The sequence below is a fragment of the Atractosteus spatula genome, chromosome 20 (assembly GCF_055471065.1).
Source record: "Atractosteus spatula isolate fAtrSpa1 chromosome 20, fAtrSpa1.hap1, whole genome shotgun sequence".
Taxonomy (NCBI): domain Eukaryota; kingdom Metazoa; phylum Chordata; class Actinopteri; order Semionotiformes; family Lepisosteidae; genus Atractosteus; species Atractosteus spatula.
Genome location: NC_142725.1, coordinates 16,678,943 through 16,962,346, shown reverse-complemented (window position 1 = coordinate 16,962,346; position 283,404 = coordinate 16,678,943). Strand labels below are relative to the sequence as shown.

Here is a 283,404-nt window from a genome sequence, read left to right as displayed (position 1 = left end):
TGGCTGTCCAAGACCAGGGTCACCTGATCTTGGTATATATCAGGAATGTCGGAATCCTGGAGCGCCTGGTGTCTAATATAATTGCTTTAGTGGTCTAAACTCAGGTCAAAAACAGAAAACATCAGTCCCTGCAGGAGCTGCGCTTGAGAACGTTAACGCTTCCTTCTACAATCTCTTCCAACAGTCTGATCCTCCTGCTCCCTGTAAATCCTCTCTGTCCCGATCCCGTGACTTCACAGGGAAGACGCGCCATTCCAAAGATCCTGCTCACAATCTGGGTACTTTTTATTCCCACAACAGCGTGGAAGCGGTACCGCTCAGTCCCACAACGGGACAGGTGAAATCAGCCAGTTTTATTACTTCAATCAAGTCCAGGATCTGAGTTCAGGGGTGTTTGTTCACAGAACCCTTCCGGGAAGCTCGCTCGACTTGTGACGTTTCTCACGAGACACTTTCCCTTGGCCTATATAAGTGTGTTTCTACGTTTATAGCAATGTACAATAATAGAGTTGCACTTAAAAAAAATATCATGTCAGCCTTCAGCGAAAAAAGTCTTAATATCCGCAGTATAATACAGAGAAAAAGTGTATTATAATCATGTACAGTAGTGTCTGTTTGGACACAGGCTGGTGCATGACTTTTATAATGCTTATTAACAACAATGATAAAACACTATAACTATTAATCAGAAAGCCGTGATCTAACCATCAAAGGGACGTACTACCAGTGACTTTTTTTTTTAAATGAGACAAGAGAAAAAGTCATATACCCTTTGATCTTACAGGTGCGTTTTTACGGGATATAAAGACAAAAAAAAATAGCGTTCCTGCACGTTTGCGGAACTTCAGAACCAATTAGCTGCGTTGAGGAACAACCCGGGGTGATATTTCGCATTACTGCACCGTTAAAGGAGCCGCACGCCGTCTCCTCCATTCACATTCCAAGAAATTACCACGTTTGAAAAGAAATAACGCACGTTTCCTCCCCCGCATACAGTAAACGTAACCACTGATCATAAAGATAAGGAGACAGGTCTTAACTGTCATGACACGAACGGTCTGACAATGAAATGCAACAGGGATGATCAGAAACATGACTATACCAGAGGGAATGGACAGTAGATTACTCTCCTGCAGGTCTTGGTTAATTGCTACACGAGAGCCGAGTTTTCTTTTCGCGAGGAAACTCAATGACCAGGCTCTTGGACAGCGAGCCGTCCTTTTGTGTTTGAATTAATTATGCAGCGGCTGACCAAGGCTCCAGCCAGTGGCGTTATAACGCGACCAGTAATGAACCGTCTTTGAGCTTTTCCCAGTGCAAAAGCCCCCAGTCTAATTCCCCTCCCTCAGGCCGCAGCAGTGCTCCCTCTTCACTGGAAAAAAAGCAGATGACTTACCTTCCTGTGTCTGGACATTGAGGCTCTCAGCAACCCCCCCGCAACACAGCGCCACCCGAAAGTCGTCTAAACTTTAAAGAAACAGCCGTCCGGTTTGAACCCCGTCTGAATGCTGCAAATGACGTGGTGTGTAAAAGACACGAGTGTTAAAAACGGCGAGTTTTTCCAGACACTCGTCCGTCCGCGGACATTCTTGAATTGAAATAAATCTGGTGTGTGTGTGTGGGGAGGGTTGGCAGTGTTTCTTAATTCAAAGGTTGCAGAAGGTTACCAGATAGCGCCGCAGAACATGTTGGAACTTGTTCAAGAACTCCGACACTTGCATGTTCAGGCAGAGACCCGACCGTCCGAGAGCCCTCTTCGCGTTCCGGGTCTGCATCTTTTACATCGCTTAACATCGGACGTCGCTGGCGGATGCAGTTTTCTTAGTTATTATTATTTTTTTAAATCAAGAAAATCAGCTGTATTCTTCACGAAGGAGTTGAGCTCAGAAAAAAAAGCGATGATACTTAGTTTCTGTAGTGGTATAGTTCATTAAAAAAACAACAACATTATGGCTCCAGTGTTACCCAAAGTAAGCCCACCAATAAGAACACGAAAAAAATCGATTGAATAAGGAATCAGTTGATCCGTCACGATTAGATGCTTATGGACAGTATTTTAACGGCAGAATTACTCTCGGCGTTCGCAGATGAACGTGTTTTGATATTAAAAAAACTGGAAGGACACGATCTCTTGAACCACAACCCCCACAGTACAGCCTGGCAAACCCGTCACAGCGGTCAGCCTAAAACCCGGCTCCACTGCGTGATCACGAACTCGGACGGAATGAAACGCTGCTGATAAATAACTGTTAAATAGAAATACTCAGGTGTGAGTTTAATATTTTTAAAATGTTCTTAAATATTTTAAATAGTTAAAACTTTCCCCTTTAACCCTGATAACGAGTAATAAATTGATTGAAAATGAGGATCGCCTTCAGGTTTTACAGGTGCCTGTCAATTAGCACCTGATTAAGACATCTGATTTCACTTTCAATTAACTGGTTCAATGAAATCTTTAAGGCCTGAGGTGGAGAAGGGTGTCCCTCCAGGACCCAGGCTGTCCACCTGTGGGCTTCTACAACACCTCGAACTGACAGTTCAAGAATAGGTCCCCTCCAGCTGCTGTGATCAGATAACAATCAATGAGATTGGTTACGTCTCACTCAAACACAGATGTATTAATAAAATCCAATGTTGATATAATAGTAGAAAATAAAAGTGGACGGACTTGTGCAGTGGTGTAGTTACTGAACTACACAACTCTTTATGCTGTTCTAAGAGTGATATGTTGTCATTTTAAATGATAAATACATTCGGATTTTGAGAAATAACTCAAAAGATTGAAACTAGGAACTGCAGTCAGCTGTGCCATGCTCTGTGTGTAGTAAACTCGGAAGTAAAAGCAGCCTGCAGTGTCACCGAAAAAGCTTCAGATTTCATTTGGCACTTTGACTTCAGTCTCCAATTAGAAAAAAAAAATAGGATACCTCAGTATCAAATGCACAGCCTAGACTGGGTGAAAAGTGGAAAAAAGCGCAGTCTTCAGATGTAAGGTTTTTAAGGAGAGTTTAGTGAGAAGGGATCGCTTCACCATGACTATTTTGCAGTGTTTAGAAGAGCTCTGCTGCTGAAAGACGCCCTATCCAGGGAACACCCCCCAGACAGTGGAGAGAAAGACTTCAACAACAGCTTGATCTCATCACGTGTTCACAATAATCCACAATGTATATTCATGAACTAAAGATGACTCTCACCACACGCAGACTTCAAAACCTTTTGATCAGACTTCAAAACCTTTTGCAGATACACGATAACATTTCCCTGTTTTCCAGGAGTTCTGGTAACATTTTAAACCCTAGCCCACAGGAGCAGCTGGTTAGACACGAACTCAGTTAAAGTTTTGCTTTAACTGATGCTCCTCGTTCTCACAATCAGTAATCCAATGCAAGGAATGTGCACAATCTTGGTGCCAGTGTTTAAATATTTTGCTGCCTTGGAAATGGCAGCATCCCATTTGTAATTGAATGGTGCTTTGTATGGATTTTCCAAATGAACGTGTCTGTTTGTGGATTTCCATTTTCTCTTGTCTAGTCTTTGTATTTGGAAATGATTTTAAAAGGTCAGTGGTTACAGTGATAAATAAACTGTTTGTAGAGTTAGAGTTACTATGTAAATACATGACCTCTTAAAAGGAATTTTCCCCAAACCTCTTATTTATTTAAAAGGTAATCCCCCACACAATAAGTAAGATTATTTCTTAAAAGTAATGTAAAGTAAAATGGAAATAGTTCCTTGCTATCTACACACATTAGGATATTCTACATTTGGATTTTCTCTTGCTCTCCTTTATTCTAGACTGATGAGATTAGGCTAACATTTTAAATAAACACCTCTACAGAAATGCAGTGACAAAATGTAAAAAAGAGACCTACTGTATTTGTGTCTTTATTTACCTTATTATAAGTTAATACAGGAGTGACCCTACACTGAAGATCTCAAGCCTGAAGGTTTCCCATGCTGAGCTGGTGGTGAAGCACACTGCCTTCAGAGGAAGTGACCTCACTCTCAGCCACGTGAGGAGCTGTATCCAGCACCTCCCCAGTGCCTGTATCCTGGACGACAGTGGGAATCCAGTCTCCTGGTGTTTCTCTGATGAGCTGTGTGAAATGAGGAGGGCTTTCACCTTACCTGAGTATCGAAGGGCTGGGTACATGAAGACAGTCTTCACTGCTCTTATAAAACAGATACATGCGATGGGCTTCCCAGTCTATGCCCATGTTTCAGAAGAGAATACTGCTGCAATTAACATGTTTACATCTTTTGGCTTCTGTAATTATTCTGGTGTGACAGAACCCTTTTTGATTATAGCCAAACCTGCGGGGATCTGTACACATTAATCTCTGTTTAATCTCGGTTAAGGTGCTGACTGGGCCATTGTGTTGCATTTAACCTTTTCACCTTGCATCTGGTCCATCACTTGTATGCCTTACTTGTCAGACCTTGAAATAGTAACAGTGCAAACTTCCTCAACTGGGTGATTTCTGTCTGGCTGGATTCGCTCTTCTTTGTCTTTAGAGTGCCCTCTGGTGACTTAACTACACTTTACACTTCAGATCTAACTAAGAGAAGATCACTTTCTTGGCCATATACAGTTTCTCGTATTAGGAATGTGGCTCAGAGCACAGGGTCAGCCATTTATACGGCACCCCTAGAGCAGTTAGGGTTAAGGGCCTTGTTCAGGGGCCCAACAGAGTAGGATTCCTCTGCCGGCCGCGGGATACAAACCTGCAACCTTCCAGCCACAGGCGCAGATCCTGAGCCACAGAGCCACCGACTAGCAGCATGTCTGAGGTAGGACACACGCAGACATTGACACTTTCACAAGGGCCGATTTTTTAACTTACCTGTACGTATTTGAACTATTCCTTTACCCCTCAATGGTCCTGAGTTTGATTCCAGGGTTCCTGTCTGTGTGGAGTTTATATGTTCTCCTTGCATTTGTGTAGGATTTCTCTGCTGTCCTCCTAAACACATGCAGGTGGGGTTTAGAGACCAGTGGTTTTATGGCTCTGACCCCAATTGCTGAATTGAACTAATCAGTTGGATAAGAAATCAAATCACCTGTTGTTTTCTATTTGCTAATTGGGAGTTTTATTGTATACCAGAAATTCATGGATAACTGTGTTGTGATGTGCAACAGTAATTGCTCTGTGGGAAACCACGAAGGTGTGCGATCAGAAACAGTTCATGGAGGTACTGTAGCAGTGCTGGTTCCAACCATGAGATTAGATCCCCTCAGACTAAGGGACTTTTTTGGATGGAGTAACGATCACATCTGGTCTCTTTTACTATAGCTTGTGTGTATATTTCTCCATCTGTAAATCATTAAACACCAATGTTATCAAAACCACTGATATGGTGAAGAGGGACACTGTGCTGTAGAATGTACTGTTCTTGTGATGGACCATTAAACCAAGTTCCTCACTATTTTATTATTAAATATCCAAATGCAACAGCGTGTAACACCGGTTTGCTAATCCAGTCAACCTAACCTTTCCCCCAAAATTCACTGGGTGATGAAATTCCTCACTTCCCCCTGATCTGTACCTGTCAGGCAGGTGCGTGATGAACTTAATGGGGGATGAAGTGGGTCCCTCCTGGATGTCAAGAGCTTTGGGATCCTTTGGGATGTTAAGCGTCTTATGAAGACAAGGAATGAACTGTAGGAATGAATCGTTAAGGACAGTGAAACATAAATAATCTGTATAAGATATACAGTATACGTTGATTTTTTTTTACCTTAAATGTTAACTTCTAGGCTTCATAGATAGACCTCATAGTAAGTACATTAGCACTGCTGTCCCACAGTTCAGGGATCATGAGCTCAAGACCTGGACAGGTGTATCTGTCTATGAGGAGACTGCATGACCTGGCTGTGATTAGCTTTAAATGTCTTTTTAGAATCTGGGGGGCATAATTAAATGTATTTATTACTCATGCATACAGCATATTGCTTGATTGCAGAGAAAAATGGTAAATTTGAGAAATTTCTATTCAGATTATTTTTGAGGATAAGATTTTTGAAAATGTAATATTTATTTCCTATGATAAAATACATTTTAAATGTCTGTTGTTTAATGGTGACATCTTTGTCAATAATATTTGTAATTATTTTGTGATTAAAATGTTTCTTTTAAGACTACATTTAAAAGCTGTAATACATTATTTTAAGTTAACTGACTGTAATAGTTAAGACTTCATCCATCAGTCTACTTTATCCAACACAGGATCATGGAGGGTCATGTCAAGCAACAGGTGCAGGGCAGGATACACCCTGGATGGGACACCAGTCCATCGCAGGGCACACACAGACACAAATACACACACACTCACACCAGGGCCAATTTTCCAAAAAGGTATTTAACTTACCAACATGTCTTTGGATTGTGGAAGGGAAGATGAGCACCGAGGGGAAACTCACAAACACAGGGTGAACATGCAAACTCCACACAGACAGCACCCCAGAAATTAAGCCCAGGGCCCCAGGGCTTTGAGGCAGCAATGCTAACCACTGTACTACCATACTTTTTTAATCCATATCTTAACATTTTATTTACCAGTTTTTGTTTCCATACATTGTCCAGAAGGGGTATATGTGTCAACACAAACACCAACGCCTATTTTATAAGTAGCCTCTTAGAAATGTCTAGGAGGCTACTTATTCAACATTAAATATTAAACCGTACCAGAATCCAGATCCAGGCAGGGAACTCTTCAGGTGGAGACAAAGTCTTCTGGCTCCGACTCGTTAGTGGGGCTGGACTTCAGAGGTTCCAGGTGTGCCAGGTGCACAGAGATTGGCAGTGAGAGCAGACGGTCAGAGTGACGTTGCAGGGAACCCTTACAAAACCAGGTCTGACCAGAAGGCAGAGCAGTGAGAGGACCTCAGAGATTCAGGACAAACTGTAGAGTCCCAGTCCAGTTAGCAATAGAGATGTTTATTCTAAAATCATTTAAAGACCTTTCTACCTTGAAAAACATCCTTAATCAGATTCCTCAGTCTCTTGTGGTAATGTACTTTATTAGCACTTGTGAATTTTTTTTCTTATCTGAATTGTTTTTATTATGAAAAGTGGCATTTTAGTGCTTGAGAGGTTATTGTATTAACATGCTATAGCAATAATATTGAAAGTTTTATCAAATGAATATGCCATGGATGTACACCTGTTACAAAAGTTACAAAGTTAGACAACGTTTTGTAGTCTTATTGTGTCTTAGTTACAATTTGATTTTATCTTATTTTATTCATAATTGTTGGAAGGTGTTTGTTTAGATTAAACAGGTGTTCTCCACAGGGAAATGATGTCAACATCTGGGAATGCAGTTAAGACACCTTTTTTCATATACTTACTGTAAATAGAAATGATTACTATGTTCATGTTGTGTTCCTGTAGCTCTAGAATGAGCAGTGTGAGAACACCTTGTACCTGCTGCATGATGATGTGCTCTGTATTATTCAGGTGTATGGGGGTCTCCTCCACATCATGAACAGTAACAGGTGCAGCCTTGAGATCTGTGTGGACTCTTGGCCAAACTTCAACACTGTCATCTGTAGACATCAAAACAAGGTACAGGATGAAGAGGAAGATCCGAAAATCTGCAAAGTGCAAAGACTAAAAATAACCTAAATAAATAATTCAGCTCCAACTAGAACTGTTTTCATTATTCCTGCTAGGAGGTTTTGTAACAGTACAGTAAGTGTACTGTGAAATACAGTCAAGTATGGAGCTTTTAAAAGTCGTGTGCTGATCCATAAACCAGTTTGGGAAATGTTTGAGTAATATTAGATGCAAATTTAGTCAAAGCAAAAAGCACTTTAATAGCTATTTTGATGTAGGAATGTAAAACAATGGACTTGGTGCATAGAAACAAGCAATGTAAATGAAGACAGGAAGATGAAGCAGGTATTAACACTACATAGAAACACCTGAAAGTAATTTGTGCTGTATACTGTAGATACAATATAGATATATATTAAAACACTTCAGTGACTACTGAGGTAGCTTGATAATTTGAATTATTCCTCTACACCTCCGTGGTCCTGTGTTTGAGTCCAGGGTTTCTGTCTGTGTGGAGTTTGCATGTTCCCCATATGTTTGTGTAGGTTTTTCTCAGAGACTCTGCATTCATCCCAAACTTTCAGGGTTAGGTTAGGTTTAGAAACCAATGGTTTTCATTCCCCTGACCTGATTTTGCAGTACTGAACTAATTAGTTGGATAAGAATTCGAATCACTTGTTTTCTGGTACATGTGAAGTACAGTGTTGGGAGCTCGAGCTGGACAAGAAGGACCAGTCACACGTGACTGGAAAGATAAACTTACTTTTTCAGAAAACTGTTTATGTGCATTTATGCTTACTTGATGCACCGTAGCAGAAAAAACAAAACCAAAAAAAAAAAAACCATCAGTGTGTAATAATATTGTTAGGTTAAACTCAATTTGCCTCTTCCAGTTTTTTTTTTTTCCAGGAAAATGTTCCATATTGTACAGATCCACACCAGAACCTGAGCTCAGAGCCGAAAGGCATCAGAGCCAATCGTGATCGAGACAGTGAGACAGATGCAAACTCCACACACAACTGGATATGTGGTCTGAATGGGAAACCAGTTGATCCATTTTAAGTAACATTTTGGTAACAAATTGCTGCTGTAAGTGGTGTGTTGACCGCTAGGTGGTGCTCTTCTCTTTAGCACCAGAATTGCCAAACCCGTTTTATAGTAGTCTGACTCTGTGCTGTAGGAGGAACCATCCTTCTGATGACACATTAAATCAGGTTTCTGACTATTTGGTCATTAACAATCCCATAGAACACTTTGTATTTTTAGGGCTTGAATAAACTGGCCAACCTTTATTTTCCCATAAGATTACTTTGGTTTCATAATTCCACAACTGAATGTGATTTTGACAGCTTTCAATCTGATGTCTCTTTTCCCAGGCCCTGACAAGCCATCCAGTTCAGTTCCCTAATCTGTGCACGATGTTCACGAAGGATCTTGTGAATCTGCGGGCGATGCTGATGGATGACAGGGTGATAGACTGGACCCAAGACACCATTGTGAGAGGTTCTGTATCTCATTAAGTGATCAGAATGATCCACAATGTATATTAATGAACTGAAACCAACCACATGCACACATTCACACAAGACTAATGAACAGACTGCAACTGTACTGTCCAGTCCTTCTTCAGAAACAAAACATTGATCAGACTTTAAAACCTAGATTCATTTTGTGTTGTCCATTTTTTTCACTTTTATATTTTTTAACCATGAGTATTAGCTTCTAGGCTTCATGTCTCTGAGGTTTGATTCCCCCTCCTCATTAATCCATCCTGTCTGGAGTGGTACAGTGTTGACCAGTAAACAGCTGCTTTAAAGTTTTTGAGAAAAGGATTCACATAATTGTTTTTTGTGTTTCTTTTACTTAGCTGTCAGAATATGGAGGGTTAGTCAGATTCAGCACAATTGTATATGTATTTAAACATGTGTATGTCAATAAAACATAAATATAGAAATTGATATTAAATGTGTCTAAGAAGTTTAATGATAGCAGCTTTGTAATTTTCCAAAACTCCATAGATATTTCCTATGATGACATGAATTTTAAATGTTTGTTGTTTAATGATGGCATCTCTTTGCCATTAAAATGTTTGCTCTGATAACACTGTACAGTCTTTCTTTTAAAAAGGTATTCCACACACTTACTGTGACTTAATAAAAGAGGTTGCTACCAGCAGTGGAATGGATGTGAAGGAATTCAAAGACTACAGCCTGATGGTTAATCACAACCCGGAGAGTCTTCAACACAATAAGTGAGTGCAAGACTAGTTACACAGAGAATGAACTCTTGTTTAACTATTAAAGTAATATTTGTAGATGTTAAGATAATATTTAAAGGCCTTTTAAACCATTAGCTTTACTTGCAGTATATTATAAAGACTTTACTACAAAACATGTTTGTTACAAAAAGTCACATGTAAATTTGCAACTATTTGTTTTAGATGCTACATGTATTTGGATATGTTAACACATTTAATACATCTTCAAATAAATTAATTATTATTTTCTGTAGAAACGTAATGACAAAATGGCATTAGCAGAAAGCTAATGAATTTTCTTTCTTATTTACTTGCTTATAACTTACAGGAGTGACCCTACACTGAAGATCTCAAGCCTGCAGGTTTCCCATGCTGAGCTGCTGGTGAAGCACACTGCCTTCAGAGGAAGTGATCTCACTCTCAGCCACGTGAGGAGCTGTATCCAGCACCTCCCCAGTGCATGTATCCTGGACGACAGTGGGAATCCAGTCTCCTGGTGTTTCTCTGATGAGCTGTGTGAAATGAGGAGGGCTTTCACCTTACCTGAGTATCGAAGGACTGGGTACATGAAGACAGTCTTCACTGCTCTTATAAAACAAATGCATGCGATGGGCTTACCTATCTATGGCCATGTTGCAGAAGGGAATACTGCTGCAATTAACATGTTTAAATCTTTGAACAGCACTTTCATCCCTGGGAAGTATGCTTTACAAATCCTTGTATTCAAAAAGGCCAGTTAAGGAAGCCCTATATTATCATCTTATGGATATATGAATATATATATCCTATATATCTTATGGTGATGTTTTTTGTTAGATAATTGTGCTGTAGAAAATGTCACATTTGCTGTATACATTATAGGGCTTACAATATGCTTACCCTGTTTTAAAGCTTAACTTACAGCTATTAACGATGTGTGTACTCTATAGTAAATATTTAAAGAAGTTTGACAAAGCTACATAATGGTTATTGATTTTTATTGTTGTACAGTAGTTGATGGGGTCATAAAATTCATATTGGTCACATTTGGAAAGTTTGCATCACAAAAAAACTAAAAAGATGTTTTATTTAAATTATTTGCCCGGCATGTGGTGGGCTGAGAAACAGGTAAACACTGAAGATCATAAGGAATTATCTGGTTTACACCAGATATTTAATTTCTTGATGAATCATTTGAGGTTTCAAATGCAGGAACATCGGATAAAAAGGCAAAGAAAAAACACAGGGGAGAGGAGTCAGAAGGATGATGAAGGAAGAGAGTTATAGAGACGGACAGAAGAAGAAACACCATCATCCTCCTCTTCCTCTGAGCTTTTGCCTGGCGAGAGGGCCTTGTTCTGCTCAGTCTGGGAGACCAGATTCTGGCTCAGTACTCTGAACCTTGTTATAGACAGCTCACTGTCCAATATATTTTTAGGAAATTCTGATTTCTTTTATTGTGGAATCCACAGGCTAAAGACTTTTCTCTCCTTATTTGGTGATGCATGTTTAGAATGGGACAGCAGAGTCAAATTGGCAGCAATGTTGTAAGAAGGGAGTAGTAGTCTTGGGTTGTTTTCTTTCATATAAGATGCAGGCTGTTTCTCTTGTTTATCTGTCAAGGTGTTGCACAATGTTTCAGATTACAGAATTAGAATTTCGTGTTCCTGGGTCTGTCAAGGAGTTACTTATTGCTTTAGATTAGAGGGTTAGAATTTTGTGTTTCTGGGTCTGCAGGACTTTGGCTTCTGAAATAATCTTGTATGAAGGGTAACATTTTGTGTTCTTTAGTTATTTGATTGTTAATAAATATTCATTTTGTTTGTGCACATTTTGACTCTGATTTTATGACTATTCCACCAGAGCTGTGTCAGAGAATAAAAAGAATTCATGTTCCTCAAATTACAGTACACTAACTCCTCAGGCTTATTTATTTACATTTTTATTTCTCTAATCCCCCAATATATAGTAGCAATATATTTCTTTAATTTTAGGCTTTTATTTATATTTTTATATTTACCTTTTTCATTCAGTCTCCTGAGTATTGTCTGTTTTTTGTTACGCAATGAATCTACTGTCCCTTAAAAAATTCCTCATTAAAAGAATAGGCTGGTTGTACAATACATCTGATGTAACCATATCCATAAAACTTTAACACTGAATAAGAAGCACAACAAAAATGTCTTAAATACAAATAAACTAGATTGACAAGTTCAATTACTATGTCATAAGAAGGAGAGGTACAGAATTTCATGAAGGTCTCAACAAAATGTTTAACTTTTTATTAAAGATTTAAGTCATGATACCACACAACAGGGCAGCATAGTGGTGCTGAGGTTACCATTGATGCTAAAGAATTTCATGGTAGTTTAACTGGCCTTTTTGAATACAAGGATTTTTACAGCATACTTCCCAGGGACAAAATTGTTGTTCAAAGATTTAAACATGTTAATTGCAGCAGTATTCCCTTCTACAACATGGCCATAGACTGGGAGGCCCATCGCATGCATTTGTTTACTAAGAGCAATCAAGACTGTCTTCATGTATCCAGTCCTTCGATACTCAGGTAAGGTGGAAGACATTCTTATTTCACACAGCTCATCAGAGAAAGACCAGGAGACTGGATTCCCACTGTCGTCCAGGATACAGGCACTGGGGAGGTGCTGGATACAGCTCCTCACATGGCTGAGAGTGAGGTCACTTCCTCTGAAGGCAGTGTGCTTCACCACCAGCTCAGCATGGGAAACCTTCAGGCTTGAGATCTTCAGTGTAGGGTCACTCCTGTAAGTAATAAGCAAGTAAATAAGAAAGAAAATTCATTAGCTTTCTGCTAATGCCATTTTGTCATTTAATTTCTGCAGAAAATAATAATTAATTTAGAGGTATTCAATGCGTTAACATATCCAAATACATGTGGCATCTAAAACAAATAGTTACAAATTTACATGTGACTTTTTGTAACAAACAGGTTCTGTAGTAAAGTCATTATAATATACTGCAAGTAAAGGTTTAAAAGGCTTTTACATATTACTTAACATCTACAAATATTACTTTAATAGTTAAACAAGAGTTCATTCTCTGTGTAACTAGTCTTGCACTCACTTATTGTGTTGAAGACTCTCCGGATTGTGATTAACCATCAGGATGTAGTCTTTGAATTCCTTCACATCCATTCCACTGCTGGTAGCAACCTCTTTTATTAAGTCACAGGAAGTGTGTGGAATACCTTTTTTAAAGAAAGATTGTACAGTGTTATCACTGCAAACATTTTAATGGCAAAGAGATGCCATCTTTAAACAACAAACATTTAAAATTCATGTCATCATAGGAAATATCTATGGAGTTTTGGAAAATTACAAAGCTGCTATCATTAAAATTCTTAGACACATTTAATATCAATTTCCATATTTATGTTTTATTGCCATACACATGTTTAAATACATATACAATTGTGCTGAATCTGACTAACCCTCCATATTCTGACAGCTAAGTAAAAGAAACACAAAAAACAATTATGTGAATCCTTTTCTCAAAAACTTTAAAGCAGCTATTTACTGGTCAACACTGTACCACTCCAGACAGGATGGATTAATGAGGAGGGGGAATCAAACCTCAGAGACATGAAGCCTAGAAGCTAATACTCATGGTTAAAAAATATAAAAGTAAAAAAAATGGACAACACAAAATGAATCTGGATGTTGTTTTTTGCCTTTGTTAATGAAATGAAACCAAAAGTATTTAATAGTTCCTAGGCCAAAAGAATGTGCACGTTCCTTGCAGTGGAATCCTATTACTGAGAAAAACGTTTTAGTACATATAACAGAACAGGAAAACCTGAAACAATGTCACCTTTTGTATTCAAAGTAAAAGCCACTGTAGATTATAGAAGTCATTGTTTTTTAAGTTTTTCAATGTTTTTTAAAGTTCAAGGTCAAAACTTTAAAACAATTCAAGTCTAACCAGCTGATCATGTGCGTTAGTGTTTAAAACATCACCAAAACTCCTGAAAAAATGGAAATGTCATCATGTATATATAAAAGATTTTAAACTCTGATAAATGTTCTGTTTCTGAAGAAAGACTGGACAGTACAGTTGCAGTCTGTTCATGAGTCTTGTGTGAATGTGTGCGTGTGGTTGGTTTCAGTTCATTAATATACATTGTGGATCATTCTGATCACTTAATGAGATACAGAACCTCTCACAATGGTGTCTTGTGTCCAGTCTATCACCCTGTCATCCATCAGCATCGCCCGCAGATTCTCAAGATCCTTCGTGAACATCGTGCACAGATTAGGGAACTGAACTGGATGGCTTCTCAGGTCCTGGGAAAAGAGACATCAGTTTCAAAACTCAAATTCACATTCAATTTCTTACGTAATTAAACTTGCTGTCTGTTTATACCACAGTGATCCAGGTACTCCCCAACTCCAAACTCCACCAGTCTCACCCTTCGTCAGTCCCGAACTGTCAGAGTTTCTCTGTGATCAGTAGGACATGAGTGAGGACACTTCTAGTTTGTGATCATCACAATGTCCAGTCAAATACATGTACAATCATTTACAGGGAGAAGGAGACAGCTGGTGGTCTTGGCCTCTTGTTTAGTCTTGAGTCTTCCAGAGATTCCCAGCTTTATAGGAGTCTTGATTCACTACAGTCAATTTAAACCCTTGCATGTTCACAGTGCTTTTCATCTGAAAGAATCCAGAAGCTCTTTATCCCCTATAAAGGTCATCATCTACATTGGTAACATGCAGATCAAGAAAATGAGAAAATATATCACCAAAGTAATTTTATGGGAAAAAGTAGGCCAAATTATGCAAACCTTACAAAGTGTTCCATGGGACCTTTAAAGACCAAGTTGTCAGAAACCTGATTTAATGTTTCATCAGAAGGACAATGTCTCTTACAACAGACTACTGTGGCACTGGTTTGGAAATTCTAGTGGTAAAGAGAAGAGCACCCCCTAATGGTCAGCAACACCACTTACAGCAGCAACCTGGTCTTTATTAGAGGTCTCCCAACCCAGTACTGACTAGTCACAGCCTTAGATAGCAGCTGAGATCTGGTGAGATTAGGATAGAAGGCAGTACTGCATGTCAAAAGCAAAGTATTTGAAAATATTCTGTATACTAATACAATGAGATTTTGCTAACATTGATATTTAATGAATTAAAGCTGTAGAACATATTCAATACACAGCCTGTATACAGGCTGTAGCTGTAATGACGCGGCGAGATGGAAAATAGCCGCGTGTGACTGAGAGCTGACAAGCACGTCTCGGGCAGCGGCGAGGTGGGAGCGCCGCAACAAAGAGGTGGCAAAAAATGAAATAAAGGCGCACAAAACAAACCCCACACTCAGGTCTGAAAGCGGTCGAGGCTACGAACAAGGGAAGCGCTTAAAGAACAAAGCAGGCGCAAAACACAGGGAGAAAGATAACGGGTGAAAAAACGACGAGGTAACAGGCGCACAGCAACTCAGCGAGGGAAGAGTTTAAAGGAAATGAAACTAATAATGAAATAATTAACTAATTAGAAGACCGCTGTGAAAGTCTGCCTGAGCTGTTCTAACGGCGCCGGGAGGTGTGCTGTCCAGCGCGGGCATGACAGTAGTCAGAGAGAAAGAGATCATCCGTGATGATTACCCCAGATCTCACCTCACCTTTTGAATCAGCACTGCTACAACCATGAACTGGTGCTTATTGTACACTTCATGGTTTTCCACACGTTGGACAGCACATCAAAGCACAGGTATCCGTGAAAAAATGAAGAATTTCTGAAGAATTAGTTCAATTCAGCAATTAGGTTCAGAAGGATTAAACCCAGTGGTCTCTAAACCTAACCTGCATGCACTTAGAGGGAAAACAGGAGACCCTGATTTAACCCCACACATACATAAGAAGAGCATGCAAACTCCACACAGACAGGAATCAAACCCAGAATAATTCAAATCATCATGCCACCTCAGCAGACTGTCGCGATTGTAGTCCCTTAGGGGCGCTCCGGCTCTTCCTTGTTTGTCTTATTCCCCGCACCTGGCCCTTGTTCCAGTCTCCTTCCTGTCCCCCTTTAAAAGCCAGACGCAGTCGCCAATCGTGGCTCTGCATCTGATTTCCATATCGTGCGAGCCCGGGTTCTGATGAGTCTGGCTCCGCCATGGTTTCAAGTCTCGGTTCCTGTTCCCCCTGCCGGTTTTGACCCGGTTCCTGGTTTAATCTCCTGGATGGATCGCCTGGCTATGGATTTATGCTTGTGTTTTTGGATTGTTTGCCTCGGCCACACCTCCCCCGTGCACCAGCGCACTTTGGACACGCCCCCCTGTTTTCATCCCCGTCTTCCTGCGTGACCTTTTTTTTCCCCCGTGTTTCCTCACTTTTTCGGATTGTGTCGGCCGCATAGGGTCCAGAAAGAACTGTTCTTTACACAGACACTCAAGGGCTTTACTGCATATCTACTTTGACTAATTTAGCATCTGGCATTTCTCTTTCCCAAACTGGTTTATGGATCAGACTTTTAAAAACTTTTTTTACAGTAAGAAGACAGGTTTTTGCAAAAAGAACTGAATTATCTGTTATTTAGGTTATTTTTAGTCTTCGCTCTTTGCAGATTTTCGGATCTCCCTTGTCATCCTGTACCTTGTTTTGACGTCTACAGATGACAGTGTTGAAGTTTGGCCAAGAGTCCACACAGATCTCAAGGTTGCACCTGTTACTGTTCATGATGTGGAGGAGACCCCCATACACCTGAATAATACAGAACACATGCAGCATCATGCAGCAGGTACAAGGTGTTCTCACACTGCTCATTCTAGAGCTTCAGTGACACAACACAGACACAGTAATCCCTTCTATGTACAGTTAGTATGTTTGTCTTGTGAGAAACTATTCATTGATTTTCTTAACAAATTGTTTTCACATTTCCCTCTGGAATAAATCACCTTCTAACACTACTTCTTATTAACACTTCCCAAGAAAATAAGATAAAGTCAAATTCATACAATATGAAAAGATACAATAAGAGTATATGAAGCTTTGTAACTGAACAATTTTGTGAATTTCCATGGCACATTCACATGTGACACACCTGAAGAAGGCTCCACAGCCAAAACGTTGTGTTTTCTTTCTTCTCTTGTCAGCAGGAATAAACCTTTACTTGTTCCTTTGCAGCCTACGCATGCTGATGCAGCTCCCCACCTGAACTGTGTTAGGACAATAACCACTCAAGCACTAAAATGCCACTTTTCATAATAAAACAACTTGGAGAAGAAGCAAAACTCATCAGAAGTGTCTATAAAGTACATTACCGTGATCGATTGAGGAATCTGCTTGAGAAGGATGTTTTTCAAGGTAGAAAGATCTTTAAATGATTTTAGAATAAACATCTCTATTGCTAACTGGCCTGGTACTGTATGTCCTGAATCTCTTAGGTCCTCTCACTGATCTGCCTCCTGCTCAGACCTGGTTTGGTAAGGGTTCCCTGCTAAATCATCTATATATATATATGCTCTCACTGCCAATCATGGGGCACCTGGTACACCTGGAGCATTTAAAAGTTCACACCCAGCAGCTAGAAGTCTTTGTCCCCACCTGAGGGCTTCTGTTCCTGGACCTGGAATGGTATGCATCCAAAACATGCTGTACTAGAAGTTAATTGGCTTCTGGGAAATTATCTCTGGCGTATGTTATAATTGTCTGTGTCTGTGTGTTCTGATGGATTGACGTCCTCCTCAGACTGTACCCTGTCTTACGCACACTGCATGCCAGGACAGATTCTGGCACCTCTGTGATCCTGTACTGGATAAAGGGCTAGTAAATAGATGGGTGGACTTAAACCTGTAAGATTTACACCAGGGAAAGTTTTGTTCAAATTTACAATGCACTAGTAAGAGCACATTTTGAATACAGTGTGGGGCACAACATTGAAAAAATATTGCTGATGTAGAATCAGCCGAGTGAAGAGCAACCTGTTACATTCTCAAACTGTAAGGAATGTCCTGCACTGACTGAAAGAACTAGACCTCTTTAGTCTTGGAAGAAAAGACTGCAAAGGGACCTGACAGAGGCAAACCAGTCGAGAATCAACAGTGAAACACAGACCTCAGGTCACAAGTGGAAACTACAAGGAAGTTCATTTAAAACCAAGAACAGGGATCAAATGTTGGGGAGTCTGGAAGACGCTACTCATGTAGCTACCAAGCTATAAGACCTGGAAATATTTCATCAATTCAATTAACACAGTGTTCCTTCCCTTTCTGGTCTTTCTATTTTTGAGAAAAGACTTTAAGATACTCCGGTGAGGTAAAAAATGCTGAAGCAGAAATGAGACATTAACTATTCTGAATTACATCCCTTTTCACAGATCAATACCTGTATGGAGATCCTTAATTCACAACCACTCTCACTGCAGTTCAGGAGAGCCAACAGGCAGCTGGTTATCATTGAAGGCTCTGTGTCAGACTGCCCCAAGACAGGGCTGTCATAACATACTTGACCACTAGAGACTGTCAGAATGGGCTTCAGTGACACATGCTGCTGAATCTGTGAAAAGGGATGTAATTCAGAATAGTAAAAGTCTCATTTCTGCTTCAGCATTTTTTACCTCACCGGAGTATCTTAAAGTCTTTTCTCAAAAATAGAAAGACCAGAAAGGGAAGGAACATTGTGTTAATTGAATTGATGAAATATTTCCAGGTCTTATAGCTTGGTAGCTACATGAGTAGCGTCTTCCAGACTCCCCAACATTTGATCCCTGTTCTTGGTTTTAAATGAACTTCCTTGTAGTTTCCACTTGTGACCTGAGGTCTGTGTTTCACTGTTGATTCTCGACTGGTTTGCCTCTGTCAGGTCCCTTTGCAGTCTTTTCTTCCAAGACTAAAGAGGTCTAGTTCTTTCAGTCAGTGCAGGACATTCCTTACAGTTTGAGAATGTAACAGGTTGCTAATCACTGCCCTGATTCTACATCAGCAATACCTTTTCAACGTTCTGCCCAAACTGTACACAATATTCAAAATGTGCTCTTACTAGTGCATTGTAAATTTGAACAAAACTTTCCCTGGTGTAAATCTTACAGGTTTAAGTCCACCCATCTATTTACTAGCCCTTTATCCAGTACAGGATCACAGAGGTGCCAGAATCTGTCCTGGCATGCAGTGTGCGTAAGACAGGGTACAGTCTGAGGAGGACGTCAATCCATCAGAACACACAGACACAGACACTCATAACATATGCCAGAGATAATTTCCCAGAAGCCAATTAACTTCTAGTACAGCATGTTTTGGATGTATACAGTTCCATACTGTACATTCTGTTATCAGAATCCAAATCCAGGCACAGAAGCCCTCGGGTGGGGACAAAGACTTCTAGCTGCTGGGTGTGAACTTTTAAATGTTCCAGGTGTACCAGGTGCCCCATGATTGGCAGTGAGAGCATATATATATATAGAAGATTTAGCAGGGAACCCTTACAAAACCAGATCTGAGCAGAAGGCAGAGCAGTGAGAGGACCTCAGAGATTCAGGACATACAGTACCAGGCCAGTCAGGAGCAAGATATGCTTGTTCTAAAATCATTTAAAGATCTTTCTACCTTGAAAAACATCCTTCTCAAGCAGATTCCTCAATCGATCGCGGTAATGTACTTTATAAACACTTCTGATGAGTTTTGTTTCTGATCTGAATTTTTTTATTATACAAAATTAGCATTTTAGTGCTTGAGTGGTTATTGTATTAACATTCTAAGGACAATGATATCTACAATTTTATAATGTGAATGTGCCATGGAAAAACATTTGTTCAGATTAATAAAGCTTCTTCTTCTCATATTGTATCTGTTAATATTGTATTAATTTGATTTTATCTTATTTTCTTTGGAAGGGTTTATTTTAATTTAATTAGTGTTGGAAGGTGATTTATTTAAATTCCACAGCTAAATGTGGAAACAATTTGGGGATGTTGTTAAGAAAATCAATCAATACTTTTCACAAGAAAGGATTACTGTGTCTGTGTTGTGTTCCTGTAGCTCTAGAATGAGCAGGGTGAGATAAGCTTGTACCTGCTGCATGATGATCTGTTCTGTATTATTCAGGTGTATGGGGGTCTCCTCCACATCATGAACAGTAACAGGTGCAACCTTGAGATCTGTGTGGACTCTTGGCCAAACTTCAACACTGTCATCTGTAGACGTCAAAACAAGGTACAGGATGACAAGGGAGATCCGAAAATCTGCAACGAGCGAAGACTAAAAATAACCTAAATAACAGAGAATTCAACTCTTACTACAAGTGTTCCTATTTTTTTTGCCAAACCTGTCTTCTTACTGTAAAATACAGAAAGTAAGTTACTAAAAGTCTGATCCATAAACCAGTTTGGGGAAGAGAAATGCCAGACTCAAAATTAGTCAAAGTAGAGAGTTCTTTAACAACAATTATGATGTTGGAATTCAAAGCAATGTAATACAGTAGGTTCACAGAACTAAGACACAATGTAAATGAAGATGTAATGTATAGCAGGTCTTAACACAATGTAATAACACCTGAAAATGAATGGTGATTGTATAAAGATATAATATAGATATGCAGTAAAGCCCTTTAGTGTCTGCTGAGGTGGCATGATGATTTGAATTTTTCTTCTACACCTTCATGGTCCTGGGTTTGATTGCTGTCTGTGTGGAGTTTGCATGCTTTTCTTATGTATGTGTGGGGTTAAATCAGGGTCTCCTGTTTTCTCTCTAAGTGCATGCAGGTTAGGTTTAGAGACCACTGGGTTTAATCCTTCTGAACCTAATTGCTGAATTGAACTAATTCTTCAGAAATTCTTCAGTTTTTCATGGATACCTGTGCTTTGATGTGCTCGTCAACATGTGGAAAACCATGAAGTGTACAATAAGCACCAGTTCATGGTTGTAGCAGTGCTGATTCAAAAGGTGAGGTGAGATCTGGGATAATCATCACGGATGATCTCTTTCTCTCTGACTACTGTCATGCCCGCGCTGGACAGCACACCTCCTGGCGCTGTTAGAACACGCTCAGGCAGACTTTCACAGCTGTCTTCTAATTAGTACGGAGCAAGGTAGAAAAAAAGTTATATCGAGGGAACGATTTATAATCCATGCACACTAAATAGTTATATCGAGGGAATGATTCACAATTTGTGCACACAAAATAAGTAAATCGTTCCCTCATTTTCTTTAATTCATGCGCACGAAATAATGTTCTTACTTTAGTGATGTAATTCCTAATTTTCAACATGATATGCACGTACTCCCAATGTAGATGATGACCTTTATGGGGGACAAAGAGCTTCTGGATTCTTTCAGATGAAAAGCATTGTAGACATGCAAGGGTTTAAATTGACTATATTGAATCAAGACTTCTATAAAGCTGGGAATATCTGGAAGACATAAGATTCAACAAGAAACTAGGGCCACCTGCTTTCTGCTCCTCCTCCTTGTAAATGATTGTACATGTATCTGACTGGACATTGTGATGATCACAAACTAGAAGTGCCCACAATCATGTCCTACTGATCACAGAGAAACTCTGACAGCTCAGGACTGACGAAAGGTGAGACTGGTGGAGTTTGGAGTTGGGGAGTACCTGGATCACTGTGTTATAAACAGACAGCAAGTTTAATTATGTAACAAACTGATCGTGAATTTGAGTTTTGAAACTGATGTCTCTTTTTGCAGGACCTGACAGGCCATCTAGTACAGTTCCCTAATCTGTGCATGATGTTCACGAAGGATCTTGAGAATCTGCGGGCGATGCTGATGGATGACAGGGTGATAGACTGGACACAAGACACCATTGTGAGAGGTTCTGTATCTCATTAAGTGTTCATAATGATCCACAATGTATATTAATGAACTGAAACCAACCACACTCACACATTCACACACAAGCCCATGAACTGATTGGAACTGTACTGTCCAGTCCTTCTTCAGAAACAGAACACTGATCAGACTTTAAAACCTTTTACATACAAACCATGACATTTCCATGTTTTCTAGAAGTTCTGTTAACATTTTAAACACAAATGCTGGTCATTCTCAGAATCTGTGATCCACTTCAAGGAATGTGCGCAGTTCTTTGCAAAAGAAAATGTTAGTATTTTCTTGAAGTCTTCCTCATGAAGAATAGGTATAACTTTGAAAAACAGACTCAAACTCTGTAGTCTCCAGCCACTTTTAATTGATAACATTAACATTAACATTAATAACATTATGTCAGGTTAAAATTGTTCCTGTTCTATTGACATTTTAAACACTAACACAAGTTAACAGCTGGTAAGACATTCTAAAATGTTTGGTGTTTTTTAGTAGAAAGATTCCCCTGCAAGGAATGTGCAAAGACTTGACAACCAGGAACTATTAAATGTTCTGCTTTCATTCCATTAACTAAGGCAAAAAGCAGCATTCAGGTTCAACTGCTGTTGTTGTGGATGTCCAAGTAGTTCCTATATGTTTCCTATCCATAAAAGTTAACTTCGTTATTCCAACCTGTCTGGAGTGCTGCAGTGTCAACCAGAAATTGGTTGGTTTAAAATTTATGCGATAAGAATTCACATCCTTCGTTTTTTGTTTCTTTACTTACCTGACAGAATTTGGAGGGTCGGCCATTTCCAGCATAAATTTATATGTATTTAAATGTGCATAAAATGTGTATAAAATAAATATATACATATATTAAATTATATTAAATGTGTTTAAGGATTGTATTGATAAAAGTTTTTGTAATTTCCCAAAATTCCTTTGATATTTCCTATGACAACGTGAATTTTAAATGTTGTTTAAAGATGGCATCTCATTGTCATTAATACTTGCTCTGATAACACTGTACAATCTTTCTTTTAAAAAGGTATTCCAGGCTCTTACTGTGACTTAATAAAAGAGGTTGCTACCAGCAGTGGAATGGATGTGAAGGAATTCAAACACTACCGCCTGATGGTTCATCACAATCCAGAGAGTCTTCTACACAATGAGTGAGTGCAAAACTAATTACACAGAGAATAAAGTCTAGTTAAATTATTTAAATAATCCTTGTAGATGTTAAGATAATGTTTTAAAGCTTTTTTTTATGTGACACTTTTACGTTTTACATACTCTCTCAGTTTGCGTTTCATAGGGGAAGGGCGCTAGTGTTTTGGATTTCTACAAAAAGTATTACACACGTTTAAATGTAACTATTAATTTTAGATACCACCTGTATTTAACACATTGGATTAAATACATCTCCAAATACGTGTCTTATTATTTTCTACAAAAATGCAAAGACATAATGTCTAATCGGGGATATAATGTTGTTGTTTATATGTTGTTTATTTACTTGTCTATTACTTACAGGAGTGACCCAGCACTGATGATCTCAAGCTTGCAGGTTTCCCATGCTGAGCTGGTGGTGAAGCCCTTTGCCTACAGTGGAAACGATCTCACTCTCAGCCATGTGAGGAGCTGTATCCAGCACCTCCCCAGTGCCTGTATCCTGGACGACAGTGGGAATCCAGTCTCCTGGTGTTTCTCTGATGAGCTGTGTGAAATGAGGAGGGCTTTCACCTTACCTGAGTATCGTAGGACTGGACACATGAAGATTGTCTTCACTGCTCTTATAAAACAGATGCATGCGATGGGCTTCCCAGTGTATGCCTATGTTTCAGAAGAGAATACTGCTGCAATTAACATGTTTACATCTTTTGGCTTCTGTAATTATTGTGGTGTGACAGAACCCTTTTTGATTATAGCCAAACCTGGGGGGATCTGTACACACTAACCTCTGTTTAATCTCAGTTAAGGTGCTGACTGGGCCATTGTGTTGCATTTAACCTTTTCACTTTGCATCTTGTCCATCACTTGTATGCCTTACTTGTCAGACCTTGAAATAGTAACAGTGCAAACTTCCTCAACTGGATGATTTCTGTCTGGCTGGACTCGCTCTTCTTTGTCTTTAGAGTGCCCTCTGTTGACTTAACTACACTTTACACGTCAGATCAAACTAAGAGAAGATCACTTTATTGGCCATATACAGTTTCTTGTATTAGGAATCCATCTTTTCGGATACCCCAACTTGCTCTCCATGAGACAAACGGACAGGGAGAGAAGCTTGGGCTCAGAGCACAGGGCCAGGCATTTATACGGCACCCCTAGAGCAGTTGGGGTTAAGGGCCTTGCTCAGGGGCCCAACTGAGTAGGATTCCTCTGCCGGCCGCAGGATACGAACCGGCAACCCTCCAGCCACAGGCGCAGATCCTGAGCCACAGTGCACGTGTTGATACTGTATCTGACTGCTGCTGAAGCAAGTCTATAAACTAACAAGGAACAAGTAACAGGTTTATTCCATGCTGAAAAGAGAAGAAAGAGAACACAATGCTTCGGTGTCACCTGAAGAACACTCCACGGCCGAAACATTGTGTTTTCTTTCTTCACTTTTCAGCATGGAATAAACCTATTACTTGTTTCTTTGCAGCCTACGCATGCTGACACAGCTACCCACCTGAACTACTATAAACTAACAAGACAAGTGAGGGCGTACCTGTGCAATGTCAGCTGTCCTAGCTGCCCCAGTGAGGGTCCATATAACAGTACCACTCTCGGAGGAGAATGAGCATAAGTTCAGGAAACGTGCAAAGAAGTTAACCAAAAGGCCATGATGGGTGTGTCAGGCACTGTGGTCCGTAAAGTAATGGCCATGTCCTGTGGAGCCACATTATTCCTACTCCGTTAATCTCCTAAAACTGCATCTCGCCACGCACACATTCACACTCGCTCAAGACTAGATTGCAAATGTACCGTCCTTCTAAAGAAGAAGGAAACATTTACATGGTTTCCATGTTTTCTTTTAACATTTTAAACACTAACGCACATGAACAGCTAGTAAGGTACTGTATGGAGTGTTGTGGCGCTCCTCGTTTTAACAATCAGTAATCATCATCTGATTGATTTTCACTTTTTAATACTGTATCAATGTGATTGAACACATGATGTAATTGTGCCACAGAAAAAGTCACATATAGTGTACATGTGGTTAGTAATGTTTTCTTTTAATTTGATTAATTAACAACTATTATAGAAGTGCGTGGCTTTCAAAGAAGTTTGAAGACGTTTATTGATTAAGATTCTTATAATTGAATAGGTCCTAAAACGTATTACATTTGCTGCTCATGTTTGGAGATTTCACATCACAAAAAATGTAAAAAATGGGTACCTGTTATTTGCCTGGTTTTTGGTAGGCTGAGAAACAGGTTAATATTGATGTTCATAGGCAATGTCTAGGTTTAGTCTAGTTAATTTACTTCTCGATAAATCATTAGAGGTTTCAAAATAAAATATATAAATACATCTGGGATTTCCAGTAGCACATCTCTCTCAAACCTCTCCCACCACTCCATCTACACCCCTGCGTGTTGTGTTACTGTAGCCCTATAATGAGCAGTGTGAGAATGGCTTGTACCTGCTGCATGATGATCCGTTCTGTATTATTCAGGTGTATGGGGGTCTCCTCCACATCATGAACAGTAACAGGTGCAACCTTGAGATCTGTGTGGACTCTTGGCCAAACTTCAACACTGTCATCTGTAGACGTCAAAACAAGGTACAGGATGAAGAGATAAGTCAAAAAGTGAAAATCTGCACAATACAAAGACTAAATAACTTAACTAACAGAGAAATGAAGTCTTACTAAACTTGTTTTTAATTTTTTGGCAAAACCTATATTTACATATACAGTAGATGCTGAACGGAATTTTGTAACAGTGCGGTACTGTAAAATACAATAAAGTATAGAGCATTTATTCGAGCCATCAACCAGTTTGGCAAGTAGAAATACCAGAACAGATTTATTTAAAGCAGATATTAAACAGCAGTTGATCCATAACCCCTGCGTTATGTGGATGTCCAGATGGTAGACCTGGCTTATTTCAAAGATTTTAACAAAAAGATTTCTGCAGGTACATCATTTCAAGAAATATACATGCCTTAGCTATGCTACTACAGTATACCCATCTTTATCAAACTGAATTACAAGTGTAACTTGCTACTCTTACTTGGACTCTATAGACATCTTGGGTTTTCACACCCTGGGCTACTCACCAAACAGAGAAATAAACACAGATACAGTTTACGCACACACCAGAAACATCACGAGAAAATGATCATGCTTCAGTCAATTAATTACTGTAAGCACATACAGTATTGTCCTAGGGTGCCACTCGTACCACCCATACAAGGGCTAGATTTGTGAAGGTGAAACAGGTTATTTTTAAGCAGGTTATGAAGCTTTAATGTACAAAGCAGAATGCTGACACTTTTTCAGAAGAGCTTAATTCAGAGCATTCTAACCTCATGTGCTCAGAGCTGGGGAGGTGCCATGCCCTTGCAGCAAAAACAGGTTGAATGAGGAAGTCTGGACGAGTTGGCAAGATTACTGACACCTCTTTGAACTCAATAACATGTCTGACAGAGTGACGTGTCATTAATCTTGCTAAAATCTTAGACAACCCCTAAAATATTTTTAAAAAGACATAAATTCTTAGGTGACCCTTCTCATTCACTCTCTTTAGAATCTGCTCTCTTACACTCTGGGAGGAGATACCAGATCCACTGTATGAAGACTAAGAGAGCATTTACTTCCTTTATACCTAAAAGCATTCAATTGTTGATAGACGAAAAGATTGTTTATAGGTAGGGATCTTATTATAATTGTTGTTGTTTTAGATACTTTCACAGCTAGTTGTCTGTTTTTAATGTTATGGTACTGATAGAGCTCTGATTAAGCAATGTTGTTAAATGTTTCAAGTAGGCAGCTGCGTCAGCATGCGTAGGCTGCAGAGGAACAAGTAAAGGTTTATTCCTGCTGAAAAGAGAAGAAAAGAAACACAACGTTTCGGCTGCGGAGCCTTCTTTGGGTGAGAGAGAGAGTTAAAATGGCAGCTGATAAAGCAGGGGAGTGGAGAGAGGTGTGAAGTCAAGGTGTGAACTCTCTTCACCTCTCTCTCTTGGCTTGACCCCACCTGAGTGTCCACTCTGCTTCTCTCCTGCTCCTGCCTCCTCTCCACTCCTGGCTTTTGCTCTCTCATGTAGTACAGTAGTTTATTGTCATATGTACACGTACAGTGGAATTCTTAATCACACTATTCTCTTGGGACATACACAGTACAACAGACAACACCACACGATGTACACAACGGGAACAATAAATACTGTATGTTGTGGAACAATAACAAAGCAGTAATGAGACAAAGAAAACATGGAAGACCGTGCAAAAAACTGCATAGTGCAGATGTATATTTAGGCACTGCAGCTAGCTGTTGAGGATGCGTGCTGCAGTGGGAGAGAAGCTGTTCTTGTCTTGTGGACCTTGCTTGCCAGAGCGGAGGGGGGTGAACAGTTTGTGGCCGGGATGGGTTGAGAATGATGGATTATTGCAGCAGTGGATGGTGTGGATCTCACCGATTGATGGTAATCACATATTTTGCCATAGCCTTTGTAGTGCATCTCTGTCATGTATGGTAGTACTGCTGCACCACACAGTGAGGACACTAGTGAGGACACTTTCTATGATGCTGCGATAAAAGTTCATGAGGAACTGCTTCCCCAAACCGCATTTCTTTAAGCACCGCAGAAAGTGCAGGCACTGTTGTGTCTTTTTCAGACTGGCTACAGTGTTGTGAGTCCAGTCCAGGTCGGTGGAGATCTGCAGGCCGAGGAACCTGAAGCAGCTGACAGTTTGCACTGCTGTGCCATTGATGCTGACTGGGGCGTGACTCCCTCTGGGTCTCCGGAAGTTGTTTCATCATCGTTGTTTGTCAGCTCAATAATAGTGGTGTGATCTGAAAACTTAATGATGTGGTTGCTGCTGTAAGTGGTTGTACAGTCATAGGTGACCAAGGAACTCATGCTTTATCAGTTGTTAAGTGTTGTTTTGTATCACGGTATTGTACTGTTGTTTTATTGTCACATTTATTGTATTATTGTCATGTATGGGAGGGAATTATTCTTAATTCATTGTCTGATAAGTCTTTTATATTTTAAACACTTGTATCTTGTAACTTTCCGCTCCAATGGTTGTGAAAGTATTCCGATGCTTTTGACTATATATGCTGAATTGTCAACGTATGTCATGTTGCAAGGCATAACTCCCATATGTTCCTGGCAAAGTTACAAAAACAATAAGGAACTTGCTTGACTGCTCTTCATGTGTGCAGTCAAATGTCAAATCCCTTTTCTGGACAAGTTTTACAGACCTTACTGTATAAAAAGACCACTCTTTGTAATATTTCTTTGAGTCTGGCCTGCAAGAGCTATGGATATGCATAAATAATAAAGAAGACTTCCGCTACATGGACACTCAAATTGCTGTCTTTTGTATGACAGAACATCTGTTACAAGTTTATTATCTCTTGATGCAATTTCTCTTGCAGTAAAGATTAATTAACAAAGGTAAAGGGTTAAGGGTCCACCCATCTATTTACTAGCCCTTTATCCAGTACAGGATCACAGAGGTGCCAGAATCTGTCCTGGCAAGCAGTGTGCGTAAGACAGGGTACAGTCTGAGGAGGACGTCAATCCATCAGAACACACAGACACAGACACTCATAACTCATACCAGAGATAATTTCCCAGAAGTTAAGTAACATACTAGTACAGCATGTTTTGGATGCATACCATTCCAGGTTCAGGATCAGAAACCTTCAGGTGGATACAGAGACTTCTAGCTGCTGGGTGTGAACTTTAAAATGTTTCTGGTTCACCATGGCTGACAGTGAGAGCGTGTATATATATGGGTGACGTTGCAGGGAACCCTTACCAAACCAGGTCTGAGCAGAAGGCAGATCAGTGAGAGGACCTCAGAGATTCAGGACATACAGTACCAGGCCAGTTAGCAATAGAGATGTTTATTCTAAAATCATTTAAAGATCTTTTAACCTTGAAAAACATCCTTCTCAAGCAGATTCCTCAATCAGTCATGGTAATGTACTTTATAAACATTTCTGATGAGTTCTTAATATTAATAGAGGACATTTTAGTGTTTTTATAGTTATTGTATTAACATGCTAAGACAATGATATCTACAGTTTTATAACGTGAATGTGCCAAAACCAGTTCAAAGTTATACATTTATAAAGCTTTTTTTGTATTGTAATGTAGAAATTTGAATTGATCTTTAATTCTATGTATCTAGGTGTGTTAGATAAATACAGTATGTTTTCTTCACAGGTAAATGATAACACAATATGGGGATTCAGTTCCCATCAGAAATCAATCAATGGTTTTAAAATAAAAATAACACACTTACTGTGTATGGAAGGGATTACTGTGTCTGTGTTGTGTTCCTGTAGCTCTAGAATGAGCAGTGTGAGAACACCTTGTACCTGCTGCATGATGATGTGCTCTGTATTATTCAGGTGTATGGGGGTCTCCTCCACATCATGAACAGTAACAGGTGCAACCTTGAGATCTGTGTGGACTCTTGGCCAAACTTCAACACTGTCATCTGTAGACGTCAAAACAAGGTACAGAATGACAAGAAAGATGTGAAAATCTACAAAGAGCGAAGACTAAAAATAACCTAAATAACAGAGAATTCAGTTCTTTTCAGGCAAATTCAGGCAAAAACCTGTCTTCTTACTGTAAAATACAAGTTTTTAAAAGTCTGATCCATAAACCAGTTTGGGAAGGAGAAATGCCAGATGCAAAATTAGTCAAAGTAGATATGAAGTAAAGCCCTTTAGTGTCTGCTGAGGTGGCATGATGATTTGAATTATTCTTCTACACCTTCATGGTCCTGGGTTTGATTCCTGTCTGTGTGGAGTTTGCATGCTCTTCTTATGTATGTGTGGGGTTAAATCAGGGTCTCCTGTTTTCCCTCCAAGTGCATGCAGGTTAGGTTTAGAGACCACTGGGTTTAGTTCCTCTAATTGCTAAATTGAACTAATTCTTCAGAAATTCTTCAGTTTTTCATGGATACCTGTGCTTTGATGTGCTCGTCAACGTGTGAAAAACCATGAAGTGTACAATAAGCTGTTAGAACACGCTCAGACAGACTTTCACAGCGGTCTTCTAATTAGTTAATTATTTCATTATTAGCTTCATTTCCTTTAAACTCTTCCCTCGCTGAGTTGCTGTGCGCCTGTTACCTCGTCGTTTTTTCACCCGTTATCTTTCTCCCTGTGTTTTGCGCCTGCTTTGTTCTTTAAGCGCTTCCCTTGTTCGTAGCCTCGACCGCTTTCAGACCTGAGTGTGGGGTTTGTTTTGTGCGCCTTTATTTCATTTTTTGCCACCTCTTTGTTGCGGCGCTCCCGAGACGTGCTTGTCAGCTCTCAGTCACACGCGGCTAATTTCCATCTCGCCGCGTCATTACAGCTACAGCCTGTATACAGGCTGTGTATTGTATATGTTCTACAGCTTTAATTCATTAAATATCAATGTTAGCAAAATCTCATTGTATTAGTATACAGAATATTTTCAAATTCTTTGCTTTTTACACACAGTACTGCTTTCTATCCTAATCTCATCAGATCTCAGATGTTATCTAAGGCTGTGACTAGTCAGTACTGGGTTGGGAGACCTCTAATAAAGACCAGGTTGCTGCTGTAAGTGGTGTTGCTGACCATTAGGGGGTGCTCTTCTCTTTACCACTAGAATTTCCAAACCAGTGCCACAGTAGTCTACTGTAAGAGGCATTATCCTTCTGATGAAATATTAAATCAGGTTTCTTCCTACTTGGTCTTTAAAGGTCCCATGGAACACTTTGTAAGGTTTGCATAATTTGGCCTACTTTTTCCGATAAAATTACTTTGGTGATATATTTTCTCATTTTCTTGATCTGCATGTTACCAATGTAGATGATGACCTTTATTTGGGATAAAGAACTTCTGGATTCTTTCAGATGAAAAGCACTTTAAATACGCAAGGGTTTAAATTGACTGTAGTGAATCAAGACTCCTATAAAGCTGGGAATCTCTGGAAGACTCAAGACTCAACAAGAGGCCAGGGCCACCAGCTGTCTCCTCCTCCCTGTAAATGATTGTACATCTATCTGACTGGACATTGTGATGATCACAAACTAGAAGTGTCCACACTCATGTCCTACTGATCACAGAGAAACTCTGACAGCTCAGGACTGACAAAGGGTGAGACTGGTGGAGTTTGGAGTTGGGGAGTACCTGGATCACTGTGTTATAAACAGACAGCAAGTTTAATTATGTAACAAACTGATCGTGAATTTGAGTTTTGAAACTGATGTCTCTTTTCCCAGGACCTGACAGACCATCCAGTTCAGTTCCCTAATCTGTGCACGATGTTCACGAAGGATCTTGTGAATCTGCGGGCGATGCTGATGGATGACAGGGTGATAGACTGGACACAAGACACCATTGTGAGAGGTTCTGTAGCTCATTAAGTGATCATAACAATCCACAATGTATCTAATGAACTGAAACCAACCACACACACATTCACACAAGACTCATGAACAGACTGCAACTGTACTGTCCAGTCCTTCTTCAGAAACAAAACATTGATCAGACTTTAAAACCTTTTACATATACATGATGACATTTCCATTTTTTCAGGAGTTTTGGTGACGTTTTAAACACTAACGCACATGAACAGCTAGTAAGACTTGAATTGTATTAAAGTTTCGTACTAAAACATTTTTCTCAGTAATAGGATTCCACTGCAAGGAACATGCACATTCTTGTGGCCAAGGAACTATTAAATACTTTTGGTTTCATTTCATTAACAAAGGGAAAAAACAACATCCAGATTCATTTTGTATTGTTTATTTTTTTCACTTTTAGATTTTTTAACCATGAGCATTACCTTCTAGGCTTCATGTCTCTGAGGTGTGATTCCCCCTCCTCATTAATCCATCCTGTCTGGAGTGGTACAGTGTAGACTAGTAAACAGCTGGTTTAAAGTTCTTTTTTTGGTTTTTGTGTTTCTTTTACTTAGCTGTCAGAATTTGGAGGGTTAGTCAGATTCACCACAAATGTATATGTATTTAAATATGTATATGGCAATAAAACATAAATATAGAAATTGATATTAAATGTGTCTAAGAATTGTAATGATAGCAGCTTTTGTAATTTTCCAAAATTCCATAGATATTTCCTATGATGACATTAATTTTAAATGTTTGTTGTTTAAAGATGGCATCTCTTTGCCATTAAAATGTTTGCTCTGATAACACTGTACAATCTTTCTTTTAAAAAGGTATTCCACACACTTACTGTGACTTAATAAAAGAGGTTGCTACCAGCAGTGGAATGGATGTGAAGGAATTCAAAGACTACAGCCTGATGGTTAATCACAATCCGGAGAGTCTTCAACACAATAAGTGAGTGCAAGACTAGTTACACAGAGAATAAAGTCTTGTTTAACTATTAAAGTAATCTTTGTAGATGTTAAGATAATATTTAAAGGCCTTTTAAACCATTAGCTTTTCTTGCAGTATATTATAAAGACTTTACTACAAAACTTGTTTGTTACAAAAAGTCACATGTAAATTTGCAACTATTTGTTTTAGATGCCACATGTATGTGGATATGTTAACGCATTGAATACATCTAAATTAATTATTATTTTCTGCAGAAATTCAATGACAAAATGGCATTAGCAGAAAGCTAATGAATTTTCTTTCTTATTTTCTTGCTTATTACTTACAGGAGTGACCCTACACTGAAGATCTCAAGCCTGCAGGTTTCCCATGCTGAGCTGGTGGTGAAGCACACTGCCTTCAGAGGAAGTGACCTCACTCTCAGCCACGTGAGGAGCTGTATCCAGCACCTCCCCAGTGCCTGTATCCTGGACGACAGTGGGAATCCAGTCTCCTGGTGTCTCACTGATGAGATGTGTGAAATGAGAATGTCTTCCACCTTATATGAGTATCGAAGGACTGGATACATGAAGACAGTCTTGATTGCTCTTAGTAAACAGATGCATGCGATGGGCTTCCCAGTCTATGGCCATGTTGCAGAAGGGAATACTGCTGCAATTAACATGTTTAAATCTTTGAACAACAATTTTGTCCCTGGGAAGTATGCTGTACAAATCCTTGTATTCAAAAGGGCCAGTTAAGGAAGCCCTATATTATCCTCTTATGGATATACTGTATGGATATATATATATCCTATATATCTTATGGAGATGTTTTTTGTGAGGTAATTGTGCTGTAGAAAATGTCACATTTGCTGTATGTAGTATAGGGCTTACAAGATGCTCACCCTGTTTTAAAGCTTAACTTACAGCTATTAACGATGTGTGTACTCTATAGTAAATATTTAAAGAATTTTGACAAAGATACATAATGGTTATCGATGTTTATTCTTGTAGTTGATGAGGTCATAAAATTAATAACATTTGCCGGTCACATTTTGAAAGTTTGCATCAGAAAAAAACTAAAAAGATGTTTTATTTAAATTATTTGCCTGGCATGTGGTGGGCTGAGAAACAGGTAAACACTGATGATCATAAGGAATTATCTGGTTTACACCAGATATTTAATTTCTTGATAAATTATTTGAGGTTTCAAACGCAGGAACATGGGATAAAAAGGCGAAGAATCTGTTACAAGTTTATTATCTCTTGATGCAATTTCTCTTGTAATAAAGATTTATTAACAAAGGGAAAGGGTTCATTCAACTATTGTATTTAACGGCATGCGTCACTGAAGCCCATTCTGACAGTCTCTAGTGGTCAAGTATGTTATGACAGCCCTGTCTTGGGGCAGTCTGACACAGAGCCTTCAGTGATAATCAGCTGCCTGTTGGCTCTCCTGAACTGCAGTGAGACTGGTTGTGAATTAAGGATCTCCATACAGGTATTGATCTGTGAAAAGGGATGAAATTCAGAATAGTTAATGTCTCATTTCTGCTTCAGCATTTTTTACCTCACCGGAGTATCTTAAAGTCTTTTCTCAAAAATAGAAAGACCAGAAAGGGAAGAAACACTGTGTTAATTGAATTGATGAAATATTTCCAGGTCTTATAGCTTGGTAGCTACATGAGTAGCGTCTTCCAGACTCCCCAACATTTGATCCCTGTTCTTGGTTTTAAATGAACTTCCTTGAAGTTTCCACTTGTGACCTGAGGTCTGTGTTTCACTGTTGATTCTCGACTGGTTTGCCTCTGTCAGGTCCCTTTGCAGTCTTTTCTTCCAAGACTAAAGAGGTCTAGTTCTTTCAGTCAGTGCAGGACATTCCTTACAGTTTGAGAATGTAACAGGTTGCTAATCACTGCCCTGATTCTACATCAGCAATACCTTTTCAATGTTCTGCCCAAACTGTACACAATATTCAAAATGTGCTCTTACTAGTGCATTGTAAATTTGAACAAAACTTTCCCTGGTGTAAATCTTACAGGTTTAAGTCCACCCATCTATTTACTAGCCCTTTATCCAGTACAGGATCACAGAGGTGCCAGAATCTGTCCTGGCATGCAGTGTGCGTAAGACAGGGTACAGTCTGAGGAGGACGTCAATCCATCAGAACACACAGACACAGACACTCATAACATATGCCAGAGATAATTTCCCAGAAGCCAATTAACTTCTAGTACAGCATGTTTTGGATGTATACAGTTCCATACTGTACATTCTGTTATCAGAATCCAAATCCAGGCACAGAAGCCCTCGGGTGGGGACAAAGACTTCTAGCTGCTGGGTGTGAACTTTTAAATGTTCCAGGTGTACCAGGTGCCCCATGATTGGCAGTGAGAGCATATATAAAGATGATTTAGCAGGTAACCCTTACAAAACCAGGTCTGAGCAGAAGGCAGAGCAGTGAGAGGACCTCAGAGATTCAGGACATACAGTACCAGGCCAGTCAGGAGCAAGATATGCTTGTTCTAAAATCATTTAAAGATCTTTCTACCTTGAAAAACATCCTTCTCAAGCAGATTCCTCAATCGATCGCGGTAATGTACTTTATAAACACTTCTGATGAGTTTTGTTTCTGATCTGAATTTTTTTATTATACAAAATTAGCATTTTAGTGCTTGAGTGGTTATTGTATTAACATTCTAAGGACAATGATATCTACAATTTTATAATGTGAATGTGCCATGGAAAAACATTTGTTCAGATTAATAAAGCTTCTTCTTCTCATATTGTATCTGTTAATATTGTATTAATTTGATTTTATCTTATTTTCTTTGGAAGGGTTTATTTTAATTTAATTAGTGTTGGAAGGTGATTTATTTAAATTCCACAGCTAAATGTGGAAACAATTTGGGGATGTTGTTAAGAAAATCAATCAATACTTTTCACAAGAAAGGATTACTGTGTCTGTGTTGTGTTCCTGTAGCTCCAGAATGAGCAGTGTGAGAACACCTTGTACCTGCTGCATGATGATCTGTTCTGTATTATTCAGGTGTATGGGGGTCTCCTCCACATCATGAACAGTAACAGGTGCAACCTTGAGATCTGTGTGGACTCTTGGCCAAACTTCAACACTGTCATCTGTAGACGTCAAAACAAGGTACAGGATGACAAGGGAGATCCGAAAATCTGCAAAGAGCAAAGACTACAAAAATCCTAAACAACAGAGAATTCAACTCTTACTACAAGTGTTCCTTTTTTTTGCCAAACCTGTCTTTTCACTGTAAAATACAGAAAGTAAGTTACTAAAAGTCTGATCCATAAACCAGTTTGGGGAAGAGAAATGCCAGACTCAAAATTAGTCAAAGTAGAGAGTTCTTTAACAACAATTATGATGTTGGAATTCAAAGCAATGTAATACAGTAGGTTCACAGAACTAAGACACAATGTAAATGAAGATGTAATGTATAGCAGGTCTTAACACAATGTAATAACACCTGAAAATGAATGGTGATTGTATAAAGATATAATATAGATATGCAGTAAAGCCCTTTAGTGTCTGCTGAGGTGGCATGATGATTTGAATTTTTCTTCTACACCTTCATGGTCCTGGGTTTGATTGCTGTCTGTGTGGAGTTTGCATGTTCTTCTTATGTATGTGTGGGGTTAAATCAGGGTCTCCTGTTTTCCCTCTAAGTGCATGCAGGTTAGGTTTAGAGACCCCTGGGTTTAATTCTTCTGAACCTAATTGCTGAATTGAACTAATTCTTCAGAAATTCTTCAGTTTTTCATGGATACCTGTGCTTTGATGTGCTGTCCAACGTGTGGAAAACCATGAAGTGTACAATAAGCACCAGTTCATGGTTGTAGCAGTGCTGATTCAAAAGGTGAGGTGAGATCTGGGGTAATCATCACGGATGATCTCTTTCTCTCTGACTACTGTCATGCCCGCGCTGGACAGCACACCTCCCGGCGCTGTTAGAACACGCTCAGGCAGACTTTCACAGCGGTCTTCTAATTAGTACGGAGCAAGGTAGAAAAAAAGTTATATCGAGGGAACGATTTATAATCTGTGCACACTAAATAGTTATATTGAGGGAATGATTCACAATTTGTGCACACAAAATAAGTAAATCGTTCCCTCATTTTCTTTAATTCATGCGCACGAAATAATGTTCTTACTTTAGTGATGTAATTCCTAATTTTCAACATGATATGCACGTACTCCCAATGTAGATGATGACCTTTATGGGGGACAAAGAGCTTCTGGATTCTTTCAGATGAAAAGCATTGTAGACATGCAAGGGTTTAAATTGACTATATTGAATCAAGACTTCTATAAAGCTGGGAATATCTGGAAGACATAAGATTGAACAAGAAACTAGGGCCACCTGCTTTCTGCTCCTCCTCCCTGTAAATGATTGTACATGTATCTGACTGGACATTGTGATGATCACAAACTAGAAGTGTCCACACTCAGGACTGACGAAGGGTGAGACTGGTGGAGTTTGGAGTTGGGGAGTACCTGGATCACTGTGTTATAAACAGATAGCAAGTTTAATTATGTAACAAACTGATCGTGAATTTGAGTTTTGAAACTGATGTCTCTTTTCACAGGACCTGACAGGCCATCCAGTTCAGTTCCCTAATCTGTGCATGATGTTTACGAAGGATCTTGAAAATCTGCGGGCAATGCTGATGGATGACAGGGTGATAGACTGGACACAAGACACCATTGTGAGAGGTTCTGTAGCTCATTAAGTGTTCATAATGATCCACAATGTATATTAATGAACTGAAACCAACCACACTCACACATTCACACATAAGCCCATGAACTGATTGGAACTGTACTGTCCAGTCCTTCTTCAGAAACAGAACACTGATCAGACTTTAAAACCTTTTACATACAAACCATGACATTTCCATGTTTTCTAGAAGTTCTATTAACATTTTAAACACAAATGCTGGTCATTCTCAGAATCTGTGATCCACTTCAAGGAATGCGCACAGTTCTTTGCAAATGAAAATGTTAGTATTTTCTTGAAGTCTTCCTCATGAAGAATAGGTATAACTTTGAAAAACAGACTCAAACTCTGTAGTCTCCAGCCACTTTTAATTAATAACATTAACATTAACATTCATAACATTATGTCAGGTTAAAATTGTTCCTGTTTTATTGACATTTTAAACACTAACACAAGTTAACAGCTGGTAAGACATTCTAAAAAGTTTGGTGTTTTTTAGTAGAAAGATTCCCCTGCAAGGAATGTGCACAGACTTGACAACCAGGAACTATTAAATGTTCTGCTTTCATTCCATTAACTAAGGCAAAAAGCAGCATTCAGGTTCAACTGCTGTTGTTGTGGATGTCCAAGTAGTTCCTATATGTTTCCTATCCATAAAAGTTAACTTCGTTATTCCAACCTGTCTGGAGTGCTGCAGTGTCAACCAGAAATTGGTTGGTTTAAAATTTATGCGATAAGAATTCACATCCTTAGTTTTTTGTTTCTTTTACTTACCTGACAGAATTTGGAGGGTCGGCCATTTCCAGCATAAATTTATATGTATTTAAATGTGCATAAAATGTGTATAAAAATAAATATATACATATATTAAATTATATTAAATGTGTTTAAGGATTGTATTGATAAAGGTTTTTGTAATTTCCCGAAATTCCTTTGATATTTCCTATGACAACGTGAATTTTAAATGTTGTTTAAAGATGGCATCTCATTGTCATTAATACTTGCTCTGATAACACTGTACAATCTTTCTTTTAAAAAGGTATTCCAGGCTCTTACTGTGACTTAATAAAAGAGGTTGCTACCAGCAGTGGAATGGATGTGAAGGAATTCAAACACTACAGCCTGATGGTTCATCACAATCCGGAGAGTCTTCTACACAATGAGTGAGTGCAAGACTAATTACACAGAGAATAAATTCTAGTTAAATATTTAAGTAACCCTTGCAGATGTTAAGATAATGTTTTAAAGCTTTTTTTTCTGTGACACTTTTACGTTTTACATACTCACTCAGTTTGCGTTACATAGGGGAAGGGCGCTAGTGTTTGAATTTCTACAAAAAGTATTACACACGTTTAACTGTAACTATTAATTTTAGATACCACCTGTATTTAACACATTGGACTAAATACATCTCCAAATACGTGCCTTATTATTTTCTACAAAAATGCAAAGACAATGTCTAATCGGAGATATAATGTTATTGTTTATATGTTGTGTATTTACTTGTCTATTACTTACAGGAGTGACCCTACACTTAAGATCTCAAGTCTGCAGGTTTCCCATGCTGAGCTGGTGGTGAAGCCCTTTCCCTACAGTGGAAACGATCTCACTCTCAGCCACGTGAGGAGCTGTATCCAGCACCTCCCCAGTGCCTGTATCCTGGACGACAGTGGGAATCCAGTCTCCTGGTGTTTCTCTGATGAGCTGTGTGAAATGAGGAGGGCTTTCACCTTACCTGAGTATCGAAGGGCTGGGTACATGAAGACGGTCTTCACTGCTCTTATAAAACAGATGCATGTGATGGGCTTCCCAGTCTATGCCCATGTTTCAGAAGAGAATACTGCTGCAATTAACATGTTTACATCTTTTGGCTTCTGTAATTATTGTGGTGTGACAGAACCCATTATGATTATAGCCAAACCTGGGGGGATCTGTACACACTAACCTCTGTTTAATCTCGGTTAAGGTGCTGACTGGGTCATTGTGTTGCATTTAACCTTTTCACCTTGCATCTGGTCCATCACTTGTATGCCTTACTTGTCAGACCTTGAAATAGTAACTGTGCAAACTTCCTCAACTGGGTGATTTCTGTCTGGCTGGATTCGCTCTTCTTTGTCTTTAGAGTGCCCTCTGGTGACTTAACTACACTTTACACTTCAGATCTAACTAAGAGAAGATCACTTTATTGGCCATGTACAGTTTCTTGTATTAGGAATGTGTCTTTTTGCATACCCCAACTTGCTCTCCATGAGACAAACGGACAGGGAGAGAAGCTTGGGCTCAGAGCACAGGGTCAGCCATTTATACGGCACCCCTAGAGCAGTTAGGGTTAAGGGCCTTGCTCAGGGGCCCAACTGAGTAGGATTCCTCTGCCGGCCGCGGGATACAAACCGGCAACCCTCCAGCCACAGGCGCAGATCCTGAGCCACAGAGCCACCGACTAGCAGCACGTCTGAGGTAGGACACACGCAGACATTGACACTTTCACAAGGGCCGATTTTTTAACTTACCTGTATGTCTTTGAACTATTCCTTTACCCCTCCTGGTCCTGAGTTTGATTCCAGGGTTCCTGTCTGTGTGGAGTTTATATGTTCTCCTTGCGTTTGTGTAGGATTTCTCTGCTGTCCTTCTAAACACATGCAGGTGGGGTGTAGAGACCAGTGGTTTTATGGCTCTGACCCCAATTGCTGAATTGAACTAATCAGTTGGATAGAAAATCAAATCACCTGTTGTTTTCTATTTGCTAATTGGGAGTTTTATTGTACCAAAAATTCATGGATAACTGTGTTGTGATGTGCAACAGTAATTGCTCTGTGGGAAACCACAAAGGTGTGCGATCAGAAACAGTTCATGGAGGTACTGTAGCAGTGCTGGTTCCAACCATGAGATTAGATCCCCTCAGACTAAGGGACTTTTTTGGATGGAGTAACGATCACATCTGGTCTCTTTTACTATAGCTTGTGTGTATATTTCTCCATCTGTAAATCATTAAACACCAATGTTATCAAAACCACTGATATGGTGAAGAGGGACACTGTGCTGTAGAATGTACTGTTCTTGTGATGGACCATTAAACCAAGTTCCTCACTATTTTATTATTAAATATCCAAATGCAACAGCGTGTAACACCGGTATCCTTCCTAAATTCCACCTTGGGTTTGCTAATCCAGTCAACCTAACCTTTCCCCCAAAATTCACTGGGTGATGAAATTCCTCACTTCCCCCTGATCTGTACCTGTCAGGCAGGTGCGTGATGAACTTAATGGGGGATGAAGTGGGTCCCTCCTGGATGTCAAGAGCTTTGGGATCCTTTGGGATGTTAAGCGTCTTATGAACACAAGGAATGAATTGTAGGAATGAGTCGTTAAGGACAGTGAAACATAAATAATCTGTATAAGATATACAGTATACGTTAATTTTTTTTTACCTTAAATGTTAACTTCTAGGCTTCATAGATAGACCTCATAGTAAGTACATTAGCACTGCTGTCCCACAGTTCAGGGATCATGAGCTCAAGACCTGGACAGGTGTATCTGTCTATGAGGAGACTGCATGACCTGGCTGTGATTAGCTTTAAATGTCTTTTTAGAATCTGGGGGGCATAATTAAATGTATTTATTACTCATGCATACAGCATATTGCTTGATTGCAGAGAAAAATGGTAAATTTGAGAAATTTCTATTCAGATTAGTTTTGAGGATAGGATTTTTGAAAATTTAATATTTATTTCCTATGATAAAATACATTTTAAATGTCTGTTGTTTTATGGTGACATCTTTGTCAATAATATTTGTAATTATTTTGTGATTAAAATGTTTCTTTTAAGACTACATTTAAAAGCTGTAATACATTATTTTAAGTTAACTGACTGTAATAGTTAAGACTTCATCCATCAGTCTACTTTATCCAACACAGGATCATGGAGGGTCATGTCAAGCAACAGGTGCAGGGCAGGATACACCCTGGATGGGACACCAGTCCATCGCAGGGCACACACAGACACAAATACACACACACTCACACCAGGGCCAATTTTCCAAAAAGGTATTTAACTTACCAACATGTCTTTGGATTGTGGAAGGGAAGAGGAGCACTGAGGGGAAACTCACAAACACAGGGTGAACATGCAAACTCCACACAGACAGCACCCCAGAAATTAAACCCAGGGCCCCAGGGCTTTGAGGCAGCAATGCTAACCACTGCACTACCATACTTTTTTAATCCATATCTTAACATTTAATTTACCAGTTTTTGTTTCCATACATTGTCCAGAAGGGGTATATGTGTCAACACAAACACCAACGCCTGTTTTATAAGTAGCCTCTTAGAAACGTCTAGGAGGCTACTTATTCAACATTAAATATTAAGCCGTACCAGAATCCAGATCCAGGCAGGGAACTCTTCAGGTGGAGACAAAGTCTTCTGGCTCCGACTCGTTAGTGGGGCTGGACTTCAGAGGTTCCAGGTGTGCCAGGTGCACAGAGATTGGCAGTGAGAGCAGACGGGTCAGAGTGACGTTGCAGGGAACCCTTACAAAACCAGGTCTGAGCAGAAGGCAGAGCAGTGAGAGGACCTCAGAGATTCAGGACAAACTGTAGAGTCCCAGTCCAGTTAGCAATAGAGATGTTTATTCTAAAATCATTTAAAGACCTTTCTACCTTGAAAAACATCCTTCTCAAGCAGATTCCTCAATCGATCACGGTAACGTATTTTATGTACACTTCTGATGGGTATTGCTTCTGATCTGAATTTTGTATTATGAAAGGTGGCATTTTAATACTTGAGTGGTTATTGACATAACATTCTAAGACAATGTTATGATGAATTTGATTTTATCTTATTTTCTTTGAAAGTGTTAATTTTAAATTTTAATTATTGTGTCTGTGTTGTGTTCCTGTAGCTCTAGAATGAGCAGGGTGAGATAAGCTTGTACCTGCTGCATGATGATCTGTTCTGTATTATTCAGGTGTATGGGGGTCTCCTCCACATCATGAACAGTAACAGGTGCAACCTTGAGATCTGTGTGGACTCTTGGCCAAACTTCAACACTGTCATCTGTAGACGTCAAAACAAGGTACAGGATGACAAGGGAGATCCGAAAATCTGCAAAGAGCGAAGACTAAAAATAACCTAAATAACAGAGAATTCAGTTCTTTTTGCAAAAACCTGTCTTCTTACTGTAAAATACAAGTTTTTAAAAGTCTGATCCATAAACCAGTTTGGGAAGGAGAAATGCCAGATGCAAAATAAGTCAAAGTAGATATGCAGTAAAGCACTTTAGTGTCTGCTGAGGTGGCATGATGATTTGAATTTTTCTTCTACACCTTCATGGTCCTGGGTTTGATTCCTCTGTGTGGAGTTTGCATGCTCTTCTTAGGTATGTGTGGGGTTAAATCAGGGTCCCCTGTTTTCCCTCTAAGTGCATGCAGGTTAGGTTTAGACACCACTGGGTTTAATCCTTCTGACCCTAATTGCCGAATTGAACTAATTCTTCAGAAATTCTTCAGTTTTTCACGGATACCTGTGCTTTGATGTGCTGTCCAACGTGTGGAAAACCATGAAGTGTACAATAAGCACCAGTTCATGGTTGTAGCAGTGCTGATTCAAAAGGTGAGGTGAGATCTGGGGTAACCATCACGGATGATCTCTTTCTCTCTGACTACTGTCATGCCCGCGCTGGACAGCACACCTCCCGGCGCTGTTAGAACAGCTCAGGCAGACTTTCACAGCGGTCTTCTAATTAGTTAATTATTTCATTATTAGTTTCATTTCCTTTAAACTCTTCCCTCGCTGAGTTGCTGTGCGCCTGTTACCTCGTCGTTTTTTCACCCGTTATCTTTCTCCCTGTGTTTTGCGCCTGCTTTGTTCTTTAAGCGCTTCCCTTGTTCGTAGCCTCGACCGCTTTCAGACCTGAGTGTGGGGTTTGTTTTGTGCGCCTTTATTTCATTTTTTGCCACCTCTTTGTTGCGGCGCTCCCACCTCGCCGCTGCCCGAGACGTGCTTGTCAGCTCTCAGTCACACGCGGCTATTTTCCATCTCGCCGCGTCATTACAGCTACAGCCTGTATACAGGCTGTGTATTGTATATGTTCTACAGCTTTAATTCATTAAATATCAATGTTAGCAAAATCTCATTGTATTAGTATACAGAATATTTTCAAATACATTGCTTTTTACACGCAGTACTGCTTTCTATCCTAATCTCATCAGATCTCAGATGTTATCTAAGGCTGTGACTAGTCAGCACTGGGCTGGGAGACCTCTAATAAAACCAGGTTGCTGCTGTAAGTGGTGTTGCTGACCATTAGGGGGTGCTCTTCTCTTTACCACTAGAATTTCCAAACCAGTGCCACAGTAGTCTGCTGTAAGGGGCATTGTCCTTCTGATGAAACATTAAATCAGGTTTCTGACAACTTGGTCTTTAAAGGTCCCATGGAACACTTTGTAAGGTTTGCATAATTTGGCCTACTTTTTCCCATAAAATTACTTTGGTGATATATTTTCTCATTTTCTTGATCTGCATATTACCAATGTAGATGATGACCTTTATAGGGGATAAAGAGCTTCTGGATTCTTTCAGATGAAAAGCACTGTGAACATGCAAGGGTTTAAATTGACTGTAGTGAATCAAGACTCCTATAAAGCTGGGAATCTCTGGAAGACTCAAGACTAAACAAGAGGCCAAGACCACCAGCTGTCTCCTTCTCCCTGTAAATGATTGTACATGTATTTGACTGGACATTGTGATGATCACAAACTAGAAGTGTCCTCACTCATGTCCTACTGATCACAGAGAAACTCTGACAGCTCAGGACTGACGAAGGGTGAGACTGGTGGAGTTTGGAGTTGGGGAGTACCTGGATCACTGTGTTATAAACAGACAGTAAGTTTAATTACAGTATGTAATAAATTAATGTAAATTTGACAGTTTTCAAACTGATGTCTCTTTTCCCAGGACCTGAGAAGCCATCCAGTTCAGTTCCCTAATCTGTGCACGATGTTCACGAAGGATCTTGTGAATCTGCGGGCGACGTTGATGGATGACAGGGTGATAGACTGGACACAAGACACCATTGTGAGAGGTTCTGTAGCTCATTAAGTGATCATAATGATCCACAATGTATCTAATGAACTGAAAGCAACCACACACACATTCACACAAGACTCATGAACAGACTGCAACTGTACTGTCTAGTCCTTCTTCAGAAACGGAACATTTATCAGAGTTTAAAACCTTTTACATATACACAATGATATTTCCATTTTTTCAGGAGTTTTGGTGACGTTTTAAACACTAACGCACATGAACAGCTGGTAAGACTTGAATTGTATTAAAGTTTCGTACTAAAACATTTTTCTCAGTAATAGGATTCCACTGCAAGGAACATGCACATTCTTGTGGCCTAGGAACTATTAAATACTTTTGGTTTCATTTCATTAACAAAGGGAAAAAACAACATCTAGATTCATTTTGTATTGTTTATTTTTTTCACTTTTATATTTTTTAACCATGAGTATTAGCTTCTAGGCTTCATGTCTCTGAGGTTTGATTCCCCCTCCTCATTAATCCATCCTGTCTGGAGTGGTACAGTGTTGATCAGTAAACAGCTGGTTTAAAGTTCTTTTTTTGGTTTTTGTGTTTCTTTTACTTAGCTGTCAGAATTTGGAGGGTTAGTCAGATTCAGCACAATTGAATATGTATTTAAACATGTATATGGCAATAAAACATAAATATAGAAATTGATATTAAATGTGTCTAAGAATTGTAATGATAGCAGCTTTTGTAATTTTCCAAAATTCCATAGATATTTCCTATGATGACATGAATTTTAAATGTTTGTTGTTTAAAGATGGCATCTCTTTGCCATTAAAATGTTTGCAGTGATAACACTGTACAGTCTTTCTTTTAAAAAGGTATTCCACACACTTACTGTGACTTAATAAAAGAGGTTGCTACCAGCAGTGGAATGGATGTGAAGGAATTCAAAGACTACAGCCTGATGGTTAATCACAATCCGGAGAGTCTTCAACACAATAAGTGAGTGCAAGACTAGTTACACAGAGAATGAACTCTTGTTTAACTATTAAAGTAATATTTGTAGATGTTAAGATAATATTTAAAGGCCTTTTAAACCATTAGCTTTTCTTGCAGTATATTATAAAGACTTTACTACAAAACTTGTTTGTTATAAAAAGTCACATGTAAATTTGCAACTATTTTAGATGCCACATGTATGTGGATATGTTAATGCATTTAATACATCATCAAATAAATTAATTATTATTTTCTGCAGAAATTCAATGACAAAATGGCATTAGCAGAAAGCTAATGAATTTTCTTTCTTATTTACTTGCTTATTACTTACAGGAGTGACCCTACACTGAAGATCTCAAGCCTGCAGGTTTCCCATGCTGAGCTGGTGGTGAAGCACACTGCCTTCAGAGGAAGTGACCTCACTCTCAGCCACGTGAGGAGCTGTATCCAGCACCTCCCCAGTGCCTGTATCCTGGACGACAGTGGGAATCCAGTCTCCTGGTGTCTCTCTGATGAGCTGTGTGAAATGAGAATGTCTTCCACCTTATATGAGTATCGAAGGACTGGATACATGAAGACAGTCTTGATTGCTCTTAGTAAACAGATGCATGAGATGGGCTTCCCAGTCTATGGCCATGTTGCAGAAGGGAATACTGCTGCAATTAACATGTTTAAATCTTTGAACAACAATTTTGTCCCTGGGAAGTATGCTGTACAAATCCTTGTATTCAAAAGGGCCAGTTAAGGAAGCCCTATATTATCCTCTTATGGATATACTGTATGGATATATATATATCCTATATATCTTATGGAGATGTTTTTTGTGAGGTAATTGTGCTGTAGAAAATGTCACATTTGCTGTATGTAGTATAGGGCTTACAAGATGCTCACCCTGTTTTAAAGCTTAACTTACAGCTATTAACGATGTGTGTACTCTATAGTAAATATTTAAAGAATTTTGACAAAGCTACATAATGGTTATCGATGTTTATTCTTGTAGTTGATGAGGTCATAAAATTAATAACATTTGCCGGTCACATTTTAAAAGTTTGCATCAGAAAAAAACTAAAAAGATGTTTTATTTAAATTATTTGCCTGGCATGTGGTGGGCTGAGAAACAGGTAAACACTGATGATCATAAGGAATTATCTGGTTTACACCAGATATTTAATTTCTTGATAAATTATTTGAGGTTTCAAACGCAGGAACATGGGATAAAAAGGCGAAGAATCTGTTACAAGTTTATTATCTCTTGATGCAATTTCTCTTGCAATAAAGATTTATTAACAAAGGGAAAGGGTTCATTCAACTATTGTATTTAACGGCATGCGTCACTGAAGCCCATTCTGACAGTCTCTAGTGGTCAAGTATGTTATGACAGCCCTGTCTTGGGGCAGTCTGACACAGAGCCTTCAATGATAATCAGCTGCCTGTTGGCTCTCCTGAACTGCAGTGAGACTGGTTGTGAATTAAGGGTCTCCATACAGGTATTGATCTGTGAAAAGGGATGAAATTCAGAATAGTTAATGTCTCATTTCTGCTTCAGCATTTTTTACCTCACCGGAGTATCTTAAAGTCTTTTCTCAAAAATAGAAAGACCAGAAAGGGAAGAAACACTGTGTTAATTGAATTGATGAAATATTTCCAGGTCTTATAGCTTGGTAGCTACATGAGTAGCGTCTTCCAGACTCCCCAACATTTGATCCCTGTTCTTGGTTTTAAATGAACTTCCTTGTAGTTTCCACTTGTGACCTGAGGTCTGTGTTTCACTGTTGATTCTCGACTGGTTTGCCTCTGTCAGGTCCCTTTGCAGTCTTTTCTTCCAAGACTAAAGAGGTCTAGTTCTTTCAGTCAGTGCAGGACATTCCTTATAGTTTGAGAATGTAACAGGTTGCTCTTCACTCGGCTGATTCTACATCAGCAATATTTTTTCAATGTTGTGCCCCACACTGTATTCAAAATGTGCTCTTACTAGTGCATTGTAAATTTGAACAAAACTTTCCCTGGTGTAAATCTTACAGGTTTAAGTCCACCCATCTATTTACTAGCCCTTTATCCAGTACAGGATCACAGAGGTGCCAGAATCTGTCCTGGCATGCAGTGTGCGTAAGACAGGGTACAGTCTGAGGAGGACGTCAATCCATCAGAACACACAGACACTCATAACTCATACCAGAGATAATTTCCCAGAAGCCAATTAACATACTAGTACAGCATGTTTTGGATGCATACCATTCCAGGTCCAGGAACAGAAGCCCTCAGGTGGGGACAAAGACTTCTAGCTGCTGGGTGTGAACTTTAAAATGCTCCAGGTGTACCAGGTGCCCCATGATTGGCAGTCAGAGCATATATAAAGATGATTTAGCAGGTAACCCTTACCAAACCAGGTCTGAGCAGGAGGAAGAGCAGTGAGAGGACCTAAGAGATTCAGGACATATAGTACCAGGCCAGTTAGCAATAGAAATGTTTATTTTAAAATCATTTAAAGACCTTTCTACCTTGAAAAACATCCTTCTAAAGCAGATTCCTCAATCAATCACGGTAATGTACTTTATAAACACTTCTGATGAGTTTTGGTTCTTCTCCAAGTTGTTTTATTATGAAAAGTGGCATTTTAGTGCTTGAGTGGTTATTGTCCTAACACAGTTCAGGTGGGGAGCTGCATCAGCATGCGTAGGCTGCAAAGGAACAAGTAAAGGTTTATTCCTGCTGACAAGAGAAGAAAGAAAACACAACGTTTTGGCTGTGGAGCCTTCTTCAGGTGTGTCACATGTGAATGTGCCATGGAAATTCACAAAATTGTTCAGTTACAAAGCTTCATATACTCTTATTGTATCTTTTCATATTGTATGAATTTGACTTTATCTTATTTTCTTGGGAAGTGTTAATAAGAAGTAGTGTTAGAAGGTGATTTATTCCACAGGGAAATGTGAAAACAATTTGTTAAGAAAATCAATGAATAGTTTCTCACAAGACAAACATACTAACTGTACATAGAAGGGATTACTCTGTGTGTGTTGTGTCACTGAAGCTCTATAATGAGCAGTATGAGAACACCTTGTACCTGCTGCATGATGATCTGTTCTGTAATATTCAGGTGTATGGGGGTCTCCTCCACATCATGAACAGTAACAGGTGCAACCTTGAGATCTGTGTGGACTCTTGGCCAAACTTCAACACTGTCATCTGTAGACGTCAAAACAAGGTACAGAATGACAAGAGAGATCCGAAAATCTGCAAAGAGCGAAGACTAAAAATAACCAAAATAACAGAGAATTCAGTTCTTTTTGCAAAAACCTGTCTTCTTACTGTAAAATACAAGTTTTTAAAAGTCTGATCCATAAACCAGTTTGGGAAGGAGAAATGCCAGATGCAAAATTAGTCAAAGTAGATATGCAGTAAAGCCCTTTAGTGTCTGCTGAGGTGGCATGATGATTTGAATTTTTCTTCTACACCTTCATGGTCCTGGGTTTGATTCCTGTCTGTGTGGAGTTTGCATGCTCTTCTTAGGTATGTGTGGGGTTAAATCAGGGTCTCCTGTTTTCCCTCCATGTGCATGCAGGTTAGGTTTAGAAACCACTGGGTTTAATTCCTCTAATTATTGAATTGAACTGATTCTTCAAATATTCTTCGGTTTTTCATGGATACCTGTGCTTTGATGTGCTGTCCAACGTGTGGAAAACCATGAAGTGTACAATAAGCACCAGTTCATGGTTGTAGCAGTGCTGATTCAAAAGGTGAGGTGAGATCTGGGGTAACCATCACGGATGATCTCTTTCTCTCTGACTACTGTCATGCCCGTGCTGGACAGCACACCTCCCGGCGCTGTTAGAACAGCTCAGGCAGACTTTCACAGCGGTCTTCTAATTAGTTAATTATTTCATTATTAGTTTCATTTCCTTTAAACTCTTCCCTCGCTGAGTTGCTGTGCGCCTGTTACCTCGTCGTTTTTTCACCCGTTATCTTTCTCCCTGTGTTTTGCGCCTGCTTTGTTCTTTAAGCGCTTCCCTTGTTCGTAGCCTCGACCGCTTTCAGACCTGAGTGTGGGGTTTGTTTTGTGCGCCTTTATTTCATTTTTTGCCACCTCTTTGTTGCGGCGCTCCCACCTCGCCGCTGCCCGAGACGTGTTTGTCAGCTCTCAGTCACACGCGGCTATTTTCCATCTCGCCGCGTCATTACAGCTACAGCCTGTATACAGGCTGTGTATTGTATATGTTCTACAGCTTTAATTCATTAAATATCAATGTTAGCAAAATCTCATCGTATTAGTATACAGAATATTTTCAAATACATTGCTTTTGACATGCAGTACTGCCTTCTATCCTAATCTCATCAGATCTCAGATGTTATGTAAGGCTGTGACTAGTCAGCACTGGGCTGGGAGACCTCTAATAAAGACCAGGTTGCTGCTGTAAGTGGTGTTGCTGACCATTAGGGGGTGCTCTTCTCTTTACCACTGGAATTTCCAAACCAGTGCCACAGTAGTCTGTTGTAAGAGGCATTGTCCTTCTGATGAAACATTAAATCAAGTTTCTGACAACTTGGTCTTTAAAGGTCCCATTGAACACTTTGTATTTGTAAAGTTTGCATAATTTGGCCTGCTTTTTCCCATAAAATTACTTTGGTGATGTATTTTCTCATTTCCTTGATCTGCATGTTAACAATGTAGATGATGACCTTTATTTGGGAGAAAGAGCTTCTGGATTCTTTCAGATGAAAAGCACTTTAAATACGCAAGGGTTTAAATTGACTGTAGTGAATCAAGACTCCTATAAAGCTGGGAATCTCTGGAAGACTCAAGACACAGAGAGAGGCCAGGGCCACCAGCTGTCTCCTCCTCCCTTTAAGTGATTGTACATCTATCTGGCTGGACATTGTGATGATCACAAACTAGAAGTGTCCACACTCATGTCCTACTGATCACAGAGAAACTCTGACAGTTCAGGACTGACGAAGGGTGAGACTGATGGAGTTTGGAGTTGGGGAGTACCTGGATCACTGTGGTATAAACAGACAGTAAGTTTAATTACAGTATGTAACAAATTAATATAAATTTGACAGTTTTGAAACTGATGTCTCTTTTCCCAGGACCTGAGAAGCCATCCAGTTCAGTTCCCTAATCTGTGCACGATGTTCACGAAGGATCTTGTGAATCTGCGGGCGATGCTGATGGATGACAGGGTGATAGACTGGACCCAAGACACCATTGTGAGAGGTTCTGTAGCTCATTACGTGATCATAACAATCCACAATGTATCTAATGAACAGAAACTGACCACAAGCACACATTCACACAAGACTCATGAACAGACTGCAACTGTACTGTCCAGTCCTTCTTCAGAAACAAAACATTGATCAGACTTTAAAACCTTTTACATATACACGATGACATTTCCATTTTTTCCAGGAGTTTTGGTGACGTTTTAAACACTAACGCACATGAACAGCTGGTATGACTTGAATTGGATTAAAGTTTCGTACTAAAACATTTTTCTCAGTAATAGGATTCCACTGCAAGGAACGTGCACATTTTTGTGGCCTAGGAACTATTAAATACTTTTGATTTCATTAACAAAGGCAAAAAACAGCATTTAGAGTCATTTTGTATTGTTTATTTTTTTCACTTTTATATTTTTTAACCATGAGCATTACCTTCTAGGCTTCATGTCTCTGAGGTTTGATTCCCCCTCCGCATTAATCCATCCTGTCTGGAGTGGTACAGTGTTGACTAGTAAATAGCTGCTTTAAAGTTTTTGAGAAAAGGATTCACATAATTGGTTTTTGTGTTCCTTTTTTCTAGCTGTCAGAATATGGAGGGTTAGTCAGATTAAGCACAAATGTATATGTATTTAAACATGTACAGTATATGGGAATAAAAAATAAATATAGAAATTGATATTAAATGTGTTTAAGAATTGTAATGATAGCAGCTTTTGAAATTTTCCAAAATTCCATAAATATTTCCTATGATGACAAGAATTTTAAATGTTTGTTGTTTAAACATGGCATCTGTTTGCCATTAAAATGTTTGCTCTGATAACACTGTACAGTCTTTCTTTTAAAAAGGTATTCCACACACTTACTGTGACTTAATAAAAGAGGTTGCTCCAAGCAGTGGAATGGATGTGAAGGAATTCGAAGTCTGCAGCCTGATGGTTAATCACAATCCGGAGAGTCTTCAACACAATAAGTGAGTGCAAGACTAGTTACACAGAGAATGAACTCTTGTTTAACTATTAAAGTAATCTTTGTAGATGTTAAGATAATATCTAAAGGCCTTTTAAACCATTAGCTTTACTTGCAGTATATTATAAAGACTTTACTACAAAAATTGTTTGTTATAAAAAGTCACATGTAAATTTGCAACTATTTTAGATGCCACATGTATGTGGATATGTTAATGCATTTAATACATCATCAAATAAATTAATTATTATTTTCTGCAGAAATTCAATGACAAAATGGCATTAGCAGAAAGCTAATGAATTTTGTTTCTTATTTACTTATAACTTACAGGAGTGACCCAACACTGAAGATCTCAAGCCTGCAGGTTTCCCATGCCGAGCTGGTGGTGAAGCAGTTTGACTTTGGAAGAAGTGACCTCACTCTCAGCCATGTGAGGAGCTGTATCCAGCACCTCCCCAGTGCCTGTATCCTGGACGACAGTGGGAATCCAGTCTCCTGGTGTCTCTCTGATGAGCTGTGTGAAATGAGAATGGCTTTCACGTTACCTGAGTATCGAAGGACTGGATACATGAAGACAGTCTTGATTGCTCTTAGTAAACAGATGCATGCGATGGGCTTCCCAGTCTATGGCCATGTTGTAGAAGGGAATACTGCTGCAATTAACATGTTTAAATCTTTGAACAACAATTTTGTCCCTGGGAAGTATGCTGTAAAAATCCTTGTGTTAAAAAAGGCCAGTTAAGGAATCCCTTTATTATCCTCTTATGGATATATGTATATATATATATCTTATGGTGATGTTTTTTGTGAAATAATCGTTCTACAGAAAATGTCACATTTGCTGTATGCAGTATAGGGTTTACAAGATGCTCACCCTGTTTTAAAGCTTAGCTAACAGCTACTAATGATGTGTGTACTCTATAGTAAATATTTAAAGAATTTTGACAAAACTGCATAACGGTTATCCATTTTTATTGTTGTAGTTGATGAGGTCATAAAATTCATAACATTTGCTGATAACATTTGGAAAGTTTGTGTCACAGCAAGGTGAACCCTATGGGCGAGGAATGTTCCTGCCTCGTGTACGACTACGCCACCTAGCAATACCAACGGGGTGCTAGAGCCCCTCTACTTTACCACCGGTTCTGTTTAACTCCCAGAATCACCAATGCCCACACAGACCAGCGACAAGCACTTGTATTGTAGAAGTGCCCTTTTTATTTTCCAACTACATTCACATTCACTGTCAACCAAAAACACAACGAAAACAGCATTCGCAGCAGCAAAAGGTCCTTCCCAGGGTCATAATGAATACAGAGGGGCAGCAGTCTTTCCTGTAAAATACTGAAGAGAGGCCACTCAAACGTTTCTGCTTTGTACTTGTAGTCTCCGATGGCCCAATTGAAGGAGAGGGGTATCGCCCAGTCCTATTTCCCCAGTCTCTGTTCAGGTAACAATAGGAATCCTCTGCAGGCTGTATTACATTCCCCTCAGTTTGAATCGGCTAGCTGTGCCAGTTTCCTTGTTCCTCACCTCCAGGTGTTAAAAGGCTCTGTACAGTACCTCTGTTCCAATGCCAATGTCTCCTGTGGTCGTCAGTTACTGAACCAGTAGTTCCTTGCTTTCAGGTATTAGTAGTCTCTGCGCAGTTCCTCCGTGGTCTCGCACTCTGCAGCTTCCCTTGTGCTGCCTGTGTCGTCTCCAGGGTCCAATGGGAATTGGGAGCCCCCTCTGTTCTGTCTCTCTTTTATTCTTCCCCTTAGCCAATCCCTCTCAGGATGTTTTCCACTGTCCCTGTCAGAATCGGGTTTGCCCAGTATTTTTCCAGGAGGAAGCTTGTGTTGTTTGAGGGGTGTGTGAGTGCCGAGCTAGGTGTTATGGTCCCTTATCATCTGTTCACTCTCCAGCTCTCCCTCCTCCTCCCTTGGTCTGGATAAAACTGGCTCAGCGACTCCTCACACCTCCAAGTATCAATACCTAATTGCTTCCTGAACGACTTGGGTTTGTCCATTGTTACTGACTGTTCCTGCTAGACTGTATTTATTAGAACAACTGCAGTCGCCACCCTTGAGTGAGAGGAGATCAACATAACCTAATCAATCCCAGCCTGCTACTGCCTCAATGGCCCACATCCTGCGACATTTGCATCACAAAAAACTAAAAAGATGTTTTATTTAAATCATTTGCCCGGCATGTGGTGGGCTGAGAAACAGGTAAACACTGATGATCATAAGGAATTATCTGGTTTACACCAGATATTTAATTTCTTGATAAATCATTTGAGGTTTCAAACGCAGGAACATCGGATAAAAAGGCAAAGAAAAACCACAGGGGAGAGGAGTCAGAAGGATGATGAAGGAAGAGAGTTATAGAGACGGACAGAAGAAGAAACACCATCATCCTCCTCTTCCTCTGAGCTTGTGCCTGGCGAGAGGACCTTGTTCTGCTCAGTCTGGGAGACCAGATTCTGGCTCAGTACTCTGAACCTTGTTATAGACAGCTCACTGTCCAATATATTTTTAGGAAATGCTGATTTCTTTTATTGTGGAATCCACAGGCTAAAGACTTTTCTCTCCTTATTTGGTGATGCATGTTTAGAATGGGACAGCAGAGTCCCATTGGCAGCAATGTTGTAAGAAGGGAGTAGTAGTCTTGGGTTGTTTTCTTTCATATAAGATGCAGGATGTTTCTCTTGTTTATCTGTCAAGGTGTTGCACAATGTTTCAGATTACAGAATTAGAATTTCGTGTTCCTGGGTCTGTCAAGGAGTTACTTATTGCTTTAGATTAGAGGGTTAGAATTTTGTGTTTCTGGGTCTGCAGGACTTCGGCTTCTGAAATAATCTTGTATGAAGGGTAACATTTTGTGTTCTTTAGTTATTTGATTGTTAATAAATATTCATTTTGTTTGTGCACATTTTGACTCTGATTTTATGACTATTCCACCAGAGCTGTGTCAGAGAATAAAAAGAATTCATGTTCCTCAAATTACAGTACACTAACTCCTCAGGCTTATTTATTTACATTTTTATTTCTCTAATCCCCCAATATATAGTAGCAATATATTTCTTTAATTTTAGGCTTTTATTTATATTTTTATATTTACCTTTTTCATTCAGTCTCCTGAGTATTGTCTGTTTTTTGTTACACAATGAATCTACTGTCCCTTAAAAAATTCCTCATTAAAAGAATAGGCTGGTTGTACAATACATCTGATGTAACCATATCCATAAAACTTTAACACTGAAAAATAAGCACAACAAAAATGTCTTAAATACCAAAAAACTAGATTGACAAGAAGGTCTCAACAAAATGTTTAACTTTTTATTAAAGATTTAAGTCATGATACCACACAACAGGGCAGCATAGTGGTGCTGAGTTTAACATTGATGCTAAAGAATTTCATGGTAGTTTAATTTGCTTCTGGGAAAATTTGACAGAATGTGCAATCAGAGAGCTAATACATTTGCTTTTTTAGTTACTTGCTTATTACTTACAGGATGAGTAAGGAATGGGCCTCCCAGGCTATGCCCATGTTGCAGAAGAGAATACTGTTGCATTGAACATACTTATACTGTATCTCTTGGCTTCAGTAACTACCCTGGCATGACAATTCCTATTTTGCTGGTAGCCAAGCATGGGCCAATCTGTGCACATTAACCCCTGTTTAGTCTCAGTTAAGGTGCTGACTGGGCCACTGTATGATATTTAACCTTTGTCACCTTGCATTTGGAGCTTCACTTGCTCGCCTTACTGACCCTGAATTAGCAGCAGTGGAAACTTCCTCAACTCAGTCATTTCCATGTGGCCAGACTCTCTCTACCTTGCCGGCAGGCTGACATGGGACGAGCGAGGCTGCTCGTCTGCGACAGTTTCCTCACTGCTGTGGCTCAGGAGTCTTCGCATGGCGCCAACTCCTAACCTCGGGGTGTGTGAAGGCTCAGATGGCTATTTCAAGGATCTTAAGAAAAGCAAAAAGACTTCTCCAAGTAGATTACTTCTTCAAAATAATCGTATTAAATAATAAATTTATGAAATAATCTTTTTAATAAGTAGCCTCTTAGCAGTTTTTTAATATGAACTTTTCAGCTGTACACTAGAGTACATTCAGCACCCCTGTTACCAGAATCCAGATTCAGACACAGAGGCCTCCAGGTGGAGACAAAGTCTTCTGACTCCGACTCGTTAGTGGGGCTGGACTTCAGAGGTTCCAGGTGTGCCAGGTGCACAGAGATTGGCAGTGAGAGCAGACGGGTCAGAGTGACGTTGCAGGTAACCCTTACAAAACCAGGTCTGACCAGAAGGCAGAGCAGTGAGAGGACCTCAGAGATTCAGGACAAACTGTAGAGTCCCAGTCCAGTTAGCAATAGAGATGTTTATTCTAAAATCATTTAAAGATCTTTCAACCTTGAAAAACATCCTTCTCAAGCAGATTCCTCAATCGATTGCGGTAACGTATTTTATAAACACTTCTGATAAATTTTTATTATTAAAAGAGGACATTTTAGTGTTTTTGTGGTTATTGTATTAACATGCTAAGACAATGATATCTACAGTTTTATAATGTGAATGTGCCATTTTATAATGTGAATGTGCCAAAACACATTTGTTCAAAGTTATACATTTATAAAGCTTTTTGTATTGTTATGTAGAAATTTGAATTGAACTTTCTTTCTATGTATCTTGGTGTCTTAGATAAATATGTTTTCTTCACAGGGAAATGATAAGACAATCTGGAGATTCAGTTCGGAAATCAATCAATGGTTTTTAATAAGAATAACACACTTACTGTGTATGGAAGGGATTACTGTGTCTGTGTTGTGTTCCTGTAGCTCTAGAATGAGCAGTGTGAGAACACCTTGTACCTGCTGCATGATGATGTGCTCTGTATTATTCAGGTGTATGGGGGTCTCCTCCACATCATGAACAGTAACAGGTGCAACCTTGAGATCTGTGTGGACTCTTGGCCAAACTTCAACACTGTCATCTGTAGACGTCAAAACAAGGTACAGAATGACAAGAGAGATCCGAAAATCTGCAAAGAGCAAAAAAGAGCATTTAGGTTAAAAATAACCTAAATAACAGAGAATTGTGCTCTCATTAAAACTGTTTTCATTATTTTTTTGCAAGATTTTGCATCTTATAGAGTTTTGCAACTGTGCAGTAAGCGTACCTGTACCATGAAACAAAAACGGATGGAGCATTTAAAGGTCTCTGTACTGATATAATATTAATATAAATATATTATAGAAATATAGGAGGCATATTTAGTCCAAACACTTTTATACACTTTTATATCAGCTTTTATAACATACTGTATGACACCTGAAAAAGATTTCTGATTATATAAAGATATAATATACTGTAGATATGCAGTCTCTGCAGTGTCTACCGTGGTGACATGGTGATTTGAACTATTCCTTTACACCTCATTGGTCCTGGGTTTGATACCAGGTTTCCTGTCTGTGTGGAGTTTGCATGTTCTGCTTCCCAAACACATGCAGGTTAGCATAAGGAAAAGCATTTGGTATACTGTATGATCAGCAACAGTTCATAGGTGTAGCAGTGGAGATTCAGTGGAGATTCAGAAGGTGAGGTCAGATCTGGGGTAATCCTCACAGGTTCTGTGGTACTGTATACTGTTTATGTTCTACAGCTTAAATTTAATCTTTTCCAAGGTCCTGACAAGCCATCCAGTTCAGTTCCCTAATCTGTGCACGATGTTCACGAAGGATCTTGAGAATCTGCGGGCGATGCTGATGGATGACAGGGTGATAGACTGGACACAAGACACCATTGTGAGAGGTTCTGTAGCTCATTAAGTGATCATAATGATCCACAATGTATATTATTGAACTGAAACCAACCACACGCACACATTCACACAAGACTCATGAACAGACTGCAACTGTACTGTCCAGTCCTTCCACAGACTTCAGACTTTAAAAGACTTCAGACTTTAAAACCTTTTACACATACACAATGATCCAATCTCCATGTTTTCCGGGGGGTCTGGTAACATTTTAAACACTGACGCACATGAACAGATGGTTCGTCATGAGCCTCGTTAATATTGTAAGGCAAGCATTTTCTTCTGCAAATGATTTGTGGTCCTCTTCGTTCTCAGGATCTGTAATCCACTGCCAGCAATGTGAACAATCATTTGTAAAAGTCAATGTTTGCCTTTTTGATGGAGCTCATGGTATTTCAACAGCTATTGCTATGAATGTCCATTTTTAACCATGAGCATTACCTTCTAGGCTTCATGTCTCTGAGGTTTGATTCCCCCTCCTCATTAATCCATCCTGTCTGGAGTGGTACAGTGTTGACTAGTAAATAGCTGGCTTAAAGTTTTTGTGAAAAGGATTTGCATAATTAGTTGTTGTGTTTCTTTTACTTAGCTGTCAGAATTTGGAGGGTCAGTAAGGTTCAGCACAGATTCATATGTATTTAATCCTGTATATCCCCTTATTGCACTGAAAAATAGGGAAATTGATATTAAATGTATTGTAAGGAATTTAAATGACAACTAGTAATTTATCCAAATTACTAGTTGTGACTTATTTTCCCAAATTCCGTTGATATTTTGTCATGAAGAGCAGTAAACAGGGAGAAGCTGAAGGTGTTACAGACCCGAGCGAAGAAGCAGCAGACCTCAGGCACTGAACCAGGCAGAGCAAAGGTGACACCAGGCACTGGAGAACAGCTAGGATGAGCGTAACATATGTCCTAGGACAAGACACATGGTGAAATTGTGCTTGAAGGTGGCATCTCTTTGTCATTAAAATGTTTGCAGTGATAACACTGTACAATCTTTCTTTTAAAAAGGTATTCCAGACACTTACTGTGACTTAATAAAAGAGGTTGCTACCAGCAGTGGAATGGAAGTGAAGGAATTCAAAGACTACAGCCTGATGGTTCATCACAATCCAGAGAGTATTCTACACAATGAGTGAGTGCAAGACTAATTACACGGAGAATAACGTCTCTTTAACTATTTAGGTAATCTTTGTACATGTCAAGATAATGTTTTCAGGCTTTTTAATTCATTACCTTTTCTTGCAGTCATTATAAAGTTAATTTTTTATTATATTTATTCTGTGACATTTAATATTTCCAGAACCATTCAGTGAGGAAAAGAGTTTGAGTTACATAAGGGAAGAGGAATGTGTTCACGATTACCAAAAAGTGTAACAACTAGTAATATTACTAGTAATATTATATACCACATATATTTGGAGATGCTAATGTGTTTAATACATCTCTAAACACATGCATTATTATTTTCTGCAGAAATTCAAAGATAAAATGTGCAAACAGAGACATAATGAATTTTCTTTCTTATGTACTTGTGTGTTACTTACAGGAGTGACCCTACACTGAAGATCTCAAGCCTGCAGGTTTCCCATGCTGAGCTGGTGGTGAAGCCCTTTGCCTACAGTGGAAACGATCTCACTCTCAGCCATGTGAGGAGCTGTATGCAGCACCTCCCCAGTGCCTGTATCCTGGACGACAGTGGGAATCCAGTCTCCTGGTGTCTCTCTGATGAGCTGTGTGAAATGAGAATGGCTTTCACCTTACCTGAGTATCGAAGGGCTGGGTACATGAAGACAGTCTTTACTGCTCTTATAAAACAGATACATGCGATGGGCTTACCTATCTATGGCCATGTTGCAGAAGAGAATACTGCTGCAATTAACATGTTTACATCTTTCAACTACACTTTTGTTCCAGGAAAGCATGCTATTAAAATCCTTGTTTACAAAAAGGTCAGTTAAGGAAGCCATGTTGAAAACTATATTATCCATATCTGGTGATGTTTTCAATTATCTTAATACTTTATCAGCATAATTAAACACATGTGAAGTAATTGTGCTACAGAAAAGGTCACATTTGCTGTATACAGTATAGCGTTAGCAAGACGGTCTTCTATTCTGATTGATTAACAGCTATTAATGATGTGTATAGTCTATGGCTTTCACAGACGTTTGACAAAGTTGTATAATGGTTATCAATTCTTATTGTTTTAGTTGAATAGGTCATAAAATGTATAACATTTGCTGCTCACATTTGGAAAATGCATATCACAAAAAAATGGATTTAATTCAAGCTATTGTCCTACGATGTAGTGGGCTGAGAAACAGCTAAACATTGACGATCACAGGTTTTCTCTAATTACCCTTCTGTTTTTATTTTAATAAATGAAAATCACTGTCCTATTTATTTTAGGAATTGCTGATTTCTTTTACTGTGGAATCCAGACACTAAAGACTTGATCTCCTTATTCGCATTTCAGAATGAGAAGGCAGATGCCCAGCTGACATTGGCAGCAATGTTATAGGAAGGGAGAATTAGTCCTGGGCTGTATTCTTTTAAGATGAAGGATATTTCTCTTGTACATCTGTCAATGTGTCGCATATTGCTTATCATTACAGGGCTAACCCCTTTAGCTTGTTTATATATATTCATATTTTATATATAGTAATAGATTTCTTTACTTTTGTGCTATTATATATGTTTTATTCAAACAGTCTCTTCAGTATTGTCTCCTTTTTGTAACACAATGAATCCACTGTCCCTTAACAAAATTCCCCATTAAAAGAATAGGCTGGTTGTACTGTTCAATACGTCTGATGTTCCACCTTCCCGGAGGGCCGACATGGGAATGAGCTGCTCCTCTGTGACAGGTTTGCTCACTGCTGTGGACACGCTCCTCAGCTGAGCCTCTCCTGCTGTTCTGTGACAGGTTTGCTCACTGCTGTGGACACGCTCCTCAGCTGAGCCTCTCCTGCTGCTCTGTGACAGGTTTGCTCACTGCTGTGGACACGCTCCTCAGCTGAGCCTCTCCTGCTGCTCTGTGACAGGTTTGCTCACTGCTGTGGGCACATTCCCCAGCTGAGCCTCTCCTTGTCACGATCGCTAACCCCTCCTCTTAAGGGCGCTCCAGCCCTTCCTTGTTCCTTCCCATTGTCTGCACCTGTTCCCTAATCCCGCTCCCCCTTAAAAGCCAAGACGCGGACCTCACTCCTGGTTCCTCATTGATTTCCGCATCGTGAGAGCCAGGGGGTCCTGCCGCGTCTGGCTCCGTTATGGTTTTAACTTTCTGTTCCTGATCCCCTGCCCCGCCGGTCCCGACCCGGCTCATGGTTTTAACCCCTGGATGGATCTCCTGCCTTTGGACTCTTCTCTCCCGTTTGGATTCCCCGTTTGGACTGGCTTCGTTTGTTCGCCCGGACTCAGTTCCCCAGGACACCAGCTCACCTTGGACACGCCCCCCTGTATCCTGACCCTTTCCTGCATGACTTTCTCCCTCGTGTATCTTCACTATTCTGGATCGCGTCGTCCGCATAGGGCCCGGAAGGAACTGCTTCGTGACACTCCTGCTGCTCTGCAGGAACAGTGTTTCCTCTGCGCAGCTGCAGTCGTGCTCTAGAGCCCACGGGGGAGGAGTGGAAGTTGCCCAGCTGTGCTCATGAGGCTCAGCTGCAAACCCCGTGTTGATGTGAATGTCCAGATGGTTGAGCTGGCTTATTTCAAAGATTTGTAATATTAAATCAGTTCTTCAAAATAAACACGATACAGCCTTTAGCTATGCTGCTACTGTCACCTTTGCTAAACTGAATTCAAACTAAAACTTGTACTTGTATTTTACAGAGATCTTGGATTTTCCTTCCCTTGGCTGGCAAACGGAGACCACATACAGTATGTAGTATGCACACACCAGAAAATCATTCTATTCCCATCAACTAAGCAATTAATTCCACTTCCACCTATTAATTAAGCAATTATTGTCCAAGATCTATATCGTGTTTAGCAGCTCTTGATGTTCAAGACAAATTCCTTTAGGGCAATAAAGGTTAATTCAACCATTGTATTTACCAGCGTGTGTCTTTTAATGCTGTCTGGTGGCCTCTACTGGCCAAAATGCATAATTACAGTCCCGTTTTAAGGCAGTCTGCCCCAGACAACGGTAACCAGCCGCCTACTGACTCTCCTGGATTAATGTGAGAGCGGTAATGAATTATGGACCCCAATACAGATATTATTCTGTGAACAGGGATTCCATTAACCAGGAACTAGATTTAATTCAGACCTGTTAATGACTCTTTTATGGTTCAGTGTTTCTATATACTACTAAAGTATTGTATAACATTCTTAAAAACACAAAGACAAGAAGGGGAAGAAACATTGTCGTACCTGAATTCATGAAAATATTTTCAGGTCTGGTAGTAATAGGAGCCTGTCCAGGGAAACCCACAAGGCTTGTATTCAAATGAAATAAGTACAGTACTCACTGTCCTCTGCATGTATCACCCTTAATCACCCTTAATGGGGGATAAAGTGGCTCCCCTCCCGTATATCAAGAACTCTGGGGTGTTAAGCAGCTTATAAAGACAAGGAGTGAGTTGTATCTGATGTTAAGGACTGACAAACTGTGAGACTGTGCAGTGGTGGCAATATCAATGAGTTAGAAATGGACAGTATCTTTTCACAACTTAAACTGAATGCACATTTGACATTTTTCAATCTGATGTCTCTAACCAGGGTCCACAAAGCCAACCAGTTCAGTTCAGTTCCCTAATCTGTGCACGATGTTCCCGAAGGATCGTGTGAATCTGCAGGTGAATCTGATGGATGACAGGGTGATAGTGTCACGATGCATTTTTCAGGACCCTGTGCAGACGATAGAATCCGGAAGGGAGTGCAACAAACACGGGGGAGAGAGGACTAGGAACAGGGCTGGTAGACGAACAGGGGGGCGTGTCGACGGTGCACAGGTGCTCGGGGGGGCGTGGCCAAGGCAAACAAGTCCAAAGGGAGTCCGAAGGGAAATCCAGAGTAGGCAAGAGTCCATAGCCAGGTAATCCATCCATAACAAAGACTACAAAAGTTAAAAGGGATGCTGTCTGTGTGGAGTTTGTGTGTTCTCCCCCTGTTCTCTTCTGGGTGCTTCAGTTTCCTGCCACAGTCAAAAAACATACTGGTAGGGTAATTGGCTTCTAGGAAAATTGGTCCCGGTGTGAGTATTTGTGTGTCTGTGTTTACATATTTTGGGGGAATCTGTCAAAGACATGGTAACCAGCTGCCTGTTGATGCTTCTTACACTTATATAGCGCTTTTCTGGATACTCCACTCCACTCAAAATTTACAGGTAATGGGACTCCCCTCCACCAATGTGTAGACTGATGTGACGGCAGTCAGAGTGCACCAGTACACTCCCCACACACCAGGAGAGCAGAGTGATGAAGATGAGATGGGGATTATTAGGAGGCCATGACTGGTAAAGGCCAGGATGCCAGGGTAAACACCCCTACTCTTTTCGCAATCTTTTTCTTCAAGACTAAAGAGGTCTAGTTTTTCAAAATGAGTTCTTCAAAATGTGCTCTTACTAGTGCATTGTACATTTTAACAAAACATCCCCAGGTGTAAATCTTACAGTTCTCAATCCACCCCCCTATTTCCTTGCCCCTTGATCCAGTATGGGATCACAGAGGAGCCTGTCCCGGCCAGCAACATGTGTAAGACAGGAGGTCAGTCCATCGCAGGGAACACACAGACACTGCCACTCATACACTCACATCGGACCAATTTCACAGAACCCAACTACAGTAACCTACCAGGATGTTTTTGAATGCGTGTAATTCAACACACCTGTTAACAGAATCCAAATCCAGGCACACAAGCCCTCAGGTGGGGACAAAGACTTCTGGGTGTGAACTAAAATGTTCCAGGTGTACAGTGAGTGGCAGTGAGAGCGTGTATATATACAGTATGAGTGATACTGCAGGTAACTCTTACAAAACCAGGTCTGAGCAGAAGGCAGATCAGTGAGAGGACCTCAGAGATTCAGGACATACTGTAGAGTCCCAGTCCAGTTAGCAATAGAGATGTTTATGTTAAAATCATTTAAAGATCTTTCTACCTTGAAAAACATCCTTCTCAAGCAGATTCCTCAATCGATCATGGTAAAGTACTTTATAAACACTTGCGATAGGTATTGCTTCTTATCTGTGTTTTTTTAATTATAATGGTGGTATTTTAGTGCTTGAGTGGTTATTGTCTTAACATAGTAAGACAATGATAGCTACAGTTTTATCATGTGAATGTGCCATGGAAATTATTTTATTTTAAGACAGATATAATGAATTTGATTTTATCTTATTTTCTTTGGAAGTGTTAATTTTAATTTTAAATTAATGTGTCTGTGTTGTGTTCCTGTAGCTCTAGAATGAGCAGTGTGAGAACAGCTTGTACCTGCTGCATGATGATCTGTTCTGTATTATTCAGGTGTATGGGGGTCTCCTCCACATCATGAACAGTAACAGGTGCAGCCTTGAGATCTGTGTGGACTCTTGGCCAAACTTCAACACTGTCATCTGTAGACGTCAAAACAAGGTACAGTACAGAATGACAAGGAAAATGTGAAAATCCGCAAAGATCAGACTACTTAAATAACTTAAATAACACGGAATTATGCTTTTACGAGAACCGTTTTCATTAGTTTTGCAAAACCTGTCTTCATATTGAGTGCTAATAGGAGTTTTGTAACAGTGCAGGACATGTCGTGTAAAATATGTAAAAACATTAAGCTTTTTAAAAGTCTAATCTAAAAACCATTTTGGAAAAGAGAAATATCAGATGCAAAGTTAGTCAAAGCACAAAGCTCTTTAAAAGCAATTATAATTGAGGAGTACAAAGCAATGTATAGCAGGTCTTACCACAATGTAAAAACACCTGAACATGATTTGCGCTAATTCTTCAGTTTTTCATGGATACCTGTGCTTTGATGTGCTGTCCAATGGGTGGGGGTGGAATACAAAAAGACATATACCAGTTTAAAGCTGGGAATATCTGGAAGACACAAGACTCAGCAAGAGGCCAGGTCCACCAGCTCTCTCCTCCTCCCTGTCAATGATTGTACATGTATCTGACTGGACATTGTAATGATCTGAAACTAGAAGTGTCCACACTCATGTCCTACTGATCACAGAGAAACTCTGACAGTTCAGGACTGACGAAGGGTGAGACTGGTGGAGTTTGGAGTTGGGGAGTACCTGGATAACTGTGCTATAAACAGACAGCAAGTTTAATTATGTAACAAACTGAACGTGAGTGTCAAATTTGAGTTTTGAAACTGATGTCTCTTTTCCCAGGACCTGAGAAGCCATCCAGTTCAGTTCCCTAATCTGTGCACGATGTTCACGAAGGATCTTGAGAATCTGCGGGCGATGCTGATGGATGACAGGGTGATAGACTGGACCCAAGACACCATTGTGAGAGGTTCTGTAGCTCATTAAGTATTGCGATATGATACAAGGAGTGAGTGTGAGGGACGCAGAGCTCCCATTAGAGAAGCATGTGTTGATATCTGACTGCTGCTGAAGCAAGTCTATAAACTAACAAGACAAGTGAGGGCGTACCTGTGCAATGTCAGCTGTCCTAGCTGCCCCAGTGAGGGTCCATATAACAGTACCACTCTCGGAGGAGAATGAGCATAAGTTCAGGAAAAGAGCAAAGAAGTTAACCAAAAGGCCATGATGGGTGTGTCAGGCACTGTGGTCCGTAAAGTAACGGCCGTGTCCTGTGGAGCCACATTATTCCTAATCCGTTAATCTCCTAAAACTGGATCTCGCCACGCACACATTCACACTCGCTCAAGACTAGATTGCAAATGTACCGTCCTTCTAAAGAAGAAGGAAACATTTACATGGTTTCCATGTTTTCTTTTAACATTTTAAATACTAACGCACATGAACAGCTAGTAAGGTACTGTACGGAGTGTTGTGTCATAATTATGACAACATCTAGACATTTTCCATAATTCCATAGTTATATGCCATGATAAAATGAATTTTAAAAAGTCTGTTGTTTAAAGGTGGCATCTGTTGTAAAAGAAGAATTTGTTTTAAAAACAGTGTACAACTTGTTTTTTTAAAAAGGTATTCCAGGCTCTTACTGTGACTTAATAAAAGAAGTTGCTACCAGCGGTGGAATGGATGTTGAAGAATTCAGCGGCTTCAAACTGATTTTTCATCAGAATCCACAGAGTGTTCTACACATGGAGTGAGTGCAAGACTAGAGAGAGGATAAAGGCTTGACTGGGAGGGCATGGTGGCACAGTGGTTGGCATTGCTGCGTTGCAGTGCTGGGGACTGGGGTCTGAGTCTGGTTATTAGGTAATCTTTGTAGATTTTAAGATATTTTTTAAACCTTTTTAATTGCAATTATTGTATAGGCTTATGATAGTGTTTAATTTATTTATGTGAAATGTATAGAACCATTCAGCGAGGGAATCAGCAACAAGGGGGAAGGGGAAAAGGTTTTGACTTGTAGAAACTGTTACACTTTTAACTCATGTGTTTAATACTTACAAAAATACACATATTATAATTCTCTGAAGAAATTCAATGACAAAATGTGCAAACAGAGATCTGGTGTATTTTCTTCTTTATTTTCTTGCCTGTTACTTACAGGAGTGACCCTACACTGAAGATCTCAAGCCTGCAGGTTTCCCATGCTGAACTGGTGGTGAAGCAGTTTGACTTTGGAAGAAGTGACCTCACTCTCAGCCATGTGAGGAGCTGTATCCAGCACCTCCCCAGTGCCTGTATCCTGGACGACAGTGGGAATCCAGTCTCCTGGAGTCTCTCTGATGAGCTGTGTGAAATGAGAATGGGTTTCACCTTACCTGAGTATCGAAGGACTGGATACATGAAGACAGTCTTGACTGCTCTGCTAAAACAGATACATGCGATGGGCTTACCTATCTATGCCCATGTTGCAGAAGAGAATACTGCTGCAATTAACATGTTTAAATCTTTCAACTACACTTTTGTCCCTGGGAAATGTGCTGTCAAAATTCTTGTATTCAAAAGGCCAGTTAATGGAGTCACGTTGAAACCTACATCATCCTCATCTGATTGATTGTCACTTTTTAATAAAAACATAATGTTTGGGTTTACTCTAGTTAATTAACTTCTTGATTTATTATTAGAGGTTACTAAATAAAATACATGAATACATCTTGAACTTCAGTAGCACATCTCTCTGAAACCTCTCCCACTACCCCATCTACACACCTGCATGTTGTGTTACTGTGGCTCTGGAATGAGCAAAACAAGGTACAGGATGACAAGAGAAGTCAAAAAGTGCAAGTCTGCAAAATACAAAGACTAAATAACTTAAATAAGAGAATTAAATTCTTACTAGAACTGTTTCTATTGTTTTTGCAAAACCTATTTTCACATATGCAGTAGAGTGCTGGAAGGAATTTTGTAATAGTGGAGGACTGTAAAACACAGTAAAGTATAGAGCATTTATTTGAACCATAAACCAATTTGGTAAGGAGAAATATCAGAATAAATGTATTCAAAGCAGATATTAACAGCTGTTGTCATAAAGGAATCTGAACGAGGTGCATAGAGAGTCCACTGAGGTGGCTTGGGGATTTTAATTAATACTTTACACCTAGAGTGTGGAATTTGCATGTTCTCTATGGGTGGGATTTTCTCAGGGTCCCTGCTTTCTTCCCAGACAGATGCAGGTGAGGTTTAGAAACTTATGTTTTTTACTGCTCTGACCCCATTTGCTGAATTAAACAAATTCATTGGATAAAAATCCAAATCACCTGTTGTTTTCTAGTTGCACATTGCAAAGCACATAGCAGGGCATGGGCAGTTGGGAAATTCCTGATTTACAAATTGGGAAGACAGACAACACACATACACACAATTAGTGTTCTGCTCAGACAATTAAATTTAAAAAATAAATTATTCAAACAGTAGAATCTTTGATGTGACCAGAAAAAGAAAACTTTTATTTTTCCATCCATCTTTAGGTGCATTTTTGATTCAACAAATACAAAAACTGTCAATGTGTGTCATTCCATAAATATTGCACTGTTCCACAAATTCAACATGAAAATATTGCTTATAGTCTGGCAGGTAAGATAAATCAATTTAAATGGGCATGTAAATATCGAATGTTGTGTACGATACACGGAGTGGAAGAAAATTAATATTGTTTAGTAAGTAAAGGAAGGGAAAGAGATGTATTAAGGAAATTAAAAGTTGAGAAAAATGTATTAAAAATAAAGTTGTCTTCCAGTTTTTGGGGGGGATGGAGGGGAAAAAAAGACAGACCATCAGTGGCAGATGGCGAAAGAACAGATTTTGTTGCTTTTAACTTGCTTTTCTTTCCAGTAGAAAGGCACTGCTTCCTAGAGAGCAAGTGTTGTCCAAACTCAAAAAGGAGAGAAAAAAAGATTATTTTTAAAATACATTTTCAGCAACTCATACAATTTGTCAATAGGGGCCGCTGTCGCAAGCACCAACAGGCAGAAGATAAGAAAGTTAAATAAAGTTAAAGTTTTGAGCTTCTACCTCACCGAGGTTGTCTATCAGCGGTAGCTAGTCAACATTACAAATAAACAATAAGGACAGTATTTCCGTTTAAAAAATAAAAGAGAAAAGGAAAGCTTTTCAAACCTGAAGATTTGTGACACTTCTCATTCCCAGTAACACTAAGCCACTGCAAGGAATGTGCACCATCTTGCAAAACAAAGATCAGTATGTACCTGCCCTGTAGCCTTGTATAAGGCAAAGCAACACATCTTGTTTACATCTTTTCATCATATATTTGTTTGAATTTATTTAAGCCAAGAAAGTGAACATTTACACTGAGAGAGTTGGATGTCTGTGTGGAGTTTGCATGTTCATCCAGGTTTTCTCCGGTTAGTATAGTCTCCACTCAACTCCATCATGGACATGTTGAATACCAATAGACAGACATGCAAAACTGTCTGTCTTCTGTGGAGCAGGAGGTAAATGCATTATTCAGCATTTCTTTTCCTTACCTGTAAGTACATGGAGAATCCTTTGTTTCAGTGCAATGTTGTTTCTGTTCACAGGTGCATATTCTCTTATTAAAGTGGAAAATATTAAATAGATTTAATAAATAGATTAATAAATTTGTAAAAAATAATTCTGAAACGTTCTAGTAACTTCTGAAATTCCACAGTTATTTCCTAAGAACAAAAAGGTAAGTGTTGTGTACATTTAAGTTGACATCACCTTGTCCTTAAGAAATGCCATGATAGCAGAAAATAATTTCCCTAATCTTAAAATATCCCAAGATCATACTGACCCGATAAAAGAAGTTGCCTCTATCATTGGAATAAAATGTCAGAACACCAAGACCAGAATCAAGACAGCTTTCTTGCGATAAGGGAGTACAAGCTGTACAGCACATTACAACCGAAGAGCATTCTCTGTGACCAGTGATGGCAAGATGGCCGTTGTGTAGCGATGCGGGAGCGGGCAGAGCCGAGGCGAACACCGGAAAAAGTCGACTCCCTGTCTGAGGGCGTGAGGCTGGCGAAAACTGGGTGGGAAAAAAAAGAAGAAAAATACGGCGCACAGGCTGCTTTTTGTAAAAATGTTCTGTGAGGAAGGCTGAAGAAGGCTCCACAGCTGAAACGTTGTTTCTTTGCTTTTCGGCATGGAATAAGCCTTTATTTGTTCCTGTACAGTTTTTGTTATGCTGCTACTGTCATGTTTGCTAGTTTGCAGTTTAGTTTTGCTAAACTGAATTCCAACTACAACATTTACTTGGACTCTACAGACACCTTGGGCTTTCCTATCCTGAGCTACTGAGCCAAACGGAGACACAAACACACATAGGCACACACCAAAAATATCAAAAGAAAATCCTCATATTAAAATCAACTAATTAAGCAAATATTGGCTAAGCATGCAATTACTGGGTGGCACAGTGATTAGCATTGACGCCTTGCAGAAGTGGAGCCCTGGGTTGAATTCCAAACTAGCTCTCAGTGGGGAGGAGAGCAGAGTGATGAAGCCAGTTCACAGATGGGGAGTATTAGGAGGCCATGATGGGTAAAGGCCAATGGGAAATTTGGCCAGGATGCCAGGGAAAACACTCCTACTCTTTTCAAGAAGCACCCTGGGATTTATAATGACAACAAAGAGTCAGGACCTCAGTTTTATGTCTCTGTCCATCCAAAGGTAGGTGCCTTTATACAGTTTTGTGTCCCCTATACTATACTGGGGCATTAAGACCCACACAGACCACAGGGTGAGAACCCCTTACTGGCCCCACTAACACCTCTTCCAGCAGCAACCTTAGCTTTCCCAAAAGGTCTCCCATCCAGATACCGGCCAGGTTCACACCTGCTGAGCTTCAGTGGGCTGTCAGCTGTAAACTGTAGGGGCATATGGCTGCTGGCCTCTGGTTTTCATTTTACTGTTGATTCTGAAGAGCTTTGACCTTGGCTGACTGGTTTTCCTAGTTTATCTTTATCATCTCCCCTGGTTGTTTTAAATACCAGGATCAGGTCCCTTCGCAATCTTTTTCTTCAAGTCTAAAATGTCTATTTTTTTCAGTCAGTGCAGGACATTCCTTTAAGTTTGAAAATGTAACTGGTGGCTCTTCACTGGAATGTTGTGTCCAAACTGTACTCAATATTCAAAATGTTCTCTTACTACTGCATTGTACATTTTAACAAAACATTCCCAGGTGTAAATCTTACAGTTCTCAATCCATCCCCCTATTTCTTAGCCCCTTGATCCAGTACAGGATCACAGAGAAGCCGGAGCCTGTCCCAGGTGTGACGGTTGCGTCTGCAGATCTTACGCAGAATCCTTCATTCTGGAGACGTAAACATTAAGCCAGTCTATGGTCAGAAATCGTGTAGTTAAGAGTACTAAACATTAGCGCCGAAGAGGTAGAGAGAGAGACGTGGTTGTAGGAGAAGCAGGAGTCTAAACCAGGAGTATCACTGAAGTGCCAAATCAGTAACCGGGAGTCAGAAATGGAGGCCAGGGATCGAAGAGAGTGCGCAGGAAGAAGGAGACAGAGTAGCTTAGACAGGAGTAATCCAATACTGAGTGAGGGGTGGTATGAGAGTGGGTTTACATATGGGAGTGAACATGGGTGTGAGAATGTGAGGTGCGTGATTGAAGGAGATAAGATCTTCTGGAGCGAGAGGCAGGTGACGTGAAATCGGCCAGCAATGTGCGTAAGACCAATTTCCCAGAACCCAACTAACCTACCAGGATGTTTTTAGATGCATATAATTCCACACACCTGTTAACAGAATCCAGATCCAGGCACAGAAGCCCTCAGGTGGGCACAAAGACTTCTGGGTGTGAACTTTAAAATGTTCCAGGTGTACAGTGAGTGGCAGTGAGAGCGTGTATATATACAGTATGAGTGATGCTGCAGGTAACTCTTACAAAACCAGGTCTGAGCAGAAGGCAGATCAGTGAGAGGACCTCAGAGATTCAGGACATACTGTAGAGTCCCAGTCCAGTTAGCAATAGAGATGTTTATGTTAAAATCATTTAAAGATCTTTCTACCTTGAAAAACATCCTTCTCAAGCAGATTCCTCAATCAATCATGGTAAAGTACTTTATAAACACTTGCGATAGGTATTGCTTCTTATCTGTGTTTTTTTAATTATAATGGTGGTATTTTAGTGCTTGAGTGGTTATTGTCTTAACATGGTAAGACAATGATAGCTACAGTTTTATCATGTGAATGTGCCATGGAAATTCTTTTGTTCTAAGACAATGATATAATGAATTTGATTTTATCTTATTTTCTTTGGAAGTGTTAATTTTAATTTTTAATTACTGTTTCCCTGTTGTGTCCCTGAATCTCTAGAATGTGTGAGAATGTAAGAGTGTGAGAACGCCTTGTACCTGCTGCATGATGATGTGCTCTGTATTATTCAGGTGTATGGGGGTCTCCTCCACATCATGAACAGTAACAGGTGCAACCTTGAGATCTGTGTGGACTCTTGGCCAAACGTCAACACTGTCATCTGTAGACGTCAAAACAAGGTACAGAATGACAAGGAAGATGTGAAAATCTGCAAAGATCAAAGACTACTTAAATAACTTAAATAACACGGAATTATGCTTTTACGAGAACCATTTTCATTATTTTTGCGAAACCTGTGTTCATATTGAGTGAAGTAACAGTGCAGGACATGTCGTGTAAAATATGTAAAAAGATTAAGCTTTTTAAAAGTCTAATCTAAAAACCATTTTGGGACAGAGAAATATCAGATGCAAAGTTAGTCAAAGCACAAAGCTCTTTAAAAGCAATTATGATTGAGGAGTACAAAGCAATGTAGTAAGTGCATAGAAACAAAACACAATGTAAATGACATATAAGGTATAGCAGGTCTTACCACAATGTAAAAACACCTGAACATGATTTGCGCTAATTCTGCAGAACTTCTTCAGTTTTTCATGGATACCTGTGCTTTGATGTGCTGTCCAATGGGTGGGGGTGGAATACAAAAAGACATATACCAGTTTAAAGCTGGGAATATCTGGAAGACACAAGACTCAGCAAGAGGCCAGGTCCACCAGCTCTCTCCTCCTCCCTGTCAATGATTGTACATGTATCTGACTGGACATTGTAATGATCACAAACTAGAAGTGTCCTCACTCATGTCCTACTGATCACAGAGAAACTCTGACAGTTCAGGACTGACGAAGGGTGAGACTGGTGGAGTTTGGAGTTGGGGAGTACCTGGATCACTGTGTTATAAACAGACAGTAAGTTTAATTATGTAAGAAATTGAATGTGAATTTGAGTTTTGAAACTGATGTCTCTTTTCCCAGGACCTGAGAAGCCATCCAGTTCAGTTCCCTAATCTGTGCACGATGTTCACGAAGGATCTTGAGAATCTGCGGGCGATGCTGATGGATGACAGGGTGATAGACTGGACACAAGACACCATTGTGAGAGGTTCTGTAGCTCATTAAGTATTGCGATATGATACAAGGAGTGAGTGTGAGGGACGCAGAGCTCCCATTAGAGAAGCATGTGTTGATATCTGACTGCTGCTGAAGCAAGTCTATAAACTAACAAGACAAGTGAGGGCGTACCTGTGCAATGTCAGCTGTCCTAGCTGCCCCAGTGAGGGTCCATATAACAGTACCACTCTCGGAGGAGAATGAGCATAAGTTCAGGAAAAGAGCAAAGAAGTTAACCAAAAGGCCATGATGGGTGTGTCAGGCACTGTGGTCTGTAAAGTAACGGCCGTGTCCTGTGGAGCCACATTATTCCTAATCCGTTAATCTCCTAAAACTGCATCTCGCCACGCCCACATTCACACTCGCTCAAGACTAGATTGCAAATGTACCGTCCTTCTAAAGAAGAAGGAAACATTTACATGGTTTCCATGTTTTCTTTTAACATTTTAAATACTAACGCACATGAACAGCTAGTAAGGTACTGTACGGAGTGTTGTGGCGATCCCCGTTTTAACCATCAGTAATCCACTGCAAGGAACGTGCACAGTCATGGGGACCAGAGAGTACTGTTTAAATATCCAGCTGCTTTAACATACATGAAAAGCAGAATCCCATTCATGATCTGGCAGGCCTCTGTATGTATTCCCAGAAATAACTGGCATTGTTGTAGGTCTCCATTTTTCCACATCTAGCTTTTATATTTGTTTTTATTTGTTACTATAAAAAGGCTTCATAGTTCTGGGATCCTGAGCTCATTTCCTCCAGAACACACTATGGATCAGCACAGCCAAACATTTTGAAAAAGTAACAGGAAGAGACAAATTTTGTTTAACTCTACAAGTTCTTTGCACATTGCAGTATTGTTGTTTTTAGTTTAATGAATAAAACACAAACACATATAAAATTATGTCACATCTTCTGAAACAGTCATTTGAATTTTTCAGTCACATTTCTGATATTTGAATAATTTAATTCGAATTTGAATGTCTGGACAGAACACTTGTCATGTGTCTGGAGTGCTACAGTGTCAACCTAAAATATTTGGTTTAAAGTTTACTGTATGCCAAAATGGGATAAAGGAGATATATTTTACAGATACTTATCTGCCAGAATTTGGAGGCTCTGTCAGTTTCAGTGCAAATGTATATACATGTAAAGATATTATATTCCCTTATTGCAGTGAAAAAAACAAATGTGAAATGTAATTTACTTCGGAGTGTCATAATTATGACAACGTCTAGACATTTTCCAGAATTCCAGAGTTATTTCCCATGATAAAATGAATTTTAAATAGTCTGTTGTTTAAAGGTGGCATCTCTTGGCCACAAAAATTTGCTGTAAAAATAGTGTACAACTTGTTTTTTTAAAAAGGTATTCCAGGCACTTACTGTGACTTAATAAAAGAAGTTGCTACCAGCGGTGGAATGGATGTTGAAGAATTCAGCGGCTTCAAACTGATTTTTCATCAGAATCCACAGAGTGTTCTACACATGGAGTGAGTGCAAGACTAGAGAGAGGATAAAGGCTTGACTGGGAGGGCATGGTGGCACAGTGGTTGGCATTGCTGCATTGCAGTGCTGGGGACTGGGGTCTGAGTCTGGTTATTAGGTAATCTTTGTAGATTTTAAGATATTTTTTAAACCTTTTTAATTGATTACTTTAATTGCAATTATTGTATAGGCTTATGATAGTGTTTAATTTATTTATGTGAAATGTATAGAACCATTCAGTGAGGGAATCAGTAACAAGGGGGAAGGGGAAAAAGTTTTGACTTGTAGAAAGTATTACACTTTTAACTCATGTGTTTAATACTTACAAAAATACACATATTATAATGCTCTGAAGAAATTCAATGACAAAATGTGCAAACAGAGATCTGGTGTATTTTCTTCTTTATTTTCTTTCCTATTACTTACAGGCGTGACCCTACACTGAAGATCTCAAGCCTGCAGGTTTCCCATGCTGACCTGGTGGTGGAGCACACTGCCTTCAGAGGAAGTGACCTCACTCTCAGCCATGTGAGGAGCTGTATCCAGCACCTCCCCAGTGCCTGTATCCTGGACGACAGTGGGAATCCAGTCTCCTGGTGTCTCTCTGATGAGCTGTGTGAAATGAGAATGGCTTTCACCTTACCTGGGTATCGAAGGACTGGCTACATGAAGACAGTCTTTACTGCTCTGCTAAAACAGATGCATGCAATGGGCTTACCTATCTATGGCCATGTTGCAGAAGAGAATACTGCTGCAATTAACATGTTTAAATCTTTCAACTACACTTTTGTCCCTGGGAAACGTGCTGTAAAAATTCTCGTATCCAAAAAGGCCAGTTAATGGAGTCACATTGAAACCTACATCACCCTCATCTGATTGATTTTCACTTTTTAATAAAAATGTAAATGTTTAGGTTTACTCTAGTTAATTAACTTCTTGATAAATCGTTAGAGGTTACTAAATAAAATATATGAATACATCTTGGACTTCAGTAGCACATCTCTCTGAAACCTCTCCCACCACCCCATCTACACACCTGCATGTTGTGTTACTGTGGCTCTGGAATGAGCAAAACAAGGTACAGGATGACAAGAGAAGTCAAAAAGTGCAAGTCTGCAAAATACAAAGACTAAATAGCTTAAATAAGAAAATTAAATTCTTACTAGAACTGCTTCTATTGTTTTTGCAAAACCCATTTTCACATATACAGTACAGTGCTGAAAGGAATTTTGTCATAGTGCAGGACTGTAAAACAAAGTATCAATTTGGTGAGGAGAAAGATCTGTACAAAGCAGATATTAACAGCTGTTGTGATAAAGGAATCCAAATGTAGGTGCATTGAACCAAACTATGAATAAAGGAAGTGGTGGGTGTGTAGCAGGTATTAACACCACATACAAAGCACATGAAAATTATTTGTGATTATATAAAGATATGATATAGATATATTGAAAGTGTCTTCAAAGTCTACGGAGGTGGCTTGGGGATTTTAATTAATACTTTACACCAAGAGTCCTGTCTGTGTGGAGTTTGCATGTTCTCCATGTCTGGGATTTTCTCAGGGTCCCTGCTTTCTTCCCAGACACATGCAGGTGAGGTTTAGAAACCTGTTTTTTTACTGCTCTGGCCCCATTTGCTGAATTAAATAAATTAATTGGATAAAAAGCCAAATCACCTGTTGTTTTCTAGTTGCCAATTGCAAAGCACATAGCAGGGCATGGGCAGTTGGGAAATTCCTGATTTACAAATTGGGAAAACAGACAACACACATACACACAATTAGTGTTCTGCTCAGACAATTACATTTAAAAAATAAATTATTCAAACTTAGATATTCCCATCTATCTTTATGTGCATTCTTGATTCAACAAAAACAAAAAGTCAATGTGTGTCATTCTGTAAATGCTGCACTGTCCCACAAATTCAACATGAAAATATTGCTTATAGTCTGGCAGGTAAGATAAATCAATTTAAACAGTTGTGTAAATATGGAATGTTGTGTCCGATACACGGAGTGGAAGAAAATTAATATCGTTTAGTAAGTAAAGGAAGGGAAAGAGATGCATTAAGGAAATTAAAAGTTGAGAAAAATGTATTAATAATAAAGATGTCCTCCAATTTGTGGGGGGGATGGAAGGAAAAAAGACAGACAGATGGCGAAAGAACAGATTTTTGTTGCTTTCGTCTTGCTTTTCTTTCCAGTAGAAAGGCACTGCTTCCTAGAGAGTGAGTGTTGTCCAAACTCAAAAAGGAGAGCAAGAAAGATTCTCTTTAAAAATACATTTTCTGCAACTCGTACAGTTTGTCAATAGGGGACGCTGTCGCAAGCACCACCCCGGTACCATCATCAACAGGCAGAAGATAAGAAAGTTAAATAACATGTAGTTCGTTTTGAGCTTCTACCGCACCGAGGTTGTCCATCAGGGGTAGCTAGTCAACATTACAAATAAACAATAAGGACACTATTTCCAATTCAAAAATAAAAGAGAAAAGGAAAGCTTTTCAAACCTGAAGATTTGTGACACTTCTCATTCCCAGTAACACTAAGCCACTGCAAGGAATGTGCACAATCTTGCAAAACAAAGATCAGTATGTACCTGCCCTGTAGCCTTGTATAAGGCAAAGCAACACGTCTTGTTTATGTCTTTTCATCATATATTTGTTTGAATTTATTTAAGCCAAGAAAGTGAACATTTACACTGAGAGAGTTGGATGTCTGTGTGGAGTTTGCATGTTCATCCAGGTTTTCTCCAGTTAGTACAGTCTCCACTCAACTCCATCATGGACATGTTGAATACCAATAGACAGACATGCAAAACCGTCTGTCTTCTGTGGAGCAGGAGGTAAATGCATTATTCAGCATTTCATTTCCTTACCTGTAAGTACATGGAGAATCCTTTGTTTCAGTGCAATGTTGTTTCTGTTCACAGGTGCATATTCTCTTATTAAAGCGGAAAAGATAAATATCAGAGATTTAATACATTTGTAAAAATTAATTCTGAAATGTTCTAGTAACTTCTGAGATTCCACAGTTATTTCCTAAGAAGAACAAAAAGGTAAGTGTTGTGTACATTTAAAGTTGACATCAACTTGTCCTAAAGAAATGCCATGATAGCAGAAAATAATTTCCCTAATCCCAAGATCATACTGACCCGATAAAAGAAGTTGCCTCTATCATTGGAATAAAATGTCAGAACACCAAGACCACAATCAAGACAGCGTTCTTGCGATAAGGGAGTACAAGCTGTACAGTACATTACAACCGAAGAGCATTCTCTGTGACCAGTGATTGAAGATATGCATTGTGTAGCGATTTATAATGACAACAAAGAGTCAGGACCTCAGTTTTATGTCTCTGTCCATCCAAAGATAGGTGCCTTTATACAGTTTGTTGTCCCCTATACTATACTGGGGCATTAAGACCCACACAGACCACAGGGTGAGAACCCCTTACTGGCCCAACTAACACCTCTTCCAGCAGTAACCTTAGCTTTCCCAAAAGGTCTCCCATCCAGATACCAGCCAGGTTCACACCTGCTGAGCTTCAGTGGGCTGTCAGCTGTAAGCTGTAGGGGCATATGGCTGCTGGCCTCTGGTTTTCATTTTACTGTTGATTCTGAAGAGCTTTGACCTTGGCTGACTGGTTTGTCTTCATCATCTCCCCTGGTTGTTTTAAATACCAAGATCAGGTCCCTTCGTAATCTTTTTCTTCAAGTCTTAAATGTCTAGTTTTTTTCAGTCAGTGCAGAATATTCCTTTAAGTCCGAAAATGTAACCGGTGGCTCTTCACTGGAATGTTGTGCCCAAACCTGTACTCAATATTCAAAATGTGCTCTTACTAGTGCATTGTACATTTTAACAAAACATGCCCAGGTGTAGATCTTACAGTTCTCAATCCACCCCCCTATTTCCTTGCCCCTTGATCCAGTACAGGATCACAGAGAAGCCGGAGCCTGTCCAGGCCAGCAACGTGTGTAAGACAGGACGTCAGTCCATCACAGGGAACACACAGACACTGTCACTCATACACTCACATCGGACCAATTTCCCCGAACCCAACTAACCTACCAGGATGTTTTTGGATGCATATAATTCCACACACCCGTTATCAGAATCCAAATCCAGGCACACAAGCCCTCAGGTGGGGACAAAGAGTTCTAGCTGCTGGGTGTGAACTTTTAAATGTTCCTGTTCACCATGGCTGACAGTGAGAGCGTGTATACTGTATATATCCATGATATTGCAGGTAACCCTTACAAAAGTAGGTCTGAGCAGAAGGCAGATCAGTGAGAGGACCTCAGAGATTCAGGACATACAGTACCAGGCCAGTTAGCAATAGAGATGTTTATTTTAAAATCATTTAAAGATCTTTCTACCTTGAAAAACATCCTTCTCAAGCAGATTCCTCAACCAATCACGGTAACGTATTTTATATACACTTCTGATGGGTATTGCTTCTGATCTGAATTTTGTATTATGAAAGGTGGCATTTTAATATTTGAGTTGTTATTGACATATCATTCTAAGACAATGTTATAATGAATTTGATTTTATCTTATTTTCTTTGGAAGTGTTAATTTTATTTTTTAATTACTGTGTCTGTGTTGTGTTCCTGTAGCTCTAGAATGAGCAGTGTGAGATAAGCTTGTACCTGCTGCATGATGATGTGCTCTGTATTATTCAGGTGTATGGGGGTCTCCTCCACATCATGAACAGTAACAGGTGCAACCTTGAGATCTGTGTGGACTCTTGGCCAAACTTCAACACTGTCATCTGTAGACGTCAAAACAAGGTACAGAATGACAAGAGAGATCCGAAAATCTGCAAAGAGCGAAGACTAAAAATAACCTAAATAACAGAGAATTCAGTTCTTTTTGCAAAAGCCTGTCTTCTTACTGTAAAATACAAGTTTTTAAAAGTCTGATCCGTAAACCAGTTTGGGAAGGAGAAATGCCAGATGCAAAATTAGTCAAAGTAGATATGCAGTAAAGCACTTTAGTGTCTGCTGAGGTGGCATGATGATTTGAATTTTTCTTCTACACCTTCATGGTCCTGGGTTTGATTGCTGTCTGTGTGGAGTTTGCATGCTCTTCTTATGTATGTGTGGGGTTAAATCAGGGTCTCCTGTTTTCCCTCTAAGTGCATGCAGGTTCGGTTTAGAGACCACTGGGTTTAATCCTTCTGAACCTAATTGCTGAATTGAACTAATTCTTCAGAAATTCTCCAGTTTTTCATGGATACCTGTGCTTTGATGTGCTGTCCAACGTGTGGAAAACCATGAAGTGTCCAATAAGCACCAGTTCATGGTTGTAGCAGTGCTGATTCAAAAGGTGAGGTGAGATCTGGGGTAACCATCACGGATGATCTCTTTCTCTCTGACTACTGTCATGCCCGCGCTGGACAGCACACCTCCCGGCGCTGTTAGAACACGCTCAGGCAGACTTTCACAGCGGTCTTCTAATTAGTTAATTATTTCATTATTAGTTTCATTTCCTTTAAACTCTTCCCTCGCTGAGTTGCTGTGCGCCTGTTACCTCGTGGTTTTTTCACCCGTTATCTTTCTCCCTGTGTTTTGCGCCTGCTTTGTTCTTTAAGCGCTTCCCTTGTTCGTAGCCTCGACCGCTTTCAGACCTGAGTGTGGGGTTTGTTTTGTGCGCCTTTATTTCATTTTTTGCCACCTCTTTGTTGCGGCGCTCCCACCTCGCCGCTGCCCGAGACGTGCTTGTCAGCTCTCAGTCACACGCGGCTATTTTCCATCTCGCCGCGTCATTACAGCTACAGCCTGTATACAGGCTGTGTATTGTATATGTTCTACAGCTTTAATTCATTAAATATCAATGTTAGCAAAATCTCATTGTATTAGTATACAGGATATTTTCAAATACTTTTCTTTTGACATGCAGTACTGCCTTCTATCCTAATCTCATCAGATCTCAGCTGCTATCTAAGGCTGTGACTAGTCAGCACTGGGCTGGGAGACCTCTAATAAAGACCAGGTTGCTGCTGTAAGTGGTGTTGCTGACCATTAGGGGGTGCTCTTCTCTTTACCACTAGAATTTCCAAACCAGTGCCACAGTAGTCTGCTGTAAGGGGCATTGTCCTTCTGCTGAAATATTAAATCAGGTTTCTGCCTACTTGGTCTTTAAAGGTCCCATGGAACACTTTGTATACTGTTTTATGTATTTGTAGGATTTGCATAATCTGTCCCATTTATAACCCATAAATACTTTGGTGATGTAATTCTTCATTTTCATCATGATCTGCATGTGCTACTAATGTAGGTGATGACCTTTATAGGGGATAAAGAGCTTCTGGATTCTTTCAGATGAAAAGCACTGTGAACATGCAAGGGTTTAAATTGACTGTAGTGAATCAAGACTCCTATAAAGCTGGGAATCTCTGGAAGACACAAGACTCAACAAGAGGCCAAGACCACCAGCTCTCTCCTCCTCCTTGTAAATGATTGTACATGTATCTGACTGGACATTGTGATGATCACAAACTAGAAGTGTCCTCACTCATGTCCTACTGATCACAGAGAAACTCTGACAGCTCAGGACTGACAAAGGGTGAGACTGGTGGAGTTTGGAGTTGGGGAGTACCTGGATCACTGTGTTATACACAGACAGTAAGTTTAATTATGTAACAAACTGATCGTGAATTTGAGTTTTGAAACTGATGTCTCTTTTCCCAGGACCTGACAAGCCATCCAGTTCAGTTCCCTAATCTGTGCACGATGTTCACGAAGGATCTTGTGAATCTGCGGGCGATGCTGATGGATGACAGGGTGATAGACTGGACACAAGACACCATTGTGAGAGGTTCTGTATCTCATTAAGTGATCATAATGATCTATAATGTATATTAATGAACTGAAACTGACTTAAACTGACTCACCTGGCACTGCAACTGTTTTGCCCAGTCCTCCCACAGAAACAGAACATTCAACGCACTTTTAAACCTTTAACATGATGACATTTCCATATTTTTCCAGAAGGTCTGTTAGCATTTTGAACATACATGAATAGCTGGTGACACATTAATTAAAAGTTTTTTGGAACTCCTCATGCACAGAATCTCTAATCCACTGCAAAGAACGTGCACAACCATTTGCAAAGAAATTGTTTGCCTTTTCAAGAAGCTTATTGTCTTTTTCATGAATAGTGGCAACCAGATATTTCCTATGATAACATGAATTTTAAAAGTCTGTTGTTTAAAGATGGCATCTCTTTGTCATTAAAATGTTTGCAATGATAACACTGTACAGTCTTTCTTTTAAAAAGGTGTTCCAGGCTCTTACCATGCCTTAATAAAAGAATTTGCTACCAGCAGTGGAATGGATGTGAAAGAACTCACAAACTGCAATCTGATGGTTCATCACAATCCGGAGAGTATTCTACAGAAAAAGTGAGTGCAAGACTAATTACATAGAGAATTAAGTCTTGTTTAATTATTTAGGTAACGTTTGTAAGTGTAAAGAAGAAATTAAGCTTTTTTCTGAAACTTTGACTTTTTACAAACCATTCAGTGAGGTAATGAGTTTGAGATACATACTGTAGGGGAAAGGGAACAGTATTTTGGATTTCTATAGAAAGTGTTACACAGCTTTAACTCTGCAACTATTAATATTGGATACCACATGTATTTGGAGATTATTATTATTCTCTTCAGAAATGCAAAGGCATAATGTAAAATCAGTGATATAATGTGTTGTGTTATGTACTTTTTTTTGCTTACTTATGACTTGTAATAGTGACCCAGCACTGAAGATCTCAAGTCTGCAGGTTTCCCATGCTGAGCTGGTGGCGAAGCAGCTTGACTACAGTGGAAACGATCTCACTCTCAGCCACGTGAGGAGCTGTATCCAGCACCTCCCCAGTGCCTGTATCCTGGACGACAGTGGGAATCCAGTCTCCTGGTGTCTCTCTGATGAGCTGTGTGAAATAAGAATGGCTTTCACCTTACCTGAGTATCGAAGGACTGGATACATGAAGGCAGTCTTGAATGCTTTTATAAAACAGATACATGCTACGGGTTTCCCAGTCTATGCCCATGTTTTAGCAGAGAATGCTACTGCATTGAACATACTTAAATCTTTTGGCTTCTGTAACTACCCTGGTGTGACAGACCCCTTTGTGTTGATATTTAAGAATGGGCCAATCTGTGCACATTAACCCCTGTTTAGTCTCAGTTAAGTGCTGACTGGGCCACTGTATGATATTTAACCTTTGTCACCTTGCATTTGGAGCTTCACTTGCTCGCCTTACTGACCCTGAATTAGCAGCAGTGGAAACTTCCTCAACTCAGTCATTTCCATGTGGCCAGACTCTCTCTACCTTGCCGGCAGGCTGACATGGGACGAGCGAGGCTGCTCCTCTGCGACAGTTTCCTCACTGCTGTCGCTCAGGAGTCTTCGCATGGCGCCAACTCCTAACCTCGGGGTGTGTGAAGGCTCAGATGGCTATTTCAAGGATCTTAAGAAAAGCAAAAAGACTTCTCCAAGTAGACCACTTCTTCAAAATAAACACCATACAACTTTAGCTATGCTGCCACTGTCATCTTTGCAAAACTGAATTCAAACTACAATTTTTTCTTCGACTCTACCAACATGTTGGGTTTTACCACACTTGGCTACTGACCGAACAGAGACACAAACACACTTATATGCACATACCTACAACATCATAAGAAAATCATATTTCCATCAGTTAATTTAGCAATTATTCTCCAAGACAGATGCTGTGTTTACCAGAATGTTAGATTCACGTTGAGGTGGCCTCTAGTGGCCGAAATATGTCATTACAGCCTCATCCAGGGGCGATCTGCCTCAGACAATGGTCATCAGCCGCCTGTTGAACCACCTGAACTACTGTGAGAGTGATTATAAATTAAGGAAACTGATACGGTTATTAATCTGTAAACAGGGATTCCTTGAACCAGGAATTGGATGTGATTCAGACTGTTATAGTCCAGTGTTTCTTGGTACCACCACAGTACTCTTAAACTTTCTTAAAAAACACAAAGGGAAGAAACATGGTGTTAATTTGAATAAATGAAATATTTTCAGGTCTTATAGCGATAGGAGCCACAAGACTTGTATTCAAATGCAATAAGTACTCATCTCCTATGTCTATTAAGAAAAAAGGTGTACAGTTGACACAGTATCTACTGTACCAACACAGACCTGTGCTGTTATAAAAACACAGGAACTCTTTTGAGTAACAGCAGCCCATTCTGCCTCTCTAGTCCATTGGGTAAATTGAAGGTAATTGATCCCAGGATCTCCTCCAGCTGTTTCTTGAAAGAACCCAGGGCATCAGCTTCAGTACAGCTTGGCAGGTACATGTCCATATGGGCAGATTCCTCCAGATCCCCACCAGCATTTGTGTAAAGGGGCTCCTGTTCTTGACTTGAAAGGCATTTCCTCATAGTTTCTTGATTCTGAAGAAGTTTGACTAGTTTGCATTTTTAATACCTGTGACCAAAATTGTCCACAATATTCTAACTGTGCTCATACTAGAGCGCTGTCAATTTTGATTTAACAGGAAATCTCTTTGTTTAAACCCATCCATCCAATTTCTAATCCCTTTATCAAATACAGGGTTGCGGGCACCCTAACCCTAACCCTCTAATCTCTTTATCAAATACGGGGTACAACCTGGATGGGACGCCAGACACACAGACACAAACACGCTCACTGCAGGGCCAATCTTCCCAAAAGTCAGTTAACCTACATTACCGGTATGTAATTGGACTGAGGGAGGAAACTGGAGCACCCAGAGGAAACCCACACGAATACAGGGAGAACATACAAACTCCACACAGACAATAACCCAGGAATTGAAGCCAGGGCCGCTGTACTGTGAGGCAGCAATGCTAACCACTGAGCCACCATGCTGCCCTGCTTTTCAATCCATATCCTAACATTTTATTATATACCTGTATTGTTTCCCCACATTGTCCAGAAGAGGTAAATGTAAGAACACAAACATCAACACCAAGAAACAACAAAATCTATTTAATAAGTAGCCTCTTAGCAGTTTATTAATATGAACTTTTCAGCTGTACACTAGAGTACATTCAGCACCCCTGTTGCCAGAATCCAGATTCAGACACAGAGGCCTCCAGGTGGAGACAAAGTCTTCTGACTCAGACTCGTTAGTGTCAACACAAACACCAACGCCTGTTTTATAAGTAGCCTCTTGGAAACAACTAGGAGGCTACTTATTCAACATTAAATATTAAGCCGTACCAGAATCCAGATCCAGGCAGGGAACTCTTCAGGTGGAGACAAAGTCTTCTGGCTCCGACTCGTTAGTGGGGCTGGACTTCAGAGGTTCCAGGTGTGCCAGGTGCACAGAGATTGGCAGTGAGAGCAGACGGGTCAGAGTGACGTTGCAGGGAACCCTTACAAAACCAGGTCTGAGCAGAAGGCAGAGCAGTGAGAGGACCTCAGAGATTCAGGACAAACTGTAGAGTCGCAGTCCAGTTAGCAATAGAGATGTTTATTCTAAAATCATTTAAAGATCTTTCTACCTTGAAAAACATCCTTCTCAAGCAGATTCCTCAATCAATCATGGTAATGTACTTTATAAACACTTCTGATGAGTTCTTATTATTAAAAGGGGACATTTTAGTGTTTTTGTGGTTATTGTATTAACATGTTAAGACAATGATATCTATAGTTTTATAATGTGAATGTGCCTTTTTATAATGTGAATGTGCCAAAACACATTTGTTCAAAATTATAAATTTATCAAGCTTTTTGTATTGTAATGTAGAAATTTGAATTGAACTTTCTTTCTATGTATCTAGGTGTCTTAGATAAATACGTTTTCTTCAACGGAAAATGATAACACAATCTGGAGATTCTGTTCAGAAATCAATCAATGGTTTTTAATAAGAATAACACACTTACTGTGTATGGAAGGGATTACTGTGTCTGTGTTGTGTTCCTGTAGCTCTAGAATGAGCAGTGTGAGAACACCTTGTACCTGCTGCATGATGATGTGCTCTGTATTATTCAGGTGTATGGGGGTCTCCTCCACATCATGAACAGTAACAGGTGCAGCCTTGAGATCTGTGTGGACTCTTGGCCAAACTTCAACACTGTCATCTGTAGACGTCAAAACAAGGTACAGTACAGAATGACAAGGAAGATGTGAAAATCTTTGAAGACCAAATACTTAAAGAATTGTACTCTTATTAGAACTGTTTTCATTATTTTTTGCAAGATTTTGCATCTTACAGAGTTTTGCAACTGTGCAGTAAGTGTACCATGAAACAAAAACGTATGGAGCATTTAAAAGTGCTGATATAATATAAATATAAATATATTATAGAAATATAGGAGGCATAATTAGTCCAAACACGTTTATATCAGCTTTTATAACATAAGAATGCAAAACAATTAAGTAGGTGTGTAGAAGCAAGATTAAATATAAATGAAACAGTAATGCAAAAACACCTGAAAAAGATTTGTGATTATATAAAGATATAATATACTGTACATATGCAGTCAGTCTCTTCAGTGTCTACCGTGGTGACATGGTGATTTGAACTATTCCTTTACACCTCCTTGGTCCTGGGTTTGATACCAGGTTTCCTGTCTGTGTGGAGTTTGCATGTTCTGCTTCCCAAAAACATTCAGGTTAGCATAAGATGTGGAAAAGCATTTGGTATACTGTATGATCAGCAACAGTTCATAGGTGTAGCAGTGGAGATTCAAAAGGTGAGGTCAGATCTGGGGTAATCCTCACAGGTTCTGTGGTACTGTATACTGTTTATGTTCTACAGCTTAAATTTAATCTTTTCCAAGGTCCTGACAAGCCATCCAGTTCAGTTCCCTAATCTGTGCACGATGTTCACGAAGAATTTTGAGAATCTGCGGGCGACGCTGATGGATGACAGGGTGATAGACTGGACACAAGACACCATTGTGAGAGGTTCTGTATCTCATTAAGTGATCATAATGATCCACAATGTATATTAATGAACTGAAACCAACCACACGCACACATTCACACAAGACTCATGAACACACTGTAATTGTGCTGTCCAGTTCTTCCACAGACTTCAGACTTTAAATGACTTCAGACTTTAAAACCTTTTACACATACACAATGATCCAATCTCCGTGTTTTATGGGGGGTCTGGTAACATTTTAAACACTGACGCACATGAACAGATGGTTCGTCATGAGCCTTGTTAATATTGAAGGCAAGCATTTTCTTCTGCAAATGATTTGTGGTCCTCTTCGTTCTCAGGATCTGTAATCCACTGCCAGCAATGTGAACAATCATTTGCAAAAGTCAATGTTTGCCTTTTTGATGAAGCTCATGGTATTTCAACAGCTATTGCTATGAATGTCCATTTTTATCCATGAGCATTACCTTCTAGGCTTCATGTCTCTGAGGTTTGATTCCCCCTCCTCATTAATCCATCCTGTCTGGAGTGGTACAGTGTTGACTAGTAAATAGCTGGTTTAACGTTTTTGTGAAAAGGATTCACATAATTGGTTGTTGTGTTTCTTTTACTTAGCTGTCAGAATTTGGAGGGTCGGTCAGGTTCAGCTCAGATTCATATGTATTTAAACCTGTATGTCCCCTTATTGCACTGAAAAATAAGGAAATTGATATTAAATGTATTGTGAAGATTTTTAATGACAACTAGTAATTTATCCAAATTATTAGTTACGACTAATTCTCATAATATTCCCAAATTCCGTTGATATTTTGTCATGAACAGCAGTAAACAGGAAGAAGCTGAAGGCGTTACAGACCCGAGCAAAGGAGCAGCAGACCTCAGGCACAGAACCAGGCAGAGGGCAAACTGTCTGCAAAGTCCTGCGAGCAGGAGCCCGGAGCAGGGCCCGCCGGGGGTCGCTCTCTTCTGGCCAGGGGCAGACTGCTGCGGCCAGGCTCCCGGTCCGGCAGGCGGCAGGGCTGTAGCGCAGGAAGGCCAGTGCAGGGGAGGCGTGTTTATTTCGGGGTCCGGTCCAGTCAGGCAGCCAGTTCCGCCCTGGCGCTTCAGCACGTAGACAACGTCCATGGCGGGCTTCACGGAGAGGAAGTGTCCAATCTTCCAGGCCGGGAAGGGAACTCCGAGCCGGGGCGGTCCGGCCCACGAGGGCTCCAGGAGACAGGCCGGCGGAGGCATTTGGATAAGTCAGGTCCCCACTTCAGACTCGACCCCCGGCCTCCTCTCAGCCACTGGAAAGATTGGGGCAGCACAGCTGTGGGCAAAAGCTCCCAGCTGGAGCTGGAGGAAACTGGAGACCAGGAGCAGGAAGGGCTCCTCCGGAAAGCTGGACCGGAGGCTCAGGAGAGATGTATTCGTCAATGCCGGATCGCCGAGGAGAGACTGAACAGGATTAAATACCCTCAGAGCACTGCTGCAGTCCAAGCTCTCGCTCAAGCCAGCTGCACTGCATCATTGTCGCTGTGGTGGTGAAGGCAGAGCAAAGGCGACACCAGGCGCTGGAGAACAGCCAGGATGAGCGTAACATGTGTCCTAGGGCAAGACACATGGTGAAATTGTGCTTGAAGGTGGCATCTCTTTGGCATTAAAATGTTTGCAGTGATAACACTGTACAATCTTTCTTTTAAAAAGGTATTCCAGACACTTACTGTGACTTAATAAAAGAGGTTGCTACCAGCAGTGGAATGGAAGTGAAGGAATTCAAAGACTACAGCCAGATGGTTCATCACAATCCGGAGAGTCTTCTACACAACGAGTGAGTGCAAGACTAATTACACAGAGAATAAAGTCTTTTTAACTATTTAGGTAATCTTTGTACATGTCAAGATAATGTTTTCAGGCTTTTTAATTCATTACCTTTTCTTGCAGTCATTATAAAGTTAATTTTTTATGATATTTATTCTGTGACATTTAATATTTCCAGAACCATTCAGTGAGGAAAAGAGTTTGAGTTACATAAGGGAAGAGGAATGTGTTCACGATTACCAAAAAGTGTAACAACTATTAATATTAGATACCACATATATTTGGAGATGTTAATGTGTTCAATACATCTCTGAATACATGCATTATTCTTTTCTGCAGAAATTCAAAGATAAAACTTTCAAACAGAAACATAATGAATTTTCTTTCTTATGTGCTTGTGTGTTACTTACAGGAGTGACCCTACACTGAAGATCTCAAGCCTGCAGGTTTCCCATGCTGAGCTGGTGGTGAAGCCCTTTGCCTACAGTGGAAACGATCTCACTCTCAGCCATGTGAGGAGCTGTATCCAGCACCTCCCCAGTGCCTGTATCCTGGACGACAGTGGGAATCCAGTGTCCTGGTGTCTCTCTGATGAGCTGTGTGAAATGAGAATGGCTTTCACCTTACCTGAGTATCGAAGGACTGGATACATGAAGACAGTCTTTACTGCTCTTATAAAACAAATGCATGCGATGGGCTTCCCAGTCTATGGCCATGTTGCAGAAGAGAATACTACTGCAATTAACATGTTTAAATCTTTCAACTACACTTTTGTTCCAGGAAAGCATGCTATTAAAATCCTTGTTTTCAAAAGGGCAAGTTAAGGAAGCCATGTTTAAAACTATATTATCCATATCTGGTGACGTTTTCATTTCTTAATACTTTATCAACAGTTTAGGAATAATTACAAATAAAAGATTTGACCCTGATTCAATGAGCAGTAGTGGAATTTGGTAAAAAAAAACAGGAATGTGCCCTATAAACTGCATTGAAGCCTAGCTTACAACAAGATAAACAGATTTTCAACGGTTTATGTAACAGTAGTTAATGAATTAAGGAAGGCCAAAACAAAGTTTTTCATTGATATAATTAACAAAGTTAAAGGAAATAGCAAACTGTTATGGAAACAGCTTGGCAAATTATCTAAGAAACACGGTTGTCAGAAAAAGGAAATGACATTGAATGTTCATGGAATTTTAACTCATGATGTCAAGGATGTTACTCTTGTTTTAAATAACTTTTTCATTCATTCTGTTGGGAGACAGACTCACAATTTTGGAAGGAGAGACAAAAGCTTATCATACATATTGTGTTGTTAACGGCGGTCTCAGAACAAAGTCAGTAAAATAATTTAAAAAACTCAAAAGGTAAAGATTATTTAATTGGGATTCCAAATTTATAAAGAAGAAATTTCCCCTGTTCAATAAACTAAACTTTAACGTTTGCCATTAAATGAATAGGCTGGTTGTACAATACAACTGACAATACAACTGATGTAAACATAGTCATAAAGCTTTAGATACCCAACACATAGATCAAAGGTTTCTAAAATACCAGTACACTAGATTGACAAGTTTTGAAATCAGAAGGATTGAGCAAGGACCCACATGTAGATGGAGAGAGTCTTCATATGGATGCCTGCCCAGACAGCTGCTCAGTTAAACATGTCTTTAACAGGAGAGGTACTGTACCGGATCGCACGAAAAATTCAAGATAATATTTAACTTGTTTATCAAGATGTAAAAGTGATGATACCACACACACATTCTTCATGACAGAGGACAAGCCCTGCCCATCTTCTCATACTTCAAGAGCAAACAAAAGTACTTCAACACCAATAATCTTTAAAAGAAATGTCCCATCTTTTTTCCCCAGTGTTTGGGGAGCTTCTTCTCTGTAATGGGGAGGACTCCTGGAGGGCTGCTTCCTGGAGGTGTGATCGCATCTCCAGCACCTCCGCACCTGGATGAGGTATCTCATTGGTCCGGTGCAGGTAGAATGAGAGCCTGCAGACGCTGTGGCTCTACCCGGTTATCATTGATCAATCGATGGTAGAACACGTATTGGGCTGCAGTACTGTGGTCTCTCCCCTTGCCTTATGTACCACCGAAACTGAGAGGCGCTGCCAGGAACAGGCCAATCCTACAACTTTGGGACGCAATGTTTTAAACCTTTATTTGTGTTACATACTGCACGGTAAAAGGCAGAACCCCAAATTCCCACCTGTCTGCTGGTTAGAAAGCGCGAATGGCTTTTACTCAACAAGGAAGTACTAAGGCTATCTTTTCCAAAACGCCTGATTATTACGAACGGCGCATACGGATATAACGGTACTTATTTCCCTCTCTCTCTAGGAGTTATTCTCAGATTCTATCTATTATATTAAACAAAGATAGCGCTCTTAGTTCTGACCAGGTAGGAAATTACGACCTAGAGGACAGCTGGAGTTTTTTGTTTATCGACATCGCCAGCATTATTCTTCCCCTTTCAGGTTTTTAAGCAAATATTTTTTTTTACCCCCCCCTTAGCGCATCGCGTCCGGAATACTTTGTTAGTACTTGAATTCTGAAACAGAGGAACACTTGTCCTCTTTCCGCACTCGTCCGGCACCGAAACCTTTGCTGGAGGTTAGCCGGGGCCGTGCGTGAACCTAGAGATTTAACTCCGGATGTGCGGGTCACGTGTGCCCGCACACGGAAGCAAGCGCTCCCAGCTCGGAGCCGTGCATGTCACTTCGGGCAACGTTGCAAGCTAGAGAGGTGAGGCGTGTAGGTGTGTTGTACAATTTCATTGTCAGTTAAGTCTGGGGTCTTTTCACTCAGCCTGTAGACAGGTAAATCGTGTGCTTGTGCGTGCAAAGCAGAGGCTGCGCTCAAAGAAAGAAGGTGGGACCTATTACGCTGTGTGTAATTTTAAGGTATTGCACTTGTGACCATTGTCTGTCAGGCGACCATAAATGTCTTGTACTTAGGAAACTGCACTATGAGTTATGGAAGGTGTGCATTAAACGTTTTTTTTTTGCCCGGTGCGTTTCCATGTTGTTCGATGGATTTGATTCACTCAATTCTGCGTGTTGATAAGAATGGACAGGTTTTGCATGTGTTTTTACGTGTAGATATACTGTAGTGGATGTCTTCCGATATTACGTATTTGTAAAGTCTTGCAGAAATGATGGTTAATCAGTAAGCAGTTACAAAAGGTTATACTGAGCTACATATTCAGTAAACTTTCTTCCTATCAGCGGTAACTTTTAGTATAACATACATTTAGTTTTTTAATCGTTTACATTTTTACCTTTAACATTTTCTTAGACTATTAAAAAGTAGAATAGATTATATAACTGGTCTAGACATTAATATACTTTTAATGTTACGTTGTAAACACTCATTACAGACATTTTTGGAAAATTGATAAACGCTACTGTATTGAATTAGATTAATCTGAATATTTAGTGCTTTAATCCTACTCCGAAAGGACGATATTTATACTGTATCCGAGCGCACACACACTTGAATATTTCGAGTCCATAGTCCAGTGTAGAATTTCTAGCACCTGTTTTATAGTCATAAACGTTAAAATTTAAAAACCATAAAATGCTACAATTAAAAAAAAAGATGAGCTAGAGAAAAGACGACTGAAAACTTTCAGTTTGTCCCAATACGGTTCTGAGGGGTCAGATTGCACAAGCCTTCACCGAGCCTGTTTTTTTGTTTGTTTCTTTGCACGGGGATTTTTGCGATGCGCTTTTTATCTCTTAGTATAAATATTTGATGACGTTAATAATTTACAAGTTCAGCACAGCGGGATCGGAACAGGCTGCAACGCGCGCTCTCTCTCTCTCTCTCCTGGGGCTGCCCGTGGGATGAGCAGTCTGCAGCTGTGGACTGGCAACCCTGTGCAATTGCATTTAAAACCGACAACAGGTGGATTGTCTTGACGCAAAAAAAAAAAGTTGTGGGAGTATGGAGCAATGTGGTTGAAGTTGGCTGCCTTCAAGAAACGGCTGGATAAGGTCGTGAGATGAAGTACTGTAGCTACTAACAATCAAACCAGCCAAAAGCCTCCTCGTTTGTAACCCTTCTCTGTTTAACGTTGCCAGTTTGAACCGTTTTCTTTCGCGATCTTGAAAGCTTGAGAAAACACCTGAGAAGTAGCGGCGTGTCTGGCGAGCTGCTGCGAAACTTCTGGGCTGTCGCCTGCGAGATGGAAATTTTGGCTCAGGTTTTCGATGCTGGAGTCTGATACAGCTTTTACTCCTGTGGGTGACAACAGACAGCCAGTATCCCCGGGGAGGTTATCGCATTTCACGCTCTTAAACAGTTAAATTACACAGATAACAGTAATTTAAGTGAACGAGTGCACTGTTCTTGGTGGCTGTCCATACACACGCTGAATGCTGCTGTGCTCAGTGCCGAGATAAAGGAGGATTTGTTCAAGCCGTGAATGGCTCTGCAGCTCTGCGGAGCTCACAGGCGTTCAAGATCTGCTGCTGTTTGCCGTCTTCCTCTGCTTTCTGTAAGTAGGCAAAATTATTTAGTGATTGTGTGGCCTTCGTTATTCCATCCCCATTCAAATTTGAATTAATTGTTAGTGTGAAGCTACCATAGTTTGATGAAGTTGGTGGGACATTTTTAAAGCTCTGGGGCCTTTTTATCAGGGCTCTTAATGTTGAATTCTGTTTTGAAATTGGTATTGGTCCAATTTATTAGTTTTTATTTATATTATTTTATGCCTGCATTCTTTCACAGTGCTTTGAATATGTCAGAAGCATTTTTGAATGGTGATACAATGTTCTACCTAGGTGTAGACCTTTTAATCACTTATGATTTATGATCTTTTGCTCTTGTTGGGAATTGCAGAGTTCCAGTTACATTTTTTTTTAAACTAGAATCACCAATTATGTTTGTTATACCCACCCATTGTGAATCGTCAGTGTGTTTTTTAGGCCTCACCTCTCCGCTACAAACCCTACAACCGCACACGGGAGAATGAGGAGGTGTGGGTGAACTCTGACCCTCTGATCCGCTCCCCTTCAAGCCAGCCATCTTTCAGCATGTCGCTTCGTGCTCAAGGGCTGGTGCTGACGGGCTTATTAGCCTCTCTAAATGGACCCTGTGTGTGGGTCCCTTGCTTGTGCACAGCCCTGCTTCTAGGCTCGGCTCCAGATTTCTACGCCCCTGTCGGGAGTGTCAGAGTGGCTCTCTGATGATGGATGGTGTACTGTATATATACTGTATGCAAGATTGACCCCTACTGCTTTGACTGTAGTGGCACTGTTGTCCTTCATGCCAGACTGTGTCCATCCCTTGTGCAACACAGCATTGCCACTCAGGACGCGGGGTCACTGTGTAAATTATGTTGCAATAACTGTCCTGTCAGGAGCTGCGGAGCTGGCAGAGTGCCACATGACTAATGGCTCTGTAGGCGTGAGTGGGGCACATCTGCCCATCTTAGTCTCTCCCCAGGCGGGTCCAGGACTCCCTGACGGAGAGCTGAGTCCTAAAGCAATTGAGAATTCAGAACTGCGCAGGTACTGAACAGAAAAGAAATGAGCAATGCTAATACTGCTGATACCCACATGGAAATATACCAAATATTTTGGCCAAAAGCAAAGGGTTCTTGGAGTATAGAAGAGGCTACCTAGTCATTTGTTGAAATCGATACCCTGACTTCTTTCAAGAAAATGTTGGATGACATACTTGGATAAATTATCTACTATCAAATAGGAGAGGGACAAAATGTAATGCCACCTGAATTTTGACTTATATAACACATTACATTTGCAGAGTTTCACAGTCTGTTAGCTGTTCAAAAAGCTGTTTTGTAATTTTTTTCCCCCTCAACAGCTGCTTTAGAGCCTTAGACAGGCATCAAAAAAAGATGCGTATCTAAAGATTTTTAAAATTGGAAGACTGAACACGACACACATTTCTCAGTTTATGGACAAATAAACAGTACATCTTTTGATGCTTAATTCAGAGTTACAGGTATAATTATGACTATTATTTCTGGTGCTTGTAATTTGCTCTAGTTGCGGTTTATTTCCTGAATGCTGTCAACGAAGCTGTAGAGGTCTGAAGGTTAGGTTGCTAGCCAGGACTGCAAGAGCTATTTCCAATTTTAGAAGATTTGTCCTGTGACAAATCGCCTCCTGTTAACAGAAAACGTTTCGAAATGCTTGAATTCACCCTTTTGATTGGGGTTTGTGAATGATGTCCACTATAATGTATTTGAAACTAAATGGAAGTGTTTTATCTAATTCATCTGAATTATTTGGAGACTAGTACAGTAGTTGCAGTGATGTCAGTGGTATATATCAAAGGTTGATATCAAAATATCAAAGGTTGAGCACACACTACTGAATGTGGGTTTGATTTTACCCTTTGTTGCAGTCCTGCTAAATTCCTTAAGTTTGTGTATCCAGGAAACAAGACTGGGTCCATGCCAGTTGCATGGTGATGGATAAACTCTACCCTTGAACCTGTTGCGCCTCCAGTGATGATATGAGCAAGGTAGCATTGTTTTTGCATAAAGTGGTGAAAGGTCTACAATTTTTCAGAGATGTAACAGAAAGTTAGGACTTATGTGTTGCTACTGTGTGAGGTATTAACATTGCAAATTCTGCTACATGTTGCTCCATCTCGGGATTTTTCCCTTTATCACTGTGCAGCGAACCCCCAGCCAGTCACCCCGCCTCCGGAGTCTCTTGTTAGAGATAAGAATTGGCTGCAGACCAGAGGAGGCCATTTGGCCTGTCTGGAAAAAATGTGATGATTAACTCTGTCCAATTAATTTTTTTCGGATTGCGCATACATCTTTAATTTTCTGTTTGTGATCTGTAATCGGTGCCTGGCTGAGATATTTATGGAGCCAGCACTAATGCTCCTGCCTCCGGGCTGGGCTGGGCTGGGCTCATCCTTCCCACAGTCCCTGGAGCTGTCCTCCTCGCCCTGGATCCACGCTGGCGCTCCCCAGAGCGCGGCACTGTCCGTGCTGCGCGGGAAACGCTTTCGGGGTGAAAAGCTAGCGAGAAAACCCTTTCCTGTGCCGCAGTCGTCTGTGTACGCTGCCAGGGCCTTTTCGCTAATCGCCATCGCTCTCGTGTGCCCACCTGTCACCCGCGGGTGCCGCCTGCTCCGATGGCGTACCCAATCGGTTTGCCCAATCGGCTGCGTGCAGATTCCCAGCCGCTCTCGCTGGGCGACCCAAAGGTGGCGTGACGCTGCTGTTACCGGCTTCACCCCCCCTCCCCTGACCCGTCGCCCTGCTGTTCCCAGGTCCGTGCCCTGTGAGAGGCGATGCTGTGGCCGGCGCTGTGGGCTCTGCTGCTCGTGGGCGGCACGTGCCCGGGACGAGGCTGGGCGAAGGAGGCGGACGGAGGCAGGGAGGACAGGGGCCACATCTCGGTTGTGGTCGTGGGGGCCACGGGAGACCTGGCCAGGAAGTACCTGTGGCAGGGCTTCTTCCAGCTGTACGCGGATGAGGTGGGCGGCGGCGGCCACAGCTTCTCCTTCTACGGCGCTGCCCTGTCGGACCCGGAGAAGGGCAGCCCGGCCCTGTTTGCGATCCTCAGGGGCCTGGCGTGTCCCGCCCTGGTGTCGCCCGAGAGGTGCGCCGTGCTGAGGGACCAGTTCCTGAAGCTGGCCCGCTACCGGCAGCTGAAGAGCGAGCAGGACTACGCCGGGCTGCACGCCGAGATCGGGCAGGGCCTGCAGCCGGAGGGCCTGAGGGAGGCCGGCCGGCTGTTCTACCTGTCCGTCCCCGCCTTCGCCTACGCCGACATCGCCGGCAAGATCAACAGCAGCTGCCGGCCGTCCGCGGGGGCCTGGCTCCGGGTGGTGCTGGAGAAGCCCTTCGGCCACGACTCCGACAGCGCCAGGCTGCTCTCCTCGCAGCTGGAGAAGTTCCTGAAGGAGGAGGAGACCTACAGGATCGACCACTACCTGGGGAAGCAGGTACCGCACCCTAGCGCTGCTCCGGGCCCTGATTGCACCAGGCCCGGGCGGGGGGGCGAGCGCAGTCGAGGGCAGCAGAGCGAAAGAACACGGTGGAATCATGGGAGGAGCCTGGGGATGTCTGCAAAGGCAGGATGTACTGTACTGTACTGTACTGTACATTAGTGTGGGAAAAATGTGGTACAGGGCAATGTTTTTGTGCAAATCGACCATAGCAAATGCTAGAGGCTCAGGACACGAGTGGTGAGATCTTTGGAGCCTAGACTCCGTCCACATTTATTAGCAACACTTCAGAAGTAATTTTAAGGACTGAAAGGCATAGCTGCTGAAATGTCCTCTGGGCAGGCTGCACAAGGCATGGTTTTGAGGCTTCTTTTGTACTTTGATAGCCTGTCCCCCCATGTACAGTAATTCCCAGCGAAGATTTTTTTAGATGTATTTGCCAACGACTAACATGTATCGTTTCTTCCCGTTTGCAACTCGTTCCTCGTTCTGAAGGTCGTTGCGCAGATTCTGCCGTTCAGGATGCAGAACCGGAAGCTCTTGAGCCCGATCTGGAACAGGCACCACGTGGAGAGGGTGGAGATCGTGCTGAAGGAAACCCTGGATGTGAAAGGTGACGAATGCGGGGTCCTTACCGGGGGAGCGGCCGGAGGTCGTACTGGCCCTCGCAGTGCCTGCTGACGCAGACAGGGGGTGCTGGCTGTGCCATTCTCCAGTTTCACGCACTCGTTTTAACCCCATGAGCTGAGCCCAGCTGCGCCAGGGAGGAAAAGCCCAGCTGCCAGGAGACGGAGGGATACAGGAGTTGTGCTGAAGTCCGATTTAGGACATCTTATGCTCAAGTCATTTCATTCTGGATTTGCCTTTGTAGCCGACAAAGCTAAATATATTATATTACCCTGAAATGATGTGAGCACGCTTATTTCATTCAAAGTCCCTGCAAAATTAGATCAACTCAAAACTCGTGAAAGTGGAGCTTTGATAACTGAAGAATACAATATACTGTGAATGAGTGAGTCTATGCTTGTATTACAGAATGAAATTAAATACTGAATGATAGTGAAAATCAAAAACACCTTCTTAAGCTTCTGCTAGCTTAAATTTTATTTTAATTGTATTTAATTTTATTTCCTATGATTTTATCTACAAGTAATCATAGGAAGCTGTTTGTAATAATAATTTTTAAAAAATCAGCAAGAATGCAGGCAAGATCTGCAGACCCTACAACACTGTTTGCCAGCCACTAGAGGGCAGCATAATGTCTCACATGCTGTGTTTCATTAGAGCTGCAGTAGATGCGACACACTAGTTACTTTGCATAATCTCTGACAGCACAGGAGTTCTGTTCAGGCAGCAGAATTGCTGCATGGATGGAGTCATCCACTGCGTGCTTTCTGTGCATGTTGATTGTAAAATAAGTACCAGCTGCAGATTAAGAAAATCCATGGCCTCCAAGACTGCTGTGTGAGAGTGACCTTGCTGCCCTCATCGTCCATCTTTCTTCCTGTCTCGGCCCAGGGCGCACGGAGTTCTACAACCAGTACGGCGTCATTCGCGACGTCATCCAGAACCACCTGACCGAGGTCCTCACCCTCCTGACCACGGAGATTCCCGTCAATGTGAGCAGCTCAGGAGAGATCCTGAGGAACAAGCTGAGGGTCTTCAGCTCGCTGCTGCCTCTGGACAGGGGGAGCGCCGTGATTGGGCAGTACCAGGCGTACAGCGCCGAGGTCCGCGAGGAGCTGAACAAAACCAAAGACTTCGTCAGCGCCATGCCTACTTTCGCCGGTAGGGGCTGAGCAAAGGTTTCTTTCGAGGCCCATACTGCTCTTTTCTGAGGTTTAAAGCAGGGCTATCCAGTTGTGGGCCTGAAGAGACGGTTCTTCTGCAGATTTTCATTCCAGCTCAGCATTTGATGAGCTAAATCAGATGACGACTGGCTGAAGTGGACCAGTTTCATCGCTTTTCCCAGCTCTTCAGGTTCTTCTACTTTGAAGAGACCTTGAAAACCTGCAGACATTGACCGGTCCTCATCTCAGTGATTTTGTTTATTCAATGCAGGAATTAATAATTTTCTTTAAAAAATAATAAAGATTGGAAAGTCCTTGCTGGGTGTTAAAAAAGGCAGAGTGAGGGATGACTTGAGTGACTCACTGTTTTCACAGTCTTTCTGGAAGCCAGCCTGCCCCCACAGTTAAACTCCCTAGCGAGAAATGAATCTTAAATATATATATATTTTTGAAGATGTAAATATGTAAAACCAGGTCTTGACTCTGTGCCTTTTTTTCCACTGAAAAACACTCTGTACAAGAACAGCTTCAGAGATCACATGGGAACTTGGTCCAAACCAGTATGAGTCACAATCCCTGAGTCTGCCAGGCTGACACAGACCCCATGTAGTGTCCTGTCCGGTGCCAGAGAGGCTCAGATTACATGCAGCAGCCTAATGCTTCAGTGGGTGATAGGTTTCAGTGACAAATTGTTTTGATCACGGCCTTATTTTCTTTTTCGGAAGCTTATCATGCAGTTTCTCAGAGCACCAAAAAAAAAAAGGACTGCTCACCACTCGCATGTTCTGTCTTGCACTTCGTTCTCAAACCCAGCAGTCTGGTTTCTGTGTGGGCATGCCGGCGGGTGCCTGTCTGGAGCCCTGCTTCGCCCTGCACAAAGGCTGCTTTCAGTATTAGCCAGCCCAAATACACTGCCTTACGGAAACGAGCTGCATCAGAGTGGTGGCCCTCTCCCCCTTTCTCTGTCGGAGTCAGTCTCCCCCTCCGGCCGTGGCCCCTTTTAAACCCGAGCTTGTAATAGGACCTGGCCTATAGCAACACTGAGAGTCATGATTGCATTAGACGTCTTTATGGGTCAGTACAAGGGAAGAGCTTAGGCACCTTGACGCGATTCTGTTGCCGTCTGAAGTCTTCAGTGCCAGCTTGAAAGCCGATACCTTCCTCCGCTTTCTGTGCAGCTGGCCTGTTCGTGTGCTGTTTTTCTTCTGAGTTATGGCAATCCTCAGCCTTTCTCTTCCCTCCCTCGTCTACTGATTGGTGTCATCTACAAGACCTGGTGGACAGGACCATGCTGGGGGTGTGGTGGGGGGGGACCAAAGCGATTTCTGCAATGCAAATTCTTCCACTTCCACAAAAACAAACTCGTGTTTGCTGCCCTTTCAGGTGTGGCGGTGTACATCGGTAATTCCCAGTTTGACGGCATCCCTTTCATACTGACGTCGGGGAAGCAGCTGGACGAAAGAGTTGGTTACGCCCGGGTCCTCTTCAAGAACCGAGTCTTCTGCGTTCAGAACGTCGGCGACGTCCACTGCCAGCCCCGGCAGATCGTGTTTTACTTCGGTCACGGCAGCCTGCAGTACCCGGCCGTTTTGGTGAGCAAGAACCTGTTCAAGCCCGTGCTGCCGGAGGACAGCTGGCAGGAGGTCACGGAGCACAAGAACATCAGCCTGTTTGGCTTGCCCCTGTCGCAGTACTATGTGCAGACCCCCCGGGTGCAGAAGGAGGCCTACGCAGTGCTGATCTCGCACATCTTTCACGCCAAGAAGGACAGTTTCATCAGCACGGAGAACCTGCTGGCCTCCTGGCAGTTCTGGACCCCGCTTCTGGACAGTCTGGCGCAGGAGTTTCCCAGGCTCTACCCTGGAGGGGAGGACAATAAAAACCTCCTGGATTTCAAGCTCCAGGGGCGCGAGGTTTCGTTCACAAACGAGGCCGTGGTGCTGATCTCCCAGAGCCCCGGGGGCTCGACGGCCCAGAGCTTCCAGGTCACTCAGGGCAAGTACAGGACCTGGGACATGGTTTCGGCCTGGGCGGAGGAGCTCATCCACCGGCTGGCCTCCGACCTGCAGGGGGCGGCAGAGAGGGCCGTGAGACGGAGAGGGCAGTTCCACCTGGCCCTCTCGGGGGGGTCCAGCCCCCTGGCCTTGTTCCAGAGGCTGGCCCTGCATCACTACGCCTTCCCCTGGGAGCGCACGCACGTCTGGATGGTGGACGAGCGCTGCGTCCCCCTCTGGGAGCAGGGCTCCAACTTCAGGACGGTGCACGACCACCTGCTGCAGCACGTCCGCATGCCCTACTTCAACATCCACCCCATGCCGGTCCATCTGAACCAGCGGCTGTGCGTGGAGGAGGACGGCGGCCCGCTGGCCTACGAGAAGGAGATCTCCCGGTTTGTCAACGACTCCAGCTTCGATTACGTCCTGCTGGGCGTCGGCTACGACGGCCACACGGCCTCGCTCTTCAAGGACACCAAGGCCGAGGCCCTGAAGGACAAGCTGGTGGCCTTGACGGAGAGCCCGGTCAAGCCCCACCAGCGGATGAGCCTGACCTTCTCCGCCATCAACAGAGCCAGGGCCATAGGCGTGCTGGTGATGGGCAAGGGGAAGCACGAGATGATAACCCAGCTGAGCAGGGTGAAGGACGACCCAAGGAAGTGGCCGATCACGGGCGTCAAACCTGTCAAAGGCAGACTGGTGTGGTACATCGACTACGAAGCACTGCTGGGGTGATGGGTGCGTGCCAGGTGTGCCATGCTCTCTTCCTTCCACCCCGAGCGTGAGCCTCACAACCTCAGAAAGCCTCACAGACGAAGGCAGGCAGTTCCAGCTCAGCCCTCGTCAGTGTGCATGAACTTGACCTTCTTGTCTTATGAAGGAAATGTATTGCAAGAGCCCTTAACAGTGGTGCACGGCCGCAGCATCTTCTGGTTGTCGTTCTACAGTTCTTCAGTTCTTAATTGCATATTTTAATTCCTGGGCTAATTGGATGTCTGTATTTTTAAATAGAAAATGCAGATTTATGGGACTTTAAATTTAGTCGGGGCAAATCATTTTCTACAAAGCGCGATGAGTTTCGCACAGGTTTCTGAAACTTTCTGTTGATTTGTATCAATGTCTACTGATTTTCTTTTAATCGTGAAAAGTGGGTTGATGAAAAATTCAGCAGATTTTCAAAAGGGCTTGAATATGGTTCACTGTAATTGCAGTTGCTGCTTCTACCAGCGTCAGCTTTTAAATAGCACTTCTATTTCAAGACCGGTTTACACCAATTTCTGAATGTGAATTAAGTTCAGGGGCCATGAAGAACGACCAAAATGACGGTTTCTCTGCTGATCCCATTGTGAGTAAAGATTTGAGAAATCTACAGCAATCACTGCCAGATGCCAACGGATCATCTTCTTTCTTCTGTTTCTGTTTCAAGAGGGCTTGAAATCCTCTTCTTTTAAAATCAGACCACTAATCCTATACCTCTCTGTTCATTTTTAAGGGGCTGCAGTTTCGTAGCGGTTCCAGGTGATATATTATCTTAATGCAGTGCATCTCAGTCCTGGTCCTGGAGAGCCCTGTCCCTGCTGGTCTTTGTTCCAACTGGGCCTTAATCACCAGTGCTAAGTGGTGTCTGGAACTGATCTGCCTGCTGGTTTAGGCTTATTTCTGCATTCAGTCCTTGGTTTCGCAATGCCGCAGTTAAAGCACTTCTTTAAATTATTATTTCCAACAACTTAAGCATACAGAAATATATGTAGTCTCACCTCAACTTGCTAATTAAGTCTCCGGGGAGAATGGCACTGTCAGACACAGTGAGTCAGTGTTTTTCCCTTCAGCTGGTTGCATTTCAGCTCACACACCTGAATGAGGGCAGTCCTGAAGCTAATTGGCAATGACTAGCTAATTAGCATAGAATTCATTCCAATTAGAAACCTCTTCTAGCTTCTTTAAACATTAAAATCAGTTTTTTGGAGAGAAAATTTAAATAAATTAACCTGTGATTAGGAATGCAGCTGGAGCATCGAAAGAGAGAGGGGATACCTTCCCAGGAGAAGGACTGAGAATCGCTGTACGGGACGTGAGTGGAGGAAAACAGCCCAGAACAGCAAGCAGGTCAGTTAGTTAAGGGCCGCAGTTAGCCCTGGTGATGAATGGCCCAGCCGGAACAAACAGGAGCACACACAGGGGTTCCTCAGGGACCAGAACTGAGGACCACTGGGCTAATGGCTTTCACCCACTCGGGTGCAGGTTCAGGCCTCTTCAGCAGGCACTGGGCTTTGCAGAACTGAAGACAAAAATTGGCCGCCTCTGCATTTTCTGACTTTTTTTTTCCCAGTGTGATCTGTGCACTGGTACAGAAGAGCCCGTTTTCAGGACCGCTGCTAATGTCATCTAAGTGCCTTTATAGATCCAAGAGAAATAATCCCTCCATGCTATTCGAACCCTCTGAATGTATTTCCCTCTCAGGGGTTAAAATAGGATGGAGAGTCTTAACTACCTCTCATTTAAAGTGACCAGTTCCTAGGTAGAAAAAGCAGAGTCCTGTATAGTCCAATAGATTTGATGTTTTCCACCTTAATATGCAAATTCAAAGCTGCAACAAATCTCTGTTTTTGCATGGATGTTTGCAAGTTGTTTTTTATATCATGAAGTTTAAAATCAACAGATTCTCTTGCACTGTTGTTGTGTCTTTAACACTGGTTAACACTGCTACTTTTGGTCGTCTGTCCCCGTTCGATTTCCTGTTGCATTTTTTTTAAGGACACAACAAACTACTGAGGAACAAGAAATTGATTTTTTTTTTAGTTTATTTTTAATTTTTAAGGCACTGAACTGAGCACACTGGAATGTCTTGAAGGATCAAAAGAGCTTACCTTCTGTACATTTGTACAAAAGTATTTTCAATGCTTAGAATAAATTCTAAGTTGTAAAAAAATGTAGTTGTCTTGTCCTTTGATAATGTTGCCTGCATCGCCGCCTGGGTGTCTCATTACAGACCAGAAGGATATTCGGTACAGGCACCGCAGAGAAATGCTGGATTTCAAGGTGTAGCATTGGATCATTCAGGTTAAATTGCAGTAAGTTTGAGTGTCTTGGTTCAAAGAAGCGTTCCAGATACCGCTGGGGGCTGTACAGGTAGAGTCACAGAAGGCGACCCTGTGACTCCTCTCATTTCTGAGGGGACTGCTGTTCATGTGAATCCTCCAGGCACAGTAACACATTGCCTTAATGTTCGTAAACTGTATCTGCTTTTTCCCCTCATGTGGCTGTTTTCTATCTCATACTACTCATTATTAAACTAATGAAATTCTTGCTCTTTTTGGCTGCTTTTATGCAGCATTTTCATTGATAGTCTTTTTCCCATCAGTGAAGTCACTGGTGATGTCAGTCCTCTTGGTCTCATTTCAGAACTGCTGAACTTGTGGTGCAGAACAGACTGGGGACTTCTGACTGTCAGATCTCATTTGATCATTTCAATATTGTTACTTTCTCACTCTTGACAGAAAAGGGGGGCAGTTGGTTGTGGTGAATGTTAGTATTGAATCAGATCTTTTTTTTAAATAAAAAGTCATTTTGTTTTTTGGACAGGAACCCTAGAAAAGGGAATTTACACCTGGGTGGCCACAGTCATCATGTTTCACTACCCATTTGACTTTTAAAGTTCAGCCGTAGCAGCTGGTGGAATACCGTAACTGATAAGTGGCTTGACGTTTTTGAAAACAACCTGTGCTTTTTTAAAACCGGTGGGACATCATATGTTCTGATGGGCAGCTTTGTGCAAGAACGCCAAGCCATGTTGAAAACGTCTGTGCGAACTAGCAGAGCAGACAAATGTTGGACCGTACAGCGTCACTGTTGCACGTCTGCCCTTGTCTAGGGGCCATCTGAAACCTACTGGATATAGTACTCTGGAGTTCGACTGTTTAGTGTTGGTGAGATGTTCTCAATATTTTAAGAGAAGTTTCCTCTTTTAACGTTCAGCAGCTCTGTGAGCTCAAGGGAAAGGTGAAGGTGAAGGGAAAACAAAGGCTTTTTTTTTACTTGAGTTGTTTTTTGAATCTAGCAGCAGTTCCCATGTTTAGCGGCAGTGAATGGTTTGGGATAGGTGTGAGATTAAGTGCCCTGGGCTGGATTAAAGCTTGCTGTGGCCATTCTAAGAGGTGCAGGACTCCCACAGCATAAACAGACCAAAACGCTGAAGGCCTTTCTGAACTTCTGCTTCTAAATCGGTGACGTCCGAACTCAGGTCCGAGCACACAGCTGACCTTTGTTATTAAAAAATGTAATACCCTCATGATCATGATTTGTACTGCTAATTTTGCAGTGTACAGTAACCTTGTCATTCTTTCGCATAATACTGTACATCAGGCTCTATGTCCAAAATAAGGCCAAATTCAATTAAGTGTTCAGATTTGCAATTGTGTATAACACATCTGAAATTGCTGGCAGGGATGGAATCGAGACTCCTACACGTCTGCCAGTCGTTACTCACAGTCCCAGTATTTGATGCTGGATTTCTGTTGAGGAGAACCAAGAACCCTCTAGGCACTGGTTTTGTGACTTACACAGCAAGTGTACGTGTAAAAAAAGTTGAAAGGTTGTAGGTGAGAGGAAGTATTTGGTTCTTTCAGCTTGTTGGATTGTTAGTAGCTAATTGATCCAAGGGTCTTCTCCAGCCACATTCAAAAGGACACAGGGTAGAATGTTTCAAAAACATGGTTGGGCTGCTTGTTCCAGCCAACTCCAACCCTTTGTGTTGGCTTTGTGCGAATGCACAGTACATCCACTAGTAATTAAGTACCTAAGGTTCGCTCGTGGTCCTGAAAGCACTGGGCTTTGCTGTTGCCTTTCAGGGTTTGACAGTCTTCTTTTCTCAGAACTAAAGTGAGTCAGTGTCTCAATGTCAAGGCTCTTCATTTTGAGCTCATTTTTATAGCTCTTCTTGCTGTTAGCCACCTGCTGCAGCTGCGCTTTTAACAGACGAGGTCGCGGTGCCAGGAAGTGGAGGAACTTTGTTTTTGGTAATGATGTCACCCAGTCTGCAGCGATAGGTGCTGCAGTCCCAGGTGACTCACCTCCGCAACGGCCCGACCACATGCCAGTCCGACGCTTTTCCACTTCGGAAGACAGGGTGCCGAAGCGTCTGAGTGACCACAAGATCCTGAGTAATGCGTGAGGTGGTGTGGAGCAGACACTGCTTTTGAGATTACGGAGCTTGAGCAAGAATTCGTAAGTGTCTCTTTGTCTCTCTCTTTTTTTTTTAATAACTTCATTGCATGCAGGAAGCTCCACCCCAGGGTGTGAAAAACCACAAGAAGGAGTCTGATATTTCAGAGCTGTGTGAGCAAGTGCTTTGTTTCGCAAAGGATCTCGGCCGGGTCTTTGTTGGCAAAGTGTTCACCATGGAGTGGAGCTTCCCAGCCGTCCCTTGCCGGGCTGATGTGCTCTGCAGTGCATACAGAGCCTTCCAGAACTATTCCCCCCCCACCGCTATTGTCACATTTTGATAACTTTAAAGTTATGTCTATAATGTCTTTTCAGATAGACTTTTTTTTTTATTCAGGGCAGCATGGAGGCGCAGAGGTGAGTGTTGCTGCCTTGTAGTGCAGGTAGCGATTTTTTTTCCTCGTACGTGATGAGAAAAAACGCCCAAGGTTTCTTGGAAAAAAAAATGCATGTTAACGAAGAATTTGATTTTTCTGGCCATATGTGGCACTTGAAGACATTAGGTTTATCTATGCTTTTTGAGGGAGGAATGTAATCTAAAACAAGTCGGAGCCATTCAACCTGATAAGATGAGGAGATGTGCCCAACTCCAATAAATCATGTAGACAGGTAACTCAAAAGGGCAAAGCCTGCTAGTCACTCTCTGCGTTGTGGATTCTGCGCTGTGTGAGAGCGAGCATGTGCAGTACGTATTTGATTTGCTAGTGCTCTGGACTAGCCTGAACACCAAACACTGTTGCATTGTTTTCTCATTTCATGGCCCATGTCCTTAGATTTTCCAGGTGCGGATGATTTCATGCTCCTGAGCTGTTTGTCAGCAGCACGCCAGAGATCGGAATTCTGGCTGCCAGATCATTGGTGTGCTGTTGCCGTGCTCTGGACTAAGAAGCTGTTGTTCACATTACCACCCCCCACCTCCATCCCCACTCTCAGGCAGGGCTGTTTCCGCAGAAGTGGATTGGGTATCTTGTAGCAATGCAGCACTGCAGACTCAGGGATCTCCTGACCTCTGTCACTGTGCTGCAGTGTCTTTGTCAGAGGGTGGACAGGCCAGCCTGCACTGACCCCTGCTCCTCTCCTGCTTAAAGGAAACAAAATTCTTATGCACTTACAGGCCGGTTTTCAAAGACCTGCTTTGATTTCGGAGGAAGGCTTCCTCACTGTGGGTCTGAAAGTAATTGCAAAACACTTTAACAATGCAAATCTAGCAATCCTAGATATACATTAGGAGAGAAAGTAAATGAACCGGTATTTTTTTAAATGTGTAAGGAAAAAAATCTGTTTTTTGTGAGAAAATAAAAGATTTAGGAAACCGAAGGTCTCCAAGGAAAATAAGAAATAAGGTGTTGTGAGGTTTTTTTCATTATCTGAACACGACTAGTTCCCAAAATCAGATGTTGCATTTATTAAAAGCAGTCGGCGGCATTTTCTGCTGCCAGGAGAGGATCTGTTCATCCCAGTGAATGGAGAGCGTCCCATTTCCTGGATCAACAACAGAGTTTCTGAGCAAGACCTCAGCCTTGCAGTCTGTGCTGAGTTAGCTTTAAATATGGAACCATCATTAATAATTATTATAGCTCTTCTGTGGCAAGATGAGATGCTATCGTTTTTATTCTCCCTTGAGGATGGCAGAAAAGCGCCGCAGATTTACTTTTTTTTTTAAAAAGTGAAAATACTGTTAGAGGTAGCTTTGTCAAATCCTGGGCAGTTCCTAAACATACGGGTGTAAGATTTTTAATTTCACATTTCCAGTTGTTTGCAGTTTAAATCTTACGGATGCATTTTAAAACGATTTAACCTTCAACAATATTTGCTCGTCTAAATTAGTAAAGATAAATGGCGGGTTGCCTGTATAATTACATAAATGAGGTTTCTCATGTCTAATTAACACCAGTGTAAAATTCATAAATTTGTGCAAAACCCAACAAATGCTTAATCAGAAAGGAATATTTCTTTGGTGTGTGCAAATTACACGTCCCCCTCGATTTTAAGGAATTCACAGAGCACATACTGTAGAAATGACAAAACTCATAGCTGTGGAATATATTATCAGTTACCTAGTAACCGTTGCTGCAGTTTTTCAATGAAAATTTTGATAACTTCTAATTGGATACAAAAGACTAATTAGATACTAATCATTTATCTAATGAATTAACTAATGAGATACTGATACTCACTAATTAGTACTAAACGACCAGTTGACATGAAATATTTGAATTAGATTACCTGTCCTTTCTAATTGTTAATGCAAGAGCTTCTTGAAAAGAGCCTTCACTGGGGCTCACTCAGGCAGAGCTGCAAGCTTGTTCTTATGAAAAAGAGATTTTAAGGCATCTAAGCCTGTAAAAAATGTTACTGAGATCATCAAGGTATGCAGCATGTATCTCAGCTCATTATGTTTTGTATTTTTTCACCTCTGACATAGTAAACAAATTCAGTGAACATAGAACAATGCATGATTTCAAGAAAAAGACACTGTCACGGTCCTTTTGTTCTGCTGTTTGTTTCAAATGACCTTTTTACAGCCACCTGTCCATCCATCAATCCATTTTCTAACCGTTTCTTCCGAATCAGGGCTGTGGGGGAGCCGGAACCGATCCCGGCCAGCAGCAGGCGGAAGGCAGGGTCCACCTGGAGTGGGACCCCAGTCCATCACAGGGTACACAGACACAAGGTCTCTCGTGCCGTCGCCACCTGATCATCACCTCTGAGTTCATTAGTTATGGTGTCAGAAATATTGCCAGAACACGCAGAGGCAGCGGTGAGAGAGGTCTGTTCTAGGAGTGAGACGGTGTCCTTGGTCCTGCTGGTCAGAAGGGGCAAGAGCGATTGTATCAATTATGATGCTTCATTAATTTCCAGGAACAAAACAAGTATGACTAGTTTTGTTTTTAAGGTTAATGAATTCAGCTCTTTTACAACAGTTCTGTTTGTTTTATCTCAACGTGAGCTATTTTATCAAAATCTGCAATATTTCATCTGGTCCTCAATCTACAATGAAATTGTGCATCTTGCAGATAGACCTAAGAATCTCTGTGCACAGTGCACTTATCTGCCAAAAGATGGAGCTCTTCCTAAGTTTTTCCTCCATCTTTTTAAAGCCACATATATACTGTATAGAAAAATAAAGACATATAGATTAGACAGACAATATCTTCACAGATATTATTAATTACAACAAATATTTATCTCCATGTAGGGAGAAGGCCGTCTCCTTTCTTACCACCTCTGGTTTTGAGTGAAATTTGAGGAAAAATGCAGAATTGGACTGTACACCACACCTATTATGATGTCGGGTATTGCAAGGTTATTTTCTGACCATATTTTTATTACACTACACCTGTTTATAAAGATGGACCTATGGAAATCTATATACTGCATCTACAGATGAAATAGCATTGTAATGCACGCTGTTGTTTCACTGTCTAGGACCTCTCACCTTCTATAACAGTCATGTCACAATTGTCCATCAACATATTCTCCGTGTGTACAATCCCGAACCGTGACCCACATATAAGGAAGGAGCCCCGAAAAATGCAGGGTGTCCTTCAGTCACAACAAGACCCAGCTCTGCCAGTCTTTAGCCTTTGAGCTATGCATCACTTTCCAGTATGTACAATAACATGCAGTCCAGTTTACAAGAATACCTCACTACTGCCTTTTGTCTCAGCGAGTGTTTTCATCATCCTGACGGATTTATAGAGAATTTATTTATTGGGACTTTTATTCATCCAGCCCCTTCAGCGTTAAGTGACTTTATATTCTGAAACGGCAACATCATTTTGGAGCTGTCATGTGCTGGCCTCGGAGAAGCCGACAACAGCAGGGGGTTTATGTTATCAGTGGGAGCAGCAGAGGGCCCAGGCTGCATTGCTCCCAGCTACGTTGGACGAGACCTCGTGAATTGATTTTATTTGCTGCTGCATAACAAGATTCAGTACATCTGACAACATCGTATTAGAGGCAGTCGCTTCACGGTGGACCATGTGCTTTGGTGGTCTATCTGACCGTTTTACTGGAACTGCAGGATCAGCTTGTAACTGGCACCCTTACTGTCTGTCTCGTGATCTCTGGGCCTTTCTCACACACAGCACCACACAAAACAGGGCTCCCATTATCTCCTGTCTGCTACTGTGGAGAAAAATACAGTGCTGTGGTTTGCATGTGCACCGACTTCTGCTTTCACACGCTTAAACCTGTGATCTCCTCCTGTGGTGTTTTGCTTCTGTTCGACGATATTTTTTATTTCTCCCAGCAGTAAAATCCTTCAGAGCCCGGAGCGCGATATTGGGGAAAACGTCTCGCACTTCTGTTTTATTGGTGGTGTACAATTCACCAAGAAGGGGGGCACAGAAGGCTTTGTTCATGAAATAAGGTCGCAAGCACATTTAAATTTAGGACAGCTGCGACTGCAGAGAAACTGCACCCGTCGGCCAGTGTGAAGGGTGATTTTCACACGCTCTTTATTTATGCAGTATTGTAAGAGAACAATGGTAAGGGTGTAAATCTGGTAGCAGCACACAATGTAACAATTAGTAGATGTAGTTTTTACTCCACTGGAACAGCGTGTTGGGCTCTTAGCTGGGATCTATCTGGAGACAGTAAGGAGACAGAAAAAATTTCGAATTTTGAATTAAAGAAATAGGAAGCCTTTTAAAGCAGGTGTCTTTCTGTAAAAGCAGAAAATGTTTCAGTGCATTTCCACTGGACGAGCGTGACGTGCACGCAAGCAACACTCGCTCAGACCCACCTGAGCAACAAGTCTATAAGAACAGGAAAGATCAACTCCAGAGCCTGGATGTCCAAAGTCAGTCCCAGCGAGAGGCGAGGCGTTTGGTGGCCTTGCTGCTGCTGCTGACACACTTGGTAAGCTGCTGCCTGGAGAGAGCAGACGACTAGAGAGAGCAAGGGCAGCTGCCCAAGACCGGAGAGCCCACCAGGCCCACGTGCGGCTGTCCAGCCTGCAAGTGAACCGAGCCGAGTTCACAACCGACCTGCGAACACAGATCTGCTCCTCAGGTCCCCCAGTCTCTGACTGCGAGACATGCACACTGTCCAGAACTCCCAGTTCTCAAGCTGTTAGGCGGCTGATCTTAAGCATCTTTGTATACTTGACAGGTTTAGTTTAATCCCTTATGCACATTACTTCATACTTAATTATACAGAGTAGAGTCATACTTGTTTATTGAATCATGTTTATTCCCACAGTACTGTTGCTGGATTGAACCACTGGGGGGGGAAATGACATTTTAGTGCACGCGTGCCAGTTTTTTTTATTTTTAATACTGTCAAATAGCTAAAGGTTTGCAAGACCCGGCCCGTCATTTTTTGCCAGCTTTTGCTGCGGAATACTGAGACGAAAGCAGACATGATGAAACACGATGGATTTTAAACGCACCTCGTCTGTGTGAGGAAATGACGCCAGAGACTGCAGGTGTGCGGTGTACGTCATACCCGCCGTGGCCGGGCGGGTCTTGACCTCATTCCCTGCAGACAGTGGTTAGAAAGGAGGCAGCGAGGCCTTAGGGCGCCGCCTGGCGGTCACCTGACTCACACTCCCCACGTACAGACACTCCCCCGCAGACAAAACCCCGGGCGAACTGACCGCCCGGTTCTCGTTTTACTCAGCAACAAATTGAAAGCAGGAAAAACGGTATCGAGATCAAAGAGGTTATAAAATGAACAAGGCACTCCAAAAAGGAAACCCTAGAGCTATTTCCCCATCACAACGAGGTAGAGAAAAAGAGACAAAGGTACTTCATCCCAGTCAATTGCAACACGTAACATTCACAGCCGTGTGCTTTGAAATAGATTATTTCTCACGTCCCTATTATTACTATTATTATTATTATTTTATTATTCATGGCAGCTGTTTAGACACTCTTTTAAGTTGCCTTGCATCTTAAAACGTCCGAGCAACTCCGCCTTTTAGAAGCGCCAGCGATCAAAACGTCACCTGCCGCACGAAATGCGAGCACACGTTACAGCTGCCCGCTGACGACGGCGGCGGCGGCGGCGGCGGCGGCGGCTCTCCCGGAGCTGTAGCTGTAGCTGTAGCTGCAGCGTGCGGCGCCGGCGAGTGAGCTTTAATTAACGGCGTGCTCCGGGGGCCGCTCGCCGCCCAATGGGACGCGGCGCTGCGGCTGGCAGGCGCTGCTCTGCGGCCCAGGGCTATTTGTAGCACGTGACGCGCGAGCCCGGAGTCGCTCGCTCTCGCTCTCTCTCCCCGTCTCGCGCAGCAGCAGCAGCAGCAGCCATCATTGCGCTCCAGCCCGGAGGAGGAGGAGGAGAAAGAAAAAAAAAAAGAGGAAGAGACGCGAGAGGAGGAGAGTAAAAAGCAGGAATAATCATGGACTAGCACAGGAGCCACGGAAGGGAATGCACTTTTTTTCCCGCTTTGGTTTTAATTTCTCCCGCTTCTTTTTTTTCCCCCCTCTGCAGGTAAAGTACACATTTCTGTTGTTATCGCTGCTGCTGGTGGTGGTGTTGTTGTTGTTCCTGCTGCTGCTGCTGCTGCTGCTGATTCTCTCGTTTAAATAAAGACAACTCTCGTAAATGTCTCCGTTTCGCGAACGAGCCGAGTAAATGTCTCTCTCTTTCTCTCTTTCTTTCTCTCTCTCTCTCTCTCCGGGGGGAAAACGGCGTATACTTCTTCGGTGCTCCGGTTTGAAACGCTGTGCAGATGCTGGTTGCGACCGGTTGCGTTTTTGAAAGCAAATCTAAAACCATTTCTTCACAAAAAAAAAACAAAAAACAAAACGGACGCTTATCAACTTGAACCCCGCTTCTCACAGGATCTACAGGCGCACCCAAACGTAAATAGCACACATACTGTAGCATGTCTCGACTTCCTGTGTTAATGTTTTTAATGGGACTCGGTATCTGGTTGTGCTTTATGATATAATTAAGCTAAAGGGCGTTAGGTGACATTATAGGTGGACGAGACGCAAATGCAGCGGATGCAGCACTCGTGCAGCGAGCTCTCCAGTTGAGGTAGCTAAGGTCGGGGATCGGTTTTGTGTCCGTCTGCACATCATTGCTGAGCGAACGCCTGGACTATTGCTCGCCTTCTGTGCTTGAAGGTCTTGCAATCAAACTTTTACAGGGTCACCCAGTCGGGGGAGCTCTGCACAGTTTGGTGTGCACTCATTTTGGTAAAACGTTATTTTTTTTCCCTCCCCCCCCCACCCCGGCCGTTGAGACCGGCCTTACTTTCGGTTTGACATAGGTGTATCAAGTTACGCTTTTTTTTTTTCGTCGCTGAATTGTGCAAATTCCGAACGCCGTCTTTAGGGGGGGAAACGGCGAGAAAGCAGCAGAGCTCGAAAACTTAGTTGCCTCGGTAATCAAAATATATGGAAAGGCTCGTTTCTGACACCTGAGCGAGTGCACAAGATTATCCTGCGGTTTCTCGTCTGCTTCCTTGCTGAACTGTCACGTTTGATTTTGTATCTAAATGAATTCCTGAAGACTCGTCTTCGAGTGGGTATGTTGTGCGTGTGGTTAGTGTGACGTGCTACGGTTTTGCATGTATTTTTTTTTAAAAAAGGCTTGTGCTACAGTCACTTGAAGCTGGACCGCATGTCTTATGTACGAGTGATTTTTTTTTTAGATTTATTTTCCTCAAGCGGGGCTGGATAGTAGCAGTTCTGTGACCGGATCCCTGTGTAGCTCTTGTGACGGCGGACGCTGATGTATCTCGCAGTACAAGTTCACCAGCTGACGGCGGCTCTGCGGACTGGGAAGCGATTAATTATGACAGCCCAGGCGCATTTAATTTTGATTTAACGGCTCTTTCCGTTGCCCCTTGTGCTTGGTTCGGGCTGTGCTCTTAAAAGCCCTCTTACATGCTTCCTAATTTAAAATAGCCAGTTGGTGCAGGAGCCGTGTAGCGCGGCGGCAATGAGCACGGAAGAAACTCAACAGTTCTGCGAGAGGGCGCTACTCTTCTCGCACCACCTCCATTTACATTCGAGTGATTTTTTTTTTCTGAATTGCTTAGTGAACATTTCTAAGAACTTTTTGTTTACTCTCGTTTTGCCAGTGTTTTCTAAAGCCGTTCGGTCTATAGCTAAAAGTCACCCGTGACACGCCCGTTAATTTCTTCCCCCCCCCCCGTTTGTAATAGGACAGACAGGATAGTTTTTGTGATTTTAACGCGCAATGTATACCTCCAACAGGAACACAGTGGGGATGTTAAGTACCTGCGAACCAGTCGGTTCATGGCCCGTTCCGTGTCCAGTCCCGAACTTTTGAATAGCATTACAGCTGATGTCCATGAAGGTCCGGCATGGTCACGGGAGAATGAGTCGTCCGTTTCTCCCAATCAAGCTCTGTGCTGTTTATCACTGATGCTCTTATTCCGCTGCTCCTGTAGCTCGGTTATCGGAAAGCGGGGTGCCTTGTGTTGGCTTCGGATCCTTGAGAGAAATAAACACGTTCGCCCTGGCCGCCTTCCTGATGGCAGACATGCGGAGCACAGCACCGAGCATAAAACGAGGGAGGCACAAACCTTCACTGGGTTTCTTGTCTTGGTAGTGTTTGGGGGGCGTCTGTCTTAATTAGGCAGGGGAATTGCCCGCACTGCACTGACTGTGCGCTTCTGTGAGACGGAGGCTGTGCTTTTACAGTAAACATCGAGTGTGTAAGCGAGTTCTCTGAATTCTCAGTGACTGCTTCTTCTGGAGGGTGGGGGGGCTTCTAAAACTATTGTATCCGACTGAAAGTCGGACGTCTAGACTGCAATTCCTCCACTCGTGTGGCGGAGTGCTGCCGGCTAACCTGCAGAGGGAATGTCCTACTCTCGAGCAGCGCTCGCTCGCTAATCTGAAACACTTGTGTTCCGGAGCTTCAGGAAACGTGCCAGCTGTTCACCTACATGAGTCTTCTGTACCAGTTTATTGCAGTTGTGCTTCAGAAGTGCAGTGGTTTGCTTATGATGAACAAAGCTTGACCGAGATCAAAGCTCATTCTCCCCCAAACTTTTTTTTGGGCGAGTTTTTGTGTTAGTTTGCTTTACCTAAACCTTTTGAAAGTCACTTTTGTATCTTTTTTTTCTAAGAAATTGAAGATTGCATGTCGGAGCACATACTGGCAAGGAAACAACTTGTTTTGGAATCCAAAACTGATTTTGGTCTGAAGATCGCTATGTTGTGTTTCTGCAGCTGGATGGTTGAAATTGCTGTTTGTGTAGTTAACCAGGCTGCAGCAATCAAGACTATTCCCAGGTCTACACAGAGGAGATCTGATACAGGTGGAAGACAGGGTTGGGGGGGGGGAACACGTGCTTGGATATACACAATTGCAGTCCAGCATTGCTTTAACAAATTGCTTAAATCTTTTTTTTTTTTTTGTTGGCTCCACAGCTTTCAGATGCCTAATCTGTTAGCAACAATGCTTAATGTCCTGCAAAGATTTAAAAAAATTCTCTCTTAATCAGCTTTGCTGTCCTTAAAAGATGATTGAAAGGTCTTCACCAACACAAGCACATTTAATGATGTTTTTCAGGCTGTAGTACCGATCTCTGATGGAAAAACTGCTCAGTGTCCCTCTTGTGATAGTTGTGGGGTGCGTGCTGGGGGTATTAGGTTTGTCTGTAACTGTGACGATAAGAGGCCCCTGATTTGCCTGCATTCTGCGAAGTCTCACGACGGGACTGAAATTAGATGCAGGCTTTGTCTTCATGCTCAACGGCAGAAATAAAACCTCTGTATTGAGGAAGAAGGGGATTCCACTGCCCTGGTGTTGAGTAGGCAGGGGAGTTTTGGCCGATCTAATTTAAGAGCGTGTTGTAGAGTTGAAGTGCATTGCAGAATGTTGAGAGGGTGGGCTGCTGTACTCTTGGAGAGCTGCCTCCCTCACCTTCAACAGATGGGTGTTCAGGTTTTAATGCCCATTCATGACGTCTTGTACTTATTCATCATAACGAAACCATTGATGTGGTCAGCTAATTCCTTACTTTATACAGGAGGAGTCACTATCGCTCGAGTGCACCTAAGACAATGCTGCTTTTTATGAATTGGTGTAATTTGGTTGCACCGGCATTATTTTCCATTATTTCGTGGTTTTTCTTCTTTTTGAAAGCACTGGCTTTATTTTTAAAGCCATGAGCTCTCAGGACTGCGTGCATTTCTGGGAGTGTGGCCTTGCTCCTGAGCAGGACTTGTGCTGGGCTTTGTCTTCTGTTGAGCCGGGCGGTCTACAGCTGTTGTGATTTGGTGTACAGAGGGGGAGGTCTGGGAAGGCCTTTTGTCTCCAGGTGACGTTCCGGAGTATGTTGTCTTGCTGTGTGTTTCGCTTCAGGTGAGTGGCGGTAACGTGGGAGCCTTCCAGATGAGCAAGTGCATCCTGCTAGTTCCAGAGGTCTTTTTCACTTGTACAGCGTTCTTGGAGGAGATTCCAAAAGCATCAAAACCACGGGGAAAAGCTCATCTGATCAGTTTCCCTAGCCTTCTTGAGTACAGCCCGCTCCAGTGCCCAGAGCGCAGTTCCTGGACACAGGGAACATCCTGTTCAGCAGCTCGAGCACAAGGGTGTGTCGGTGGAGTTTCACCTTCGTTTTCAGCCGTGTTGTTGGCCCTCATGGCAAATGAGCAGCAATCCTAGGCACTGGGTTGACGAATATCGGCGTCGGGCTGTCTCGGGCAGGAGAACCGGTTTTGTGTCTTTGCAATGCTTAGTCAGGATGAATCGTGAAGTCTGTTTTTTCCCCGGTCATGGTGCATGAGCAGCATGTTGTAAAGCTGACGAGGGTGACATGTATGCTTCTCTTTTGGGGAAAGGAGCTATTTATAGGATCCGGGCTTTTGAGTAGTCGCTTGACTTAAAATGGCAGCAAGTGGGCCTGGATCAGCGGGCAGGTAGCGCCTACCTCTGCAGCACCGGCTCAGGGAGGGAGACGGGCCTGCCTGAAGGACAGGCGGACTGTGCACCTCTGGGTTCCCGTCCCATTTTTGCTCAAGTTTAAATTTATTTGACAGCCTGTTGGGCTGGCCTATATGCAGTATGGTCTTCTTTTGTTGAAAGGAAGAAGATAGGCTGAATAACATCCTTTCTTTAGTTACTCTTCTTAAGCACGTGTTTGCTGGTCGTCTTCCCTTGAACACAGGCTTCCACAGAGCCTCTTCCCTTTGAAGTGTCTGTTAACGGTTCTTAATTGCTCTCATTTTGAGGAGACTTGTGAGCTGTGATCTAAGGAGCAGCTGCTCCTGATCTATAGATCTCCAAGTGATCTATATAGTCTGTAATGTTATTCAGACTGCATGTGGCGCAGAAGTGGCTGTTTGGCCCATTTAGTTTCTTGGGTTAGGATGGACAAAAATGAGGACATAGTGTATATTAATTTAGGATCAGCAGTTCTTGCAATGCCTTCCCAACTTGAGTCTCCGGTTCATGGGTGTGAGCCGTGTGACCTCACGTGAGGAGAATGAGGAAGTGGGGGGGGGGGGGCGAAACGGGCTCGTCCCTCCCTGATCGCACGGCGTGCCTGCAGGGGATGCTGGGAGGCAAGTGAGAGGTTGGAACCAGTCAGGAGGCTAGTGACACAACTCGGACTCAAACCCGCGGTCGTAAAGCACGTAGAGCTCTACTGGTCGTGAGGGCCTCTCGGCAAGTTCTTAAAGCGCCAACTCCTAACCCTTTTCTTAGGGGTGTGGAATATAACTCTTAAGGTTTGCAGCAGTGCCTGCGCTGGCAGTGAGCTCTGCTGGTGAGGGCAGTGTGTGTGCGGGGATGCCCGTGTATCAGAATAAAGCTTTCTCAAGGAAAGGCTGATATTGTAAAGGTGAGAAGTGGTCACTTGGATTTGTATTCTGGCTTTTGGTCAATGAATTTTTTGTAAAGGCTGTGCGCGGGGTCAGGAGGCAGGAACAGTAAATAGTACAAAGATGTATCATTTGGGTGGCAATGGTGTGACCCTGCACATCATAGCCTAAGCTTTTAAAATGATGCCCTTTGGAATTACACACACTGTGCAGGCTGAAAATGGGTAATCCTGGCACCAGGAAGAGCTGCCATGCCCACGGTAAAGGGAGATCTTCCTAAATAAGAAAATGTCTAGGAATGTATTGAAATGGGTCTTGCAGCTTTGCAGGCATGGAGACACTATAGATGAAGAAATACTTGCTGCCCTCTTTATTCCTGGGTTTTCCAGCAGCATGTCCACTTGTGCTGCAGAACCTCTGGTTGAACAGGCCTCTATGTGCTGGCTGTGCACCTTGGGATGCACATCTCTGGTCCCGCTCGGTGACGGGCAGTCTCTCCAGACAACAGGTCCTGCGGTCCCAACCTCCTCTTGTCCCTGTCCTGTGCACCAGTGGGTTCTGGGTGCTGGTAGGCCGTGCTCAAAGCTCTCGAGGTCCTGCATCTCCATCTTGCAAGGGGTGGGGTGTACGTCCACGGTTGTTGACTTTCTGGAAAGACATCTTTCTGGAGCCAGAGTACCCTAGGAAAGCCTACTTTACAGGCCTGAATGTTTTCCTCAACAGAGTACACTGCCATCAGATTAAATTACTATACACAGATCTTATTACAGTAGAAGGGCAGGGTTGTCTGATTTGCGAAAGCAGAGTTTCTGGTTCCTTCCCTTGTGAGCTGTTGGCTCTATTAGCCCTGCAGCTATTAACCTTTTGAAAACAATTTTCTTTGTGCACTGCAGTGCCACTCTGACTCAGCATCTGCACAAAATATCTTAATTGTTCATTCCCGTAGCTCTTCCTCCAAGGTTGCAGGAGTTCAGTATAGCTCTTAAGATGCGTTCCAATTTCTTCCTCCCACTTCGTCTTGCATAGCATCTCGGACTGGGGACTTGCCGTCCAGACCTACGTGCACAGCTGTTCACTCGTACATCGGCTTTTCCCAGTGACTGTTCAATCGTGGAAAATATTAGGTGAGTTTTTTTTTCTTCTTCTGGTTGGCAGCTGTACTTGTTGCTTTGAGCAATGTTAGTTTTCAGGCCACCTTGAGATGGGAAAAGAGGTCTTTCAGGTTTCATTCGCTTGGCTTTGAGCTTCAGGAGGCTGAGGAGGGCTGGAGAGTTAAAGAGCCTTTATTGGGTGACAGGAGGCTAATGGCTTGTCAATGGAATAAAAGCCAGCCATGTGCACGATGAGCCCTGAAAATAATAAAACATGCTGAGAAATATTTCATCTCTAATCCTGTTGAGGAAATGCTGAAAGAATCGCCAGTCTAGAAACTTGGCCAGTGTATTTTTAGATTTGAGTCAGAACATCACGTCTGTTTCCAGTCTTTTTCTTTTTTTTTGTCTCGTCTGGCTTTTTGGAGGCCTGCTCACCTCTCTTCCTCCCGTTGCCTTCCAGTAATTGTGTGGTGAGAGGCAGGGCTGGCTGCCCACTGCTAGTGCTGCAGATACCGTGGGAGTCCCCCGGAGCGCCGACACGGGCCGCAGCTGTGCAGGGCTGTGTGCTCGTCCCGGTCTCCGTCCCCCATCCTCCACAGAAGGGATTTTTTTGGGGGGGGGGCTGAGGAAGGAGGAGAGATTCTGCCAGGCAGCGGTGATGCCCCAGTGTGGGGTTCAGTCCTCCGGTGTCTTCTCTGGCAGTCCAGACTGTGCCTGTGGTCTTGTTGTGGGGCTGAGAGTGGCGGCAGTCTGCAATAAGCCATCCGGCTGTTTCCTGAAGGAAGCCAGGGTGAGAGTGGGATCGATTAGCTCCTCGTGCTCGAACGGAAGGATGGACCAACAGGCCTCCTGCCCTCTCCGGACTGTGATATTGTGCTTTGCTCTCAGTTGGCTTACCTGGTCAACCAAGTGGAAAAAGATCCTATAGAGATCTCGGGGTGGTCTTCCTCCCAGGCGCCCCCAGATTCTTTCAGGTGTTTCCAGTTAAGATTTGAAAGGAGAAAAGGCAGCTGGACAGCAGTGGACCTGCCTGGGAGCGCTCTCTCGTAAAGGAAGGTCCTGTACGTGTGGCATCCGTTGGTTGAAACGCCTCCCTCCGCCAGTGTATCAGGCTTGCGAGGGGCCCGCGCTGTAGCGGTTTTCACTGCGGCCCTGGCGTTGTGCACCTCGGTTTGGGGGAGATCGACGCGGAGGTCCTGACCTCTTTAGCGAGGTGTTTGTGTAGGTGAGGTCTTGGAACAAGACAGCTTGCCGTTCCAGGCCGGAAGAAGAAGAAACCGTTGTGTTTAGGTCATGGTGTAGATGTGGTAACTATGGAGACCTCGAGGTATGGAGGAAACAAGTTTGTCTCATTTCACAAAATTTGATTTTGCACAGTCACTGCTTTTCACTGATGTCCTTCTGAAAAGCACAAGACCGTTGCCGTGTGGCAGGTGTGGGCCTGTCCGTGAAGAGAGACAAGTGGGATAGCCGCTACCGGGCTTGGTTGCGTCGTGATGTCCAGACAAAGTTTGCAGACTGCCGTGTTGTGTGTTTTATTAGGGAGCAAGTGCCTCTTCAGACCTGCTGTTTGCTGTCCGGTCAGAAGCATTTGACTGCCCTTGAGTAAGATGCTAAGTGTTGATTGTGAGAGTTTCAAGATTTGAGAGATTGGAATGAGTGACCTGTCACCATAGGTCTTAACCCATAGAGGGATCTTGAGACTCGCTCAGAAAGGGTTTTCTTTTTTTTGTAGAAAGCTGCTCCCCTTTTTCAATTGTATCCGGCTTTCTACTGACTTAATTCTTTAATCCTAAATCATTGACGTGAATTACTTGGGAACTCTGCCATCCTATAAATCATCCCCCGTTTATTTCGAAAGGATTATCTACTGCAAGGATGCCTGCCGATCTGCTGCAATGTGATGGACTGCTGAGCTAAAGTCTGAAACTGGAGAGCCTGCAGCACTTCTTGCGACCTTAAGCTCATAAACTGTGCCGAGTCCCTCTTTGATCTGCTTCTGTCAGTCTAAATGTGCTTACTTAATGTGGGATGTCCTCCCAAGATTATCTCTATCCGTGAAATAATACTTGGTCCCGTTTTGTTGGAACTTCCTGCTTGGCTCAGCCAGTAAAGGGGCTCACTCCCAAGAACATGGAGGGTTATGGTCACGGGTTCGAGCCTGGGCCATGTCAATGCCTCTGAGGATGGGAAGTGGACGAGTCGGGCAGACGCCGTGAACCCTGTCCTGAAGCCTTGCGTTGCGGTCGGTGAGCGACGTGCCTCTCCACCAGGTGGCGCTGAACTCCCAGTACGGGGACGCTCTTCCTGAGGTGTCAAGACGAGGGGTTGGAAGAGCCCCCTGCACTTCTGTTCCCCTCTGTAGGGGGTTGTGGAGTTGCTCGGGATGCTGGTGGTTTGAAGCCTCGTCGTGTGTACGACGGACGGCACAGGGGCTTTGACGAGCTGCTGGGGGCGCTGTCGGCCTTGTTAGTGCCCCCTGCGGATGTGCAGTCCAGAGGCTAGGACTCTGACATTCGTTTTTCCCCAGCTTGCTCTTGGCTGGGGAAAGCGGTTTGTGGGAGAGCATCTTGTGCAACCTGCCTATTTTTAAGCGAGTAATAGGTGCACTGCTATGACTGGTTCACCCATGAAGTCGGATGCCTTCTGGGAGACGAGAGGCGTTCGCATTCTGCCCAGGAATCTGGGGGGGGGGGGGAAGAGACTTCTGGTGGAACTGGTTTGGCAAGAGCTCCTGTAGTCATTTTCAGACCAATGTAGAATGCAGCTATAAAAAGCCTACAAACTAAGCAGTGAGTTGCAGCCCTTCTAGGGGGAAGTTTAACATCTAAAGTTCCAAATCCTCCCTTACCTGAGCCATGTAGTTCAATTAGCAAATCCTTCTCTAGTGCCTTGTTTTAAATAGCGCTTTAACAGAAGTACCCTGATGTGTTGCTGTGTCGCTGAGCTGTCCTGTAATAGGTAAGAAATTGACCTGTTCAGGTCAGGTACAAAATTCATTGCTGTTTAGTCAATTAGGCAAAACTGGTGTCAAAAGTTGCAAATGCTAAATGATCTCTATGCATCTGCAGCTAAATGGCCACAAAGGTGGGGGTAACTTACACTTCCAGACGTTCTGTTTTCCTCAGTCATGCCTCCGTTTCCAGTGTTGTGGTGTAGCTCTCTGATCAAAGGGCAGCTACACACAATCTGCATTTACTTTGGCAATTAGCGTCTATTTTTTTTTCCCCAAGGCCCAGGTTTTTCCTTAAAAGATTAGAGCTCCTCCCTTTGCAACTTGCCTGACCTTCCCCAGGTCATGTGCCGCGTGAATCACCGGGGAATCGCAGGACGGGTTGTGAAATTTCATACTGGGGGAAGCTCAGGCTGGCGTTCGGACTCCTGTTGGAAAGCAGCAAAGCCGTCGGCGCTCGGCAGGCTTGACGCGGACGCAAGGGGCTCGCTTGCTCGCACTGCGAGATGAGGCCGTCTGTGGTGAGAAGTGTAAATCGTTCGCCTGTCGCGTTGACGAGGGCTGGCTCTGAAACGGTCGTGATCCGGAGGTGGTGTGGGGGGGCTGTATCCGTGAAGCTGCTCGTTCTGCGCGGGCTGTCCGTGGGGTCTCCGCAGCCTCGAAGAGAATCCTGATTGAGCGCTTCTGTCTGCGCCGGGTCATGTCGCTCGACTTACTGAAACATCCTTACGAAAACATCTGCTTTTATTTCCTCGCAGGCAGCAGCACATGCTACATTCCTGTGATCAGTTAAAAGTGGCTCCGCATGTGAGATGGCCAATTTGTGGAAACATCCTTTTTTTTCCCCTCTTGCCACCTTCAAAAAAACAAAACAAACGTATTCTATGAATGACTGGTTGTGTAACTGCGCAACTACATTTTATTCAGAAGAATCAGCAGCAGGGTATAGGTTAGGACTGAGAGACGGGTTTCCTGCCTCACCACGCTGTCTAGGCTCCTGCCAGCTGTTTTCACGAAAGCAGGGGTGAATCAGCCAGTGACCTCGAGCTCGAGTGGGATGACTTTTTTTTTCCTTCTCCCTACTCTTGGCTTTCCAAGAAGTATTGTTGTCCCCTGCTCTGTGGGCTGATAAGGGAAATTCTGTCCTGACAACTTTAAGAACCAGCCAGCTCTGCCAAATGTTTGTGGGGGGGGGGGGGCGGGTGTAGGAGATGTGTTACGGTAATGGCTGCTTCCTTTCTTTCCAAGCCTGACTTGCAGTATGGCTCTCCTGTTGTGCCCCGAATCGCTGCCTGTGTAAAACGCGCTGTGTTGGGCAGGCAGCCCTCTCCTCCTCGCACGTCTGGTGGTGAGCACTTGCTGCCTGAATGCTGTTTTTCTGAATAAAATTAGATTGTACATCTGGTTTGGTTTAAGTAGATATGGTAAGCAATTTCTTCTTGCGCACAAGTGAAAGCTGAGTGCTCCCAATGCGAAACTCAGGGTTCTGTAAATCAAGAGCTCGAACAGGTTGACGTTGCTACTTGTGTTTGTGGTTGTAGAGCAGTCGCACAAGGTTCAGCCCCAGGTTGTGCTTGATGTTGTGGAGGACGGATATCTGTAAGGGAGCGTGCAAGGAGCCCTCTCCTGGCCTTGGGACGGCCTCTGTGTGGTCTTTACAATTTCAATTTCGAAAGCAATTCTGCAGAGACTTGGATGCAAGATGCAAATTTAGGTTGCAGGTGTAGAGCACCATATCTTGACGAGGATTGGCTCCAGAATTCAATGTGCTGGTTTTATTTCACTGGCACCTGAACTAGCCCATTAGAATTTGCAATGTAGTGGGGTGCCCTTACTTGTATTTTAATAAGCTCACTTGGTGTGTAGCAGCCCATAGTGGAGTATGATCTGTTACCAGCAAGCCAGTGTTTCGTGAGGACAGATTGTGAATGGAGAGAAGTGACTGCTGGGAATAATACCTTCCAGACTGTGCCTCTCTACCGCTCTCCTGTTCATCGGAGATTCACCCGCAGTTGGAAAGTTTTAGTTAATTTGACAGCAGTTTTAATCAATTTTATTTGCTTTCTCTTTTTGTAATTTCTTAGTTTACAAAAAGTATTTATTTACTAATTTGGTGGGATTTGGATGGAAGGTCTCCACATTTCAAGGCCGAAAGTTTCACTTCGGGTGGGGAATAATATACTGACTTGTAAAAGTCTAAGTGTTACATCTGTAACCATTTTTTGGCACATGTTATTTCCATTTTAAATAGTGGGAGTTCTTTTTTGTTAAGCGCATAAGTTGGGGTTACTTCATTTCAGGGCCTCAGAAAGGGGACCCTATCCACAGCTCGGGAGCAAGTGGCAGAGGCAGCACCAAGCTGGCAGGTGGTGTGGGGTGTCCCGGTGGCACGACTCAACATCCCACATGAAAGAGGAAGAGTTGTGTATTCATTTTAGCAGCTGTTGGATGCATTAACAGCTTGCACCCCAACGTTTCATTGCGGGTTGTCCTGTCAGAGCTGATTAGTCCGTGCCAGACCTCCGGCTGAGCCTTTCAGGTGACAGCAGGCCTGCGGCTGGTCTGTGGCCCTTGTGTCTGAAATCACTGGGATTGTTTGCGTCTTGCAAAATCTCATCCTAACGGCGCTCGATGAAGTCTGGCCTGGCAGCTTACCTGAGTGGAATAGCTCAGTTTAACCCGTCTAGCCAGTGGGTGAGCTAAGTGTGGTTTTTCCTCCCCCCCCCAAAGTTTTCATTACTGCTGTGCAAACAGCTGTCAAAGTAGGAAAGGAGCAGGAAGGTATTAACTACAGACCACTGTGCTTGCTAACCCAGCTATTCATTTAATTTTCTTCGCTTCAGCGATGACTCTCCTTTGATCTTATTATTTGTATCACAGTAGATGGCTGTATCTGATGTGAGTGTTCTAGAGCTGGGGAAGAGGCCTGTTCTCCAGGCTTCTTCAGTAGCCTTGCTTAGTCCTGGGTTAGTCCAGGATCAAGACGAGCCATCTTTCCTTTTCTACATGGAGTGATGACTGCATTTCTGCAGGTGCGTACAGTTGTATAGATATGTATAAACTGGCAGCTTTTGGTACTTTCAATGTACGTGGACACCAGATAAAGCTTGTACTGGTGATTTAAGACCGTGATTGTTAAATGTTCTCCACATTTAACTATCTGGTAGTTACTGGTTTACTAGTATTTTATTAAATAACCTCAGAAGTACTTTCGGTTTGTGTATGAGCCTCTTGCACTCCTGCCCTTCCACAACAAACGTTCAATATTGCAGTTCTACTCATTAGAATATACAAATTCAGCAATGATCACTTTTTCTGGACTTCACTGTTTAACATTGCTTTTTGGTGTAATACATTTATGCACCATTTTATCTTAACTGCTCCAATTTTGGTTTATGCAAATTGTTTTTCAATTGCTTTGCTTCATGGCTCACCACAAAGATCTGAGTCTTGATTTCATACATCATCTGTGACAAAGTTAATCTTTTAGCAATGTTGCGGCTTTTCCCCTTTTCAAGATAATATATTAGTCTGTTTTTGGGGTACAAGTTAATACCACGTTTCCTTTTCAGTCCACTGCTCACAGATGCATTTTGATACCTTTTTGTAAGATGCGGTGGATTGTGAGATTCATGTAGGTGATGTGCTCATGTGTCTATTGACCGAATCCAGAAGCATCACAAAGCAGACAACAGGAGAACCACGAGTACAGATTTGAATTGATGTCTACAGTTTTGATGCCTCACTGCTTAACATAAGGATGCCCCAACCCCATGCCAGCATGTCTATACTTTTGCTTTTTTCTGATGCAAAAGTCCCTTTATGAAAGCTGGCTGGAGACAGTCTGTGCAAGGACTACAGTGGTGTGTTCCACTTGGACCCGTTCTGTACTTTGACCAGGGCTTGGTGTGGTTTTGCCTTGATTTACAGAACCCTTCTGTAGGCACATATGTTACCCAGATGTTGGAGTCTGATCTGGTTTTAAAATGGACAAGAGTCATTTTGTCACTTTTAGCATTGCCATTGTGACATTTGTTTATTTAAAAATACAACACGTTTGTATGATCAGACTTGCCCAATTTTGCTTATAACCATTTTTTTTCCTCCCATCTTTCATTGCTGAACCTTGTAGAAAAAAAATTAAACCCGCTTTGTGGTTCTGATAATGCCTTACTAAAAGTGAAGCGGAGTCTTTTTTTGGAGTGAGAGATGCATAACGGTACATTGAAGCCTCTCAGCCTATTGGAAATGGCCTGGATCATTTTAAATAAGGTCCTGTCTTGGAACTGCAAGCCAAAGCAGAGTCCGCACCATCTGGTTTCGATACCTAACATTTAGTCAAAATGAGATGTTAACCTACTGTTAGAGGTTCTACAATACAACACCCTTCTGTATCATAGAGGGCTATTTTATTTTGCCAAAGAGCCAGTTTATCACTCGCCAACTCTGAACGTTTTGAAGAGACCCGTGCAGAGCAGCATGGCTTCTTGCAGGACTGCTGTTGCAGAGTGGTGAGTTCAGGTTGGAGGAATGTGTGGTTGTCTGGCTGGTGAACAGTTGCTGATTAGTAGCTCCTTACAGTGTTAATGGCTTTGAGGTGGGAAGGATAGATGTTTTTTTGGTTCACTGCCAGGCCATGCGAGAGCACATTTCAAACCTCATGCTTTTAAGCTGGTGTTGATGGGAAGCCGAGGTGCGAGACCTCTTGCTCTTGAGTTTAATCCTCTGTGCTGCTGTTTTTTTTTAAAGCTGGTGAGACATTAAGCCCCCAAACACATAGAGGCATAGAGGGGCAGAGGGGTAAAGAACAGAATCGGTTAAGTAAAGACCCTTCTAAAGAAGAAGGTTTTGAGTCTGCATTTGAAGGAATTTTGAGAAGGTGACTGATATCCTTGAGGAGAGAGTTCCAGAGCTTATTTTTAATTCAAGGGCTGCAGGTTTCCTGAAGGTGCCTGCCCACATCAAACTTTCTCCACTGCACAGAGCTTTTGCCCAGTGCGGTCACGTCGGACTTGCCAGGTGGAAATTTCATGCCTTGTGGATTTCCCTGACATTTGGCTAGCTGGCTCCTGGGGACAGTAGCCTCTTTGACGGTCACCTTGCAGAGCTCGGTAACTTGCCCAGCGTCTCCCTGCTGCGGGAGAGGAGAGCCAGGGCTCAGTCGGCCCATGTGGGATCGTTTCCGTTTATCTTGGGGGGGAATCTGCAAAGCACGGGGCGGGCACAGTCTCGGCTGAAGCGGCGACTCCTTCCCGCCCCTGGGAGTGCTGCCCTGCTCTGCCCGGGTTCACATGGCCAAGCTGGGCCGCAGGGCGCGATGCCCGCAGGACCGTGTGCTGAGCCTTTCCAGAGTGCCAGCTGCGGCTTCTGTTCAAAGCACACAGCTGCATGCTTGTATTTAAAGGCCAGACATTTTAATATTGCCTTTCCTGTTATCTTCTGACTAGACAAGCTTCTAAAAGGAAATGGCCGTACAGACAGCTTTTTTTTTCCCAGCTCGATTATTCTGATTTCTGGGCGGGTGTGCTTTACAGCCCAAAGTTATAGGTACTTTATCACAAACAAGAGGGGAAAGTTATTGGGGGGGGGGGGGAATGGGGTTTTCTGCGGTTTTTAAGGAAGACGGAGGTTTGGTTTAATACAAAAAAAATCCAACTTTTTAAGCCATTTTCGCTGCTTCAGTGTAAGAGGGAGGAAAAGAAAGTGCTGTGAGGACTGCATTATTGCTTCTTGTTCATCAGATGTTTTTCACTTGTTTGGAGTTTTTTTAGATGGGGGAGGAAGCAACTGAATTACATAATGTCCTCAGCTTGCAGGAGTTGTTGGAAATGTACTTCAGTTTTCGCTGAGCGCAGAAAAGGTCCTTGTCTCCTGTCTAGGCTTGAAAGCCACCGAGTTAGATGGTGACATGATTTTGGAGGTGGTGGCTCTAGTGCCCCACAAAAAGCTATCGCCCTGCTTGTGGTTAGCAGTGCTGCCTTGCAGCTCTGGGTTCAGTTTCTGGGCCGTTATCTGTGTGGAGTTTGTATGCCCTCCCTGTCTTTGTGTGGGTTTCCTCAGGGTGCTCCAGTTTTCCTTCACCAGTCCACAGACGTGCTCTTAATGGGCTTTTGGGAAATCTGGCCCTGGTGTGAGTGTGCGCGTGTCTCTGCATGTGCCCTACAGTGCGCTGGCTTCCTGTCCAAGGTGTATCCCACTCTGCACCTGTCTGGCTGGGATAGGCTCCGGCTCCCCCACCCCTTGGCTGGGAATTTTATTGCGGTGTTGTGAAACTTTTCCTGTCCGTGCCCTTGAATGACCCCAGCTGTTTACCACTCTAATGAATGATGTATTGACTGCGTTAGGTAATGTTCACTACAGGTTACTGCAGAGGTAACATTGTTTCCTGAAGCCTGGCTGAGATAATGTGCCGCAGGTGTGTCTATCCGTTTGGAGGTCTGCAACTTTGTGCAAATCCTCTTTGGTTTGTCTCCGTCTCTGTCCCTTAAACTCCTGCTTAGAAAGCGCCGGGGGTGGGGGTGAGGTTGGCAGAGCTTGTGAATGATTGATTAACCCGGGTGTCTCCTCTCCAATCTCTGCAGGCTTGATCGGCGCCAGCCCTGACCCGGTCTCCTAGCAAGAGGCGTCGCCTTCCCGGGCACAGGCCTGCTGATTGGTGGAGGAGGAGGGGGCACGTGCCGCGGACACCCCCTGCCCCCCCCCCCTCCCCCCCCCATCCCCCCCCTGTGAAAGAGGACTAACCCAAAAAAACCCGAACATGGGGCAGAAGGTTCCTGGCGGGATCAAGACGGTGGACATGAGGGACCCGGCGTTTCGGCCGCTGAAGCTGGAGCTGCAGGCGCTGGACTACGCCAAGCCGGCCCGGCTAGACATGCTGCTGGACATGCCGCAGGCGCCGCACGACGTGCAGGTGCAGCACTCCTGGAACAACGACGACCGCTCCCTCAACATCTTCGTCAAGGAGGACAACAAGCTGGTGTTCCACCGGCACCCCGTGGCCCAGAGCACCGACGCCATCCGGGGGAAAGTGGGCTACACCCGCGGGCTCCACGTGTGGGAGATCAGCTGGGCCATGCGGCAGCGCGGCACGCACGCGGTGGTCGGCGTGGCGACGGGCGACGCCCCCCTGCACTCCGTGGGCTACATGGCCCTCGTGGGGAATAACAGCGAGTCCTGGGGCTGGGACCTCGGGAGGAATAAACTCTACCACGACGGCAAGAACCAGCCCAGTAAAACATACCCAGCTTTCCTGGAGCCCGACGAGACCTTCATTGTGCCCGATTCCTTCCTAGTGGTTTTGGACATGGACGAGGGCACCCTGAGCTTCATTGTGGACGGGCAGTACTTGGGAGTTGCTTTTAGGGGACTGAAGGGCAAGAAACTGTATCCTGTAGTAAGCGCAGTCTGGGGACACTGTGAAATTAAAATCCGATACCTAAACGGGCTTGATCGTAAGTACCCCTTCCCCTCTGCCGCCTGTAAAGCTTGAGGAATTGCTTTCGAGATGCCACAGATGTTTTCCGAATTCCAGCTCCCTTCGTGTGATTCCATGTTCTATGTTTTCCGCGAAGGCAGTGTGTGTGTGTGTGTGTGTGTGAGCGAGCACTGCTTTGACAGCCAGCTCTGTCCGCAGAGCTGCGTTCCCGTCGCGTTTCCTTCTGTAGGTTGTAGGAACTCTTGCGGTTCTGCTGAGGGAAATGCTTCTTCACAGGAAGGCGACAGGTGCATTGCAGTCTTCAGAGCTGGGAGCTGTATTGCTGTGCAAACTGGACAGGCACAAGGAGAGATCCTCTCGGGCAACAGTACAGCTTCTAGTCCTGTAAGGTCGCCTGTATCACCGAGTTCTTCTTAAAGGTTTTGCCAATAGAGGGCTAAAGTAGCTACCCGAAAGTGGAAAACATTTCAAGACTTGAAAATTGCCCATCTGCAGCAACTTTGTTTTTTGCACTGAGTTGCCATCTCAAATTGTAAGTTTTTTTTTTTGCTTTATCGCGAAGTTATTGAAAATCTGGTTGTAAAATAGGTTTGGAGTGCATCTTGATATACTTGTTTTGAGACCCCCGAGGAAAATCTGTATTTTCTCCCACTGCAAGACCATCTGGCAGGTCATCGCTGGTGGTCTCCAGTTCACATGCAGGTTAAGTGACGTGGGCAGTGTTCTGTTAAGCACGGTCTTCCACTGATTAGATAGAGCTTGTGACATCACTTAGTTTGCTGTGCACACAGCGTTCAAGGCCAGAGCTGCAGGTGTGGGTCAGAGGGCCAGTTTGCTGAAGCTGATCGATGAGGCTGGTTTTGATGAGCTGCTGTCCTCATGCAGCAGTCGAGCTCAGGCCTGCGCAATCCTGCTGCGTCTGACGCTTGGCAGGCCTCTTGTGCAATTGTCTTGCTTTTGGGCAATTTTTAAGTGATTGTGCAGTGTAATAAGTAGGTTAAACCCGTTTGAAATTACCCCACCTTTCCGCTTGCTAAACCTGTTACATCAGCCAACGGTTTTTAAATTGCGAAACTGAATTGTTCAGCTGCTGTAGGTGAATTTCACAAGGGCCATGGCATCTAAGTGTTGCCCATAATATAAACCAGGCAGGTGCTGGCATCTTTTTAAATTCCACAATTTTGGAAGAATGTTGAGACGCTGCCTTATAATATTTTTAGAATAATTGAGCTTACAAAATGTTTTTGAGTGAATGTAAGAATCTTTATGGTACTTAATTCTGTGATGCATGGTGATGTAGACCTGACAAACCGCAGTCCATTCCCACCGTTTACAATGACTACCCCTTCTACTAATGCAGATGGTTGTTCTTGGAATAAGGGTACGTTTGTTTAGTGCAAATCCCAAAGCACGCATCTCTTCCTCTTATCAGTTTCCTTTAGAATCGAGCCCTCCTCTTCAAGTAACACAGGCATTGCTGGGGGGCTGTTGAATCTACAGTATGCTTGTCGTCTGTGGCTGCCCAGCAAACTGCTCTCATGCAAATCCTCCATGTCTTTTAAACTGCACTCTCTCAGCAGACGGTAGCACCCGAGAATCCCCTGTAATACGCAGGTGCTTCATGGCCTTAAGCAAAGTGGGTGAGCCTGTGGCAGCGGTGGCCTGCCCTTGTCTGCTCTGAAGGCCTTAAGAATACAGCTGTGATGAGATCAGGGCTTCCCAATACAGGCCTTCAGGACCACAGTCTTCTGCACCTCTGTCTCAGGGAAGCAATGGACAAGCATGTTTGCAGCAATAACGGTCTGCACTTGTGCTTGGGGAATCACAGTCGGCTAGGGGCATGACTGAGACTCGAACCTGGGATCGCAGTACTTGGCCTGCCTTTTCTAGCTGGGCTGATCTGTTAATCTGAATAAAACGAGCCTCAGGACATGTTAATGGGGACTCGGCTAACTTGTGTTGTGGTGCTGTGTTGCGTAGCAAGACCGTGCTCCCGGGACGTTTCCTTGTGGAAGACGGGGAAGAGGCTTAATCGACACGGGACAGTGTGGTCCTGGAGCGTTTTAATGTATTCGGCAGCCAGAACAGTTTATCGAGCAATCTCCTGTTATTTGACGCTGTCTAGATGCCGAGATGAAAGTGTCTAAAGGGTTTTTTTTTTTAGCGCGCAGATGGTAGACGGTGAAATGACATAATTCTGAAATTAGACTGTGGCTGTGGGGGTTGTCTAACAAAACCAACAAAGTTCAGGAAATGCAAGTTCTGGGTTAGTGATGTTACATTAATGCTACAGAACAGTCAGGATGCAGGTGTTCCCATTTTTCAGGGAAACCTTCCCTGCTGTGGCTAAGAAAACATTCAGTCTGTGAATTATTCAGCTTGATGACATCAGAGTTTGGCCAAAACAGAGGTCTGTTTTTTTTTCCCCTCTCTCTCTCTCCTGTGAGAACTGGATGCAGGCAGTTATGTTAAGAGATCTGAAAATACTTTGGGGAGGGGGTAAAGCTTCAAATGTAGCTTTTGTTCTGACATTAAGCCCATGAGTACAAGTCTGACGCGCTACCTGTTCCTGGGCAGCGATGGTCACAGTCGTGTGACCTCAAACAAGCCCCTAAGATTCTCGGGAGCTGAGGGCATTTCTGAAGGCTTAAGTTCAGAGGTTGCCCTTTCCTGCCGCCTCCATCGTGTTCAGTCTGGGTAGTGGCTCCTCTGTGTTGAGCGGGTTGCCAGTGGGGTTCTGATCGGGTTCCGCCCCAGTGAAGCGAGGCCCATCCTTGCCCTCCCTCGGGGGCGCGGTCCAGCCCGCGGCTCTGCTGGAATGTCTCGGGAGGGACAGCCGGGCTGTTTCCCTGGAGTGGGCTGGCGGGTGGAAGGAGTGTCCCGTCGGATGGGTGCCGGTTAAAATGACCGTGGGCTTGCGGCGAAGAGCCGCAGCCCAGTACGGTTCCTGTAGCCTGCCGGTAGAGGGTGAGTCGGGCAGAACAGGAGACCGGCAGCAGTTCTGGATGGTAGAAACCAGAAGGATGAACTGGGGGGATTAAAGCCAGAGGTGGCTCGTGACCCGCCTCGCTAACAAACTGGGGTTCTACGTCCCGGTGTTACCCTTTTGACCCTCTTCATTCCGTCTTCGCCCTACTGCCCGTTTGAAACCCGTTATTGAGCTGGTTTCGCTCGCTTCATGAAGGGTGACGGAATAATTTCCTGGGGAGACGTGGCTTTGAAATGTCCAGTTCTCAAGCAGCGTCGGGGTTCGTGTCCCGGTCCTGGAAGGAGCCCTGCTCCGGCACCGGGCTGCTCGTCTGCTCTCTCTCTCCTCCCTCGGAGGGTAACGGCTCTCTCCCCTCTTTTCTCCCCCCCCCCCCCCCCCCAGCTGAGCCGATGCCGCTCATGGACCTGTGCCGGCGCTCCGTCCGGGTGGCCTTGGGGAAGGCGCGTCTGAGTGAGATCCACGGCCTCCCGCTCCCGGCCGCCCTGAAGAACTACCTGCTCTACCAATGACGGCCGGTCCTCCAGGGGTCCTCCACCCATCGCCCGCTCCCGCCGTGCTCTCGGGGGTCTCCACCTGGCCTTTTTAATGTTGGTGTTTTTTTATTCCTCAGTCTCGGACTTGGTCTCGTTCTTATACTGGAAGTGTCCAAGGCCTCTGTTCCCGGATGTGGACCCCTATATATACACACACAACGTTCTGATGGCTTTAGTAATATTCCCGTTGTGCCCCCGAGAAGCGCAGAGGACTGGCTCCCTGGATGTCTCTCCTCCTCCTGCCTTTTTAAAATGCAAAGTTTTAAAAGTTTTTCCTTGACTTCTGGGCTCTGGAGGCAGTTGTTGGATTTCTTGATGGATGTGTTGATCACTGTTAGTTTGTGGTTAATCTCTCTCGATTGCCATGAGTTTGTGACTTGTGTACTAAGCACTGTTTTTAGCCAATTTTATTGCATTCTGAATGGGTTAACGGGTCTCAACTAACTACAAGATGTCATTTTATTATGCTTTTGACTTTTAACTATGCAGGATATTCATATTTTTAAGATGTACAAGTGTAGGTTAATGTAATTGCTCGTTACCTATTTTGAAAGTGTCATGCAGTGTTCTTTTTTTTCTGCGGGATATCGGACATAGCTTCGTTTAACAGACCTCTCACGGTTGGCTAGTTAGACCAGCCAGGACAGATCTTTGATTGCTGTGGTTCAGATGTCTGTGCTGTTCTGCACAGGAAGCAGCGGAGTTTCTGTTCCAGAAAACTAATTTGGTCACCCACAGAGCAATTGCATGGACCTTTATAAGGACCACACTGTGAGAACTGTAGCCAAGTGTCCACAAACAAACCCCATTATTCAGTCCAGACAAAGCATTCTCTGCAATATTTCAAGTGCCTCTTATGCTTATGTAGACATGTTTGTAAAAAATCCAGTTTTATCAAATACCTACCATGATTTACACTATTGCATATCCATCAGGAAATCTTGCTTTCTGTTTTTTTTTTTTTACCTCCCCCAATTGTTACTTGTGCTAAATTTCAGGTCAGGTGCCCAGGAGGTAGGATCTTCCTCGTTTGTGCCTGTATTTGTTGTTGAGGACTGGGTCTGGGTTGATGGACTCTGGGCAGGGGAGAGGGAGGAAAATGGGTGGTAGGAACGTATTTTAAACTGTACAGGTGGTGTATCTGCTGTAGGGTGCCTTGTTCACCGTTTCATCTTATTCTCTGTTCAAGATTAAACGATTAGTATTTTTAAGTGGCGTGCAAGAACATTTTATGAATCACTCTGTGCAGACCTTTTTAAATGATGGCTTTCCAGGGGAACAAGAGACAACCAGTGCTTTAATCACATGTTCATTTTTCTTTTGATTTTTTTTTAAAGAAGTGCAACTTGTCCTTATTTGGCATTTATTTTGCTAAGCATGTGCACAGTGCTGCTTAACCCCCCCCACCTTGTTCAGTTTTAGTACCCCTTTTCTTTCTAGGCCTGCACAGTCTAAACTTTCCTTTGTATTCAATGCTGTAGATAATGTTCGTAACTACCTAATAAAGTTTATTATAAATTAACAAGCTCTTGCCTGCTTGTCTCTGGAGGTGGATCTCAGTGCTTCAGGTTTGCAGTGAAAGTTTCTTCCCTGTTTGCTTGGGACTTGGCAGCAGAGAGCCTCCCCTCTGACAACGTACCTGGCTGTCTGGGAACCTCATGCAAACCCATGGAAGACTCTTAAGCTGCTTTGCATCGCGTCAAATTCCAAGCTTTGCGTTCCAGCTGCTCAGTCTCTTCTGGAAGTTGCAAAGCTGGACAGTGTCCTAAAATGGTTTCAAGTGTAGTTTTAGACGCTCACTCCTACAGAAGGGAAAGGTGTGCTTCCTAAAGGAGGGAGGGGTTACCAGCTTGCCGACTGGGTGATGCAGTAAGGCTGCTGCCTTGATTCAGGTGTGTGGCTTTGAGTCGTCGTCCTCCTCCTCCCTCTCGACATGTTCCAGGTGAACCATGTGGAGGTTTTGCTGCCATGTCAATGACGCCCTTTAAAAAAGGACAAACACGCAGAGAGCCCCTGAGTCTATAAGAACACCAGCTACTCGCCGATCTTCAGCAGTATTGCCTGAAGGGCCTGGCCTGCAGTTAACAGCCTGTGGCTCCTGGACTGCCGAGGTCAGAGGACGTGATCGAGGCCGACAGATGAAGGAACTGGCTGAGCTTCCTCCTTCGTGCGGTCTTTGCCTTGGCGTGCTGACGGCAACAGGAAACTGAGGGGTTTTCTGCTTCCTGTTTCTCAAGTGTCTCCTGCCGTGGGCTAAAGAGGTCATGGTGTTCAAGAGCCTCCGCAGGCGGAGCAGGTTGGGAGGTTTCGTCAGCTCCCTGTCTGGGAATGGCTGTGTATTTTCTACATACTGTAATGTAGTTTGCAGCTAATCTTGACTCTGTAACCAAGTACAACATGATGCATTTCTTTTTGCTCGGCGGTCTATGCGTCCGCAGGTTTGTGGCGTTGCTATTTTTTTTTTCTGTAGCAGATGCTTGAAAACTATCTTGTATTGTGAATGGAAGCTGGCCATCTTTCTGCAAGATAAATGGCTTCCTGCTTTTTCAAAGCTTGTCCAAAAGCCAGTGCACAGGGAGAAGAACAAGATGGGTCTGTATAAACATCACGGCTGTGAACAAAAATATCATTTCAAAGTCCTGCAGCCCGTGACACTAAAGCCAAATGTATTTTTTTTCAAGCGGCCAGTGCTGCACGTGAAGGAAGGGCGTGGAAGGCACGTCCAACATCGGTGGTTGAAAACGAGATGGGCTGGATTGGCTGGCGCAGTGTGAGGCTTGTGCTGGTGATCCAGGAGTCCCCTTACACCTGTGCCTTCCTGGTGGGAATTTGACAACCCTGTGGATCGGGGCTCCAGGACTCTGCCTGGAGGGCCTGGTGTCTGCTGGTTTTTGTTCTCTCCAGAGTGTTCAGCTTGGATAAAACACTCGGATGCATGTGCTTTGCTAATGGCCTTTTACTTCAGGTTAAGGTTATATAAACACCTTGTATCCTCGCGAGAAGTGCTGTGGATAAATTAGACCACCAGGAATCGGTGTCTGTGTGTCTATGGGTTTTCGGTCCAGCTGAACTCTTAACCTGAGTTAGGTCCGTGGTGGCTTAATTGGACCTGGACCGAGGACATCGGTGTTAAAGCTCGCTTGGGATATCTGGAAATGTGGCTTCATATTTAAAGTATTTGAAGTAGGAAACTTCCATTTTTTTAATTGGTGTAGTATTTTTGCAATGAGACTTAAATCTCCAATATTGGCACATTTTCCTTATCTTGTTCCTGCATTTATCAAGGAGTTCAAAGGAATAGTTATTCAAACATGGTTTTCTGGTGCTTAGAAAGGAATCTGTCTGCAGCTAAAAAGCTATGACGCTGATAGATGACATGCAAATATTTTTAAGTAATTCCTTGCATGACTTAAAGGGTTTGTTACAATTCCCTGAATGGTTTGCCAACACATGGCCTTGTTGCCATGGTGAACTAACAGCACACACGAGTTTATATGAGATCATCCGTTACAAATACACTGCATAGCTGGAAGAAAACTGTGTTTGGGTGTCTGGAATAGTTTTTTTCCGCCCTCTGAGACTGTTTATAGATGTCGAAAAGCGCAAATTACCGAGTTAATCTCTTTAGAAATAAAATTGGAAAAAGCCTTCCCCACATATGGGAAGCTGTTGTAGCTTTGTACCTGAACCGTGTAAAAATTGCACTTGACATTGGTTGGAACTGAGGTTAAACGCTATCGTTTGCGTAATGTCCTTCTGCTGTCTGGGTTACAGAAAAAACAAATTTAAGCCTGAAAGGTCTTATTTTACTTATCCCCTAATGTTATTTTCCATTCTCTGGTGTAGCAATTCTGGTACTACATATTTTAAAATGAAGCAATGTTCATGGGTCTGCTGTTTGTATAGCTCAAAGGTCTATTTCCCTGAAGCTGAAGAACAGCAGGGAGCAGTTTTCTTTCTAACCCAGCTTTCAGTTACTACACTGGGCCAGTTATTAGTGAAAGCAAGGCAGCTGTAGGTGATTTTCAACTGAAGAGGCCTGTAAAATCAGGAGCACTTGGTTTTGAAGATGAGGCTGATCTTGTGAAGATCAAGAGTCAGCAGCATGTGTTCCTATTTCAGAGCACCAATTCTTCACCTGTAAAAGATGGGAGGTATTCTTCTGTCATCCTGCTTCACAGGATCCATGCTTAGTGGATTTAGTTCTGGCCAGTTCTCCACTTCTAAGGCACATGCTCTGAAAATACAGAGAACCACATTTAGGAAGAACAAGCTGATGCGACTCTGGAAATTCCTGGGCTGGGGTAGGTTTGTTATGCATTCGACATAACGAAGGAATCCTCTTTTTCATGGGAAGTCAAATATACTTGACTGATGCGTAGTGAAATAGTTTACTTCTAGTTCTCATGTGAACATACAGTACAGGTTACAAGCAAGGAGGTGATTTTGTCTCTCTAGCCTGTTTGTTTGTCGTTGGGTATGTGATTCTAGGATCTCTTCCAGCTGTTTCTTGAAAGCAGTCAGGTTATTGGCTTCAGCAACATGGCTCAGCAGCTTGTTCCCTCCTCCCACAACCCTCTGCGTAAAGTGCCTCCTGTTCTCAGTTTTAAATGCCCTTCCATGTACTTTCCACTTGTGGCCTCTGGCTCGTGTTCCACGGTTGGATCTGGGTTGTCAGTGCCTTAGAGGATTTTCCATGCGTAAATCGTGTCTCCTCGTAGTCTTTCTGTTCAAGAATTTAAGTGTTAAATGTTCTGGGGATGCATCTGGTTGCTCTTTCTAGGGCTGAATTCCGAAGTGCACAGATTCTGCCTCGCACCAGCTGCACAGTCCGCACCATTCCACGTTCACAAGAGCCATGATCTCTTTTTTTTTTTTTCCCCTGTTTCAGAGCTGGGCTATTCCCCGCCACACGTTTGTTTTGTACAGTTTTAAAGTTTGCTTGCTACACGGCTCTCGTGTTCTTGTGAGTGAACGGTGATGCAGTTTAGCGCTCAGGAATTATGCAGCTGTGATGCAACACGGAGAATCAGAACTGCAGAGGATCTTCAGAGAGTTGGAAAATGGAACGGGAACACGTTCCCAGCTAAAATGCAGCTGAGAAGATGGTTGAGCTCAGTTGTGTACAACTGTAACAAAAGGGCAGGAGTGGCGATGGGTGCTTTCATGGCTGAGAGCAGCTGAGTGTTTAATAATCTCCAGGATCTTGTCTGGTTAAGTTGTACTTGTGCGAGGGAATCGCAAGGCCGACGCATCGGAGTGTTCAAAGGCCGGTGAGCAGATCGGCATGTCTTGCCTGCCGTTCGCTGTGTGAAAAGCTCAGTGGTAGATTCATTTACAAATTTACCTATTTGAAGAGCAGCAGGAGCCCCTAAGCAGCGATGTTACAGACTAGTATGCGGTGACGTCAACACTTGAATTTGCTAATTCACCTTTAAATGAACATATCCTTCTGTGGAGGAATGTGATTGACATGTTGTAAGACAGGCAATGTTAGTTTTATTTTTTCTCTGCTCTGTGTTGAACAGCTGATGAGTGAATACAGTTTTACAGTAGGCCTAATGATCATGACGCACTGAGAATATTGCGATTGTATAAACCAGAGAACACATGCTTGCTAATAAAGAATAATTGTTACAGCATGAGGTGCTAACCAATTTTTTTTTAAATACTTCACTAATTACAGTAATTAATAACATGGATCCCAAACAGGAGCTTTTTTTCTACTCCACTACGTTGGTGGAGACATCTGGAAGCTAAAATTGAGTAAATGGTGTAAAAAAAAAAAGATTTTGAAGCTGTTAAAAAAACAGTAAAACAGTCTATTCGAGTCAGTTATTGAGACCTTTGTCTTTGTTTTAAACAAAAACACAGTAACATGAAAATGTCCTTGCCAGACCTGCCAGGGAGAGATTACAGCAAACCACCCACGCTGAGTTTTCTAATGATAGGTTTGCTGGTGGAGTGAAGTCTTGCAAATTGCCTCTCCGATGAGCTGCGGGTGGGTCTTACCTGGATGCTGTTTGTTCTAATGAGGATGTTCTGGATCGCCTCAGATGTGGAGGGGAGGTCTCCCTTAACCACGACAGCAGTGTTAACATGCTGCCAGCGGAATGATTGCTGTAGGTAAATTGAGTTTGCACTCGGCTATGAATGCTCGACTTCACATTGCTTCAGAATCAGCCTGAGCCATAAAACAAAGATTGTTACTTTTCCGCCCGCTTCTGTTGCCCGATACCTCTCTGTGCTTCTGTGGTTAACGTCATGTTATTCTCTCTCCGTTCGTACTTGATAACTGCTCTGTATTCTTTCTTCATCCAAGACATAATTGCTCTTTGATTTGGGATTCAGTCTCCGGTGGTAATGATTAAACTCCTGGAACGAACGGGGCCTGAGCTGTCCTGCCCAGTGGGCTAGTGGTCTAATGACCAAGATCTTCCCTTGCGAAGGAAACGTGTTGCCATGATACAGGAGTCTCATCTGAAACAACAAGCTACCTGTCAGTTTGCCAGTAAATACTTCTATCTGGCAGCCTTCTCTTCTGCATAGAACAAAACAAATTGCTCTATGAGAATTTTCACATCTCATTATTTCATCTGCCACCACAGGTCACCTATCCTGAACTTTATATGGAGACTTTTACTGCTTGGATCCGTAGGGCTGGTGGAGACAGGATAGGTGCTACTAATCTGGCCGTCTCATCTTAATGTAGGCGTCTTCTGAAAGTAAATTCCAGGGGGGTGCCCCTCTGGTGAGGCGGATGCAGGGGTGTATTAAAACATGGCATTGTTTTATTTTTTCTGTTTTTGACAGTTATGAGAAATTAGTTCCAAGAAGACCAGCCATCAAACTTAAGCCCAAACTGTGTGGAGGTGCATTTATAACTGAGAACAGGAAGCACTTCTTACTTACAGCGTCGTGGGTCAAGCTAACCAGCCATGCTGTCAAAGCAAATACTTTTTGAGAAACATTTTGCATGAAAATGTAACCAGATGCAAGCAAAAGCTATTGCCTTTCTCATACAGTGCGTGACCTCTGTGCTGTGATTCAGCAGTTAGTTTCTATAGCTTGCTAAGGCTATATGGTCTGCACTTACTATACATTTAAGAAAGTTTTAGGTTTGGTGCATAAAATAAAATTTCAATTTGCTTAAAGAGATCTGAAGAAAGAAAACCTTTTACGAATGCACGATCAATGTGAACAAAAGTTTAGTTTCAGTTCATGATCTCTGGGTCAGTTTGAAGACGGTGTTTCCGAATGGTTCCCAGGCAAGTTGCACTGTTGTCTGGTACACTAACTTCCACTCCATTGCTCGTGCCAGGGACAAAAAACAAGAGAAGTACCTTGAGCCTATTATACCGTCCAGGTTGTGGCAGCTCTGCAGTAACTGCACTGCGAGCTGTCCAAAATGACTTGTGACACCCAGAAACAAATCATGCGATGACAAAGCCTTGCAAACAAGCTAGTTTTCTTTCTTTTTAACACCATCTTGAAAAAAAATAAATGTAAACATAACTTTTTTTTACCCTAATTGATTTTCCAAGGCATATTACAATTTTCTGTCTGAAAAGCTTTTTTTACATACTGTCACAAAGTGCATGTACAGTATATAGATTCAATAAAGGTGCCTTAAATGAAATTGTATCCTGAGTGATAGAAGTTAAGGACTTCGTTGTGTGTAAATGTCTTATTTTGCCTCCACTTGCGTCCCAAAGCCTTCTTGAAGAGTATTGTATGTTTCACTGTATGAGCTTTTAAAAAGCCAGGACATTTTTTTTCTTTCGAAGGTTGAGAAATGGTGGCTGAATTGCCAAATAATGATCCTCTGTTCCTAATCCTGTTTGCAAAAGCCAGTTTTGGCCTGTAGCAAAAATACTTCTGTTCATCCCACCATAGGATGTACTGTATGAGCAGTAGCACTATTGTTTAATATTTTTAAAAAGTGCATATACTACACCTGCTTTTATAAATATTTTTATTTGGCAAATGCATGCCTAAAAAAAACCAAACCTCTTTGTGGTTTTTGTGGATTTTCATGTAAAGAACAACAGAAAAAAAACAGCAGTCAGACTTATAGGAAAGCTGGCATTTCTCAACAAAAAAACCCCGCCAAGAATAAAAAGTCTTGCTTCCATCTCGGAAAAGAGCCACATGTTTTCATTTAGAGCGGCGATGCAGTCATATCCTCTGCTCTCCGCACAGGCCCGTTTCGGAGGGGAGGCCGTTTGAAGTGGTTTCCAGGATTTTTGTCGGAATGGTGTCCAACAGCTTGAGCGGTCCGCATAGGTCTGCTCCAACCAGAAACCTGAGCTGTTCCCGGGCCAGCAGCCTCCTCTGTGGGACTCGCACCCTGTCCGTTACAAGCTCCACCGGGCTGCTGGGGCAGTTTCTGACATGGGCAGGCAGTACGCCGATTATAGCTATACCTGCAGGTGTTCTTGTCCTTTTCAGAGTGTGTATGTTGCTGATTGGTATTGCAAATATCCAGTAAACTTTGCAGGTATTTCCCTGTCGGGCAACCTCTTCCACTCGGAGGTGAGTATGTCCTGATTTTGTCCGCACCAGGATGGGTAATCCGTCAATGCAGCTGACTGTCTAGAAAAAAAGATGAAGAGAATTATTCTCTCAGTACACTGCGACAACAACGTGAATTCACTTAGGTTTCACGTACTGGAATCGGGTCGTTGTTTAAAGTGTCCCTGTGAATTGCTACTTGAAATAGTGACAGTGTGCTGTACATAATTAAAATTTCGAAACTGCCAAAGCGCCACTTGAAAAGTGAAACCCAGATTTTCGTCTGTCACAACAGGAAAGGCGATGTGATTCCACGCGTGTATGTCTCTGGTACCTGCTTCATGTAGGGAGTTCTGGGGGATTATCATTGAAAGGTATGCGGTTCGGGAGCCGTCTGATGCTATTCCAAAACCAGCCTCACATTTCCGTGAGGTTTGTAGCGCAGCTGAAAGGATCGTCGCCTATAGTACGTGTTAAGCAATGTGTGAGATTTATGGGACAATCTGCTTTTGAAATCCAGTTCTGGAAGAGGTCTTAATCATCTTTAGGAACGTATAAAAAAACATTTGTTTTACAAGACAGAAGCTACTAAAGTAATTGGTTGTACTGAATGAGATTGGCTTTTTATTTCCTAATCAAAATTCTTCTTAAATGCATGTATAGGAGGCCTCTTGTACGGTTATTTTTGTGAAAAATGTCACAGCTCTTTGCCTAAATATCTGCCTCCTATAGACAGAGGTGTTTGCTGCATCACAGGTGCTGCACTAAGTGAGTACTGGCAAGCTGCAGTCGCAGAAGCAATCTTCCCCGACGGTCTCAGGATGGGTTTCTACAGGTAAGCAGCACGCGGCCCTCAGTGGGTGACTGAGCAGGCCACCAGAGCCTGCTGAGGTGCACGCTTCCGGCTGGGTTTTCACTTAGAAGTGTGAAGGCTGGGACATCGATTTGACCCAATGGACGTCCTTCGTCTTGGCCCGTTTCTGCAGCAGCGGGGGGTGAGAGGGGACTGCAGGTGAACCTGGAGGGAGCGGTTTGTACACTCATGGCCAAGCCTGGCGCGCAGAGTCTGGACAGCCAGCTCCCCCGTGGCTTCAGCCATGGGGCTGTGGGTTTCCTCTGCGCCTGGGTCAGTCTTCCGTCCTGCAGTGTGTCTGCTGGGCTTGGCTTGTAGGCTTTCTTCCAGGAAGCTGCTTCACTGCGTTGCACCTGGTTCTTTCCTCTAGTTCCCCTGTGACGGTTGTTCAATATACATGTCCTGCAGTTCCCTTGCAGTTTTTTCACACTTATGCTGTTTCCTTTTGCATGTATATGGTTTCCTGTGCCTTGAAACACCTCTGTGATTATCCATCCTCTGGACTAAAACTTAAACCATTACAAACATCCATGAGGATTTTTTTTAAGGAAGTCCTAAAAGCATGCATCCACATCCCTGCTGTGAGAGTCTTAAATCTATCAAGTTTGCAGTGTGATAAACACCCTTCCGTCTGACATGCACTGTACTCTGACTGTACTCTGACTTTTTTTTCCTTTTTTTCAAGCAGCTGGCTTGACTAATAGCTTAATGGATTTTCCCTCGGAGAGATTTAATTCTGAGCCTGAATGTAAATCTCTGGACTGGGGGCTCTTGGATCTGGGTTGGTTGGCTGCAAGCAACTTTGAGCAAAAAAAAAAAATCCTCTTTCTCTCTCGGAGATTCTGTGACTGGGGGCGGAAGGTTTCAGTCAGCTCTGCAGTCACACGAGTGGGGAGATGGGCTCAGGGCTTCTTCCCCTGCTTGTCAAGAGACCAGAGTGACTGTGGATTTATTAACAGACCGTCGGAGAATAGCGTTTGAAGGGCCTGCTGTCTGGCTCTGACGCAGGGTGTTGAAGCATACATTGCGTACTTTTTAGGAAAGAATCGAAAGCCGTAGAGGTAATGCCATTATATTTTCCAACACGTCTGCACGAGGATGTTGACTTCACACGCAGCTGCGGAGCCGGGTTCCAGCTGTCATGACCACACTCGCACTGATGTCGAATTTCTGAAGGATGTCAGATCGAAGCAAAGAAAATGCCCTGATCTTTTTCCACTCGACACTCCTAGCAAAGAATCTGCTTCAACAGAGCCCTGTCAAAGCTGCATTACACTGGGTGGCTTCTTCAGCATCCAGGAGAGAGAGAGAAATACCGAAACGGCATAAGAAGAAAATGAGGAAATGTGGATAGGCAAGGCTCTAGCCAGAATTACCATTCAATGGCACCCAAGCACATTTCTTCTTTTCTTTAAAGTTTACGTTTTGATAGCAGAGTTGGTCTCTTTTTTGTTGGTGTCAATCATGAAGCCAATAAATGTTCCACTGAACATCCTCAGAGATTTGCCTCTGTATTTTGACAGCTTTCCTCTGTCAGAGCCAGTGAAATAAAATCTCAAACAGCTGCGTCATCTTCTTTATCACCCCTGTAAAGCAGCAGTTTGCGCAGGGATCGAAGAGGAGATGTGGCTGCCTGAGGAGCTAATGAAATTTTTTGTAAGTAGAGAAATGATTACCGGGAGCCGGCTGGCTAGCAAGCTCGGCTCAGTCCCAGCTCCATGTGCAATCAATAGTGGAACGATTGCAGGATGCCGTTTGTTGCTAATTTGTTTTGTTTTTTCGGTGTCGGTTTCCTCAGTCTGTGTCCTGTTTGGCACACTGAGCAATAACATTTCTCTGCACTCGCAACTTGTTGTGTATGCTGGGCTACAGGAGTGTGAGCAGATATCGGCTGGAGTCGCCTGCTGTAACACGACTGTCAGGCTTGGCTCCCACAGAACACTGCTCGGGTCTGGACACAGGAAGCCTTTAATTGCTACAATACAGAGCTTGCATTTCTGTTAGCCTGTGTGAAAAAAAAATTCCCTCATAATCAAATTGAACTGCCAACGTTGCAGAGGAAGTAGAAAGTGAAAAATTCCTGCTTTTGCATTTTCATTTGTTAACAGTCTACTTCTCTATGGCATTTTTTTAATTATGCTTTTCCTCATGCAACTCCGTTGGGAAACTTGATAATGAATGCTTTGGAAAGTCTCGCTAAGCAAGCCAGCTCTTCTGATTTAGCAGTGCTGCTTGTAAGCTGCAGTTTAGTGGACTTGGGTTCTAAACTGCTTCAGCTGTATTTCAAAGACAGATTTGCACGTGGTGTAAATTCAATTGGTCAAATTAATGCAATAAGAGACTTGTTTCTTTCAATGTCTTAGACACTTTAGGGTATAAATTCTGCAGCCTGTCCTAAGATTTACTGAATTTCCAGTCACTTCCTAACAGCTCAAGCTCTCAGGTGCATTGATGTGACCCCAGATAATCCGCATGCACCATTGGAAGTTCCTCTGGGAACTCAAAGGTTGACAAAGCAGCCCTTTGGCATTTGTAGAAACTGAGTTGATGATTGTGACTATTATCATTATTCAATGCAGGTGTTTGGGGACCCCAGGCTCAGACTTTATTCTATTGTTTCATATAATTCTCATATGAGACTTTCCATTGCCGTATCTGTCAAAAACCCATAGACAGGCAAACTTTCTACTGCACTTTTTGCTATCACAAAGATCTCGAACCCTGGTCCCAGAGAGCTCCAATCCAGTTTGTCCCATAGGTCCCCTTCAGTCCTTCAATCACCTCTTTCTGTGATGTGAATTCTGTGAGGAAGCTATTGATCAATTGAATACATGTCTAAATTAAAGAAGCTCTGCCCTCCTGCTCTGGAGAATGATCTCCAACTTACTTCAGCAAACTAAGTGCTGGCTTAATTGATTGAAATTCAATTAGTCCTTGTTAGTCTTTAGAAATGAGTGATTTAATGGTAGCTTATCTAACCTCCTGGAGGCTGTTGAGCACTGGAGTTGGACACCCTTGCTCTAAATCATTTGCTCCTGCTTTTTGCTCGTGTGGTGACAGTCTTAATACCGACACGATTTTAGACGGAGTCGATTCTGACCCGTGGGGCTTCTTGTTGATTGTCTGTTAAACATGCAAAGTGGAGTCCGAGTGGATCAAGGACCTGCTCTTCATTAATCTCCCTTCCACACTTTTATCACTGGCAGGCAAGGTTTTGTCAGTAACAATTATCAAACCGTGACGGAGGACTCTTTGAAGAGGTGGTGTCTGTGCCCTCGTTTGGTTTTTAGGCTGACATGTCAAGGCGATCTGAAGACACTTGTTTTGATTCTTTGCCAAAGAAGAGCAGAAGGCCTGTCTACAGCTGTGCCCCTCCCTCCTTGTCCCAGAGAACCACAGTGTTCTCAGTGATCTCAAACCCGTCATTGACTAAAGGCTTGAACTCTTCATGCCAGAATTGAGTAAATTGTTCAGTCGAGAGCCATGAAAACTATCAGATACTGTGCTTCTCCGTCACCAGGTGTGAGAATGGGTCAGGGGTCCACATCTGGCTGAAGCTCTAGCCTGTCTTAAGAAATCCAGACAGCACATCATTTCATTCTAAGGCGACCTCATGTCCCTGTTCTTTGACGATTCAGAACAGGATCAGATATGGAAGTTGCCTGTTAAAGAGAAATGCATTGGCTCCGCACCTTTGGCAGGAAGAATGCCGTCGCTTCACCACTTAGTGCAGAACGTACAGTAAGTCACGCTGTTGGGCTGATTCACCCTTCTGTCCAGCCTCATGATGGACCAGGGATGACGCACTGTGACCTTCTGAATGTGTTTGTTTTAAAGGCAACACAAGTGTTTTCAAATGAAAGTTCTGTTTGTACCGGAAACCTCAGGGCTGGGGATCTCAGTATTTAGAAGTACAACACTGCGGGTTAGCAGGGTAACCAGGGGAAACACAAGAACGGGAACCTGTTCTGAACTGCATTCCTGAATTACTGGATTGTGAGGGGGAGGAGGAGGAGGGATGCTGGTTAATCAACATGAAGCAAAACAAAAACAACCATCTACGAAATAAACCATTTTGGACGCCACCGGCTATCGAAACCCTTCCATCGCCCAAGAGAGCAGCGATCCTGCCATCCCACAATCCCATAAGGCCAGTCCCATGGTGCCCTAGGGTTGGATCAAATGAAAAACCTGGTGTGGTGAAGATGCTGGAACGGTCTTGCTGGAACGAGACCTGCCGCATGACTCACAGGCACTGCGTGTCCATGCCAAATCAGCCTTGCAAATCTGCCATGGAGGAAGACGTTAATGTTGAGCTTGCATCAGCCCTACATATTGGTCTGAGCCAAGGTCTGTAAGGGCAGCTTCATGGGGTGTGCACCACCTTCATAGTGATCTTCCCTCAAGGCACACAAGTGAGTAGGACTGCAGTATATTCTGCTTGATCAGAAATGTTTATCCTTGTAGACACGTATAACAAAATTAAATAATGCAGGAATCCTGTTTACCTGCTTTTGTCACTTGACTCCCCGCACATCTCTGCAAGTTAGTACTGAGGCACCGACCTTGTTGCCCTCAACAATTCAGTTTTGTACCTTAGCAATTAAATGAGTATATGGTAAGAAGTAAATCGGGAAGACCTTTTTATTGACCTGGAGCTGAGTTTCAGCTGAATGACATTGTATATAGACAAGTGCTCTCCGCTCTACTGGGTACTGGAAAACGCATGTGGTTTTCCATGACGGTAATCCTGCAGTAATTGTACTGGATTTTGTGGTTTTTATGATCAAAAGTTTCCTAATTCAACATTGTACAAGCAAGCAATTCATTCAATCGCTAATGTCTCATATTCTCAGAATTTTCAGGTAGGAATTCCTAATAACACAGAAATGGGATGTTTCCAGACACAAATCTTGATTTTTTTTGGTAAATCCTTTTAGCTTGTCTGAATGGCTTCTGATGGAATTGGCGTATTTTTATTTGACTGAAACGTGAATAGTTGTGCCAAAGTTTCAGTTCTGCAGCATTCTTATTTTGACCTCTTCTAGCCTGCTTTGTAACGTTTTGGGCTTGTGGGCAACATGAAAAGGCACTTTATTAATTGGTAGGCTGATTGACAATTGGTTCATCTCCACAGTGGGCAATCCTCTAACTAGAATGCCATTCAAAAGGAATTAGGATCATGTAGGATCATTCTCTAGAACTTTAAAGAACAAATTCCCAGACAGGAAAAACTCAGTGGAGCTGGTGTAATAGTATTGTACAGTAGCTATTTAGGTCCTCTCCATGATAATTTCACATGCAAATTACTTCAGAAAGAAAGATTTGACCTTGAAATGTGCCCGAAACTTATTGTATTCCACAGGTTGGAGAAATAGGAGAGGGAAAAGCTGCTGTCTGGGACATGTTACAGATGCACAGTTTTTATGAAACCTTTCCTGATGTTATTTTCAGCGCTTCAGAAGTAAAGGCAGAAATGCATGCTATTCTGAACATAATCACAGAAAACAATGTCTGGTTTAGGCTATGCGGATTCCAGCTGGAGCTGTTTTTAGCAGCAGATAGAGGTTTTGACGGACAAAACCAGACACAAAAACAATCACTACCAGCTGAACATTTTAAGAGGTGAAACAGGAACACGGTTGGAGCTGCAGTAATTAAGCACTTGCAGCACTGAGAAACCTGGAAACAAGTGGCCGGACAAAAGAAAAAAAAGAGGCAAGTTTCTTCATGGCTGTTGGCTGTGGATTTATTGTCTCTGTTTCGGGTTTCTTTCTCATGGGTTAGTGACAATGAGCTTTGGTAGCCAGGTCCCAGAGGGGAAGAAACGTCTAAAAAATGCACAGAAAGAAGTGGGAACAGATTGGACTGGGGCTCTGTGAGCAATTAACCCTGCCGCAGACAGAACGGTCCACTTGTTTGGTGCTGGCTATGTGAACGGTCTGCCTGCAAACCCTGCACAGTAAATTGCCCATGTATCCCTGAAAGGGAATAATGGAGGGCGAGTGAAGGACTGAAGGAGGTGTTGTGCTGCCCAATTGGCTCTCTGCACCTCTACCTCTGCAGCTCCTGGGTCTACTGTAATTCTCGGAATGGAGTCAGACTGGGCGCTCAGAGACACGTGTATACAACAGGGTTACAACTTGTCTGGAACATCCAGGTGGCAGCAATTAACAAGTCCTAATGGCCATTTTATTTATCGGTATAAGTACGCTGCCTTAAGAGAACCTTAGATAAAACTGTACAATGAGATTAAGAGGAGAGGCCCTTTATGTCCACAGTATTGAGCAGTGGCACAGCAGGAGGGATGTCTGATGATCACACTGGAGAATTGACAGCTCTGTTCTGCACTGTTCTCCACTGTGCTGCGGAAAAGGTGGGGCTGATGAAAGATACCGCAAAAGAGACTTGGTGTTTGGCACACTTGCCTCTGGTGCCTCTCGGACGGCAACAGCACACCTGGCTAATGTGTCACGTCTCAAGTGTTTACAGGCAGCAGGGTAATCGCAAAGAAGAAGAAATATGCAGGAAAAAGGAAGCTGCCACCTAAGCTGACTAAGAAACATGTCTGCATTTTGTCTGTTGAAAGGGGTGAGCCACACACATTTACTCTTGTGGCAGCTGGATGAGACCCTTAGATCAATTACTCAGCTGGGTGATGATGATGGCTGTCAGGCCAAATGATAAAACCAGATATTCAGATATTCAGTGATATTCAGGCTTCCCTCAAATGTATCAAAAGCTTCATTGTATGAACTGTGCATTTGCAATCATGCAGGTACCACAGAAAGAATGAACATGGAAATTCAGATTTGTTTTTTGCATTCCTCCATTATTAGTTTGTTTCATTGATTCCCTCTTTCCATAGTGACACCCTTTACCCCAGAAGTTAAGTGATGTGCAGTAGCTCAGTACAACAAAAAGACTAGAATTCAGCACAAGGCTAGAAAGTCTTAGTATGCAAACAGATAATATAGCAGATTAGATGAAGGATTACAATGCACTACCCCCAAAGGCAGGTGCTTTGAGCTCTGTGAATAATTCATACTGCTTAATGAATGCATTGTGGAGGCATGCATTCCTTATTTCTTTAAAAAAAAAGTTTTAACCTCTTAAAGGATTTGCAACCCACATTTTCATTGGTTGTGGTTGTTAGCAGAAACAAGTACATCTTTCAGCTCTCCAGCATATTTGTATTTGGCTAAAACTGAGAAAAATGTCTGTAGTTATTTATGACAATGTGGATGTGTCTGCCTCTGTCTAGACATTTGGTATTACCATTTGAAGACATGAAATAGCTTGAAAGTTCTGTTTTACGGCTGTACAGCTTGTTGAGATTAAACAGTTCTAAAAACAAAAGGGAACCCAAGACAGGACACTGAGACACTGAATAGCTTGGTTTCAGAGTCTGTCTCCCTTTAGCGTTATGACATTGCTCTTGTAGAGACAGGCGTCATTTGTCTAGGGTTTAGCCATTGGAAAAAACAGAACGGCTAAAATGCAAGAGAGGGAGTTTCAGCACAATACATTTCAGGATCCTGTTCTGGCAAAATACAAAGTAAAAAGGAACATGACAACCAACATACTGTACAATGTAGGGCTAGAGAAACATGATAAAGGTTGCAAACAAGCAGTCCATTGGGCTTATCTTTCTTGGTTGCTAGTAACTGACCTGAGGGGCTAATCCAGCTGTTTCTTGAACTAATCCAGCAGCTATTTAAGCAACATCTGAGTAGTGTGGTCTATACTCCCAACGTGAAAACAGATTTTAGATATTAAATGTCTATATATTTTATAATGAAAATGCACAGGGATCTTTATAGATACTGCAGATGTCAATAATTATTTTGTCTGCACAGGAAATACACTGATGCCGAACAGACCTTGGATCCATTTTAGTGCTTGCATGGCATTAAAGTGACAACTTGCACAAGCATTCCCCTTTATCTCCAAGGCTGCTTCACATTTTCACTGTGCATTTATAATACATTCAAATGATAATAAAAAGGAGAACATCATCTCCAGCTGCAGTCTGCACAAAACACTGCATTTAGAAATCTGTTCTCTACAGCTTGGTATGTGCTGATGCCTCACGCAACAGTCATTACGAAGAAGGAAATGATCCCTTTGTGTACAAGGTTTCTGGAATGCTTAGTGTTTCGAACACAGGGAAGTTATGTTCTGTGCCACAATACCGATGCTATGACCCTTTTAGGGAAAGGTGCTGAGATAAATTGTTGAAATTATTTAAATGAAGGAAGTGCAATGTTTCATTGACAGATGAATTGTTGAAATTCATGTATTTTTCTGCAATCTTTCTGACCTAGGAGCAGGATTCATTTCAAAGGTTTTTATTTTATAATTATTTATTTATTATTATTTTTAATGAATTACAATGACTTTAAAGCTCATCGTTCCATCTGACAGCTGGATAGCCGAGTGTTGATGAGTATCCTGTGAGGTCACATGTTTATATACCAAGAGAAATTCAGATGCCTTTAGATCTCTTATAGTGAGACTAGACACCTGTCATTTATAGGGGAGTTTTCTCCATTATATTAAATACCCAGCTTCTGCTGAATTAAACGTGATTGAATGTCCACTTGGCACTGCAGGATAACTTGGGTTTTAAGAGCAAAAAGGACTCACTGTCTTGTTTTTAAGATGTTAACTTGTCTGTTGGATGAATTTAATCATAGCCTCATCCAAGGATACAGCTGTGCTTTAAATTAAGTCTTTACTCCACCCTGCATTTCTCAGTCTTATTTTCATTTAATTTAATTTGTAAATGACAGAATGAAAGACTGTGCATCAATATTTTAATTCCATTGTGTTTCAGCAAGCAAAAGCTGTTGTTTTTGTAGTCATGCATTTCGAAATGGTATAATCTGCAAACTTTACTCTTTTGGAAATGACTAAAAAATAAAAAACTCTAAGCTGCTAATATGAGGCAACTTTGGTTAGTGATTATATATATCAAGTTTCAGTGGATGCAATGTATGAATTTAATGGATCCAAAAGAAAAGATTTTAGAAATACATTGGACTGGCCACTATCTTGGTGATCATCAACTCTTTTCGCTAATCAAATGGTTTATCTCTTTCAGTATAGCTGCCACGTCTGAATGTGTTTGGCTCCCTTGTCTTTGACCAGAACCAGCAGGAATTGAAGATGAAAAAAACAATCCTTATGGTCTCTATAAGCTTCCTCCAGCCTTTGCCTCCTTAAAGAGGTACATGCGACTTCATTTTTCAGTGCTTTATTGAAGCTTGTTTCAAATTCTTGACTGAGAAGAAGTGATGATCTCTAACTACATGGGAAACTGATGGCGCATGTGGATGACAGTGCTCTGTCGTGCTCAGAGTGCCAGGTCATTGCAGGAGTTCAGCAAAGGGATTGAAGGGATGCTGGTTAACTAGTAAGGGCTGATAACTATTTTCACCCCTGTAAACCTGCCGAAGTTCTTATGGTCTAAACACCACAAAAGAAACCTTCTGAAAACATTGAGCACTTTTTGTACTCACATTTTAAACATTTGACATGAAGGCATATGGCTTCGGTGTAGAAATAACTAGTGACATATCAAGTGAGAAGTAACAGAACAGAAAAAGATCAATGCAGTTGCTTGTACTTATTCCTGAATGTATTATAAAGAGCTCAGTATATGCAACATGGAAAACCTGAATCTTTCTTTTCAAATCAGTTGTATATTGCTTTCTAGATTAAACTCGTAAGTGATCAAAGCTGTCTCTGCCTTATACTGGGGACAAAAGTCTTTTAAATTCCACATTATTTATTATTTGAGTTCTTATTTTCATACAAAAGGGGATTAGTTTTTAGGCCACACAATAGGCTTTCTCTGACTTTGATCATGAGGAGCTGGAGGTGCTTTGGGAATAAATCTATTTATTCATTTATTTTGCCTTTGTCGGCAGACTTAATCCTGTGAAATCGCAACCTGTTTGCTGAACATTTACAAGACCAAACAAAATGCTTTTATACCAGGAACAAAATTAAACTTTGAAGGCAACTCAATCAGTTACCATGTTTGTTTATAGGCTGTTCTGTTTGTGTCCCCTTAGGAAATGTGTTGTAAAGATTTCTACAAAACAGTTACTGCTTCCTAATTCATTAAATTCTTGCTTGTGCCATTGTGCTGATAAAAAAGATTTCTTCAGACACATTTATTACAGCTAAAGAAATAACCACATGAAACTTCTCTTTATTGGAAAATAACTCTGAAGATCTTTAATGAATCAGTGTGTGCTCTGATTTAGAGTGTGCATGAAATGAAAACAGGAAAAATCTGTTCTAAAACTACAGTATTCTATTCTTTGTGCACCCCCATTAAATCCTCTGTCTAGCAAGGAAAGCATTTTTTATTCTGAGGGGGAAAATGCTCATTTATCATCGTGTGTACAGTACATTGACGGGCCCTTTGCATGTTAAAGCAAGATCTTGACTGCTTTGGGTTTCCGGATCCCTGTAAATAGTTCACAGGCGTACTGCTGGCTTGAACAGTCTAGCTTCCTTAAAGCTCCCCCTTAATTGAAGAGGTGATATCATCTCTCATGAGCTGTGACGCTCCAGGGAGCGAGAGAACAGACGCACGTCCGCTCACGGTCACAGTCTTCCTCCACCCCGCCGTGCGACTCGACGGCGACAGCTCGCCCTCTGACGGCTGGGGCACACCGATGACGTGACTGAGACGCGAGACCAAGTTTTCTGACGTAGCATGCACAGTCGAACAGCTGCGTGTGTGTGTGTGTCCTAGTTTCACTTTGTTCTTCACATCATTTTGAGTCCTTTCCAAACACTGACCCCTTTCTTCTGGAATCACTTTTATGTTGATCTTCAAGGTTGACTTTGTTTTTCTTTAATCTTTGTTTTTTTTTTCTTTTTCCTGGCAAGCTACAGGCAGATGCCTCTTAAAGTTTTGCCCTGAATCTCACACCAGAAATCCCTGACAGGCTTGGCATTTACACTAGCAGCAGACACCACACTCTCTCTCCCGTAGCCCCGAGTCTAATTTAATGGGTAATGAGACAGAACTGAGTGAAAATAATAAATGCTCCTAATTTTAACTGTTGAGGGACTTCATATGTGGAAAAAACACAAATGGGTCTCTATTCCCTTTTAGTCTGTCACTGTCTTTCTGTCTCTTTGTAAATAGAGACCGAGAGGGTTCTTAAACACACACACATAGGAATTTATTGTCAGGAATGCTGAAGTGTTTCCCTTTGTTCTTGGAAATGGTGACAGATCACCTGGCACGCCTGGCACGCTGACACTGTGCTCAAAGCGCTCTTTGTGCACTGCGCTGATCTAACCTTCTGATGGGTGTTTTCCACTTGTAAACTCTGCCACTCTGGCAGGCCGCAAGCCCATCGGCTCTTAATGTAGCAGCCCAGGGCTGAGCAGATTCCTTATTGTGTTTGGCAGGGGGATAAAACCAACTTGTTATTTGTTCTGTTATTTAACGAAACGTAAAACCTTTTCTCTTTGTTGTTGGTTTCCTCCTCTGTCAGAAGCACGCTGCGCGTGGACAGATATGCAGCTTGCTGGTTTTTTTAAGTCACAGATAAATTGCTGGACTGTAAAAATCAGGTTGTTTTAAACCTTTTAAACTTCAGTGATTTTCACAGTGAGAGTAAGTGGTGTGCCTTCTTGTCTTTTTCAATTTCTTCACCCAAGACGTTGGTTGGTCTGCACCCCTGAAGCTACCCCAGAAGCATGGAATGAATCCTGGATTACAGTCTGTCTAATACAGGGCTCACTCTCTCACACACAATTTGTTGATTTGTGGATTTTGTCGTTTTTGCAGGTTCATTGCTCATGAATGTGTGGAATTCCCTATGAGGTGAAGACTGGTACCTGCCTTTGACATTTACTGGTTTGAAAAACATCCCTTTAGATGCCGGAAGAAAATTGTTCAATACTGTCAAGCCCCTCTCTGCTGATTAAGGTATAAAGTGCAGATGGAGCCACTCACCAAACAGACAGATTAGACCTGTCAGCTGGTGTAGTTCCTATTAGTGCCATGCAAAACTTCCAGTGGCCATGCAGAGATAGTGGGTTTGAGAGATTCTAATACTCTGATGATAAAGGCATGTCTCCTTGGCTATCAGCAAGACTCTCCCTAATAATTTCAAATGTTCTGCAAAGAGACAAAACACATTTATTAGAGTAGACCCTCCTGTCCCAGTAGCAATCTGTTTTCAATCTCTTTGACGTAAGTGGCTATTTATCTCTTAGAAAGCAGGGTGATGTTCTCTTGCCCAGATAGCCTGATAAATGACTCTTTGATGCATCTCCTCCTTGTTGTGTAATAAACCTCATGTTAGCTTCTGGGCAGCATTGCCATTTCTCATCCAGGTGTTCTTCAGGCTGCAAGAAGATGAGCTGTTAAAGTGTTTTTTCCGTGGAGATTAGAACAGAATGGCAGAGGTTAGGACATCAGGTCCCACAAGTTATCATCTCCATTTGCAGTTCGTCTGCAGCTGCTGAACACAGACAGCTTCCAGGAGAAATCCACTTCCCGTCTCCCAGAAAGCAGCGTCCCCTGGCAGAGCACTGCAGAGTCTTGACGTTGGGCCTGTACAAAACAGGAAGCAAGTGTTTTTGTTTGCAGCTCACTGGCTGAGCGTTTGACAGTGAGCACCTCAACTGTCATCGGGGTCTCGCAGACCAACTGCCCTCGAGCACAGCTTCCAGTCCCGACAGACTGACAGGTGTGGAACACTCACATTCCTTCAGAGTAGCAGACGAAGTAACGCACAGTAAATGTAGGAGATGTCAGAGAGAAGGCCCTTTTAGTGGTGTTATACACCTCCACACAATTTACCACCATGCTATTTCTGTGTCCTGTTGCATGTGTATTCTAATTACTGTACATTCCAGGTCTAAAACAGTATATGGACCAGTCCAGGAAGGTTCACAAACATTTCGTCGGCAATGTAGCTTCTCCTCGTTCTGTAACTTTAGGTTTACAGGAGACTACAAGATTCTCCACTAGAATCACTCATGTTAATGCTCTAGAAAACAAGGACGTAGGAAGGTTTTCATAATGAGAGCCAGCCTTTCAGCCCACATTTCTCCTTTAACCTGGGATCTCCTCCAGCTGTTTCTTGAAAGAGGCCAGAGTATCGGCTTGAACATCACGGCTGGGTAGCTTGTTCCCCACTCCCACAGCCCTCTGGGTCAAGAAGTGCCTCCTGTTCTCAGTTTTAAACATGCGTCCCTATAGTGTCATAAAATACTTGCTGGCAATTTATCTGGTATGGTTGACTGGAAGAAGTGGGGTAAAGTAACTTCTTCAAGGATCCAATACCAGGGTCCATACAGGAGAGCTTAAACCCAAGACCACCTGAGCCAAAATTTCATCTTCTAACTACATTCAATACAGCAGTAAAGTAGGGGTGTTGAGACACACATGCAATATTACAATGGACTGTGACATTAAAGCTATCCCACGTACAGTGTGTGCTGTGTAGTTTCCAGATGCAGTAGCAGATGTAGCCGCCTTGTGAACATCTCACTGCCAATAAAAGGAAGGACTCTTGTTTTCTTTGCATTATTGTATTGTTGCTATCATACTGTTGGTTACCATGCATGATAAAACCTTGGTACAATTGCTTGGTACAGTACAATGGGCAACTCAGTTCAACTGTGTTAGAGAGGAATCCACTTCAGCTACTGCACTTCAGTAGATGCCTTGGAGTTACGACTGTTTATTTTAACACATTCCTTCTATTCCTCCCCAGGAATTTCCTCATATAATCCTGAAATTTGATTAATTATCTTCACCTGTTTAGCACTCTGATATTTCAAGTCCTGGCGGTAAATCACCGCTCCAGTCTAAACACCGGCCTTATTCTGTCAAGAGCGTCTCGACCTGATAAATAGGTTCGATTTCACGAAAGCCCCACTGCCCTCCCCCACCTACTCTTGGATACCTTGGCGCTCACAAGTACCGACGCTCGAATTGCTTCGGAACTCCGTGCACGTTTCACCCACCTGGAATAGCCGATGTTTAAGGCAGCAAAGTCAAACTCGCTCGCTGCCGCAGTGCTGATTCCCCATGATTGCACATTCGCATGAGACGCTGAGACGTTTCTCCGCTTGCGATAAGTTAAAATGAAATGGTGAGTTTGAGACTCTCCAGCCTTGGATGTCCTTACAGGAGCATGGCAGGACATGGTGTGGGAGGGTGCAACATCTCTTAAACTGCGCTGGGCAGACCGGGCAGACCCTTCCGGACTGCGGTGTGGAGTTGCTGTGGCTGGTGATTGACTGATTGACTGGCACGGGAATGTAGACACGTTCCTGTGTGCTGCACCCACACCCAGCTGCTCCTCCTGTCCCAGGACACACCTCCAGCAGATGCACACTTGAGCTGGGCAGAGAACTGGTGAGTATCAAGGTTTTCAGCCATTGCCTACTGTTCATTAGATTTGGGCTGTGTTGGTCTGGACTCTTTACGGACCTCGTCTCTGCATTTCTGCTGCTGTCTGAGCCTGAACCTCCTATGCCATGGTAAATCAGAGTTACAGTCGTTCACAGTCCTGTGTTGTGTCGAGCCTTTACTCTCTTGCAGGCCCTTGGAGCTCTCTGGCAGTTCTAATAACCATTTCACCAAGCACAGTGGCACCAGGGGAAGACTTGACATGGGTGATGTACTGGCAGGTGTGTAAAATGTCAGTGTCTTTCTCTGTTCTCTTCAAACATTCAGTGTTTTAGCTGAAGTTGTAACCTCTTGGGGACCCAAATCATGCTTGCTCAGTCCTCTCTCATTTCCTTCAATGCTTCACCTGAGGATTCTGCTGTACTGTTCCAGGACGTCCTCATAATATGTATTTCCACAAAGGCAACAGGGAGGCTCCTCTTCTTTTAATACATAATCACATTGTAGTCTGTCGTCTCGCTGTTATTTATAATTCTCCTCAGAGAGAAATTGAGGCTGCAGTAAATTTCCAGGAATGACCTCCAGTCTCCTCTGTGAATTGTCCAACAGCGTTAAGCAGGCAATGCAGTGGAAGACACCAGGCTAAAATAAGGTCAAACACACAGCGTTTTTGCCTGTCTTGATTTTTTGTAACACTAAGAGATTTAATCTCAGTGGGAGGTGTGAGTCTGACAGCTGTTTTTTTTAGGTTTCAGGAATGATGACTGGTAATCCTGTTGTTTAAAAGGGAGGTTATTTAAGAAATCTTTCTTAATGAAGCCTGCTGTTCCCTGAGGCGTGGAATGATGTTTTCTTGCCTTTGTTCCAGTAGGTTAGGATTGAATAAAAGGTGTTTTTTTAGCCTGATGTTTTGTTCTATGGAGTTAATTGAACAAATTTCCAGTTTAAACTTTTTCAGGTGTATACCGATACAATCCTTCGCACAAAGGAGGTTTTGAAAGCTTTCACGTATTAAAGCTCAACTGCATGTTCGAACAGCCTATCTATTCATTGCTGTGTATGCAGAATATCAAGTTACCACACTGAAAGCTACCTCCCTGTAACTGATCTTTTGCCCTTCTGACGATCTTTTTTATGCTCTGGCTTGAACTTAAAACAAATCGAGACCTGCATTTCTGTCATCTGTCCTTTCAGTGCCCTTGAAGATGTGCGTACACTTGTGTGCATTTTGGTTTTCCCTTGAAATACCACAGCCCTGCTGCTCCAAGATATGAGTGACTTAGAGGGTTTATTTGGCATCGTGTATCAAACCTTTTTACCAGAAGGCTTCAGTCATTGCTGTCTGCCTGTTTTGTGCTTGTGACTCAGATGTTAAAAGATGATGCATTAACTCATTGCACCCTCCCCACCTCCATCCCTAAGACAACACAGAATTTCATGCTCCAGCCAGCATTGCCTTCTCCCAGGAGCCCTGGGCCAGATGTTCAGTTGCCAGTGTGTAATGTTTAGTAAGCCAGCAGTGCAGGAATCTGGCTCAAGTTGGCATCTTGGCAAGTTCTGTGAAGACCATCCAGGCCGAGCTATCCACTCCTCAGTACCTCCTCAAAGCTCTTCTGTAGACAACAGAACTTCACCTGGGACCGAACAGAATTGGTTCGAAGAAGAGCTGCCCTAATTGAAAATGGGATTATGTCAATATTTGCTGCGGTTCCTTTGTATGAACAGATTATTAGAGCATTATTGATGCAACTGTGCTGATTGCTACACATAGAAACGTCACCTTTATATTAAATTCCCACTGATAGTGTGGCTTTACAGCTGTACATTTAGGGAAATGCTGGAACTATTCTGTAGTCTTCCTTTACACTTAAACCCTACAGGGAACCTCTGACCCCTTATCTGTGCACATGCCGAATAATGAATATTACATGCAAAATATTTTCACGTCATTGTTAAAAAAGAGTGCTTGTGTTGATTTATTTGAAGTATTTGCACCTGATGAGGCTTGACAAAAACACTCATGCATGTCCAAAATAGTGTTCTTCTTTTTTGATTTGGGGGGCAAAATACAAAATATAATTATTTTTCAAATAACAAAAAAATCTGACAAAGAGCACAAGGTGCTGACAGACCTTGGTATCAGTTTCTCTGGTTTACGTGTAACAAGATTGAAATGACTTACAGTTTATACGGAGAGGAACATGAGAACAGGAATCGGTAAAAGAAAAAGTTCACCTTAGAATTTATTACTGGCAACTTTAGCTCAGAGGAAGACTGTCTGAAAACCCCGTCATTTATAAAAGAGAGCCTGACTGTGTTTGGTAAAATTATCAAGAACAGCTCCCATGTCTAGACTACATGTTTCATCAAGCAGTAGGCAGCCACACATTCGTTTAACAGGTTACACTTTTGAAAGGTAATTCCAAAAATACAGTGTGTTTTTTTTAGCGTGCCAGTGCTTTTTAATTATTTTAAGGATTGCATTAGACTTTAAAATGTTTGCCACTCTGATAAATATATCACAGAGCTGCCTTCCAGATATGTGTATATGTTTTTCACAGAAGGAATGCAGAGATTAGGAACCTGTTCATGTCCCTTTAAATATGACTTTATTATTAATTACTACGTGAATATTATACAGGCATCGCAGTCATTTTAATTTGTCCTGGCTGTAGAAATTGCAGTAGATGTGGTGATTAAAGCCTGCGAGGACTTAAATATACTACACTTTATTTACTGTATTAAGGCTTTGGCATGAGATTCTGCAAGATTCCTTATATATCTATGATATACACTGTGTGGACAGTGTGGAAGGTTAGAAATGCTTGTTTTGTGTCTTAATCCAAGAATCCTGTCAGATAATGTCTGTGGAAGTTAGTGTCACCTGCTTCCAGAAACTAAATGGACGGCTTGCCATCAGCACTGCACTGCATGGCTTAAGAACTTAAGAAAGGTTCCAAGTGAGAGGAGGCCTATTTGTCAATTACTTAATTATCTAGATCTAATGCAGCTGCTGTATTTCCTGAAAGAAACCAGGTTATCAGCGTCAACCACACGGTTTCCACAGCAGTAAACCTGGCTTCATCCATACTGGTACCTGCTACAGGCACCAGTCTTCCTGTAATTGTATTTTTGTATTGTTAGGTAATAATATCAATAATTGGTATTTTATTGTTTAATTACAGGGCAGTAAGGTGGAGAGGTGGTTAGCACTGCTGTCTCACGGTTCCCTCTTTGATTTTTAGAGTGGGAATCCTTTCTGTGTGGAGCCTGAGCGTTCATGTGGAGTTTCTCTGGGGGCCTCATGAAGAAGTGGTAAGTCTATTGGTGTCCCTACATTTTCCCATGTTTATTTTTGTATGTGCACGCCTGCCCTGTCATGGACCCATATTCCAATATTTTTATTTTGGAGATGATTCTTCAGGACGCATTCTATGTCAGATGTTATACGCTACAGTATGTTGCTGTGCTCATCACCGGGAATAAGCAGCCTTTCAATAATGGAAAGATGGTTAGATGGATGTTAATCATATCTTGCTTTACACTTGTTAGTTACATATTGTGTACTTGCATAGCAAATCTAATATAAATAATATACATTTATTATTTATAGTACATTTCCTTAGAGAGAATCTCAGAATGCTTCACATAAAAGAAAAAGCTACCAGAGGAGTCAAGTACTTAACAAGAACTAAGAAGGAAAATGATAGGAAATCAGTTTATTGTACTGGAAGTTGATAGGCTTGCCGGTAGAGAAGAAGGGGTTTAAGATCTTTGAAAGGTCTCTGCTTGTCTGAGATGACAAGCAGGGAGGCTGTTCCACAAGTGAGGAGCAGAGACAGAGAAGCATGGCGAACCATAGAATGCTGTTTGGTTCTGGGGACCTGCAGCAGACTGAACTGACCTGGTCTGACAGAACAGGGTGAAGTTTGAGAAGGAAGAAGGTCGGTGAGGTAGGATGGACCTTTGCCTTTTAGAGCTTTAAGACCAGGAGCAGTGCTTTAAAATCCACTCGCTGGTGAGATGGGGAGCTGAGGGAGCTATGTTAGGACAAGGTGACATGCTCTGACTTCCTTGCTCTGGTGAGAACCCTGCCAGCACTGTTCTGGAGAAGCTGTAATTTAATTCATGGGCTTGAGTGCAGTCCAGTACTGTAAGTTATAGAAGTTCGAACAAAGGAATAAGGGTTAATTTCACACTGAGAAGTAGAAAAAAGAAAAGCAACATTTCAGCTGCAGAGTCTTCCCACCTTTCCTCTTTCCAGTCCTTCCCGTGTGTATTGAGTATGTGCATGCCTGCTCTGTGATGGGCTCTGTTTGTTGGAAAGAATGAACCTCTACTTGTTCCTTTCCTGTAAATTATACACATGGACTGTTTTTCACTACTGGCTTTAAAGCAGTCTAGTTCAAAACCCAAAGCATCTGGTCCTGGAAACAAACTCCTTCCTCCCAAAAATAAAAGACAGAAAAGTAGAAAAGGCCCTGCTGGTTCCGTAGGATCACCATGACCAGCAGAGCTCAGCAGCTGCAGATTGAGAAGCAATAATCATCCGTCTGGAGTGCAGTGTGGTAAACCTGTCTGTCTAGACCGGACTCCTCCCTGTGTCTGGGATTCCTGCAGCACGCTGAGAGCTCTGACGAGCTGCAGGAGTGAGGCGGTCAGGCGGTCAGGGGTCAGTGCAGCCATTGGCCTCTGGGCTTCTCGCACAGACTCGTAAAGGTGGGAACAACCAGAAGAGACCAACAAAGCTGCCGCAAAACAAGAGGAACCAATTACCTTTACAAACCTGCTGCCACCACAGCCAGACACTCTATTTTGTATTTTGGAGAGCCAGATGACTTTTCAGGATGTTTTCTTTGTTAGGTGATGACTGTGAAGTTACATTTTTCATTTTTTAATTTCCCTCTTGGAAATGAGTCCAGGGTCGATCTGTGCCAAATTGGTTTACCACTGAGCGTGTGTCTGTGTTTTATGAATATCAAAAACTGCAAATTAACTCGTTCTTCTGTCATTAAAATAGTTTTTTATGGGGTCTTAACAACATGAACACTGTAACCATGACAACATGAATCAGAAGATTGAAGGCAGTCACATGATTGCCATGATCTTGAATGAAAGAAAATTCTGATGTTGTGCACTGCAAATGAACACAATTGATATTTTCATGTATTTGTTTCTCATTGCCTAGGATAAAATGTCTTCTTAAAACCATTTTGGTTAATTTTTTGTCATAACTATTTCATTTAATTAAAAGAAACATTTAAAGGCAATATTAGTGATTGGATTAGCCAGATAAAATTTTATGAATGACTGAAATGTGATTTTATTATAAAAGATAATTAACGAGAGATAGTTGGCTGTCTATGCCTTCTAGTAATGGAAATCCCCAGGCTTGGCTGAATGAATGAAACTGCACTTTTGTGGGCAGAACAACATCAGATCGAAAAGTCAAAGATGAAAACATGAAAATGTACATGTGAAATATGTAAATGAGATGTGCAAAAAGTATGCATTTAACAGGAAATGCTTTGGAGGAAAGGTGCAATTTTACAGATTGCATTGTAATTATGTAGAGCGTACATCAGGGAAACAATGCAGTTTCAGTGCAGCTAATTATCCATTAACAGTGGCAACACTCAGACAGGGCTCTCCTTTAAGAGATAAAAAAAAAAATATTTTGCTATTATTATTTGTGTTTCACAAGATGCATGTCTAACGTCTTTATCACTATCATCTTCCGCTGCTTTATTTCTTCGTCATGATGCTTAGGACATGGTCCGTTCAGGTTATCACAGCCAGATCCGCCTGCTCTCTGGAGATAAGACCTGATCCTTGCTATTTCAAAAAGGAACCTCTTTCATGCTTGCCGGAGAAAGCTACTGCATGGTCACAACATGTTGTTCATGCTTTACTGACAGAGGAGAAGGACGACCCTGACACTATGACCTCTCTCTGCTTCCCTAGGGTGGCACTGAGGGAAAGGACAGAGGTAAAAGGTCAAGGGGCATTACAGTTTGAGGGTGAGCTGCTAGATAACCATTGAACTATATCATCCATTGACAGCACATAGACACATCTGTATGGCTAGCTACTTTAAAATGGATTCATAACTCAGCAGGGATTATGATTAAGAACATAAGAGAAGTTACAAAAGTTACAAAAGAGGGGACAACTCAGCCCACCTAACCCATTTGGCAGTTACAGTAGTACATAATTAATCTGAGAATCTCTTCCACCTTTCTGCCTTTCAGCCCTTAGTGTAAAGCCGTGCTCCTGTTCTCAGTTTTAAATGCATTTCCCAGTAGTTTCCACTTACGTCCGTTTTTGTTTCATGTCTCCCTGTTTGTTCTGAAGTCTGCTGGGTCGGCTTGGTCGATGTCTTCGGCGATTCTGAACACCTGCGTCGGGTCCCTTCCTAGTCACCTCTGTTCGGGTTCCTTCGGCCTGTCATTGTAGGACATTTCCTTAAGACCCAATATGTGTCTGTTCCTGGTGTTTGCTCAGTTTTGAGTTTGATCTCAATCTTTTTCAACTTCTTTTGCTGTTTGTACAGTGTTTTTTTATGCTCTTAATTTTGTATCGTCTGCAAACGTGACTAGTTTACTAACTATATAAGAATCTAGAATCATTCATATAAATTAAGAAGTGCAGTGGTCCAAGTACAGATCCCTGTGGTACTCCACAAATTACATCACCCCGATTTGAGCATTGACTCCTTTTCCATACCCACTGTTTTCTATGTAATAACCAATTCTCGGTCCAGACACACGGTTATGAAAAACGTGATCAGTTCTGAAACTTTAATTACACCACATCATATGCCCTGTGGGTGCTCATTATTGTTCAATAAGCAATAGTTCTATGAAGTCTAATAGGTTAGCTAGGAATTATCTACTTTTTTAATATCATTCTAATACTGTTCCCCGATATGTGATTTCCATACTGGTGATCTGATTTAGTTCTAATAGATTCCATAACCTGACAAGTAATAAAAATCAAACTCACTGGTCTGTAGTTACCTGGGTTCATATGGATGGGCACTATGTTAACAATTCTCTAGTCCCTGGTACCACCCCAGTCTTGAGCTACAACATGCAATATTTGTAACCATTCACTTTTAATTGCTGTCACTAGACAACAGTTAATGTCTCAGATGGGTGGGAATCAAATAGCTTTTCAATATTGTAGATATCATAATTCCCTTAGCAGCTACTGACACTCCATCCTTTTTAAAGTGCAATAGGATATTTTAGCAATAACACTCTTTCATGTTGTTACATAGCACTCCAGCATCAGTGATGGCACTTAATATCTCTGTATGTGCACATTTGTCTCTAGTTAGTATATTATCTCTGTAATGCTGCAAATTAATAATAATTCATAATAAATTAAAAATGTGTAAGTGCACACCATAGAGTACTAATGGAAATTGAGAATGAACTGTACAACATACCCATGCTTTTACAAGTGTGAACAATGCAAGCTAACGAGCACATGGATTTCCTCCTGGAAAAACCTCATCAAACAAACAAACCTTTTCAAAGGCAACTGATGATCCCGCTGGGATAAACAAGAAGAGTGCCCCTTCGTTACACAAATCCTGAAAAGCTCCCGGCAAGCCCGTGTGCATTTGCACAGGGCCGACCCTCGAAGCCACTGACAAAGTCGACACAGAAACGCCAACAAGGGGACACCAGTGCAAACTGGGTGAAAGTGCGTTTAGACCGAGAATAGGAGGCACTTCCTTCCGAAAGGGGTGCTGGGAGTCCTGAACAAGCTGCTGAAGAGACACTGGCTTCTTTCGGGAAGCTGCTGGATGAGAACCTGGGATCAATCAGAGCCTAACAACCAGATGGGCTCGATGGGCCGAAATTTGGCACTTTTTTTCCCCTAATGGAACAGCCAACCTAGCGGTTTTGCAAAGTAGGGTATCAGCTCAGTAGCAAAGCAAACGAAAAGCGAGAGGGTTGTGTAGGACGTTATCTTCAGATCAGCAGTGTGAAACAGAGCTGTTGTGTGGGTATGGGGATAAGGCTGCCCAATCCCAGGTTATTACCTACAGCTCTGTTTGGAGGGAAAGATTCTAGACATCTGCATGCAATAAAAGGTCAGTACAGATCGCCAAAGCTGTGTGCACTGGTATTAAAATAGCTTTGTCTGTCAACACCCAGGTCTAATATAGGCTGCGCAGTTTTTCACCCAGTCTTGTAATGAGATTATGTTTAATGACTTGAAACTGTAATGTCTGTGAATACTGATGCCTTGTGCCATGTGAGCATGAAAAAAGTCCCATTTGTGGTTTTTATTGTGACTAATGCAGTCTGGCTGCACTGCCTTTCTACGAATTTCGTGCGAGTTAATGTTTCTTATCAACGGGCATACTGTATGGGGTTGCACTAGATATCAACATGCAAAGCAATTCTGCTGTTTTCGTTATTTGACGTGACTGTGTATGTCAGATCTCTGTCCTGTGTAGTTTCTCCAGCCACAGATTTGGGATTAATCTAATTACTGGTGCATTTCTGCTGTTCAATGGTTGTGTCTCTGGAAAGATAACCAAACACATTGAATTTATTATTAAACCACTTCTACTGAGTTTATGAGAAACCCAGCACTGTTCAAAGACAAAAATAAATCAGATCTCAGATCAATTAGTCTCATAACAAAAGAAAGCTTTTATTTTTTAAGTGTGCTGGACACAAAAAGTATTATTTTAAGCATCTTGGAAAATCAGAAATTTCCAGCTGCCTGTAGCTTCTAGAAGGCAGAAGAGTGAACTCCAGCTGTATGCCAGATGTGTTTTGCTGCCTGAATGTGCCCACATTCTGTAGCCGAAATCCCTTCGGGAGCTCATTCAAACACTGTCTTTCAGTTACAGGTAATTTAAAACTCAAAGAGAACTCCAATTCTCTTCTTTGAAATCTCTGGGTGAATTCCTTCTCTCGGTGAAACAGCATATACATGTAATTGATTTCGTTTTATTTTACATAACGGAGCAGTTACAAAAAAAGGCACCTGTGTTGTACTTTGTTTCCTAGCAGCAAACAGCCTGGAAATCCAAACACCTGTTTTAAGTTACACAAGACTATCAACAGGACTGCCTTGTCTGTGGACTTATGGTAATTGGGAAAAGCTAAATGTGTAGACTGGCAAAGAGCCCCACTATTCACAAAGCATTCACAGTGTGAAACACTTTTCCAACATAGCGGCTAACTGCTGATCCATCTGAAATATGTTAGGATATTTTATTAATAATCAGAAAATATTTTAAGCTTTTTTAGCTGTTTTTCACGGTAAATAACATTGGTATTGCAGCTGTGACTTTTTGCATTTTTCTTTTCATGAATCGCAATTCAATCCCCAGTGTGCCTGCTGAAATCCTTTAGGATTCAGCCTATATAGTCTTATCAGTCCTTTCAGAAGGTCAGCTCTGGTGTTACTGGCTCTACTTTTGTTCTGCAGAGAACTGTGCTCAGGTGATCGGAACTGGAGGTGCTGCTTGAGAGCTGACAGCTCTGTCCGCAGACTTTGCGCATGACGGCATTCGTATCCCTTCACAAGCTCACCACACAAAATAAAAATAGCTCATGCAATTACCGAAAGGAGCACTCCAGGGCCTCTGCAGTGGTGGGCTTTCTGTCCCTTCCCTGCAGAATCATTGTGCATCTCACAGTCCCTAGTGCACATCAAACAGATATCCGCCTACACCACACAACCACCTTCAGCTTACAAATGATAGGACAGAAACGCCACCTTCCGGTCAGAACTGAGGTGGTCCTTCTGGGTCAAGAGGGAACAAAGGGGAACCCCCTTGTTTTTTTTTGGGGGGGGGGGCTGTAAGGGGCGCCTGCCAACAAAAGGGTGAGCCTCATAAAATCGAGAGGTGACATAGAGTTTACCGGAAACAATTGCGAATTTTACAGTAGCCCTCTTCCCTCAGAGCATTTCTGGAATCATAATGTGAGGTGTTGGGGAGGGGTCGGGGGTGACCCTTTAAAATAAGTAGGTATGGGGGGAACACGTCACATAATCCACACCTCTTCCCTCCTCACCCTTTCCACCGGCTGAGTAAAAGCTGCCCACGCTGTGTGCTGTGCCCCTGTCCAGGGCTGCAGTGTGCTCCATCTGTTCCCCCTGTAAGGAGAGCCACATAGAAAAGTATTTTGACAACATCATCGATGTGGGTTTCGAGTATTTTCAGTGGTCATTTCTTTTACACACCCCCGCAGCCCTAACACTGAAAAAAAGAAGCAGAGACGTTTTAAGCTCTCCCTCTGGACCTTGAGCCCTCTTTGTAGACATTGTTATTTTCATTCACTGCAATTCCCCTCAAAAATTTTTGAACAGCTGTAGTTTTTTTTCTGCCCTAACTTAAATAATCTGCCGCCGACTCGTATGACCTCTTTACAAGCAATGCAGTGCATTCATGTTCATGAGTGGTGCCCGAGTTACAGAGGCTGAGCGGGGCGGTAAACTGATAACGCACCACATGCCTTATTTTGCCTCTTCGCTGAACACGAAAATCTGAGTAACAACCCTGCCCACATGCACCAGGCAGTGGGCACTGCCAGAATACCACCCAAGCAAAGACACAAATGCTCTGGAGAGTTTGAATTGAAAGCCGCTGCAATCCGGCATGGAAAAGACTGGAATCGCAGCACGTTGCTGCCAAACCCACTTCAAAGAGGAGGAGAAGGGGGACTCGTGAATGAAACGCTGTTGGTTAAAACGTCCTGTTTAATTAACAAGTCAATATGTTACAGTTAGCTAGACGGATGACTGTAATTACTCCCCGTCTTCAGAATTCAAAATACTGAAACACGCAGTTGAAGCAAAAGCAGGGGAGAGGCAGGGTCCCAGCCCTGGCCGTGAGGCTGCAGGCGATGTTAAAAGCTCTCTTACTGTATGAGCCCTTCAGGTCTGCTGGCCTGACTCATTTTAAGTGTCGAACTGCAGGAACGCCAGCCGCCCACTCTGTTTTCAGGCCCAGCTCTGCTCAGGTGTGGACAGCTCTGCAGATCCATATGGGAGCGATGGAGCATTCACCCGGCAGCTCACTGTGCTGCAGCTCCTCTCGTTCAGCGCTCCGGACGTCTGTTAGGTGACGCCGTCTGTGCCCACACCAGCCCAGCCAGAGATCACTGGGGCGCTGATGCCCTGAAGGCCAAACGCTTTCATCTACTAAGAAAGACCCAGTCCCCCAAACGGACTGTGTGCAAGTTTCAACCAATCACTGAGTCACGCCAAAGAACTGGGCTGAAGGATGCACCCTCTTACAAGCATGTCTTTCAGAACGTAAGCATGCTACTGGTCCCATGTACCATGGATCAATCCATGGGTCAGGATAAATGATTCTGCAGGACTGCAGGATCAATTAGCTACTAACGAACAAAAGGGCAGGATGGACTGACGGCTCTGGGCTTCTGATTCCCAAATCCCTGGAGAGCGCAGAAAGCTGCCCCCCCCTTGTGCCTGTGGTAGTTAAAGAGGCGTCTGCATACGAGACTAAGACTTATTAGACTTGGCAAAATGTGATTTATACAGAAAACGTCCAACTGCATTCCTGAAAGCCGCCAGAAAGTGGACTTTGACTGCGGAGCTCGTTTAAACGAAAACACCCCTCACAGAAATCCACGCAGTCCCCTTTTTTATGGAGCATGACCAGAGTTCTGCACAGGTCAGCGGCAGTTTCAGTTGGGCCAGTGCTAATGCGTTTTATGACACTCCCACGGGCCGGGGATGCGAAGTGTCATGTGACCATGTCAAAAGTAAAAAGATGTTATGCAGCGATGCGTTACGATCCCAATTCAACCGTGCTTTTATGACGCGCCAAGCTGAAGTCATGGTATCTTAAAGTGTCTGAGTGTCTGCGCTTGTTGCACAGTAAACATGCATACTGCAGGGCATGCTGAAAGCATGGCGAGAAAATGGTGAAATTAGCACACACATGTACCACGATAAACTTTGTAAGGAAAAAGGCGCAGACTGCTTACCTCTTTCCGCGCTTGGTTGTGCTCTTGGCTTTGACTTCACTGAGTTGAGGAAACTGGGGCGCTGGAGAAACACAGTGCTGGCAATCTGTCTGCCGCAGCCGTGACTCATTGAGAATTGCAAGCAACCTGTGACCAGAGGGTAAAATTAGATATGAATTCCTGCTAATTCGCAGATATGCAGACGCTTATCAACGGTCCGATTCATTCTTACGCGGAGAAATCGTCGTGCGCGGTGTGACTTGCGTTTGGAGGGGATTCATTCTGCGTTGCTAATGTGCCGAACATCAACACGGCCGGCTGAGCTCCAAGCTGCTGCCCTCGTTAATAAATCAAGCCTGCTGAGGTACACAGGCCTGGATGAGATAGGGAAAATTGGCCTGCGAGGAAAAAAATGTTTACCTTGCTTTGTACGCTTGTTAGATCCCCAGTTTCTCTGCATTTAAAATCCTGCCATGGTTTGATTTCTGCTTAAACAGCAAGCTAAGGAGCAGCGTTGAATTATAATTGCTTCCTTGTACTATGTTTGAATGTATCGCCTGGACTGTGTTGTTTCTCGTTTCATTTTTTAAATAACAAGCCATGTACGAAACAGAGAAACTATCCTGTATCTGTGCAGTATTGAACAATCCGTACTTTTGGCATTTGGGGTCCTTCCTGTGATGAATGCCTGCTGTGTGTGGATGTGGTGTACTTCTTATGGGTGTGTTTTTTAGAAACCTAGGAAGGAAAACAGACTCAAATTACAGTGAACAAATCTCACTGCCAGGGAATCTGATGGTAAGAAGTGGGGTGTTGGAGGGTTTCAAGCGACTCTGCAGTGTTACAGAGCTTCATTGTGATCCGCCATGAGGAAAGCGCAGAGGAAGTGCAGTGGAATCGTAGTTTAGAAAAACTGAAGGAATGAGTGCAGTAAAGGACATATTCCCAAAGGGAACGTCTGGTGTGCAGAAGATGTCACAGGTGCTGGAGATGGTTGCTCTGGGAGGTGCTGTGAAGAGGGAAGCAGGCTTCAGCAGAGGGCTGTGACTTGACCGTAGCTGGCATCGGAGAGGAAGTGACTGGAGGTTTGGCAGTGAGGGGATGACCAGGGCTCTCGGTAGCCCCCGCTGTCGGGAGCCAGGGGCAGGCCCTGCAGGTCACGGCGACAGGAGGGCAGGCCGGTTTTCTTTCGTGTGATTTTCGCCCTCGCAGCTCTTGAAACCGCAACATCCTTCTGCTGAAATCCAGGCAGTGCTGCCGCTCCGGCTGATGTCAACAGGGCTGCTTCCTGTCGAGAAATTATTCACAGCTCTTGGTGGTTCGCAGTTCTCCTCTTGGCTAGACATCACAAGCCCCATCCAGACACCACAACATGGTGTTTTTCTGACATTTTCATAGCATTTACTGCATGCTGTAATTTAGCAACAAAATTAACCCCTGAAAAACTAAAAAAAAAGACTCCCCTTTGCCTTGGGCGCTGTGTGCAGCAAGTAGCTTTTCCTCTGTGAAGGAATATCCCAGGAACGGGCTGCTAGCTGCTGTTTGTTTTCCCAGACCCCTTCTTCCCATGTTATTTCTCAATTAGTGAGCCTGCTGCTGTGCCAGAGCCCATTGCCAGCTCTTTAAGAGTGACAACTACAGGGAAATTAGCTCTGTTATGAGAAGGTTTGCGGTCCAGGCATCACGCTGGGACCGACATTTAGCTACAACATCAAATCTTTATTACAGCTTGATTAACCTGTGAGGAGCTGCTGCAGAGATACGCCAGGATGCCTGGCACATCATTGAGGACAGAGGCTGGGAACACAGCTACCGTTTCAGTTGGCAAGGCACAAATCAGCTAGAGATGAGACGCCAAGTGTGTTGAAGTTCAGATAATGCCTCTGCAGGTTTATCAGATGCTGGTTCTTTCACTGGCCTGCCTGTGCAAACCTTGTGCCAGCTTTGTCTGCGGTCATGCAGGGAGCTCTGTGATGCACAGAACATGAACGCTGCAGGGTGCATTGGAATGGAATTACACCGGGCACTGGTGTGAGATTTGAAATGGGTGAGCGCGGTCCCAGTTTTCAGCTTGGCATTGAAACACTCTGCCATATTCACTGGTGTCTCACGTCCTGCCCATGCTCCCAGATGAGCCTGTGATGTTTCCACTTTGCTGGGGGGCAGAAAGAAAAACTTTTTTTGGTTTTCTTTGAAACCCAGGGCAGTGTGCTCAGCGCTTGCACGCACTTCTGTGGTTTATTTTCAAGGGCAAACGCGGCCGACGGCCTTGCTGTTGTTTTGAAGCCCGCCCGTGGACTCTGATTGTTACTTGTGCCGGTGCTGATTTTAATTAAGGACATAAACCTGTCTGCCAGACGTCCCTTTACAAATCTCGTCCCGGAAAAATGAATCAGCGCCCGCTCTGCGGTGGGTTAGGGTTCTTTAGAGCCCTTTGTTCATCCTGTGATGAATGTCATGACAGTAACCTGACACAAAAGCAGCAGGTCGGTTCAGCTGGGTGCATTATAATGAGCTCTGTGTGAGATAACTGACAGCAGGGGAGGCATAACCACTAACTGGACCCTGTCGTGATTCTCTGGGTCTGCAAGAATCCCGGACTTTTACTTTTCAGTCAAACTCATGTTAGTGAACAACAGCACTCAAACTCCATCCTCCACAACCAGGCCCGGCGTGCCTGGCAAAACACACTCTCAGAAATCAATACATCCCCACCTTCCAAGAAGGGGCACTTGTTTCCTGTTAATGCTGTTCTAATGTGCAGTCATGTCAGATCTTGGAATATAACGCTGCACTGGTCCTCCAGGGCCCGGATTGCCCTCTCTAACACTGCCCCCTCAGTGCATTACAGTGTTATTTTTAGAGTGAGAGACAGCCGAGGAAGGAGCGTGACACCATCGATTCAGGACCGGAGCCCCGTTACGCTGAGCACTTCCAAGAAGAGGAAGCCCGCGCTCTCATCTGTAATGATAAGCTAATGCTATGGATAATGCCTGCGATGTGTTTGTGTAATTCATGGGGACAGGATCAAGTTTGCAGCAACAGGGAGAGAAACAGTGTAAAAAATACAGTGATACTGTAAATAATAAAAGCAGAGTCTACAAAATGTTTTCTGTTCTCTGTGTTACTTCTCTCATTGTTGGAGCTGAATCTGGACCAAAAGGTTAAATACTAAGCATTTTGTTTTACATGTTCCAGGACCTGTGCAGGTTTTATGAGTGTTTGCAGATGTGCTTGAGCTCTTTGCCTCTGTCGCAGCAATATGGCTGAGCTATAGAGAGCAAAGTGAGCCTACAGGAGTCCAGCACATGTTCGAATGGCAGGACGCTTCATCTCTTGAGTGAGGCATTGTCATCCGGGGATGACACATGCTTGTGGTTAGGATCATATCCACTTGGTCCATGGGTTCTAAGAAATATAATTCTCTATAAGATGTAGTGTTGGGAATCCAGCTGTCTTTTGTCTTTTGTCTGTCCTTGGGCAAAACAACATAGATCAATTGTGTCCAGTGTGCAGTTTTAATGAAAGGTTTTTGCTGTTGAATCTGTCATTAAACCTAACAGACCTAATTTTACATATATTGATTGATAAATTGGTTGGTTTCTGTCATGGTTGGATAGGGAGCTATCTCAGGCACACCTACAGTGAGAGGTAAAAGTATTTGCCCCCTTTTTGTTGAATTGTGTTGAATTGCAAATGATACTGTATATGCACTCACCCTCTGACACCTACTGTAAATACTCTGTGAAACCTGTCAAAGGGCTTTACTGTTCTCAAACTGAGTCCAATGATATTTTTATATTGAACAGGCAATAGTACAGTATATAAAAAGCACCCTTTTTTCAGTGACAATTTCCAAGACAAACATACAGTATAGTGGTGTCGAACAGCAGCGAATTACTGTAACACAGAAAGTGCCCTTTCAGCCCAGCTGGAGGGATTAATCTTGCTCAGAGCTGCTGAGTCAGTGGGGATGTGCGTGAGAGCTGAGCTGCTATCCTCAGCCTCTGTTGGCCTGTCCAGTGTGTTCAGCCCAGTGCCCTGTGGCTCTGTATGTGACCCGCACCTGTCACAAGGGGCATCGCTCTTGCCAGGGATACACCCAGGTGTAGAAACTGGGGTAATTGTTTGGTGCAGCAACAGAGCTGAAGTGTTGATTCTAATATATGACACAAACCCGGACAGCTGGTCTCTCTTTTTCAGACCTGCCATGCAGGAAGATATATTAAGTCATTATTGCTGCTGTCTTCTGTCTCTGGCTTATCTTATAATTGTAGTAATGGGAGGAAAGCCAGGCCATAAAAGGGCAATCATTAACAGAATCTGTTTACAATGCCTGCTCTCTGGCTCCTGTAATTATATTGCACAATATTTCTGTTGTATGACATCTTGTCCAATAATAACCTTTCTTTAAACTCACTTGACAGGTCACCATATTGTATGTTATTTTACACCCTGAACGAGACACAAGGACAATTTAGTAAGACACCAGTGTAACCGATCTAACTTTTTAAAATCCCATATTTTCCCAAAGCAAAAATAGAAAATGCAGGAGTGTTAGCATGACAGTGAAATTTAAAAGGCAGTGACCTATGCAGGTTTGATTATACAAATGGTAGGCTGCTCAGCTCAGAAAATTGACCATTATTATTGTTCTACAAACCAGAACAGGGAATACAGAAACAGCTGGTCTGCTGTACAGGAAAAAGCCACATTCAGTGTGACTGAGATTCAGCCTTTACAAGGAAGCTGATTTTGGGTGGACAGACTAATATCTGACGCCTCCGTCTCCTGGGCTTTCAACAGTCACCCCCATTTCATATGCTCTTGGCCCCAATTTAGCCTGAGAATTTTTAAAGGATAACTTTTATTTAGTTTCATTTTCACCTTTTGGAATAAAGCAAAGTCTTTTTCCTCGGGAGAATGATTCCCATTTCCCTGATCAGATTGGGAAAAAACTGTCTCCCACCTCACGCAGCACATTTCCACAGACAGCAGGCACACACTATTTTAATGGCTGCCTTTTACAAACTTCAATGCCTCTCACTAATGAGAATTCATCCCTGATGAGACCTGCATTTTATTTACAATCCTTTCCCTCTAAGGAATTTCTGTGTTGCCATCTCCATCTTATAATTTTTAGGATTTTGTATATTTTTTCCTTGTGTGCGACGCCCTGTATATATTGGTAAACAGCGTAGTCCCAGCAACATTAGTCATTGACAAACCACACAAATTTGGTTATGAAGTGTGGAACCGCTCTGAATCCTGGAGTCACACCAATAAACAAAAATAAGCATGCAGATTATTCTCCTTTCCGAGCAACATGCATAGGGTAGTGTGTAAAATATTTATGGAATCTCAGGGGGCTCATAAGATGCATTATAATAGTTTGTTTAGAAGCATATAAACTACCACGTTATGGCAATCTTCACATTTTAGCCATTTTGGTCTAGTCTATCAGTTCATCCCTGACAGAGCTGTACTTCTTCAAAAAGCAGTCTTTGATAAACGATGAATGATGTTACAACATACAGGTGAGAAATGATAGGAGCCCTTTCAGCCCATCTGGCTGATCAGTTAGTTGATCAGTTTTATTGATGAGTAAGAATTAACTAAGAGTCTGTTAGATTTGATCGGTAATTGCAATGCACGAGCTTCTATAACACCTCATATTGAATGAATGTTTTTTCAAGATTCTCTTTCAAGATTGCAAAATTCCGATCAATGTGAATTAAAGGAGCTAACTGACAAGCTTGGTGTCATCCCTGCGAATCTAAACTGTATTAATAATGGCACGTAAATTACAATATATGCAGTATATTGATTTTTTTTTATTGTATTTAAGGTGTTTTCACAGCAGTGTTTAGAAACCATTCTTTTTATAGACTGTAGTGTTGTGACTAGACAAAGAGGTAATTAGTAGTGAATATCCTCTCTTGCGTCAGAGGAACAATATTACATAATACTCTGTAGACGTATCTGTGTATGGAGAAAAATACCACTGTATTTGTCTAGTCTCAGATGAGTTATATTTTGTTACTATCCTTATAGTTCGTGAAGGTGCTGGATGTGGAAAAAAATGGATAGCTCCTTCATTTTGGCTCTGTACAGTTAGTTTGTGGTCGCATTTACCCAGAGAACTGCAGCCCTTATCCAAGAGACACACTGCAAGGTTGTGGCCAGGTCTAAAAACAGATGCACCAAAACAAGGTCCTCCTGAGCTTCCCTTTGAAAGTGAAGCTGCCTGTGGAGGTCTGCATGCAGAACCATTACTATCAATAAACACAGTCTAGGTGGTCAAGCCATAGTGAAACAAACCAAGATATTTTTAAAGCGATCTTTGGGCCAAAACCCAAATTTGAATACTTTAGCACGTCCACACCACTGCATTTCAGAAACGGAATTAAAATATTTACAGTGTGTTTATAAATATTCCAAATGAGACACCGGTTCCAATATATAGAAAGGAGAACAAAATTCTTCTTTTCGTAATGAAATGTTAGAGGCAACACTTGTGTAAGACGTATTGTTTCCTGTGTTAGAAAAGAACAGTGAGGCAGTTTGGAGGTCACACACTTTGCAGAAGCACAAATGATTTCAGTTTGGCTGTTAACATATTTGAGCTTCATCTGAAACACAAGCGCAGTGATTTTCATTCATCAGAATGTCTGCACTTATGTTTTTCAAGGCACTGGGATCCAAAGAAGACTGCAGAAATTGAGTGTCTGCACCAAAAAAAGTATAGGAAATGATGACTTCATTAAAAAACATAATAATCAGTCTTTCACAGTGTTTCGCTGTCGAGTTGATCAGTTCCAAGAGACTAAACTGCTGTCTCCACTTGTTTCTTCTTTAAGACTCAGCTCTTCTTTAAGAGCTCCCCCATTCTGTTATCTGGCGCTTTGCTGGCTCCACTATGTCTTGCAGGAGAGCTAATGCCAATTGGAGGAGCAGCACATCTCTCACTGACATCACAGCAAGCCTGCACATGCTCAGTAGGTCACAGAAGTCACTACTTTCCAGTTACTTGCCAGGGCACCTCGGGCCTATCAGGTGAACAGCGCCACATGGGGAAGTCAGCACGTGACCTGAACCAGGCTCACCCTAGCGATATCTGGAACATAGAGCTCAACCCTATGACCATTCTTTTCTCTTAATTATGCCAACAAACCGACAAAAGGACAGTTGCAATTGTGACAGCTCCACTGCATATCAGATGAGACAAAGAAGTGAGAAACTGCTTCACCAATTGAATCTAAGGGAAACTTTATGGGGAGGTAGATTGAGCAAACTCAGAGGGACGGTCTGCCAACATACAGGAGTTACAACACATTTGCGTTTACAAAGTCTGATAGGATTCATCATGAGCAAAACATCAGGACTTTGATTTATCGAAGGGCTAACACCTCCGACAGCAAAAGTTCTGGGTCACCACCCAAGGAGGGAGGGAGGGATTGGTTTGTCAGCTGTGGTCGAAGGAAAGAGCTCCACCTACTGGTTCAGCAGCTGCGTGGTTTAATAATAATAATAATAATAATAATTGCTTATACAGTACTTATATAGCACTTTTCTGGACACTCCACTCAAAGCGCTTTACAGGTAATGGGGACTCCCCTCCACCACCACCAATGTGCAGCCCCACCTGGATGATGCGACAGCAGCCATAGTGCGCCAGAACACTCCCCACACATCAGCTATCAGTGGGGAGGAGAGCAGAGTAATGAAGCCAATCAAAGATGGGGATTATTAGGAGGCCATGATTGGTAAGGGCCAATGGGAACTTTGGCCAGGACGCCGGGGTTACACCCCTACTCTTTTCGAGAAACGCCCTGGGATTTTTAATGACCACAGGAGAGTCAGGACCTCAGTTTTACATCTCATCCGAAGGGTTTTACAGCCCACCCACACAGACCGCAGGGTGGGCACCCCCTGCTGGCCCCACTAACACCTCTTCCAGCAGCAACCTTAGTTTTTCCCAGGAGGTCTCCCATCCAGGTACTGACCAGGCTCACACCTGCTGAGCTTCAGTGGGTTGCCAGTTACTGGTACTGATCTGACTCAGGCCGGCTTAATGTGCGAGACCTGATGAGATCAACATGGCCAGATGATCATGCCACTTTTGTCCCACATGCAGAATGAAATGAGTACAGACAACACAAATACCCAAGCTGACAGTCTGAAAACCCAGTGTCCCACACTTAATGAAAAGTGAAAGCTGTCCTTGTCCAGACTTTCTGATGAAGGGAAGTCCGTTCATTTCAGAGTACTTCTCCTCAAGCAAACAGTTGAGCTTGTGCATTGAAGAGCAGCTCAACAGAAGTGGAGTTTGCTGTTTGACTGTTTAATATTAATGTCTGGTGCTGACAGGACAGCTGATCACTTGCTTATGAGAGCACAGGAAATCCAATATTTACCGTCTTAAACTGCCAAATTGTGCAGCAGTTAAGCGTAGTAAAATAAACACAGTCCTGTGCCGTGTATCATATTGGTTTTAATTGAAATATCTTGTTCCATCCTCAGCGTCAATCAAGGAATTTGTTTTACTGCAGTTAACAGCAAAGGGGGAGCAATTTTATTTTTAAAAATAGGATTCTTCAGATTTTACAAAACCTGGATACTGGATTTTCTTGCTTACGGCAGATACTGTACATTTTTAAGATTGTTAGTCATGTCAAACAGTACACATTGCACAAAAATGCTCTCTTTCTGGTTCCTCAGTGGAACATTTTTGTAGGGCTTCAGGGAGCAGAAGAAAGAAAAACTCTTGAAACCTGTGGCTGCCAGAAATGCAAATGTTTTTAAACTGCAAAGAGAGTTATTTTCAAAAATCAAATTCTATGGTCATTTTCAATCCTTGTTGCAAATGTCCCTCAACAAAAGAAGGGAGATTTTCATCTGGTTTCACCAAGAATTCCCAATGGTTAATGAGTTTAGTACAGTATGTTTGTCTCATATGAACAAATGGCACTTCCAGCGCAGTTCCAGGTCACCTTACTGGGGGGACTGGTTAGGCATTTCTGGTCCTCACCTCCAGCGACCCTAACAACAACCAAGAGTGCAGCTCTAGAAAACAACACACAGCACACAAACACTTCCCTTCTAGTCACAGTTCTAAGAGAAGTCACCTCTGAAAAGGCAGAAGTGGAAAATAAGTATTCCTTTGCAATAAAGCTCTTGATAACAAGTGCTGTGAATTAAGTGCATACAGTATGTGCTAAAGGGGCTTTATGGGTGCAAATTGAATTGGCTTTGCTTGATGACCACATCTGGTGTTCAGGATTGACAGCCCCAGAAGTACAGTTTTGGAAACTGAACTACACAGTAAAGGAAACAATAATTAAAGTTTTCCAACAAATGTGTCGGCCATCTGACAAATGGTTACAGATGTATATGCACCTCATTTGCATTAACCCTTGCCTAGTCCTTCCAAATACATGTTTTTCTAGCTACAGCAATACACCAAAAGGATCCCTCACGTTTGTCAGTGTAGTTTGTGAAAGACGTTTTGTTTGAGTGAGTAAGCAGCTTTTTTTTCCTACTTCCTTCGTAGCGTTAAATTCAATTTCCCTCAATGCACTTATTTAAATTGTTCCTTGACAGATGACAGCCTTAACATGATTTTCCTTTCCAAATTCAACTGCAGACGGAAAGGAAGTGGCCCCAGAGCCACAATACTGCACTTAAAGAACTAACAGACCTTGCATGTGGGATTAAGGAAAGAGTTTCCTCTTCTATTGTGCTGCTCTATAAAAGAAATAAGACACATAGAGTAGTAGTTCATCCCTGGGGAGAAATTAAAAACAGACAAGAGCCAAAGTTCAGTCACCATGCCAGAATTTTACTTGGGCTAAAATGAATAGATGTTAATTAGCAAAACCATAAATGAAGGTCACAGGCAATCGAGGGTAATCATGAAAGCTAGGCTATGTCCTTGTTTTGGCACAGTTCACAGAAATCCAGATTTATTGTACATTAAATTTTCATTTTATTGCTAGAATAAAATCTACAGACGCATACTGGTGAAGAACGACTGCAGAGGTGTAATTCCGTTTAGTCTTTCAATTCCCATCTAGAATAGCTACTATTTCTACAGTAGAGATTTCAGCATGCGTTGCAGGTTATTTCTGACTAAGATCCCCTATGGCTGGTTCACCTGTAGTAATAACATCATCTGTTCTGCCCACTCTTGGCACTGTTACCAGCCTTGTCCCTGAGTGGACCTGAGAATTAAGTTCCTAATCTGCAAAAACAAGAAGTTGCATAGTACATATACAGTACGTCACACAACAGCTGTTCCTGGAAACCTGAAGGAGAACTTTGTTAGAAGAAAGTTCTGTACAGTAAGATCATTTTGTCTTTAACATTTAAGCACTTAAATGCAAATTTCCTTAACTGAAGGAGCAAAGGGAATGTTTGTTGTCAAGTAAGGAATTTGGCCTACTTTTTACTCCTTAAAGAGCCTTCCATTGTTTGCTCTGTTCCTGCTCGGGCAGTAGCATGTTAAGGGCTGCTGGCTACATCATGCATAGTCCGTCTCAGGGCTCTCATGCCCACGGTGATGCACCTGGGTAAAAACAGCAGAACACACAGTCCACATGTCAGAAGGTACAGAGGTGTGATTCAACGTGATAAATCCATAAAGCACTGGACAGCTGTGCAGTAAGCTTCATAAGGTACAACCAAATGGACAGCAGAGAGATTCACCCAGCTTGTGTGTTTGTGGTTCTGTCCAGTTATTTATGTGACTGATGCTTTTATCTAATTTAGGTGAGGTAATTTTCCAAACAGTACAACAGCACTGTCTCACCGGGGGATTGAACCCACAGCCGTCCAGGTGCACATCCACAACTCTAACTACTGCTCCACACTGCCTGCTGCATCTAGCTTTCTCTGTTTTAACAAGGTTACCCTAATCTCCCATATGCACAGTTGGCCTTTTCTTCTGGGGCTGGCTAGCGACAAATAGGTTTGTGCTTTGCAATGAATATCTATTTGACTTGTGTGTCTTGGCACACGTTTTTTCTACTCCTGCTGCTTACAGCACCAAAGTCCTTGTGTGAAGCCAAAGACCCAACCAATCCACTTCTGAATCTCTCAGTTTCCATGCTGGGACAGCTTGGTCCCCTGCGACTGAAACCATACCACTAGCTGTGCAATTTGACACCCACACGTTACTCCAGTCTCAGAAAAAAAAGCCAAATGTCTTTTTTTGTCTTAAGCTTAGGCAGTAATTTTAATCGCAAGATGCAGGATGTGCTTAAAATCTGCAAAGACGGCTCCTTGATAATCATGTAATTACATTTGGAGCTAATGAATAAACAGGCATCAGGCTGATGCTGATAAGCACATTCAACATTTGTTAAATTTTCTGGGGAGAACAGCAGAGTGTTATTTGGACTATGCAAAGATATATTATTAAAGCAATGTATCTTTAAGTGCAAAAAGAGGGAACATACAGTATACAGTACAGTACTAAGAGAGCTGCAGTATGTGGTAACCAATCAATCAATAAGACTCATGGCTTTCTTTCTAAGAATAGAAATGGTGGGTAAAGCCGATGAGTCATTGCTATATCAATTCCAGATGAACAGAAACCACACCCTGTTTTAAAGCAAACAGTGGAACAGATTGACCGACATCACTGGCCTTCCAATATGAACAACTGGCAAGTGTGAAGACAAGCCCCTGGTATTTTTTTATTATTGTTGTTAAGGGAGGAATAAACCATTTTCACTTTCAGGTTTGATTTTCTAGGACATGATGCAGCCCTTCCTGCTCACTAGTCATTGTAATAACTAATGCAAGTACAGGTTGCGCAGCAGACATTTCACTGCCAAATTGTGACTGTCTTGTAATATAAATTGGAGGTTTTACAGGTTACTGTGATACATTTTACTTTTATTGTGGTTTGAAATGCACTCATCAATGCTAATTCTTTCTAACCCTCAAATATAAAAATAGCGCTGCAGTCCCCCTTTAAGAGCTCAGTTGATACGAAAAACAAGGGACACCTTGGGGAAAATGGTCCTATACTATGGAATATATGGGAATTTATCTTCCTTTGAATTTACAGTTTTTTTATTTGAATTGCAAATTAAAGGTGCATTTGCCTCATGGGTTTTCCCCTCGGCTCTAATAGGTCGGATTGAGTACGGACGGATAAAGACAGATGCCCCTGTCATCATTCTGCACCTCTCTTCTTAGTGCCTGGTGCTTTAATGGAAATGAACTGGGCCTCAGAGTGCCTCAGAAAGACCTGGCACACCAGAAGGGCCCTGTGTCAACAGAGCTAAATTCTTTCCAGTAATGGTGACGAACTGGAGTACGCAGACAATTTCATGTTGGAGCCTTGTATCCATGTAGGACCTCATCTGTCTTTATTCAGTCGTGCATTGTTCTCTGCAGTAGGCAGAATTACCTTACTGGAGGCAATCTGCAAAAGCAATCAAAATTCTAATGCGGTGCCACCTTTGAATTCCGTTGATGTTGCTCGGTCGTTCTTCCCAGTCTCAAGGATAAATTATGTTATTATAGAAAGGTCGCCCACTGCTAAGCTCATTCAAGGGATTGAGGCAGTGGGAGGTGTGTGAATTCCTTTTTGAATTGAATTGAGAGAGAGGAACTGGCTAAAATACTCCTGCGTCACTAGGGAATGCACAACACTTGGAGGATGGAGGATATTTTGTATTAAGTATAAGACATAATCCCCTTTGGGCCAAAAAAATTAATTCTGTCCACATCCAATTAAGCCACATCTAATTAAGCCCTGCTGGCACTAGGAGAAATGTGTAGACAATCCTTGTGAGCTTTTGAGTTCAAATAAATATGGGACTCGCTCTCTGAGGCAGGCTGCTGTCGTCCAGAGGAGTGAATCGGACAACAAGCTCCGTTTTTCACAAATGTAAGGTTCATAAAAAGTTAACTTCTTTTGGGAACAAAAGGATATTGAAAACTAGTTCAGACCTGAATGAGAGGAGTATTGTTCACAATACTCACACAAGCCATCTGTATCTCTAGGATGGCCAATGCTAAAAGTTTACTATTAGTGGTGATCAAATATATAATAAAGTTTATTAACTTGATTTAATATTGCACCCAATGACTCTATTGATTGGTGTATTTTATTGACAGCACATGCAATCAGCATGCTATCCAGAACTCTGACTAATATATTAAAAGAATAATAGTGTCTCCGGCGTCTTTGCTGTTTTAGGTGAAGGTGTGCTGGCTCTCAGGAAAGATAATCCGAAACCTGAACTCCATAGGAATCTCAGTCTCAGACGGTCTCAGACTCAGCCGGTCAGGACGCCATTGTGAAGCCGATGCTGTCGGGTCTCTCCTGGACCGCTGGTAGGCGGGCTTTCGGGCGTCCCTCTCCCAATCCTGAGCCAGGAATAGCGGGATCGCCAGGCTTAAATATTGGCAGACTAAACAGAGGGCAGGTGCACGTAATAAAGTAAAATCCGAAAGGGTTGGAGCCCCCTTAAGAGGAGGGATGATGATCGTGACACCTGCACTTGCAACAAGTCGTAGGAGAGCAGCTGTGCTGTCTGAATTCAAGACATACAAGAAACAAGCAACAGTACAGATTGCTAAAGACCTTAAGAAATGTTGCTTCGAATTTGGTAGCGTTGGCAAAGCAACCTTACTAATATGCAAGAAGAAGCAGTTGACATTGAGCTTTTAAATGCATTTTAATTGCGCTGTGATGAGGTCAGTATTTGTTTTACTCTCACTGTACGTTGTATAGCTCAGATACAGTTTTTAATTATCCTTTTATTTTTTTTCCTTGGCTTCACATCATGCAATGAAAAAGGCCTGGTGATGCCTGAGCTGTAAATTTTAATGAAAAACTGAACGCTCTCATCTCACTTTAATGAGTCCCTCCTTGGTGCTCTCTCAGCAGGGCTAAAAACACTGCAAGTGAAAAAAAAGTGTCTGTGAAACTAATTACCACAGTGAAGCACACACTTTGAGATCCCACACAATGTTTTTATACAGCTGATAGTAATGATGCTCGAGGCAACTGCAACTCTACAGCTCTTCTCTAATGAGCAGTGACTGAGCCATGGGGCCATCTGGACGTTTAGCTCAGGGGCTGTAAGTCATGTTTTTGCACGATGCAGTCTTTGACATGCTGTCTATGCGCTTGCTCGTACCAAAAGTGCACAAGCACAGATTTCAAACCACAAACCCGACCCGCTCAGCTGCGCAATCGTGACCATAACCACCAGCAGGCTCTGTGTTCGCCTGCTGGAGGGGAAAAAATCATACATTATAAGACATTATAACTGTCTCTAAACAAGCAACGTTATCAATGTTGTTATAAACAGTTACTGTATAATAAGTCTATTGCCCCTAACCTTAGAGTGAGGGTTAGGTGTGTGGTTCAGTATTAGAGTTTTGTTACTAACATGCAGTGCAATTAAACTAAAGCTGAGGTTAGTTATCATCACATTTCACATTTCACATTATCAGAGTTATTATATCACTCAATTAATACTTATGTTTTATTGCTACAATATATGTTCTCTAAATGACATTTTGTCTTATTTTACTGCAAAGCAGATGATCCATCCATTTAAGGAGTAATACAAACTAAAGAAATTTACAATGGTGATGATTATGATGATTGTCAAGATGAAGTGGATGCTTCTTATTTTTTACAACCCCTAAATTAAAGTGTTACCTAAAAATAAAACAAGGCACGTTTGTTGTCACTCAGCAAAAGAGTGGGATTCTTCAAGAAAAAGGCTTTCAATTAGGAAATCTGTGAGCTATTGAAGGTTACAGTCTTTATCCAGTCAAAAGGTAATATCAGTAAACAGACATGTCGGGTACAGACATTTCGTTGCTTAGAATAACATTTTTCTGTTTCAATGTAATCAAGTTTAGACCAAAGTTATTTTTTTACAGATGAAGAAATTCTTAGGTTTTGGCAAAAGAATACATGGTCACAACAAATGTCCTAAAAAAGCATTTTAATGAAATTCAGGTTTGTGGAGGAAGAGTCTGACATATCTATACCTGTATCCAGTTGGTACATTTCCCATAAAAAACACATTCTGAGAAAAATAAGGGCACAGGGGCAATGCTGCTGGAGTTCTGTCTTACAGAGACTGGGGGAAAGAGGACTTTTAAATGGAAAGCTCTGTTTAAGAACATAACATAGCTTTGAAACACAGGCATAAAAATTACAGGCGTTTCCTCCGAGTAATTAATGACTGGATTATGGCTGAGTGACTCCCAGGTGCTTGAGTATTTTGGGCGTATTCTACACTCATTAAAATATTTTCCTTGAATATGTTAGCCATCTTAAAGATGCTTAATTTGCAAACGAGTGAGAACATTTGTTTTCAAGCCCTGTTCTTTCTGAGCTAAGCAGGGGCAGGGTGGAAGCCTTCTTCGTGTGCAGCACGCTGGAAAATAATCAGCCAAGGGCTGAAGGAGAAAGTGATCAAGCCGAGATGTGCGTCGAACCTCCCTCTGTGAAATGTTTAATAGGCCGTACAGTAAACATCTTAATTCAATCTCCCAGCTTGGCATGAAGGAAAGGAAGCTGTGATTAGAGTTACAGCTATCCCTAATAACAGCTAAAGAACTATTTGGAGAGATGTTGCTAGGGAGAAAGTCAGGCCTGAGACATTTACCAGGGTATTGATGGAGCAGAGTACAGCCCATGCTGTCACAGGCTTGTGGGGTTAGTCTGAGCTCCTCTTCCTCAAACCCACCAGGTTCTGAACCTGGGCTATGGATGCCCTAAAACCCAATTGCATTAACACAGATGTTTTAAAAGCTTAGATTAGGAGTCCCTTTAGAACACCTCTGTATTTATACTGTATGTGTAGCTAAAGGCCGAAAGCCGAAACTACAGTTCGGTTTGTGAAAAAGAAGGCTATTGACTCAAAACTGTTTCGACAGAGTGACACTTTTGGATTGCGTCTGCGACCCGTGGTGAACTGTGTTTCTTAATAAGCAGCTGCAACATTCAGTTCGAGGAATAGAAGAGGGAGCTGGCAGATCTGGACAAAGAGACAAGCTGTGCTCTGAGCTTTTAAAGAAAACCGTCTTGTTTGCTTATCTTTCATCTCCTGGGTCCGTTAATTTCACAATCTCCCACCGCACTCTCTCCTTCGGAGAGGCAGGGTTAGGTGGTTGACAGGTCTGACCACAATCTGTATTAAGGCATCAGAACCCAGGCCCTGAGTGCTGTGCATGTTGCAGAAGAAGAACTGATATGTCAGACATGGGACTAAATTGAGCTGGAAAGTGAGCACTTTCCAGTCAAAAATGGCAGGAGCTGGTCTGAGTTCATTACAGGGTGGGACGATGGAAGGCCAGACTTTAAATACCATTTTAGAACACTTTAAAAATACAGTGGGAACTAAGAACACACACACTCGTGGACACACAGCTGAGTTTGCTGGATGTACTGTATGTCCAAAAGCTATGCCCATTGCCACGGTCAGGCAAATTCTCAAAATTGCATTAGTCAGTAAATATATGGATGAGATTACGAGATCTAGGTTCAGCATTATCAGATCCTGTAATGCGAACAGCATTTTCAAGAATTACTGTAGGTACATCTTGAGCAGACAGTAAAGTCTCTGCAGTCTAAGTGAAGTTTGAAAACAGCTGAGCAAGTGAAGAATGACTTCAATAGAGCAGCAAGAAAGCAATTTAGTCACTTAGCCATATAAATGAATACAGGAGTACAGAGATGGATGGTAAGTAGTTTCTTTAATGCTGTAGGATAAGTTCATTTTAGAAGGCAATAAGGAAATACTAGAGTTGACAGCTGTACTCCAATTCACACATGATCCCACATTTTGCTATAACTGTTTTCTTGTATGAAGAGTATTTTGCTTTTACATTTTAATCTATCTGAATTCTCCAGAGCATATGTAATGTGTGTAAGTACACCTCTATTCCAGATATGATATATACAGAGTACATACTACATATATAGCATGATACATCACTCTCAGCCTTTCCCAGCTCTGCATTAAGGGTACCAGAAGGTTTTAATTCAGTTTACAATTTGTTTCTGTAAAGGTAATCCAAGAGCCAGACAACCTCTGTGCATAGAAAGAAATGTTGTTTCTGGCAAACTTTCCTCTTTTTCCAGACTCTTAAAAAAAAACACTTGTGGTGAAGTAGGCATTCCAGAGCATTCTCTTCTGCCGGTGTTTGTTGTCAAAACGAAGTTCAGAGCAAAAAATTAACACTTAACTGACCACTGGTGTCCTGGGAAGAGTCCTGAGTTTGAGTCACCTTTGCGGTCTTCAGTCTGTGTTTCTGTTTCATTGTTACTTTATCACAGCTAGAACATATCTGATAGGATACCTGCTCCCTGCTTGGTTTTCCCTTCTGGAAAAGATGTGCACCATTTCATTCAACACAAACGGACAACCTGCTGACCACAGGGAAGTTTGTGCAATACTGAGAGCTGACAGGTGCTTTCGAAGACGTGATGTCCAGCCTGCCTGCAGCTATTTCTGTTAAAGAGAACCTGGGAGAGTATTAGCTAAAGACGTTGTTCCCTCCTGTGGAGAAGGATGGTGGTATGTGCAGATATCGGGGTGAAGAAAGAGGAAATATCCAAAGAATGAGTCACCAATCAACAACAGGTCACCGACAGAAGCTGTGAATGGTTTCTAACGTAGTTGAGAGTAATGTCAGTTTCCTACTGATGTGATGAATAGTGCTGGGGAAATAGTTCTCTGAGTCAACCGTAAAATCTAGGCCATTTCAAGCCAGCGAATTGCGCAACGTCTCTTTATCTGCAGAGTGTCTTTATTACAGCTTCCAATCTGGTCATCTCTGCTGAACACTCTCCCTGGATGAGCCTCCTGAGACACCAGACTCTGTATCGAGATGTGCATGTTGCTGCAGGAAAAAAGAAAGTCAGTCACTTATTACTTACTAGGTAACGTGTGAGAGTCTGGAAAGTGTTGTTTTAGTTCCCTGGCTGTGAAAGAAAGAATTGCATGTGCTTTCAGCTGACTGTTTGTCCCTGTGATCTCCTCCTGCTTCCAGCCCACGATTCATAGTGGAGTCCAGTCCTGCCACCTTCGGCTAGCCAGCACTTTCCAAAGTGATTCATCAGAATACGTGACACGTCACACAAGGCCTTATGGCTTCAGTGAGACACTGTTTCCCATGGCAATGAAGCATTAGGTGTCTTGTACCAATTGCTGGAACAGGTTAGCTTTTACGTCAAGATTTCATGTAAATCTTAAAGTGATCATTTTCAGTGAAAAAAGAGACAGAAAAAGCTTATGCTGCATGCTCCTTTGCGCTGTACGTGTAATTCTTCAATCCCATCTTTCTGCAGCCCTGTTGTCAACCTTATGTGTAATTACCCACAGATTCAACACTACAATGGTGAAAATGGGAGAGACTCTATAATGTGTGATAGGAAGAAAGATATAGCAGACAAACTTGAACAAAAAAAGTTATTTAATTGTTATTTTTATTTTCTATATGCCCCCCTCTGTATTTTGTCTTTCTGTTTCTTTGAAAAGGGAATATTATGAGTCTCAACATCACTGCAATAGAGTATAAAAAATCAGAGAGAAGGACATGACTTGTCCAAACTCAAGCCAAGCTAGAGATCAAGCAGTTCACCAAGACCCTCCAGCCAAGCCTCTGCAGCATCACATGACTGGTGTCCCATATGCCCCCAGCGTCCGAAGCCTCTCTCCGGATTGGGGGAAGGATCCGCTGGGAGCCCAGGTATCTGCAACACGATGCCACTGTAAGGGCTCCTCTGCTGTGGTTTTTCGTGATGTGATGAATTGTTCTGTAAGTCAACGTGAAAAAAACCAGGCTGGTGATAGTTCCATCGGTGTCCTTGACAAATGAGGGCGTAGGGAGCTATCACTCACTTCCAGCACAGCAGGCTCTTGGCCAGCCCGGCCGCCTCAATAATCTTCCACAGCTGAGGGGATTCAGAAAACAAGACGCAACCACATCTCCCGCAGAAAAACGGAGGCTGACACATTCTTTTACATGGGGGGGGTGGGCTTTGTAACACCGTATACTTAAAAGCACGTAGAGGAAAAATGTGCCCACAAAGCAGCAGTGGAACAGTACAGTGAGTGACTGCAGTGCAAGAATAATTTTTTACAAGTAAATTAGTTGGCAAATAAGAGGGTGGTCATTAAGCCCATCTAGTAGCTAATAGATCCCAGAATCTCATCCAGCTCTTTTTTGAGAGAAGCCAAGTTATTAGCTTCAACAACATGACATGACCTTGTTCCAGATTCCCACCACCCTCTGTGTAAAGATATGGCTCCTGTTCTCTGTTCCTAAAGTGATTGCACTTACAGGAGGCCACTGACACTACACACAGAAGCACTTTTATAGCACGTCTCACCCATTTGTCTGGAGACTGTCAAACAGCCGTACAGCAGTTTCAGTAGTCGGGAAGAAATCTCCTTATTCACATCTTCTGTCAGGTGTAAAACGTGTTTTAAACTACAGAGTATTCAATCAGTAACAGTTTAAATTCAGGTGCTATTCACAGCACCTTAATAAATAGTTGTAAATAGTTGAATGGAATTGGACTTGTGTTTTTTAAGTTTCTGTTCATCTGACCTTTTTGTGGATATAAAAATACAGTTAAGAACAAATCCATACCATATTTCAACACCTTCCCAAAACTCCATCCCCAAATCCTCTTTGCTGGCAGGTACCCACCTACAGTATGAGTTCCCACCAGCAGGACCCCTAGAGTAAGATGGGACAGTGCTAGATTGATACTGTGCACTCCAGGTCCAGTCCCTCCCAGCACCATGAATCTGAGCAACAGAGAGCCACCTTAAATCATTTTCAGACACTTCAGGGTCCAGCGATGGCAGAGGAGGGAATCTGGGAGTTCCCAACACCTCGCCTGTGGACAAACCCGCCCACCAGATCCCTCACCCCTGCTGTGAGAGCCCAGGGCTGAAGTCATCATTGAACTCTTCCGAAATGTGTAGAAAGGTGCCTACAGCTCCCACAAGCACAGGCTTTATGCTACTGACAACTGGACACGCCTCATAGGACAATGTCTGTGAGGGGTCAAGAAACTGTAAGTGGATCGTTGAACGATTAGGGTTTTCGGAAGCCAAAGTTATGTCATCCCAAACAGTATTCCAGGAAATTGCTTCATCTGTTACATTCAGATCCCTATTCCAAATATTAATGTAACAGGGCTCAGTGGCACTAAGCCTGTTACAGGAACAGCTGCCAAAGGTTTGCATGAAGACTCTAACAGAAAAACATAAACAGAAGAGGCCAATGCCTTTATTTTGTTGTTGATATTCTGCAGATTTTGCATTGGGTGAGTAGACAACCTCACCGCTCAGGGGGCACCATAGGCCTGCATTGCAGAACAGCAGTGGACATCACTAAGAACATGTCTTCTAAACAGAAAATGTTTCATGAAACAGAATCAGGGTAAATGCAAGAGGGTCAGGTGTCACAGGATGAAGTAACAGAAAAAGAAATGCAAACCTCCAAGATCTGGGATCAAGATCTCAAGAATGACCATAGCACAACAAACGAAACTGCACTGATACTGTCCTGTGCAGCTAAATCACCCTCCACAAGGGAATCTGGCACACGCAACAAGCTCTTATCTTAGTCCTCGGAAACTAAATGTGCTATTCCAGCGTCAGAGTCACTCAGCGTCTCTCCCCAGACAGAAGAGAACTCCCCTATGCCAAAGGGCCAGGCCTCCACAGCAGGCCCAAGGTTCCAAGGATTGATGTCTCTTTCTGTAACAGGCTCATCATCAAAGAAGCGCTGTTAAGGCATCCCCTATTTCCCTACTTTTAATATTATTGTGCTACGTAACATTTGGTGATGTAGCAAAACAACTGTAATCTGCCTTCCTCTCATCCACTGCATTAGCAGGCAGGAGTGTATCTGCATGTGATCATCCTTAAGAACTGCCAGGTTTTTAAAATCATAGTCCACATCGGTCATTAAATCAAATCTATTTCAATGGTACATGCAGCTGCTTTGAAAAGGGGAGAAAAATCCCCACTAGGGCATTCTTTGCTAAATACCGTTTGGCTTATTTTTTTTAGTAAATAATGTAAGCTTAACAAACTGTTTCGCACATTTGTATGTTTTCTTTACCAACACGGCAAGTCTTCCGAACGGTACCCAGATGAGTATTTCACAGCAGAGCTGGTGCAGGTCGGCGTGAAAGAGGCTCAGAACATCTGGAGTGTGTGTGTGTATCTGGCTATCCCTAAGCAACCTTCCAGCAAAGCCTGTTAAATCTTCATTTTAACATCCTGTCGGGAGTTTGTCACATAATACATTGTTACAGAAATTAATCATATCTGGCTTAGGGGGATAGTTTTTTTCTCCAAATGACTGGAAAATGTAAGTTGAATAGTACATAAATTTCTTATAGGGATAACCTGGTATCTTTCCTTCTTGGTTTTCCATTCCATTCTTGACATAGTTTTTATTTTATTTTACACATTCTTCTCCTGTTCTGCGCAGGAGTATATAGTGCAGTTTCTAATTTGTTACACAGAGCTATTTCCAACACCGTTCAACATTTCACCAAAAGAGGCATAAATAAATGTAGCTCTCTGCTGTAGTTCCTTTATTCTGTCATAATTACACACACAATATAAAATGTACATCTGACACAGTTTATTAGAAATTGATGGTAGATGTGTGTTTCCTGGAACAACTTTAAAACATGCAAAGTTTAATTGGAAAATACAACATTCCATATTTGAACAAGTGAAACTGTTTTGAAATTCATTTCTACTGTTCGTCCTCTTCTGACCTTAAATGTATTTCTTTTTGTTGTTTTTACTTATTATTTCTTTAGAGTTTATTTCACTATGTACTGCAAATTAATTGAGAACAAAATTATCTTTTTCAATAACTTTATTGGTCATATACAATTTCTTGTATTAGGAATTTGTCTTTTCACATACCTCAGCTTGCTCTCCATGAGACACACAGACAGGGAGAGAAGCTTGGGGTGAGAGCACAGGGTCAGCCATTTATACGGCACCCCTGAAGCAGTTGGGGTTAAGGGCCTTGCTCAGGGGCCCACTGGAGTAGGATTCCTCTACTGACCGCAGAATACAAACCAACAACCTTCCAGCTACAGGCACAGATCCTTAGCCAGAGCACTACTGCACCACCAAATTAGGAAGCTTGGTCCTTGACATTGGGCCAAAAAACACAATTTAACAAAATCAGGAAAGGAAACAAAAGCACAATTTATATGCGCATTAACAAGATAGTTTATTTGGTTCCGTTGTATTAAAAAAATCCTGCATAAAAATATAATCAGATTTAATGGGACTGATTGTTGTTGATGCTCTGTAGAAAACAATTCAATATATCGGTATGGTGAATACCAACTATCAGATATGTTTTGACCGAATGAGCTTTAATTTGCTGGGAATAAAGTTAATTTCCCTATCACGTTGTGTCAAAGTAGATAATAATTATTGTAATACAAATCTTATTTATAAGCATTTTTATGATGCAAAAGGTTTTGTACCTTAGAAATACAGAAAAATCACGCCATACGGTAACGACACTGTGGTCAGGAGCTATAGGAGTATTGGTGCCTATCTTCCAGATGCACAGTGCAGTGTTACAGTGACTTTCCATCACTGAAAAAATGTACTGGAAACGTATGCCTTGCCAAACTGCTCTCTTCATCTCCACTGCCTGCGTTGTCTACATTTTGGTCACTATTTTGTCTCTTTTCAGACAGCTCCTGGGCTTGGCAGCACTCCTGAAATATCCGTCTGTGGGTCCACAGCCAAGGCAGAGCCATGACTCTGACAGGCATGCTCACCATGGCGTGACTCACATTCCACACATGGCTTGGTACCGTTTTAATCCCGGGCCCTTCTGCCCCACTTAAATCGCTTTTGTTTCTGTTCCATGCTGTTGTTCAATTACTCCGAGTTTTGTTGCGTTTGAGTCTATGTTGTGATATTTCGCCTTTTTGCTCAGCTTAGTGCCCTATCTTGTCCAGTGTGGGCATGTTGGATGAAAAGATGAATGTCTGAACTTGCTCCCATGCCCTTTGGGTATTGAGAGGAGGCGAATGTTTCACTTCCTGCCCTACACCTGACCCTCCTATTTTCCACACTCCTCTCCCCTCTCCTTATCCCCCAAGTGAAGTGAGCATTGTGCATCTTTTATCTCCATCTCTGCATCAGCCACTGAGTTCTGTCCTTCTTGAGAAGAGCCAGAGCTGATGTACCAGGGCACTCTGTATGTCACGATCGTCATCTCTCCTCTTAAGGGGGCTCTGACCCTTCCGTATTTTTATTTTATTACATGCACCTGCCCCCTGTTTAGTCTGACACTATTTCAGCCTGGCGCTCCCGCTATTCCTGACTCAGCATTGAGAGATGGACGCCCGGAAGCCCGCCTACCAGCGGGTCCAGGAGAGATCCGACGGCATCGGCTTCACATCGGGGTCCTGACCGTCTGAGTCCAGGGCTTGGAGTGCCTGGCCTCGTTACCTTGTTTTTACTCCTTGTTCCTGTTCCAGATCCCGTTCTGGATTTTAACTTTGTCTCGGTTGGATCCCCCGGTTCCTGGACTCTGGACTGCGCCCCGGCTTCCCCCTTTGGACTGTCTGGATTTGTCTGCCTGCGCCACGCCCCCCTGTCTGTCAACCCGTCCTGTCAACCTTCCCCTGATGTCCTTTTCCACTTACTTCCAGATTATACCGTCTGCATAGGGTCCTGCCCTACGCTTCGCGGGAGCCTGGACCAGCTCCTGTTACACTGTATGCATAAAGAGTAGGTTGCCCGTGGCTGTGTAAAGAAGATTGCATCTTTAAGGTAAGTGTGGAGGTAATGAGAGCACCCTTAAAGAATTCCACCAGCTCTGACACTCCTATAGCCTGGGTCATGACCAGGATCTGGCTCTATCAAGCAGGAAGTCAAGGATTTGACACACAGCCATTCTTTTCCCCTTCGGACTGGAGGTTTCTGAATAACTTCCCCAGTTCACTTCCCGGCAGGCAGCTTCGAGAATCACAATCTGGTTTTCCCAAACAAAATATATCATCATGTATTTATTTCTAAAGAAGCAACTATGCAAGCTCCACATAATGCATATCATGGGATCAGCAATGAGAAATGAAAATACTACTGACATGTGTTCAAGTTATAAATGTAGATCCTCAAAACATCCCCCTCAAAAAGGGTTAAGTAGTAACCCTTGTAATGGGTTAAGTGATTCCTTGCACATATTTTCCAAAGAATTAAGCAAAATAAATAGAAAGCGTTTTTATTTCCCTCCTGCAAACTGTTCTCTTTTATCTCTGCCCATTTGAAGGAGATGTGGTGCTTACAGGGGCTTAAATCTTTACTTAAAAGCAATTGTCCGTCTTATGGCTTATGCAGAAGGATCCCATCTACTGCTTAAAGCAATTCTTGGTTTTTGTCTGTGAAGCCGACTTGAAACACAGGTCACATGTTCCACAGAAATCTTCTTTATCGCTGTGAAACATGTATTTCTCATTTTACCACGGTTTGTAGGCCTAAAGAAATTCCACCTGGGGTAAAAATTTATACAGAATAGTGCAGAATTTTATATGTGAAAACCACTACTGCCTCAGCAATGCATTCTGACCAAAAAACTTTTTTCCAATATTTTAACATACAGCTTCACCCATGATTTTTCATTTTCTTCTCTCGTCTGGGATAAATAAAATAAAACACCCAATTTTTTCCAGATGTTTGATCGGACAGTGAAAGAACCACTGCCGATTAAATATATAGAGAACAAGCCTGGGCGGAAAAAATAACACTAAGATGAGATCAGATAGACTCACTGCAAAGGCCATTCACTGAAACCACCCCCAGCTGAATAGCTTGCCATGCAATGAAATACTGACATTCTGATGGAAAATATCACCTGCCCAACCTTCAGTTTAAATGAATAGATTTTTATTCACTAATTCCTTATTTACTTCCTTTTTGCTTAGAAAGAAGCTCTTACTTTGAACTTCGGGAGGGCAGCTTTCACTCCATTGTGAAACTTTAACTTCCAACATTAAAAAGTACAGCTAGTTTGTTGTCACCTCGCTACGCAGTTGAATTTCTTTTCTTGCATCGCTGTCTGCATCCACCAAGGAGGAAAACGAGGGGAACAGATCAGTTTTAAAACCAGTTCTATCCAGTTTGTGCTTTGCATTGCTGTCATGTAATTACAGAGGCCCACAATAGCCTATACATTTCTCTTTAAGCGCAGCATGTATACAGTAGGTGCACGAGTGCCAAGTAAAACTTCATGGTTTCAAATATATGTGCTTGTGTATAGTTTGAATCTATGGACTTCCACACTAATTGCATTGTAGATTCATGCTGTCACATAATAATTATCTCATAAAATAAGGTGTGGTGTGCAAAATGCACTTTTTTTAGTTCTGGTGCACTCACTACTTCATTTTGACAAAAAAATGAGTAATGTTTACATACAGTTTTGAGCAGAGAATTACAGATGGCTAGGATTCAACTTTACTTGAAAAGCATTTGCAATCCAATATGGTATGCTCACAAAACGAATTTTTGATTTCTCATTCTAAACAGCCCTGTTCACTCACACCGCACGTAGTAAAGTGGTGTGGAGTGAATGGTGCAGACTGGGAACTGAATCTCATGCAGATTAGAGAGGTGCTACACCTGTTTCTAGTCTTTAAAGGTTAGGCACATGTTAATAAGGAGCACGGCTCTACTTTGCTTGCAGCCCCTCCTTTCCACTCCAATGTAAATCTGTCCATCCATTCATTTTCCGATTGCTTTATCCAATAAAGGCTCATCCTATCCCAGCAAGCACTGGGCACGAGGTGGGATGCACCCTGGATGGGACACCAGTCTATCTCAGTGTTGAACCTTTGTTCCAGGTAACGCCTTAATTGCTTAATTGCTAATCAACAGGATCGATATAAAAATTAATATGGTGGTTGCGTTAACGTATTGGAGTAAGTGGAGCTAACTGCAAGGAGCTCGGGTTGAGTAGGGTGTGTTATCTGAACTCCTGCTGAAGCAGCCAGACTGTCTTCTAGTTTTTGGTCTTGTTGATGTTAAGGACTTAAACCAGATCAACTAGTTGCTTAATGAAGCTAACGTGATTTCCAGATCACTGCTCACTGCTCATGTACACCTGCTGCTTGGAGAATCTTAGGGCTGCATGGTCCTTGCTCTGAAGTATAAAAGCTAAGCAGACCCCCTTTCTCCTGCCTCCAACAGCAGGCAGGGAGAGAGTCTTAGAGGTTCCTCTTGTACCCTTAAAAAAAATAGGGCTGTCAGGAGTTGGTAGCAGTTGTTTTTGAATAAAAAGGGAATTTCTCACACTCACAGCTTAGCAAGAGCAACACTGTAGCTGGTAGCTTCTGGTGCTTGATGTTCTCAGCTTGGCTTTGGCTGAGCAGGATTATGGCATGCGCCGGTGACGGACATTGGAGGAAATTACACAATGCACTGAGATGTGTTGTGTTTTACAAGCAGGTGCTGAGATCCTTTTCCGAAACCAGCTATGGCTCATCTCTATTAACAGGACGGAGTCCATCACCAAGGTTACCAGTGGTACACATGAAAGGATCATAGATACATTCTGAAACAAACAAATACACTGAGGGTTCCATGTGGGAATTATTACATTTGGAAACTATTAGGAACTATTGCAAGTGAACTGAAAAATGAATGAAAATGGATACCATTCCACTTGTTCCATGAGCAATTTGTTGGTTTTTTTTTTTGTAATTGAGCACTTAGTTTAAAAGGAGGAAAGTTAAACCAGCATTGAAAGTGTACAAAAATGCCGACATAATCAGTCCATCAACCTGCTCCTTGCTTGTTGTGCTAAACCCCACTTCTGCTTGTGCAACCTCTGCACTGTGCAGGAGTCCTTTAAAATATATACTGTGGAGTGCCGGTGTAAACGTCAGCTGTAGGAAAGCAGGGGATAAAAGCATGGGGCAGCATATGGACGCATCGTAAAGCATGATGCAACCTGTGGAGAAACATGACCCAGCATTAGCACAAGTCAGAATTCTGAATTCTGCACCTAAATAGAGTGGAAGGCTGACCCAGTGGGTTTAGGACGTCAGATGAATGGGGCTGCAGGTCCGATTCTGTGGTGTCATCACAGTTTTTCCTGTCCGAAGGATGAGACAATCGTGGACAGCCCGTTAGCTCATTTGGTGGCTAGTAGCTTATCCAAGCTTAGTCAAGGATCTCGACCAGCTGTTTCCTGAAGGCAGCCAGGGTACTGGCTTCAACAACATGGCAGGGCAGCTCGTTGCAGATACCCACAACATCTGAGGGTAAAGAAAGAGCTGTGCATCTTGTTCTCAGTGTGGACTTTCCCCTTAGTTCCCACCTGTGTCATCTGGTTCATGTTTCAGTCTTGATTGCGAAGAAGTCCATTGGGCTGACTTGGAGAATTTTGAATACTTGAACCGGGTTCCCTCAGAGTCTCATTTGTTCAAGACTGAAAAGATCCAGATGCACACATTACTTTCAATGTCTACCACATGCAATTTGTATGTTAATCTTTTATGAGGAACTTTATTTGAGGCCAAGTGGAAATCAACAGTAAATATACCTAGTTTAAGCCAGGCCAGCTGTGGAGAGGTCTGTAATTGCCGCTGACCTGCCACTAGAGGCTGTGACAACCCCTTTAAATGCCTGGCACTTTAGTTGGTATAAAAGAGTGTGCATATTTTTTGACAGCTTTTCATTGTTAGTGGGTTCTGGCCTGAAAAAGCCCCTGTTTGAGTAATGTGTGCAAACCCTAGGGACCACCTTAGTAGAGTAAGCAATATATTTGCTTAGTGTTCATTACTGCTGTTAGTTGTTCAATGAAACATAACTAATTAAATTACAAATGTTTTCTTTTTTTCTTAGTATCCTAGTATTATATTAATGATCTGCAAGAATAGTTCAAATTGCTTTCTTTAATCATACATGTAATACAAGTGAGATTTTATTCATCCATAAAATCTTATGATCATAGTTCTCTAACGACTCTGGTCTCTCTGGAATGTTCTGTATCTGCAAAATCTGTAACTCCCCATAATTCTCGGCTTGTTTTTCCGATTCCCACTCCATCACATTGCATGCTAGTTTAGTGGCATTCTTCTGTGTCTTGGCCATAAAACCCCTGGCATCTAAGCACAGGCACTTGGACAATCCAAGCAAACATGTTTGAGGATTAGGGCTGTGCTGGAGAATAAGCTTTGTGTGCCACTGCTAACGTTTGATTTACGAATAGCAAGCTGACCATGAAAGAGCTGGTTAAGAGACTGGTGAGTTTGGGCAGCGGTAACAGTACCCTTGCGGGGTACTTAGAAGTCCACGCTGGTTAAGTATGGAGAGGCTCAAGGCAGCACCCGGCAGATCCCAGAGGACTGTAGTTATGCAGGGCTCGTGCTGTAAGTCTTTAAATCACCAAACTTGGGTCAGAGCTGAGTAAAAAGATTCGTTTTGCTCAAGTCATTTAAACCCCAGGTGGGATAAAACTTGAAAAACCCCCCAGGGCCTCGAGCAGTGTGGCGAGCTGCACCAATTAGCCTGTTAGCATTTGTTTTTAAAGATGGCAGATAAGAGAACTCGTAGCTGTTTGTGGATGACCGGCCTGACGGTAATGACTTCTCCTCGCCCTGATTTGAACAGCAGATGTGGTGATGTCAGCTCGGGTGGGGTGGGGAGGTCTGTGCACCGGAAGGAGCGGCTGAGGAAGGCAGGCTGGCTTCCTCGACTGGTCCGCCGGCGGAGTGAGAAGTTGTCGGCTCGCTGACATGATCGCACAATGAGGTGTTAAGCACTCTTGCGTCAGCGTCTGATGGAAAAGCAATTGCTGTGATGCCACAGTGCCTTTGTATCTCTATAAATCACAAGCACAGGGATGGATTCTCTCCTCTTGTGGGACCTGTGTGTTCTTTGAGCTGAGATTAAAGATGGAAAGGAATAGACAATAGTACTGTACAAGAAACAGTCAGCTGTACTGCCATCTGCACATTCTTATTATTATATTATTATTGGACGCAACTTGCAAACAAATGAAGTTCATGGAAAAGTATTCTTAACGGTGGATTTTTGGAAGAATTCTCCACTATGTTAAGTCGACAGTGCTCCATAGCAAATGGTTAAAAACTGTTGGGGTTTTTTTTTTCAAGCAAATGTATGTCATGTTTTTTGTTTTAGTATTTCAGAAAGTGACTAAAATATCTAACAGGGCTGTTTGCTGTTCATGCCCTCTTCAGCTGAGGGCTGGGATGGCTCATTTACTGTACACCACAGTCCCTCTTGGCCTCCCTCTGTGCTCCCTCTGAGAGCTGACATTTGCATTGCCCAACAAGAGGTGCCCGTCACGGCCTGGCGTGAGCGCGGAATTAGAGACTTGCAAAACCAAGCACTCAATCCTATGGCACTTTTTCGATTCCACTGCACTCTACTGCAGTAAACAAGGTTATAAAGTACAAGACCTCTAAAACTAATGCCTCATGTGATGTGCCAGACTATCAAAGAAGACTGCCAGCTGTAGGAACCAGTAACTGCAGTGTAGCTGCAGGCCCTGGCAGGCCACAAAAAATGACGCCATGCAGCTCCTTCAGTTTATCCATCCAGGTGCCAGGATTTAAGCCCAGCTGCTGTGCCAAATCAGGATTTATGCTCCATTTCACAACCAGAACAGGGAGGACCTAGAATTCCAAAATGGAATATCTCACTTGCAGACCAGCCCACGCAGTGACTGAGTTGCACCATGTCAGGTCTGGTCCTTCCTAGCGTTTTCTTGTCTTGGGTCGTGCAGAAGCAGGAGAGAGCTAAGCTGGGCACAGCAATGTGAAGGACAAAAAAGCGATGAACTGCAGCCCAGAGGACGGAAAAGAGCAGAAGGTGGATCAGCATTTGTCAGACCCATAGTACAGCAGACAGCTATTTGCTTTCCACTTCTGTGTATGGCTTATAGTGCCAGTTAAGCACAAATCTAAATTAAAAGCAGGGCAGGACATGTACTGTATACTGGAAGATCCTTGTGGTAAGAGGTTGAAAACTATGTTTAGTCAACAGAGAAAAAAATCTATTTATATGTACACAGCTTTTTATTAAGCCAAAGTAGATTTTGTTCCATACTATGTAAGTACTGTGAAGTGAAAAATTGATGCTTTATGGTGTTTAATTTATGGTCTTTTAAATTATTATGGATGTCTAAATGTGGAATCTGGTTTTGTGCGGTTATATAAAGATCACATGACCACACAAAGTGTACAGCAAACATTGCAAGGCCTAGTTACAGGCAAAGACTAATTCTGCAGCATCATTCGTTAGGTCGGTTATTGCACCATGAAGGTAGCCTGCTCTTTGAGGTCATAATGAGGATTTTCAACGGGTGTGTTGAATTTGGAACGTCAGCGTTGATGCCGTTCTCATTATCATGTGATGTGTTTTATGCTTTTCCAGTCATAGCTAAAGTCTTCTTAAAGGTCAAGGCTAAGTTTGCGATGCTGTTAGGAGCAATCTAGGCCATATCATTATGAGACCTGTGGGCAGTCAACAGTCAAGAGTTGGCATTTCGGAAGTTCAGTTCAGTTGTGCAAGCCAGGGAGTGGTGCATGGACAAGAAGGGTTGGGTTGGGAGTAGTCTCACCTATTGACGCTTGAAGGCACATCAATGCGCCGCTGGGTTCGGCGAGTGGGAAATCGGTTATGACAAGTCAGACAGCTGTAACAAAGTGTTTGCCCCCTACACCCCCGAACGTCAGACCTGACACTTGAGTCTTCTTGCTCTGACGGGTGTAAGGGTGTCTTTGCTACCAGCAGAGAGATCTGTTTGCCCCCAGGAACGGAGCTGAAAACCCCGGCTAAGCACAAGTGCTGTATCACGCAGACGAATAACATCTTAGCACCCACAGGCACTCCAAATGACAACGTGCCAAGGCTGGAAAAGATGACGCCTCCAGCAATACAGTGTGGCAGACGTTAATCCATTAAATAAACAGCCCAGATGTGACAGCCAGACTGTGCTTCTCCCGGCTTTGTATAGAAATAACTGGGCAGGCTGGCAGGAACGGGAACGCATTTTCCCTGTGTTGTTCTGAAGAACTGCTGGGAACGAGTCGGAGCACATCTTCAATGTAGTTCTCGAAAAACATTCATTTATTTACAGGGAAGTGAGAGATGAGGAAAATCCCCTAATACCCCCAGACATGAAGAAAGCTGTTTGGCTTCTCGTTGTGTGGCTGGGCTCGGAGCTCGATCAGTCTGAGCATGCCACTGGTGGTGTCAGGCGCAGTCTCGGCAGCATCCAAATAAAAGTCGCGCGGAGGAAGTTCTCTGGCGGTAAACACGAACCGTTTGTTCTTGCACTTCCAGAGTGTGTTAAGCGGTTCCTTTTGCAATTCAGTCCAACCCCTTTCTCTTCATTCTGGCACATGTTACTGAATTGCAATGTTTTTTTCCCTTTTTTTTTTTACCAGTTTTAAAACATGCAACACTTTAATTTAAAAAACAACAACACTACATTAATTTAGTGAATGCATGAAATCTTTAGTTAAACGTTTAGGGCAGCCATGCTAAACATGCTGTACCCTGGCACTCCGCTACGTGATTTTTGTTCGCAAAAACTGAACCCGTCCCATTTTAAATATCAAATTTTAGAGCTGCAGGAATTTCACCCAATAAGACAGTTTAACGACAAGAGCTATGAGAGGCAGAAGTGATGACATCTTGGTGCTGATACTACCAAACCCTCCACAACCTTTATGAAGAAACAATGAAAAAAATGCTTCTGATTCTATTGCATAAGGAGAAACTCCAATAAACAAATTAGATTCACAAGACTTAGAATGTTTTTTTTTAAAACGGCTTTCAATTCGAGTCAAATACGTTTTCCCGCTACTTGCTTCTAATGAGACTTTTGTTTTTTGGGTGAGGTTGAAGGATTAGCAGGGCAATATTACAAGAAGCATTAAGTCACAAAGTATAAAAATATTCCATGCATAAGTGAGGCAGTATTGTAACTATAGATTCGAATTGGATTAATGACATGGTAAATAGAAAAAGTGACTGAACAGGCCCAATATTTATACATGTTCTTTTTTACAGTCTTGCAGGACTTTCTTTCAGCTTTTTCGCTGGGAGTTTTTAGTCCCATGTATGGAAAATTTTCACTATCAAAAAAATCTGTCAGTCTCTCACATATGCAAAAACGGCTACTGCTCAGATTCTGGCACACTTTTGCTTTTCTACTGTCTGGTTTGTTCTAGGGGATTGAATGCCCTAAAGACTGATTAATGGTCTATTTTTAATAAGGAAGAACTGGATGAAGCGAACGTTAATGGCTAATATCTCAAGCTTGGCTCTTATACTAGTGGACAAAGCCTCTTGGCCTTCCTTGAGCATTGTTAGTCAAACGTTGTTTTTGCCAACTTTTCTCTCCTAATGGCTTCCATTTAGGTCCTTGTGAGGAACCATTATCAGCCTGCCTTCAGACTACGACACTTTCCATTAACGTCTTTCGTAAAACTAGCAGAGGCACAAAACGAAGGCCCTTTAAGGAGATTACTTTTAAAGAGATTCTCTGATGATGTGCCAAAATTTGGTTTGAGCATTCACACAATGGCATTTTCTTTTTAAGTGAAATACGGAACAGTGGAAAATTCATGGAGCAACAGAACAGTTCAGAATGCCTTTGGCGTCCTTTCCTTGTGAGATAACACCCCCACCCTAGATGCCCAGTCTAAGATGGAAAATCCCTTTTCCTGGAAGCTCTGAGAATCCAATGAAAGCAGGAGCATGCCGGAGCCAGAGCCAGATTCCCTCATCACACACCACAGGTGCAGAATCTTAAGTCTTGCAAACAGGTGTGATTCAAAGGCTTGGGTAAATGTTATTATACACTACACAGGCCAGCTGTGATAGGCTGAACTGGAGGAAATGTTTTGCTTGGAAGTAAAAACATTTGAGTTCAGTGGACTAAGGTTCTTTTTGTTCAGGTTAGGGTTTGGGGGCAAACCATATTTTGCAACATTACATACATCATTGTTTTTTCTATTTTTACCATGCATTTACCAACTTCCATCAAGTTATAGACACCCAAATAGTAAGCTCGTGTCTGGAGATTCCCATGCACTCTTTATGCTTATACATTTGGAGAATTGCCTTCCTAGTTTACTACATTGTGTCTATGGAATTACATTCTTATATTTAATTACATTTTAATTGCACTACAAGCACATCTATTAAACATGTGCTTTATTACAGTTTCTCTCTTTATTAAAGACCACTTGCATGATTATCACAGAATTCTGTTTGCACATACTGTGGGGCTGATACCTACTGTAGATACTTAGCCCACATTTCAAAACTGAAAGGTGAATCTGTAGGATAAAGAGGTAAATAGTGCTGCTGAGAAATGGATATTGATATCCAGCATCTGTAAATCTTTGAATCCACAAGGGAAGGCTTTTAGGATTACCTAAGAACATTTTTTTATGTAAAAGAAGCAGCAGACAAAAGCAACTGAGAAAAAAAATGTGGAATGTCCTGAATTTTTGAAGGAATTTTATTCATGGCTTCCATATTTTGTGAAATAACACGAAGGAACTCTGAGATCTTTGTTCGTGGGAATGTTGCTGAGATTTCCAGTGCTGATTGTTTTAACACATGCCAGAGGCGGAGCAGCCTGAGCTGTGAATTGAAACGCAGTGATCTGCTCAGCTCAGTTTCCCATCCCCTCCTTTCACTTCCTCACTGTTAGGACATTCCTGCTAAGACCGTGAAAGATTGTTCTACAAAAAATGTGGCTGTGGCCTTACAAGCATACAAGCAAAAAGGTCCTCGTTCATTCTCATGTGAGGTATGGCTTATTAGAAGGTTTGAAAGCTAAAAGGTAAGTGAAGAACCTGTAATATATCTGTGATCCTGCTATGTTAGGAGCAGTGTTTAAGTAAAGCATTCACTCACTTTTCTAGCCCATTCATTAGGAATGCAGGCAGTTCAATATGAAACCAGGAAACCAATGGGGCTGGACCAACACTCCACGCGTTCTGCTTCTACAGCAGAGGAATGGGACTGTGGAGAAAGCTGGACCTTTTTGCAGAAATTTTAAAAATTATCACAATTGCAAAATAATTTAGATCTTCATTCAATTATTATTCAATTCAATCACTGTTTCATATTTGTTAAAAGCGCCAGCTAGTGTAGACAGTGCTGGGCAAGAGTTACCCAGGAATTTACTCAGAGCCCCTGCTAGTTTTTCCCTACTTTTATCACCTTTATAAACTCCACTATTATAAGAGTAGAGTTTGAGAGAGAAAAATCTCTGCTTGTCATTTAAAACTCTTTGATTCACATTCATCTTACAGTAAATTTAACAACTCAGTGAAATTATACCTGAGCTGCCACTATGTGCAGCAGTAGTTAATCCATCACATTTGCCCATTAAATCTGGTTGACTAATCTTATTGTCAAGACGTGCTCATCATTAACACTTTTTTCCTTGCAGCTAAAAGGCTACTTGTTCTACTAGAAAATATGTATTGAGATTGACTATGAGTTAAGTACAAAATGGCTATAATTTCCGTAGAATATTGCCGTAGCACTGTATCTGCATAAAAATAGTAAGTGAAAAGTGTGCAAAAAAATGTTGCACAGTTCTGGTCCGTAAAACATAAATTTCAGCTTTTTCAGCTCTACCTCTAGGAATGGGATGTTGGCCCACTAAAATCATTTTATGTCCATCTATTTTTTTACGCTTCATGTCACTTATGAGAGATGTACGATGTTTAAAGTATTTTCTTCCCACAGTTTATTGATTAGAACACATCTTTAACGTCTGAATTCTTCCTCTGAAAAGGGTCTTCTTACTCCATGTAATCTCCGCCACATTTCATCACGTCTTCATTGCCTATTATCTTTTCTTAAAATAGGGGTATCCCCATAAAACACAAGGTGAGTTCCTGAAAATGATTTGTTGCATGCAGGAGATAATGTCCTTTTAAAAGTGTCATTTGAAGTTATTGATGCCTGAGCCGCGCGGCGAGATTCTCAACACCAGGCATTCAGATCCAACTTAAATGCAGCCTATACCATGAAATACTGAAATCTGTCTTCTTGACACCTCAGTAATACATCCTAGATGTATTTCAACTACCGGTATTTGCTTGCGTGATCATAAATTGTATATCACATCATATATTACAATAATGTCCTACAACTACTTACCACATCTGCTGTTGAACAAATTATTTATAACAAATAGCATTATTATTATAGCGCTCCTTACTTTGGTGGCCAGATATTTCAATAAAAATTAAGTATAAACCTTTTTCAGTTATGCTATGCATAGCTCGCTGGAACACTGTTAGCCTTACTTAAAATGTAAAATTGGTTTGAATAAGATTACAAAATGTCTACAAAACTAACGAGATACCATGTTTGCCTTGAACCTCTATTCTTTCCTCAATAATGAAGGGCTCATTTATTTCAAAGAGACCTCAGCTGTTATAAAAATATGATGGATTTTCCTGTAACAGGTCAGTCTCTCAACCTTTGGCAAGGAGCGTAGTCTGCATACTCCACATACGATGTTAAGAGGCATGTTTTTTGTATTTAGCAGCAATTATTTTTTTTCCAAAGTCTACATGATAGTCTTACACTGCAGAGAAGCCTTTGGAAAAAAAACCCAGAGTTGTTTTAATATAAGAAGCAAAACAAACGTGTACAGTCTCTTATGAAAATGTGTAACAGTTAATATCTGAAAAACAAGCCACAGTGGGCGAATTATATTGTATAACATAACAAAACATGTGTCTGAGAAATGTGTACTCACGAATGGTTTAACATGCATTTTAAATTTGCCTAAAATATTCTCGAAAAAGCCTCCATGAGTTGTTTCTTCTTGGATCAGAGAGCTTCCCTGTAAACCATACGCAGATGCTGTTAGAAAAAACATAGTCTGTGATGTTCATCTCATGAACACGAAAGCCTGTCAGGCCGTGACTCGATCCTGTCAGGAACACCCCTACAGCTGTTCAGCCAATTGCACCAGCCATGTGCAGGAGACAGGGAAAGCTGACTGTCATGACGGAGCTCTGTGGTGCAGGGTGCTTTCCACTCCTGAGTCCTTCTGTGTGTTTAGCCTGGACAGTGTGTGGATTAAACAGTGTTCCTGAAGTTGACAATGAACAATGCACCATGTCCTTCCATGCATGTCAATCACCATTTACAGGACACCTGTGGTGATCCACCTGAGCCCAGCGTGTGTACTGCTGCTGTCCATGGGAAGGTGCTCTCACCTATGTAGGAACACAACTGTTTTTAACAGCCCACTCTAGGGTACGACACACATAGTGAGACAGGTAGACACATCTAGGCAGTATGTCCTAGGAAGATAGAAATAAAAGTAAAGTTCCTGGGGAAATTCAGGACATGCAGACTCCACAGAGAAGGTGCCCAAGCAAGAATCAGACCTACTGTACCACAGGACCTAAGAGAAGTGATGCGGCTGTGCTAACTGCTGTCTCACTGTGCTGCCCTACATGCATATTTACTATGGTAAGGTAAATAGAGTAGAAGAATAGAAATAGAAGGGAGAGAATAGGAGCATGGACTGGTCTCGGCAGAACTAGCCTACGGGGTTCGGAGTATCGTGGTGCTGTGTGTGGCCATGCCAGCTGTATCACAGAGCTCTCTGGAATGCCTTATCATTGTCTAATCCTCCTGCCTGTGCCAGACTCCTGGAGGCCTGTCAGCGGCACGTGAAGCTGGTTCTTTCTTGTTCTCTGCTAGGCAGCTGGGTCTTTCCTCTTCTGGACAATATGTACGGAGTCTAGACATTCCCCTTTCATGGAAAATATTAAGTGAAGTTTTTGTTGCTGGATATGCACAAGAGTCCGTAACGTGCTGAACTGATCATCATGATTCAGATGTGGTCCGTTGTAAGAGGTGTTTCATTTCTTGATAATACAGTATATGCATACTAAGACATGAAAAATGCAACCTAGGTTTTTGTTGCCTTTTTAATGCCTCTTACTTTATTTATGTATATGTGGCATGACAGACAGGGCTCTGGACTTGTAATTAGAACTTGAAAGTTGCTTTAGGTATCTTGAAACTGATCCTTAGCTCTTTCTGTTTATTAGGCTCCAGAATGATGATATGAGTGAAAACAAACCAGGGATCTGCAACAATCCAAAACAGGATAACAATTCTGGGTGAGGTTGGGTTTTCCTAAACTTTTGCCATTAATAATCTAAAATCCATAAATTCAAGCATACAGGGAGTGTATGCAGCATTTTCTGTAAAAATGGAAAGCCTGTAAATGTTTTTTTTTTTTTGGCTTTAGAGAAATTTAACATCTCCTTTTCATATTTATGAGCAATTATTTTTTTTGGTAAAGAAATGATATGTGGGATTTAATAAATGAAGAGTGAGTCATGCCTGTATCAGCAGCTGAAATGAGGGCTTGCATGGTGTGAATTAACACAGTGGTGAATGTCCATTTCCAATTTCCCTGGATTCAGATGGAAATTCCTGCTTCACAGATGAACACACAGCAGTGGAAGAAACAACAGCTGGGAGCTGAGAGGCAGGATCATCTCCAGTTAGGATGTAGGCTGTGTAACAGATCTGAAAGTCTGCAGTTGTATGGGGGGGATCACTCCGATTACCCAAATAACTGTGGTAGGCACTTTATTAAACCTCACAGAAAACTAAATCCTGGAAAGACTTTGTGAGCTCTGGCTCCCAAATAATTCTAATAGATTTGTATATGTGACTGTTATTATTAATATAATAGTAAAAATATATTAGAAAAAACAGTGGAGCAGTAGTTAGCGTTGCTTCTTTGCAGTGCTGTGCCCCTGGGTTCCTGGGGTGCTATCTGTGTGGAGTTTGCATGTTCTCCCCATATTCATGGGGGTTTCCTCCGGGTGTTCTGGTTTCCTCCCACAGTCCAAAGACATGTTAGTAGGATAGGTGTCACGGATGTCAGAGAGGACGAACTGTGGAATGGCAGGAGAGCGAAAAAAGACCCTATGCGTAGCAGTGAGACGGGGGTTAGCCCAGGCTCAGCTGTTCAGGAAATGCCGTATAGAAACCTATGCCCTCAAGCCATGGACAGGAGTGACCTGGTGCTAGGTGGGTCTCAGGACATTCGAACCTCAGTAAATAGTAAATAGGTAAATAGGCTACACAACAAGACACACCAGAAAGACATGAATAATCACAGGAAACTAGGAACAGGAGAGAAGCAGAGCGCCCTCTAGGTGTACTGGGTGTGACAGTAGGTTAATCGACTTCTTGAACAATTGGCCCTTGTGTGTGTGTGTGTCTGCGTGTGTCCCGTGCATGTCCTACACCCATCCCAACAAGCAATGGGTGTACCCTGTCTGGCACCCACTGCTTGTTGGGATAGGCTCGGCGACCCTGAATTGGTTAAGGTGGTTAGAAGATGGATGAGAAGATATTGGCAAAAACACATATTTTACTCTGTATATAGCTGAGCACTATGTATATGCAAACAAATCATTTCTGAAAACAGACGTAAGCCTAATGCTGCAGGCTGATGTGTTACTGTACATTGTAATTACATACCGTGGCAGTTACAACAGTTCCGTAGTGTCGCTAAGGAAGTCATTATGTATATTGCTGTTTTCCCCTCAGTTCCAATGCCTGTTTAATTCATATGAAACAATCGCTAATCTGTTTTAGTTACAGTTGCTCCTCAGTTGAAATCTTAACCCAGTGTCATGTCTTTGAAGTCACTTTGCATGTAAAAAGACTGTTTACAGGATTGTAGCTTCTACTGTAGTTACATTTCTATTCACTAGCTTCCCTTGAAACAGTATCTAATAATGGATAAATATGCTGACTACACTGTAACAGTATAACAATATACACGGCCATATTTTACAGCATATTTGATTTTTTGACAGTTTATTAATTTTTCATAAAATATGTGAACACTTAGCCAAGACCAAATAGTTACAAACCATTTGTTTGAACATGAAGGCTTTGAGCGAGAAACGTTCGGCTATTTTATGACATTTTAAAATTGTTTTGTATTAAACCGGATATAAGAATAACACTGGTTTAATAAGGAGCTGGACATTGCTATTTATTTTGTAAGACTGCCAAATATTGTTCTTGGCGGTTTTAAGATCCCCTGTCGGTCACAATTACTTTCAAGATCGCTGTAAATTTTGTTCTTTTGGCTGACTTCCTGGGCGGTAAGGAAATAATCCTGTCTACCTGTCTAAGTAAGTGACTGGATTATAAGCAGGTGGTATTTTTTGTGTCACAGTGCAGCAGAGGACTGGACGCTCATGCCTCGATCTGACATGGCAGGCCATGTAAATCTAATCCACAAAAACTCTCTGGCAGAAGGCAGCGCAGAGAACTGCCCCTGCGAGGACTCAAACACCTCCGACTTCAGAGCCACAGGATGATGAATTCAACTAGGCCAAAAGGCCAGCCCTCCTGGCCAGGGAAAAGTCCACTCTATCTATGTCCCTGTGGATGTTACCCACAGTAACAGATTCTATGCCAACTGAGCCTTGCTGCACTCAGTGAAATAACATGAGGCCCACCCCTGGCTATGCCCCCAATTGGAAGATTAATCTTTGGGGTGATTTTTCCTCTTTGGTGGTATTTGGCTGCTGCCATGCAGCTCTGTGTTAATGACAGAAACTCTAATGGCACTGATGTTTGAGCCTTAAGCATTTAATTAAACAACATGAGCTTAGCCTGAGGAACAAAGCAGGGCTCAGCCCTTTAATAGACTATTGAGAATAACATAAGCTTAACAGAAAAGACTTCCTTTGGATTGGGCTGGGTCTCTCTTCTCTTGTAGCTGCAGAATATGTGACAGAGTCATTTCTACTTGGGGACAGCTTCACAGTTCTAACGCTGGGAGAAAAACCACAGGTACGAGACATTTCAATTCTGTCAGGCGAAGATAATAATAATAATAATTCCTCACACTTATATAGCGCTTTTCTGGACACTCCACTCAAAGCGCTTTACAGATAATGGGGACTCCCCTCCCCCACCAATGTGCAGCCCCACCTGGATGATGCGTTGGCAGCCATAGTGCGCCAGAACGCTCACCACACACCAGCTATTATTCTCATTCCACCTCTTCCAAACCTGGGATTGGGAGTTTTCATGCACACAAGGATGGCACAGGTGAACTCTGATGGTGACGCTTGTCTTGATGTGTTCAATGTTGTAGAAGTTCTTTTAGACAAATTGAACATACATGAGCTTATTGACGAATTTCTGTTTGGGAAACCTGGCATTTTTTTTATATTTTTAATTTTTGATATGATGCTCTAACTAAAGGCTCTAGTGTTTTTTTCTACAGTTTTGAAACAAGTTATTTAAGAGAGCATGTGTAATGCCTCCCAACAGTACAGTTCGCCCAGTATAGTTTTTCCTTGTCCAATTTCCCAGAGTCATTCTTGACTCAAAAAACAACATACAGAGTCCATCCTTCGCAGTGAATCCTGCAGCACCACACCTGTCTGTTCAAAGCTAGTTTCTCTGGTCCCTTGGCCAAGATAAAGTCTTCAGAGGTTGACAGTTGCTTCTGACAGTTGATGGTTATTAGACAAGAAAAAGAGGATCAAAGGTTTCGACAGCAATAATTTCCAATCTTTTTTCCGCCTTCCATTTTCTTCGTATCAGATACATAGATTTTTTTTTTGTTTTCAACATATTATTTATTTTTGTGTGTGAAAACGAAAGCCTTGTTTTTACAAGCATGGGCCAACTCTCGGCACAAACATCAGAAGCATGAGGAGAGGTTTTCTGGCCTGGCGAGGCAGAGAAAAAGCAGAGGAAGAGAGCTGGAGAACAGAATCTGTGAGAGCCCAATTCATCATTTTTTTTTCTAATGGTAATGCTTATGGTAAATTAAGCATTCTCCGTACCCTGAAGACAAATTTCTGCTAATCGAATAAATGACTGCTCTGCACCAGAAGAAACATGTATTTGCAATCGGTCTTAATTTGTCCAATTAGGTAATTAAATTATTCAGTGGGGTTTTCCTGTGCTCAAAGGGGAGTTTTGAACCATGCATAAAATATGATGGAACTGGTCTGAAAAGGAATGTACATATTATCTGGCTTGAAATACAATTCTTTAATATTCGTCTCCCAGTTGCTTCCATTATGCTCCTTGGCTGAATTGCTGCAGTTCAGTATCTTTCTCAGCTGTTGTTTACACTGCAAACAATAGCAGAGACCTCTCTCCTGGTCTGGACATGCCCACCATGCTTCAGATATGATCGAACCGGTCAAAAGGGGAATGTACAGTACATGTGCCAACCATAAGACTCATTTCAGTTCCTCCATGAAATCCATATTTTAAAGAATGCCCCTTAGTGGAGCCTGTTGAGTAGCATCCAGCCTCCTGCCCCTTCTTCTGCTTTCTGAGGGATTTTTGTCTGTCTCTCTGGTTTATGCTTCTTGCTCTTCCTGGGCAGACATCAGGCTGAACGCCCTCGCCTGCTGCTAATGAGATAAGATCACTTTATTAGCCATATACAATTTCTCTCCATGAGACACACAGGCACACAGACAGGGAGAGAGAAGCTTGGGGTCAGAGCGCACAGTCAGACATTTATACTGCACCCCTGGGGTGGGGTTAAGGGCCTTGCTCAGGGGCCCAACGGAGTAGGATTCCTCTGCCAGCCATGGGATTTGAACTGGCAACCTTCTAGCCACAGACGCAGATCCTTAGCCACAGAGCTACTCCTCTATTGCCTGTGATCCCTGAACGAGCTGAAAAAAAATGTATATTGGAAGTCTCTCACAGCAATCATCATGTTCTCCAGAGTGGCTGTGTTTTCCTGCTTTATTTTTTCTTGCCCTTTACAGCACTGTTAAACACTTATTAACTACCTACTTCAACTTTACATATACTGCGCTGGCAAAACTGTCCTCAGCCACCTTACTGGATATCTGTGATGCCTGAGACTTCGCATTACTGAGCGCGGCATGGTTGCTCTAATGAAGAGGTCAGTTTGCTTTCGGATGAAAAATTGAAGTCATCCTGCTTAACGCCTGCAGATAAACCCAGTAAAGGTGTGCAGATAGATGGAGATGGAGAGGGAGTTTTCTGTAAAATTTAAATCCATGGCGGTTTCTATCTTGAGGAAAGGAAGTTAATCCCCAAAGAGAAACTGTCCTGGAAAGAAAGAACGCAGATCCTGCGGAAAAGCTGGCTCGCTGTTGCTGCAGCTTGAGGGGCTGACACTGCTCGAGTGTTGACAATGCTCTGAGGACCAGTTTTTAGGAAGTTGCGATCTTAATTCAAAACCCAATCTGGTTTCTTTCTAGTCGTCCAGGCATGGAAAAAAGGTTTTGTTACAGCTCTCCAAGAGAACAAGTAAAACCTGATATCGCTAACATTTTACATGACCTGATCCACATCATTTTCATGTAAAAAAACGCCCGTCAGATGTAAATGCTCAAGACAGGAATGTGACCCTGGTGAGCACAGATGTAACTGGACAAGCTCCACTGGGAACAGAGCTGCTCTGCCTTTCCAACAAGACTGCAAGGAGCCTACAGCCTGAGCAGAGTCCTGCTCCCTTGCTGTCCAATTACTGAGTGCCCATCTGTAGATCTGTGCTCTAACAGCTCCTCAGTGGATTGGGACTGAGAGGAGGAGCCAGGACACCATTGCCAACAACACTGACAGGGGGTCTGACAAATCCTCAATTTATTTGGCCCAACAAGCCTTGGGCTGCTTAAAAAAGGAGAGTGCATGGTATTCAATACCAGCTGCAAGCAGCAAGAACCAGAAAATACCTTCATATCATATCAGAAGGAGTCAGAAAAGCAAACAGAAGACATGACTGAAAGTGTGAAGAAAAAAAAATGAATAAAAAGACATCACAAAAAATGCAATCACTGCTGTCTGAGCTTTATATTTTATCCATTTTGTATTGGTTGGATCTCCCCCATGTATGTGGAATAATTAATGAAAAGGGTTAATTGGAATTTTCAGATGGAAATTGGTAGATCTTTTCAGTGAACTAATCCCTAGCAGCAGAATGACGTTTGTCCACCAGGTGGCACTGCTTACTAGGTGTTAAAAACCGTTTCTTAATGGGTTGGCTCTTTACCCAACTTACTCCTTGTGTGTTGGCTGCACAGTCACAGTTTCCTCCAGTTTTGTTCTGAGCCACAGAACTGGACCTCCTCATAGCCTAACCATTGCAAGTTAACATGTCTTAAAGGGGCTTAAGAAACCTGCAGAACTATGACTCTCCACAACCAGGGCATCAGTGACAATGGCCTCTGGAGTTCTGTTTTTCTTTGTGTCTGCAGCTCTGGCCACTCAGCCCGGCCAGTATGACTTCAGGGATCCAGGTTCTGGCTCCCTGCCAATTTTCCTGTCCCCTGAAGTTGAGGTCAGACTGGACTGGAAAAGAGAGTTACTGCTTCAGTACAAGAGCACCACCTGCCAATAAGGCATCTCTTTTTGTCCAAAGGGCTGATCCAGGGAGTCCGCTCCAGACAGAGGCTGGGAAACCCCAATGTAACTGGTGCTACAACTCAAGTGTTATCTGGAGCTAGACCTTCCAGGGCTGGAGCTCTCAATACCAAGAGGGTGCAACAGGCTGCCACCGTGACCGTCGCGGTTCCGCGCGGGCCCGTGCCCTCCGCTACCCGTTCTGTCCCGCAACACCTGGGGCGCGAACCAACAGGGAACCAGCCAAGCCATGTTGTGGATGCTGGTTCCCTTTCTGGGATCTTCCAGGGAGCGGCTGGATGAGATTTTAAGGTCTCTAAGCTACTAGCTATCAGACCAGCATGTTGCGTGAAATGGCTTTTTGTTTGCTGTCCTTATGTGCTCAAGCACAAGGCATGCAAGGGGCTACTCCAGACACAGCAGCTGTCCATGTGCCTCAGCTCGAAGGCTCTGGGTCAAGCCCCGTCCAGACAATGTGCATCGAGGACACTGTCGATCACCGTGTGGGCCTGTCCTCATCTGGGCACGTAGAAACATTTTTGGCTCCTTTTGGAAAAATGACTAATTTGTCCGTTATTTCAAGATACTATCTTTCGTGTTCTCAGGCTGAAATGCCTTTCTCAAAAACATCTTGCTCTGTTACGTGCTCCACACATCTCAGTGTAGTGGAAAATAAGTATGAAGAAGAAGCATTTAGTTTCTTTTTTAAACGTACCACCTTAAGGATACAGAAAAATTGATTATTTAAGCGTGAGTGAGAATTATCGACAGCTCTAAACCTCAGGCAAAGAATAAAAAGGATCAGAAGCTGAGGTTTATCTGATTTTAGCTATGATATCTACTCTGAATTATCATGAAACCTCATTAAACATGAGGCTGAAAGTTTAGCTTCTACATCTTTCAAATAAATTGATTTACCCAGCCTTTTTCTTACAGTTATCAGGTGGAAAACAGTCACAGCCAGGCATGAGATACTGTAGAGAATATTATCGTGAGATTGGCAGAAGTCTTTGTCGGTTCAATAGCGTTGAAAATCCCAATATGTGCCTTTTCTTCAACAGCAGTAAACTGCTCTGGACATCTACAAAGAACCTTATCTCTACACAGAAAAACACCTGCATTTGGTGGAGATAAAAAGAAAGAGGTTGAGATATAAAAACTGAAATTCTTTTCTCTATCTCTGTTGCTGTCCTCCTGTTTTGTGAAAAGCAAGACGCACTAGCAATATCTGATGTTAAATCATTAATCCCCTATGTGATTAGATTAAGAAGGAAGCTGTTAGGCGGGACAAGTTAATGCCACTCATTGGGAGAAGAAACATGATGGGGATCAAGCTCATTAGGGCCTCTGCAAGGAAAGAAGTTCTTGCCAAAATAAATACAGCAATTTGCTGCGTTTCCCCACGATTTCACTTTTGGCTCTTTTCACACATAGGGATTGGGCTTACTGGAAGACACGTCACGAAGAAAGATCGCTTTCTTCAGGACAGCATGAACAAGCAGAGTCACGTGAAGAAACAGAGGAGAGAACAGGAAAGGTGCGCATTTGAGATTGAATTGGCGAGTTCCCATCCTGATGAAACCTTTGCATTGCAAGGTGAGATGAGATTACCATGCCTAGAGGGGCTAAGGCACAGAATAGACACTCCCGGAGCCACACTTTAGAACTAAATATCCATGTCGGGGAACCCTAGCCCTGCTCTTCCAGGGCTTCAAGTCACTTCATATCTGTGGAGAGAAGGGTTCAATTAGTTCAGACCTAATTAGATCAGTTTCATATTTTTCCTCAGGTCTGAAGCTGCTGGTCATTTAGGTCAAATGTAGGTTTTATTGATAAATATTAAATGATCACTGTCTAAAAAAGCAACTTAAATTGTGACCAGTTAAGCAGGTGACATGCTAAATGAAGTACTGTAGTCTGAAGTTTGTTTAAAATTAAAATGTAATTACCCCTCAGCCCCCAGAGACCAGAATTGAACATGCTAATTCCTTACATGATTAATAACTTTAAGTGCGGAAAATTACTTTCCTCACTGATCAATAACCTCTAAAAAAAAAAGTTCATTTGGGAGAGTTTTTAAAATTTACTGGACTGGGGTGTCTCCAGGGCCCGAGTCTGAGAATGAGATATAGAAAATTAATGATCAGTGTTAGAAAAAATACTTATCAATTATGAATAATAGGTGCAAGACAGTCATGTAAGAGATTACTTTTAAGTATCTGTAAATTGGTGATAAAATCTGTAATCTATGAAGAACAGTAGTTCTGTACACACACTACACAGACCTCTATAAAAACCTACTTTTTAAAATGATTTCCACTCAACTTGTTAATTTCGAAAAGTGATTCCTTATACCAGTATCTGGTAATTGTAGAGGAGTACTTTTTTAAAGTAATTTCCCCCCGACATCATCTATCACCTTGTGGCCCTTAAGAACCTCAGATCCAGGGAGACCTTGAGCTGGTCTTCTGCAGAGAGGCAAAGAGCAGGGGTACCGTTCTTTCTGATTAGGGTTTATGAGAATTGGGGATCGTTCGAGAGCAGCAATGAATTGCAGTTAGTGGGGTTTTTGGGGTTTAGCTCAAGCACGAGGATGGTGGCAGTTCACCTGCCTAGGAGCAGCACAGGTTGTGTGGTGATCTGTTTGGGTCAGCCTTATCAAAACTGACAATATGACTAACGAGCACCATGAAAAATGAAACATCCAGACTGAGCAGGATTTATCGGATTGAGCAGTCTACCTTGCTGTTAGCTGTGGTCCTTGTCAGGGGTCCCCAACCCTGAAACTAAAGAATAGAAACACTTATAGATTACTTGAGCAAGTAATTTGCTCCATTAAGGACTCTTATGTCCTTGAGGGCAGAAGTACATTCAGGTTTCTGCTCCAATTTGATTTCTAAAGTTTCTATATAAAAATATATAAGTATATATATATTATATATATAACGTTGAACAAATCGCTTGCTATTGGTCACCACTAAGCTGTTCCAAGCTGTTTCTGTTTTAATTGTAACTTATAAAACCCGCTGAACCTGGGCTCTCCAGGAGCAGGGCTGGAGTCCCCTGGTCTAAGCCAAAGATCTCAAAACAATAATTTTTTCTTTTGCTTTTAATAAACCACAAAATGAGAAGAGGGCGCTTTACAAGCCATGCGGTGAGAGGTTTTTGCTACAGACAGCTCTTTCTGTAATGGAGAACCTCATGATGTGAGTGTGGGACTGGTGGTGTCAAGACAGCCAAGACATATAAGACAGCATGGGGTCTTGTCCAGGGAGGCGGTGTTTCTGTTCACACAGTTGGCGACTCTTGGCTGGCAGCAGGAACATTGATAGTTCCTGGTAGTCTCGCTAACATTCATGCGGACGCAGGGTTTTTCAGCCTCAGAGGTGTTGCACAATGTCTCTGAGCTCTGGGATCTTGGCTAAGGCAAACAGCAGGATTTGCAAAAGCTGGCAGAATAGGGAACTGACTTAATAAAAGGTGATATATGCCTTTTTTACCCCATTGCCTAATGTTCTAAGTTACAGAGTAACAGCTTGGCACATGACCCTCGGCAGCTGTTCTGCACCCTGCGTCCTTCACTGGTTGCAAAAGTATTAGAAAGGTTCTGAACGAAGCAGATATACATTGAACAGAGGACCTCAAACCCTGCAAACTATGTTTTCTGGAAGTACCTAAGTGTTCTGAGAAGAGGCTGTGCGCTATACTTCAGGACTGACCTTCCCTCCCTTTCCTTAGTGAGGCAGAATCAGGGCAGACACCAGCCGAGCTGGTTTCACTGGATTTTCCTCTAAGTGAGCCTTTCATTTGTTGTACATTATCAGCGCAGTGAAGAAATTCTGAAATGGGTGCAAATGGCATCTTTGTAGTATTCCGGGTATTTCAATCCACCTCGCTATGGTGATCAACTTGATTTGTGTTCCTGTTGCACTGAATATTTTGAGCATCTTTGACAAAATTCTCCATGGGCAATTGAATCACCATGCTTTCCAATCTAAAGCACAAGACTGACATCAACCTGCTTTGAATTATTAACGCCCTCTCTGAAAATCCCATCACGGTGAAGGAGGCTGAGTCATACTCAATTTTTGCCCTGCATTTTCATGTAGATTTGATTTTTAACTCTGTGACCTAGAAAATCATCTTTTTAACTGGACACCTTTCCTAAACTCCCAACCTTCTCATTCAATATAGTGAAAAGCAGGTAGACAGAAAAGAGGATTTCTTAGTTCAAGTAAATTATAGAGACATACTTTAGACTCACAGTTACTCTTATTCTGTGTCACCTTAATTTCCAATGGCATTACAGAAACTCTAAGGCTCTTACAATGTAATGGAAGCAGTAACAGAGTTTTCAAAAGCTGATATTTTTTGGAGGTTTCTAGAGTGATAACTTTATGAGCCTCTCTTGGCATAATATTGAGGGTCTAACTAGAGACTCAACAGTGTGACCCTGGCAATTAAGTGTGTAATCCCTGTGAATTTGTTTTTGCATCTGAAAGGACATTATCACCTCCCCGTTTGTTAAACATATCCATGAAAATTAAATAATTAAAATCTGAATTAAATCCACTCTAGCTGGAAAATAAAAGAGAACTTCTTAACCAAGTCTAGCATTTCTCTCTTTCCAAGGATAAGATGGCAAACAGAACCAGTACAGTAGCTCAGATTCAGAAACACCTCTTCTGGTGAAAACTAAGGGATTTGCACTGGGATTAATGAGCAACAAGAAATCAGCTGGGAAACAGTGTGGAGTGGGTGAGTAATTTGAACGATTATTAGGTGGTGTAAATCAATCAGATAATGTTGAGAATTTGTCTGTGCGTCAGATCAGATTTATCATCTCCATGGCTGAAAGTGCGCTGCCCAAGCAGGGGATTTATAAAGAATGAAAACACAAACCGTTTCCAAACTACCGTTAATTTTCCTTTCTTTTTTTTTCCACCTGTAAAAGTTAGAGGCTCATGGAGCTGGTATGTGTCAGGTTAAAACAGCCCCACTGAAACAGGACCCCCCTCTCAGTACAACATGCACTACTTGATGAATTCATTATTATCTCACCTGGCCCGAGAATGAGACAAGGTTATTAGTCATTTGGATTCTGTTTCTCCATCTTGAAAAAACATGTTCCACACTCTGCAAATGCCACAGGTACAGTGAATTTCAGAACCTTCTCAGCTGCTGCCTTTTACTTTTCTCAGGGAGTGGGCGTGCTGGAAACTGCAACACAGAAAGAACAAATAGCAGCATTAAGAGCAGATTTATGTAATGCAGATGATACAATATTTGTTTGCCAGGCAGACTATGACTGGGCTGAGCCCCATCTTCCTAACGCTATAGCTGTGGACAACCCACTACACTGACCCTTCCTTCCACTGTGTTGAAAATGCATTTGAAAAAAAATGAAGACATTTTACTGGACTTGCTAAGCAGACAGTATGTTGCTTATTGCTGTTAAAGAATAAGATACAGTTGAGGTACTTTTGTTAACAACACCGCTGTGTCGTATGCGTGTGACCAACCATCCATTGTCTAACTGCTTCTTCCAATTCAGGGAGACATACACAAACACACACACTCACTCCAGAGCCAACTTTCCCAGAAGCCAGTTAACCTTCCAGCATGTGTTTGGACTGTGGAAGGAAACTGGAGCACCCAGAGGACACCGAAGCAGACATGGGTGAACATGTAAACTCCACACACATAGCAGCACCAGGCCTGTACTGAGCAGCTTTCCCAAAACCGGTTTCTTCTTGCTGAAATCTAAGCACCGAGCCGGTTTTTATTTTACTGACAATTTACAAAGAAAAAAGCACTTTAACGGTAGCATAGCAAACAGTTGAAACTGTTTCAATTAGTTTCAATTTGCAATGTACTGAGTCATTCTCCGTAAACCAATTACAAAGATAATAATAATAGCAGGGAACAGATATAACTTGTCCCAAATGACAGAACCACATATGGTATATGACAATGAAATGCCTGAATGTAGCACAGTACTTAGTATAAAGTGTTCAAGTGTATTAATCTCCCATCAGTCATAATATTTATTCTCCAAACATTGACTCCCGTTTCACTTCATTTGCTACAATCCATTCCTTTCTCACATTCCTGACTGTTAAAATCTCATCAAAAGGTGACAGTCTTGCTGTTCAGGGCTCACTTAAAGACCTCACAGATCCTGGCCTGTTTCCTCCTAGACTGCAGTCAGTGCAGGAAAGGTTATTACTTCACGTCTCACTTGCCTCTAATCAGAGGAGTGTTTAATAAATGATCTGCCTATGCCTCTATCCCTGGAAGGGCTGACACAGCGCCAAGCCATTACATCTTAAGCATAGATCCATAATGTAAACAGGTAACGGTGTGCCTTGAAATGTAAGGACCAGACACTCTAAACCTAACCTCTAATCTCTAGCCTTTAACCTTTTACTTTAACTAACAAATGCTAACCTTGACTATAACCACTGCCAGAACAGAACAATCCTACCAAATGCAAAATTGCGTTTTATATTAAAACAATCCATTCTAAATGAATGTGGATGCTATGGACTTTTTAGCAGGCTAATATTAAGTTCATTTGGACTTGTATTTTTCCATTTTCTACAAGATGCCCTGACAAAAGAACTGCACTTTTGTGACAGAAACACTGTAATGAAAATATTCTTTATTTGTTCTTTTTGTTATTGCTGTATAGTATTTATTGACAGGTGCAACAAGAAAATAAGATTTTTATGGCTGGAGTTAGAACAAGTAGCCTACAATTGCCAGGTGAGCTCTCTCTGTGTCAGCGAATGCCATTATCTTTGTTCTGCAGGGCTACAAACACCGCTGATTCCCAGCTTTAGAGTCCCGGGTTCCGTTCTGCTCCAGGAAGTCTTCAGTGTGGAGCTGGATGTTCCACATTATGCAGCTTTCTGGGTGATGCAATGTTTTCCTCCCACCTACTGAAGACATGATAGCTTGGTTTACTGGCATCTCTAAACTGCACCTGTGCTCATGCCCTGTGATGGACTGGTGTTTTTTCAGGACAGGGATCTAGGTTGGAATTAGCAGCTTTCTGATAACGGGTGACTATATGTTTCTCTAAAAATGAAATCATATATGACCTCTTCCAATAAGTCTGCATGCCTGAAATCTTTAAAAAAAATTAAAAATTAAATTGAGTGGAGAGAACCCTGGAAAACACGTAACTGCGCACATCATAAACCCGTGGAATAACTACAACAGACCTTTCACCTCCGCAGGGCACGTCTGCAGGGTCTTTTAAATGGCCAGAGTAATTATTATTTAAATGCAAACAGGTGGTTTTAAAAGCTTAACAATCAATAGAAACGTGCCCAACACAATCTCTGAAAACTTGGTAGTGCGCGTAAAAATGCCTTTAAAAACCTGCAGTTTATAAAAATGTCTGGCCGGTGACTGCATTCCTGAACTTTCTCCAAAATAATACAAAATGTGAGTCCCCAGTCGAACAAGTCCTTCCATATGCTTTCAATTAGACCGGGACTAGAGGGCAGGTGAGCTTCTCAAGTGGCTCTGTGAAGCTGGTATTGTCAGACCTCTTACTGAACTCACCTCAATTATCTTTGTGTTTCGGAGTCTTAATTAAAAGCGTCAGTGTGGTACAGAGATAAAAAAAAACTTGTTTGCGTTTGCTGTTTTCGTCTCACTGAACTACACACCCTTCTCCAAAAGGAGAAGAAAGGAGTCCCTGGAGATTGTCAAGGCAGAGTAATTTACAAAGGAATTGCAAAGCAGGCCTCGCGCACTGTGTGTAGGTCACACCTACTGCTCCACCGAGAGACGGGCTTTCGGGCTGAAGTAATGACACGAACACTCGCCGACACGGTTAATTCCAGACGCTTCCACAGTGTGTTTTCTCTCTTCAGGATAATATCCTCATCAGCCATTATGATCTCGACCGCAGTATAGCGCTGCTTGTCACTGGGAGCGCGACACCTCCCACCAACTGGTCAAAATGGAGGCTCCCAGGAGACCGGACAGTGACTGCCCCCTTGGCACCGAGACCTTTCATCTTTCCGTCGTGGCGCTCCAACACCAGATTTAGCTTGTGGCACAGCTAAAGCCCCCAAATGAGATCTCTTCTAGCCACAATGGCGGCGCTTCTGTACCCAAAGAGTTGTGGATGTCCGGAACAGGGCGCTACCCTCCCATGTAGTTGTAGTTTGATCAGAAGCTGGATGAGATCCTCATAGACTGTTAATTAGCGATTAAATGCCGTATTTGCTCGACGAACCGGTGGCTTTCTCTAGTTTGTAACCGTTCTTATGTTCTGTAGCAAAAAAAAACCCGTTAGATTTCACCAATAATTATTACATCTAAACAAAAGTTAATTTTAAAGGAAAAGACACACAAATGACGAAAGCGCGTTTGACAAAACTCCGCTTCTTCTTTCCTGCTTTGCGGGGTGTGATTAACCTTGAGGTGCTTCATTGCAGCTTCCCGCTCCAAGCTGCAATTTTGTCTTTCTTCCTTTGCCCTCTCATCCCCGTCATTTCTTTGTCATTCCTTCCCCAACTCAAAAAGAAACTAGGAGAGAAACGGGCACCGCACGCCAGCATCACTACCTGCCGTGTGTGCAGAATAATCTTTTTTTTTTCTTTGCAGTACAGTACCCTGAGATTTTTCCTCCCGTGGTGAGAGGAAATGTTGATATCTGTTCACCCTGCAGCAAATGTTATTATCATGGACATTTTTCCAGGTTTTTTAATTCATTCGGGAAGGCCCGCGCTATTTGCTAGGATTCTCTATACAGACGATTGGAATGAGAATTACAACTGTGTTCAGGAGAGCAGGAGGAAAGTTTTGGAAAACTTGCGGATGTCTGCTAATGACTGTTTTTCGGGCGCCCTCGCCGGGGATACACGCGTTAGCGAAACACGATGCTCCTTAAGAACGAGTGTTAAAGTCTAGAGAAGAATATTTGATTCTTGGCTCGAGTTTCGACTCCCTTCCGCGATAGTCTTTGAGCTCCATCCTCCGGCAGATTTTGGCTATTACTGGAGTATAGGCACAGTGTACTCTTTTTAGAAGTGCAAGATCACCATCTAGTGTTAATGCCAATTTAAAGCATTGGGACCACCCAAAGCCTTACAGCCAAAATATTTCGCATAAAGTAGTACTGTCCAGGTCCACTAGAGGTCGTCACTGCTGGAACTAGACTTTGCCTTAAGCGTTTGGAGGCACAGAGGCGTATTCCGCAGAATACGTTTGAATTTGGGAATATGGGTGTGATCCCAAGACCTAATCCCTGGTATTACCGTACATATAGTTTTGCAATATGTACGAAATTTTTAAACGACGTTTACTTTTTTGTTGTCCTTGTTTCCAGTTTTGCGCAAATAAGAACGTTGTTCTGTTTTGAAAATCGATGTAAATAGACTGCTGTCGGCTGTAGTATAATGTTGCTTAGGGCACCAGAGTCCAGACCGAAGGTTTGGGGGTTGAAATAGCTCCCGAGATTTTCAGCTTTTTCCAAAGAAAAAGGAGCTGCTTCTCAAGAAAATTGCTCTATTGCTGACTCTCCATATGATTATCTCCACATCACTAGCAGCTATATCACTCTGCAACTCACAGCTGGCAGCCCAATGAAGCTAAGTAGGGGTGAGCCTGGTCAGTACCTGGCTGAGAGACCTCCTGGGAAGCTAAGCAGGTGTGAGGATCCTAATAATCCTAATAATCCCCATCTCTGAATTGGCTACATCACTCTGCTCTCCAGCCCACTGCCATCTGCTAAGCAGGTGTGAGCCTGGTCAATACCTGGCTGAGAGACCTCCTGGGAAAAACTAAGGTCGCTGCTGGAAGAGGTGTTAGTGGGGCCAGCAGGGGGCATTAGCATTAGCTCCACGGGGACACTATACTGTAAATAGGCCTTCGGAGGAGACGGAAAACCGAGGTCCTTAAAAATCCCAAATCCCAGTTTCTCAAAAAGAGTAGGGGTGTAACCCATGGGGTGTAACCAATGTAATTCGCTACATCTAATAACTGCCACTGCCATCACATCACAGCTGGCAACTGGAGCTAAGCAAGTGTGAGCCTGGCCAGTACCTGGAGGGGAGACCTGGAGGGCCAGCAGGGGGCGCTCACTAATAGTGAATAGTATAGTAATAGTAATTAGTTAATAACTAATTAGTTATTAAAAAAGCACCCCAGCAATGGAACCCAATGCCAACATGATATACCTGGTTTTCCAGGAACGATCATTGGTTTGTTCAGCATGGGGATTTGAACCTGAAACCCACACTCACACACCCACACTGCTGCTTAAAAACTGCAACCACAGGTGTGCTTCCCTGGCTGCGGGAAGGCTTTCTTCAGCTTTGCAGCTTGTAAGAATGCTCATAAATAAGTAGGGATGGGGAATATTGACGTGTATGCAGCCATTTAAGAACCACTATTACAGTACTACAGTACTAATTGTGTTACTAAAACGGAAACGGTATTATGTCCCCACGAAGATATGTTCCGATATCAGCCAGGTGCGATTTATTTATCTTTATTTAGCTGAAACCTATCGAACATGCCTCCAGACCATTTTGTATTCATGAACAGTATTTAAATACACGACGGTCCACTTCATGTTAGCGTTTATTGTAACAGTAAACTTTATGTACAGGAACAAGAACTGCTGAAAATAGAAGAAAAGAAACACAACGTGTCGGCTGTGGAGCCTTTTTCGGGTGAGAGCCATTTTCAGCAGGGGATAAACCTGTACTTGTTCCTTTGCAGACTTTCCAGCTCCCTACTTGAACAACTTTATACACGTGTTCATAGCGAACAGCAAAAATTGGAACAGAATGAAAGAAAGGGTATTCGTTTCCATCCAAATTTTAATTTTGCATGTTACCCCACAAGAAGAACGCTGTGGCCAGAAATAGGAAGTCACGCAGATGAAGCCCGAGTCTCCTCCCGTCAGCTGTTTTTCCCACACGCAAACGTGACGTCAGGGACAACACCCCCGACCCGCCTCCCTGACGTCATCAGCTTCCTGGCGGTGCCTGTGCGGATTTTGCGCACTGCGAAGCTCCGAGCAGGAATAAGCCGGCTAGGAGCTACAGTAGCGTTACGGCTGTCGCACATTTCCTGTCGGGGGTAATTCAAACAACAAATCCACTCGAACGAAAGTAAGCAGGTGACGATGACATCCTGACGATGGCCCAGAAAGATACGTTTTTGCATCTGTTTGCTGGAGGGTGAGTTCTTTTGTTAATTTCTCATGGTTCTTAGCTGAACGCGAAAGATGATGAAATTGTATCTGACGTTGGTCTCCTGTTCTCGGTGAACTCAGGGGTGTCGCGGTGGCCGTCTGAGCAATTAAAGTTTTTTTTAAAAAAAAACGGCGCAGAGCTGCGATCCGAGTATTTATGAAACCTTTCAACACAGTGCATTCGTGTGGACTTGGCTATGAGGTTTTAAAGGCGGCGCAGCACGCCTTGCCTGTGGCTCTGACATATTGGAATTGTTTAACCTTGTAAAACTGAAAATGACATTTGAGTGCGTCTGTACCGGTTTGGCTTAACTTTGTGCGGTGCATTTCTGTGAGAGAGGCGGCGGGTTAAGATGTTTTCAGACAGATGAAGTCTTGAAGGGTTGTTTGGGACCGACGTGTGGATTTTTTAAGTTACTTTAAACAGAATGTTTATATCTTAAATTTCAGCTGTAGTGTGGAGCGGGTGATTGGCACGTGAATGCAGCGTGGTGTAGTATTTTATCAGGAGGGACGGTGTGGTGTCTTCTCTTCAAATGATGCGAGTTAGATTAAAAAACAAGAGGTTTAAGGCAACCTTAAGTCCAACTGTTGAAAGTATTGCACAGAGTCCAGGGTGATTCAGGCCTCTGAGCTATTGCTTATAGACGCCTGGTTTATCGTTATGCAACCTCATGAATGCGTTTCATGAACAGATCTGCTGAAAGGTGAAAGATGTCCTTTCTTCTGGTTGTTAAGGACACGTACACGAAGGCTCGAATGCTCTTCGGTTTGGTTTCATGTTGTATGTGCTGGAAGTCTTTTTGTTTTTAATGAAAATTTATATTATGGATTCAAAAGAGCTCGCACGGTGTTCAAAGGTATAGCATGGAAAGGCACGATTCTGCGTGCTAAAGCTGGATAGAGGACTGCTCGACCCCGATATTAAAGTTTTGCAGTTCTACATTATGGCCAGTCTGTACGCGACGCGATCACTAAATTAATTAATTGCATTTACATAGCTGTTTACATATGGGGAAAAGACTTCATCCAAATGCCTTCAGTGGGCACAGTGCCGATGGAGAACTCATGCATTGCTGTTTTTTCTTTTCTATAGTTTATTTTCGGAATTTCTATTTCGTTTTAAATAAGCCTCCCGTTCTTGTTACATTTTTTTCCTGTTCTCTCCCCTTTCCGCCCCTGCAACCTCTGTTAACCTATTTATTAAAAGCGCCCGGTTTGGTCACAAGATCGGGGACCCGGTAGTTCAGGGAGGGCATACTAAATTTAACAAACAGGACATGGCAGGGATGCACATCTTTAAAAGGTGCTGATCGCTTCGTGTGAAACATGTACTCCAGTCTGCACGAACCCTGAGCCCGAGTTCTCAGGTAACGGGGGAGCTGGCAACATGTAGCATGAAATGAACTGCCAGGCGCTTAGATTATAGCCTATGCAGGTGTACTGCAGCCTTTAATGCGTGGCGTGGCCCTTTTGATGATCCCCGGGGTGTCTTCGGGGGTACACCTGCTGGTCCCCGCCCCGCCCCGCTTCCTTGTCCTTTTCCATCGACGCAATTGATCAGCCAAGCGAACACACGTTCTAGGAGTCGCAGCAAGTGAAGCAAAACGCACACGACAGGTCGTAGCCATAAATTAAAAATCAACGAAGTGCCGTCGCCCCGGCTCGTCTGGTGTGACGCGGGGAATGCGCGCCTGGCTGCCTGGCTGCCGGTGCTCTCTCCCTGCAGAAGCCAATCATTAACCGCTCTGATACTGGGAGACAGCGGCTCGGCCCCGGCAGCTGGGAAGCCGGCTGCTGCCTTTTTTATTTCGCTGTGGTTCAACCAGCAAATCGAAAGGCGGCACGTCTCCCCCGGTCGGGATCAGGAGATCAGCAGTCACTCGTACCCGCCTCTCTTGCAGGTTATGCAGAGGCTAGTTTCTGATGAAGGATAAGGTTGGCACACCTGTTGGATGCCTGTGAGACTGTTACGTTTTTCGCTCTTTCTTTTCCTCCTCGAGCCCGGAATAATTGAAGGATACAAGTTGCTTATCTACCCCTCATGAAGAACAAACTAAAATAGTCTTCATCGTTTCTTAACGTGGAACATTTTCCTTTTTTGCCTGTCCCACGCTCTCGTGCTGTTACAGCCAGTGACAAAACAGCCTTGCTGTAGGAGGCTTTGGCTTTCTATGATGAGCCGTTTTTTTTACCTGTTTTTAAGGTACGTTTAAACTCCGTCTTGCATGGGGAGTTGCTCGCAGGAAACTCCAGTGTTGATGTTCTCAAACGGGTAAATAGTTAACAAACAAATGTAACAAACACTACAGATAAAAGAATCGTAGTGCAATATTGATGGCACTAGCCTGTTCAAAGGCTAGCCTGTCCAAACTGGACATGAGTTTAATTAATGAAAAAAAGATAATAAAATGATAATCACTTTAGAAATCCTTTAGTACTATTAAATGAGATTTCCTCTCTTTACCCCTGGAATGAACGTCCTCGGCCAGGCTGTGCTTCGCTGTGGGTGTGGTCTTTATTTTTTTTTTGCCAGCAGCCATATCACCCTGCAACTCACAGCTGGCAGCCCACTGAAGCTCAGCAGGTGTGAGCCTGGTCAGTACCTGGATGGGAGACCTCCTGGGAAAAACTAAGGTCGCTGCTGGAAGAGGTGTTAGTGGGGCCTGCAGGGGGCGCTCACCCTGCGGTCTGTGTGGGTCCTAATGCCCCAGTATAGTGACGGGGACACTATACTGTAAACAGGCGCCGTCCTTCGGAGGAGACGTAAAACCGAGGTCCTGACTCTCTGTGGTCATTAAAAATCCCAGGGCGTTTCTCGAAAAGAGTAGGGGTGTAACCCCGGCGTCCTGGGGTTCCCATTGGCCCTTACCAATCATGGCCTCCTAATAATCCCCATCTATAAATTGGCTTCATTACTCTGCTCTCCTCCCCACTGAGAGCTGGTGTGTGGGGAGCGTTCTGGCGCACTATGGCTGCCGTTGCATCATCCAGGTGGGGCTGCACATTGTGGTGGTGGAGGGGAGTCCCTATTACCTGTAAAGCGCTTTGAGTGGAGTGTCCAGAAAAGCACTATATAAGTGTAAGCAATTATTATTATTATTATTATTTATTGGTTCGTTTCGCCCGGTGCGGTCCAGTCGGTTCACGTGAGCCGCTCTCTGCAGGTGTAACGCCCTGTTGCGCCACACGCGGCGCTGCTCTCCCGCGGCCGCTGGCCCTGTGACCTGTGACCTGTGACCTGTGACCCTGCGGTGGCGATCCGGCCTGCGTCAGGAGCCGCGTTCTGTTTGTTCTGAGTGAACCTCGGAGCAGCTAGACAAACAGACGTGGGTTTTGAGAGGATTGTCCGTAAACACTTTTTTTAAAAAAAACAACAACCTTAAATGTGAACTTTAATCCCTGTAATGAAGTGTGTGGGCTTTCAAAGTTAACTTTTGGGGGGAGGATAACATCTGTCACTGAGAAACAGAGAAGCAAAGAGGAGATTAAGTCTGAAGGCTTGTGCTGTGTAACTGCTTCTCTCCATACTCACTGTAATAATGCTGTCTTTGCCATGAGGCATCGAGGACAGTAGGATAAGGAACTCCTTTCAATATCAAATGCTTTTGCAGAACAAGTAGAGTCAACATTAAAACACCTTTTTACTTAACCAGCCCTTGAAACGTCTGACATCCCAGATGACGGTCCTGTTGTGAAGCCCAGCACTTCTCACCTGCCTGTGCTTTGCGTTAGGGCTCCGCTCTTACTGCTGCAGGTCACTCCATTCGTTCTTGATGATTCAAACAACTGGGGTGTGAAACAAAGCTGAGCTTCGTAAAAGAAACTCGCAGTGGAAACGGGTTCAGCTAACAGAAAGGGGTGTGAAAGAGTCATGTCCCTTGTTTTGAACAGATTGCTCAATCTGCGAGAGTTTCACAAGTGAGTGCACGCTGCGTCTGTAGAAGAAAACTGCAAAAGTGTAAAATTAACTCGGTGCCATTTTTGCCTGTGTTTAAGGATTTAGCTGCTTGCAAGATATTAAGGTATGAAAAGCTTCTCTCCAAAGATTGCAGCTTCTTTTCGTTGTAGGTCTTTGGAAGGACAGTGGTAGCTGACTGGATAACAAGAAAACCTAACTTCTAAATATCTAGTGTGACTTCTCACAGGAAAACAAAAGCATTGGTTTAAATCTGACAACGGGAGGCATATCTTTATATAAAGGGTTATGGGAGTTTAAACAAAATAACACATTCAACAACCTGAGGTCTTTCTGTAAACAGCTGGATCAAATCCTCAGATACCACTAATTAGCTATTCAAAAACTAACAAGCTAGGTGAGCCTGGCCTGTTGTTTGTAACCATTCTTATGTTCACTGACAGCTGATAACATCTGAACACAAAGTGTTGCTGTTGGTTTTTTTTTCCTGGAACAGTTGTTTTTAACCTTTTTCCATTGATAACATTTGTCACTCCTTCCACAGTTCAAAGATAAATCAGGAAAGAAACGGGCACTGCGCCACAGAAACGTTCCCTGCTATGCGTTGAAGTTAATCTTCGAACCCGATTTTGCCAATAATTGCTTTGTTGTGAGTGGAGGATTTTCATTTATTTTCACATTTACAGTGTCAGAATCAGTTTCTGGGAAAAAGAAATCCTTGTTGGAATGCCCACACACTCTCATGCATCAGAGTGAGCTCGCACTGAAGGTGTGCTAACCTTCAGCCTAGGAATCAGCAGGAACCCAGAGTGGAATTTTAGCTGCTTTTATTCAGGGAGGATTAAGGGCCTGTCTCTACATAGCACTGTAGGGGGCATTGAATGTGAATGAAATTCAAATTAAGACAGAAATGAAGGCTAAAAAATGGAAAATAACTCCTTACTCCTGGATTTGGAAACAGATGAAGACATCTGCTTTTGTATGCTATAGATTTTGACTTCAATCTACATTAAAACAGGTTTTTGAAGTGATATGGTTTGTAAAAAAAGGCTCCTGCAGGAGCAGCTGGGAGGTAATTGGGATGAAATTCGTTAACTATGGCTTTCTTATTGCCAGGTTGACAGAGGAATTACTGGAAAAAAGAGTCACACAAAGAGTTTGGAAAATCCTGGTTCACACAGTAGCAGTTTATCCTGTGGAATGTGTGCAGGGAAGGATGAGGGAGAGGAAAGGTGTTCGAGTGTTGAGGTTCCGGAGGTCTGGTTAGCGTCCTGCAGGAGGAACACGCCCTCAATCTGCCTGTGTTTTCCTGTTCCCAGGTGTGGTGGGACAGTGGGCGCTATCATGACGTGCCCCCTGGAGGTCATCAAGACCCGGCTGCAGTCCTCCGGCCTGTCGCTGCGCCCCATCTTCCAGGTCCAGCTGGGCACCCTGAACGGCACGGGCATGATCCGGCCTTCGCCTGTGGCCCCGGGCCTCTTCCAAGTGTTGAGGTAACGGCGTCTCGTCAGCACCAGGGTTATTTGCTAACCTTGCTTCCCGGTATATTAAACGAACAGAAAGTGAGCGCTGCATCTCGAAAAGGCTCAGACTGTGGTTAAGAATGTGGTTAAGGCCTCATCCAGCACATAAGCTCTGTTATGTCTTTTCACCAACGATTCTTAACCCAAGTAGGCTCATGCATCACCATTACCTGGTGCAAAGGGGTCTGCAGACACAAAGGATTGTACCAGCCTTCGCTGGGCGCAGCTGGTGTGGAAGTCCTCCTGCTACGTGCAGAGAGTCAGTGCTTGCTGTGCGCGGGCGAGGGTGACCTATTTTGGGCATCTCTGAGGCGACCGTTCCAAGTGCAGTTCCAAGGAAGATCAGACCACGGACCGTGTGACGTCTGCTCTGGGACTTGGCTTGCGCTTACATGCAGTAAAAGCCTCCTGATGAGCAGCCTTCAGGAAATTAAAATCTGTGATGACGTTCCACTTGGATTGAAGTCCGTTCAGTTTGTATTAACTCCTATAGAGCCTCGGACCCCTTCCTCTCTTTGAAGCTATAATTTTCTATCAGTTAGAAAGTTAGAATAGAGGTTTTTAAATGACTGTAGGTTCTGCAGAAAGAAAACTAGAAAAAAGTAAGGGAAAAGTAAAGGTCATTTTCTAGTTTTAAAACTAGTGCTGAGTCCTGTTTTCTGGTCGTTGAATCTGAAAATTAAATCTTTCTAGATAAGTACGAAGTTAAATTTTATGCACCCCATGACTGCCTTTTGCAGATCTCATTAAACCATTCTGTGCCCCCTGTGCTGAGGATTGTGGCCCTGCGTTTACCGTTGCGTTCGAGGTGCTGTGTTGCCAAGTAGCAGCTCCCCTCGCTTTGCACCGCCCAGCTCTTAATCGCTGCTGTCTGTCTGGGCAGGCTTCCTCTTTATGGGCAGTGATCTCTGGCCTGGCAGCCCCGGTCTGCTTCTCAGCCGTGCTACTGTATCTCTGCTGCGTGACTGCCAGGGGCTGGCATTTTTTTTTCCTTAGCTGACTCTCAGAAGCTTGAAATTGAAACCGAGCGAGACCTTTTCATTACCAGCACCGAGGGCCTTGGAAACCTCCAGAGCCAGAGTGTAAATTACAGCCAGGGCTGCATCTCTGTCGTCTGCTGACGCTGACTGTAGCCAGAAATGAATAGTCTGATTCTCTTGCTGAGGGCTATTATCTCAAAACAGCAAATGGGCAAAATCAGAGTGTTTGCAGTTGATGAATCTGTTGTTGGACTTGTGTTAATTATGCTAAAAAAGAATATTGTTTTCTTTTAACACTTGCGTGTGTTTGTTTTTTAGGAAGTGTTCTAATAATAGTGGTAATTGCTGGTTGTCGGAAAAATCTGGGAACTAAAAAGCTGGTGAATCGTTAAGTAGCTAGCGGCTGCAGCTTCTTTGCCACCAGTGCGCCTGCTCATCCCTTGAAAAGTCATTCTTTTTGTGGCACAGAGCCCTTCATGTCCCTGTGTGCCATACAGCAGTTCATCAAAAATCCACACTTCTGTTTTATTGCACAATCCAGTATCTAGTCCTATTGGTACTATAGTGCTTGCTACCCATGTTCTCTCTCCTCAGAAAAGTTCAAAGTTGACCTAACGCTAAGTGAATGGCTTAAAAGAGCTCTCGCACAATCTTCTAATATGGTTTTTATCCTGGCTGCTGCTGTTTCCTAGAGACCTGTGGTCGGTCCAGTATAGGATGGTTGTGTGTTCGATTTCTTTTCGATTGATTGCATACTTGTGTGTAGCACCTTATCTCTCCCACAGACGCTTGTTAATGTTTTTCTCACCTGTGCACCGGGACAGATAGCGCAGAGACGTGCTTGCCAGAATAAGCAGAGGTGTTTTGGCTCACACTAGCGATAAGGCGCTTTGGGAGTAAATGGTTACCAAATGCGCCTTGAGCTTTTTAGTGTTGCTATGGTATCAGGCTACACGGAATAAAGAAATTTGTAATAAAATTGAGTCTTGCTGAAGGGTACAAACGTACCATTCTACCTGAGATATAAGCCCACAAGTTTCTGATTATAACTTATCTGATGTTCTTAACTCAAATACCTATTATTATAAGCTCCATAGAAAAAAAAACACTGCTCCAAATGGTATGTTCTTTTTTTCCAGGTCCATTTTGGAGAAAGAAGGCCCAAGGTCACTCTTCAGGGGCCTGGGGCCCAATCTTGTTGGCGTAGCCCCTTCCAGGTAGGAACGGGCTTGAATGGATGTGTTCTGGGTCGGTGTAAAAGCGTGGTGATTTTTCATGGTGGGCGTTGATCTCGAGGAGAGTTCTTGGCTGTGATTGTGTTACAGTTGTTTTGACGCTATTGGGAAACCGCTTTGCATGGTCAAAATGTTTTTGATGCCGCGGTTAATAAGTTGCCAGAAGGGACAGGAGGTTGTAAACAGTGCTGCCTGTTGAGTAAGACAGCAGCCAGTTGGTGCCACATGGGAGTTACAGAGGCTTTCTGTCCTGACATGATGAGACAGAGCGTGTGATTGTACTTCCTGTACTCTTTCACCCTTGAGTCTCGGTACAAACAGCACTGAGCCTGTCAGGTCATCAAGGTCACGGAGGCCTAAGTTTCTCAGAAAGGAGGGAGAAGAGAGCAAAACGCCGTCTTATTGGGCAAAGCTGTTTTTTTTCCTGTCCCTTGTTACATTATAACACTTCCCCCTTGCTGGGCTCTTTACACAGTGAGTGTTGGGCAGAAAAACAACGACACTTGGAATAATTAACTCCCAAGCCTGGAAGAACCTGCTCTTTTCTGCAAGGCTGTACGTGATGTAACAACAGGGTAATCGTAATCGTATATTGAAGGAGGGAAAATGCAGCTGTCAGAGGACTAAATATTATTTGGCTGATGATTTTATCTGGAGCAATATAGCATTTTCACCCATTTATACAGCTGGGTATTTTATTGCAAGAATTCAGGTAAGGTACCTTAATCTAGGGTACGACAGCAATGCCAAACCTGGGATTTGAACCTATAACTTTTCAGCTACCGCACCCCTGGCCACTGCTCGAAACGTGGAAGTGAAAGATACTCTTGCCCCCTGTCAGGGGTCCAAGGCAGGATTTGGGGATGAGACTGTAGAGAGATTATTGTGCTGGCTGCCTGGCCGGCTGTCCCGGTGCTTTTGGTATGCAGAAGCAAGGCAGCCATTCATGAAGCAGCAGTACAATAAAGGAGGAGCTGGGTGCTTACTCAGGCCTTTTCAGCTCTGCCAGTGCAGGCTGTTCCAGAACCTGTTCAAAGAGATCAGTGTGGAACAAAACGGAGGGTATCAATCATTGCTAAAAGAGCACATGGACTAAAAATGTGCCATGTACACACCCATAATGCATTTGCAGTTTTCATCTGGAAGACGATTGTGAATTAAGCCTCTGCCATTGAGCTGTAGATGTTTTGCTTTAGACATGAGTAAATTAGAAACGTATTCTGCTCAGGCTTATAACCTTGTGCTCTCCCTTAGTCAGCCAAAACAAACACATGCGGTGTCTGAGACTCAGCGGAGCCCCCTTTAGATGGGGTGGGGGGGTTCTGCTTGTATTGTCCCCGCCCATATCGTTCCTCTGTTTGTTTCTCATCCCAACTCTCTCTCTCTTCCTCTCTCGTTGTGTCCTCCCACCCAGAGCGATCTACTTTGCTGCCTACTCCAAATCCAAGGAGAAGTTCAACACTGTATTCGTGCCGAACAGTGGCGTCGTGCACATGTGCTCTGCGGGTTTCGCGGGTGAGTCTTTTTCCTCTTCTCGGGATCGTGGGTGAAATGAGGTGGGATCGTTTCAGCAAATTAAAACACATCTTCCTTTTGGGGGGGGGGGGAATCTCTGCTTCCTCGCATCTCTGTGTTTGATGTGATGTTCCTGGGCCGGTGCGGAGGAAACAGAACCCTTGCGATCTGGCTGAAGTGCTCTTGTTATGAAACACAGCTGCTGGCATCAGCCGGGCTTTCCACAGCAGTTGAGGAATTTGCCTCTCGCTTGCAGAGATCATGTGCGCTAATTATACACCCTGCACCACTGCGTGACTGATCGCGCACGCCAGACAGTGCCTCTGCTTTTATAGGTTTGCCAAATACAAGTTCCACCACCTGCTTTGTTTAGAGGAACGCCGTCTGCTTAAAAAGAAAAAAAGTGCTCTTTGAGGTTTGGAACAGTCCATTCAAAAAAACAACTGCAGTGATTCTCTGGCTTTTTCAAAACATTTTTTCCCCATCCCCTCCGACAGATAAAATAACAGGGTTTTCCTTCTTATGTGAAGGAAGATGTTGCTGCTGAAAACAAATCGCTAAAAAAAGACACTGCTAAGGAGTCAGGCTAGTAAAGAGAAACCAGGTGCGTTCTGGGGTTTAAGAGGCCATCCTGCACGGACGGGCTGGAGGAACTGAGCCTCTTTAATCTGCAGCAGAGACAGCTGTGAGGGGCCCTCGTACAAATATTCAAGATCCTCGAAGGCACTGACTTGGTAAAAACCGAGCGGACTTCTACACCAGGGAACAGTGAAACACAGACCAGAGGTCTCATGTGCAAACTCTGTGGAAGTGCATTTAAAACCGAGAACGGGAGACGCTTCTTTACGCAGAGGGTTGTGGGAGTCTGGAACAAGCTGCCCAGCCAAGTTGTTGAAACCCGTACTGGTTCAGATGACTACAAACTAGAGGGGGGGGCAATTGGCTCTGTTGTCTGGGGTCCAGTGGGATGTGGAGAGCAGGCTGGAGGATGAACGGGCTCCAGTGCATTAGGGGTGTAAAGAAGGTGTTTTGGAGAAGTACAGTATTAAGCTCTTGTTTTTTTTCCCCCCTCCTTGTTGCAGCTTTCATCACGAACTCCCTGATGAACCCAATCTGGATGGTGAAAACCCGAATGCAGCTGGAAAGAAGGTAAAACAGGTCCCGACTCCGGAATCCTCTCCCCTTTCTGTACATCTCTGGAGGGCCTCGGAAGGAATGGCCTCTCGGGACCGACGAGAACGTATGAAGATCTGTAGCTTAACTGAGATATTCACATGCAGATGAATGTTTTATGTTGTTTCAGCTACAATAGTTTTGCATACATCAAAGGGAAGCGGTCTTCCTAGTATTTTATATTGGGCACAGTCTGTCCTTGAAGAGAACCACTTCAGTGGCGGAGAATTTGAAAAGCAGGAGTCTCCTGTGTGCCCTCTTTAGCACATGAAACAGCTCATGCATCTCCTGGCACGTCCTGCTCGACATTATAAATATCCTTCTTGACGCAGTTGAGTTGGAATACCTCTATCTATATTCAGGTATAGAAAGGGCAGAGGTCAGAAATATCATATTGTTGGATGCCGTCAGAATCGTGTATTGGCAAAGCCGGTTTGAATGGGCACTTTTGACACCTGCGATTCCTAGCCAGGATGAAATGTGCCGTAACATTTCATTCTGATCGTCGGCATTGCATTCAAACTTCACTCAGGCTGCATAAAAACTTTGAGCCATCCAGAGGGATTTGCATACACAGTCAGACTCGCACATGATTATGTCCTGTGCCACACCATTGGAAAAAACTGTCATGGAACGGTATCTTTTCAGCAGAAATAATTAGACGGTCATTCTGTGAGAATTTACACTACCAAGATAAAAGAGCATTAGGCTTGCGTCTGCAGCATTTGAGCCCGTCGGTGAGGGAAGCACAGCTCCTCACCCTGCGTTCACCCTCCCACGCGTGTCGAAGTCTGAGTGAAGCCATTTCCTCATTCTCTCCGTGTGGGGAGCATGAGAAAGGTTATGACGTTTTACACAAGATCAGTGTGCATCTTCAGTTCGTATTTCATAAGAATGTAGAAGCACAGGCAACACGGACGCCCTCCAAGTCGAGGAAAAAACCAGCTGAGCAAAGTTCATTGACTGTCCTCTCTTACTCATTATCTCTTGATTTTTACTAACGTTATTATTATTATAAAGATTATCCTGGTCGTTCTGAATGTCGGTCTTAATACTATCTTACAAAGTTGTCAGTTTCAGCCCAGATATAAAAACGCAGCTGTTCGTTCCAAAAAATGTTTGGGTATAAAGTGAAGAACACATAGAAATTGGTTGAAGAGTTACTTCTCTTTTTTCTCATTCTTAAAAAAAGTTACGTTGGAGGATTAGAATGTGAATTCCGATTTTCCTTTTGTCTCAAATAACAAAGCAGTGAAAGTCTCCTGATGGCTGTATGAGCAGTTGAAAGTATAAGTGAGCCAGTGGGTTGTTTGAAAATCACTCCGTGGATTGTTTTAACTCCTCGGAGTGAAATGAGTTTTTTGGGGGGGGCATATTTTAAAGCGACATTTCATGACCAGAACACTCTAACACTTTTACACATGCATGTGTAAAAATCCAGCCTCCCGGAAACCAAACAGAAAAATGAATTGATTTGCGAATCCATACTTGAGTCCCTGTAATTTCCACGTGCCTGAACGGGATTATGCTGGGTTTTTTAACGCGCAAGTGGTGTTTGAACAGCTGACATCACCTCCTGACCGGCTGCTGATTCTGGCTCTCTGTCTCCCCCTGCAGGGAACGGGGTGTGAAGCAGATGAACGCATTGCAGTGCGCCAGACACGTGTATCGGACGGAAGGGGTCTGCGGGTTTTACCGCGGACTGACGGCGTCCTACGCCGGGATATCAGAGACTATTATCTGTTTTGTTATTTACGAAACGTTAAAGAAGCATCTGGCGAATTCCAAGATGGCCGAGAAGGAGGCTTCGGATTTCCTGGGGCTGATGGCGGCCGCGGCCTTCGCCAAGGGTTGCGCCTCCTGTATAGCGTACCCACACGGTAGGTGTGAGGCCTCCAGGGGTCAGTGCGTGTGTCTTTGCGAGAGAGGCCGAGAAGGAGGGAACCCCATTTACCCCCCACCTTAACTGCTTGGTCATTCATCCTACAAATCCTCTACAAACATCTCGTTACCCAGGATGTACGTGTATTACATACTTTTAAACACGTGAGGGTAACCGATTTACTCAACAAAGAAAAAAAAAATAATTGCATACACTTATATAGCGCTTTTCTGGACACTCCACTCAAAGCGCTTTACAGATAATGGGGACTCCCCTCCACCACCCCCAATGTGCAGCCCCACCTGGATGATGCGACGGCAGCCATAGTGCGCCAGAACGCCCCCCACACATCAGCTCTCAGTGGGGAGGAGAGCAGAGCAAAACAGGTCATTGCTCGTCTGTTTTTAAGCTGTGAAGAAGGAGTCAGTTTTGTCCTTTTTCTCAGTGATTTGTACCTAAGATTTGGCATTGCAGTTAAGTCTTCTTTTGTGAAAAGTTAGTTTACCATTAAAAAGTAATAAATTCGAAGTACAACACTGCCACCTTGTGCTCTGTTACGCAATTGTCCATATATGAACAGGGTTGGCAATTGTCGAATTATTGTAAAGTTTGACACCTCAGTTAAAATAGAAGATGTTTAAAGAGCGATATCATTATGACGGTGTCTTTATAAATACTGTAAGGAGCACATTCTGTCCTGTACCAGCACAGGTGCAGGTGGTGGGTTTTTTTTGGAATCGCTTGGCTTTGGCCTGTTCCTGGAACGATGTGTATTTAGTCCTAGACTAAACGTTGTCTTGTGTTCTCCCCTTGCTCCTCAGAGGTGATCCGAACGAGACTTAGGGAGGAGGGCAGCAAGTACAAGTATTTCTTCCAGACGGCCCGGCTGGTGGCGCTGGAGGAGGGCTATCCGGCGTTCTACCGGGGACTGATGGCGCAGCTCATCCGCCAGATTCCCAACACGGCCATCGTGCTCTCCACGTACGAGCTCATCGTCTACCTGCTCGGAGACGTGGCCAAGTAGATCACAGCAGTGGACCGAGCCCACGGCACACAGAACGGCACCAGCAGCTCTCCTGAGGCCTGACACCTTCCTCCACTCATCCCAGGACAGTGTCACGGGCGGCTGCGCCGACACGGATGCAGACTTTAGACTGTGTTACCCAGACTTTTATATATTATTGTTTTTATTTGAAGAAATAAAAAAACGGGAGATTTTTTTTTTTTACAAGACACTAAAAGTGTTCCTGAATTTCATCCTCGGCACTTTGACGGAAGACAAAGCAGAAGTGTTCTCTGGTCCTGGATCTGTCGAGTATGAACTAGGAGGTCATTATGAAGAAATGCAGCTGGAGGAGTCTAGATAACCTGTGCTGTTAGTTACTGTTTCTTTCAGATTTCAACAGATGAAAAGGTCCACTAGTTTGCTTGCAGATTGTTTAATTAAACAAGAATGTTTAGCTGATGCACTGAAAGTCAGTGAAACCTGCTGCAGTCCCTCTGAAGTCAGCTAGACTAGTGTGGTTGACAGAAAGACTTGCATACATGCACTGTTCTCAATTCTTGGACTACTGGCTGGAGTTTTGGACGTCTACAGTTCTGTTTATTTTTTTATCCTGTAGGGTGGAGTTTAATTTAAATTATTTCTGAATAGCCTTGCTATGTGTCCTAGGATGGAATCAGATTTTATAACTCTGTTTAACACTTCCTTCTTTTTGTCACAAGAAAAACACATTGTTGTGTTTTACGAACGAGGACCTAAATGCATATTTAAACCATGGTTTAATAAAAATGCAAATATGGATATTACGTTTGCGACTGAATTGGGAGTACATTTGGGGTTAAAAAAAACTCTTGACGCCTTCGTGACGAATTCAGATGTGATGCCAGTTAGGAAATGTATCACACAAGCCCCTTCGTCACGCATTCAATCATTTCTTTTTGTAGTGGTATTGGTGTTTGGGGTCCCAGAATTCTCTGTAATGGGTTCCGACTATATTAGCCGACTAAGGAAAAAGGTGTGAGTGTTTGTGATTAAACCTGTCCAGCACGTCAAACCCATGATTAATACTGTGCAGTGGTTATGGCCTCACCAGCGTCTAACGGTGAAGTTGTTTAAACTAGTGATTCCTAACCCGTGGGAACACCAGCCCACCAGTGTTCTCTGAGGTGCCCACTGGAGAGGGTGGGTAATACAGTACAGTACATAGGGAGTGACGTCAGAAAGAAGTGTTCACCCAAGTGTAGTAATCACAGCGGTGATGGTCACTATCCGTAACTGTGCTCCTATACTAAAAACCGCAGGAGTACTTGCGCTCCTATAGTACTTGCAGTCTATATACTGGCTGTAACCAAAACCGAAGCTTCTCTGTTTGAACAGTGTTGCGCACAATTTGAACGCCGTCACCGAGAAGCTGATGTGATCGTAGCTGCTGGTGGTTAGACCTTTGAAGGGAACATGTACAGAAACCACCGGGACAATTGTTTGCAAAGAGCATTCCTCTCTGTCGCAGCTGGGCGTTAAGTTTCTGCTGCTTTGAGCTACCTCGGACGCGCGCGAGTCAGGGTGTTCAGCTGTTGATAAACAGCGCAGGCATAAGCTGTGCACAGCTTTCGTGACTGATCTCTTTGTCACCCTCTCTCGATCTCCATCCCAGCGGGATAGGATTTCCCGGAGGCGAGCCCGGGTGTTTCGCTCAAGGTGAGCAGCGTATGTGTATGTGCCGTTCCTGCAAATGCAAAGCTTCACATGTCACAGGCTGGACGATCTGTTTAAAAGTAAAAGTAAGCCAAGTAAATCAAAGTCATTTCAAACATTAAAAACTGTAGAAGTTCGATTCCTCCTTTATTCCTGCGGTTCTTTTGGGCCATGGTCCGTAAGCCCGTTTGTTGGTTCAGAGAGCAGCAATTCCTTGTGACGTTACATTGAAACATAAGTTGTTGGTTTTTTTTTTTTAAAAAAGGTGAAACAATGACTAATGAAATAATGAGTTTTCTACGATTTTTATGGCCTCTTCCTTCTTACAAAGTGGCAATGCTGAGCAGGCAGCGGGTGAACAACTGCCTGAAAATTCTGCAAACCCTGCTCTTCATGTTGTACAGCGATCAGCCTGGCCTCCAGGTGAAGCCTTGTTCTAGCTCTCCCCCTTTCGAACCTTGGTTCCTCTCCAGGTTTCTTCCTACTTTAGTCTGGGGCAGTTTTTCCTTGTCACTGCTGCCTTAGGCTTGCACATAGGGGGGAATATGTTCAGCTGCTTTGTGACAATGTCTGTTGTAGAAACCGCTATACAAATCAAACTGAATTGAATTGACGCGCTCACTGGGACACGCGCGGCCAGGCGACACGATTTTTTTTAAAAAAAGTTTATTTACATGCAAAATGGGAAAATACAAACAAACAGCGGTATATACAGTACATACAAATATACAGATGTCTCAACATGACACAACAAGGTAGCAACAAGTGAATGAAACGGGGGGGGGGGGGAACAAGAACAAAAAACACTTTGTCCATAGTACAGAGGTTATGTGGTGTTTATGGAGTGACATTAAAAAAGTTTATATGCTAAAAGACTTCTCTAGACCAGCTCACCCGGCCAGGTGACAGATGCGCTGCAGTTGCGCGCTCCGTCCTGCGTGCCGGAAGTCGCGCTCCTCGGCGCGGGGCGGACCAAGAAGGCGCGTGGGGCGAGCCCCGCTCTCTGATTGGCTGCCTGCCCGGGTTCGGCCAGGCGGGGCTCGGGGATGGCCGCTTGGAGGTTATAGAACGGCGCGCGCTGGCTCGCGTCCCCCCGGCTGTGCCCGCGACCGAGACGGACGGCAGGCGTGTGCAGCCCCCCCCACCCCCACCCTCCCCCCAAAAAAAAAAACACGAGCCGGAGGACCATGGAGGTTTTCGGTCAGATGCTAGCGGAGTACCCCCAGCTTACCCTCGCCGGGGGAGTCGGAGCGACTGCCTGCGCTGCCGGGGCAGTCGTTTACAGGATTGCAACGAGGTTGGTGGAGCGCTGTAACAATAGGCCCGATTGCGCCGGGGGCTGTCGTGGAGGGTTTCTGCGGGACACTGCGCCTGGCGCTGGCGGCGTGTGCTTTGGCAAGCCCGCCCCTCTCCCCTCACTTGGGTTTGGGCATGTTTGCAGTAGTTGTGTGTGTGCTCCCGGTTTTGTTTCTGGTCTGTTAGGAGTCAGCTGTTGGCCGCGGTGTTTGCGGCGCTGCCTTCCTATTGCGATTTAACAGTGTTGGGTGCATTGGTGATTCTGTAGCACAGAGTTATCATGCCGGGTAGTGTAAGGTGGTAATAATATTGTATTTAGGTCGAAGTCATGGTAAATGGTTCCCGTTTCTTGTCTTCTCTTAATCTTAAATTAAAATGAAAAGGCACGTTTAGGAGCATCTGATCTAATCCTTCCGTGTCGGGTGCAGTACTGTACTCGATCCTTCTCGTTCTGGCGCCTACAGATAAGATGCTCCGGGGTGAGAAGGTTCATTAACAAAACAAGGCGCTGTCATTTTTCACCTTGCCTCATGACCTGGTTCCGCTCTGTGATCTAGAGCGCGAGGTGTGGCCTTGAACGAGCTCCCCCCAACATCTGGAGCAAAGGGAATACAGATGTGCACAGCTGTGATCGGTCCGCGAGAGGCTGCACAAAGGCATCGCCTCGCGTTCGCTCCGTCGGTGTCCCGCTCTCGAGCTGCCCGGGGCTGGGCATCACGCCGCGTGGGGGTGTATAATACGTCTCAAACTTTATGTTGAAGAAGGATCTCTCGGCTCTGGCTATTGCTAACCTTCTTAATAGTAATGTTCACTGCCGTTGGGCCAGTTACGCGCGTCTTATAATACCGCGTCAAATTCTGCGCGAAGCTGTTGAGAGTTTTAAATAATTTTTAAAGACAAATAATCTTTGATTAGTAGAGGACAGTCGGGGCAACTGCTTCAGACAGATGGTCCCATCGCACCGAGGAGCAGCAGCTGCGGCAAATGTATGATCTATCCCCTCATATCCCCCCCTGTACAGCTGCTCCAGACTTTGAGTTTGGCTGGGTGTCACCCAAACAGCCAGCGACACTGTAATCGTCGAATCGCACGTTTCTTCCAAAGTGGTTAGATTTGTATTCTTACATGAGCGTCGGAACACTTCCTTGCTGTTCGTCGCGACCTGTAGGACAAGGAACATTTTGTTTTTTTTTTTATCAATCGCCTTTGCTAGCGTTCCGTTTTCAGCACGGGCTCCACACGCGCGTCAGCTGGTCTCGGTCTGTGACCGTGACGAGACGGCACTGATCCCCACGGACAGCGAGCAGCTGCTGGCGGGACAGAGCCTGCAGTATTCGGGTGGCGATGGTCAGAGCTACAGTATGTGTTTCACGCTGCTGTGCCGGCGACACACAATGCAAAATGAAGAGGGCATTTGGGCGGGCGGGGCGGGGGGTTCTGCCTGTCCTACATTTATTGTAATCTGACGAACGGCGAAGGAGTGAAGCAAATGCAGTGATGTTTTTGTTTTTATCCTGATGTGCGGCGTGTCGCATGGGTCTGTGCTCTGGACCCCTGACTGCGGGGTCGCTGGTTCAGATCCTGGGGGGGGGGGGTGCTGTAGCAATCGCTGCCGAGGCTTATAAGTAAAAGAAGATTGATCACGTTCACCACTGTACATCGCTTTGTATACAAGCTTCAGCCAAACCCAGATTAGAGAATATTTAATTAATGGGGGGGATGTTTGGTTATCTTTATTTTTTTTAAGTCTAAGTGAATCACCTCGGCATTTGTTCTGAGCCGTTTTTAAGGAAACGGATAAGTCCCGCACGCTAACGCTCTCTCTCTCTGTGCCTGAGCTCACATGCACATCCTGATACTCCAGGTGAATGAAAGGAAAGTTCCCCCCCATTGCTCTAACGGGTTTGAAGGATAACGGTGGTGATGCGCTTTGCACAAACCAGGGATGCAGGGCGTCTCGTGGGGCCGGTAGTGTCTGATCTTCAGATAACACCTCCAGCGTGTAGGTAGTGAGCCGTGAGATATGAGTGTTCTGTTCTCCCTTTGTGTGCTGTTGAGGCCCACGTGCACCATGAGACACCATATGGTGTCATTCCCACCCCCCTTGCTTAACCTCAATAAGGTTTAAGAACAACATGATAAGGATTAAGGAAGCAGTACGGAGACTAATACACAAGTACACTTCACCTGCCTGAACCGTGCCTCTCAGATTGCTTCCGCTGTCTTGTTTAAAAAAAGTCTGTTGCCCCTTCTGAAACGAATACTTGTTTTGCCTGTGTGCCTATTTTGTATTTGACAAAAACGCCTGTATTTGCGGTGTTTGTGTGAAGTGCCGTGTAGTATCGGTTAGGATGCAGAGATGTGCACAGCTGAGTCTCTTCGCAGGCTGCGCTCCGAGAGGGCTGTAAGGATGGGATGGGTCTGTGTTCGTCCGTGTTCCCCTCGAGCCAGGGAGAAGGAGGCTGACCCGGTCCAGCTCCAGCTGTGTGTATTTGTCCTGATGGAGTCTTGTGTGTTGTAAACTCACTGCTAACCAGCACTCAAACATGGCAGTAGCAAACACTTTCATCGTTTTATTGACGCAGCTTATAACGAAGGTGATGTACATTAAAGTTTTGAAAACCCTTATACTCATGAAGCGAGCAGGGCACAATGCACTTACCTGCTGTGAACTAATTTATTTAGCTGATGCTTTTAGCCCAAGGGACTTGCATTGTACCCATTGATACAGCTGAGTATTTTACTGGAACGATTCGGGTGAAGCACTTTGCTCAGGGGTACAACAGCAGTGTCTTGATTTGGATTTGAACCCACGACCTCCCAGCTACCTGTCTCGAGCCCTGACCACTGCTCCACACTGCTGCCAACTCAGTGATATTCCCAGAATCAAGAAAGAAACGGTAGACAGACCTAACTGCATGTTTGCACAAGGGAGGCTATTTAATAGAAAGAGACAGCGAAAATGAACCTGTTAGAAAAGTTAACTGGTGTTCAGTAAATGAGAAAATGCAGGCGGGGGCGTTTTGGAACAGCAGTACTGTTCCCAGAGATGAAGCACTCAAAAAGACAGAATGGTCTTGGTTTTTATTGCTGTCTGTTGCTAATGGATGTCAGACACCAGACCGGCGGCTCTGTCTAAGTCTGGAGCAGAATACTGTCAGGGGTTTTGTTTGCAGACAAGAACGACAGTCGCAGAAAACCATTTTGAAAGCATGGCTCATCTCCTGTTCACGGGGGGTGTATTCACCTCTGGATTTAGTTTGTTCTTTGCTGTTTTTTCCCCCCCAGGAAGAAGCCCACGCACGTCCAGGTTAACTGCTGGTTCTGCAGCCAGGACACTGTCGTTCCGTATGGGAACAGGAACTGCTGGGATTGCCCCAACTGTGAGCAGTACAACGGCTTCCAGGAGGTAATGTGCTTGGGAAATCTTTTTACGGTCTGATCAGCTGATCAGCAGTGCCGCACAGCTGCCAGGGGGCGCCCCCTGCTGCCCGTCCCCCAGCTGGCATCGCAAGCACTACAGTCATGGAGGAGGCAGGGAAAACATTGTGCGTTAATAGATGTTAGTCATATCACTCTGCTGAGCCCTTTGTTCTGCAGCACGCAGCTCCGTGGTGTGAAAAGGTGACGTTTTGTGCAGCGGAAACCAGGGTACGGAGGCTGAGGCCAGCCAGACTGTAAATTCAGACCATGATGGTGCAAAGATAAATGCTGAAGAAAAGGATGTGATCATCTATCCATCCATCCCTTTTCTAACCCCTTTTTTCCCCATTCGGGGTCACGTGGGGCTGGAGTCTATCCCAGCAAGCAACAAGCACACCCTGGACGGGACGCCAGTCCATTGCAGGGCACCCACACTCCCACCAGGGCCAGTTTCAACCTCCACAGGAAGCCAGTTAACCTGCCAGCATGAATTTGCTCTGGGGCAGGAACCCCATGCGACCACAGGGGGAACATACAAACTCCACACAGACAGCACCTCAGGAATTGAACCCGGGGCCCCAGAGCTGTGAGGCAGCTGTGAGGTTAAAATGTTGCTTTTTGTTTTGCCCTGTGTGTGTCTGTGCTTCAGAATGGTGACTACAACAAGCCCATCCCTGCGCAGTATATGGAGCATCTGAACCATGGCGTGTCTGCCGGCCTGCCTGTGCCACAAACGCCAAAGACTCTTCAGTTCGTTAACTGTCAGATGTTACTGTGCAAGAAATGCAATAATAACCAGACTCTGAAGATCAAACAGCTGGCTTCATTTGCGCCAAGAGAAGAGGTATGTGGCTATTTTTCTTTAAAAGGGTCAGGTTGTAATAATATTTAATATTTATTAATTAACCATATTATTTTTAACCATACTATTTTTGCACTGTTCCAAGAATTACCTTGCACTGTTTTTGTCCTGTTATATTTTCTCTGTTTGTGGAATTTTGCACAGTTTTGATTACTTGATTACATGTTATTTATGTTATGTTATTACATGTTACTGTTATTGCTATTGTGTTACTGTCTATTGTCTTATCTTCTGTCCTATTTATATACTGCACCTGAGTGACTAATGAGAAACACTTTTCATTATACTATGCACCTGTGTAAGTTTCATGACAATAAAGTTGAATTGAGTTGTTTGTATGTATGCGAGTGTGTACTGTGGGCATGAATGTCACACTGCTGCAATGTAATGTTGCAGTTGTGCAGCAGGGGGCGCCATGCTCCCATGTGTTTAGCCCATAAGTAAGATCTGGTACAGTTTAGCGAAATGATCATTTCCATCATATACATATGGGAACATATTTGATTCAATGTGTGTATGCTGTTTTATAAATCTGTTTGTAATAATTTAGCATAATTAGGTGTTTTATTATTTTTGAGTGTAGTTGATCTTTATCTGTAGTGAAGTGAAAGAAGTTATTCTAGTCCAAAAACATAAGAGATTTAAGTATGCAGAAAAAGACATATACGGTTGTACACATCCTTGTTATAGGATAACATTTTGGGGTTTTTTTTAGAATAAGAAGTAAATGCAGTCAAACATTATATTTCTTTGAGGAAAGCAATGAAAATCTCCATATAAATGCATTCAAATCCCATGTGAATCAGATGGGAAAATAGAATGCATAGGCTGTGAAGGGTCAAAGTCAGACATTGTCATAGGGACAACTGTAAGCATGCTTGTTTTCACAAGACACAAGCTTTCAAAAGAGACACTGTACAATAGGACACGCTATGCACATAGCATACAGTATCTATCCATAGTGTGTCCTGCTATGACATGCAAAGGAACAAGTAATAGGTTTATTCCATGCTTAAAAGAGAAGAGAGAAAACGCAACGTTTCGGCTGTGAAGCCTTCTTCAGGTGTGAGAAAGACAGGGCAGGCAGCAAAGATTAAACAGCACAGAAGAACACAAGCTGGGAGAAAGGAGGGAACAGGAGAGGCAGAGAGGCCACTCAGGAAGTGCAAAGTGGAGAGGGGTGAAGAAAGGTGTGAAGTCAAAACCTGCATGAGAATAGAGAAGAGTACATGAAAATAAGTCGGTCATTTCAAGTTGTGCTTTCCAGTTCAATAGTTTTTTTGTGGATTCATGATGAACTTAAACTTTTTCATCTTCTGTCACTTGTGTAATAACTTTTAATTGAAATACCGTGAATCCGTGGTTTTTCCCCACGTCTGAAGGTTCGGTTTGGAGTTTTTTTTTTTTAAATGATATCTGTACAAACAGCTGCCCTTGTGTAACTTTAGCCATTGACTGCCTGGGGCAGAATCTTCCTCTGACATTCAACATTTCAGCAGACGAAGCCCACAGACATTTATCATTGCCGCATCCAGCCCAGGCTGTGTTTTGACAAGTTAATTTTGACACATTGTCTTGGGTGTTTGCTGCTCCGGAGGCTTGTCTCCTGGGGAGCTGTGTTTGAAGTGGGGCCAGCCGACCAGGGGCTCTCCGCTGGAGAGCGGCATGAGCTAATCGGCTTCTTCCCATTAGTGGGGTGGCTCTTTGCCCTTCAGAGCGCTGGAGATCTTTGTTTTTTGGATCCCAAAGTAGTTTTTCCAGTAGTTTCTGGTTTGCGCCTGCAGGTATAATGCTTTCACAATGTAGCTCCTTCTGCTGACATCCAGAAAGTAGGGTAAACGTGGGTGACTGACCCTTCTCATTTAACGCCTCGAGAGCAGTTTGCGGAGGTTTTGTGTGCGAAAGCACTCCTCTAGTTTTTTGTATCTTTTTATTGGTACTAATTTATTTCCTTCTATGTCTTTCGAAGTTTGGTAGCCACCTTTTTGCCTGAACTGCTCCACTCGTGACGGTTGGAGATGCACCAGTTGAGCAGTTCTGGGGGTATTTCTGGGCAGCGTGTGCGCTAGTGATATTCAGTGCTGGCGGCAGCCTTGTGATAAATGGGCTTCGTATAAGACATAGGAATCGCCGGGCATCTAAAGTCTTGGCAGGACGTGATCAGCTGGATGCATGTGAGCTGACAGAGTGTGTATACTGTATGATATCTAGGAAGTAACCAAAGCAAACTGCAGCCTGAGAGAAAAGGGGAGAGCTGCCTTTTCGTGGCCGGGCCAGGGATTGCAGCTTCAGAACGAGAACCGGGTGGGAGTCCTGATGAGTGCCAGGGGGCCTGTCCGGATTCGGGCCATTCGGCGCCTTCGGGGCATCCGATACCACAGGATACTGATGCATCAGAGGCTGGCATTGATGTTCGTGAACGTCAGCTCATTCAGAAGGAGTTTGCAGGTTTACACCCTTTAAAGAAATAGGTTTTTTTATTTGTAACCCCTTAATTACTGTATGCAAGTCAAGGTAGGCGTATTCTGCACTGGAGTCTTATTTTCCTGGTTTTTAAGGGCAGGAAGCACGCGGCGCGAGTGTGCTTGTGTGTTTTGTTCCTCAGAGACGTGCCTCTGATTAAGGGGGCAGGCGCTGGGGGGAAGCCGAGGAGGGCACATTGCTTCATTAAAAAGAATGCGGCACGTCGTCGTTCCTAATTCGTTTTGCTCTGCGCATCTCGCTCAGGAGAAGTACGACGAGGAGATTGAGGTCTATCGGCATCACATAGAGCAGACGTACAAGCTGTGCCGCCCGTGCCAGACGGCTGTGGAGTACTACATCAAGCACCAGAACCGCCAGCTCCGAGCCCTGCTCTTCAGCCACCAGCTGAGGCGCGGTAGAGACGCGGACAAGGCCTTCGTGCAGGCGAGTGCCATGCTGGCTCGGCCCTGAGCCCGTGTGCTGGGTGGGGGGGGGGGTGCAGCCGCAGTGGTCTGGCACTGAGAAACCTCAGGGTTTCCAACCATAAAGAGGCCTTTTTTCTACGCGTCTCATCTTCGTCATCTTAAAAGCATCAGACGCATAAATTTGTTCATAGCATAGTAAGGGCATAAGAATGAGTGCAAATGTAAGTTTTGCGCAGGGCAAATAAGAAATTGTATGAATATGGTAGAACACAGGACTTTGCACACATGCTTTGGAAGTGCTGTAATTTAAAACGTGTAAGAACAGGAAAAATGAGACAATTATTCATATTAAACCTGTGACATTCAATTTCCTTGTCATATCTTGGATGCTGTTGCTCAAAACCTCGGTGAAATTACAGAAGAGTATATGTATGCCAAGGATAAAATTGTTGATTGCTGAAAAAAAAGTATAGAAATAAAAACATGGGCATGTTTAAAGTGTAATGTATTGAATGAGGAAATTGCTTTGCTCTCCAGAACTCCTACAGTTTTTCCACTCCTGCCCGTGTGATCCTCCTGCGGGTCCTGGCGTTCCTGGCCTGTGCTTTCCTGGTGGCACTGATGACCTGCGGCTCCAGAAACCCTTTCCTCACTGCCGGTGCTCCTGCGGCTCCAGTCCAGCCCCTAGCCAGCAACGCCAGCGCGCCGGGGAACGGCAGTGCTGGGAGCGTGGGGATCTGGCCCGAACTCCTCAGCCTGTTTTCCAGGGAGGTCCTGGAGAAGCTGCAGGCCGCATGGGACTATGGGAGAAGCCATCAGCTGGCAGTGGTGTGCACGGGCTTGCTCGCCTGCATCATGGCCGTGTTCATGGCTGGGCGCATCAGGTGACTTGACCCTTTAAGTGCATTTGGTTAAATTCAGTACATTCCTGTATGTGAATTGAGGGGTTTTTTTTTACCTGGTTGAATAAGGATACTCTGTTGCAACAATACTCTTTGAAATATAGGTCATGGCATTTTTCCCACATACGTTGTGGACCTCCAGTCAGTGCTGAGCTCCCAGTACAAGGCTCTGGCACCAGTGACGCGGTCAAAGACAAGTGGCTGTAAGGTGGGCAGGTCGAAGGAGTCTGCCCTCGCTTCCTCAGTCTCCCGTGTGCAGTCACAGGGTCTACAGCCCCCTGAAAAACACAGCTGGAATTTCCAGAATGGCAGAATATAAGAAAACAGTTTAACAGAAGCTATTTCAGCCATTTAAGCCATGAATACATATATATATATACACATATATACACACTGTGTATTAGAAAAAAAGGTTTTAGAATAAAGAAATACTTGAATCAAACTTTGTTTTGCAAGAAAGCTTGTATTGCTGAAGTGTTTAGATTTATATTGGAATTCATAAGTGTTCTGCAAAATATATAATTCGTTATTCCATAGCTTATTTTGTTGTTGCTGTTACTGGAACGTCTTGCTGTTAATGCGGTCCTTCAATCTGGGGTGTCTGACCGCGTTTTCTCCCTCTTTCCCACGCTGCAGGCTGAGGCGTATTGACGCCGTGGCCTCCGTCCTCTGGCTCCTGGTGATGGGCGTGCACATGCTGGAGCACTATCTCGAGACCGGCGCCCCCCGCTGGCTGGATACGGTCAAGCTCGGCACCACCTCCCTTTGTTGCTTGGTGGGGTTCGCTGCCGCCGTGGCCACCCGCAAATCCAGCGGCCAGAGAAGGAGCCGAGCGCGCAGGTCAGAATCTGAGCAGTGACCCTGCCGCGGGTTGTTAAAACGCACCCTCCCGAGGGCCTAGGCGCTCTCGTGTGGGTGCTGAGATCTCTGGTGCCCAGCCGTGGACACGGGCTGCCTCTCGTCTCTCCTCCTTCCTTCTGCTGTTCTTTTAACGAATTACCTCCGTCCCTCCACCCCGTTGTCCTTCAGAAACTCCTTCTTTTTGAATGCCGGAGAGACTCGGAACGAAAAGCGACTTTGCCTCGCCATCCGAAACCTTTCGCGCTGTGCCATCCATTCGTTTCTACCAAAACGTCGGCCTCCTGCAGATTTTTGTTTCTTTCACGTTGTAAACAAAAAAAAACAAACATTCTCGGCATTCAAAAGCCATTCATTCGCATTCTTGCTTTTCAAAGGGCTTGCATTGTGTTTTGTGTCTCTGATAAAGTGCTTTAGAAGTGACTTGCGAAACCCAGTTCTTCACCCTCTTGCTTCCTTGCTCTGTCCCCTCACAACGAGAGTAGTAAGCTGTGCTCTGAAACGAGGTGCCCAGCTGACATTGTACTCAGAGTAGAAAATATTTTGGTTGAACCAGCCAATAGAGCAGCTCTAGCACCTTTTAAAACATAAAAACAAGAAATGAGTCCTGTGAAAATTCTCGGCGGTGATAAATGTCTTTTTAAAGGACAGGGTTTTCATTTTTTTTGCACTGTCCCTGTTTTATTTCCCTAGCAATATGAATGACATGTTAGATTGCTTTTTATAAGCGTAAAGCTGTGATTGGGCGTTGAGGGATTCAAAGGCACATCTGAATTGTAAGGTCTGTCCATGAAGTCTTCACACAGTGGTTTGCCAAGCAGCAGATATGAGCTTGCTTGTTGATTTACCTCTCTGTCAAATGTCCTGCTGGTAAAATGACAGATATTACAATTTTGTCTGATCCTTTTCTCCAAAGCTATGTAAAAATTCTACACCAAACGCATATTAGGAAACAATGTAACACAAACAATTTAGGATAGGATTCCCCGAAGTATCGTGTGGTGTTGAGCACTGCTTTCCGTTAAAACTGCTTCTAAGAATTGTCCTTTTATCGTTCGCTGGATGTCGTACAAATGTTCCAGGACCCAGAGTTGGAGGAGGCAGTACTCGAGAGGTGCATGCGTTGTGTGGAAAACACTTTCTGGCACTTCACTGATATGCTGTAGAGGTAATGTAAATGTGTGCACTCTTGACCTCACGTCACGCTTAAAATCCACGCGTTCCAGGTGTGTCTGAGCCTCGGCCTGTTTTTCATCACAGCGGGGCACTTTCCAGTCGCTGTCTTTACTGAAGAGCAGAAATGAAATCGATCAACCGTCCAGCGTTGTGTTCTCTTTCCCATTCCGTCCGCGGTACGAGCCGCAGGTCGCTCGCTGCACAACCGTTTGCGGCGGAAGACGGATCCGTCAGTAGCGCCCAACTTACCGCAGACCGACCGCGTTTAGCTGGCAAAACGTTTAAAAATACTGTTTTCTCCAGCAGCTCTCGATGATCCGTTTGCCCCTTAGGGTTGTATCCTAGCGTGTGCTCGTAGCACGATAAGAGACAGTGCCGCACTAATTCAAGTTAATAACTTCCCTAATATTTTATTTAAAATATAGTCTAGGTATTTTTCAGGGTGTTTATAGCAATGGAGTCTCACTGAGATTTGTATTCCATATACAGTCTGTTGTTAAAGTGTGGTTTAGTTTTTTTTCTGGAAGGAATCCGAGCCTTGAGAATGCGGTAACCGGTAGGTGTTTTGAAGGCCCTTGCTGTAAAAGTTGGAATGTTCTGAACCCTTATCTTCTCTCACATCCCCAGTGTTGTGTTTTGCTAATGGAGTGTGCAGAGTGAGAATCCTGCAGGCTCCTTCAACCTGACGCTTTCAGTGAATTTAGTCAAATCTGGGGGGGGGGGGGGATCCTTTCATTTTCTCAGATGTCTTCACCTCTTTCTTAAAAACGAGTCTGGAGTTTGAGGAGAACTTTTCATAACTGTTCTCTCGATAAAGTCACTGCTTTCATAGCAGGGAATAAGTCCGTTCTCTTACTACTGCCCCTTAGTCAGACAGTTCTGACGGATTGGATTAAATTGTAAAAGCATTTTCCTTTTTTTTAACAAGCTGGGCTGTTGTTTGAAGCCAGCAAAATAGGGGATTTTTCTACCGGTCTCCGTTTAAATTTAATTTTCACTTTTTTTCATGTCATGAGCATTATTCTGTTATTATTCCAGTTTCATAAAAAAACAAGGATTTTGAAACAAGGATTTGCTCCATTGATAATCATGACTTTTGGACGTGTCCCTATTTTACCATTTGTTCTCTATCAGTGACGAAATCTGCTGGCTTATAACTCAACCTGTTAAGAGAGCTGTTTTCTCCTTTTGGAGAAAGCAGTGAAAAATGAATCGCAGTTATTTTTGGATTCATGTGTTTAGCTGGAAGTGACATCCACCCTGCGTTACTTGGAAGCTGGGGATGATTAGACAGATGTGCGGTTATTTTAATTGCCAAGTATTTTGGGTGCTGCTTCCAACTGCTGTATAAGAACAAAATTGAAAGAGCTGGACCTTTTGGTTAGTAAACAAGGAAAATGGTCTGTTGGTCAAATACAGTGCAGTAGTTCCCAGTGGATATCTGGTGAGCAGGGACTGGCCAGATGTGTTTGGCTTTTCAGATGTGAGCTTGGTCGTCATTGGTTGTTTTGGTAAGGTTCTGCGGCTTTCGTAGAAGTGTAGGTGTGCTGAGTTGATCACAGACGTTAAGCTGTGGTCAACACGCTTCTGTTTCGAGATTTGATGTGCCCCGTTTGCTTGCGCTAGGGGGGAAAGCCTTGTTGCTTGGATTCCAGGCCAGTACAGGTTTGAACCTTCCAGGAAGTTAATTACTGACTTGTTCCTTAATTGCTTAATCAACCCAGGGCCCCAGCGCATGCTGGTTAGGCTTTAATTGTACCTTAGAATCTCCCACATGTCTCTTTTACTCTTTGCATGGCGAGCTACTGCACCTAATCCCTGACCTCTTATTTTACTTATTTTACAAGTGTGCACTTGGGTTTTTTTTTTGCAATTGCAACAAAGCCAGAGTTTGGCCAAGGGTACTTATTCCTGTTTTTTTTTTTGTCAATTCATGACTAGCATTCAAGGGACAAAGAGTCTGAGAACCTGAGTGTTTTTTTAACTCAATATCAAGGAGAGAAGCCGTTTGTAAAAACCCAGTTTTGCCACTTGGCCCATCGTGTTGTCCTGCATAAAAGTCTGTCGGTGCGTTTTCAGTTGACTCTGCAAATTCCATAACGTTTTGTATGAGAGTGATGGTAGAATAGGAAAGAATAGTCAGTGAAATACACTACCAGTCCTGAACTCTGAATGATCCGTAACATGGACTACTAGAATCTTGCCAAGGCAGGGTTTTGAGTTTAAAGCTAATTTACTTTCTTGGACTAGCCTGCCTTAAATTGCATTTATTTATTGCCTTCAAGTACTGTGAAGTGTAACATTTGTTAATCATTTACTAGGCTTGTGCTATATGTATTATTGTGTTTTACCAATATATATTATTTTGTATTTATGCAGTGTTTTTTAAACCTATTTACTCCAGTGAATGACAACAATAGTGATGTGAATGATGAACTACAGTTTGATTTGTTTCTGATAACAGGTACTGTACTGTGTGTGTTGAGGGAGTCCTGTGTTCTCTCTAGCCTCACTCAGAAGCGTGTTTTTCTGCGTTGCATGATTAGGAATGTGATTTTTAGAGGACTTTCCCTCTTCTCGACAAAGGGCTACATATGCTGTAGCTCTGATTTTTTTTAAGCGTTCTGCTTAGCACTGCATGGACCCGATATTCACATGAATGTTCTCAGGGCCTTTTCTCTTCAGAGTAAATCAAACAAAGTGAAGTATAGTAAACATTGCTAAACCTAGTGCGTATCGGTATTTTACAATTTATTCTTTCTCTTTTGTTTGAGATTGCCAGTGAATTTCAATTATGTGTAACTGAAAGGTTGCATCAGGTATTTTAACGAAATCCTGTTGCGACGGTTAGTTTAAGAGTTCTTTTAGTTACATGTACACAAATAAGCAAGTCGCTCAGAATTTACATAAACAAAACTCAAAGCTCCAAAGTCTGCAGTATTTTAGTCAGTCATTCCAGATCCTTGTTCTTCCGCGTGACGCTCGGTACTGGTCTGTTGTTCACTGCTCAAGAATGTTCAAGCGAAGATGGGTCAATGCAGTGCTGCCAACCTCATGGTAGCTGGGTCTAGAGAGAACACTAGAGAGGCTTTTCTCCACTTCCCTGAATTGTCTTTGAATTTATAATAGAGTAGCTCACATAAGGAGATGCTGAGCTTTTTTTAATCCAAAAAAGAAATGTAGCCAAAAGATTTTGTAGCATGCACATACAATAACACTATGGGCATAGTTCATGTAGGGTGGAGGACTACCTCTGATGTGGTTCTAGGTGGCGATGTTCATTAGGTAACTACATGCCTTAACAGGACACAAAGAGCCACCAGTCTTGAAGGTGCCGTGACCCTTACTAATAAACAGTGCCACCTAGTGGCAGTCCAGAGTTAGTCCTCCACCCTGCCTGTACTGGAAGACTGGATTCCTGCTGGTTTTCGAGAGAAACATAGGGGGAGATCCGACTACGTTTACAAGTAATTATCCCAGTTAAGGAATTAGCATCAGGGTTGGAATAAAAGCCAGAAAACCTCCAGAGAATATAGGAGCGGAATCGGTCTTCCCCAATTTAAACATTTTTTTATAATATCCATTATTAGGTTTGTGTAATCATTTTTTGTTAACATTATCATAACTATACTATTTGTTATGTGTACTTGTTCAATTTTAACTACAAATATAGTGTTCTGAGTTTTTGGTGTTTATTTCAGAGCGACATATCTCCCTCTAAAAGGCACTTGGCAGCTATTGCATCTTCACTACATTTTAAAACGTACTCATTGCCCTCTATCGTGTTTAGCATCATTAAGCAGATCGGTCAAGTATTCTGATTTCGGTCGTGGTACAGCACATCCCCATCGTTCCTAAAACACGGGAGGCACGTCTTTTTCAGCAGCTGATATAGACTACGTCCCTTCCTGGATGCCAGAGAGGCTCTGGGGTTAGTAAGCAGCTCCTACTGTAGGCTCTGCTGGAGGGATTGGTGAGGCCGAGCACTCAGCACCTCGGGACTTCTAACATTATTAGCACGTTTTTTTATGTTTTTTACCTGGAAAATCATGTCTTCCAATAGTGAATTTAAACAGATGCTGCACAACAATGAGCACCTATTACTCGGAACACTATCAGTACAGTCCAGTATTCACTGATGAGGAATATTCACTGTATTATGAATACAGTACAATAAGACTGTGTACCGTGTTGAGGTCTGCCTGTATTTTACACCACTTCTCTGTACAGTGAACACTTTTTGCACGCACAGATTACATCACAAAACACTGCTAATTAACCATAGTTTAATCTGAATGAACTTATTAGAAAATATCATATGGTGTTCGGATAGAATTAGTTTTTGTTAGATTGTGTCATGGGGATCCAGTCGTGTTGCGACTCATTGTTTGAACATGAGATGGATGGTGTTGACTTCAGAATACAGTAGTGTTATAGGTGTTAACATCTCCCTAAAAAGAAGAAAACAAAAATGAGAACATACAGTGTCTTAGAATTGAAGTAGATTAAAATAAGTATTAATATAACTTAAATATAAATTTGTCGTGCCTATACTTGCAGAATTACTGGGAGAACATTTCAGGTCTCTAGTGATGCACTGTTCATAACTATGTGTATTTTGAAAGGATCCATCTCTTACCCCAGAATCAAAAAAGCTAATAAGTGTTCTTTCTAAAAGTTGATTTACCTCAGAATTTGGGAGAAATTGAATGAATGGCACTTAGCTACAGGCTACTCAACATTTAATCGTGTCAATAGTTAATGATAATTGGAATCATTGGAATAAAAAATGTACAAATGAAATTCCGTTTAATAGATGGAAAAATAACTTTATATTGAAATGTACAGTTAAGTGAATATAACATGCCTACAAACACAATGAAATATTTTCATTGTAAAGCTCCATTGCATTAAATTTATCTGAGCTTGTCTGTATTTTTTTTTAAATTTGATATTCTACAGAAAGTGCACACATGTTTTTAAGTACTGCATCTTAAGATGGGTGTTTATTTTCTGATTTATTTTCTGAATAAATGCTCTGTATTTTGACATCTGCTATCTGGATCCCTTAAATAAACTACTGTGGAAAAGTATATCTGTTTTGTGTTTTAATAATTGTGCCTTGTAGGCTTGTTAGCCATGAAGTCAGCCAATGGCATGCCCATTTTTCTCCTTAAAGAAACTCTGTGGTTGGAACAGTTTTAGTTCCAAGGAAGAAACAGTTGGTCAGAAACTCTTTATCTGCCCCCAGTGCAGGATCCTCATCATGAACCATGATGAAATGAAATCCAGGGACTCCAGTTTCATATCGAGGACTGAACTTTTCCTTATTGTCGCATAGTGCCCTAGAGTATCACAAGCGTCATTTTAAAAAACAGTTGGATGTCGCTTGTATTGAAAAGGACTAGAGAAAGAAAGCATTGTCATTAAACTTACCTCCTGATTTTAACCACTCAGTTCAATTCAATGTATTCATCGATTCACAACATTTTGCTTTAATTCAACTAAATAATCGCCATCATCTTTTTAAACGTTATTGTGCGTGCTAGTACAGTAAGTAATGCTTCCAGAGCCAATAGCCAAGTTCATTTGTGGCCTGCCAGTCCCTGTGTCTAATATTAAGGCAAACTACCTTGATGGTAAATTATAGATAGTCTTTTTAAACCTTTCTTGGTCTTTTTGTCTTTAGAGTTACGGTGTTTATTTATTCAAGCACAAGTACGAAAGCTCAGTTTGTGCCATTTGCTTGCCTGTGGTGTGTCTTCCACTCATGCACCATGTGCACTTGGGTCCCACGAGTGGTAAACGTGTGAGCAGTCTCACTGCGGATTTGCTCAGACCATGTGAAGATATATGTGTGTGAGGGGTGGAGGTGCTGCAAAAGCTGTGTTTTGATTGTAATTTAAAGGATTAATTTAAACTTGCAAACAGGAAATGGCAGCTGGCATCGCTGTGCTTGGGAGTTCTGGAAGTGAACTCCAAAGGGCTCACCTCACCGAAAGATGCCAATCAGCCATTACATTGAGATCACCGTAACGGTACATAGTGGCTCCCTGAGTTCACTCCCAGTGCACTGCCAGTCTGCCGTGTGCTAACTGACAGCTGCATATATTCACCCAGCATTCCCTGTGATTTCAGAGCTTCTGCAAAAAAATGCTATTGCTTTGCAATGTTTTGCAAAAAGCCTGGTACATGATTCATAGTGTTTTTGCCGAAACGCAGGGTTCACTTAGGCTAGAATAGCCTGTGAGAAAAGGCGTTTTAATGTAGTATTGACATTCATACAAGCGTGTCTGCACATTTAAAGGTAACAGCATTCATCAAAGCCACCAACGTAGCCTGGATTCCTCTCTTTTTGTTGGAGTGATTTATAACAACGCAGTGCCGTTTTGTGACCGTATCTAGCGTTGGTCCAAGAGGAATGGTATTTCCTAGCATCGCCAGGCTGCGCCCAGTAGTGCATTAGCCGAGATATCCGTTTGCAATGCCACACGCTTGGACTGGCGTCCCGCCCAGGGTGTACTCTGCCTTGTGCCCGTTGCTTGCTGGAATAGGCTGTGGCTCCCCTGCAGCCCTGAAGTGGAAGAAACAATAAGAAAATGGGTGGATAAATGGAAGAACAGCAGTACCTTTCAGAAATAACTACATTGCATCAGGCATTGCCTTTGGTTTTAAATGTGCTTGCTAACTTCTCCCTGAAGTGGGTGGAGGTGCTGGATTGATCTGAAGCAGTCCTCATGCCTGCACAGTTTTGGTGCTACTCAAATGTGTTTTTGTATTCTCCCAGCAGAGGGCAAGCTGGAGTTTTCTTCAGTTCCTCCTGTTTGCTTCCTCGAGCCATTTTCTCTCTTTTAAATCCTTAAACTGAAATCTCATTGCATATCGGCCAAAAGCTAGGTTATAACTGCACATGCAGCAGATTGCACACAACAGATAATTACCAAATATGTTTTTACTTTTATGCTGATGTTGAAATGAATTTATAAAAAATCATTTATCAACATTTCTTTAAAAACTTCATTTCAAATTGGTCAATTAAAATTCCTAAGAAAGATTAAGTGAATAATGGGAAGATTTTATCTGGTGTTAGGTTTCATGTGTATGTGCAGTCTCGTTTCTAAGATTATTTTCACACATGCAGTACTGCCTTGAATACCGAGGAACTTCCTGCTTTACAGAAAAAGAAACTTATAAACTCTGTGTTATTCCAAACCCCAATCCCCAGTTAATCTCCAGTTGTTAGTCAGCTTTGCTCACTGATGCACTGATTCCACTGAGGTGCAGCCCCACTGCACAGCAGCTCAGGAGGAGTAAGAAACTGCTTCTCCAGTGGCCTTAATGAGACACTAGATTGTAGAAGCTCAGACTCAAATTTAGCCAGGACAGTGGGTCAATACCCCTGCTCTGTTGAAAAGTGCTGTGGCATGTTTGTGGTTTCATTTATCAGAAGGATGGCGCCTCCTACAGCTCAGTGTCCCCAGTCACTATCCTGCGGTATTGGATTGGAGGTTCTGATTGAGAGTGATGAGCGCCTCCTACTGGTCCACCAACACCACGGTGTTAACATCTCTGCCATGCATGCAGCGGTCCCCCAGCCTCCCCCCTGTGCTCCCGTGGGCAACGCGAGGGGCCATCGCATCCTTTGCTGGTTGAAACCGAAGCTCCCGGGACCCCAGGGCGATGTACACCAGCGCTTGTGGAGTCCCAGCCCCAGCCCGCTCCTGGGGCTACTGTGCTGTGGCACGGGGATGTGCAGGAGGAGACTGCTGTGTGGCTGGACCTGCGCGCTGAGCAAACCCCCCCAGAGCCCCAGCGAGCTCTGCTGGTCAGCAGGTTCACTGCTGCTTGAGAACAGCCCTGCGGAAAATTCACACGATTAAGAGGAGACGGCCCGCATGTTTATAAGGGCTTCGTTTTCTCGAAGTGTGTAGGAGTGTAATTTGTGCACACTTAGCGTACACTTGAAGTGTCACTGCATTGTCACAAGTAACACTTGACTAGTTTAAGATCTGTTTTATTGATGATGTAGCACTGGCAATAAGTCTATAAATGTGAAAGGTCTCGTTCCTGACTGTAAGCACTGGCGCGTTTGTGGATACATTTCTTGGAGGTGTTAGTGCTGCTGTCCTTAGTTTCACTTTAAGGCTGAGGCAGGCTCCAGCTGCATGCTTGCTGCTCTCCTGAGAAATGAAAGGGAGTGCTCTTGAGAGTTGCCTTTGTTCAGGTTGTTTTTGTTTTTGAGGAGAGCTGTTGGTGCCATTAGTGAGTTGGGGGGGGGGGGGGGAGGAGAAAGCAGTTCAAAACAAGATAAATAAAGGTGAAGTAGGTCTTTCCGTTGTGGTTTTTCCCTGGGGTGGGCTGGCGTGGTACAGGGTTCAAGGTTTTGTAGGAGGAGTCTGCAGCTGGATGATAGCTGTCCTGCTGCTGATAGTTGTCAAAGACAGAGGCGTCCAACGCCAGGACAGGAGGGCCGCTGTCCAGCATGTTTTAGTAGGTCCCTGTACCTCCGCGTCACCCAGAGGGCCAGGGAAGGCTGTTAAACTGCTGCACTTCAGCTAGTTAGTAATTCATTTGGCTCGGGAAGTGCAGAGCTCAAATGCAAACCTGCGAACACAGCAGCCCCTCCAGTCCAGCACGGCAGTGGGGCTCCCCCTGTTCTTGTGTGTGCCACACCTTCAAAGACACGGCAGGATCCAATCTGCTCTCCCCCCACAGGTACCTGTCTGGTGGATCAGTCCACCCCCTCTGCGGCGCCGATGCCAGCCTGCTGTCTCCAGCGCTCTCGGGCTCCTTGGCGTTCGTCCCCACACCCCCCCCGAACCTGTCCCGGCTCATCAGCCACCAGCTCGCCCACCGGGCCCGCAGGCCGTCCCCTTCCTCTCTGCCGGGCCGCCTGAATCGAGCCCTGTCCCTGGGCACCATCCCCTCCCTCACTAGGACAGGTGAGTACACGGCTCTTGCGCCCATCTCCTTTCCCCGGTCTTAACAACGCCGCTGAGCTGACATTCATGGTGTACGAGGTTTGCTCGCAGCCTGCGTGTGTCCTTTTGCACAAAGCCAGCCTGCCGGGGGCCAGCAGACCCTTCATTCTTTTTCTCGGATGTTTTATCAAAGCTTGCGGGACTCGGGATGTGTGGCTGTGCCACTAGCATGTCTTCAGCGTACCCCCGATTGTTAGGAAGCAGAAAGGCTTCCTGAGAAATACACTGCCCTCTTCCGGTTCAGTGCAGCTCTTTCGGTTTGTGCGGTGGTTTCTTTGCTTGTTACACAAACACAGTTCTTTTAAAAGCTGGCTGCTTAGTTGGGCGTTATCGTGGTTGCTTGGATGATGATGTAAAGTTAGCTTGTTGGTACAGTATGTCTAGTGTTCTTGTCCACAGTCTTGCCACATTTAGATGCATGTAGGCTCTTCACCTTTTTGGGAGTATCCAGCAGTATCACAAAATGAAAAACATGATCCTTCTTAGAATTTCTGAGTCATGGCGCATTTTGTAGAAAACCTTAATGTGTTATCTATCTTATTTGTTTATTGAGACTTTGTACCAGTGTGGGCTCTAGGGGTGGGTGAGGCCATTTGATTGACACCTGCTAAACAGCTGTATTGTGAAAAGTGGCTTTCGAAGTCTGCAAATTATAGATTGCACTGACAGTGCGTTAAGTTAACGTGACGGAGAAAAATTGCTGGAAATTTTGCAGTTCTGTAGAAGACGGCGATTGATTGTTGTTAAGTGTTTGGGAAGGTTGTGCGGTCTGATTCCAGTTCAAGCACGTCAAGACCAACAGAAATACTGTATTGGCTTCTTGTATTGGTGATTGCAGGGTTTATGAAACTGATTATAGGTTAATATGTATACTACATGATATTAGGTGCAGTTGCAAAACAAAGGTTTTACTGTGCAATGGGAAATTAATCAGTGTTAAAACTTGTAAATACTACAGTAAATCGAGATGTAATGCTGGGCATGGTGCTATTAGTTTCTCCTTCTGGTATTATTTAACTCATAAACTGGTTTTTGCCATTTTTGCATACAACCTACTGTTTTTTTTCCAATTTGTGTTCTGGATTTTTTTCTGCTGTGAACTCCATGAAGAAAGTGAGATGGGATGAGGGTGGCTCTGGCTTACATGCTCAAATTCAGTAGCTTTTTTTTGGAAGAAAGCTTGCATTTTCATCTAAGCATTTTGTCTTTGAAGGCCTGAATATAAACTGTCAAAGTCCTGCAAAGTGCAGGCAGCTTGCGTTGAGAAACTTTAAGACAATCTACATTTGTGTGTGACCAAGAGCAAAAGCAAAGGCATTTCTGGTTCAACTTCTCGAACTACAATGAGTTTCATCCTGTTTTTTTATCAGCCTTTTGGGCACTTGGCCAAAATCGTTTTAAAATGAGATGGAAAGGTCCGTGTGCTGTCATGTGGAACCTGCAAAGTGGTGCATTCTGGGAAGAAGCTCTGTCTGCACGGGTCAGGAGATTTGTGTGCTGAACTGGGAACTGAATGCACATGTCGTTCTCGGCAGGAAAGCAAGGAGAAGCCTGAATTTCAAGAATAGTTCAGCATTGAGGCAAAGTTAGATAGTGAAGGTGGGTAAGTGGTTCTGTGGAAGCCAACGAAAGCAGGACTTGGAAAAAAACTATTTTTGTAGGTGACAAGACTTTCAATAACCTGTTTGTACTGAAATATCAACTTTTTCACTGCTACAGAGGGACTGGCAGGAAAATTAGAAATGACAATAAAATATTAATACAGCTCCAAGCATGAAGACTGTCTACAGTTCCTACATCTCAGTTTTTACGTGCAGTAAGCTACATTTGTAATGATCTTTTAGAAAATCAAATCAGGTTTTGCAGAGTTCCGTGTTGGGGAATTCCCAGGAAAACTGAAACCAGTCGCTCACTTTGCCCAGTCCTGTCCTCTTTTGTGTTTGCTGGAAGGGGAGGAAAACTGCAGATTCGCTACGTGGCCAATATGGGTGATAAAAATCTTGTGGAGAATCGACTGGAGGTGTTGAGTGCCTTCGTATTGGTGCGGTTTTCGTGAAAAATGTGCAAGTAAGAATCAAACTGAAACCTCAGTGGCCCCGCAGATCATGCAAAACATTAAACATCGCCTTCCCAGCAGGTGCCTTTGAAGAACCTTGCTTTAGTCAGCCCTGTTAATGTAGGAGTACAGCTGGAACCATGGTTCTGGGTTCGAGGTGTCGAGGAAAGTCCGGCAAGCCTGAACGGTCATCCCAGTTGTGCAGAAAGAGAAGCTTTTGTGTGTCTACAAAGATGAATTAGAAGACCTAGATAAGGGCTTCATATCAGTTCCATCTAATACTTGAACTGTGTAGCATCTGCCTGCCAGTTCTCGCTATTTTAGCAGCTTGACGATGAACCACGTCTTCTGCCGGTCAGAGGTGACAAATTCCAGCTTGATCGTCATGCATGAGAAAGTAGACGGGGTTTCAGCCACCTAATAAAAATGTAATTTCTCCTCTGGTTTATGACTGATTGCAGAATGACCTTGTTTTGTTGGTCGGTTTTAAAACTGTGTGCGCTTCTTGGTTTTTGAATTTTTAAGTACGTGCTTAATTAACATAATGTTTCTTGTGACAGCGTCTTGCGGTATATTTGAAGGACTGCACAAGAATCCTGTTTTAAACTGAAGATGCACTGACTCTAGCTTTTCAGCTTGTCAAAAATTCACCTGCATTTAAATGAAATAAACTACCGAAAGTCGAATGCCACCCTCCATGTTTGAAGCAGGGCTGACCAAATCAATTTCTTGAGCGCCAGCATATCATTTTGTCCCAGCTTTGTCAATGACTCAGTTATTTACGTAATTGGATAAAATATTCAAACCCTTTTTTTCCACTCTGGTGTCATTCTGTGACAAGTCAGCCAAGGGGGCATGTCCTACTTATAAACTGCACTATAGGTCACTGTCAATTCTGAAGCACAAGTACAATGCCTGGTGCCAGTACTGAATGACTGCTTTACAGTACATTATACACTGTACATTACATAACGGTCACAGATGGTGTTCAGGGTATTTTATTGTTTGGGTAGAAAAAGGACTTTATCCATGAAAGAAGGAAAGGGTTTTTTTTGCATTTGTTTTCATGTCTATTCTTTTTTTGTGACTGAGTCCTTCACTAACTTCATATACTGACTGCAGTATTTTGGCTGTTAAGTATCAGTTTAAATCTCCAGATGAAAAGTATCTGGGGGATGGGGTGTCATTGTGAAAATCACTACTGTGTACCCATGGGTGGAGCACAGTCAATTCTGAGCATGTTGTTTGAGACAAGACAACAAAATGCTACCTTTTATTTAATATGTATTTCCAGCTTCTTACGAATGGGTTTTTGTTAAGGATTATTGTAGATTTTTTAATTTGTGTGCACTCGCTCAGTTTTGCGCGCAGATTTGGAATTAGTCCATTTTCGAATGCTTGCTGAGATGTACAGAAACAGACACAGAAAACATATTCCAGGGGTCGAAAAGAGGTCAAAACCTTAGAAAACGAGAGAGTTTTTTTTTGTTCAATTGTTTGAAATTGCGATGGCCGATTGAGAAAGACACTCGTATTTATATTTTTTGTGTGTTGCAAAACGTGCAGAAATTGATGGGGGGAGGCATCCAAAAGGAAGAGAAACTTTATGTTGTGCATCCACACAAAAAAATCATTTCCGCGTTATAGAATCCCATTGCGTCATTTTTCCAGGAGCTGGGATTCTGTCTCATAAACCGAGTCATTAGGTAGATCCGTGTCTTCTGCTAGAACAGAAGAGCGACTGTTTGAGATGGGTTTCCTTCGTGAAGGCAAAACTGCTTTTAAAAATGGTTGAGAAAAAGGATTAAAGAGAGTGATAAATATATGGTCTGTGCAATAAAGAATATTTGTCTTGCCTACCATTTAATTAAAGGTTATGTTACATGATAAAAACTAAAGCTTGTGTACTGTCTAGAATAAAGTAGTGCCAATGATAATTATTAAACCATTGCACATGCAATAAAACACCATTGTAATTACACAGTGTTGCCAACATAATTACCCATTTTACCCCCATGCCCCTTATTACTGGTGCTGCTGTTTACATACTTGACTTTTTCACTAATTTTTACATAAAAGTGAACCAGCGAGAGTATTTTTTGCACATGACAACATCAACACATGAAGCTGAGGAGAGGATTCGGCAGAGAGATAAACACCCTGCATGGGCCACAGTCAGCTGTTTCTGTCATAAATACAGAGAAAACCTAAACACAGCAATTCTGCGAACTTGCTCTTTGTTTTTGACAATACTTTTTATCCTTTCTTCCACGGTTCAAACCTGTGTCTTGCACTAGCTTGAAATTTCTAGGATTTCGTAGATAGACTTTAATTCTCTTGTAGTACTAATGCTATTTTAAATTCCCCTGCATTTTCTGATAGTTTTTTCTGTGTGTTCTTTTTTTATACCAAGATCACGTACTTTAAAATTCACTCCGAGCAGCTTTCTGAACACTTCCTGCAGTGATTAGCAGTAGTAGAAGGGATTTTTAGGAGGATAAAATGAGCAAATGTTTGCTCACTGAGCAAGCTGTCACTTAGCAGATGTGGCAGTGGGAGTCTGGCTGTATTAGCTGAGTGCAGATGAAAGAATACATCACTGGGTCTTCACTGGTTTAGTGTTAAAGGCCTTTCAGAGAATAAAGACTATTTTGTTGAAGGGTTCCTGAGCACTGTATGAAAACAATTGAATTGAAACACTAATCACTCTATTCCTTTCTAGTATAGGATGCTATTTTTTTTAGCAGTTTTTTGCTTTATCACATTCTGGTGAGCTTTTTAAATTTGAAAAATATCCTAAGCAGCTGTCTCTTCGAAGGTGCTAATTACCATACAATCGCATACAGTTTTCCTTAAAGAGTTTTTGTTCCACTTTAGAAGTTTTAAATGATAGTTATCCTTATCTGTTAGTAATTTTTACAAGTGGTTTTCAGACCCGTCTTAAGAGCATAGACCTGTACAAAAACTTCCTTCTTTTTTTCCTTATATCGCATTCCACCATGTTTTTTTTTACTTTTAAGAGGCATTGTCTCGTTTTAATGCAAAGCACAGAGGAGTATGTCTGTAATTGCAGCCTAAACCCAAACAGTAGTTAAAGCCATTGTCAGAGTAATGTAAAGCCAGCATTCTGCACGTTGTCCACTGTTTGCTGTGGTCTCCTTTTCGATGGATTTTATCATGATCCTGGTTCTTTCAGCTTTTTTCCAGCCCTGTGCGCTTCCTGCAAATGCAAAAGTGAAAGCACTCCCTCATCTTTCCTGATCATATTCCGTGAAGTTTTTTTAATTGGCCGAAATTGTCCTTACTTTTCTATATTTTAGACCTTGCTTTCAGCTCAGCCTTTTGGAGATTTTGAACTGTCCGAAAAAACCCAATTTTGGAAATTTCTGATGAGTAAGTTAGCATTTCATTTAAGGGCTGCAGAAGAGTAATCGAGAGCTCAGCTTTTACAAGAAGACAAGACGATGCAGGAGCCCTGAGCTTAGTTTTGGCTTAACTCTTACTTCTGACGCCGGCTCTTTATCAGAAGGAACCGTTCGGCCCAAATTTCTTTCTCAATTGTGTTTCTGTTTAATTAGCTTACACTTGATAACACACTGAAGGAAAGTACTTTTAAGAAATATCAAGAAAATACCAGGTACTGTGTATTCCCCACTCCTGGAGAATCACCTCTGTGAGCCCAGCTTGAGTTTACTTATTCGCCATATTCATCTTTAATTGTTACTGTTTTAAAGCCTGTAGCCTTTTTAGTTCCTGATAAACCCTGCGGGCCTGTGTCTCTGTAGGACGGGGACTGAGGAGCCCTGCAGGTGTTTTACATCCTCTACAAGGGCTAGTGTCCGTATACCGGCCGATTCGCCACTGCGGTCTGTTCAGCTTGTGCTCTCGCTGGAAACACAGCCGGTTCCTCCCCGTCCTTGAGGAGCTGCTGAGCAAGCCAAGCCGCGCGACTAGGAGCCCTCATCGAAAGACCTTACTGAGCCGAGGGGAAGAGCCCCCTTCTGAGCCCCGTTTCCGGCTCGGAGAGATCCCGGGAGAACCGTCTTGTCCATCGCTCCCAGACCTTTCTCCACTCGCGTGCGGAAGCAAAGGAGGCAGCTGTAGACGTAACAAAGGAGGCGCCGTGTCTGCTGAGAGGCCAGATGTGCCTCACAATGGGCAGAAAGGCAGTTATTGTTTCCCCTCTAAATATTTCATGATGTCTACCAGCACCCTGCAAGAAAGGGGTGTTAAAAGACAGCGAGGATGTTTTCTTCTTTTAATATCCCAGCCGACGTGCGTCAGCCTATGTGTTGCCATCACCTCCAGGGACAGTGCGTCTGCACTTCTGACCTTCTGACCCGGTGCACGTTCTCCGTCGGGAAAACAAGGGGGCTCTTTTTTCCCCCCCGAATAATGGAGGAGTGGCTTGCGGTGGCGTTTGCCGACAGGTTGGAGGCTGAGCCTGCGACGTGCGGAGCGGCGGGTGGAGGCCCGTGCCGGCCCTGGGCCGCCTCGCTGTGCGAACGAGGGGCCCGCATGGCGGAGACAGCCCGTGATAAATGAAGGCCGAGTCAAAGGACAGGAGGCGCTGCTCTGTGGCAGGGAGGAGGCCGGACAATAGCTGCTCCTGGGCGCGGGATCATGTTGCCAGACGTGAGGGAGCGATCTTCCTTTCACTCTTGTGTTCTCCCCCGAGGACTTGAAAGAAAGGAAGACTGCAGCCCCCCAGGCGGCAGCGGCGCAGGGCTGACGTTGCAGCTGTGTGTGTGTTACGGTGAGGTATTCGCGGAATGGCGCTTCAGGAAGCCGGGGCTGCGTTCTTCTTCATCCTTGTCACTGAGGAGCCCTGTTTTTTTCCTCTTTTTTTGTGTGTGTTGGGGGGGGACACTGGTCGGAGCCACGATGGGGCTTTGATGCCAGCCTGGTTTTGTTACGCATCCCGCTCAGTAAAGGATGGCTTTCTGTTCATTTCACCTGCACGCAGGTCTACAGTGACACCTTAATACCAGGATGGTTTTAATGGTAAAGAAAGAGACCTAATAGGGTTGATTCTTTTCTTCATGGAGAACTATCAAATATTCACTTAGTTTGTAGAATCGTCAGTGTTGCCAAAATGCTTTTTATCGCTTTTATTGTCGCTTGTTCTTTCAATTCAAATACGTCTGAAGCGTTCGATCCTGTTTAAAACTGGCAGTTTAATAGCTGGCTCCAGTTGTGCTAAGGCATGTGTGTGCTGTTGTCTTTTAATTGAGATAATTTGTGCTTGAGAGGCAGTTTTCTGCAAGACTAGGCTTGAGCCATGTGCTTGCAGTTCAACATGGTGACATCCTGTGTGTGAAACAAGGTTGTTGGCCAGCTTATGAAGTGTATTAATCATGCATGCTACTGACAACCTGACAAATCCCGTTTCTACCTTGATACCTCTCCTGATCACTCTTGTACGCCATCAAGTCATAGCTCAGATGTCCAGTAATTCTGATTTGAGCTGTAGAGTGCCAATACCTGTGTGTGCAGCTTTGTTTCCCCTCCTTTTTAAGCTTTAAAAAGCAGCTATTCAAGTGCAAGACCCTGGCTCATTAGTCCGCAACAGAACACTTAAAACTAAAACCATAAGCACGGCAGCTCTGAGCTGCAGGCTGGCAGGTGTTCCGACGCCTCTGCAGACACCCGCTCACTCCTGCTGACCCGAGACAGCCGGTTCCTTCTCGGTCACGGCTGAGGGCTCCCCCTGCCTCTCTTCCTCCTTCCAGCTCTGCTTCCCGTGACTCGGGAAAGCGAGACGCGCGTTTGGCCTGTTTCAGAGGGCGCGTTCTGTTCAGAGTCGCGCCTCGGGAGCACGGTGGCGTGTTTCTGTTCGAGGCAGAGCTTTCTCGCCCCCGAGTGCGGGGTTCGGACGCTGTCATAGGCGGGTTGGGTTTTGCGGCTGGCACCTTTGGTAAGCCATCATGCTCAGAGGGGACACTGGAGTCTTGACTCTGCAGCCTGCCGGTTTTTTTTCCTTCTGCTGTCAATACTTGGTTTCAATGCAAGAGAAACCAAAAATAAAAAATGTACAGGGGCTTTGTGTGTCACGAGCATGAGCATCTGGATGTCTGCAGCTGCAAGGATTTTAGCAGACAGTCGTGCCTTGTAGACAGGCACATCTCTGCCCAGCGGTTCAGACTAAGGCAGCACGCTCTGGGGCTTCAGGACATGCTGGTGGGCCGGACGTCCGACAGTCAGGAGGGATGCAGGTCCAGTCCCTTCGCTATCGGTCTGGTGCGTTACTCCTCCATCGTTCTCCATCGTTCTGATCTCTTGCTCCGCTTGCTGTTGCAGACTCCGGCTACTTGTTCAGCGGGAGTCGGCCCTCTTCCCAGTGTAAAGATTCTTCGCCATCAGGTGAGTCTCCTCCGATGCAGACTGCGGACTGCAGGGCATCGTCCTGTAAAAGTCCCTTTGCAGTTGATGTCATTGGGTTAGGTGACTCGGGTTGTCTCAAACTGGAGTGGTGCCTCACCGGTCTGGAATATGCACCGTTCGTAACGCGCACGTGCGGGCTGACTGCGCCGCCTTTACTGCTGGCCTCTTATTAGAGTCAACCCCATGAGGCGCCGCTCAATAGAGGAGGTTTTCGAACTTGGGGACTGGCCTGCCGGGAGCTCTTCCCAGACCTCGGGCTGTTGCTGTTTGCTGTAGCTGCTGCCTGACTCACTGGGCCTCTGTCTCCCGCCGCAGATTACTCCTCCCTGAAGCCGGGGAGCCGGCCCGCGTCCCCCGGCCCCTCTCCCACGCCCTCGGTGGCCGGCTCGGTGACGTCCAGCTCCGGCTCCGCGCGGCAGCGGCGCCCGCTCATCAGCCCCGCGCGGCTGCAGCTGGGCGGCCGCCGGCTGCAGCTCTTCTCCTCTCCCGCCGCCGCCCCCTGCGCCGCCTTCGCCCCCGAGGTGCCCGCCTTTCCGCCGCACCAGCAGGGTACGTACCCTCATCGCCCGTCTCCCCTCCGCTGCACGGCTCCTGGCGGGCCGGGGGGTGCTGGCTTTCCTAACTAGCACACGGGCCTCAGTAATTGCTTGATTGGACAAGGCGGAGCCTCTCCTTGTTCTTGAGACCTGTAGACCCTGCCTCTCGAGGACAGAAGCTGAGGAAACTGCTGGAGGGGAAAGGAGACGAGTTGCAATAGAAAAACATTCATATTTGCAGGTTTTCTAATGTTTTAGTAACATGGTAGAAAAATGGTAGTATGTTTTTTGGGAGGGGTGATCATGATTTACATTAAGCGCTCCTTAAAATGAATAAGAGTTATACGGAGGCATGCAGACCGACGATGCTCTCTGTCTCTGCTGTGCAGCACGTGCTTGATTGATCTGATCAGAACCGATCGAGCCAGGTGTGGATCAGGGCCAGGGGCAGTCTGCACACAGCTGTCCGAGATCGCTGTTCTTTATCTGCTGTGAGCTTAAGCAAGAAGAGGGGCCAGGTAGTGGCTGTTGTGATGAAGTGCCAGTGAGACCAGACAAAACAGCCACTGCACACATCAGATAGCATTCGACTACTGAAATATACGGTTTTTAGATTGTTCAGACTGCAAGCTGAAACTTCCTTTCATCATTATGTGAGCATCTGTCAATGTCCTAGGCACCTAGAATGTCATAGGGGATTATTTCTCTTGAATGTTTTATATCACCAGTTTTTTTACATAAAACAAACCACCTGATAAGGATGTTGAAAAAAGTGTCAAAGCTGATACAGCAGTTTGTTACAGTTACCTGAAGCATGGAGTAGTACGATGGTTAAAACTCAAAGCCTGTAGCTTAACTAATAAATTATACCCTATCCGCGGCGTGTAATTATAACAGTGTGATTAAACACCACTCTTCAGCTTTGATGTGAAGAGAATGATTCAAAGCCAAGCATTCAAAGTACCAGCTTTTCAGTAATAAAAATTGAATTAAAACTACTTAATCTTCTTCATATTTTCATCCGTCAGTCACTATTGAATTGCAATGCTTTTTCAGTGCAGATAATTGTCTTTTGTAGACAAGTTCTTAGATTCAGCTCATCATAATTGCCGTTGGGGTTTTTCTCCCCACATAGTAAGACCTGAACTGATGTGTTTTGTCATCTTCCCAAGGCTGCATTAAAATAATATCTGTTGTCTTTATTATTCAGTGAAGCTAATTATTTCTTCTTCGAGGAGGAAGTTTGCTGGCCTAAAATTCTTGCCGTTTTTTTTTTTATCTTTGAGATGCGTTTTTCCCTTTCTGAAAGGGAATAGCAGGTTAAAGATGCTTGGCTAGGGGATATCCTGGTTCCTGCTTTCCTGTAGGGCCCTGTCTGTATATCCTATACCTGTCCCTGATATATGAATATAAAATGGGCTGTTGTAAGGACATTATGGGAAAAATCCCCCTATAGATAAAACATTTTTCTTAGGAACTACAAACTAATTTCAAATCTGCCCTTCAGAGCAAAGATTCTAGGGGATTCACTCAGTTATAAAGGCAGCTCAGAAACGAGTTAGATGAAGCAAGTACAGCACAGACATGGCTTTATTTGAGGCCCTTTGACACAGTCTTTATTTTTAGTATGTGGTAGGCAGATGCCCTTGTCCAGGGTGACTTTGTCCAGAGGTGAGAGGTGTGCTGTGTGCTGCAGAGCTGTGGAGTGAATGTAGGCAAGTAGATGAATGTCAAACGAGTGTCATTACTGCCCGTGACCTGCCGGTCTGATGTTTGTGAGATGGGCCAGGGTTTGCATCAGCTCAGGGGTTGATATTGTACCCTCTCTTGTTTGCCTTCTCTCTGTTATCCTTCGATATCCAGCGATATCCAACCCCATGTTTCTCTCTTCTTTTCAGACGTACTCTAATTGTAACTCGGACACTCGGTGTCGTTGCCTACATTACGCTAGCAGGATGTACTGTAAAAACATGAAAATACTAAAGTCTTGTGAGATGAAATGCTGAGGAAGCAGGGAAATGTTTAATTGGTTGCAGTCCTTTCTGCAGTCAAGGCAAGTAATACTTGCTTTTTAAATTGAGTTTGACATGAAAGCAGCACCTGGAGTAGTAGCTGGGGGCTCTGGTCCAGAGGGTTGAGGGTTCGAATCCAAAATGGTTGTTGCTGTTGGACCTTGCGATTGCTCCAGGAAATTGTCATTCTGTAGGTTGTTTCCAGGTTGTCATTGTAAATTACTTCTAAATTGATCTACCTGGCAAAATACAGGAAAGAAAAGGTATATACTGTATGTGTATATTCGATCTTCACATATTTTTTGTGTGTGATCCGCTTTTCTAAAAATAGGTTCAGGTTTTTTATTCTGGCAAAATCCTTCTTTGCAAGCATCTTATCTTCATAACTTGAATATGAAAATCTAACTTGAATATTTGAGCTTCTGTTAGAGATGGCTAGTAAGAGTTGTAACTACTTGGAATGTGACCCTGGATTTGGAAGAGCAAGTAGCACACAAGTATCTTAGTCGCTGCATTCCTAGAAAATGCAACGAGGTGTCATGTCTGTGGTATATGAGCAGTGGGTTATACACCTACGGGGTTAAACGTGGTCTCTAATTAAAGCGCAGCAGCGTTTAAGAAGATTAAGGAGGAAAGAGTCCTTTTAATTGCACAGTGTTGGCTTTCATGCTGGCATGACTCATTGCGCTGTGAGCTGTGAGGGGGGTCCTGGGAGAGGAGCCCTAAACCCCCCCCCTCACGGAGGAAGTGTCCGGGACAGGAAGTGACTTCAGGATTCGCGGCTGTCTTTAAGGATTAGGGCAAGAAAGCCCTTCGCAAACAGCGTTCGAAAAGGCTAATTTCTTTTGAACAGGTTGCCCACAGAGAGCTTTGTGTGGCAAGACGTGCTCTGTCAGCAGATTTGTGAATGAAATTGTCTGCTCTTAATCCTGTGAAGTGGCTGTTGCGTTGAAGAGTCATTCATCATTTTTACATGCCTGATGATGACAAACTATTAGACAATATTCTCACTTTTTTGTTTATAATTGTTTTTTTAATATGTGTCCTGGGCAATTGCGAATGTAAATGACTACTGACAAAGTTTTGATAAGACATTCCTTCGACAGCATTTAGGAAATTATCACGTAACCGTTTTTTTTCTTCCAGTGAGGAAAAGAGAAACCTCATCTAAAATCTTGATATTGCAGAAGGATTTTCCACCATATAACTACTTCACACACTCAAACATGCAATTTCACATTCTGGCTTTATTTCTCATTTTGCAACATATCTTTAAATCCTTCAGTTTTGTTTTTCATTGCATGTTAATTGCACAGCACATTGAAATTGTCTAATTGTGCCTGAAAGCACACATTGCACGCTAACATTCTTTCTCAGCTTCCATGCACATTTAATTACTGAATTACTGTGCTTGAACACTGCTTAATGGTTTTGTCTGTATTGTATAATAGAATTAATTATGACTAAGCTTAAAGACCAGAAAAAACTACAAGCTGTCTGAATTCCTTCACTATTACTGTTTCGTAAGGTAAGGTTTTAAAGAGATGTTAAGTAGTCTCATTTGGTATTATGAAAAGATTTCCTGAATGTGTTTTTAAACACAGCAGACATTTTTTTTAAAAATCAGGAACCAGCTGATAGTATTAACTGTGCCAAAAATGTCTTACGTTGTAAAAAAAAAAGGGATTATGCAATGTCTAAAATGAAAAGGCATGCCAGTATACAGACTGTTCGCCATGGCAGCTGGGAAGAAGCAGAAAGCTTGAACTGCTCGGTCTGTCCTGATTGGCAGCGATGCCCTTTCACTGTGCTTGCAGACGCCAGGTCCGTCCTGGAGGGCGGCAGTGTGTTTGGCGACGCGGAGCAGGGGAAGAAGGACAGCTCGTCGGGGTCCTCCACCTGCATGGTGGACACCACCACTGGAGGGGGCGCGGACAGCGGCGCGGGCTGGAAGGGTAGGCGTTTTTATTTCCCCCAGAAGGCCCGAGAGCGGCGTCCTCGCTCACGTCGCACGGCTGCCGAGAGCAAGGGGGAGCAGTGTCCCCCGACTGCCGGGCGTGGGTCGGTCCCTTCTCACGTCGCGTCCTTCGCTCCCTCTGCGCTGCTCGGGCTTGCTCAGAGCAGAGGACCTGAGCGAGAGCTGCGGGGGGGCTTGGCGAGATACTCCAGTAACACAGAGTGGCCTCGCGGTAAGGGCAGCCGCGGCGCCAGCACTGATCTGCCCTTCGGGTCTTCCGTTCCGGGGTCGACGTCTAAGTTCATTGCTCCAAGGGACAGGTCATGCGTAGCGCACGGCCGTTGGCACCTGACCCTTCCCCTCCTCACCTCGCTCTTCACACAGGGTGGGTGACACCACACACCTGTTTAAAAGAAGTTTTCGGGCTTGTTTTGTTAACGCCATCAAAGATGAGCTTTGAGCGTGGTGAAGGAGTTATTGAATATTGGTTACTTTAAGAATGTGTTCCTACACCTAGGAAAGTGTTTCAAATAGTTTATTAGAATTTACATATGTAGATTTAATTGCTGTACAGCTGTGCCATGCATCTTCCTGTATTGTACCCTATCTTAAACAACATTTGCATGGACTCCAGTAATACGTATCTTTTCAAAAACGACAGCTCCTGTCCAATGGGAAACTCCTGTAAGCATACACAGGTGATATCTTGCATGAGGAAACTTAAAACGGAATACTTCATTTCAGTGTCCTGCTAATCATCGTCACAGTATTGTCATTTGAATTAAGCCAGTTTCCACCCTGTTACTCTCAGGTCCAATAGCAATGAGATATCAGTACCAAAGCAGTGTTGTTTTGTTTGAATTGATTGGAATATTTGTTTGAATTGATTAGAATATTTAGCTTTGTGCAGGACTGCCTTGATGACTAAGAGAACTGTTTTTACTAACATTAAAATGTATTCAAATTTAGTTGTTAATGCACTGTTTGTCTTGTTGAGTAATACAAAAAACTTTGTTTTTTCAGTAGGGCTTTAAGGTAATTGGAAAACAGTTTGTTAGCAGTGAGGGCTTGGTATTCCAGTCAGGAAAAAAGATGGGTCACATGTTATCAAAGTGGCATCAGGAATAAAGCACATTGTTGATCCATCCATGAAACTGCACCTCATCAGCAAACACAGAACTCTCGTAAATAAATGCAAAACAAATAGATATGACATGTAATTCCCAGCAGGAATACAGACTTGAATGTTTTTTCTTCTAGTCTTGACTATCTGGTCTGTGTCTGTAATGCTCTGTTTACAAAACACTCAAACAAACCTCAGCATCCTCTGAGATTAGCAAGCTGCTGTCCATTGTTAAAGTTCAGAAAAAGTGTTCATGCATTCACAGTGTGCTGCCTGGACTATCCAAGATCAGCAGTTCTTACATGCAGAGTGATTAAGATCTGCCCTTAGATTAATCAGTTTTTCTTGTTGATGCCCACTGGACACACTGTAGCAGTAATGAACAGTGTAATGTCTTTGCACTTCGTCCTCACTGCTTCTCTTCCCCGGATACAGATCAGCTCTAATCTGAAATAGAGAGGTGACAAGAATTTTCGTCTCCTGCAGCAGCCACAAGTATTTTGTTTCACTTTAAGAAAACGTGTGTGAACACAAACACACTTAGGGAAGGGTCTGGTGTCAGGCCAGCTTGGGTAAAGATGTTTCTTTCCCCATCTGCAGCGGGACAGTTTGAGCCACTGTTTCGGTGGTGGTTGCAGTTTTAATTCATCCCTTTTTTTGTTAACCCAAACAAATCTAACCTGGATTTAACCTGTTCCATGACATCAGCCACAACAAAAGGCCAGGCCTGGATTATTTTAGTGACACCTGATAGCTCTAGAACAGCTCTAGTCCTTCAGTACATAGGTCGGGCTCTCAGACTCACTTCAGTCTTAATTGGAGGATTGATTTGTAAATGGTTGCAGTTTTATCTTATGGAGTGCACTGCACCATTAACCGTTTTTCCTAACATCTTTGCAGCCTCTTGTGAGACTTTGTTTACCCCTGTAAAGATGCACACAGTTAATTTTATTTAGTTTTTCAGATACCCATGTTAACTGCTAAAGTTACTCTGATTTTGTTATTTCAATCAGTCAGTTGTTTGACTAAAAGCAGCACAAGCTATAAATTTGATTTTTTTAAAAAAAATCAACTTGTCAACTTGTCATAGTCAACCGAAGCTAAGTCACGTTGCAGTAAGTAGAGGTAGACTCTTGCAGCCTGTTGGAATAAGAATTTTACTACAGGGCTAATGACTTATCAGGTGGGGGAGCTGCGTCAGCATGCGTAGGCTGCAGAGGAACAAGTAAAGGTTTATTCCTGCTGAAAAAAAAAAGACATGAAACACAACATTTTGGCTGAGGAGCCTTCGTCAGGCGTGTGGAGGTGTGTGACACACCTGAAGAAGGCACCACGGCCAAAATCTTTATCTGTTCCTAATCATTTAGCAGGTGCACTGCAAGGTGTAATAATTGCACAGAAACAAATCCAGTAGTCCTCATCACCTCTGAAACATTTGCAGTAAAAAGATGGGAGGTGCGCAATGCTCCCAGGAGTCGAATAGATGTGTTTGTATATATGGTATGTATTCTGTGCAGTCTAACGTTTCTTGGCGTCCTGTTTTTTCTTCCTGTTTTCTTTAATTGCACCCTTTGCCGCTGTCACAGGACTCCTGGGCCGCTCGCTGTGGCAAGGCATGCTGGGTGTCAGCCTGACCCTGAATATCGTCCTGACGGGGGCCTATGTGTACCACAGCTGGAGATGAAGGAGGCAGAGGGGCGTGGCGCCTCTCGCAGAGCGGGCAGTGCCCCCGGTGCCCCTGCCAGTGTGCCCCCCGCACACTCTGCCCAAGCCACCACCCTGCAACACTCATCTCGCGGAGCTGCAAGGACACTGCAAGCGTACTTCAGTCACCACTGTTGTCAGCGTTCCCTGAGGGGGTTCTGGGATTGCCGCTACAGGGCCAGAGCCTTCGATATTCCTCCGTCTTGCTGCACAAAGAGTTAGTCTGAAACTAACTGTAGGTACAAACGCCAATCTGGTGCTGCTGGGGCCCTTGTGTCTTAATTCCAGTGAACATCTCTGATGCTGCTGTTACATTCTCTGCCTTTTTTTGTGGGGTCTTCAGTTTGATTGTACACAGAAAGAGGCAACCGTGCAAAAGCATTTAAAAAGAAATCCAACACAGAGTCTTTACTTGTATTTTGTACAATACTTTAAATTATAAAGAGTGTCTTTTTTTATAAGCAGTATGGAGTGGGTGAATATTTTTTTATTAGAGTACTAGTAAATTGGCAGAGAGTGTTAACATATTAGGTGATTTTCCCTGACAGGATCTCAATAACCGTTTTTAATGCAAAAGACCGTAAGAAAACTGCAACACAGAACCAATGTCTACACAACACAACACCTGAGTTAACTCTAGTTGTTAGAAGTCGGGTTTTAGGTGCTAATTTGGTGCTCTGTCTTATGTATACTGTATACACTGTGTAAAAGAACAGATTCAGCCAAAAGAAGTACATAACAGCCTTTGGATTCATCATCTGAAGATGCTTTATTTTCTTTTTAAGATTGCTCAGATTTGGCTGTGGGAGAGTTTTATTGTTGATCTCAAAGCCAGTAGTCAGAGCTGAAAAGAAAACATTTTCAAGCATCACTGCCAGGTGTGCAGATAAGAGCTGCAGTGAAACTGAATCATTGGAATCTCAGCCTCCTTCATTTCAGCGAAGAATTCCACCATGCTCCATTCTGCTTTCAATGGCATTAATTTATGACCAGGTGAAAGGGGAGGAACTAATGCATTTTGAAATGAAATGGAGAGCAGTCCTTTCTGATGACTGAAACAAAGGCTTTTGGGGGCTGGAGAAAAATCTCTCTCTCAAGCTGTTCATCAATTACCTGTATCCTTCAGAAATGTTCTAATATTGCACAAAGTCCTTTTGTATGGGGGGTGAACGGATGTTTTTTTCTTGCAGCTTAAACTGCTGCTGGAGAATATACTATTAATCTTCAGTGTAAATTGCATAATTTGCTTAATGCAAATTGAAGAATAGTATACTTACATACTACCCCCATATTCCAGTTTTTAGTGGGAAATCAACTATTTAATTAATTGAACTGAGGATCAATGGGTTAAAAAAAAGCTTTCAATGATGTGAGGAGACTGGATTGATACAAGAGAAACATTGAATTTGTAAGAATTAAGGTATGCTTTGGTGCTTTAAATAGGCTGAGAAAGGAAATCCCAGATGCATGTATTTATTTATTTTGTATCTTAGATCAAGTGCACAACAAAAACAAAGTTTGAAAACACTACTGTAATTATAAAATGAGTAATTATTTCTGAACAAGACAGTCCTGGCATCCAGAACAGAATGGAGGTTTCTTTGTTGTCTGCTGTAGGTACAGAGCTGTCTGGAGATGGTGAATTTTGATGTTGACTTGGATTTATATATGTGTATGTTTTTCAATCAGGAGTCGTTGCCACTTTAACTGAAGATATGTGTATTACTGTAATGCAAAATATTTTTTGAAAAACCGCATAAGCTGTAATGCACATCACTGCTTTAAAAATACCTTGCAAAAACACTTTTAGGAGTTTTTTGGTTTAAGATGTGTGTACAGTGCGTTTAAACTTCTTAGCAATTGTTGTATTCTATTTCAATTTTTTTTGCTTCACTTATCTGCAATATATATTTTTAATGCACATACAGTACACCTACCTTACTAAATGTAAGTCACTGTAATAATGGAGTCCCCATTTGTCATTATGCTGTTTTCATGTTATCACAAGGTATTGCATAATCAAGTAGTCTTAATTGTTCACTTTATATTGACACAGCTGCACTTCATCCTAATGGCTGTTTAGTAGTTCTTATTTTTATCCTAAACTTTCAAATGAAGTGCTTATTTCAGAAACATTTATTTGCTAATGTCTAAGCTCTTTGTACAAGGTGGTGGATAATGTCATTTATATATTAAAACAAGTTTAATACATTTCAATTATTCCTGTTCACTGCAGGTTGGGTTTAACTGTGGGGAAAAAAACAAATGATTTCCAATCTTGGTTTCCAGTTTGATTGAAGTACTTTTAAATGTATTGAAAATATGTATTGCTGCTAAAAGTTAAGAAATGTTAACTACTGAAGTCGGTCAAATTGATTGTGTGAAAGAAAGTATATATGCAACTTGCACATGACAAGGAAGTGGGTTACCTGGAAAGGTTCAAGTTCGGTGTCATTTCTAAAAAGTAAATCGCATCTAAATGTTTCTAAAATTGTATTTGATTGATTCTGTTCATCTGGTGTGACAGACCCTTATTCATATAAACCTCCGACTTCTGTTTCTGTATTTGATCTTCTAAGATGCAGTGAACACATTAAAGTTGAAAAGCAGAGTGATTTCTTTCCCCGAATGCTCCTTTAAAAGAACCTCAAGCAGGTTAACAAAGCAGTTTTCCCTTGGAGTCTCAGGAGTCCATTTGTCCTGTTTGTGACAGGAGAATTAAAGTACTGTAACATGCAGCACTGTGGGGCAAAGTGGACTGTGTGTCAGAGTGTCCAGCAGGGGTCAGCTCCAGTGCTCTTCTCGGAATATAGTGAATTTTGGGATCTGCCTGATTCTTGGAAAGATTGTCTTTTTGTCATGTCGGATCTATCTGGACTACCTGGAATTCTGCTAGCATTCTGATCAGCCATGTGTTTTTAATTCAGTCATAACAGTTTCACAGCAGTGATAACTACAGGGATATTAATATATTGTAAGGTACTTATTTAGTGTCTAGTGAGGCCAGTTGTAATTTGCAGAGAGACTGCCCGTTGTCTTATTTTATGCTTTTGTTTGTGTGAGGATAAAAGCTCAGGATAAAATGTGGTGGTCTGCCCTTTTCCACTGCGACAACACTACCCCGAGCTGTAAATATTTTGGATAACCTCTTGCTGAGGTAGAAGCAGTTAGTGTTAAGTGATTTTAGCTGGTTGCGTTTGGCAGCATCAAAATCTGTACTCGCAAGTTTATGTGCACAGTAGCTGCAAACTTCACTGTGGTCGGGAAGATTTTACAGGAAAATGGACAACAGACGTCCAGTCCCATGTTAGCAATGCTGCCTTTGTTGTGGAGTGGCAGTATTTACAGTGTGGGCTTGTGCACTGTTTGCTGGACACAGTGTGAATGACAGTCCTGTCATCGCAATATCTGGTGCTACAGTATACAGGTGCCAGAACTATAGGGGGCTATTAATCTAGACAACAAAACTTCTGAGTGCTCTGGCTAAATCAGCTGTCCTGTGTCGACAACAGCCTCACAGAATCACTTGTGACTGGACTGACTTTTTTATTGATTTAAAAAATGTGAAGTTGGCGATTTTGTTTTGCACCACAGATATGCACTCAGTTTTCAGATCACCAGTTGTTTTTAAAAAAAGGCCCCGGTCTGGGCCTTAATCTTCTGACACTTTTGTGAAGCGGTGTCGCACCTGACACGGCAGTTTGTACCTGTTGGGAGAGCCGACGCGTCTCTCTCAAAACGTCGCTGGACGCCTGCCGGGGCTTGGCAAGTGGGAGAAGCTGTCCCTTCCCAGGATGCCCAGCTTCTCCCAACTGCTTCCTCACAGGCGCTCGTTTGCGAACCCAGCATGAATGTTGCGTCGTCACTCGGAGATTCCCAGTCCCATCAGCTAGTGCCACGACTCGGTCTCGAACCTGTGACATCTGAGTTATGAGGCTCAGCCTGTGAGCCTGTGCTCCCCGCATCTGTGCGTATTTACTGCAGAATCACTCAGGAGCTGAGCTGCACTGATTTCCACTTTCTTGAATCTCAACACTTTCCTCTACTGTGATGCTAATTACTGAGCTTGGCGTGTGTCGGCAAGGGGGCCCTGAATTGACTTTATTGAAGCAATGTCGGAAGACTTGCATTTTGTTGGTGGTGACTGTACTGTTTTAAAAATGCAGGCAATGAAAATTGTGCAGCGCTAGTTCGCCTTTTGTAACATGGTAACATTTTTACAAAAATAACGTTTTTTTCCCTTAAACATGTTTGTATGTTTATGCAGAAGATAAATTGAGCAGTGTCACCCTCACTGCAAAATTGAGTTAGTCCAGGATTTTTAAACTAGGCTAGAGATGAAAAAAAACCTGCCAGCGCTGATCAAATGAGAAAGTCAGTGCCACAAGCTCAACTCCAGGCCGTCGTGCTGAGCAAATGGGACACAACTGTGCTGCAGAAATGTCAAGAGGAGAGCCTGTGTGCCATCTTGTTCAGCCCCTTCTTGAATGCTGTGCAAGTCTCATTCCCATTTCTCTGGCCCCTGTGTGTGTCCATAGTGTTTATAACCGCATACTTGCTTTGGCAATTTGAAATCTGACTTGGGACAATAAGACTGCCAGAAGGCCTGACTGACAAGCTATTTCACATGTAACAGGTGTGGATGAAATGCTGTTTTGACTTTCAAAAAATGTGAAAAAAAGATAATTTGAGTAAAACATTTATCTGCTTTCTGAAAATACTGTTTTTTTTTTCTTGAAACTTTGTATTTGGATTGCTGTGTGGAATCACAGCTGCTGAACTCCAAAAACAAATTCCAGTACAAAGTTTGAGGTAATGCAAGTTTATGTAACGTACAGAATTGTTTACAGACATGTTGCTGCATCATATTTTGTATCAATAAACGTGTGCATAGCAAACTGTGTTGAGTGTAAACAAAATATACTTGCAAAACCCAAATATAGAGATCTGTGAAAGCAATCATAACGTAACTGCTGCTGCATGCTTTAATTGAAAAATGAAATGTTTTTTTTCTGTACTGTTGCTAAATGGAGAATATGTTTGTAATGTTTATCATAGCGGCATATTTTTGTGTTTGTCTTTGTACGTTTTTTTCTCCAAGTCCAAGAATGCCACATGCTGTTGAAATTGTTGTGTGGAGTTCATTTTCCAGAAGAGATGTGATTCTTGCAATCAGTCAGTTGTGCTGAGCCCTTAGCTTAACAATTTTTTTCGGCATGTTCTTGTTATTCGTTACTTTGTTTGACCTGAGATACAAGAATAAACGCTATTAAGCCTCTTTTACATATATGCACTTTGTTCTTGGAGTTTCTTTCACTTACAGAGGTCTAGAACAAGGGGGTGCCAGCTTGCTCTGAGACAGACAGGATGGGTTAAGATAAAAAGTACAGTTGAAAGCTTTTGTGCAGTGGGTGGAATGCATTGACATTTTGTGTATAGACATCACCTTTCATCATTACCCTGCAAGATAAAAGAAAAGTGTTAATCTTCTCTGCCAGACCCAGGCTCCCCAAGGTTAATTTCCAATTTCACATGTTTGATTCAAGCACAGTTTGCCCTCTCTGACTATATGTGCAAAATTAATGAAGATGGAAAAACTTGACAGTGATTCCTTGACAAATTCCCTTTTTCAGGGGTATATAAAAATGGAAAAAATACCAGCTCTTAAAGTGACTTGGAAAGAGCAGGATGCATATGTAAAATTCAATTTAAAAGCTATGTGGCATCCAGCATATTGCTTTTAGTTGTAAGACTATTAAATACACTTTTGAATGGCAGCTTCAGTATTCTGTAGTACAGTGTTCAGTGCAGAATTAAGCTTACAGGTTTTTGTTTCCACTTTTGATTCTAGGACAGAACATCATGCACACCTAAATTAGAATTACTATTGAACAAATAGTTTATTGACGTCTGATACCAGTGCCTCTTTCTTGAACAAAGATTTTTTTGGCATTGCAGAGAAGGCTGACATTGTGCATTAGTTCAACAAAGAAAATTCTTCCCTTTCTGATGCTATATAGCCCGGTCAACGAGTTTGCGTTGTAGCAGCGATGAGCCTTTGAATCAGAATAATTCTGAAACCTTCCACGTTATGATCGGTGTTTGTAATGCAATCAACGAGTAGGTGAATGTGGGTGTTCCCTTCACAAGTGTAGGGTTCGTTTACCAGCTTGTGGTGACCATCTGTGTGGAGTCTGCATGTACTCCATGGTCACATGAGTTGTTTTTTGTCTGGATGCTCCTGTTCTGCTCCCACCTGGCAAAAACCTTCATGCTTGGTTTGAAAAGCTCCTCTACGTTGTGCTATTCTGGGAGAAGTTGTTCTGGTACAATCATACTGATGACTAAAATGGAACCAAAGGACCATGACGGGGCCTGATGTCCTTTCTTTCAGCTGTATCAGTTCTGCTGTTGTGAAAGGAGGAGGAGTCAGACAGAGAATGGTGTGGGTAATGCCTTTTGGTTTCCATCCATCCATTCTCTAACCGCTTCATCCAATACAGGGTCACAGGGGAGCCGGAGCCTATCCCAGCAAGCTACGCAAGTCGGGCTAGACACTGGATGGGATGCCAGTCCAGCACGCGGCACACATGCGTTATCTTCTAGCTTCTCCAGGTTGTGCGTACAAATACCCGACAAGGAAAACCAGCTTCGGCCCCGCTGGAAGAACAGACGGGGAGTCCACATCAGAAAACCTCCGCGGGCGGGAGGGCCAGAACAGGTCCGCATGTACACACCCGTCACTGTGGCCGCCTTCGAAGAGATCCACACCAACCTAGTCAGCAGTATTTTCAAGAAGACACGCGGCAAGTTAAGAGCACAGACAGGACTGTGTGGTGGCGCTGCGAGAGCAAAGAATACTGATCGGCTGGACACAGCAAGCCGAATGAAAAATAATACCAGGTGATTTTTCTTATTCCTGTTATTGTCCTTTCTTTCACAGCTGCTTATGGGCAGCAGCATGAAGTAGTGATCACGGTCCAAGACGTACAACTGGACGGTTGTGGGTTCAGATTTCAGCTGAGGTGCTGCTGTTGTACCCTGAGCAGTTCGACCAAATCGTTGAACTAAAACACCCAGATGTATGACTGGGTACAGATGGAAGTTGCTATAGAAAAAGTGTGACTTAGTAGTAATATTATTCATATTAAGTAGTAACAATGCTAGTTCTATAATCGGCATGTTTTTGTTTGACACATTTTTTCCGGAGATTGCACAGTTAGCTTATGCCTATCGCCTTGCGGGTGTGTATTTGTGTATAAGTACACATATATAACATGAAACTTCCTTTTCTACAGATTCCAACACCTCAGCGTGCTGGAGTTTCATCTGTTCTGCTCCATTGTGCGTTCTTGGATTTTTTCAACCTCGAAGTTACATCAGGGTTAATCTGGACCGACTCTTGTTTTTCAGGCTTAAGAGAGGTTTTAATTCTTTTTAATCAGACGTGTTAATGATACAGTGCAGGTCTTCTGTAATTTTTTTACTGCATCGCGGTGGTCCAATTATCTTTGTAGCCTTGTAATTTGTGTACTCATTTGGCAGTAATGCCCTGTTTTGTTAAACGAGGTGTGGTTTGTGCTATCTTTGCCAAGATCTTGCTCCTTCTTGTCAGGTATTCCCTTTTATTGTTTTTCAATATTCATAATTCTTATTTTCGCTAAGCAGTGTAAATACTCCAGAGCTTCAGTAACGATTAATACTGAGCGCCTTGTAAGCTTATAGCTTCAGAGCACTCTCTAGACACAGGGTGTACACCACAGTTTAATTCCTTATCGCATTGTTTTAGTTTTCTTAAATGCCTATAATTTGTACTTGAACTAACAATATCCCCTTGTATTTCCTTTAAAAGGAGCTGATTATTATTCAATGCGGGGTAGCGGGGAATATAAACATTATTGTGAAAATATTCTGAATCTGGTATTGAAGTCATCTGGTGGGATCGCTTTTATAATATACTTGAGGAATATTTAGAGGAGTCACAGGGATTCATTTCTTTTAATTGAAGAAAAAAATTGCTCGAGTTAAATTTGTCAGAGGTCATTTAAATTCGTTTTTTGCGCTATTTATGTTACGAATACTGTTCTTAACCGCAAGCCAGTGTTGCTGTGAACAGCAGGTTGGAATTCGCTAGTATAATATGTGACATCCCACTCGCACAAAGAGGCAGGATCTTACAGGCTGTCAGGACGTTACTGATACTGCTGTCAGGTGTTACAGGAGGGGATCTCTGCACATGGCAGTCAGACGGAGTGCAGGCTCGGGGTGTGGGACTGGTCAGGGACTCCTGCACAGTGTGCCGAGAGTCACAGAGGGATGGGTGCGATTAGCCATGCAAGAGTTCTCTCAGCTCTCAGCTCGTCAGTGACTCCTGCGGGCCGACTGTGATGTCAAGTGAGAGATGTGGCGCTCCTGCAGTTGGCACTGACTCTCCTGTCAACCTCGGTAATGGACACCAGCTTTTGCAGGCAGGTGTGTCTGATTACCATGGTTACGTGTCTCGGCCTCTCCCCAGTGGGTTCAGGATTCCCTGCCGCAGAGCCAAACCTTAACGAGATTCCCAATTAGGCATGTATATAATCAAAAATAGATTCAGTGATTCCCAATGTACGTACATGAACAGAAAGTTCCGTAAGAGAGGTTTGGGTTGAGTAGGCTGACATCCTAATATTGCTTTTATTATTAATCAGAGCTGAAGTCGGGGAGAAAACCAAAAAATTGACAAACTATTCTGAAAATTGCATCAATATAAGGCATTTGATTAGATCATTACAAATAATGTGTGTGATTGGAATTGAAACTGCATTGGCTAAGATCAAAATCCTATGTAGGCTAGCCTAAATGCAGGATTGAAATAATGTGTTACAGTTTAACTGAATCTCTTTCATCTGGGAACAAAGACTACAAGTAGAGACCTTGAGTCAAGTAGAAAGTAGGAAACCATCAAAATCATTGACGAAGATCAACTGTTCAGCTTTGTCAGGATGAATAGTGCAAAATTGGGCAAGAGGACGCACTTGGAAATTAAGCAGAAATTCATTCAAGGGAGAACAGGACATGAACGAAGGGTCTTTACACAAAGGCAGCTGGGGGTTGTGCTAATTGTGTAGCCATATTACTTGATACAGATTTCTTGGGACCTGATCACAAACAGGGATCTGGTTCTTGGGATCTGATTGAAATTCTTGGATCAAATACACACGAGCAACCAAAAGTACTGGATAAATGAAAGAGTCACGTCCTGTTTGTATCCTTTCTTAAGTCAAAGATTTAATCGAAGGCTCCTGTTGAAATTGGACATGATTTGAAGTGCGACCTTCAGAAGCACACATGTTCAGACCAAGCTGATCAGCCCCTTATTTCTGCAGGTATGTATACAGGTGCGCTGGCATGAGAGAGACAAGTGGAGCAGGCATTCAGCCTGCGCGCAGTTCACTTATTGCTTGGTCCAGACAGTGCACTGTGAAACTTGGGCTGTTGCTATTAATATAACCTTATTGTGCTGAAACCACCTGTAGCTGACCACACCCACTCCACCACCATGTCTTTTTTCTGCTGCTTTAGGGAAAACAAACTAACCGTTTTCAGGTTTCAAATGTCTTTTGGTTCGTTCTTTTGATTATTCTCAACCCGATTGTGCACAAACCCCTCTGAAGGGCCATCTGGGGCTGTCAGTGTTGGAGCTAGCGGAGAGAGAGACTGATCTGAGAGCTGTGCTGGCCAATGAGCACAGAGGCCAATTAATTTTACACTTTGTGAAGCACAGTCTGGATTTCATGCATTCTGTCTATTTCTGGCTCCAAGGCCAACACAAGATATAAATGAATTAGCAGTACCTGTGTTTCATGTGTGGGCGGCACAGTGGTGCCTTGGGGTTCAGTTCCTGGAGTACTGTCTGTATGGAGCTTGCACGTTCTTCCCATTTCCTCTGGGTGCTCCTGTTTCCTCCCACAGCTCAAAGACATACTGGTAGGTTAACTGGCTTCTGGGAAAATTGTCCCTGTGTTGGACTAGTGTCCTGTCCAAGGTGTATCCTGACTTGCAGTCATTGGTTGCCAGAAAAGGCTACAGCTCCCCAAGACACTGTACAGGATAAAGTGGTTAGAAAATGGATGGACATGTTTCCTGTTAATTAAGGAGCAAAGTTTTTTTAATTTTAAGAATATGCTTTTTTTTACTGTTGTTATCACCTTACTTTGTGATGACTGAGAAGTTCTGCCCGACTTCAGCTTGTCATGAATGTTTTGGGGGGGATTTCAGAGCAGGATTTAACAATTTTCCAGGTTCCCCAGTTATTAGAGTCTTATTCAGAGTTCACAGGAAACCTGCAATTACAGTTTGAGCTGTGTCGCTGCAGGATGCCAAAAACAACACATTCTGCTAAACCAACGACACAACTGGCAACGCGAGTAAATATAGGACAGTCAACAGCACGATCTCTGATGTCTGCAGACAAGCGCTCGCTCAGATCTTGCAGGGCCTCTTCCAGGCTTGTCAGAGCCGCTCAGACAGATCATGCCTGGGTAATCAGAAATTCATCCCTGGAAACAACACACGTGAGTTTTGCCCACCCGTAGCACAGGAACAATTCTTCTCTCTTGATCCCGTTTTAGAAATGAATAAGAAGGGGGGGAGTAGAATTTATTTCAAAGGTGATTCCCTTTTACATCTTTGTTTTCTCAGGTGCTTGTGCAAAACCACGCAATGGTATTTTAAATATTAATAGAGAAAAATAGAAGTGTCTCCCTTAATTGGTGCCCACACAGTCTTGGGCTGGTACTGTGCCGGTGCAATGAACCAGTTGTTTGTAAGCTCCTGTTCATTTCCCTATCGCTCCTTCTGGGGAGACAGTCTGTCTCCGAAAACCAGGTGATGATTATCGCTCGTCTCCTAGAGCCAAGGTTTTCATGCCTGACTGTATGTGGGTGGCGATCCCAAGCCTGTGAGTGCCGTGCGATTGGTTTAGCTTTTATCCTCTCGATCTCTCTTCATATTCAGCTCCCTTTGGGACAGGAAGTAAGTAGTATGCTGCTGTTGAAAAAAAATCGGGGA

General features: G+C 43.0%; 16 protein-coding genes and 3 long non-coding RNA genes across 30 annotated transcripts; 16 read left to right on the top strand and 3 right to left on the bottom strand.

Annotated features, from left to right (window-relative positions):
• Positions 1–6,934: 6,934 nt before the first annotated feature.
• On the top strand, positions 6,935–10,615 carry LOC148817677 (glycine N-acyltransferase-like protein 3). Its single transcript, XM_088938419.1, has 5 exons — positions 6,935–7,009; positions 7,461–7,568; positions 8,936–9,062; positions 9,687–9,810; positions 10,145–10,615. The coding sequence occupies exons 1-5, from the start codon at positions 6,935–6,937 to the stop codon at positions 10,554–10,556; spliced, it is 846 nt and encodes a 281-aa protein (XP_088794545.1). The 3' UTR covers positions 10,557–10,615.
• A 1,549-nt stretch (positions 10,616–12,164) lies between these two features.
• On the bottom strand, positions 12,165–17,175 carry LOC148817676 (glycine N-acyltransferase-like protein 3). The gene is made up of 5 exons (XM_088938505.1): positions 17,098–17,175; positions 16,430–16,537; positions 13,991–14,117; positions 12,898–13,021; positions 12,165–12,576 (listed from the first exon to the last, which is right to left on the bottom strand). The coding sequence occupies exons 1-5, from the start codon at positions 17,173–17,175 to the stop codon at positions 12,165–12,167; spliced, it is 849 nt and encodes a 282-aa protein (XP_088794631.1).
• Positions 17,176–19,342: 2,167 nt separating this feature from the next.
• LOC148817675 (glycine N-acyltransferase-like protein 3) lies at positions 19,343–23,554 on the top strand. Its single transcript, XM_088937897.1, has 5 exons — positions 19,343–19,420; positions 19,876–19,983; positions 21,478–21,604; positions 22,646–22,769; positions 23,131–23,554. The coding sequence occupies exons 1-5, from the start codon at positions 19,343–19,345 to the stop codon at positions 23,552–23,554; spliced, it is 861 nt and encodes a 286-aa protein (XP_088794023.1).
• Positions 23,555–28,583: 5,029 nt separating this feature from the next.
• LOC148817674 (glycine N-acyltransferase-like protein 3) lies at positions 28,584–34,884 on the top strand. The gene is made up of 5 exons (XM_088938139.1): positions 28,584–28,747; positions 29,184–29,291; positions 31,037–31,163; positions 31,996–32,119; positions 32,448–34,884. Exons 1-5 carry the CDS (start codon positions 28,670–28,672, stop codon positions 32,857–32,859), a joined length of 849 nt encoding a protein of 282 aa, XP_088794265.1. The 5' UTR covers positions 28,584–28,669; the 3' UTR covers positions 32,860–34,884.
• On the top strand, positions 34,617–38,789 carry LOC148817673 (glycine N-acyltransferase-like protein 3). Its single transcript, XM_088938140.1, has 5 exons — positions 34,617–34,694; positions 35,150–35,257; positions 36,715–36,841; positions 37,885–38,008; positions 38,366–38,789. The coding sequence occupies exons 1-5, from the start codon at positions 34,617–34,619 to the stop codon at positions 38,787–38,789; spliced, it is 861 nt and encodes a 286-aa protein (XP_088794266.1).
• Positions 38,790–39,695: 906 nt separating this feature from the next.
• Positions 39,696–45,766, top strand: LOC148817672 (glycine N-acyltransferase-like protein 3). Its single transcript, XM_088938504.1, has 5 exons — positions 39,696–39,701; positions 41,812–41,919; positions 43,800–43,926; positions 44,759–44,882; positions 45,213–45,766. Exons 1-5 carry the CDS (start codon positions 39,696–39,698, stop codon positions 45,622–45,624), a joined length of 777 nt encoding a protein of 258 aa, XP_088794630.1. The 3' UTR covers positions 45,625–45,766.
• Positions 45,767–47,281: 1,515 nt separating this feature from the next.
• LOC148817671 (glycine N-acyltransferase-like protein 3) lies at positions 47,282–51,841 on the top strand. 2 transcript variants are annotated; one of them, XM_088938289.1, is made up of 5 exons: positions 47,282–47,420; positions 47,977–48,084; positions 49,968–50,094; positions 50,946–51,069; positions 51,396–51,841. In XM_088938289.1, exons 1-5 carry the CDS (start codon positions 47,343–47,345, stop codon positions 51,805–51,807), a joined length of 849 nt encoding a protein of 282 aa, XP_088794415.1. In that variant the 5' UTR covers positions 47,282–47,342; the 3' UTR covers positions 51,808–51,841. The 2 variants fall into 2 exon arrangements, with proteins under 2 accessions (XP_088794415.1, XP_088794416.1); XM_088938290.1 differs by having other exon boundaries at positions 47,342–47,640.
• A 3,564-nt stretch (positions 51,842–55,405) lies between these two features.
• LOC148817670 (glycine N-acyltransferase-like protein 3) lies at positions 55,406–60,540 on the top strand. Its single transcript, XM_088938503.1, has 7 exons — positions 55,406–55,514; positions 55,963–56,070; positions 56,743–56,869; positions 57,893–58,016; positions 58,431–58,833; positions 59,811–59,928; positions 60,416–60,540. Exons 1-7 carry the CDS (start codon positions 55,437–55,439, stop codon positions 60,538–60,540), a joined length of 1,083 nt encoding a protein of 360 aa, XP_088794629.1. The 5' UTR covers positions 55,406–55,436.
• A 2,412-nt stretch (positions 60,541–62,952) lies between these two features.
• Positions 62,953–70,236, top strand: LOC148817669 (glycine N-acyltransferase-like protein 3). Its single transcript, XM_088938501.1, has 8 exons — positions 62,953–63,030; positions 63,353–63,460; positions 64,219–64,345; positions 65,005–65,128; positions 65,539–65,912; positions 66,579–66,608; positions 68,369–68,450; positions 70,182–70,236. The coding sequence occupies exons 1-8, from the start codon at positions 62,953–62,955 to the stop codon at positions 70,234–70,236; spliced, it is 978 nt and encodes a 325-aa protein (XP_088794627.1).
• Positions 70,237–70,409: 173 nt separating this feature from the next.
• LOC148817668 (glycine N-acyltransferase-like protein 3) lies at positions 70,410–74,187 on the top strand. Its single transcript, XM_088938500.1, has 5 exons — positions 70,410–70,487; positions 70,823–70,930; positions 71,723–71,849; positions 73,229–73,352; positions 73,776–74,187. Exons 1-5 carry the CDS (start codon positions 70,410–70,412, stop codon positions 74,185–74,187), a joined length of 849 nt encoding a protein of 282 aa, XP_088794626.1.
• A 3,501-nt stretch (positions 74,188–77,688) lies between these two features.
• On the top strand, positions 77,689–81,521 carry LOC148817667 (glycine-N-acyltransferase-like protein 3). The gene is made up of 5 exons (XM_088937911.1): positions 77,689–77,766; positions 78,032–78,139; positions 80,042–80,168; positions 80,631–80,751; positions 81,095–81,521. Exons 1-5 carry the CDS (start codon positions 77,689–77,691, stop codon positions 81,519–81,521), a joined length of 861 nt encoding a protein of 286 aa, XP_088794037.1.
• A 2,305-nt stretch (positions 81,522–83,826) lies between these two features.
• LOC148817666 (glycine N-acyltransferase-like protein 3) lies at positions 83,827–89,827 on the top strand. The gene is made up of 6 exons (XM_088938499.1): positions 83,827–83,926; positions 84,375–84,482; positions 85,166–85,292; positions 86,959–87,082; positions 87,485–87,820; positions 89,773–89,827. Exons 1-6 carry the CDS (start codon positions 83,849–83,851, stop codon positions 89,825–89,827), a joined length of 828 nt encoding a protein of 275 aa, XP_088794625.1. The 5' UTR covers positions 83,827–83,848.
• h6pd (hexose-6-phosphate dehydrogenase (glucose 1-dehydrogenase)) lies at positions 89,383–101,743 on the top strand. 5 transcript variants are annotated; one of them, XM_088938416.1, is made up of 5 exons: positions 89,383–89,402; positions 94,350–95,027; positions 95,526–95,643; positions 96,549–96,818; positions 98,204–101,743. In XM_088938416.1, the coding sequence occupies exons 2-5, from the start codon at positions 94,371–94,373 to the stop codon at positions 99,547–99,549; spliced, it is 2,391 nt and encodes a 796-aa protein (XP_088794542.1). In that variant the 5' UTR covers positions 89,383–89,402; positions 94,350–94,370; the 3' UTR covers positions 99,550–101,743. The 5 variants fall into 5 exon arrangements, with proteins under 5 accessions (XP_088794542.1, XP_088794538.1, XP_088794539.1 ...); XM_088938412.1 differs by lacking the exon at positions 89,383–89,402 and adding an exon at positions 89,762–89,831; XM_088938413.1 differs by lacking the exon at positions 89,383–89,402 and adding an exon at positions 89,859–89,957.
• Positions 101,744–110,262: 8,519 nt separating this feature from the next.
• LOC148817664 (SPRY domain-containing SOCS box protein 1) lies at positions 110,263–132,322 on the top strand. Of its 3 annotated transcripts, none has more exons than XM_088938099.1 (3): positions 110,263–110,475; positions 126,425–127,294; positions 130,649–132,322. In XM_088938099.1, the coding sequence occupies exons 2-3, from the start codon at positions 126,601–126,603 to the stop codon at positions 130,774–130,776; spliced, it is 822 nt and encodes a 273-aa protein (XP_088794225.1). In that variant the 5' UTR covers positions 110,263–110,475; positions 126,425–126,600; the 3' UTR covers positions 130,777–132,322. The 3 variants fall into 3 exon arrangements, with proteins under 3 accessions (XP_088794225.1, XP_088794226.1, XP_088794227.1); XM_088938100.1 differs by lacking the exon at positions 110,263–110,475 and adding an exon at positions 111,326–111,520; XM_088938101.1 differs by lacking the exon at positions 110,263–110,475 and adding an exon at positions 120,246–120,364.
• An 18,066-nt stretch (positions 132,323–150,388) lies between these two features.
• On the bottom strand, positions 150,389–154,469 carry LOC148817663 (uncharacterized). Its single transcript, XR_016094590.1, has 2 exons — positions 154,184–154,469; positions 150,389–152,762 (listed from the first exon to the last, which is right to left on the bottom strand). It is a non-coding gene; the product is annotated as an uncharacterized LOC148817663 (long non-coding RNA).
• A 249-nt stretch (positions 154,470–154,718) lies between these two features.
• LOC148817661 (uncharacterized) lies at positions 154,719–191,189 on the top strand. Its single transcript, XR_016094589.1, has 3 exons — positions 154,719–154,852; positions 157,817–157,886; positions 189,296–191,189. It is a non-coding gene; the product is annotated as an uncharacterized LOC148817661 (long non-coding RNA).
• On the bottom strand, positions 164,626–166,790 carry LOC148817662 (uncharacterized). Its single transcript, XR_016094583.1, has 3 exons — positions 166,776–166,790; positions 166,565–166,690; positions 164,626–164,705 (listed from the first exon to the last, which is right to left on the bottom strand). It is a non-coding gene; the product is annotated as an uncharacterized LOC148817662 (long non-coding RNA).
• A 12,490-nt stretch (positions 191,190–203,679) lies between the features above and the next one.
• slc25a33 (solute carrier family 25 member 33) lies at positions 203,680–235,300 on the top strand. Of its 3 annotated transcripts, XM_088938096.1 has the most exons (11): positions 203,680–203,771; positions 211,477–211,638; positions 214,675–214,800; positions 216,857–216,960; positions 225,733–225,837; positions 226,508–226,681; positions 228,831–228,908; positions 230,341–230,441; positions 231,524–231,590; positions 233,232–233,494; positions 234,318–235,300. In XM_088938096.1, exons 3-11 carry the CDS (start codon positions 214,761–214,763, stop codon positions 234,337–234,339), a joined length of 954 nt encoding a protein of 317 aa, XP_088794222.1. In that variant the 5' UTR covers positions 203,680–203,771; positions 211,477–211,638; positions 214,675–214,760; the 3' UTR covers positions 234,340–235,300. The 3 variants fall into 3 exon arrangements, with proteins under 3 accessions (XP_088794222.1, XP_088794223.1, XP_088794224.1); XM_088938098.1 differs by lacking the exons at positions 203,680–203,771; positions 211,477–211,638; positions 214,675–214,800; positions 216,857–216,960 and adding an exon at positions 221,102–221,255; XM_088938097.1 differs by lacking the exons at positions 203,680–203,771; positions 211,477–211,638; positions 214,675–214,800; positions 216,857–216,960; positions 225,733–225,837 and adding an exon at positions 221,091–221,255.
• A 1,924-nt stretch (positions 235,301–237,224) lies between these two features.
• Positions 237,225–274,967, top strand: tmem201 (transmembrane protein 201). Of its 3 annotated transcripts, none has more exons than XM_088937958.1 (11): positions 237,225–237,491; positions 240,779–240,899; positions 241,563–241,757; positions 244,503–244,682; positions 245,201–245,547; positions 246,202–246,405; positions 256,315–256,541; positions 264,937–264,999; positions 265,336–265,569; positions 269,386–269,523; positions 272,235–274,967. In XM_088937958.1, exons 1-11 carry the CDS (start codon positions 237,382–237,384, stop codon positions 272,330–272,332), a joined length of 1,917 nt encoding a protein of 638 aa, XP_088794084.1. In that variant the 5' UTR covers positions 237,225–237,381; the 3' UTR covers positions 272,333–274,967. The 3 variants fall into 3 exon arrangements, with proteins under 3 accessions (XP_088794084.1, XP_088794086.1, XP_088794085.1); XM_088937959.1 differs by having other exon boundaries at positions 237,266–237,491; positions 244,506–244,682; XM_088937960.1 differs by lacking the exons at positions 264,937–264,999; positions 265,336–265,569 and having other exon boundaries at positions 237,230–237,491.
• The last annotated feature ends 8,437 nt before the right edge of the window (positions 274,968–283,404 follow it).

Coding starts and splice junctions, on each gene's coding strand:
- LOC148817677 (XM_088938419.1), top strand. CDS start 6,935: ATGTTTATTCTAAAATCATTTAAAGACCTTTCTACCTTGAAAAACATC. Junction 9,063..9,686: donor CCAAGACACCATTGTGAGAG/GTTCTGTATCTC, acceptor TCTTTTAAAAAG/GTATTCCACACACTTACTGT. Junction 9,811..10,144: donor GAGAGTCTTCAACACAATAA/GTGAGTGCAAGA, acceptor TATAACTTACAG/GAGTGACCCTACACTGAAGA.
- LOC148817676 (XM_088938505.1), bottom strand. CDS start 17,175: ATGTTTATTCTAAAATCATTTAAAGATCTTTCTACCTTGAAAAACATC. Junction 13,022..13,990: donor ACAAGACACCATTGTGAGAG/GTTCTGTATCTC, acceptor TCTTTAAAAAAG/GTATTCCACACACTTCCTGT. Junction 12,577..12,897: donor GAGAGTCTTCAACACAATAA/GTGAGTGCAAGA, acceptor TATTACTTACAG/GAGTGACCCTACACTGAAGA.
- LOC148817675 (XM_088937897.1), top strand. CDS start 19,343: ATGCTTGTTCTAAAATCATTTAAAGATCTTTCTACCTTGAAAAACATC. Junction 19,984..21,477: donor TCTGTAGACGTCAAAACAAG/GTACAGGATGAC, acceptor CTCTTTTTGCAG/GACCTGACAGGCCATCTAGT. Junction 22,770..23,130: donor GAGAGTCTTCTACACAATGA/GTGAGTGCAAAA, acceptor TATTACTTACAG/GAGTGACCCAGCACTGATGA.
- LOC148817674 (XM_088938139.1), top strand. CDS start 28,670: ATGTTTATTCTAAAATCATTTAAAGATCTTTTAACCTTGAAAAACATC. Junction 29,292..31,036: donor TCTGTAGACGTCAAAACAAG/GTACAGAATGAC, acceptor CTCTTTTCCCAG/GACCTGACAGACCATCCAGT. Junction 32,120..32,447: donor GAGAGTCTTCAACACAATAA/GTGAGTGCAAGA, acceptor TATTACTTACAG/GAGTGACCCTACACTGAAGA.
- LOC148817673 (XM_088938140.1), top strand. CDS start 34,617: ATGCTTGTTCTAAAATCATTTAAAGATCTTTCTACCTTGAAAAACATC. Junction 34,695..35,149: donor AGATTCCTCAATCGATCGCG/GTAATGTACTTT, acceptor TGTATTATTCAG/GTGTATGGGGGTCTCCTCCA. Junction 35,258..36,714: donor TCTGTAGACGTCAAAACAAG/GTACAGGATGAC, acceptor CTCTTTTCACAG/GACCTGACAGGCCATCCAGT.
- LOC148817672 (XM_088938504.1), top strand. Junction 43,927..44,758: donor ACAAGACACCATTGTGAGAG/GTTCTGTAGCTC, acceptor TCTTTTAAAAAG/GTATTCCACACACTTACTGT. Junction 44,883..45,212: donor GAGAGTCTTCAACACAATAA/GTGAGTGCAAGA, acceptor TATTACTTACAG/GAGTGACCCTACACTGAAGA.
- LOC148817671 (XM_088938289.1), top strand. CDS start 47,343: ATGTTTATTTTAAAATCATTTAAAGACCTTTCTACCTTGAAAAACATC. Junction 48,085..49,967: donor TCTGTAGACGTCAAAACAAG/GTACAGAATGAC, acceptor CTCTTTTCCCAG/GACCTGAGAAGCCATCCAGT. Junction 51,070..51,395: donor GAGAGTCTTCAACACAATAA/GTGAGTGCAAGA, acceptor TATAACTTACAG/GAGTGACCCAACACTGAAGA.
- LOC148817670 (XM_088938503.1), top strand. CDS start 55,437: ATGTTTATTCTAAAATCATTTAAAGATCTTTCAACCTTGAAAAACATC. Junction 58,017..58,430: donor GAGAGTATTCTACACAATGA/GTGAGTGCAAGA, acceptor TGTTACTTACAG/GAGTGACCCTACACTGAAGA. Junction 59,929..60,415: donor CTCCTGCTGCTCTGTGACAG/GTTTGCTCACTG, acceptor TCGTCCGCATAG/GGCCCGGAAGGAACTGCTTC.
- LOC148817669 (XM_088938501.1), top strand. CDS start 62,953: ATGTTTATGTTAAAATCATTTAAAGATCTTTCTACCTTGAAAAACATC. Junction 65,913..66,578: donor CACTTTTGTCCCTGGGAAAT/GTGCTGTCAAAA, acceptor GGATTTTCTCAG/GGTCCCTGCTTTCTTCCCAG. Junction 66,609..68,368: donor TTCTTCCCAGACAGATGCAG/GTGAGGTTTAGA, acceptor GCCGTTGTGTAG/CGATGCGGGAGCGGGCAGAG.
- LOC148817668 (XM_088938500.1), top strand. CDS start 70,410: ATGTTTATGTTAAAATCATTTAAAGATCTTTCTACCTTGAAAAACATC. Junction 70,931..71,722: donor TCTGTAGACGTCAAAACAAG/GTACAGAATGAC, acceptor CTCTTTTCCCAG/GACCTGAGAAGCCATCCAGT. Junction 73,353..73,775: donor CAGAGTGTTCTACACATGGA/GTGAGTGCAAGA, acceptor TATTACTTACAG/GCGTGACCCTACACTGAAGA.
- LOC148817667 (XM_088937911.1), top strand. CDS start 77,689: ATGTTTATTTTAAAATCATTTAAAGATCTTTCTACCTTGAAAAACATC. Junction 78,140..80,041: donor TCTGTAGACGTCAAAACAAG/GTACAGAATGAC, acceptor CTCTTTTCCCAG/GACCTGACAAGCCATCCAGT. Junction 80,169..80,630: donor ACAAGACACCATTGTGAGAG/GTTCTGTATCTC, acceptor TCTTTTAAAAAG/GTGTTCCAGGCTCTTACCAT.
- LOC148817666 (XM_088938499.1), top strand. CDS start 83,849: ATGTTTATTCTAAAATCATTTAAAGATCTTTCTACCTTGAAAAACATC. Junction 87,083..87,484: donor GAGAGTCTTCTACACAACGA/GTGAGTGCAAGA, acceptor TGTTACTTACAG/GAGTGACCCTACACTGAAGA. Junction 87,821..89,772: donor AATACTACTGCAATTAACAT/GTTTAAATCTTT, acceptor CGCACACGGAAG/CAAGCGCTCCCAGCTCGGAG.
- h6pd (XM_088938416.1), top strand. CDS start 94,371: ATGCTGTGGCCGGCGCTGTGGGCTCTGCTGCTCGTGGGCGGCACGTGC. Junction 95,028..95,525: donor ACCACTACCTGGGGAAGCAG/GTACCGCACCCT, acceptor CTCGTTCTGAAG/GTCGTTGCGCAGATTCTGCC. Junction 96,819..98,203: donor CGCCATGCCTACTTTCGCCG/GTAGGGGCTGAG, acceptor CTGCCCTTTCAG/GTGTGGCGGTGTACATCGGT.
- LOC148817664 (XM_088938099.1), top strand. CDS start 126,601: ATGGGGCAGAAGGTTCCTGGCGGGATCAAGACGGTGGACATGAGGGAC. Junction 127,295..130,648: donor ATACCTAAACGGGCTTGATC/GTAAGTACCCCT, acceptor CCCCCCCCCCAG/CTGAGCCGATGCCGCTCATG.
- slc25a33 (XM_088938096.1), top strand. CDS start 214,761: ATGAGCAACAAGAAATCAGCTGGGAAACAGTGTGGAGTGG. Junction 214,801..216,856: donor TGGGAAACAGTGTGGAGTGG/GTGAGTAATTTG, acceptor TTTGTTCTGCAG/GGCTACAAACACCGCTGATT. Junction 226,682..228,830: donor GGCCTCTTCCAAGTGTTGAG/GTAACGGCGTCT, acceptor CTTTTTTTCCAG/GTCCATTTTGGAGAAAGAAG.
- tmem201 (XM_088937958.1), top strand. CDS start 237,382: ATGGAGGTTTTCGGTCAGATGCTAGCGGAGTACCCCCAGCTTACCCTC. Junction 241,758..244,502: donor CATTTGCGCCAAGAGAAGAG/GTATGTGGCTAT, acceptor CATCTCGCTCAG/GAGAAGTACGACGAGGAGAT. Junction 245,548..246,201: donor TTCATGGCTGGGCGCATCAG/GTGACTTGACCC, acceptor CCCACGCTGCAG/GCTGAGGCGTATTGACGCCG.